A 220380-nucleotide genomic window follows, 5' to 3' on the forward strand; every position below is an offset into this window, starting at 1 on the left:
TTGCTTAATGACCAGTTAATCAATATATGAATAATGAGTATTTAATTACTTATTAGCATATACTTATCAATTAACTTGCAACCCTTAATGGAAAGTGTTACCCATTCAGTGGTAGAAAGTGTCAGAGGGTCAAGAAGCTGGCCCAACACTGCCCTCTAGTGATAAACAGAAGCACTATGACATCATCTCACATCAGCAATAATAGTGTCTAGGAGCAGTTAATGGATCAGGTCAGAGTCCATTTAACATTACAGAACAGCAACAGGCAGTGTTACAGATGACTCAGAGTTTTCAAATAGTTATTCAAAGTCATGAGTGAGTAAAACTTTGAAGAGTACATTAAGATTTCTGATGAGCAACTTAATAAAGTATTAATATACATATACATGTTATCTGAAAAGAATGCAGCCCTTTATTTAGAAGTGTGGTTGGACTGTTTTGCTAAAGGTCTGTTCTGATCTGCTGTGTTAATTGTTTTGAGAGTACTGAGCTTAGTTTGGAGCATGTGATCCAGGTGTTAAAAAGGGGTAGAGGAGTTCTTCAAACTCATTATTCATGAATGAGGATTTAGTCAAAATAATCAAAAGATTTGTTGATTAAAAAATAAAATGAATGCAGCACGCTGTGATCTGCTTTAGTTAGAGTCTAGTCACAGACTGCTCTGATTCAAGCACAACAAAAATAATAGAACAATATGGCTTCTTTCTTATTTAATTTACTCCCAAATTTAGTGTTATATGCAAGTTTTTCTCATTACCTCTTACAACAAGCACAAATAATCACAAACAGCAGGGTGGAGATGTAGAAGAAGAGGAGGGCCTTTTTTTAAAGGAATACTGACCCTTTAAGCTCCTACAGAGAGAGATGTCCAAAAAAGGCTTCAGTCTTTCTAAATAGGAAGTGCTCTATATTGCAGAGAAATGTGATTTCTAACATTCAGATGTTGAATAAAGTAAAATAAATGTTGTTATTAGTAGGTCATGCAGAAATCAAGGAAGCCGCAGATCCATGAAATTAGAACTGCAAGCATGTCAAACAACACTTATTTACTTATTTATGTACTCACCCTCCTGAGTTGCAGGGGGTGCTGGAGCCTATCCCAGCACACATTGGGTGGAGGGCAGGAAACACCCTGGACAGGTCGCCAGTCTATCACAGGGCAGGCACACTGACATACATAGTCACAAACACACTCACACCAAAGGCAATTTAGAATCTCCAGTTGGCCTGACTGCAGGTCTTTGGATTGTGGGAGGAAAATGGAGTACCCAGAGGAAACCCATGCAGACACGGGGAGAACATGCAAACTCCTCACAGAAAGAACACTGATCAAACCCAGGCTCTTCTTGCTGTGAGGTGACAGTGTGGAAACAAGGTCACACTCTTTTTAAAAAGCATTTTCGTTTTATTGCATGTAATTTGTGCAGAAATGGAAACATAACTATAATTTCTGTCATTTGTCAGTTTTTTTATTTTGAGAATTCATCCTCATATGAAATAACAAAACTGAACATGCATTTCGTCTGCTAACATTTAACATTTAATTTTTATATTCAGATCTTAAAGATCTTTAAAGGATCAAGTGTGGAGATCAGTGTTGGAAATTCTGCATGGTTGAGTGTCTGCTTTGCAGTGATGCGTTTTCTCCACCTATGCTCATATTTTAATTCCTTCTACTTTCAGTTCTATGAGTGTGTATGTGTGTGATTAACTGACCTGCAGAGCCACTTTACTTTCCAAAGCCATGGAGGACGCTGAGACGCTTCAGCATTGGGGTAAGATTTTTTTTTCCATTTTACATATTTATTACAACTATAAAAGTCAAGGTTCACATGCAGACCTTTATTATATATTCAAGAAAGTTCCAATGTTCATTAAGTCCATTAAGTCATCAAATAATCAAAGTTAAGTGCAGGTCTGTTTGAGGCTGAAAATTACACAAAATTAAATAAATTAACTAAAATATACTGGGTTCCTCAACCGATCATTTAGTTGAAGCTGAATGGTAAGGGGTTTGGATTAAGGTTTTAACAAAGTTAAACTCAAAACCTAAACTGGCTTTTCTCGTTTGGAACAGACCATCAAAATTAAAGGCTGATGTTTACATGGATTCAAATGTTTAATCCATTTTAAGTTTGTTTTTCATTGGGTTTTATATTATTTCATATTTGGTTTCACCATTATTTGTATAATTTAACTAGTTGATATGATTTAATCATTTTAAACAATACAGTGTTGGTGATAAACCTCAGTGTAAAGTGTATTAGTCCAGCTATGCAGTTGCCAGGTCTATGGATTGGCGGCATAGTCAAGGGGCAGTGATGGCCAGTGCCATCCTCATCTGAAGCATTGCCACCCTTCTGGCCACCCCAGTTATTCAAAATGAGACAATCAGTCAATGAAACAGTCACTGGAAAAAGCTAAGATACCCACCCAGTGTGAACTGGTTAAGCTTTACGGTGAAAGTTTGCAATCAGAACAGTTATTAATCAGAGTCTTATGATGCTGCACACAATAATCAGCATAGCTTGCTGTGGATGAAACACATCTGATCATAACGTTACATCATACTTTGTTGTTTGGCTTTGGCTAACTTTGTCACAAGACTCATTACCTCTGGTGAGAGTGGCCTAAACTTTTGAATGTTGTTCTCTGAAACTAATGCAGTTAATTTAAAGTGTACATGAGTACACAAGTGAGTACATCCCATAGTATAGCATTTATTTATTACATTTAGTTTTTCAGTTTACTTTCAGCAATAATTATATTGTTGTAATATGCACAGAGTAAATTATTATTTTTTAACAATGTAGGCCTAATAGAGTCATAGTCTGAAATATTGGCACCCTTGCATTCTACATAAAAATATACTGGACAATATTGTTGACATTGTTTAGAAATTGTAAGAGAAATTAGGATTTCAACAGGTAAGGCTCCTTTAAAATGTTATTAAACACATATATGAACAGTTACAGGTGTAGACAATATAGAAGTCATATAACCAGTTTAAATATAGAAAAACTGAGATGATGTTTGTGTTGTGTGTCTGTATGTGTTCACCAAACAAAAAGAAACAAAAGAAGAGGAAAGGATTGTCTGAGGATGCAAGAATCGAAATTGTAGAAAAGCATGGGCAATACCAAGGCTAAAATTCCCTCTCCAGAGACCCTAATGTTCCACTGTGAAATTCAAACACTACCAAAGAATTTTGGAGAGTCCAGCACGCAGTGTCAGTAGGCTGGATCTCCATCAGAGGTCCTGGGTCTTTCAGCAGGATAATGATCCAAAGCATACATCAAAAAGCACTCAGAAATAGTCTTAGATAAAGCGCCAGACTTTTCTGAAGTGGCCATCAACGGAGAGATCTCAAGCAGTGCTTGTGAGAAAGCACTTGGTTTGCAAAAGAAGAGTGATCCAAAATACCAGTAAAGAGGTGCAAGAAACTCATAAATGTACAGGAAGTGCTTGATTTCAGTTATTCTTCCAAAGGATGTGCTACCAAATATTGAGTTAAAAATGGCAATAATTTTATCAGTACTAAGTTCTGAGTGGAAAAAGAAAGTATTTTAATATTATTAGTCAAATAAATGACTGTGGAAAGCTTCTTCTGACAAATTCAGCTGTTTTTGGAAAGAATAAAATCATTTTATAGCAATATTTATTTATATTTGGAAGAAAAACTGAAAAGGTGGCAATATATCTGATTATGACCTTATGTGATCATTGTTTCATTTTGTTTTCTTTTGTCACCCCACAAAAAATTACTAGAATCTAACCTGTTGGTGCAGTTTTTGATGTTTAATATTAGACTGTTTTTTGGACAACTACGGAATGATGTTTAAGAGAATTATATAACAAATTCCATGTTCTTATAGTCATTATTATTCATAAAAGTGTTAGATGAACTTAGTTATGTTTCCTCACACAGTTAACACGGTAAAACATTCAATGGTTATATCCTGATGGGATTTCAAACAAAAGAAAATCAAACTTTCATAATATTGTAGTGGAGGGGGTTCTCAGAATGAGTGGTTAGAGGGTCACAGTCCCTCAGCTTATTGGCTCAACTCACAGAAATGGCATGCAGCCAAAGGGGAAAACATAGCACAGCCCTCTCTTAGGCTAGCTCAAGCTCTACTGTTTTTCCAAAAAAAAAAATAAACTACTACATCTGTTTTCAGCCTCCCAAAGTCCTTTAAAACAGAAGTATCCTGAAATCTGAACCACCCAGTGAACTACATAACCTAAAAATACAAAGTACTTACAAAGTGGTATAACTAAATCCCAATACTTACACAATAGATAATACAACCCCATTTCCAAAAAAGTTGGGACGCTGTGCAAAATGTAAATAACAAAATGCAATGATGTGCAAATCATTTAAACCATATATTTCATTGAAAATAGTACAAAGACAACAAATCAAATGTTGAAACAGAGAAATTTTATTGTTTTTTGAAAAATATATGCCCATTTTGAATTTGATGCCAACAACACATTCCAAAAAAGTTGGGCATGTTTACCACTGTATTTCATCACCTCTTATTTTAACATCACTCTGTAAGCGATTGGGACCTGAGGAGACCGACTGCCATAGTTCTGAAAGTGAAGTGTTTTCCTACTCTTGCATAACATTTCAGCTTCAGGATTTCAGCTGCTTAAATGTTTAGGGTCTCCTTTGTTGTATTTTTAATTTCTTTCTCTTTTAATATGGAGCAATGCTGTTGTAATGCATGCAGAATGTGGTTTGACATTGTCTTGCTGAAATAATCAAGGCCTTCCCTGAAGAAGACGTTGTCTGGATGGCAGCATATGTGGCCAAAACATGTATATATCATTCAGCATTAATGGTGCCTTCACAGATGTGCATGTCACCCATGCCATGTGCACTAATGCACCCCTATACCATCATGAATACTGGCTTTTGAACTGTGCACTGATAACAAGCTGAGTGGTTCATCATTCATCAAGACAAATGTTGATTCACTTCCCCTCAGTCCATTTTAAATGAGCTCAGGCCCAGAGAAGGTAGCAGCATTCCTGCACCCTGTTTATATATGCTTTCTTCTTTGCGTTTTAGAGTTTTAACCTGCATTTGTGGTTGCAGTGATGAACTGTGCTCACAGACAGTGGTTTTTCAGAAGTGTTTCTGAGCCCATGCAGTGATTCCCACTACAGAATCATGTCTGTTTTTAATGCAGTGCCGTCTGAGGGCCCGAAGATCATGGACAGCAAATACTTGTTTTTGACCTTGTCCCTTGCATACAGAGATTTCTCCAGATTCTCTGAATCTTTTAATGTTATTGTGTAGAGTAGATGATGAAAAGCAAAAGTTCTTTGCTATTTTATGTTGAGAAACCTTGTTCTTGAATTGTTGCACTATTTGATTGTGCAGTCTTTCACAGAGTGGTGAATCCCTCTTCATCTTTACTTCTGAAAGACTCAGCCTCTGGGTTGCTCTTTTAAACCCAATCATGTTGCTGACCTGTTGCCAATTAACCACCAGGTGTACCATTACACAACGTTACCAGCCTTTTGTTGCCCCTGTCCCAACTTTTTTGGAATGTGTTGTTGGCATCAAATTCAAAATGGGCATATATTAAAAAAAAAGTTTCTCAGTGTTAATATTTTAAATGTTTTTTGTACTATTTTGAATGAAATATAGGGTTTAAATGATTTGCACATCAATGCATTTTGTTTGTATTTACATTTTGCACAGTGTCCCAACATAATGTAGCGCTTTAGGCTTACTTTATTTGGGTGAATGAACTGGTGTTCTACAAAAATATAGCAGCACACAGAGGAACATGTTTTATTGCTCTAGGACAGCCAAGGGACTTCGATAGGTTTCGATATTGGATAAGTAACAGCAGCTGCTTCTTCACTTAAGCTACTGAGCTAACAAGTGTTACACTGGATGCTGATAAGGACTCCTTCTCTTCTACACAAGGTGTTTTCTCCCAGGTGGATGATGTGCCAGCATACTTACTAACTTTGTCAGAGAAATATATTTTCAGCTGTCCAGCGTTTGTAGCAGTGTCAGTAAACATGTTTATGGTTAAACTTAAATATTCTTTTGAGCTAAATAAAATGGAATATAATGTAGTGTCTTGGGGAAGAACCAGAGGGAAACCCTCCTAGGTCACAATTACTATGATCAACACAGTTGCACTAGTAACATCAACAACAACAGCAACCAGAGCAACAGTACCTTTTTAACTGGAAAGTGTGGTGCCTCCTGAGAGCCTCTCTGCATGGCCACTTTGCATGGCCATGTCTTCTGTGCTCCTACGCCAGCGCAGCCACTGGTGGGATGCCACAATATTGTTGTCTTTCCATTTGTAGTTAATGTTAATCTTGTAATTTTAGAGTGCTAGAACACTGTTTATTATATTGTATTGTGCTACATACAATTAGGAAAGCTGAAATAATGTGCGCCTTATGCTTCTGGTGCAGATCCATCAAACATTCGAAGGATGAAAAGTATGAAGTCCCCTCCCCATAGTAAGTTATACTGCATATATATTCTGTGGAATTGACACTACTCTGCATATTTTGTGTTAACGTTGTAGGTATTTTTTAACTAAATGAGTACTAATACGAATACTTTTTTGACTAAATTGAATACTATACATTACACCACTGATGATGCAGCTGTTAGATAGTTACTGTAAGTCTGTGTACTAAAATGTAAATAAATCTAAATCAAATTCAATTTGCTACACAAAAAGGCATAATTAATTAGTTTGATAAGGGCTGCCAGATCAGAAGCGTTGTACTTTTGCCCTCTCAGAAGTAGAGTTGTTAAAAATTACTGTATTTTGTTTGTTAAAAGGAAAATATATATTTGTAAGAATTACTACATGATGTTTTGCTTGTTTCATATTCTTTTTCTTGACCTGAGTTAGTTACGTACATTTTTTTCTTTGGAAGGATGCCATCAGGGGAAAAAAATGAACCTGTACAGCAATAATCATGAGACCGTAATTAATTTTTTTCCCATATTTTCTCATTTATTGTTCAGTGTCTGAACTGAGGATTGTTCTGCTGGGGGAGAACAGCTCAGAGATCAGCAGAGTGGGAAACTTCATCCTGAACAGAGATGCATTTGATACTGAAGCTCCTCCTCCTTCAGTAGAGCAGCACAGTGAGAGAGCCAGAGGAAATGTGGAGGGAAGATACATCACCCTCATCAACACTCCTCACCTGTTTGATCCTCAACTCTCTGTAGATCAGACCACAGCACGGTTTAAAGAGTGTTTGTATCTGTCTGCTCCTGGACCTCATGTGTTTTTACTGGTGCTGCAGTCTGGTGCACTAAAAAAGCAGGATCAGGAGAGAATGAGGAGCATACTGGACGGTCCTTGGTTTATGAACTACACTATCATTTTGTCTCTAGATGAGGGGATCAGCCATCAGGCTGCTGCTGAGGCTCAGAAAGAAAGCAATAAGCCTTTGTATTTGATCATCAGAAAATCTGAAGAACAACATAAAGTGCAGGTGCTGCAGCTTTTGGAGAACATAGAACAGGTGGTGACACTTAATGGAGGAGGATACCTGACCTACCACATTAATGAATTGCTTAAAGCAGAAGAAAAAACCTTAGCAAAGGAGAGCAAAAGGATTAAAATGCCAAAACTTCATTCACAAAGTGGTATGTAGACATGATACATCTAAGTACATTATTACATGGGTTCAGCTGTCCAGCATTTGTAGCAGTGTCAGTAAACGCATTTATGGTTAAACTTAAATATTCTTTTGAGCTAAATAAAATGGAATATATTGGAATATAATGTAGTGTCTTGGTGAAGAAGAACCAGAGGGAAACCCTCCTAGGTCACAATTACTATGATCAACACAGTTGCACTAGTAACATCCACAACAACAGCAACCAGAGCAACAGTACCTTTTTAACTGGAAAGTGTGGTGCCTCCTGAGAGCCTCTCTGCATGGCCACTTTGCATGGCCATGTCTTCTGTGCTCCTACGCCAGCTCAGCCAGACTCAGGCCAAATAGCTGTCCGTTCAGTAGCAGACACCGACCCCAGGGCATCCTAACAGGTAATAGCGGAGAGTGAGAACTGCCCATCTGATGGCAAAACACTCTCAATGGTGTCGTCTCCCTTGCAGAGAGCTTGCGACTAATGTACAGCACCGGGTGATTCTCCCCATCCACCACCTGGGACAAAACAAGGCTCAACCCAATTTGTCTGTTTACAAAATAAAAGGGAGATCAAAGTCAGGCAAGTGCAATAGCAGACCCCCACAAAGATCTGCTTTAACTTGAATAAAAGCCTGCTGACACTGCTCCATCCACTGGATCACATCTGGTGCCCCCTTTTTATTGAGATCGGTTAGCGGTCTGGTGACATCTGAATAATTAGGAAAAAACAATAAATAATGCAACAATAATGCAACAATAGTCAGCCAGCCCCTGGAACCGTCTCACCTCCTTTTTGGTCTTGGATCTCAGAGAGGCTGCAATCGCAGCAGTCTTATCATTTTGGGGATGCACCTGTCCATTACCCAAGTAAAAGCCTATGTAGCGTACCTCCACCTGTCCAATAGAACATTTCTTCAGGTTTGCTGTGAGCCCTGCCCTTCTCAAGGACTCAAGAACTGCACTCAGATGCTGAACATGCCGCTGCCCGTCATTACTATAAATAATGACGTCGTCCAAGTAAGCAGCGACATACATAGCATGGAGCCGTAGGATTCTATCCATGGACCACTGAATTGTGGCAGGAGCCCCAAACAACCCAAACGTAAGTGTGACAAATTGGTGTATTCCAAATGGTGTAGAAAATACAGTTTGTTTGCAGGACACTGGAGTCAAGGGGATCTGCCAGGATCCCTTAGTTAAATCCAGTGCCAAATAAAAGTGTGCAGTGCCCAACCAATCAAGCAATTCATCAGTATGTGACATGGGATAAGTATCGAATTTAGACATCATGTTGACTTTTCTGTAATCGACACAGAACCAAACAGTCCAAGCACTACATGCCTGCCCCAATCGCTGCTTGACTCCTCTATTACTCTAATATCAAGTATGGATGACCAAGTTCCACCTAAACTACTTTTTTCTTGTGTTCAGGTAATCTATAGTGAGGAATGTAAACAAATATAGGGGATGCCACAATATTGTATTTCCATTTGTAGTTTGCATTAATCTCGCAATTTCAGAGTGCTACCTGAAACAAGTATCTTTTCCTTATGGTACAGATTCGCCACACATTTGGAAGCGGAAGAGTATGAACTCACCTCTCCAATGTAAGTTACACTGCATCTATATTCTGTAGAATTGAGACTACACTGCATATTTTATGTTAAGGTGGTAGGATTTTCTTTACTAAATAATTGATTACTAAATCTAATACTATACATTATGCTGCTGCTGATGCAGCTGTTGGATAGTTACTGTAAGTCTGTGTCATAAAATGTAAAGTAAATCTAAATCAAATTGATGTGAAATGGATCTACTTTTTTTCATCACAGAATGCAGCAAAACAAAGAGCAGAAAAACAAAGAGCAAACCAAAAGTCAAGCACATCATTCCTCATGCCTGCTGGCATACAGTCTGTGACTCAATGTAGAAGGTGGCAGGGAAACTAGTGTTGGTGTTAACTGTCACTGACCCATAGTCTAGCTACATGCTGAATTAAGTTCATGTACTTTTTTTATTTGGTTCGATTGGATTTACATAGCGATGGCTAAAGTGCACCAAATTACACGAGTGTTTGTTTATTGGTCAGGTTTGCAGAGCTGCAATCACTCTGTTCCCCTTATGTTTACCACCATTTGAGCAAAAACTCCTACTTTGCATATAAATGAGACACTTATGTGTATAACAACTATGTGTAAAACAGCTCGTGCTGCACTGTATGAGCATCTAAAACAGGCAGATTATGTGCTGATGTGCTGCTAGGTGAAAAGTGAAGTAATGAGAATATATATATATATATATAGGGTGAGGAACGGGCTTATGAGTGAAACTGTGAAAGACCGTGACTGATCCAAGGTCTAGGATGTCACCTGCAGGCACCCAGCACTGTTCCTCAGGGCCATAACCTTCCCAGTCGACCAGGTACTGTAACTGACCTCCCCGTCTTCTGGAGTCCAGCAACCGACGTACAGCATAGACTGGGGTCCCGTCAACCTCCTCTGGAGGTGGGGGTGCATCAGCAGGTGAAGCCTCATCCGACGGACCTGGGACAACAGGTTTGAGCAGGGAAACATGAAATGAACAGGAATCATGATAACAAAGAGGCAAGTCAAGTTTAAACGTAACGTCATTAATTTTCTCAAGAATCTCGGACCAGTGTATTTTGGGTTTAACTTCTTCCTTCCCTCAGCAAACCTCAGGTCCCGAGTCGACAGCCAAACCCGGTCTCCAGGCCGGGAGGAGGGATTCTTACTATGGCAGCGATCCGCTTGCTGCTTGTTACATCAGAGCACTACCTCAATTCTCTGATGCGTCTCCTCCCAGACTCCGTCACTTCATCACATCCAATCCTAAAACACACGGGAATGGGGTGATACCAGTAACGGAACTGATTAGGGAGTTTTGTGCTATTTCAGCCCATACCAAGTACTGAGACCAGTCATTGGGGTTTTGATGGCAAAAGATCCTCAGAAACTTCCCTAATTTCTGATTTATTCCCTCACACTGTCCACTGGATTGCGGATGATAACCAGAAGTCAAGCTAACAGAGACCCCATCCTGCTCAAAGAAAGCCAACCAGATCTGTGATGTGAACTGAGGTCCCCTATCATAAAGGATGTCTTCAGGGAAACCAAAATACCTAAATACCTGGTGGACCAAAGTCTCAGCAGTTTGAAAAGCAGTAGGTACAGAAGCGAAGGGGACGAATCTAACACTACAGAACAAAAATCTGTCCACTATAGTAAGTACTGTAGCATATTCTTGTGATTCAGGAAGGTCAGTAACAAAATCTAGCATAATGTGGGACCAGGGTCTATTGGGCACAGGCAGAGGCATTAGTTTGCCAGCAGGTAATGTTCTTGGTGTTTTACATTGTGAGCAGATGCAACAAAAGTATGAATATCACTGTTCATAGTTTCCCACCAATAGCAATTGGTGATGAGCTGCTGGGTTCTGGTTTCACCTGGATGGCCAGTGGTAAGGGACGAATGAGCCCACGTAATAAGGCGATCTCTAAACTGGAGCAGTACATAAATCTTTCGTGAGGGACACTGGTCTCGTATAGTGCTGTTTTTCAGAGCTCTTTTTATTTCCTCACCTATTTCCCAATGAACTGAGGAGATTTTAATATGTGCGGACAGAATATTCTCAGGTTCCTGATCTCTCTCTACATCCTCCTGTTCCTGATAAATTCTGGACAAAGCATCGGCCTTAGTGTTGTGGGATCCTGGGCGAATAGAAATGCTGAATTTAAACCTTGAAAATAATACTGACCAGCATGCTTGATGGGGATTAAGTCGTTTCGCAGTACAGAGATATTCGAGGTTTTCATGGTCAGTCAAAACAGTGAAAAGATGATAAGCACCCTTTAACCAGTGTTTCCATACCTCTAGGGCTAATTTAACTGCTAGGAGTTCGCAATCTCCTGTACCATGTTACGTTCTGTGGGCATTAACTTGTGTGAAAAGAACGCACTTGGGTGTAATTTAGGGGGATCTCCAGATCCGCGCTCACTCAAACACATCTACTTCTACAATGAAGGGTTCGGAAGGATTGGGGTGCTTTAACACGGGGCAGATGTAAAAGCATTCTAGAGAGAGTTGAAAGCACTCTCAGCCTGTGGGGACCAACTCAACTTTTGGGAGGAACCCTTTAAGAGGGCTGTCAAGGGCACAGCAATGCTACTGAAATTACGAATGAAATGTCTGTAAAAATTTGCAAATCACAGGAAGTTCTTTCACAGAAGTGGGTCGAGGCCAATTAACCACAGCATCTACTTTGTGGTCATCCATAACAACACCATTTAAGCTAATAACATAACCTAAAAAGGACACAGATTACAAATGGAATTCACATTTTTCACCTTTAACATATAAATTATTATCAAGCAGTCCTTTGAGAACAGAACAGACCTGTTTTACGTGGGTCTCAAGATCAGAGGAGTAGACGAGAATATCGTCAATATATGCGATAACAAATTTGCCAATCATGTGCATCATTAATACATGCTTGAAAAACAGAGGGAGCATTTAACAGGCCAAACAGCATGGCCAAGTATTCATAGTGCCCCCTAGTGGTGACAAACGTGGTCTTCCAGTCATTACCCTCTCTGACTCTCACGAAATTATAAGCACTACGCAAATCCAACTTAGTGAAATACTGAGCTCCTCGTAATTGTTCCAATGCTGCTGGAATAAGAAGGAGTGTTTGCCTCTCAACTCTCTGTAGAGGAACAGACTCACAGAGTGAAATATTACATGTCTCTGTGTGTAACACCTGCTAGTACCTGTTGTTGTGCTTCCAGTATTTGGCCTTGATTAACAATGGCCTTCTGGAAAACCTCATAATCCGCCGTCTGCAGTGATGGCGAGGTATTCTGTACCGTGACAGATCCAGCCAGACGCTTGCAGTAAAAAAACAGAAATGAGGCTTTACTTGTAAAGGGGTTGACAAGAATCATAGTCAGTGAGCAGGCATAGGTCAAATGCAATAGAGCCAAAAGACAAAAAAGGACAAACATAACAAAGGCAACCAGATTCAAAAAGGGCAAAGGCAAAAAGCCAGTCAGAAAAACCAGAAACAGGGTCTAACACAATAAATGGCAAACAATAGCAAACAGGAAATGCTCAGTAGCTCTACTGGGAGAATCAATACCTCACGAAGAAACTAATCTAAAGCCTGGGCTTTTAAACTTAACTAAAATAGTTACATGACAAACAGAGCAGGTGAAACATATCAGTATTCAGGTGATTTAGAACGGAGATTGGTGGATTGCAGAGGTTCTACAGTTATGTGAGTCCCTGGGTGAGTCAGAACTGGAGGGATATGTGACAAAAACATGGTGCATTCAGCAAGAAAGGCAGATTCATGCATATTTTATACAGTTATTAAATTATGGTAGTACATAGAAAGCTCTCCTGACATCACTCCTCTGGCCGGGAGGGAAGGGTCATCAGAAGGAAACTTTATTATTTATTTCTTTATTTATTTTTAAACAAGTTCTGTGGTCTGATTAAACAAAATTTTATCTCTTTGGTTACAATCACTAACGTTATGCCTGGAGAGCATTGTTCTGTTGGGGACGCACAGTTCAGAGATCAGCAGAGTGGGAAACTTCATCCTGGACAGAGACGCGTTTGATACTGAAGCTCCTCCTCCTTCAGTAGAGCAGCTCAGTGAGAGAGCCAGAGGAAATGTGGAGGGAAGATACATCACCCTCATCAACACTCCTCACCTGTTTGACTCTCAACTCAATGCCTGGAAAAAAAGGATTTCAAGCAGTTCACTAAAATAACACATTGCCAACAGTTAAGGATTTGGGTGGATATATTATGCTTTAGGGTTTTGTGGCAGCCTGTGTTACAGGAAACATTGTGAGGATAGAGAAGAGAAGAAAGGGAAGAAAGGACTCTATAATTTATCAAGAAATCCTGGAGGATATTTCAAGAAACAAAAGACTAAGTTTTTTAAATGCCTTTTCGTTCTCACATTTATATTACTATATTAATCTGTACATGTAATATTATAATATTATAATAATCTGTGGTTAGATCTAAAACATGCTTTACATGAAAGACGACCTACGGATATTATTGAACTACAAGTGTTCTGCAAGAAAAAGTGTGAAAAATGTCTAAATCAAGAATAGAAAGACTGCTAGATGACCACAAGAAACATTAGGAGACTTTGATTTAAGCCAATGATTTAAGCCTTACTAAGGGTACTGAAAGGGTATCCGAACAAATGCACACACCATATTTTATATTTTCTTTTTCAGCAAATAATAATTGTCCACTAACATTTTCAGAAATATTTAGGTTTGGTACATGCAGAGGTGGTAGTAACTTTCTTTCACTTAGAAAATGAACAAATGGTATATTACAAATGTTTGTAATGCAGTTAAACTCTGACAATGCAGGTTTAATACCTTGTTAAAATTCTTGGGGTGGGTGCATTATAGATGTTCATTGTTATTGTTTTCTCTTTCAGTGGTTGAGGGGCTGAACTTGGTGTTGTGTGGGAGTGATGGAGCAGTGAAGTCCTCCATATCAGATCTCATAATGGGTCAGCGAGAGCTCAGTCCAGAGTCCAGCTCAGTGTGTGTGAGGAGGGAAGGAGAAGTGTGTGGACGTCTGGTCACTCTAGTAGAGATGCCAGCTCTCTACAACATTCAGCTCTCAAAGGAGGAAGTGATGCAAGAGACTCTCCGCTGTGTCTCTCTCTGTGATCCTGGAGTTCATGTTTTTCTCCTCATCATTCCTGAGGGTTGCCTCACTGATAAAGACAAAGGAGAAATGGAGAAGATCCAGAGCATCTTTGGACCCAGATTCACTGACCACACTGTAGTCCTGATCACTCAGCACTCTCAGAATACACAGTTAGACGAGGCTGTTAAGACTGTGATAGAGGACTTTGGAAAACGACATCTGTTCTTCAACTACAGCTCACAAGTGCCAGAGCTGATTGAACATATTGAGGAGCTTCTTACAGAGAACAGATGTAGCCAGTACACCACACAAATGTACCTGAGTGCACAGATTGAAATCCAACAGAAACATGAGAGAGAAGTTGCTCAACTGAAACAAAAAATGTCTGAACTCACAGGCAAATGTAAGAAACAAATACAAGCTGTCTGTTTTCTTCCGTAACAAGTAACAAGTACCTTTTCGGTTATCAGAACTTAACAAATTCATTAAATGTGGATTGTAGTCAAATTCTGAAAATGTTGTCATCCAGGCCACTGTAAAATTAGCTTACAAAATGTAGTAAATTTTTGTTTAGTAATAAATCATTTCTTTAATCTGCACAGATTTACCAAAAACTCTGAGGATCATCCTACTGGGGAAGACAGGAGGTGGGAAGAGCACAACAGGAAACACCATTTTAGGCCAAGAAAATCTGTTTAAGGAAGATATTTTTGGAGAATCAGTTACAACAGTGTGCCAGAAAGAAACAGCTGAAATCAATGAGAGACAGATTACTGTAATTGACACTCCAGGACTGTTTGATACATCCATTTCTGATGTACACACTAGAAATGAAATCACTAAGTCCATCACCATGGCAGCACCAGGTCCACATGCGTTCCTGCTGGTAGTGCCGATTGGACGACAGAACCGAGACGTGAATGAGATACTGAAGATGATCCAAAATATCTTTGGTGAAGAGTCTAGAAGATACACCATTGTGCTGTTCTCCAGAGGAGATGATCTTAGAAAGAACACCATTGAACATTTCATTGAAAATTCTGGACAAAACATAAAAGACCTCATCAGAAGTTGTGGAAACAGATATCATGTGGTCAATAACAGAAATCCTGAAGCCCGCACTCAGGTCACTGATCTACTGGAAAAGATTGACTCCATGGTGGCAGTGAATGGAGGGAGCTTTTATACTAATGAGATATTCCAGCAGGTAGAGAAAGATCTACAAGAAGATCAGAAGAGGATACTGAAGGAGAGAGAGGAGGAGATAGAGAGAGAGAGAAAGAAAGGTTGAAAGCTAAAGAGAATAAAGATACACAGATAATGATGGAGAATGTAGAAAAACAGAAGCTGCAACAAAAGTTATGGTACCAAAGGCGAATTTTAAAGCAAAATGTGCAGCACGAGCATGATGAAGTTCTCAAAGAGGGAGCTAGTTCTCCAGGAGGAACAGTGAAGATTACACATCAGGTAATTATTCTGAATTCTATTAAAGGTTTGGGTGATTTTTCAATTATTTTGTTTCATTATAGACAATGTTTGAGTATGTGTGGATAAAGAATGGTTAAAATCCAAAAACAGTGAAATTCAAACACATTTTACTTTTCAACAAACATAAATAGTAATACATATTTTTAATGTGACATAATAACAGAGTTTAGAGCAGGAATTAGAAACCATTTTCAAGGAATGTATTCAAAAACAGGAACATGCCAGTAACAGTTTATCTATTTTACAGCATAGTTAACTTATCATAAAAGTTTCTCGCAACTGAAAGATTTCATTTCAGTTTGTTGTGAGCAGAAATGTTATTTTCTGTTCCTGTTGCAGCGTTCTGACTTGCGGTGAGAAAAATAATTGATTCTTAGATGCATATCGATCCTCTATTAAAAGATTCTGCATCAATTCTCAAAATGCTGTGTGATTACAGAACACCTCTGCTGTAACAGAGGAACACTTAGGAACACTCTCATTTGTATGTTTATTATTAATGTACAATTAGCATGCAAGTCACTTTAATGTGTGTCATTTAAAGACAAAAAGAGACATTAATGTACATCATCACTGTCCAATGAAAACCAAATATCTCCATATTTTTTCAATTTTCTACATCTGTTTTGAACACAGCAGTCCACCTTTACATTGTGTGATTTTTTTTTAATCGTGATATGTTTGTAGTCACAACTTTCAAAATGATAAGTAGTGTTTGTCATGTTTTGTGTTTCATATGTTATTCAGTAATACATTATTCTCATTGAAGATTTTCATGAAATCAATATTTATCTCTATACTGCATATATATAAAGCATATATCTCTATAGCCTACATTATGACATAAAAAGTCATGACCTGTAGGCCCATAAACAGACATCTTGGGCAGCAGGGTCTTAAGGCAAAAAATACTGGCTTTGCTGCCCACATGCAAATTTTGAACCCCAATCTACAGCCTATTTTGTATTCTCAGACTAAATTTTAAAAAATCACACAAATATTTTAACATACAAGTTAAAAATACACATGTTAGTAATTCAGTATACATACTTCAATTAATACAAAACATTAATTAAATATAGACATAAATGACTTTTATATTTAAAGCATGTTTTTAACCCCAGCAATTTATTTAATGCTTGGGATATTTATGTTCTTTCAATGATAGCATTTTAAGAATGTCTTTAAAATGGGTCAACTGAATTAATATCAATTTGTTTTCATTTACTTAACACCTAAAAAAGCCAGATGCTGGGAAATCAGTACTCCACCAGAGGGGGTGCTCAAGAGCTCCTATAGAACCTAAGCTGACCCATGAGCTCTATTCTTAAAAAGATCTTGAGGAATGGCCATATGATAATAGTTTAGTATATAATAGTAATAAAATAGTGATTTTGTTTTTGATCAAATGCTATGACAAATATTGTCCTTATTTTTTACAGCTACTTTTACCCTTTCAAAAATGTTTTGCCCAAATTGAAGAATCACTTTCAATGTTAGTTTTAACATCAGAAATCAGCCTAAATATATGGCAGTAGTACATTTATCCAGTCTATTAAAGTATGAATTATTGAAAACTATTTTTGGATAAACAAATTTTAAACTGTGATAAATAATGAAACACTGACCCAACACTCTGTTTCTGTTGTTGTTCTGCATGTCTGAGAACCATGCTGTGTGACTTTTGGCCAAATTTCTGATGTGGGTATTTAATACTCAATGACACACTACTGTAGTTCAACTACATTAGTGCCATGCAGAGATACAGACCTTCCTTTATAACATTTACCCTTGTGTGGTGTTGATGTATTTGTTACTGAGTGGTCTGGTGGATCCACTGCATTATTGTTTTTTTTTTTTACAATACAGCCATAACAATTTATGTAAAAATACCAGATGTTTAAAATATAATAAGTGTCCAGCGTAATGTTCTCCTTTAGCAGTCAGTCAGGAGCCTGTCCATGTTGTCCACCCACACACACACACACACACACATATACAAACACACACACACACAGGGACACAGCACCTCTACAATTTAACTCCCCGCAAGTTCACGCCAACACCACATGTGTAATATAAATGTGTAGGGGGCTTTACAGTGTGAAGTCACAGAAAATGTGTTATTTTATATTTTCCATTATAGCATCCTATGTTATTTTTGCCTGATTACAGGAGAGCACTACAGTCATTGTGGGTAATTGTTTTTATTGCTTATATTACTATATAACTGCGCACATTTACATATAGATCAACAGGAAATTATTAAACATTCAGTATATCATTCTATCATCATCATTAACTGCTCAGTCCACATAGGGTCACGGTTCATTCTATACTATTAACATTTTCATTTACTATAATGTATCAAAGTTGTTTAAATGTTAAGCATAAACCAAACACTTGAGAGCCCCAACTGAAGAATATTTGAAGAATTTAGCAAATGAATGTGAACGACACAAAGCAAAAAAAAAAAACTCCACAAAAAGTCCCCTAACAGAACATTCTTGCACTTCACTGCACTGTAAAAATGTCCTTATTTTTGTTGTTTGATTCCTTTTTTGGAATAAGAAAGGATTGGATAACTTTATCTACATTACCTGTTTATCTACTACCCTGTTTACACCTGGTCACTTCATGCGCCTTGAGCATCAAGATTATATCTGGATAAGGCCAAACCACATAACAATGCAAGTGTAAATGCCTCCAAGACCCATTTAAAACTGATACAAATAAGATCACTCAAGCCACTTCAGGAGATGGTCTGGGACCCCTCCTAGTACAACAAAACTCCTCCCCAAGCAGGACATCACAGGCTATTTGATCCCTGTCTGTGACGAAGATAATTTTGGAGGACACACATGGTTCCCTTAAGTTTAAAGAAATGCACGAATTTCAAGGTAGCAACCATCTTTAGCATAGCACAGGAAGAGGCGGAGCAGATAAACAATTGGTAATTGGTTGCTGCGTAAAAAGCAGATTAGCATATTCCATCCCACACAGCAAACTGGATTTCAGTCCGACTAACTGGAGATGTATTTGAGTGGAAATGCATGTGGCTAAAATCTTATTAAGGTGCAATCCAGACACAAGTCACCTGAAGTAACTAGGTGTCAAAGGGGTCTACGTCAGGGTTAACTCTTAAAAGGCCAGGGCCAGTGGGCCCAAAGTTTTATTACACAATTCTATAACTTAAGAATAGCTTCACCAGTTTGCATTGTAGTCCTTGTAGTTACTGAATAATAAGACTTAGTATGTAATACGCCTGGAATTTTAAAAGGTTAAACTACTAGTCAGTTGTGGTTGTTGTGGTGAATCACATGGTAGCCAAATCCGACTGTTTTCATGACTTACAGTTGTTGTTACTTAAAATGAGAGAACAACAAAATAAGAGTTTGCACTGCAGAACTGTATATAAATTAGAAAACTTGGAGGATTTACATTACTTGGCTCCAGCTGCCAGAGAGGCTGCACTGCACCCCCTGTTGGCCTGAACATAAATTGCTTTATCATGTTAAAATGTCCAATGGAAAAGAATAAAATGTGAAGCATGTAAAGTGTTTTTGTTGTTGTTGTTGTTGTTTCCGGTTTAATCTGGTAGAACGGTGTGATTATGGGGGAGATAAATTTGTTTGTTTTTCCCATAAATTCCCATCTTCATACACTTACCAGCACAGTCCTGCTGTTTTCACTCTGCTCCCATTTAGGTCATTCCTAAATAATGTAAATGTGTAATTTCTGTTTATTTAACCTTCATTGTTGTTTAATAACTGGTTAAAAGCACATTTAAAATAGTTTTAAACAAAATATTAATAGTATATTTTCTTGTTCATACTAAAGGGTCAGTACAAGAGTCTGCATAAGCATTAAAAAATAACTAACCTCAGGCTTCACCTTTACAAATGTTCTTATCTATTATAGGTGTATCTTTTGTACGATCTGTCATCTCACACATTTAAATAACTGTTAGTGTTATGGTGGTGAGGGCAGAGTAATCAATATATATTAGACACACCTGTAGCTGATTTAGGTCAACTAGTCTACCCTCATAAAAAAATTTAAATACTTATGTTATTTAGAAGCACTAATTTGTACTAAATCACTGGACAGAAGACTCAAATAGATCGAACAAATTATCCTCCAGCTTGACTTTAGATTTAAGTAATTATTGAGCCTTTATTATGAAACTGCAACTTACAAACAACATACAAAATGTTTTTATTTAAAATATTTAGATTCAAATTACCAACAACTCTTGTAGCTTATATAATTGAAGCAGCCTGGTCAGGTATGACTGAACAGCCCCCTGTGACGATGCAGAGCCTCCGACTTATAGACAATGATTAGTGTCCAGAGTAATGTTGTATGGCAGGTCACAGACTTAATCGCAGATTAGAACTTCAATCAATGATTTGTTAATCCATGTTTAGAATTAAGTGGTGCAGCACAACTTGATTTAAAGCAGCATTATGTGAAGATTGATATTTTTTGCTACTGGGGTCTCCTTACAATTGCAGAGTGTAATTCACTTTTACACGACTGCCGTAAATACAAATTGTTCTTGGAGCCCCCCTTATGAACAGCTGTACATGTGCATTTCATGACATGTTGAAGGATACAGAACTGGCAAAGACAACATTAGAAGTGAAAAAACCTGTCGACTAACAAGAAAGAGTAATATTACAGGATTTTACACAAATATGACTGCACAGTTTTATTTATTGTGACATCAGAGACGAACACCAACATAACAAAACGAATAACAACACAACAAAAAAATGACAGAAAACTTTAGCTTTGCTGAAATACTGCTTTTTTTCAACCCATATAGGCTACGTTGTTTGCTAAGCATTTGAATGTGAAGAATGTGTACAATCGAATAAAACGTTGTTGATGACATGATATAGGCTATAGTGCACATACAGTATCCTCCATAAATATTGGCACCCTTGGTAATTATGAGCAAAATGAGCTGTAAAACTTATTCTTAATTACCTATTCTTTTATGTAGCCCAGGTGTATCAGGTGAGCATCAGATACTATCACCACGTCTGTATGCAGCACTCATCTGATAGTGTTAGGTGCTCACCACATGCCATCTTGTGCTGTCCTGATGGCATTGGTTGCTCACCACACAGTATCTGGTGCTCACCTAAGGGTATGGGGTGCTTACCACATAGTATCTGTTGCTCACCACATAGTATCTGGTGCTCACCTGATAGTATTGGGTGCTCACCACATAGTATCTTTTGCTCACCGGATAGTATCTGGTGCTGATTTTTACCTAAAAAGTGTACCACATGTCCCTGCAGGAGCTCTGTATCCTTTTGATCTTTCATTCAAAATTTTAGCAAAAATCTAACCTGTTTGCAGTCCCACTGGGCTGAAGGGGGGCTCACAGCGATGTTTTTGGGCCTCTCCAGGCTCGGACTGCCCATCAGGAGAACCGAGAGATTTTTCGGTCAGTAGTCTGACTTAGTTGTGCAAAAGATAAATTAAATTAGAGCACAGCACAACAACATCTATTAATACATGGAAAAATCTCTCCCCCTGCTCCTCTGCCCCCAATCTCTCACACGACTGGTCTTCTTATTCACAGTGTAGGTACAATAAACAGTATTAAATCAGAGATATGCAGTGCAACTAGCTGGCTAGCTAACTAGCCTACATTATCACAGTTCATGTTCACAACTTCGCAAAGTGGTTAAGAGGTGGAGAGAAGAGTGGGGCTGAGAGAGAAAGAGAAAGTGTGCTCAGAAAAACTAATTTAGCAACAGAGCAACAGGTTGGTCTTTAGCCTCTTCTTTGCACCTCTTCTTTGCCTCTACTTCTCACCTGATCCCTTAGCTAGCTGCTACCGCTGTAGACTGTTTACCTCCATCAGAAATTAATCACATTAATCCACCACAGACTGAGATTATCTCTGTTATTGATTTTCAGATTCTGATTTTCTTAACAATGGCACATTCAGCGTTTGCTTAAAAAATAGTTTCTGTTCATCTTACAACTGATTTTGCGCAAACAGAAACTAACAGAACAAACTTTTTTTTTACATTTGTAGTTTCTGTTCAGGCTGAATTTTTTTTCTATTACTATTTTTAGAGATGTTACAGAGCATCTAGGAAATGCATATATTACATAATTGGCATGATCTACATTTTAAGTATAGAATCACTTCTTATTATTAAACAAATAATAACAGTCATCTTAGAAAGTGATATGTAAAGTTATTAATCTAGGCGGTAAGTGTTTGTGTTTCAGAAACACTAAAATTAGAATAAATGCAAATGGCCGAATAAAAAATCCATTGTGATTTGATGTGTGTTAACTAAAAAACGGTCTAAATCTCTCCTGGATAAAGCTTAGTATTTACAGTCACCTTCCAATTCCAAGTTTATCTATCCTTCATTAAATTAAATCAAGTGCTGCTGATAAGATAGGAACAAATCAATGCAATGGCTGGAGTACTGCGAGAAGTCAGGAATAAACTTGTATTGTTCTAATAGTATTTTTCGGACATAATAAATATCTTTACTGCCGAACAACTCATTATTTTTACTGTATTTATACTTAATCGTATTTATTCCAGTGTTATATTGCAAACCAAATACAGTTGTATGCCTTGAGAGCATCAGCTTGTTTGAGACATAATACCGATTAAGCATGCAGATTATATATATATATATATATATATATATATATATATATATATATATATATATAAAATTCAGAGTATTTTTTATGGTGGAGGGCACAGTAATGTTTTGCACTGGGGCCCATAAGATCCTAGTTACATCACTGGCCTATGTTGCAATCTTTTATTAATAACATTGGTCTCTGTTGTCAGATTTTTTTGTTTTCTTGTTGGCCGTGAGACAGATCACTACAGCCAGAGGCTAGAGGAGGGTCTCTGCTACAGCTAATGTAGTGCCATTAAACATTACACAGTTCTCACAAGAGGTCTCTTTCATGCTTCTCCAAAGTCACATAGTACAACAGCAGGCATTCCGGGCCTGGAGTGGCAATGACAGAGCCGCCATTCTCCCAGTCATAAGTTAGTGTATCATCAAAATTATTTTGAAGCTGTTATTTTAAGGTAAAATTATTACATAAGTTTGCTTTAAAATAAAACCTAAATAAACAAATCCTTGATTAACTCTAAACTCGTGCTAATGTGGTGAGTGTGCCCACAAAGGGGTTGGTTTCTAAGTCCGTAATGTTGCCAGTGAATATATACTGTCATCCCCATTCTCTATGTGTTTCAGCATTGATCGACTCTGGGGCCAAGGGGAATTTCATTCATGTCAGACTGGTGGAGCAGCTACGGATTCCAGTGCAGAAGCTCCAGTCAAGTCTTAAAATGGCCGCCCTCGATGGAGAACCCGTAGGATTGGGGACCATTTTCAATGTCACCACACCCTTAACTGTTCAGACCAGTGCACTTCACCAGGAGGAATTGTCATTTTTAGTCCTAGAACATTCTGAATTCAAGGTGATCCTCGGGCTCCCCTGGTTAGAGAAACATAATTCTAACATTTCTTGGGCTGAGCACACTATTGCCAAGTGGTCTGATTTTTGCGTCCAAATTTGCCTCACTGTCCCCACCATCTCAGTCTTATCCACCTCCATAGAAAGCCCTCACCCGGACTCACCATTTGAGATTCCCCCAGAATATGTAGACCTCAAAGAAGTTTTTAACAAGAAGAATGCCACCAAACTGCCTCCACATACACCTTATGATTGTGCTATAGACCTCATTGAGAACTCTGTCCTTCCCAAAACTAGAGTCTACCCCCTAACCCAAGAGGAGCAGAAAGCACTAGATGTCTATATTGAAGAGGCCCTAGAACAAGGTTTTATCAGACCATCCACGTCCCCCATAGCATCCAGTTTCTTCTTTGTTAAGAAGAAAGATGGAGGTCTCCGTCCATGTATAGATTACCAGGCCCTGAATCAGATCTCTAAAGCATATCCCCATACCTTGCCCTTAGTGCCAGTAGCATTAGAACAACTTCAAGGGGCTAGGTTTTTTACTAAATTGGACCTCCGTAGTGCTTACAATCTTATTAGAGTGAAAGGAGATGAATGGAAGACGGCTTTTTTGACCACTAGGGGGCGCTATGAGTACCTGGTGATGCCTTTCGGGCTCTCTATCGCCCCCTCTGTATTCCAAGCCTTCACCAATGATGTGCTTAGGGACATGTTAGGACAGTTTGTCATAGCGTACCTAGATGACATTTTTTAGTATACTCACCTTCTCCAGAGTCCCATGTACGCCATGTCCGGGCAGTACTGCAACGACTACTAGACAACAATCTATTTCTCAAAGGAGAGAAATGCGAATTTCACCTGCAGTCAGTGTCCTTCCTTGGTTACATCATCAGCTCCCAGGGAGTTACAATGGACGACCACAAGGTCGATGCTGTAGTACAATGGCCAAATCCTTCTTCTATAAAGGAACTACAGAGGTGTTTAGGTTTTGCCAATTTTTACTGCAGGTTCATCAGAAATTTCAGCAGTATAGCAGCCCCTCTAACCTCTCTGCTGAAAGGGAACCCCAAAAAACTTCTGTGGACTGAACAGGCGGATCAGGCTTTCCAACATCTCAAACAGGCTTTTACTACTGCTCCCATTTTAAAGCATCCAGATCCTACACAGCCCTTTGTAGTTGAGGTGGATGCCTCAGAGACTGGAGTAGGAGCAGTTCTGTCCCAGAGGACTGGATCACCACAGAAATTATATCCCATAGCATTCTTTTCTCACAAATTATTGCCCACTGAGAGACATTATGGCATCGGTGATCGTGAACTACTCACAGTTAAGCTGGCCTTGGAAGAATGGCGTCACTGGTTGGAAGGAGCCAACCATCCATTCACAGTTTTCACAGATCACAAGAACTTAGAATATCTCCGTTCTGCCAAAAGACTCAATGCCCGCCAAGCTAGATGGTCACTATTTTTCTCTCGTTTTCACTTCCACATAACATACAGACCTGGCTCACATAACACCAAGGCGGATACACTCTCTAGAATCCACCAACAAGACATGCACATTCACCTGTTAGAGACACCAGAACGCATCCTCCCACCTGAAGTGATCATCTTGTCTATCAGATGGCAGATAGACGAAGAGATCACAAGAGCACTACACAACATTGATGTGCCCAGTCAATGCCCACAGGGAAAGCTATATGTACCCGAACAGTTCAGAACCCAGCTCATAACTTTGGCCCATTCGTCTGTGACCTCAGGTCACCCAGGAGAAACCCGAACCCCCCAGCTTCTGGTCCATCGGTATTGGTGGGAAACCGTGACCCAGGACATCCACTCTTTTGTATCCTCATGTTCGATCTGTGCACAATGTAAGACATCTAAGACGTTGCCAGCAGGGAAACTAATGCCCTTACCAATACCAAATAGACCATGGTCCCATATCGCAGTAGACTTTGTCACCGATTTACCTGAGTCACAAGGATTCACCACTGTTTTGACTGTGATTGACAGATTCTCTAGGGGAGTGAGCTTCATACCTTTTACTAATCTCCCCAGTACCTTTCAGACTGCTGAAGCCCTGTTCCAGTACGTATTCTGGCTTTTCGGCATACCAGAGGATATAGTGTCTGACCGAGGACCTCAATTCACCTCCCAGGTATGGGCCGCCTTTTTTGAACATCTCGGGGTTTCTGTGAGTCTCTTATCAGGGTATCACCCACAGTCCAATGGACAGTGCGAAAGGACTCACCAGGAGCTGGGAAAATTCTTAAGGCTGTTTTGTTTTAATAATCCAGGTGACTGGGCACAGTATCTGATATGGGCAGAAATAGCGCAGAACTCATTGACAAGTGCCACGACGGGAATGACCCCTTTCCAGTGTATTTTAGGTTACCAACCTCCGATAGCCCCCTGGACTGGAACTCAGACAGACGTTCCAGCCGTGGATGCGTGGAAGATACGCAGTGAGCAAGTGTGGGAAGAGACACATCAGAGGATAGAAACTGCTATCCAGCGTCAGAAGGAACAGGCTGACCAGCACCACGGTCAAACGCCAGTGTTTCAACCAGGGGACCGTGTTTGGCTGGCAACGAGGGACTTTCATCTTGATGAGGGAAGTTGCAGAAAGTTGCAGCCCAAATATATTGAGCCTTTCAAAGTGTTGAAACATATCAATGATGTTACTTATAGATTAGACCTTCCCCCACGTTTCAGAGTGTCATGCTCATTTCACGTGTCTCTCTTATAACCAGATGTTACAGGGCCCTTGGATGAGTCTACGCCAGACGTCTCGCCCCCACCACCAGGATTGATAGATGGTGCTCCAGTCTACGCTGTCCGAAGGTTGCTGGACTCCAAGAGACGCGGCAGGCTTATTCAGTACCAGTGGACTGGGAGGGGTATGGCCCCAAGGTACAGTGTTGGGTGCTTGCAAGGGACGTTTTAGACCCTGGTCTCATTGCGGATTTCCACAGCAAGCACCCGAATAAGCCAGCTCCTTGTCCTCGGGGTCGCCAGCGTAAGGGGCTTCCTAGTTCTATGCCTGCCTGTTTGCATCCTCGTGTACAAGAGGTCCAGTGCCTCGGCAGCTCTGGTTCTGCCCCTGTTCAGCGATCCGGTGGTGTGTGTGGTGAGCATCCTGGTCGTCCTCGTGCCAAGGCCCACCCGGACACTTTGGGGGGGGTACTGTCATGCATTCAGCAAACTCTGACATGGAGACAGACTCCATTTCCCAGAATCCTCAGGGAAGTCACGTGACCGAGCAACTTCCCTCTGACTCGGATTCAGACATGGACTCCATTGCCCACAATTCAAGGGGAGATCTGCCAGGTCTGCCCTTTTTGATTTGTTTGCTCGACTATATTAAAACTTGTCGTTTTTACATCCGCGAACGTTGCCACGTGACATTCATGCGTTTGTTACTAGCAGAGTCGATTATTATTATGCTCTTCTTACTGGGCTTCCTGAGAAACAGTATTTCCTCTACTACACAAAATCCTCTCAAAACGCAGCAGCAGTAACAAAAAAAGAACTCATGTCATACCCGTTTTAAAAGAACAGCTGCTGCCTGTATCATTCAGAACAGATTTTAACGTTCTGTTGTTAGGTTTTAAGGCTCTAATTGACCTAGCACCCACTTACCTCACACTAGCACCCAATTACCTCACATGTCTGCCTTTTTATGTTCCAACACATGATCCTAGATCTGCAGATAGTGGCCTGCTGCAAATACCTTCTGTAAAATACAGAAACTGTGTAGAGTCCGCTTTCAGTTTTTATGATTCCAAACTGTGGATCGTAATTCAACCTTTTATTTAGACAGTCAAGCTCAGTGCACACTTTTAAGAAACATCTGAAAACGTATCTCTTCAGTTTAGGATCAGCAAGTTCCATGTCTCATTTTGATATTAATCGTTTTAATATGATGTTGTTTTATATGATTTTAACACTCATAATACACTATATGGACAAAAATATGTGGACACCCCTCCTAATTGCTTCCAACTTTGTGGCAACATTTTGGAATTGGAATTGAAACGTCAATTGGCCTCAAATGGCCAATTGGCCAAATGGCCTCAATTTCCCACAAACACATTCCCACAAAAAGCCTTCCTAGAACAGTGGAGGCTGTTAAGAGTTTTGCTATTTTGAAAGTGAAATCTTTGATCCTCACTATCTAAAAATCTGCACTGAATGCAGTTACAATCCCATTCCAAAAAAGTTGGGACGCTGTGCAAAATATAAAAACCAGAGGAAAATTTTATTGCTCAAATGTTGATCTTTGTTGTCTCAGGAGACTTATTTGTGATTCTCACTTATGTTTCATTTAAAGATCAACTTTGTCACAGATGTTTCAGACACATATGAGATCTGGGGAGATCTCTTTCCTGTATTGATTTGATCTCTTTCAAAACTCTTTTTTTTCTTTTAGAATGAACAGGAACTACTCAATAACAGTAATGAAAAAGCTAGCAAAATCATTCAGAAGTTAAGGACTAAACCTTTGTAACCCTAATTAAACACATTCAGTGTAATTAACACAAACAACTGTTCATTCAGTTTTACCTTTTATTCTTGAATCTTTTATTTAAAAAAACCAAGACAGTGGTCAGATTGCAGAATTAAAATTGGAAGTGTTGGTACAGTTTCAGCGTCAATGTTCAACTTAATCCGATGCCAAATTAAAAACAGTAAAAAAAAAATGAAAAGGGTTATACAGCTGACAATAGTAGTAAAACAATCTTCCAAGCAAAATAGCTAAGCTATGAAAAAAGTAGAATAAAAATTATTGCTAGTTAATAAAACAGATAAAATCCGGGGCAAGTGAGTTTTTGACACAGTACAAACACATCAGAAAACAGTCCAAAACGTTTAGCTAATATCAATTTATAGCTATGTTCATAACACAAACAGCAATGCTATAGTCTAAACACAAGAAAACACACTGCAAAAAATTAAATCTTGGCAAGTGAAATCATGTTAAATCTAGTCAATAATATCACTTTATGACTGCTGTTAACTTGTATCTTGTCATTTTACTTGTTTTAAGTAATGTTCCCGTGTGAAAGTGTCTGGCTCCATTGAAAGATAGCAGTGCTCGATTCAAGCATTATTTTTTGCTAATGCAATTTTTTTCAATCAAATCAATCAAGACTTTTCTCTAGATAAAATGACTTAAAACAAGTACAACATGTCTAAAAGGAAGTTAATCTAATGCAAATAACCTAAAAATGAGAAGAAAAAAAAAAGATGTTTTGAATAGATATAAGAGGATTTCACTAGCCAAGACTTGTGCACAACAGGATTATTTTGAGACAAATTGTAGGACTATCTCTTAGCTTAACTCAGAATAAACAAAGGCTGGATTGGGCAGGGACACATAACAGGATGGGTAGTAAAGACAAAGGGATATCGGTATCCAAAAAACAATACCTTGAGTCCTTTTCTTCCCTCTCTTTATAAAGTCTTAGACTTCGCCCTCATATGACATTTGTTGATAACGGCCTTCTTCAGTTCTCAACTGGTTCCCATCCATGCAGTTTACCACAGCTCATGAAAGAAGGTGCAGTTGAAAATAAAGTAGATGTACTTACAATGATTGGCTTTATAAATTAGTACCAAGAGTCTACAACGCATCTATCCACAGCAATGCTATACTGGCTACACTGACCAAAATGTGATGACTGCTGCACAAACTGTGTATATCTAATGTTGATTCAGTATGGAATGAGAAAGTGAAATACTATAAAATAAATTATAATACTTACTTTAGCATTTAAATCACTTTGGACTTATCCAACCTCTTCTTTCCCTCTGGGACTTTACCATGCTTTCCAAATGCGACAGAGTTGATGCACTCCTCAGGAGTCAAGAACTCATCAAACAGTAGATGGAACAGGCGAAGACGGTCCTTTTTTGCCTCCTGGTGAATTGCTGCCAGCCTGGTAGAGGACAGGAAGAGTCCACTGTTTGGGTATAACTCATGTTGACCAGGCCTAGCCCTTGGGATTGGGAGTCCACTATCGAGTCCTTTGTGTTTCTCAACATGGTCTAAGAAGGCCCTGTCAGCTTGCAACTGTGCAATATCTAGGAAAAAAAAGTATATACAGATAATTATGGTCATATTCTATTCTCAATCAATCTTCTTGCAAACAGCCAAATAAGAAATGTGAAACACATACAGAACTGTACAAAGATTTTGGGCACCTGAGAAAATGAGATTTAAAAAGCTATTCATCTGGGCAGTTAGAGTTTATTTCCTCAGCAAAAAACTAATATTAGAATAAAAACAAATAACGTGATGCAGTAAGTAGATTTGCTGTATGTGAATGTGTTGGTTTAAGCCTTTCCAAATCTCCAAAATCCTTATGGCAGTCCAGTATTATATGTGGTTATCATCCAATACCAATTTAGTTAATCAATATGTCAACATGTTAAATCAAGTGTGCTGGTGATTTAATAAATCCAAGCAATCTGTGATGTGGCAACAGAATACAGACGCTCGCGGATGTAAAAACGACAAGTTTTAATATAATCGAGCAAACAAAGCAAAAAGGGCAGAGCTGAAGTCAGGGTCAAAAACAGGCAGTAAGGTTCAAAACACGGGTCAGTCCAAATCAGGCAACAGTACAAAGGGATCAGGCAAAAGACTAAGTCAAGAAGAACAAAATGTAGGTCAGCAAAACAGAATACAGGCAGTAAGAAAACAAACGCTCAGTAGGTCGTAACAATACAATACTTCACAGTGAACCTAACTCAAGCCCGGGCTTATAAAGGAGACTAACTAGTCATTATGATCAAGTTCACAGGTGTTCTCAGTTAGTACTCTGGGGAGTTTGAGCGCTGATTGGAGCACGGGCGAGAGTCAGGAGTCATGTGATCTCTCCTTGAATTGTGGGCAATGGAGTCCATGTCTGCATCCGAGTCGGAAGGAAGTTGCTCGGTCACGTGACTTCCCTGAGGATTCTGGGAAATGGAGTCCGTCTCCATGTCAAAGTTTGCTGAATGCGTGACACAATCAAGTAGAATATCTGGAAACTTTGTTCTTCACACTAGCTCACAACACATGTACTACTTTTTGCAAAAAAAATTGTACTATTTTTTTAGTGTTTTTATGTTTTTTTGTATTTATTTTAACTATATGTAATTTTATACATGCTCACTGAGAAAAATGATTTTTAAAACTAATAATCTTAGATGCCTAAGACTTATGCACAGTACTGTATTTCCTGTTCAAAACTGTCAATATATGAGTACTAAACTTGTGGTCATGATTTAATCCTCTGTGTTTGCCTTATAATATTCAGCAAACAATTAAGCATACGAAAGCCAAATTTCTCAAAAAAAAATCATGTTATGGTTTTTACAGTTATATTTAAGTGAAAATATGTCTTACTGATAGTAGACAGCATATCTTTCACCCTCCTCTGCTCCTCCATAACTGCTTGCATGTCCAGCATGCATGCATCACATAGTTCCCATGGTCTGTCTTCATTTGATCCACTCGGTGAGATGTTCCACATTCTGGAGATGGACGATGTTCCATGATTTCGGTATCTGCTGAACTTGGATTAGAATGCTTATTCTCTAATGTAGGATTATTATTATGATTTGTATTTCCAACAGAAGGTGGCAGACAAGGTTGAATGTTATTAACAGAGGGACTGAACAGAATTCCCAGAAAGGATTCCTTGGGACTTGGATTATTTGGAATTGCCTGGCCTTTATGTTCATCTAAATTAATGAAATCAGAGTGTTCTTGACTCTGGTCAGAAGCCTCTGGTGGTCTCACAGGTTGTGAATAGACAGGCTGGGTGTTCCAAAGTTGAGTGGAGACTGATGCTGTGTTGGTGCTTTCCTGGTATACAAGGGAGCTTGTACTGGGTTTGTGGAGGTGGAAACCAATTGAGACTCTGCCCCGCAGCTTGGAAAGGTGTCTTTGGATAGGCAGGTGGGACTGTGGAGGGTACTCCCTTTATTTTGTTTTTGTTCAGACAGGCCAATGTAATTGATGAGGGCATTATAGAATTTGCTGTCGGACCACCTTGTAAGAACTTTTCCTCCAGGTTTCAGATCTTTGAAACTGCCAATAGTAGACTCATCCTCTTTTAGTAAATCACAGAATTTGAAAATATTCACTCTGCATCCATCCTCGAATGTCACAAATACAAAAGGCCTAAAAAACAGTATATGAGAAATATATAAAAATAATCAATGTCTGAAATTCCAAAAACTAAAAGGTAAACTTACAGTTAATTAAAGCACAATGTTTTTGTTAACATGAGCATCAGGTTGGTTTTGGTGGGAGTTTCTCAGACCATGTCATACATGAAAAGGTATATCAGTTTACATATTAAACAGGGTAACAACACTTTCATGTCTGAGCGAACAGAAACCCCAGTCAGAGATTTGAATGAATTTGGGACGTTTAGCACCGCAGAATGTGGCTTCAAATTGAGGTTGGGTGACTTTTTGCCAAACTAAACACATGGCAACCCAAAAAATATAGGACAATTTTAAGTCATTTTTAACATATGAATGTAAAAATAATTTATACGTTAATAAAAATAGCTATTGATGTATACTTTTTTTAACAATTTAAACAGTCATTTGACAACAATCATTCTTTGTATGAAAAAAGTGTAAGTTTCATTCATCAGTAATGTAATGGCTGCAAAGACTTGTTTGGAAGTAGATTATTTTATGATAAACATTTGTACAAGTTATTAGTTTTTCAGCTGTCCCAAAGTGTTCGAACTATTAGACTGTTTTGTTAATGCTACTGTTAATACTACTAACTTTAGGGTGGAGTACTGATGTGCATTCAACCAAAACTGGCCAAAATTAACATGAGGCTGGAGACGTACTCTTTTAGGTGATGTCAGTGGTATAAAGATGCTAAAACTGAGACACTTCACTGCCTTCTCAGTCACGTACTTTACAACATGTCCATGGCAACGCGCTCGTGTTTAGAAGCAAGTAATATACATACTTACTTTCAAATATTAGCAAAACCGACACGTTTACAGTCCTGCAAAACCATACAAGTGGACATTATCTGAATTGTCTATATATTTTATCCGTCTTCCCGTGATGAAACGTCGCTGGTTTATACAAATAAAATGAATTCATGTATGTGTTAGATGTACAGCTATTAAGGTGAATAAAATGGCCCAGGTAAAATACTTCACAACATCAAAACTGGAAAGGCTCTTAGTCCTAGATGAGAAATGGCTGAGTTCATTCTGAGACTTCTGTCTTTGGTAAACAAGTGTAACAGTATTTAGGCAAATCTGAGCACAATGTGAGACTTTATTGAGATCTGCACTAAAACACAAGATCTCCTTTGTCTTTCCATCTGATCTCATTGTTGTCTAGGAGAAACTACAGAGAAGTTAACGAAAACCTGAGAAGCTAGATAGCTAGTGATTTCAGTATTCGAATAACATTACTGGCACCTTAAATAGTTGGCCGAGTGCTCCAGCACCTTTGCACATCCCTAGTCTACATTAGCTAACCTTTTATGAGCAGATACAGTTGCCAAATGGTGGATAATTTTGTATTTTAAAAAATATACATAGCTATTGGGCATTTGTGTGCTAAAAACTGTTAAAAGGTTATATCGCTAACGTTAGCTTAGCAACATCGCTAGCCAGGTAGCCAACAAATCATTATGTAGCTATGCCACTAGATTAACATTAGCTAACTAGCTGGCAAAAACATGACTTACTGTAGTCCCTGTCTGTTGGACCAAAAACTCAGATTTTTAAACAAGTGCTGCTAAATAACAATACACATACAATATCTCATGTTTTTTGGCTACTTACCTTGTACTTTGACTTCCCGCCAGATTTTTTTTCACCAGCGTTGTTTGTTGACTGCTCTGCCAGGAGGACATGAACTTGAACTGGCTAATCCCAGCAGTTTTTGGTCGACCATTCAAATTCCCTGATGCTGTTAATGGCCAATCGGAATCACGAGAGGCTTTTTTCTATTCTTTGATTGGAAGATGACAGATGACAACAAAAGGCGCGTTCACAGATCTGTCTTATGCCTCGGAACTCCGACCAGGGCACACGATCTTCTAAAGAAACAGCTTATGAAATGAATGTTTCGCTTTATTGTTGCTGCTTTGTAATATTTATAAGATCGTCATTTTAGAATAATACCCCACCCTCTTTTTTAGCTAGGTGATGCGCAAATACCTGTTTGTTGTAAACGTGTATCTGATTGCAAGTTTACGGGCACAGAGACTCATTTTCAGCTGAAACAGCCGCTAGCTGCTTATTCCACATACCAACTGATGTTAACTAACCTGTTTCACTCATGCAGTGTTCAATATGTTGTCTAGAGCAGTGGTTCAAGTGTGCTCCTGGAAAATCACTGCTGCATATTTTAGTGTTTTCTCAGTTCTCTATTTGTATCTTCACGTTTATTAATATCTCATACATGATTACTCTGTTTAAATCCTTCCATCTTGTTGCTGGTCATCCTCTTCCTCTTAATTTAATCTGTTCCAAGCATAATTGTCCAAAATAAGAGAGCTTCAGTTTGGTTATCTGGGCTCCCAATGAGAAAAGATTATTTATTTGATCAAGAACACTGCAACATCGCTGGTTTATACAAATAAAACGAATTCATGTATGTGTTAGATGTACAGCTATTAAGGTGAATAAAATGGCCCAGGTAAAATACTTCACAACATCAAAACTGGAAAGGCTCTTAGTCCTAGATGAGAAATGGCTGAGTTCATTCTGAGACTTCTGTCTTTGGTAAACAAGTGTAACAGTATTTAGGCAAATCTGAGCACAATGTGAGACTTTATTGAGATCTGCACTAAAACACAAGATCTCCTTTGTCTTTCCATCTGATCTCATTGTTGTCTAGGAAAAACTACAGAGAAGTGAAGGAGTTCTCTTTTTCTTTCCTCTGGGAAAAAACTAAATGCAGTGATGTGCAAATCATTTAAACCCTATATTTCATTGAAAATAGAACAAATACAACATATCAAAAGTTGAAACTTCATTGGTTTTTGAAAAATATATGCCCATTTTGAATTTGATGCCAACAACATGTTCCAAAAAAGTTGACATGGGGCAACAAAAGGCTGGTAACGTTGTGTAATACTAAAAAAAATACCTGGTGGTTAATTGGCAAAAGGTCAGTAAAATGAATGGGCATAAAAGAGAATCCCAGAGAGGCTGAGTCTTTCAGAAGTAAAGATGAGGAGGGGTTCACCACTCTATGAAAGACTGCACGATCAAATAGTGCAACTATTCAAGAATAACATTTCTCAATGTAAAATAGCAAAGAAGTTTTGCTTTTCATCATCTATGGTACATAATAAGGCGGCACGGTGGCGCAGTGGGTAGCGCTGTCGCCTCACAGCGAGAAGGGCCTGGGTTTGATTCCCGGCCGGGTGACCAGGGTCGTTTCTGTGTGGAGTTTGCATGTTCTCCCCGTGTCTGCATGGGTTTCCTCCCACAGTCCAAAAACATGCAATCAGGCCAGCTGGACATGCTAAAATTGCCCCTAGGTGTGAATGTGTATGTCTGTCTGTCTGCCCTGCGATGGACTGGCGACCTGTCCAGGGTGTATCCTGTCTTCCGCCCAATGACAGCTGACAGGACCCCACCATGACCCAGAAGGATAAGTGGTTTAGATGATGGATGGATGGCACATAATAACATTAAAAGATTCAGAGAATCAGGAGAAATCTCTGTATGCAAGGGACAAGGCCAAAAAACAGTATTGGCCATGCAAGGGACAAGGCCAAAAAACAGTATTGGCCATGATCTTTGGGCCCTCAGTCAGCACTGCATTAAAAACAGACATCATTCTGTAGTGGAAATCACTGCATGCGCTCAGGAACACTTCTGAAAACCACTGTCTTTGAACACAGTTCGTTGCTGCATCCACAGATGCAAGTTAAAACTCTAAAACACAAAGAAGAAACCATACATAAACAGGATCCAACCAATAATGCCGCCTTTTCTGGGCCTGAGCTTACTTAAAATGGACTGAGGGGAAGTGGAAAAGTGTCCTGTGGTGAATGTTTTTTTTTTTAAATCATTACCACTGTGTCCTCTGGGCTAAAGACCACTCAGCTTGTCATCAGTGCACAGTTAGTGTGCCAGTATTCATGATGGTATAGGGGTGCATTAGTGTGCATGGCATGGGTGACGTGTACATCTGTGAAGGCACCATTAATGCTGAATGATTTTGGCAACATATGCTGCCATCCAGACGATGTCTTTTTCAAGGAAGGCCTTGATTATTTCAGTGAGACAGTGCCAAACCACATTCTGCATGTATTACAACAGCATGGCTTCGTATTAAAAGAGTCCGGGTGTTAAACTGGCCTGCCTAGCATCAAATTCAAAATGGGCATACATTTTTCAAAAAACAATAAAATGTCCCAATTTCATCATTTGATATGTTGTTTTTGTAGTATTTTCCTTTAAAAATATGGTTTTCATGATTTGCATTTAATTGCATTCTATTACATTCTGCACAGCGTCCCAACTTTCTTGGAAATGGGGTTGTAAAACCTTATAATTCTGCAATGATCACTAATATTAATATCCCATACTTAGCAGAAAAAAAATAATAAAATTTATATTTTTGCCTATGCTTTAATTTTAGTTTATTTCATTGGTACGCATTTCTCTGCCTCTAAACCTGACCCATCATGCCAGTTGGTTTCTCTTTCAGTGACTGAGAGGCTGAACTTGGTGCTGTGTGCATAACAGAGCAGTGAAGTCTTCCTTATCAGATCTCATACTGGGTCAAAGAGAGCTCAGTCCAGAGTCCAGCTCAGTGTGTGTGATGAGGGTGGGAGAAGTGTGTGGACGTCTGATCACTCTGGTGGAGATGCCAGCCCTCTACAACACTCAGCTCTCAGAGGAGGAAGTGATGCAGGAGACTCACCGCTGTGTCTCTCTCTGTGTTCCTGGAGTTCATGCTTTTCTTCTCATTGTTTCTGGGGGACGCCTCACTGATGACGACAAAGCAGAAATAGAGAAGATCCAGAGAATATTCAGCTCCGAAGTCAATGATTATTTAGTAGTTCTGTTCACCATGGAAAATGTTACAGAACAAAACCCAGAAACAAAGAATCTTGTCAGTTGTGGACAAAGATCTATAATAGTGGAAACAAAAATGGGCGGAAACCCCAAACAAGTTTCAGAGCTGTTGGAGGAAATTAAAAGACCAACTGAACCCAAGCATTATTCTCTCCACACGTATATGAAAGCTCAAGAGGAGAGAATCCGACATGAACTAGAGGAGAAGATAATCAAGGAGTTAAAACAGGAGAGGCAGTCAGAAGGTGGGTGGTTTGATTGTTTAATAGATCCTCTAATTAGACCACATTGGGTTTATGTGCACAATGTGAACTTTATTATTTTGTCCTCTGCAGTGTATCCCTTAGATGTTTTTTTTTTGCCTACTAATGTTGTCCATTAAATGTGTGCAAGGCTGAGACAGTATCATGGAAAGTTATGGAAAGTTTATGGAAAGTCATCAGAGAGTGAACTCTTTACACAATGTATTTTCAAGAAATTGAAAAGAAACTTCATTTATACTTGAAGAATCCATGTACAACTGAATGCTTTACAGTTTATACTTAGCCTAATAACAATTTATAGTTTACATATGTCAGTCAAAATGTGTAAGAATATTTTATAACACTTTACTATAGGGCAGTGTTCATAAGGCTATATGACACCCACATAAGCCCTTAATGACAGAGTTCTTCAAATGACATAGACCTTCATAAACATGTATAGACACTTATTCCACAAGTCATCATTTGCCATAAAAGTTATATTTGTCAGCTTTGATGTCAAGTTGACATGACAGCTATGTCAGAAGGAAAAAACACTTTTTTATAGCCCCTGAAGTTCTAGGTCCTAACCAGGTGAGTGTGAGGTACACATTACCTGATACAGGCATCAAATTTGTAATTCGCATATATTTACAAAAATCAATAAAGTTGATAAGGTAAAATATTGCATATCTTTGTGTTGTTGAGACAGTTTAAGAATCATTTTTCTGTTTTTATTTTCATTTTACCTTTGTCCTAACTATTTTGAAATTGGGTTTGTACTTACAAGTAATTTTCTATTACATTACATTGTATGTTTCAGGTATGTACAGCACAGAATTTAGTAGTAAATATGTAGCACTTACAAATAATACAATGAAACACACGGGCCTGTATCAGGTTATCTGTGGGCTAGCTCAGCAGAGTACTGTCCAAACAGAAATCCTTATGTTCCCACTGTGGGTTCAGGGATGTGGGCCAACTGTGGGCTGACCTACAGTGTCCCAATAAAGGGTTATCTGCTGGCTAGCCCTAGCCTGCACAGCCTACCGATAGTGCTCAGTGGGCCCACACTGGCATGTTTACAGTGGTTTCATAACCATACCTGATCTAGGATAAGCCACAACATAATGGTAAATGGTAAGTTGTGTCTGTATTGTGATGTGAGATGAATGAGCAAGGAAAAACAAGAACAATGCATTGGCAAAATAGAAATGTTTTGTACTTAAGAATGCTTATTTCTGTAGGTGTCATCTGTTATAAAGGTTACTTTACTTAACTTTGATCAAAATTTGCAGATGTAATCTTTATTACAGATAAGGCCTATTGGAGTAAGCATTTATAAACATTTATGTGGGTTATATCAGTTCTCATTACAAGCAAATGTAGGTGTCATGTAGCCTTATAAACAGCAACCTAGAGTAAAGTGTTTCCCTGAGCTCTGTCTACTTTACTATTTGCCTTTACTCTTTTGGGTTATTCCATGCTTTACAGATAATCTGTATAGCGATTATTGTATTTCTGGAAATGACTGTTGCTGTAGGTGTGTTTGTAGTCATGGGAGGTGGGGAAGCTACTTTTTTGTTTTTTTTTGGAGGGGATGGTATTTTGGTTAACTTTTTTGGGGAATTTGTTTATTTTGTTTGTGGGTAACACATGTCTTAAATCTTGTCAGCTGTGTATTGAAGGTCACCACTTTAGTACAGTGCATTTCCATTTTTGCCTTACTTCTGTGCTGATTTTGCCTTTTCCAATTCAGTATTTCATGTCTCACTACAATAAGGCACTAAACTTTTCCATTTATCTGTGGTTTAACCTAAAAGCAAATCCATGACACTATGTACAGTTATACAGACAGTTGTGCAGACAAGAAAACAAGTTACACACAAGGTTACACTATTTTACAGAACTTACCAGGATGTACCTAGAGATGTGTCTAGTTAAGTTTTTGCATACGTTAACAAAAAGAGCAGAAGTATTTACTGTATACCTACTATGTGCTAGGTTACAGTTCATTTCAATTCTTGAATAAAGGTAATTACTCTATCTTATTCTGTACTTCTCTATCACATATGCATGTATTTACTGAAGCAGTTTATAGTACTTTGCACTATTTTGTAAGTTATAAATATATACACCAGGTACTACATGTTATCTATTAAATAAGTACTGCACCTTAAAAGTATACTCTTATCACCTCTTAAAAATAAATAGTGATCTGGACAGCTAAGTAAAATATTGCAAATGGTTTGGGAAAACAATCTTTGTCAAACTAATTATGCACATGCAAGACAAACATGATTTTTATATGGTCATTTGTAAACACTATGTATCTACTATGGCCCTGATCATTCCCTGAGGGGGGGGTGGAGACTTTGTTGGCCTGTCAGCATGTGTTTCTCATTGTACCACAGATTTAGGCTGCACACAGCAATGAAGTTATGACCCTCTGAAATACACAAATTATTTGTTATTATTTGAATAAAACACACCAAAAACACACAAACCCATAAACCTATATTGCTTTGTTAGCATAACAAAAGTGGAAGTCCTACTGTTACCCGTCATAGCTCCAGAGTAGAATTGTGAGCTTGTTTTTCCTCAAATCTCTCAATTAGCTAATTGGCCGCCATACCAGATGTCGCTAGATGAAGCCCATTGGGTCATCTTTCTTAATGTTGTTGTATGTTGTTGACATTAAATACTGAAGACCACACTCAGGTCTCTGCTCTACTGGAGAAGATTGACGCCATGGTGACAGTGAATGGAGGGAGCTGCTACACTAATGAGATGTTCCAGCAGGTAGAGAAAGCTCTATAGGAAGAACAGGAGAGAATTCTGAAGGAGAGAAATGAGGAGACAGAGAGAGAGAAAGAAGAACTGAAAAAGAAACTTGAAGCTGAAATGGGGAAAATGAAGATGGCAATTGAAGAGGAACAACAAAAACAAGAGATAGAAAGGAAAATAAGAGAGGAGGAATTTAAAGAAAAAGTAAAGCAGATCAAAAAAGAGTTTGCAGAGAGAACGATTAAGGGAGAGACAGAGAGGAAGATCAGAGACAGAGAGAGCAGGAGGAGGAGGAAAGAAGAACGAAAGAAGAAGAATGGAAGAAGAAACAGCAAGAGGAAATGGAGAAGATTGAGAAAGAAAAGAAAGAAACAATACAGAAACAGAGAGGTCACCAAAAGAAATTACAGGAGTATGAACAGAAGATAGCAGAGGAGGAGAAGAGACAAAAAGGAGAAAATCAAACACGCAGAGGAAAATAAAAGGAAGGAGCAAGTAGATCTGCAGTTAACTCCGCAGAGAGTGGGAGAAGAGGAAGCAGGAGGAGGATAAGAGGAGAGAAAAAAGGAAGTCTCTGGAAAATAAGTGGATATTTCAGAAAAATCAGATACAGCAACAATATGAAGATGAGAGAAAAACACAGCTGGAGAGAAGAGCCGTGGAAGAAGAAGAAACAGAAAGAGGAAGAAGAGAAGAAAAGAACAGAGAATGAAGCAAATGAAAAAATAAAGCAAATGCAAATGAGAATTCAGAGATAAAATTAGGCAAGAGAAGAACTACATCAAAAACAACTGGCTTACATCAGAGAGATGCCCGAGCTACAAATGGAGAAACTGCATAAAGAGACTGAACTAGCAGCAAAAAAAGAAGCTGAGAAAGAATCCTGTTACAAGCTTGATAGAAAGTTTACAGAAGCACAAGATGCAGATGCAGAAGCTCAGAATGCCAGTTCAGGTAGAGGCATTGGTGCAGCTATGAACTGGGTATGGGGTCTTATTTTTTAAGAATAAGCAACAGTATATCATTTGCAGTAGGAACTCACCATGAACTTTTAAACATAAAGGTTCCAAAATTACTTCTTTGGAGAGATGCCATAGGAAAGAGGTTCTCAATCCTAGTCCTGGACAGTGTTTATTTTTCATGTCTCTTAATTTAGTCAATGTTGTCTTTTGATGTAAAATAGACTTTTAAAGTTTAACCTATTATATCATATTGATTAATTGTAGTCTGGTTTAGTCTGACTAACATAGAAAATTATTTACGTTGACAAAAAGTAGTACCAATTTAGTTGAGATTATAGTATATGAAATTGTCCATATTTGTCTTAAGTATTAAATTGATATATCAATTTAGTTATATCAATCATTAACATGAAATATTTACCAATATTTACAAATAAACAAATGTAAACAATCCTTACATCTCAGTAAAAGTATTCTTACGGAGGTGGATTGATTCTAAAAGAAACTTTTTGTTTCTTTTCAAGTTATTTTTCCAACAATAAGCAAAACAAAATGCATTTATTTCTCATAATTGAAGTGGTAACACTTTACATTAAGGTTTGCAAGTCAATTGATAAAGATATATGCTGATATATCCTAATGAGTAATTAAATATTCATTAGGTATATGGATAACACTTGACTCACCTCGTTACTGATACCTTAATGTCTTTTTCTTTTTTCTTTCAAGTAAAGAGGAAAGTAAACACATATCATATTAACATTTATTCCAAAAGATTCTACACAAACCAACAGAAATAAAGAAGTTAGTTTTTTTTGTCAAAACTACACCCTTGCACATCTCAACCAATGACAGGTTGTTTAGGGAGCCAGGAGTGTGTTTTCCATGGTGTTGCTCCAAATAGAACTCTTTTGGCACCTTTAAGATAATAAGATGATAGTGTGACAAATATGCACATACTATCAGTATTTCATTCTGTTGTTGTCAACATGTCTTTGAATAAGCAGCCTGTGTTTTAGGCCTAACATGTATAACCCCAAAATGAAGAGAATGAGATGCTACTTTAACACACGTTATTTTAGAAATTCCATATGTGTGTAACTATCAGTTAACTGTGTGCTTAATTACTAATTTACTAAGTGCTTAATCAGTAACTAAATAATAACTAATGCTTAATGAACACTTAATTAATTTATAAATAACAAGTACTTGAAGGCTTAGTGGCAACACATTTGCTCATTAATAAGGTTTTACCAGCGTGTTTTACCACTTTGTGAGGACTTACAGGAAACTCTCTTTGGAGGTGATGTTAAAGCAGAGCCAGTGTAACTGTACAGGACTATTTTCAGCCTGCTGTAAAGGCGGTAGCAACTGTTGTGAAATAAAGCTAAGTCTGTGGCTTGCATTCAGCTTTCTGACAGTGAAAAGCATGCATTACCTACTTTAATGCCATGTGAGTTTTTAATATATTTGATCTAACACAACTTAAATAAAAAAAAAAACAGATACTGTGATTATCCTTTATGATCTTACTTTTGTTTTGTCATATTTTCATCATCAGTAAGTGCAAATTAAAATCACTTTAATGTTGTCAATGAGCAGTTTTGTGTTTTCTCATTGACATTTTTTTTTTGTCACAAAATAAAAAAAAACAAAAACAAACAACTCTTCATCAACAAGCTTTGTCATCAGTTATTCCATTTACAAGACTAACACTGGCCCTGGAGTTCCACTGACCTACACATTTTAAGTTGTCCCCACTCTCAAAACACTAGATGCATCTACTGCTTAGTGTTTTAGCACGGAAAACACTGCAAAATGCAAGATTCCAGGATTCAGAAGCACTGATCTAGAAGAATCACTCTTGGTGTATTAGGAACCTTTCTATCAATATTTCTATAATGTTCCATTTATCTAAATGAGATGTGAAACTATGGAGAACTTTTTTCCTCAGTGTCACGTAAAAAGATTCTAGAACAGGTTCTCTTTGCACCATACATCAAAACTAAGAATCCAGTTCCAGTGCCGACCATGGGCCAGCAGTGCCATATCTCTGCCAGAAGTGGCCCACATCCGCATGCTTTCTGGGACACGTCTTCAGTTTGAAAGTAAAAATTTATATTGATGCAAGTATAAATTAGTGAAAGTTACTCAGGAGTAACAAGGCAGTGAGTTAACACATTATTTTCGCTTTAGAAAGGAAATGAAGATTTTAGTGAATACATTTGTATTTTGCAGTTCCATGTTCAGAAGCTAAGAGTTTGTAGTTTCCTGATTTAATGAAACACAGGTAGGGAAGAAAGGTAAGGTAAATAATTATGCCTTTAATTGTAAATCCCTTTATCACTGTTTATACACATGGTGTAAAAACACCTCTTAAAATAGTATGAATCACTTAGAAACGTTGCTTTGCATATCATTTTATGGGCAGTAAATTACTCAAATATGAACAGTCATTTGACTTGAAGTCTCAAACAGTGTGTTGGTGGGACAGGACAATTTTACCAGGCCATTATACTCATTGTCACGCATCCACCAAACTCCCTTGTGGATTCGGACTCAATCTCCCAGAATCCTCTGGGAGATCACATGACTTCCGAGCTTCCCGTAGGCAATAACACTGAGACGGACTCAATTTCCCAAGAACCTCTAAGGAATCACATGACTTCTCACATGACTCCGCGCTCCTATCAGCGCTCTAGATCTCCGGAGTATTGATGTGAATGACCTGTGTTAGTTGTCATATGACACAGTTAGTTTAGTATATAAGCCCGGGCTTTAGCTTAGTAAAGTTGCAAGGTATTGTATCCACTATTGTGATCTACTGAGTGGTTTTCTTTTGTTGTGTATTCCGTGTATGATTTTTGCCTTTCGTTTTCTCGACTCTGCCCTTTTTACTCTGCCCTTTGGATTTGTTTGCACTGATTCTGATCTTGGATTTTGACCAATTGCCTGCACCTTCGACCACGCTTCTGCCTTTCTCTTCTTGGATTTGATGCATTGTCTGATGTATGTCTGTGTGTATTTCTTGTGCCTTCTGGATCCGAACACTGCCTGGTTTTTGACGACGACTTTGAACCTTGTTCCTATCAGTAAAGCCCTTTCTGTAAGTTACATCTGCGAGCGTCTGACTCTGCTTGAAACCTTACACTCATCCATTCCCTGTAAATGCTTGACAACCATGTTAATGTAACTAGACTGTAATGTCTTTAACTGCAATTCAAAGATCTACATAAAAAGTCAGGTTAACAAAGCTTTCATCACTTTTGAGGTGAAGGCAAAGCAAGACAAACTTATAAAGCACATTTCTTACAAAATTATCAGCACCCTGAGTGAGGAAAGTCAAAGAGTTACCTGTCACTGGATGAATGGCAGCCGTAACTTGATTTTTGACTTTGAAGCAACGCAAATTAAATAAACAAACAAACAAACAAACAAACAAAAAATTTAATCTTTCTTTGGGATAACAGTGCATATAACATTTAAACTCAGAGTGTCAATTAAACAGGATAAACAATGCAGAATTATACTTGTGCCTTCTCCAGTACCTCTAAAGTAATTGGGATAATAGTGTTAGCCTTTAATCCTAAAAGAGTTAAACTTAGGATAAATAATGTAGCAGTGTATAGACTGTTGAATTAAGACTCAGGCACAAAGAAAACAGAGTGAACAGGAGAAAGAATATCATAGTGCAAAATACAAATGCTCAAGAACAAACAAATAATTAAAAATAAGTTGAAAGTCTAGGCAGAAAGTGTCAAAACTCTTTCGGTCCAAAGAGGCAAAGCAAGGTCATTTTTATTTTGGCTCTCTAGAAATGAAGTGTTTCACTATTTTGAAAGTTGTTCAAAATAAAAACGTAGGACTTTTATTCTGAAAAAAATGTCTCTTGCTGAAATGACATTGTAGTCTATATCAATATCATGGAAAACATGTATAGTTTATGAATGTTGATTTAACCATTCATGAACATGTTATGAAGTGTTTATGTAGGATATTATGAATGTGTCATGTACACACCCTTCAAATAAAGTGTTACCTAAAAGTCTTCCTGGACAGCCATACACCCATGTGTCCTTCATTTGAAGCCACTTTGGCAGGTATTTCAAGCAGCATATATACTTCGGCCTATTGCTGCCATACATCAGAGTGTCTAATATATACTGTTTAATATAATATTCTTTGTACAGAAACCCTCAATGCTTATTCTAAAGAAGATATCCTAACTACCATTACTTTCACATGTATGTAACCCAGTATAATTAACCATAGGTAGCAAGCTATTAGAAAATAGTTCTTCAGGGTCTAGGATCACTACCGGTTAATTAGGCAGCGTCCCGCGTTCGTTCTCACCAAAAGAAATTAAATTGAAGACACAATAAATAACTTTGGCTCTGTTATTTCTTTGACGGCTGATGGAGAAAGTCCTATTTTGCACAATAGCACACAAGACAACAGAATGATTTTTGTGAAGTTGTTATTATTAAAAAATCAATAATAACAGGTACAAACCGTGGCAACACGAATATAAACAATAGCTGTATGAATAGCCAAAAAAAAATTGCTGCAGCTTAAGCTCCTTGGTTTAAAATGGACCAAGTTTGTTCAGTTCGAATTTGCGTCCTGAATTAGTTTGCGGTGTGGAACAGTCTTACTGTGGAGGTGTGAGCTAGCTGAAGTCCCTTTGGAGGTAAGGAACCACGCTGGAGCAGAAGGCAAATCCAGATGTGCGATGGATGGTGGCAGTTCGACGCAATGGCTCCTCTCTCTCTCTCTCTCTCTCTCTCTCTCTCTCTCTCTCTCTCTCTGACTCTCTCTCTCTAATATAAAGAATAATACAATTTTCAAAAACAATGAATAGGCTTGCTGAAGAACACAGTGAACATCATCATCATGCTGGACGTGAGTCTTCACGGGCAGCCACCGGACCTTTTACTCTCTTGACGCCAAACTGCATAACACATATGACCTAACGAGGGCGCTGTGGTTCAGCTTAAGGAACTGCAAAACAGTTCGTGGAGAGAATCTGGCCAAAGTATGTGTCTGAAAATAAATTAAAAGTCCTGTACAAACCAAAGAGACAATAATAAAATAATAAGAAATAATAACAACAAAATAAAGCCACTTTATAGGTGGGTTACATGTACATGTCTGAAATCTAAATGACAGGCACTTATTTGCTGATACTTTATACCAAGAGCGAGAAGCACATTTTTTAATGTCATGAGTATCACACAGTAGAAAAAATGCTTTAATTTAAATCTAAAACTTCAGAAGTTTACTAATGGCCCAAAACATATAAGGCATGAATAAATGATCAAGAATATGGTGCTTTGGCCTTTCATCAAAGTCAGGAAAAGCGGCAGTAAGTGGTGGATAATTAGAAAGATAAGCAGCGGTATTTCCTCTCTAAATTCCTTTGAAACAACAATGTCAACAGCTTTTCCGTCTCACGTTCTTGTCAAATAAAACTTAACAGTATGATAAAAAGTCAAGAAAACACTCACAGTTAAAGGTTGTTCTGAAGTGTGTACATGCTGTGTGGATCCTGCTCCAAGCTCCAAGAGCACATTGTGAATGGCATCAAAAGTGTACTTAAGATATTCTGGAAAAGGTTTAGGTTATAGGCAAGGCCAAAAATACATGCCAAGCCTGTAGAGATGTCTGAGAGTTCTTTGCCAACAATAGGCTCCTCCAACACAACAGCCTTGTTCCACACCTTTGGTGAAACCCTTCAAATGGAGACGCCCCACTGTGCATCATGTAATTCACGTGGCCAATGAAATTCTCCAGGAAGTTGCTCAGCATCCAAAAAAGGGAAGAATTGCAGAGCATCAAGGTTTCATGAGGGTGAGGAATCATACAGCTTTTTAGTGTGCAGTTGTCATGTATGGTTGCCATATTGGAATTAAAGCTCCAGGTGAGCCTGATGAACAGCATTACAGAAAGAGGAAGCTCTACCCATCTGTACAGCTGCAGGCCATATGTGATCATCAGGTAAAGTTTTCGATGTTTTTTATAGGCTTTCCTGCATTAGTATGTCCATTGCCACAATACTCTCTACCAGCAGTAAGCTTTCCCACCCAGAGGCTACATATTTCTTGGTGTTTTGGGTTATCCCTGCATCGCAAAGCATCCGATTGCCCTCATCACTCTTTTTAATAATCTTGTAAGAGGAGAAGAGCGGGTAACATTCAACAGGTATCATGTAAGAGCATGTTATATAACCGAATATGCTTTTGGGAAGCTGAAGACCAGGTGGGGTCCTGCATGCCCTTACAGTCCACCCAGGGTTTGTGCTACAGGGTGATTTCTGCCTGTGTCACCCTACACAGGATTAGTATGGCAGCAGGAGACCTTGTTCACAGGGAGGAGGAAGAGGCAGAAGGATGACAATTTCATATGTTATATTTACATTGTGGAAAAAATATATCTTGGAAAGTGAAATTTTAAATCTAGTGTAAATATATAATTCTAATTTTAATATTGTTCTGAAAATAGAAGAGTATTACATTAAAATTGCTTGAAACAAGTAAAAATGTCTAGAAACAAGTTAATCAGCTTATTCTTACAGCAATCTCAAAATAAAAATATTATGTTAACAAGTTTTAAAGATATTAACATTTTTTTTTTTTTGCTGTGCTTGGAAAAACATATATTTCAGTACTCATTTTGCTAAACCCCACCCCACAATAGCTTATAGATTTTATCTTAATTAAAAGCTGATGTTAAAATGTTGTTATTATTGCTACATTTAAAAAAAAAATCAAGTTATTTCAAGACAAGATTGACTTTCACTAAAGAAAAATATCACGACACTTTAAAGAACTGGCCTTAATGACTTTACAGTTTACAACTTTACATTTATAAAAAGGTATAGCATTCTTAAGGAAAAGTATTTGTGAAAGGTATAGCATTTTTCTTAATTTAGTACCTTGAATTAAATTATCTACATTATATATATATATATCTATATTACATGGGAGTTCTCCTGAAAGAAACTGAAGAGGCCTTTCAGTCAGTCACTTTCCATGCCAGAGATTGTTTTTCTTAGTGCTGGGAAACTTTTTAGTTAGTTTACTTTTTTTTAGTTAGTTTACTTAGTTAGTTTTTTTTTTGAAAAATTGACAGATAGTGATAAGTTTTCTTTCATTTTTAAATAATTGCATCCTTCTCCTTTCCTGAATTAAAAGAAGTTCCTACACAAATGGTTAAAAACAAGTTGAATTTTTCGTTTTTGGCTCCATTCACTCCCATTCTTTGGGGACTCGCTTGCAGGTGCCCTCTGGCAATTTGTAGTCATGTTTTTGATAAAAGGAGAAAGATAGAAAGTGGGCAGGCTCCACTGTAACCAGCTCTGGCACTCGTACTCCGCCACAGGGATGAAACTACACTGAGTGAGCAAGCCGCAGTGAGAGAATCCCATGCTCTCACACCTTATCTTCCTATCTGGACCCTCCACTGTTTTCTTTAGGAATTTCCTGAGCTTGAGTCCAGTCACGGAATGTCTTCAGGCACTGGTAAGGATCTGATTACTACAAAACTATATTAAAATAGATCTGAAGTATGTCATGTATAAGTTTAACATTAAATCACTTTAAGTATCATGTCTAAGTATGATTTTAAGACTGAAAAGGCGACATTCCAATTTCATACAATCAGTGGCGGTTGTTTTAAAACTACATGAGAAGCACGGATTACCCTAAAATGTCATCGCCACATGGCACTGAAATGAATAACAACACCTCTGTATTGCTGGCATCTGCTGAAATTCAGTATTTTTAGTGATTGCAAAGTAAAATATCTACTCTAGCTATATCACTGCACTCTGGGGCTGTTTGTTTACTTTATGTGAGCTGCGTCTGATATACAGTATGAATGTATGGAAACCAGTGGAAGTTTGCACATGCGCATATATGACCTGCATAAAAAGTTGATGCTTGCTTGTGGAGCATGCTGTGTTTAGCTAGGCTGGAGAAGACGATATTCTAATGACAGCTAGCTGCCATGGAAAAAAGACCACTCTGTTATCATCTTTAGGTACCGTTTACATTCGGAATGCTGCGAACAGTACTTTTTTTAGTCTCAGAATTGCTGTAACATTACTTTGTCAGTCATCTCCCTCTGAAAACAACCCATAGAAACCATTAAGTGTTTCCGCTGGTTCTTGATGGTTTTGTAATGTGTTTTGGCTTTTTAATGAGTTGATATCACAATGTTAAGGATCCTAATGGTTTAACATGAGACCAGTGGCTGGTTCTAAATGCATTTGGTGGTTTCCTAATGGGATCTAAAGGTGTTCTACAGGAAACTAGTGGTCTCTATTGTAAACCACTAAGCCAATTCACATTAGAAAGCAAAACCATTAGGTTTTGATTCTAATGGTTCTTTTTCAGCAGGGCTATCCAACAGTGCTGTTCTACAAAATCAGTAGTGCAAAGGAAGCAGACAGAGTTAACTCACATTTATAAACAAGATTTTTTTTTTTTTACTGAACTGCTTTGGTCATGTAAAAGCAAAGGGAAATCTTTTAACCACTGTGGGTTACGTCATAACCCAATCAGTTAAGGTTAGATGAGAGGCAGTCATCATCTTTTACATGAGGCTGCTCAGAGGATGATGTGTGTGGATGTTGGCTTGTTGGTAACACCGACCCTATTTATATGTGGTCACTTCATGCATCTTGAGTATCAGGATTATATCTGGATAAGGCCAAGTTACATGAAAAAGTGAGTGTAAACACACCCAAGACGCATTTAAAACAGATACAAATCTGATCACTCAAACAACTTCAGAAGGTGGTCTGAGCCACATTTGAGCCACATGTTATAGCAGTGTAAACACATCCATCTACACATTGGACAACCAAAACCCCTCCCAGTACAACTGAAACTCCTCCCCATGCAATACATTGGTGCCTGAGAAGAAGATAATCATGGAGGACGCACAAGTTTGGGGCCCTGGGTGAAACAAAAATGCTTAACATCAATATGGACAGACACTACTGTGCAAAACAAATTGCAGACGATATATAGGAACAATGCAATGTTCAAACAAATCTCTAAACAGCTTTCAGAGAACGGCTTTCAAAGAACATGGCTGTAGTGCCAATGGAAGATAAAGAACCTGCAACTAACATATAAGAAAGCTAAGAGCAACAACACTATAAGTGTCCACAGATAAACAGTTGGTAATTGGTTCTGGCCAAAGAAAGGATTTGCATATTCCATCCCACACAGCAATCAAATTTCAGTCTGACTGACCAGAGATGCATTTACTACTACCAAGTGTAAATGCATGTGGCTAAAATCTTATCACGATACAATCCAGATACTAGTCACATTAAGTGACAAGGTGTAAACAGGGTCACTGAGAACAGTGAAATATCTTTTCTACCTCTTGATAGCCTAGCCTTGCTCATTCGGACTTCTCAGTCATGTCTGTGGCATGTTAAGGTACTCATGTTTTGCAGTTAGTAATGTTAGCAGGGTAAAATAATATACAAATCTCTTGTTGGCCATTTGAGCTACTAAATGCATCTACTAAATGCTGAATTAAATATCGTTGCTATGCAAAATTCTGAGATGTATCTAGTATAGTGGAATAAACATTTGTCCTTTTTTTCAATGTCAACTGTTAACGTTCCCAGGTTTACATGTGAGAAGGTGATGCTCTGAGAGCAAAATAGCATCAGCTATTTTTGATACACTGGGCCTCAGTGCAAGTCAATGACAGATTCAAATACATGCTATTTTAGTGGAGCAAAGATCAGCGCTTACTGGACGACAGGCTGTTACAATGCCATTATGGGTTTTGCCTGGACAGCATGCTACACTGGGAGTCTGTGAGGCTATTGTGTGCTTTTCACATGTACTTCCTGCATGGAAGCTCAGCTTCTGTATGTTGATGATTGGTGGATCTCTCAAAGGGGCAGGATCTCGAAACAAACTCTAATACAGACATTGTAATGTGTCTGACTGACATAGACTCAAACTAAAAATAGTCTGCTGTTGATTACATGCACAGTGACCAAGCAGAGTCATTCAAAATGCCATAGCGTCACTGGCTCAACACAACATGCTGGGCGGGGCACTGCAGTGATCTATGGGTTTGGACGTGGGGCTGTGAGGGAAACCGGGCGGGCTGGGCTGCTGTGTTTTTAGAGCTAGCATACGTTAGCTACCAAAAATATGGAGAGTGACAGAATCAAATGGCACTTTAGCAACTGAGAGGTCTTACGAGGTTGAAAATTTATATGCACAACAGTATCAGCCACTGACTCAAACCGCAGAAGAGTTAGCTAACATAGTGCCAGAAAATGATTAGCAATGAGCAGCAGTGGCATCTGAATGGTAGCAAAAACATTCCATAAAACCGTGACAGCCAGCTTCTAATTATGTGTTCAGCAGAGTCCTGATTACTTAGAGGCACTGAATTCCATGGATTTCTTTGAACACTGTCTAAGTTTAATTCAGTTTGACATCAAGACTACATCACCGGTCAGCCAGGGTTTGCTGCAAAGGCCCTAAATCCCTACATTCTGCAAGCTGTTCATGGCACTTACCACTGTCACATCCATTTCAGTTCCCACTCAAATTCACGTTTCCCTTCATAAATTGAACTCTCAGATGCACACTCATGGAAAAGAAATTAATGGCAAGCAACACTGGAACCACAGAAAGCGAGAAAAAAAGTTCAAGAAAGGCTGTACAGATGAGAGGTCGACACAGTCGGTAACAATGACCATTTAACGTTAACCTTTCCTAAACCGTTTCGCTTTCCGTAGTTCCAGTGTTGCTTGCCATTGATTTCTGTTCAGTGAGCGCAGTGCCCGAGAGTTTGAGTTGTGGAGGGAAACGTGAATCGGATGCAACACTGGCAGCTTTATGGAGACTTGCAAGAATCCTCACTTAATTGGTCCAATATCTTTATTGCAAACTAAGCTTAGATTAATCAAGTTATTTACAGTTGGTACAGACAGCTGGCATGTCGCAGCGTTGTGAAGTGGTGCTGAGTGTGTGCTCAGTGTGTGGTCTCTAGTCTCCTCGCTCTAGGCTCCTGTGCTTTCATATTTATGAGTGCGGCCCAACTAGGGCATCATCAGGGGGCGGTAACTTTGTTTGACTGATTCACATATTGTGACGTGTCATGGTACGTTAGTACGAAGACATGTCATCCGTGCCTATAGCAGAGTTGAACCAGAGGGGTGCTGCAGAGTCAGACCATGACCATGACTTTTTGGTAAGTTTGGAAAGATGTGTTGACATTTTAAGCAAGGCTGGTATATTTTATTGTTACAGAACAGTGCATTTCAGCTGTTAATGAAAAAAAGGTCTTAGGGTGTAGTTACTTTTTAAAGATGCTGTATATAATTCTGGAGAACAACTGTTGAAATTTTAACTCAACAGCAAAACAATTACACGCCTCCCTTTAGTTCTCCATCAGAAGCTTCACCTCTCACATTTATGGACGCGCACTGCCTTGGTGAATGAGGCTGAGCTGGCAAACTTCTTTTTTAGATCTTCACCTTCACCTTCACTTCATGGTTAACCCCCTAGCCACATTGTTATGGGATGTAAGGGCAAGTTACCACGTAACCTACTGAGCGTAACTCTGAGAGTAATAACTTATTAAATGATGTAGCACTAACCTAAACCTATTAAATTGGTTATTTTCCTACTTCAACTAGTTAAACAACCATATTAGGTTGAGTACATATTTTTCAATAATAATAATAATAATAATAATAATAATAACAATATTAATAATAATAATAATGGTATTATTATTAGTAGTAGTCTTTTTTTATTCAAATATATAACTTATATTACATTATTGAAATATGTTTTACCAAGCACTGTAGTTCATGAAATTAGCCATAATTATTAAGAAACATATTTATATTTCTAAAGGCTCCATAAACAGTATATATAAATAGAAAATGAGAGCAAATGGGTTTGCGTCAAACCAAATGAGTAATATGTCAGCATTTTACCATTAGACTGCAGTTGTGCTGGCATGAAAATAGAGACCTATGTGTAGATAGCATCTACCATAAAACTAAACCAGTACAATTACTACTTAGTTCTGCAAGTTTCTTTTTCTTCTTAATAGAAAATTAAACATGAAAATGTTACAGAAAATTCTAAATAAACTTTAAATAAAGCTACAAACAGCTATTTTTCATGTCTAGTTATTCATTTTGAAAGCTGAAAGGTGCTAGAATTAATTATAACCATATTATGAAACAGATATTACCATGGTAGGCATAACAGTTGAATGATGCTGTGTGTATCTACCACTGAACAAGGAAAATGTGCTTAGAAATTTGAAAGTAAGATGCATGTTTATCCACAAAACAAGCTGTTAATCATAGAAATATTAACATAAAAATATCTGATGTGTAGTAAGTGTGACATACCTTCATATTTTATGTTTTCTCATTCATTGTCCAGCGTTTGAATTAAGGGTTGTGCTGCTGGGCAAGAACAGCTCAGAGATCAGCAGAGTGGCAAACTCGATCCTGGGAAGAGACATGTTTGATACTGAAGCTCCTCCTCCTTCAGTACAGCGGCACAGTGAGAGAGCCAGAGGAAATGTGGAGGGAAGATATATCACCCTCATCAACACTCCTCACCTGTTTGATCCTGAACTCTCTATGTATAAGATCACAGTGCGGATTAAAGAGTGCATGTCTCTGTGTTCTCCTGGACCTCATGTTATAGTGCTGGTTCTACAGCCAGATGACTTCACTGAGACAGACAGCAACCGAATGGATCACATCTTCAGCTCTCTGTCTGAGGAGGCCCATAAATACACCCTGGTTCTGTCAACACAGGACAAAGAAACTGGCACCAGTGCAGGCCCAGTTCAGGAGAACATCATACAGAAAGTCATCACAAAATACAGTAACAGACATTTAGAGTGGAGTATGTTTAGTTGTGCAACTTTTGTGGAAATGATAGAAAAGATAGTTGAAGAGAATGGAGGGAGCCTTATCTGTGAGGAGTTTGAGGAGGCTCCACTTTCTTTAGAACAGAAAGGGTCTGAGCAAACAACAGAAGTGAAAGAGGATTATCATACAAAAGAGCAAGAGCATGAAGAAACAGAAGAACTACAAGAGTATGACCAAATGGAACTGGAGGAACATGAGGAGACAACAGAACTGCATGAATATGATCAAACAAAACAGCAAGGATTTGAAGGTGATCTACCTCAACAGAAGCAAGAGAAAATTAAAACACCTCTAATGACCAGTGTGACCAAACATTTAAGTGGTAAGTAACATTTTTATTACCCTCTCTGGCTATACTTCATCCACCTAAACTGTCACTCAAGGGCTCCTCCAAAAATCAGTTCTTGGAATTATTTGTTATTTAGATAAATTACCTTGATAACATTATACAACATTTCAACCTAGATTTTCATTGTTACACCCTGATGTACCCTGCACCAAATCTATCCAAAATCCACATGTACAACACAAAGAAAACATTAAAAATCGCTGAAATAGATTCCTCATCATGAAGTGAATATTTTTCTCCAATCTGTGTGTTCCACAATTAGTGACACCCCTAGAAATTCTAGTGATTGAAATTAACTGATTTAAAGTTCACCTGGGTGATTAGGAACACAAAAGCCAAGTTCCCTTAGTTACCCATCACTTCAAGAAAGACCAGAGAATACAGCAGAGAATACAGAATACAGAATGATGAGCTGCACAAATCAGGAAATGGCTACAGTTGAAAATGCCCATTTCCACTATCAAGGAAAAATTAAGAATTTTAAAGCAATCAGAGATGTTAAGAATATGATGAGAAGAGGACATATGCCTGTACTGACTGCACACACAGTGAGGATGATTACGGTATAGTATGGTTGGAGTGGCCAAAGATTCTACAAGGATCACAACTGGAGATATTCACACATTAGGTAGTCTTAAGGTCAGAATGTCTCCAAAACTACAATCAGATGGCACATGATGCCACCTACAGTGGATACAGAAAGTATTCAGACCCTTTGACTTTTTGCACACTTTATTGTGTTGTTGATGTAATTCATATAATTTCCTTTTTTACCCATCAATCTACACTTAATTTCCAATGATAATGAAGTTAAACATGTTTTTAGAGTCAAAAATAAATAAAAACTAAAATCTCTTATTCAGAAAAGTATTCAAACCTTTTGCTGTGGCACAATTATTGTCAGGTGGTCACTCTATAAGAGCTCCAAAAGTCCTGTGCAAAGATGGCAGAACCTGTAAGACTGACACTTACAGCCCTCCATAAATCAGGCCTTTACTGCAGAATGGCAAGATGGAAGACACTGTTACATAAAATGCTTATGACAGCCTGCCTGGAGTTTGCTAAACAGCATGTTAAGCACTCAGCAACATGAGGTAAAATATTCTTTGGGCTGATGAGACAAAAAAATAATCTCTTTGTGCAGTACAGCAAGCACTATGTCTGGTGAAAAACAGGCACTGCACATTACGTGGCTAATACCACCCCTACAGTGAGACGTGGTGGTGGCAGCAATGGGGGTGTTTCTCAGCAGCAGGGATAAAGGGACAGGTAAGAATTGAGGATGAGAGCTGCCAAATACAGGAACATCCTTGAAGAAAGGGTTTGGCATACATACAAAGATAGCCATGCAGAAAAGAAGCTCACTGTGAAGTATGGTGGTGGATCTGTAATGTCGTGGATCTGTTTTCCTTCCACAAGCCCTGGACAACTTGTTCGGATACATGGTATGCTATACAACCAGATAATAATCAAAATGTGACTGCCTCATCCAGGAAACTGGGCCAGAGTTGGATCTTTCAGTTGGACAATGATCCAAAATATACCTCAAAATCAACACAAAAATGGTTCACTGACCACAGAGCCAAGGTTTTGCCATGGCCATTCCAGTCACCTTGAACCTGTGGGATGAGCTAAAGAGGAGAGTCTGCAAGCATTAACCTTAAACTCAGGAAACAGGTACGGGTCAAATCCAAAAAGGGCAGCAAGTAAAGACACACAAACATAACAACAGGCAAAAACAATCCAAAAGGGGTCAGGCAAAAAAGGGTAAGTCAAAATACAGAAGATCAGTCAAAACCAGAAAATGCAATACAGGAAACAAACGCTCAGTAGCTAAAGAAATAAGCAATACCTATAAGGGTCCAGTCTGCACCACCGGCCGCCAGCAGGGGGCGACAGTGGCATGGTGCCCAGCCTGCGCCACTGGCTGCCAGCAGAGGGCGACGGCGGAGAAGTGCCATAACTTAGGAGAACTCCAATTCCCAGAAGCCCTCAGGCTGATTAGGCCCAACCTGACACACCTGTGGACTCCTCTACTTAAGGCTGTGGCAAACAGCAGCCCTTTGTCACACCTTTGTAGAGGGGTGACCGGTACGGTCTGCAGCCCAGGTGGGTATTTAAACAAAAAGTAAAGAAAAGAAAAGAAAAAAAAGAAAAGAAAAAAAAGAAAAGAAAAGAGAGCTGGAAAAACAAAAGAGGGTAATTGCCCCAAAATTACTCCAAAAAAAAAGACACAAGAAGGCTTGAGCTACAAGCTACTCCAAGCTATACAAAAGGTGTTTGTTCTAAAAGCAAACAAGTGAAACATAAAGTCTGCCTTCCCTGCATAATTACAGTGGAAGAGTCTTTTGTTTTCTCATTCTTTTATTTCACGTTTCTAGTTCAGCCTTTGTCAGCCGATCAGTATGTCGGCGGTTTGAGCCTGGCTCTGAGTCATCTCAATCCCAACATGCCAAATTCACATCCCATTACCTCAATAACTTTATGTAACACCCTTTCTCATGGGTTTTCATCTTTGCACTTGGGTTCGCCTCCCTGCCATCCCATAACAGAAAGATGTGACCACGATGGACCCAGCAGAGTTGGAACCCATCAAAACTGCCCTGCAAAGTCAGGGTGTCATTATTGGCTGGCATGAGCAGCTGTTACAGAACATGACGCAGCAGCTGACCCTTCTGGTCAGGGCACAGACTGAGGGGGTTCAGCCTGCCAGTGCTGCTGCTGCTCCTGCCCCTGCTTTGGAGCTGGGTTTCATAGGCCCATCCTCCTCTCCCGCAGGAGCAGGCTTCTTCTTCGTTGGAAAGAAGGATGGAGGCCTCCGCCCTTACGTGGATTACCGTGGTCTCAACACCATCACCATAAAAGACCGCCATCCCCTGCCCCTCATGTCAACAGCATTTGAGGCACTGCAGCAAGCCGCAATATTCACTAAGCTGGACTTGCACAATGCTTACAACCTCATCTGCATTAGGCAGGGGGATGAATGGAAGACGGCGTTCATCACCCCCACTGGGCATTATGAGTACCAGGTAATGCCCTTCGGGCTAATGAACGCCCTGGCAGTCTTCCAGCACTTCATTAATGCAGTCCTCAGAGAGGCCCTGGGTCATTAATGTGTACGTCTACCTCGATGACATACTCATTTACAGTCGCTCCCTCGAGGAACACGTCGGGCACGTCAGGCGGATCCTGCAGCTATTGCTGGAGAACCGCCTATACGTTAAGCTGGAGAAGTCGGTGTTCCATGTCTCTACAGTACCCTTTTTGGGCAGCCGTGGTCCAAATCTCTGAGCTACAAACTGCTCCAAGCCATACAAAAGGTGTTTGCTCTAAGAGCAAACAAGTGAAACATAAAGTCTGCCTTCCCTTCATAATTACTGTGGAAGAGTCTTTTGTTTTCTCATTATATTTTATTTCACGTTTCTAGTTCAGCCTTAGTTTGAGCACGCTGCTTTCAGCGTTTCCTTTGTTTGCCATGTTTCCCGCCTTTTTATTTCCCATTCCTTAAGGTGTTTTACCCATTGTTGCCTGTGCTGCCCAATGGCGCAGCGGTAACTCCACGGACCACCAATTTGTACATCGCGGTCTGAGCCTGGCTCTGGGTCACTTCAATCCTAACGTGCCAAATTCATATCCCATTACCTCAATAAATTTATGTAACACCCTTTCTCATGGGTTTTCATCTTTGCACTTGGGTTTGCCTCCCTGCCATCCCGTAACAGAAAGGTGTGACCACCATGGACCCAGCAGAGTTGGAACCTATCAAAACTGCCCTGCAAAGTCAGGGTGCCGTTATTGGCCAGCATGAGCAGGTATAGGACATGATGCAGCAGCTGACCCTTCTGGTCAGGGCACAGACTGAGGGGGTTCAGCCTGCCAGTGCTGCTACTGCTCCTGCCCCTGCTTTGGAGCTGGGTTTCATACGCCCATCCTCCTCTCCTGCAGGAGCAGCCTTCTTCTTCGTTGGAAAGAAGGATGGAGGCCTCCACTGGGCATTATGAGTACCGGGTAATGCCCTTCAGCCTGGCTCTGGGTCACTTCAATCCCAATGTGCCAAATTCACATCCCATTACCTCAATAAATTTATTTAACACCCTTTCTCATGGGTTTTCATCTTTGCACTTGGGTTTGCCTCCCTGCCATCCCGTAACAGAAAGGTGTGACCACCATGGACCCAGCAGAGTTGGAACCTATCAAAACTGCCCTGCAAAGTCAGGGTGCCGTTATTGGCCAGCATGAGCAGGTATAGGACATGATGCAGCAGCTGACCCTTCTGGTCAGGGCACAGACTGAGGGGGTTCAGCCTGCCAGTGCTGCTACTGCTCCTGCCCCTGCTTTGGAGCTGGGTTTCATACGCCCATCCTCCTCTCCTGCAGGAGCAGCCTTCTTCTTCGTTGGAAAGAAGGATGGAGGCCTCCACTGGGCATTATGAGTACCGGGTAATGCCCTTCAGCCTGGCTCTGGGTCACTTCAATCCCAATGTGCCAAATTCACATCCCATTACCTCAATAAATTTATTTAACACCCTTTCTCATGGGTTTTCATCTTTGCACTTCGGTCCGCCTCCCTGCCGTCCCGTAACAATACCTCGCACTGAACTGTTCTAAAAGCCCGGGCTTTATAGTAAAGCTAATGAGAGGTCAACAGGTGTTACAGATTAGTATTCAGGAGAGAGAGATCTGTGATTGGAGCATGCTGGAGGGTCAGGAGTCATGTGATCTCCCAGAAGAGTCTGGGAGATGGAGTCCATGGAAACCTCTGAGCCAGAGGAATGCATGACAGTATCACGCCCTGTCCACATTAATATTTTGTTTCAAAATGTGTTTCTCAAGTGTACAATTCACCTTTGACTTAAAAACAATTGCATTTACTATACAGTGTGTAGTGCATTTACTGTATAGCATGAATTGTGGACCCTTAAAGACCCATGTGTGTGCCATTCCAAGCTATCTCCAGTCAACTGAAACTGCAAAAGGAAGACTCCAGCTAGACACAGCTCAATATTTTTTCAAACACACAAGATACACCTGACCACAATTTGGAGTGCCACAGCAAAGGGTCTGAATAGTTTTGTGAAAAAGAGATTTAATTTTTTTGATTTTTAATTAATTTTTGAAAAAAAAAATAAAAACCTGTTTTCATTATGGGTGATTAAATGTAAATTGGTAAGTAAATATGGCAATCATATCCATTCAACATCAAATCCATTAAACACATTTAAGTGTGCAAAAAATCAACTGCTCTGGATATTTTCTGAACCCACTGTACGATAGTTCTGAAATAAGGTTTCGCCTTAAACATATTTTTAAATACATGCAATATGGAGGTACATAAATTGTGTTGTAAGGCAAAAAAGTCTCCAAAGAAGCCCTTTTCATTTTTTGTGTCTAAATTAATAGTACTCTTTTTGATGATCTCTAAATGCTTCATGTGCTGCTGTGCAAAACCTGTGTAAAACTTAAACTCTCCACAACCTGTGTCCATAAATGTATATAATTGCTCATAAACAGCAGCCTAATTACACAGTGATGCTGTTTCAGATGTCTGATCTTTTTTACCAGCTGCTTTAAGATTAAGACTTCTAAACACACAGTAATGTTAGTTTAAATTACACTGTGTGTAAGACTGTGAGGTATGTTACATGAGGCTCAAGTTGATTTCCTATTTGCCAGCCTCTTATTCAAAATTTCAGTTCCACCTTAAAGGTGATGCAGTCGCATTCTGGCCCCTGTATAGGCACCAGGATCTAACTGCTGTACTATTTAAGGTGGAACTGAAAATTTGAACAACAAGCTGGCAAAGAAGAACTTCAGCTTTGCCGCTGCTACCAGAGAAATCTAGAACCAAACTTTGTTCTTCAGGGTAGCTTACAAGAAAGAAATACTTTTATGGAAACTAGAAATTTTGTTCATTCGTACTGTATTTATTTCTGTTTATTCTATTAATATTTGTTTTTTTATAAAAGCACAAAAACATACTGCCAAGATAAATGGTTTAATACAATGTTCTTAGCTGCCTTTAACTTTTGCAGTGTACTGAATGTGAGGAACTGTTGCTACACTAATTAAAGTTCTTGAGGACAATAACAGTCAGCCTTGAAGATGGTGTATTTTGCCTATATGGTATGTAAGTCATGAGAAATAGTCTGTAATTAATTAAGTAGTAAATAAGCACATTTGTCCAGCTGCAATCCAGGAATGCATGTTTTCAGTTTCCATCAAGATTTACCTACAGGTAGTTGTTCAATGGTGGAGATTTCCCACAGCAAATAGGAGGAGTGATCTACTTTTTGCATATTTTCTTACAGATATATTAAATGCTGAGGATTAAGGTTAATCTGAACACTTGCGCAATATCCTGTCATTACCAAAATTGTTGCCAAAACAAAACAAAACAAAAAGTCTAATACAAAATCCTACAGGATCCATCATCTTATTTTGTTTCCATGTAGCCTACTGATTCCCCAGAGCATTCTGCAGATAACCTGTATATGCTATGCAACAATAACGTACTGAAAATTCAGCAAAAAATGTGCGTGCTGAAAAAAATTTCGGCAGACTGTTGAAAAACACTAGAATTTACATGCGAAAGGGTTTAAGCCTTTATATAAAAGGGGTACAATGGCTTCTAGGCTTAGTTGGCTCATTAAGAGCAACAGTGATACATGAAAAATTGATCCCAGTAATGTATTTTCTAGTTACATAAACATGTAAAAATGCGTAATGAATGACATATATTTTATTTCATAATCTAGACCAACCAGTGTAATATTTTACTTTCAGTCCATGTCTTTTTAGTTACCATGTGTTTCACTTTATAACACTGTTTCAGATCATTAATATCTCCTAATGAAAAACACAATTACAACGCATTCATTATCTAACATATTTTTAGATTAGACAATCAATTGGTAATCTTTAGCAGAACTTTCCCAACGAATTTGGAGATACACAATGCATACACAGCCTCAGTTGTAGGTGCTGATATGCAATTTGGTTCACACTGCCAAATACGAAGATCAAAACAAACACATGAGGGACACCAGTCAGTACAGTGTGGTCTGGTGCCTCCCATCTTCTCTGAGGATACCTGTTTCTGTGAATAATAATGTGAGATATAATCCTTCATATTACAGAGACTGCACACTGTGTAGTGCATTTCAATACTTTTAGAAATGTTGTAAAACACTACATTAGTTAGTAGTTCACCAGGAGCCCGTTAGATGCTATTAAGCAATTAATGTTGAATTGATCAGTGATATATGATTAGTTATTTTAAGAAACCATGGTTACTAAGTAGTTCTTTAAGAGCTGTATAAGACTCAGTTGTTATTGTTCAGTTAACAGTGAACTACCCTAATCAACAGTTCACTATGACTTACTGTGTAATAAAAAGTACTCATTGGCAGTTAATAGTAATTACCTTATTTTAAGTGTTAATGCAGCACTACTCATTCGTCCCTGCTTAGTTCCTGAATAGTTACCTATTAAACTATAAAATAGTATTGGAAAGTGTAACACAAGTGTAAAACCACAGTTTTATTAATGCTTTATGAAAGGGCAAAGGGCAGATTTGACCACTTGACTGGGCTGGTACACTGTAAAAGAATACCCTTTAAAATTACAACAACTTCCTGGCAGCAGAATTTCCCAGACATCAGGAAAAATATCTCTAAAAACCTTTCACATTCAACCACATTTCAACCATGTCAGAGAAAGACATCTTCTCAACACCTTTTCAGCTGACTTGTACCCACAGAGTACAATAGTTTCTCACCTTTTCATGCAATGATGGGTTGCTTGACGTTTGTGCTAAAATGACATCTAAAATATAAATATACCTTTTGATAAAGCAATATTTGCAGATTTATAAGATTTCTGCAACTAATAATTTGCCTATATTTCTTGTGTAAATTGTCATTTTTTTCTAATGTTATGTTACTGAAAATTGACATGTATGGTGTATGTATGGGTTTTTTTTTTTTCAGCACCCAAACCAAGATCAAACGTAGTCCTGCTTGGGAGGGAAAAAGAAGCGAAGACTTCAATATCTAAACTTCTACTTGGTAAAAAATTCTCTACATCTCACATGGCCAAGAAAGTGAAACAGAAGTCCAGTTCAGTGTATGTGAGAATGATGGGAGAGGTATCTGGACATCTGGTCACTCTGGTGGAGATGCCAGCTCTCTACAACACTCAGCTCTCAGAAAAGGAACTGATACAGGAGGCTTTCCACTGTGTCTCTCTCTGTGGTCCTGGAGTTCATGCCTTTTTCATAGTCATTTCTGAAGGCTGCCTCACTGATGAAGACAAAGGAGAAATGGAAATGATCCAGAGGATTTTCGGTTCAGGACTCAACAAGAACACTATAGTCCTGATCAGCCAGCAATCTCAGAGCAAAAAACTAGATGCCAATGTTAAGAAATTGATAAAGGCTTTTGGCAGACGATACAAATTTGTTGATGGCGAAACAGATTCAACACAGCTGATTAAATGTTTGAAGTTGCTTCATACAGAGAGCAGAGGGAGCCTGTACACCATGGACATGTATGTAGATGCCCAGGTTGAAACACAGCTGCAGTACAAAAGACAGATTGAAAATCTACAACAGAAAATCAGTGATCTCACACTGAGAAACTGGAGTCAAACGCAAGGTAAGATGTTTTATTTTTAGAAAAATCATTATGTGTATATACTGACTGAGCACTTACTAGGTACAGCTACCTAATCTACACTATTGTCAATTCTGTGTCCTCCACTTACTACATAGGTGCACTTTGTAGTTGTACAATAACAGACTGCAGTCCATCTGTTTCTCTGCACAATTTGTTAGCCCCCTTTTACCCTTTTCTTCAATGGTCAGGACCCCCTAGGACCACCATAGAGCAGGTATTATTTGGGTGGTGGATTATTCTCAGCACTGCAGTGACACTGACATGGTGGTGGCATGTTAGGGTAAAATTCAATACAAGTAAAAAATATAAGTAAAAAATAGCAGCATAAAAGTCACTCGTGATATCATGATATTGCTATGCAATACTGTGACCATGTACATTGTTGTGATGTGAGAATGCATTGTGAAGACTGGACATTCTATTAATTATGCCTCCTAATGCATTGCATTTGAGTTGTTTCAAACATGCCCCCCTGTCATTTAGGTAGTAGCTGTATGAAAAGTGCTTTACAGGCAGGTGATAAAGTTCTGTCACAGTGATCAAAGAAAATAATGTTGAATTTAGTGGTTTTCTTCCATTACTGCTATAGTTCATTAACAGGAAACAAAATAAAATTGAATAAATAAACTTTCAGGGTACTGATAAATTAAAATTGAGCCCATAACATAGTTAGAATTAAGAAGATGACTAAAAAAGAAAGGTAAAAGTTTAATTGAAATCTAAAATAAAGAGATTTAATTTAGTGACTTATTTTTTTAAAAAATGTATTGTACAGTCAGTTTGTAGAAGGCATGTAATCTGCAGATCTAAGACAATGTTCAGGAACATAGAAAGACAGGTGTTCAGCCATTTAGAACTTTAAAAAACTACACACTTAAAATAATTGTTTTCATGCCAGTGGCAACTCAAAGTGCTTCGCAGACAAGTGACAAAGCTTAACAGTAATATAAGAAATGAGTACTAATATAAAATCATATATAAAAAAAATGGCAGATCGAATTAAAAAGATGAATGCCAAGAGACAGAGTTTTAATTAAATGCCAAATGAAAGAGATACATTTTTCAATGTTTCTTAAAAGTTTGCACTGAGCTTGACTGTCTTATAGAAGATGTAATTGTGTTCCACAGTTTAGAAGCATAATAACTGAAAGAGTCTCTCCATGTTTTCTGTGTTTTACGGAAGATATTTGCTGAAGGTCAGTATCTGCAGGACTAAGATCACATGCTGGGACATAAACGGACAGACATTCTGTGATGCGAGTGGGTGCGTTAAGGTCATTTAGAGCCTTAAAAACTAGCAGCAGAACTTTAAAATCTATTCTGAAAGAAACAGGTAGCCAGTGAAGTTCTTTCAAAATAGGGGTAATATGATCTCTCTTTTTTGTCTTTGTTAGGATTCATGCTGCTGCATTTTGTATGAACTGTAGAGGATGGATTATTTTCTTAGGAAGTCCAATGAGAAGAGCATTACAGTAATCAACTCTGCTTGTAACAAATGCATGAACAAGTTTCTCTGCGTCGCTTTGAGATAGAAGAAGCTGAACTTTAGTGATATTTCTCAAATGATAAAAAGCTACTTTAGTGACTGCATTTACATTTGGCATAAAACAGAGCTCAGATCTGAACATGATGATCACACCCAGGTTTCATACATGAAGCTAAAAAATTGAGCTTGTCAGAAAGCAGCTTTTTCTGAGTTTTAATATCAAGAATCAGTATCTCAGTTTTTTGTGATATCCACTGAGAAATATCTGAATCAGCATCTGATAAGCCTGTCTATAGAGTCTTGATTATCAGAAGGAATGGAAATGTTAATTGTGTGTCGTCAGCACAGCTATGGAAATTGATATGTTTCCTAATGACATCAACTAGAGGTAACATACAAAGAGAAAAGCAAAGGCCCTAAAACTGAACCTTGTTGGACTCCACAAGAAATGTTTCTTTGGTGAATGATTTCCGAGAAAAAACAAGAACTGGCTATTCTCTAAATATGATTTAAACCATTCTAAAGCTGTGCCTAAGAAGACTACCCAGTATTCAAACAGGTGGATTAGAATCTTGTGATCAACAGTATCAAAAGCTGCACTAAGATCCAATAAGACTAGAATAGAAGGATTTTATATATCCTATATAGAGCCATTGTCTTTATTAATGAACCCTTGAAAAAACATTACTTTAGAGTGCAGTACAAGCAGTTTAAAATCTGAAAGATACAGGTAGCCAGTGTAAGTCTTTCACAAATGTGTGATATGCACTCTTTTTCTTTTTTCATTAGGATCTATTTACTCATTTTTAATATCATATGCATAAATGAAATATAATATTTAATGAATAAATATGGTCAATAACAGTAACAGCATCAACTATTATGGTTCTGTATTTTTAAAACTGTATTACTTTGCTTTTTGTAATAGAAAGAACAAACTCCAGGAGACTTATTATGACAGAAATTAGTTTTAAATATATAACAAATTACTGTCAATTGATAATTTTTAAAAGGAAATATGTAATAATTTACACTAATAAATTAAAGTTGATTTTTAAAATAGTTTTTAGAGCTTTCAAAGTTTGTTGCAGGGCATCAAAAGGCAACAATTTGGGATGCAGATTGGGAAGTTCAATGATCTCTCCCTGTACAGGTTCATCAAAAGGCCCTGAGACGTTGCGGATTGTTCTGCTGGGGAAGACAGGAGTTGGGAAGAGTGCAACAGGAAACACCATCTTGGGGAAAGAGGATATGTTCAATGAAGATATTGGTGGATCAGTTACTGTTGTGTGTCAGAAAGAGACAGCTGACATAAATGGGAGGCAGATCAATGTGATTGACACTCCAGGACTGTTTGATACTAATGTTCCTAATGTGGAGATCACTAAAGAGATCACTAAGTGCATCTCCATGGCAGCTCCAGGTCCACATGTGTTCCTCCTGGTGCTGAGCATTGGACAGCGCTTCACCCAAGAGGAGCAAGACACAGTGAATATGATCAGAGATACATTTGGTGAGAAATCTAAAATGTACACTATAGTGGTCTTCAGTAAAGGAGATTTGCTAAAAGGAAACACAGTTGAACAATATATACAGAAGTGTGGACCAACCTTGAAAAGATTTCTGTTTGACTTTGGTAACAGATATCATGTGCTCAACAACAGCAATAAAAGCTGCTCCACCCAGGTCACTGATCTACTGGAGAAGATTGACTCCATGGTGACAGTGAATGGAGGAAGCTGCTACACTAATGAGATGTTCCAGCAGGTAGAGAAAGCTCTACAAGATGAACAGGAGAGAATACTGAAGGAGAAAGAGGAGGAGATAGAAAGAGAGAAAGAAAGACTGAAAACCAAATATGAAGCTGAAATGGAGGGTATGAGAATAGAGATACAGAGAGAAAAAGAAAGACAAGAAGCAGAAGGGAGAAAAAGAGAGAAAGAATTTAAAGAAAAAGAACTGGAGATAAAAAGAGAGATGACTGAAAGGGAAAGGAAACAAAGAGAAGACATAAAGAGAAGAAAAGAAGAAGATGAGAAGAAGATGCAAGAGTGGATGGCTGAGATTAACAGAGAAAGAGAGGAGAACAGACAACGGTGGGAAAAACAAAGAGAGGAAGACCAGAGACGGAGAGATCAGGAGGAGGAGGAAAGAAGAAAGAAAGAAGAAGAATGGAAGAAGAAACAGAAAGAGGAAAGAGAGAAGTTTGAGAAAGAAAGAGAAGACATGAAAAAGACTGTAAGAGAAGAACTAATGAAATTACAGCATGGCTATAAACAAAAGGCAGAAGAGGAGGAGAAAAGACGAAAGGAACTGGAAGAGAAAATCCAGCGTGCAGAGGAAAGTAAAAAGAAGGAGCTACAAGAGCTGCAGTTCACTCAGCAGAGAGAGTGGATAAAGAGGATGGAGGAGGAGGAGAAGAGGAGAGACAAACAACAGAAATATTGGGAGAAAACAATTGCATCAATGGAGGAAGCCTGGTATTTACAGCAGGCTAGAAAGCAAAAACATTATGAATGGGAAAAGCAAAAAGAAAAGGAGGAGAGAGATTTAAAAGAAAAGGAGAGAAAAGAGAAAGAAGAACAGGAGAGGAAACGAATAGAAAATGAGGCAAATGAAAAAATAAGACAGATGAAGGAACAACTGGAGGCACAAAGAGAGAAAGAGGAGAAAGAAAGAAATGAAAAAGAAGAACAACTCAGAAAGGAAATGGAAAAACAATTACTGATGCAGATGGAGACTTTTACAAAAGAGAGAGAGGAGATAGAGACAATGTGGTGTGAAGTGGAAAGGACAAATCTTGAAATAATTGTAGAGATTCACCAAAGACAGATGGAGAATCTTAAAACACAGACTGAACGAATAGCAAGAAAACAGGCAGAGGAGGATTTTTATGTCAAACTTGATCAAAAGGTAAAAGTGGCGAGAGTCAAAGGATTTGTAGAGGGTTGTGCAGAGGTAGAGGCAGAAAGAACAGCACTGGGCAGAAGAGTAGATCGATTTGTTCATCATGTTTGTAAGACAAAGAAGGATGAAATAGAGGAAGAAGACAGACAATCTGATATGAAAGGTAGTTTCAGTACACATTTAACAACATATGTTTAACAACATATAACTGCATTCCATTCTGTCGTTTTCTTTAGAACATTTAATGTTTTCTTAATGTTAAATTGGTTCACTTTCCAGCAGAAGCTTCCCTGAAGCTCATACTGTTTTACTTTGCGTGATCACAAATCTGTGTAATAGTTACTAATATAATTTTATGTACTTTTTCATTTACTAAGTATTATTTTTAACAATCTTAGAAGAGCATTCCTCATGCTTTGCTTTCTATTCCTTGACATCACTGAACATACCAAAGTTTGACCACTATCAAGGGCATTATATTGAGACGATATGTCCTGTTAATCTATTACATTTATGTTTTGCATAGTTTCATTTAACACAATTTATGGTAATCCTGAAAGTGCTAAAAGTGATAATTATGAACGTAAAAAAGCCATGTTATTTGAAATGGCAAGGTTTCTCAATCGAGTACAATCAGGGGCAAAAAGTGGTAGACTGAATGGTGACCGAGTTGCCAGACAGATGACAGGGGACAGATACCCATGCTAATACCTCAAATATGCTAACTCATTAGTGAGGACATCACCCAAATGCACAAAATGTATCTATTTTCCTGGGGGCAGTCGTGGGCTGGAGGTTTGAAGGTCGCCGGTTTGATCCCTTGAGCCAACAGTACATGACTGAAGTGCTCTTGAGCAAGGCACCTAACCCCCAACTGCTCCCCAGGCACTGTGGATAGGGCTGCCTACCGCTCTGGGCAAGTGTGCTCACTGCTCCCTGGTGTGTGTTCACTAGTGTGTATGTGGTGTTTCGCTGCACGAATGGGTTAAAATGCAGAGGTGAAATTTCCCCGTTGTGGGATTAATAAGGGTCACTTAATCTAATTAATCTAATCTAAATGTAAGTTAATCTAATTGGGAAAGTGCCTAGTACAGGCCCTTTGGTCTTTTTTTGTACTTTCCCTGCACTGTTTGGTTTATTGTTTTATTTAAATAAAAAATAAATATGACTCAGTTACCAGTGCGAGGAGACAATGCAAGGCAGAAGTTATCCAGCTTCTAATTTGAATCAAAATTTTCCATTTCACCTTAAATGGAGCATCAGTAACATGTAACTGCTGCTCCATTTTAAATGGAATGGAAAATTTTAGTAAGAGGCTGGCAAATGGGAAGCCAACTTCCGCCTCTGAGAAAAAACAAGTCTCTGCTGCTACTTCTCCCCACAGGATTCATACAACTGCTAAGTGCCAATTCTAAATGGGCAAAACAAATAGCTCGCTCATAGAGATGTTCATAGTGTTACAACCCTTATGGTGCCTATGCCTGTTTTTTCTGCCTTGCCCTTTTGTCTTTCTCTTTTTCATGCTCCACTATGCTTTTATTAGGACCTGCACTTTAAACTTCAGATTGGCTACAGCAGGGGGTGCTCCAGCTATAAAAGGGCCTTGGAAAGCAAGATGGTGGTTGATTGCTTCGGTTGTTGCATCTGTGCCATCTGCTCACCCACTGACCAGATCAAACCCAGCACCTTGGTTTAGCTTGTCTTAATCAGCCTAGATGTTTCTTTAATGAATCATGTAACACTTGTTTTCTAAAGCAGGGGGTGAGTGCCCTGTTTTGTTTGCTACCATTTTCTCCTGGTTTGGTTCAGGGACACAGGGTAGTTGTTTGTATCTTTCTTTTCATCCTATGTGTTAGTTGACTTTGTTTCTAGCTGGTTTTGGGCAATAGTTCTCCACTGAAGACCTTTATCCCCTTTTATAATATCTTACTATATTGTATCTGGTAGATGGATAATGTAAACAAATTTATCTTTTTTCTGCTACCTTGTTATGTTGCCTTTAAGGAATGGCAATTCAGATCTGATCGATGAAAGGAATAATGTTGACATCTTTCTATCTTATCTGGGTTCATGGTGTTTGGTCTGCTGGTTGGGTTGGCATTTGGCCTATTTTTATGTACAACCTCTTTTAGAATCCTTTATGAGGTTATAACAATAGTTACCGTTTTGCACTTCTATTCAGCTGCAGAGTCTCTTTGGTGCATTCCGCAGTTTGCTGGGAGTGACTACAAAATCCACTCTCTAAGCCACTTATTTTTTGTCTTCCAAGAAAATAATTTGTGCAAAAACAAAAAAAAAATGTTTGGTAAGTTCAGTATTTATTTTTGTGTTTATTTACGTTAGCAATTCTTGTCTAAATCTGTATCAAAAATGTATCGTGATTCAAAAATGACAATACTGTCAAACGACAATACTGTCCATTTGCATATTGTCACACCCGTACTATATTCATAATGGACAGACTATAAGACTTTTTTCTCTATTGTCACAGAATTATGTGTCAATTCTGAGTAATACTTTACATGTGAATTATGTATCAATTCTGTATATTGTTTTACAAGTGAATGATGTGTCAATTCTATGCACTTTTTTAAAAGTTTTACTATGGCTGAGTAATATGACAATTTGTATCATTATCATGATAATTACAGTATGCTTTTCTGGATATCTTTTCTAAATATGGTGGATATTGTCAGTATTAAAAAAACACCTCTCAACTGCATTATCTCAACTACTTTCATTTAACAGGAGAGAAAGTTTTCCTGGTTGAACATGGAGTATGCTGGTGTGTGCGAGTGTGGCTCCCGATTTTTACTCAGTCTACTTGTTCATCTTTGTTGTCTGCTTGAGGTAACTCATTTTTCAATATTGTGTACAACTCAGGATGTTACCAGACACTGAAATGGCAAGTAAAATGCACCTCCGAATTAAAATAAAAAAGACATTGAAGCCGCAAACAAGAAAGCTGAAGTCATGGCTGCGGCGCCACTGCCTGGCACTGGACTTGCGCTATCAGAAGATCTCGAGAGGCTTTGTGCAGTACTTCATTCAGTGCATTCTGCACTAAAAAGAGAACTTGCATTCGAGGGGTTGAAGATGGCCTAAACGACAGTGACTGACTGGCGAGCACCAAGGCCGCCAAAGCAACATTACCAAGTAAAAATACTTTTTTAAAAGGGAAGTTAGATGACCTTGAGAATTGTGGTGGAGATCGAATCTGAGAGTGGTCGGCATTCCAGAAAATTTGGAAGGTTCGGAAATTGTAAAATTTATGACTGAGTTTTTTGAAGAAGTGCTGGGGACAGATTTCTACCCAAGACCTCTCCTGCTTTCGCATGCCCACTGAGTTGGATCTAAACCACCCAAATTCATGAATTAAGACCAAATGAGACCAAAAATGTACCTTGTTCTCTTCCACTACTTTCAAGACATGAATTGCATCATCAGCAGACTATATTTCCATGGGCATCAGGTGTTTTTCCAAGAGGATTTTAGTGCAAAGCTGGGGAGAAAACCAGTAGTGTTCAGGGAGGTAAAATCCCTGTTCTACAGGAAAGGAGTCAGATTCAGCCTCTTGTATCCTGCTCAGCTCCAGGTCGCCCATGAAAGTACAACTTCATTTCAAAAAAAAGTCGGGACGCTGTGCAAAATGTAAATAAAAACAAAACGCAATGATGTGCAAATCATTTAAACCATATATTTAATTGAAAATAGCACAAAGACAACATATTAAATTTCTTTGCACAACAGGGCAAACAGTCTTGACTTCACTGCACGAGTTTTAATAAGATTAACGATCTGTGTTGCTGTCTGTAGCACACTGCTCAACTCTGAAGGGAAAGTTTTTGCTGCTCTGTGAATCATACAGTGAGTGAAACGAACATGGGGAGCTACATCACGAACCATTGCCATTACCCCTTTGTTTTTCCCCATTATAGCACCTGCACCATCTGTGCACACACCAACACAACTGTCCCAGCACAGACCCATTTCATCCAGTTTGCTACTGAGCTTTTCAAAGATAGATCTCCTTGTGCATGTCCCTCCAGTGCACAGCAAAACTACAGATCCTTGAGCAGTTTTCCTTCATGGCAGTAGTGGACAAATACAAGCAGTTGGGATGCATTCAAAATGTCTGTCAACTCATCCAACTGCAAAGAAAATTTCTTTCCGCCCTTTAGTGTTTCTGTTCGTTGACACTTCTCATCGTTTGCCATCTCAGCAACACGGCGGCTGATGGTGTTATCAGAGAGTGGAGTTTTCTCAATGTCGCCAGCAAACTTAGCTCCATGCATATCTCTAGAAATATCCATGGCTGCCAGACGAATGAGTGTCTCTGCAATCGTATGGGGCTTTTTCGCTGTCGTGGTATCGCTGCGCATGATGTGGATGGCTCATTGGGATCGATGGGGTCGGATGGATGGCCTCACTTGTGGATTCCTCAGCTGAAACAACGCAGTCATTGTTTTTGCTACTCGCTTCAACTGATTTATCTTCACGGTTAGCCCTATTTTTAATTTTTGCTAGCCACCGATCCATTTTTCAGACTGTGTGCTGGACAACATTAGAGTAGCGTATGTAGTCAGCGAGACTAATCAGATGATCCTTCTAGTGGTTGAAAAATGAATTGTTTAGGACTGACGGGAAAGGTTCACCACAGTATTAAATTTTTCACTTCAGTGTTCGAAGTCAAAAATCTCATAATCTCGCACCCCTCCTGGACAGGTACCCCACAGGTTGAAAACCCCAGCATTAGTGCACATGGCATGGCTGACATGCACATCTGTGAAGGCACCATTAATGCTGAACAATATATACATGTTTTGGCAACATATGCTGCCATCCAGACAACGTCTTTTTCAGGGAAGGCCTTGCTTATTTCAGCAAGACAATGTGAAACCACATTCTGCATGTCTTACAACAGCATGGCTCTGCTTTCAAAGAGTCTGGGTGCTAAACTGGCCTGCCTGCAGCCCAGACCTGTCACCCACTGATAACATTTGGCACATGATGAAATTAAAAATATGACAAAAGACACCCTGAACTGTTGAGCAGCTGAAATCCTGTATCAAACAAGAACGGGAAAACATTTCACTTTCAGAACTACAGCAGTTGGGCTCCTCAGTTCCCAAATGCTTATAGAGTTTGTTAAAAGAAGAAGTGATGCAACACAGTGGTAAACATGCCCCCGTCCCAACTTTTTTTGGAATGTATTGTTGGCATGAAGTTCAAAATGGGCATATATTTTTCAAAAAACATAACATTTCTCAGTTTTAACATTTGATATGTTGTTTTTGTAGTATTTTCCTTTAAAAATATGGTTTACATGATTTGTATATTATTGCATCCTATTTTTATTTACATTCTTCACAGCATTCCAACTTTTTTGGAAATGGGGTTGTACAAAGCATTGTTTTGATACACCAGAGGCAGCCAAAGAGTTTTACTACTCATGCTGGGGAGAAAAAGAATGAGAAGAGCAATAACTTTTTAGGTTATTCATGCAGCACTGATGCAGCCTCCTGCAAAGGTAAACTGCTATCTTTCAGAATTCATATCCTTGCTTTTTTTTTTAATGTTTTGCTTGGATCAGTGGCTTAGAAAATATGTGTGTGTGTGTGTGTGTGTGTGTGTGTGTGTGTGTGTGTGTGTGTGTGTGGGTGTGTGTGTGTGCTTGGAATGTGTTATCTTTAGCCTTTATGTCCTAAAGATAGAACATAGGCATGCGTACAACAGGGATACAAATCTTAAAGATGGGAGCCATCCCCAATTTGATTTAAAGTTTCAGTTGCAGGGGAACGCTATGTTTTGAAATGCCTCAGTTGTGGAAGAATATCTAGGTTCTGGAGGTTAATGGGCATGGGGAGGGGTTGGTTTGGTGAATTACTATGGCAGCGTATTCTTTTTTTTGTTTTACGAATGGACTAGACTTATTTTTCATTGTGTGTTCTTACATGCAGCTTGTGCCTCTGTGATGTTTTAGATTGCAGGCCCTGTTCGTCTTTTAATACGATTAACATAGGCGACATTGATGGGGGCCATCCTGTGAGGTTTTTATCTTGGAATATAAGGAGACTTAAAGGTCCAGTAAAAAGAGCTAAAGTTTTTTCTCATCACTGTGTTCCACACTGTCGCTGTCAAAAAAAGTCAATTTTTTCCTGATTTTTAGTTTTCTGCATCATTTGAGCTCAGCAACAGTGCTTTACATTTAGTGAAAATTTCATAAGGAATGGACCAATAGAAATGCTCCAAAATTGCTTACAATTTCTTTGCATTAACTTACATTAAAAGTAAAGAAAGTTTTTGCCCTCTCTTGTAAAGTTACCACTTTGGAAATTTGTTTTGTTTTTCTCTGAACACAGTATCATAAAGTATGATATTAATGTATTCAAGACCTAAGAATAAAAGAGGCATTATAAAACATGGCAATTCTAATAATAAACTCTTATTTCCTTACTTATCATCAGTCCTCTTCATAGAAAACTTTTTTTGTGTTAAAAACATGTTATCCCCATGTTAAAGCAATTTTCTCATTTGAGTTGAAGGAAACATAGCTGCTTTTTTACAGATGAAACTACAAAATTATGCAGTGTTCCATATATGAAGTAAAGGAACTGTCCTGTATATACCCAGAATACCATTCTGAAAAAGCAGTACACTTTAACATGATAGTATTAAACTGTACTTAAACTATATATGGGATGCTTATTTTTTTTTTTTACTTTATACTTATTATTTTATCTATTGAATCTATTATTTTAGTCTACTTTTACAAAATGTACTTAGAAATATATACTGTGATTATTTTACAATAAAACAACGCTTTTGAAATGTGTGTACTAGGCGCACATACTACTTCTTTACTTCAATAAATTATGCTTGAAACATATTTTTGTGTAGCAAATGTGCTTTTTATGCTTACAATGAACGCTGCTTATTTTATGCTAAAACTATTTTAGTCATTCTAAAGAATGTGTATTATTTGTGTTAAATCTATGCTTCCGTGAAGTGTATTTGAAACAATGCATTCAGTGAAACATATTGTATAAGCAATATATCATTATTAGTGATAATTAATTTTGTATATATAAAGTACAAGTACCTTTTAAAACTGCATAAAATCATCTCTTTGCTAATTTGAGGTTCATTTTTATATCAAATGTAGGACTAACAGTGGAAAAAGCTACATGTCACGTCAACAGGATGTGAGTGTAATTACATCAAATAAACTTATAAAAAATAGATTTTTCAGTTATGAGTATAAATATATAAAAAATAAAAAATTGATTTTAAACTATGTGAAAATGATAACATTACTTTCCCTTGTGAAGAAGTAGCATGGTGGGGGAGAGTGAGAGCCAGCATGTTGAAAGAGTTCTGTGTGGCTTTGCAGCCCCAGACTCAGATTACCTTGGACAGAGATATTCCAAGAGCACAGAATAACGGTCATAAGATGATCTTGAGTCCGTGAAGTTATTAATTTGAAAGCTCAGTATTTTTTACTTCGCAAGTGTAAATATTTGAGTGTGGTGCTTTACTTTGAGAGCACTTTGGGAACTGAAAACCAAGTTGTCGTGGTGATGCTTCTGGGACCTCTGATCCACTCAACGATTCAACTACCTAACGTGGGTTACTGCCTTCAAAAGTGGTACCACCATTAAAAAGTATTTTTGCAGAACAATTCTTGTGTTTACACATACTACAGTTTATTGCTTAGCATACCAACTTAGCATACACTGTAATACACTCTGCCTTTTAATAAATTCCAAAATATTTGTGTTAGCTCAACACGTGTGAATTATCAAAATGGAAATGTTTAAGCTTAACACAGGGATGTGACTAGGTCCAGGCTATTGGGCTATAGCCCCAGAGGTTTTTTCAATAGCCCACAGATCCTTTTCTACGATTAAAATGAGAATAACTTATATATAATTTATGAGTCATCTCTAAGCACCTCAACTCTCACGGTCACTGGTCAAGAATGACTACTCCCAGAAGAATCAGAAGAATTGACTCTTTTGGAATCGACTCTCCATCAATAGTTGGGAAATGGTGCTGGAGCTCAGGAGACGACAGCGTTAACAATAGTACGAATGTGTTGCTTTTGTTGAAAAACAATGGGACAAGTGTTTTCTCATTTCTTCTTTCTGTTTTACTTTTGTGGTGTTTTACATCACAATAACACAATAACAGCAGTATTATTATGTCATTCTCTGCACTGCAGTGACACTGGCATGGTGATGTGTGTGGTACTGGTACTGGTGAATCAGATACAGCAATGTTTTAAACACCTTGGTGTCACTGCTGGAGTGAGAATACCAAAAAAAAAATATATACATGAAGATATATATATATATATATATATATATATATATATATATATTATATATATATATATATATATATATATCCAATCGACAGCGTCCTGCGGGCAGCGTCCTGTGACCACTGATGAAGGACTAGAGGATGACCAACACAAAAAGTGCAGCAACAGATGAGCTACTGTCTCTGAGTTCACATCTACAAGGTGGACCGACAAGGTAGGAGTCTAATAGAGTGGACAATGAGGGGACACAGTGTCTAAAAACTTCAGCATCAATGCTGTGTCCAATACACCACCCAAATAATACCTGCTCTCTGGTGGTCCTGTGGGGGTTCTGACCATTGAAGAACAGGTTGAAAGGGGGCTAAAAAGTATGCTGAGAAACAGACAGACTGCAATCCATACGACAGGAGTACCTTAAAAACGGTGAGTGAGTGTATACATATTTGTTGGAGAGACAGAGTCAGCAAGAGAATGAATATCTGAATCCTACCCCATTGTGTTAAATATTCTCGTCCCCTAACAGATGTGGAGATCTCTGGTCAATTTCTTTGTTACCTGCAGCTTGTGAAGGTGGATTCTTCATGGCTGCATCAAAAGTGAAGGAAAAAGTAAGCAAAACTAGTAATAAACACTCACCAGAGAAAAGATGAGAATAATCCAAAAAGTAAACAGTATGAAAAATAAACATAAAAATCAACAACAAGAAAAAGAAAAGACATACACAATAAAATACAAGAAGGAGCATGTGATTGTGAATAACAGTATACTATGTTTTTCACAATAACACACAACCTTGAAAGCTCTATTGCTTTCATTCAGCAGTTTAGCAAAGTTAAGTAAAAAGCAAAGCATGTGAGCCACAGATCCAAATACATTTTAAAATATCATAATACTGGCAATATTTTGTGCTAAAAGATATAGTAAAATATATAATGAAATATGTACTAATACTATGAAGAGCAATGCTAGCAAATGCTGTAAACAATACTATAAGTGATAAGTCCTTATCAATCAGATGAGAGAGAGAGAGATGGCTGCTGGAAGAGAAAACATTTGGTAACGGTTTAAAATGACTGATACAGGCATATTTCTGTTGACTAAATAAATTTGTATAAGCATTCAAGCCTCTCAAATCCAGTAAAGATGTTGCTTTCATACCTGTAAAATACAAATACTTTTTTGTTCCTGACCTCTTCTGGGCTTAGATGGTCAGCTAGGAGTAGAGTGGACAAAGTACACAACTTCTTAACTGCTGTGTAAGACAAGTGTTACAAACTTGAGCAAAAGTAGAAATACTCTTGGTTAAATATTGCTTGTGTAGAGGTATTCAGTCAGTATTTGTGCTTGCATACTTGCTTTTAAATTATATAACTATCAGAAGTAAAAGTTATTGTAGAAAATATGTTAATTTGGATGAATACTTTCTGTTAGGGAGAATTTGCAACAGACATGAACCATTAACTCTGACGCGTGCAGCCACACATTCCACCTTAAAAGAAAGTATTCATCAAAATACTTGAACTCCAACTGTTAGTTAATGCCCATGGTTGTATTAAACACAATTTATTATACATAAACACTAAATACATCTTTTACCATTATCTTCCATCTTCAACTGCAGTGACTTTTGCAAATAAATACATACATAAAATAAAAAAATTTCAGTGCATTATGATATCTGATTAACACTGACTTTAAAACCTTCAACCAGAACTTTTGTAGGTAAAATCATAAATAAAACACTTTTACTTTAATTCAAGCCATTTTTTGTAAAGGTAATTTCTACTTTTACTCAAAAGGTTTTAAAGTTTACTTGGTGAGAAGGCTCCTGTAGCTGCAATGTGGTGGGTGGGAGGGGTTTCTAGAAATAGAGAGACACTGAAACAGGACTTCAGTAAAATTAATATTTTAAACTTTGCTTGTATAAGAAGGTGATCCACCATGGAAGCAGATATATCAGTCATGAAAACCTGAGAGGAGTGAAAAAGGTGACAAGTTGAGAAAACACAATCCGCTGTAGGCGAGTTCAAAGGCATCCGCACCTGTCTGAATTTTAGTGATTTTAAAATGAAAATGAAACATTCTAGTGCACATAAGACTGAAACTGCAGGAAAGTAAAAAAAAAAAAATGTTTCAGTCAAGCAAAAAAACCTTTATTATCTAGAAACATTAAATTAATATTCTACCAGTGGACCATGGAAAATGGACAGAACAGCTGTTATACAGAGGCAGAGGCCTAAGAATTTTCCAGTTTCTAAAACAGAAGCCCACCATCTCACAACATCGTCTCCATCCTTAAAAGTGGGCAGACTCTGGTCCACATTGTTCAGCAGAATGTTTGCTACGAATTCTGAATGAAGCAGGCGGCCGAGGTTCTCTTATTCTTTTAATTTTCCGTTCCACGTTAAATCTCAATGTTTTCATCTTACAATTTGAGGTGGCACGGAAATATGAATAAAGCCAACTTCAGCTTCATGAAGAACGCAATATGTTTATTTTAAATGATAAGTAACAAAAATATGATCTGTGCTACAGATAGGAGACTTTTCCAGATGCACTCCGTGCTCTGTTTTTGGGCAATTGTGATTACACTGTTAAGAAAAATGAGCAAAAACAAACCAGCAACATGCTAGACAAAGGTAATAAAAGCTGCTTCCACACTTGAGAAAAGCTGTTGGTAAATGGAGGAAATGTGGAGTTCATTAGATGAAGAGAAGATATTTGGTTAAGCCTTAAATCAGTGACATGAATACAAGAGAGAACAAAGATTTTACACACATGAGTCTTATTTAGGATTTTAGAATTTAGTTACCAAATCACAGGTTAGATGAAATAATAACTTACTATTTTAACTCTAGCACCAGTCACTCCCTCAGATTTCTGTTTATATCTTCTAGACTGATGTGAGTAAAGCATCAGACCTGGTTTGTGTTGTGCATAGGTATACATACCTAGATGCCCTGTTGCCTGTTGCTCTCTATCCAAGGCAATACGTCTGCGCGTCCGCCATGTTGGTGCGGTCAAGATCCGCTTGTGAACAAATTCATTTGTACTGACAAATGATGAGTCTCAGGATTAAATTGGCCATAACTTCCTTATTATTCAACCGATTTTCACCACATTTGCTTTGTTATAATACTCAGACACAGATTAATCTAGGCTGCTTGGTAGCTTTTATTTCTTTAATAACTGATCATGCTCATTAGCCGTCTGGACCAGCAGAAAAGTATTCAGTCTGCACCTGACTTTAAAAACCGAGTTTAGCGCTCCGGTAGAAACACAATTTCACACACATCAGCAAATCCATCAATGAGTGAATGACTTCTAAACTTAATACACATAAAAATAAAATAACCCCCCAAAAAGGACGAGTTTCTCTTCCTATTCGCCAGCTGCTTCTTCGAGTTTTCCCGTTCCACCTTAAATTGTTCCACTTTACTTTCTGGTGCCTGAAGCTGCACCATTTAAGGTGGAACAGGAAAATTCGAACAAGAAGCTGGCTGATGCACCATTTAAGGTGGAAATTCGAACAAGAAGCTGGCAAATAAGAAGCTAACTTCAGCTTTCTGTAAGGTGCTAATGTTAATTATGAACATCTACACGGATTAAGGGATACTATAATTTTCCTAGCTACAAAGCAATAACCATCATTTAAATAAATAACTACTATATCAAGTTAAGATCACCTGAATAGACGATTAAATGAAATAAGCTTAATATAAAACCAGAGAAAAAACAATCACATTATCAGGTTCTCTGCGCCTCATTAACCACACGGCCATATCTACACATAAACGTCACACAAACAATATGCATCACACAATCATGAGCGTGGATCACTGCGTTCCCTCCGTTATATAATCCTATCCCACTTTCTGAGTGCAGTATTCCTGAAATAGTATATAGTTTTTGACAGTATTTTACTTAAACTGCCGCTCTGTAATGGTAGCTACTGAATGCAGTCCCCCAGCGATGTTGACCGACCTAAAATGGCGGCGCTGTGCCTGACTGGACCCAATGCGGGATCTAGGTATGTATATCTATGGTGTTGTGTGAAGCCAATAACCTGCTAGCCAGCGAGCTAACAACCGCACACATCACAGAGCCTGATTAGTTCCTCCTTTTCTGTCACTCCAACACCAGTCACTCGAAGTCTCTCGCTCAGCTTCAGCCTTTATTCGTCTTGGGTTAGCATAAGTTAGCCCGGACTGAGCTGGTCTTCCAGCAGAGCTATTAGGTTAACTTAGCTTGCTAATGTCAGCTATGCTTGTGCAAAAAGGTACACAAAACTGTACACTCTAAAATAGAATACAAATTCGACATATTCCGACTTTAAAATGGTAAAAAAAAAACAACTCTTTTTTTGTGAGAGCAAACATTAATCTAAACAAGGTGAGTGGCTAGTCTAGCTGCCATGGCGAGAACGGTCTGTTGGACCAAAACAGCTAATGGCGAGCTAACTGACTGTTAGTCAGTGGCGCTCATTTTTGTTTTAACATATAAAGTGTTCATTAACACATTATAGGATTAGGTTTTAGTAAATGTAATTTTTAGTAAATGTAGTAAATGTCATCAAATAAACCAAGTATTTACTTACTAGAGTCGTTCTGAATCCGAAGTTTCCAGAAGGTGCTCTAAGCACGCGCTTCCCGCCTCTGCGGTGGAGCGTTGGTGATGACTCGGACCTCGATACGGGTAGAATCTGCCGCAATACGGGTAGAATCTGCCTCAATGCGGTGGAATCTGAGTCAATATTGGTGAAATCTGCCTTACTACTGGTGGGATCGGCCATTCTAATTTTTGCCGAAACATCAGTTGCCGAGCCCCTCCTGTACCCCTCCGAATTCCGGTGTGCCAAAACTCGTACACCGCCGGACAGCAGCCGAGCTCTTCGTGTTCTTTATCTGTAAAGCCAACATGTGAGTAACATGATAGATGTGCGTGTGGGAGGATAAAACCACTTTATACATTTTTATAATTATATAATTTTCCTTACTCAGTTAACGTTCAGGAATATAAAAACTGAAATAAATGATCACTTATTGTCTGTATGAGCGACACAGTGTAAATAGTGGCTGCGAAACTGTTTTCTGTATTCTGGGTCCCTGTGGTATCCCATTCCACAGCAATTATTTCTGGAGGTTGGAGGGCTTTGACTTTATATTGAGGTGTGACTTTGAATTGATAAAAAATTTCAGTTGTCAATTTTCCATAGACAGTCCTTATTATTTAGTAAAGTGTTTTTCACACTGTATAATTCTACATTATGAAATAATAAAATTTTGTGGAATAGAACATCTTTATTTATAGCAAAATTGTTTTCTAAAAATGTTTTTTAACTGATATCTTGTTTATACCTTGTTTATATAGTATTTATCATCAAGGGAAATATTACAACAAAACATGTTCATTATACTCCTAATACATGACATGCACTTTTCTGATAAAAAAGATTTATAATAAGTTCATATGCAAAGTTATAAATATTAAGATTTTTGGTTACTGTAATGCAGAATTACAGGCAAATGACTATAAGGAGAATATTAAGCTATTGAAGCTTAAGCTATTTTATTCCTCAATAAAAGCTTTTTTTAATTCACTTAGAATATTTGTGTTCTTTTGTGTACCAAAAACAGCCATAATTTATTTTTACCATTTTCCATCCCTGTCTATGCCTTAGAATTAAACAGATTGTTTTTATTACTGTGCTTTTAAGACTCATATATGTAAATGATGAATGTCATGAATGTCATAATGAAAGGTCAACATTATAGAAGCTATATAGTATAATACTAATATCACGATAATGCTATTTTATTCTCACTGAAAACCAACAAAGCTTAAAGGCATTTAAGTTGGTGTTACACCTAAGTTTGACCAGAACTTTCCTGGCTACAGTTTCCCCCACAAATACAGCTGGAGAACTGCAAGTCAAGTCAGTTTACAGCAAGGTCTATTTACATCATGACAACATTTAGGCTTTTGCTTTTTCAAAATAATAATAATAATCAATAATAATCAAATGAAAGATCTAAAAGATAAGTAATAAAGAACGTTTTTATAGTCTGTTTTGTTTACCAGAGGTGCCAATACTTGTGGAGGGCACTGCATCAACAATCTGATTGCCACTCAGTTCATTTGCATAAAGTTTGTCCAAAACGAAAGCAGAGAGAAGGATGTGTATCAGTGGTTTGATTGATCAGTGTATGTGTATATATTGTAATCTCTCACCTTATCATAGCATGCAATGATACAGTTTGATGTAAATTATCAAAGAGATGGGGAAGGCAAATCATTTTGCATGACTTCATTGTTCACATCACATACATGGTACTTAAAATTTCAGCACCACCAACTAAAAACACCTTCCAGCCTCCTTGCTGAGTGGGCAAATTGCCAGAACCTTTTACAAACTGCCTGGAAAACTAGATGGAAAAAAATGAAGCTAGAGTGAATAGTTTTCTGTTTGGCTAATGATGATGATGATAATAATAATAATAATAATAATAATAATAAAGATTTTACTGATTAGCTAAATATGATCATCATTGGTTAAATAAAGTGTTTGAATATAATATTTTGAGTGAATTAATAGGACATTTGTTAAGATTTGCTCTGATCTTGGTTCCCGCAGTGAGCATGTGGACTGGTCAGCTCTGCTTCTAATCAACTGGAATGAAAATCTGCAGCCACACCCGTCCTTGACTGGACACCACATCAATAAACTCTTCCAACAATGACTTTTATTGTGAAACACAGTTCTAGGCCGCTAAACCAGGCGAGACTGGCGCGCGCTTCTCCAGGAGGATGGAGCTACGCTGAGCGAGCCGCAGTGAGAGAGTCTCCCCCTCTGGTCGTGTTCTGTTTGGAAGCCCACCCTCTGTTTACCTCAGGAATTTCCTGACTTTCAGTTCGACAGCAGCCACAAAATGTCGTCGGGGGATGGTAAGAATCTGATTTCTCCTAAACTAAAGTACAGCAGGTCTGCAGTGCAGCGTGTTTAGAGTTAGAGGAGTTTATATATCAGTGTAAAGGAGCGACGAGCTGAGGAGCGCTGAATAGTGTAGATCAGAGACTTAAACAGTCAGGCCTCAGTCGACTCAGCAGAAACGAGCGGAGCAGTTTACAGAAATAACCCGCTGATTATAATGTAGCTCAGAAGAGTCTGACTGTAACTCACTCAGTATGAAGACTGAACACAAGTTCAGATAAAGTTTCTTTAGCCTCTGGCAGTCCAGGTAGTGATGCGGTGTTGTGACAAGGATGTGCGTTTTAGCCCTTTCTACTCTAAAGTATGTAATGATGTGGGCTACGTAAACAGTATTGTTTATTATTACTGCATGTTATCAGAATTATATACAGTACAGCTGTAAGGGAAAACACAATGTCCAACTGAGCGCATATCCTCCTCAGTCTAGAGACTGGACACTTTAAAAACAGTGTTTTGTTGTGAAACGTTCTCTACTGCATAATAACTCACATAATATGTGAATTATTATTATTATTATTATTATTATTATTTTTATTATTATTATTATTATTATTATTATTATTATTATCATTATTATTATTATCATTATTATCATTATTGTTATTATTTTGTTTAGTGGGAGGCATATAATTTTCAGGTGAATATATGTCATTGATAAGAAACAAAGCAAACACAGCACTTTTCCTGTGTTTACTGTATGTACAATTGCACAAAAACATGAGAAAAGTTTGAGGTAGTGCTTGGTATTTTGCTTGGGTCTGTTATCCTGTTTTAAATATGTTCATTGTCCTAAGTCTCTCAACATTCGACATTTTTTTATGAAGCTGACTTCTGCTTCTTGTTTGAATTTTCCTGTTCCACCTTAAATGGTACCCGAGGCACCAGAGTGTAACTGCGACACCGTTTAAGGTGGAATAGAAAAATTCGAACAAGAAGCTGGTGAATGAGAAGCGACTTTGCCATTTCGTTAGCTACTAGCTATTCATATGCATTGCTATGGTGACCAGCAGTCTATGCGCCAATCTTTGGTGAAGTAGTAGTTGTAGGCTACATTAACTCCAGCATTTAAGACCATTTATTGTTAAAACTGTGTTAGAACGATCAACAGGGCTTTATTTTACTGCAAAGGGCGATTATTTTATTTTTACCTAAATATCTAATTCTGCTGTGGAGCCACAACAGGGCTGTAAAAGAGCCGCATGTTGCCAACCCCTGGTTTAGTGGAATGTTTTTAGACTGACAGACAGATGCTATGCGTTATGCTATATTATACACTAAATTACCAAAGCAAAAAATAATATGTACCTTATTCTTGTGGTGCAGATCTAACACACTTTTGTCGGAGGAGCGGTATAGATTTACCTCGCCCAGATAAGTTACACTGTATCTGCATTGAGACTACATTGCACAGTTTCCATTAAAGTTCATTGTTCTGTTGTTGAATAAATTAAATAATACCTCTTCCCAGAACAGGAAAATGCATGTGTCCGCATAGGACCAACTGCACACTGGATCAGAAGCATACTATCATCACATACTAAAGAACATCATAGTCTCTATTTTTGAGGTCATAGCACAAACGCTAAAACAAGGCATAAAATCATGGCACTGGCACATACGTTTAAAATGGTAAATTAATGGAACATTTACATATAAAATAATGTATGTATGCATCTTTGTATTTTACAGACTCTGTATTTTTCAGACTCATACATGTTGGCTAGTTGCTTCCTAAACAGTTCATAAGAGAAAAAATGAAAATGCATCTGCAATATCAGTGCTTTGGTTTCTAAAGGTTAATACTGGAATTTCCTCAACAAGTGCTAATCTTAAGACTTTCTTATTCTTACAGGATATTTAAATATTGAAGATATTAGCTAAAATATTATTTGCTAGTTGCAACCTTACAGTGCCTTGAAAAAATATTTGCCCCCACCCAATTTCTTCTGTTTTTCCTAATTCGTCACATTTAAAATGTTTCAGATCTTCCAGCGAATTTTAATATAAGATAGACAACACAAGTTAACACAAATGCAGTTTAAATGATCATTGCATTTATTGAAGATAAAGATGTATTCAAAACATTTGTATCACCCATGTGAAAAAGTATTTGCCCTCTAAACCTAATAACTGGCTGTGCCATCCATGGCAGTAACAACTGCAATCAGTGTTTGCGATAACTTGCGATGAGTCTTTTACATCACTGTGGAGGAATTTTGGCCCACTCTTCTTTGCAGAATTGTTTTAATTTGGCTACATTGGAAGGTTTTTGAGCATGAACCGCTCGTTTAAGTTCTTGCCCCAGCATCTGAATGGGATTCTAATGGGTTAGCTTTATGCTGGATGTAACGGGACCCATGTCTTCCAAAACGTTTACCTTTGGCTCATCAGTCCACAGAATATTATCCCAAAAGTCTTGGGGGTCATCTAGATGTTTTTTGGTGAATGTGAGACGAGCCTTTGTGTTCTTTTTGGTTAGAAGTGGTTTGCACCTCACAGCTCTCTCATGGATGTCATTTTTGTGAGACCTGCAGTTCCTTAGATGTTCATCTGGGTTCTTTTGTGACTTCTTGGATGAGTCATTGATGCGCTCTTGGTGAAATTTTGGTAGGCCATTCCTGGGAAGGTTCGCCACTGTTCCAAGTTTTCTCTAGTTGTGGATAATGGCTCTTATTGTGGTTCACTGGAGTCCCAGAGCCTTAGCAATGACTTTGTAACCCTTTCCAAACTGGTAGATTTCAATGACTTTGTTTAGCATCTGTATTTAAATCTCTTTAGAGTTTGGTATCATGTGCTGCTTTTTGAAACCTTCGAGCCTGCTTCACATTTCCAGACATGTTGTATTTAAGTGAAGTTTAGATTCAACTGGTCTGGCAGTAACCATGCCTGGGTCTGGCTAGTTAATTGAACAATAATCAATTGAATTTAGTTAACTGGTTGACTTAGTAGTTAAGGGGGCAATTACTTTTTCACATAGGGCCAGGCAAGGCAGAATTTTTGCTTCAGTAAATGAAGTCATCGTTTAGAAACAGCATTTTGTGTGTACTTAGGTTATCTTTGTTATCTATTAAAAGTATCTGACTTGAAACATTCAAGTGTAAGAAACATGTAAAAACAGAAGAAATTGATAAGGGGTAAATACTTTTTCACAGCACTGTACTTATTGAGTTTAGTGGATTGGTTTTCGACTGACAGATAGATACTGTACATTATGATACATTATACACTGTATTAGTAAAACAGAAAATAACATGTACCTTATGCTTGCTGCGCAGCTTTATCATGCTCTTGGAGTACAGGGAGTACGGACGGACCTCAAGAGAGTAAGTTACACTATATTCATACTCTATTACATATTGTACCACAGTTATAGCTTCAGTTTTACAATTCAGTATTACAATACTTTAATTTCAGTATGTTTGACTGATGTATCTGTTAGATATTGAAGATGTTCTTATTGTTTACGGCACTTTGTTTCTCTTGTTCATATCTGATTTACCACATGACAGTCATAGGATTAGACAGGATTAGTTTAATCGGGGCTGCTAGAACAGGACAATACAATGTTTTTGTCCATTTAGGACAATATTTAAGGAAACCACACAATGGACCCGGAGCACTTTCTAGCCTCTTATGTCATAGCACTTAATGAGCACTATTGTCAAGTTTGTTTTGCGCATAACAAGACATAAATTCGCGAGAGTGGTGCATGTGGGTGTAGCAGATATATTTTTAGTGTTCCATATAGTTGAACTAGGCAATGGCCTAGTTGTGAAATGGCCTCAACTTGTGAAAGTGCTGTATCTATTCTCACCTGTGAGGAGCTTGATTAAAGAGTGCCAGGCTTTCTGTGAATGCATTCAGAAAGTGCAATGATTTGTAGAGGAAAGTGTCAGCCATTGCTCAGGCCGCCTCTAACCCCGATCCAAAATTAGGAGATGATGTCAAAACCTGATAATGATTGTTAAAACTGGATATGTACTTTAAGGATAATATACACCTATACAATAGATTCTAGGGACATTTTATTTTAATTGTAGAAGCTGTGCAACAATTTACATTACAGTAGACAAGTGCCATCAACTCTACATGTCAATTGAAATCTTCATCTTATGTACACAAAACCTTGTATCTCCAGAAATAGTAACTTGAAAGGAGAAGAGGAAAAAAACATTCTTAAAAAATTTGCAGGATCAAGTCAGATAGTGTGAGAGACCCATTAAATATTAGTAATTTTATAATCTATTAGGACTTCAAAAGTTGTATTGTGTATCCAGGGCGTAACCGAGCTGAGCTTATCTGATCTGATCTTTTTTAGTTTTGAAATAATACAGGATACAGTGGCTAACTATGTCAAAGAAGTGTTCTTCATCCAACTGTGTATGTTTCTCAACATAAGATTGGAAAGAATTTAGGTCTCTCACCATCTACCGTGTATAGTACTTTGAAAAGATTTAGGGAATCCAGAGAATTCTCAGTCCATGTGCGGTCAAAGCCAGAAACCGTTGTTGAATGTGAGTGACCTTCGAGCCCTCAGATGGCATTGCATGATAAACTCCTGCTGCTGTGTTAAATATAGCCACATGAGCTTGGTAGTACTTTGGAAGTAACTTGACGCAGTGTGACGCTGCCTCCAAGAAATGCATCTTGAAACTGTGTTACATAAAGAGAAAACATATATACCAGCGTTAGTTTGCATTTGGGCTGTCACAAAAATAAGGACTACATGTAAATAGCATAAAACAAATACTAGTGTTATTACTACATAATTCAGCAATCTCTTTTTTCTTTATTTACTACTGAACAAGGGAAATATGCTTAGACATTCAGAGGTAAAATGCATGTTTAGCATACATAGTAACGTAATTTGTATATGCTCTACTTCGTTGTCTAGTGTCTGAACTGAGGATTGTCCTGCTGGGCAAGAACAGTACAGAGATCAGCAGAGTGGGAAACTCCATCCTGAACAGAGATGCATTTGATACTGAAGCTCCTCCTCCTTCAGTAGAGCAGCACAGTGAGAGAGCCAGAGGAAATGTGGAGGGAAGATACATCACCCTAATCAACACTCCTCACCTGTTTGATCCTGATATCTCTGTGTATCAGATCACGGTGCGGATTAAAGAGTGCATGTCTTTGTGTGCTCCTGGACCTCATGTTATAGTGCTGGTTCTACAGCCAAACGACTTCACTGAGACAGACAGCAGCCGAATGGATCACATCCTCAGCTCTCTGTTTGAGGAAGCCCATAAATACACCCTGGTTCTGACAACACAGGACAAAGAAACTGGCACCAGTTTAGATCCAGTTCAGGAGAAGATCATACAGAAAGTCGTCACAAAATACAGTAACAGACATTTAGAGTGGATTAAGTGTTGTCGTGCTTCTTTTGTGGAAATTATTGAAAACGTAGTTGAAGAGAATGGAGGGAGTCTTATCTGTGAGGAGTTTGAGGAGGCTCCACTTGCTTTGGAACGAAAAGGGTCTGAGCGAAAAACAGAGGTGTCAGTGCTTTATCATAGAAAAGGCCTAAAGCAAAAAGAAACAGAAGAACTACAAGAGTATGACCAAACAGAACTGGAAGAACATGAGGAGACAACACAATTGCGTTCAAATGGATATGATCAAACAAAACAGCTATGGTTTGAACAGGATCTGCCTAAACAGAAGAAAAGTAGAACTCTATTGACTAATATGACTAAACACTTCAGTGGTAAGTAACAATTTATTACTCTCTTCTGGCTGCTTCATCCCCCTAAACTGTCACTCCAGAGCTTACCTAAAAGTTAGTATACTAACTTTTGGACTATATGGACACACACACACACACACACACTAAATGAGTTGTTTCCTGAGAGCTTATCAGTGCTAAAAAGGAGTAGAAAGAGAACTGAGTCCCCTGCTCAATCAGTTTTTATCCTTTCATCGACACTTCCACAACTGTAAGACCTGTAAAATTTGTCTGCTTATCTGCCCAATAATACACAGTTTTGGCATGACATTACACCTGTTCTCCAAAACCTCCACTGCCTCCCTGCAGAATATCGCACTAATTTTGCGGTTCTCTCGCTTGTTTTCAATCCCCTCAGTAACCTTGCATGTTCTTATTTATCTAACCTGCTTCTTTCTTATAACCCCACTCTCAGGTCATCCTCAGTTGGTCTTCTTAACATTCGTCTATTCGACTTCCCCAGTCTTGGTAAGCGAGTCTGCTCTAAAATTGCTGATGATGTAAATCTCTCTGTCTGAATGTCAGACAGTATCAAAGTCTTCCCACATTCAAATCTTATTTCAAAATCTTATTTCCCAAGTGTACAAACCAACTTTGAAAAACAGTGGTACTTACTATACTTTTGGTTTTGAGCTTTTTTACAGTGCTGCTGTTTCTGTGCCTGAACTTTTTTGTCTGCTGTTTTTGTACAGCACGTACAGCAGAGTCGGCGACAACTCACTGTAACTTTAGCTTAAATTTTGTTTATTTTCAATTTGTGCAAGACTATAGCTGTTACATTCTGGTGACTGTACAGGCACCAGGAACTAACTGCTGCAGTATGTCTCTAACCTGTTTGTAACTAGCAAAGATACTGTCTCTGAGTAGACAACAAAGCACCTTTTGTATGTCACTCTGGATCAGAGTGTCTGCTAAATGCTGTAAATGTAAAAGTAACTGAAAATTCAAATAAAAATTGAGAGGAAGAAGAACTTCAGATTAGTTGTGGTGACCGTAGTCGTTGTAGAAAATGAAACCAGAAAAAGAAATGAAAAGTTGCCAACCCGTTTTACAAGCTGGCTGCAAAAATATGAAGATTGTTAATAATAATAATAATAATAATAATAATAATAATATTTTCTGATGAGCTAAATATGATTACCATTGTATAATTAAAATCAGATATGCATGCAGAAAACTCAGTATTACAATAACTTTCTATCCCTTTTCAAACACCTCAGCGCTGCCCTCACCAAAGTCTGTGCACGCCACTGCATGCTGGCTAATCTAACACTTGTACCACAGCCAGCTTTGGTCTACTGAAGCCTGATAGCTAAGCTAGCACTTGTAGTCTCTTCAAACACATAGGGTTGAGTTTCACCAATGTTAACTCAAGATGTTTTGTTGTAGCATAGTTTGCCTAAAGTAGCATACAGCATATCAGATTAGGTTTTAGCTATGTCAGAAAGGTAGCTATAGCATTTCAGATTAGTGGGGCAAAGGTATGTTTGAACAACCGGATGATATGGGTGCATTTTAAGTCTGCATAATCAGACCATTCATAATAAAAAGAAATGCTTCTGATTTATTGAAAATAAGAAGGCCTTATAACTGGTTTAAATTTCAGGGGATGGTTTAAATGGTTTGAAAACAGGGATTCTATCCCCTTAGGTATGTTTGCGTGTGTAGGACAGAACAGAAACATGACTGTACTGCCCTTCCACTAGCGTAGCTTGCTTGCCCCGAATACGTCATAATTATTAGCTTCCTGTGGCTGTGCTTTGTAGCTAGATAGAACAATTTAGCAGTTTCTCAATAATCAATAGTTGGTTAGTTGTGTCATTGTGAAGTTTAGGTCAGATGTTTTGTTTTGGTTTTTTTTTCTTTTTCTTTTTCAAAGTTTGCTTGTCTTTTGCTTTAGAACAGACATCTAGTTTTGCTATCTTAAATCACTCACTATAGGTGTTGGTGGAATTTTGTACAAGTACTCAAAGATATGGATGAACACTATGCAGCTGTATACACACATTATGTCTGTAGTTGTGAGACGACAATGCTTATTTCATCAAGTGAAAGTAAATTGTTTATATTTTACAAAGAACAGCTTAATTCCCAAAGTTTAGAATCAAGTATTTCCGGTTTGTTGTTTTTGCATATAACAGTAAATCATGTCATAATGAAACACAAACTATGAACACTGATTGCCAAGCAAGGTTGTGCTGCCCTGGATGTAAGGAAAAATGTAAAATGTTCAAAAATAATTTTAACATTGCAGAGCGTAGCTGCAGAAATACATTAAAAAATCCATTAGTCTTATTTGTGTTCAGAAGCAGCAGTAAACACCACAGCATTTTTTCTGTTTAGGAATTGCTTTAGTTCTATTAGACAGGGAAAGTTATGCTGTTGCTTGGCCTGGAACACTGAGAAAGAAATTGGCAAACAAAACAAAAGGCACATTCTACAAATTTATGTCATTATCTTTATAATATCCTTATAGATATTATCATATATTTGTATGTGAGGAAATGCTGTTATGCTAATTTGAGTTTTTGAAGACAATAATGGTCAATCTTTACTGTGGTTTTCCCCATATAGTTTGCATATATACTGTGAAAATCATGTGCAGGTACTCTAGATGAATTAAGTAATTAAATGATATATAAGAATATTTGTCCAGCTACAGTCCAGAAGTATATGTTTTCACAGTTTCCATCAAGATTTAGCTGCAGGTAGTTTTCCCTTAGTGAAGATTTCACAGAACACATACTAGAAGTGACCCAATTAAGATCAAAAAGATCTACTTTTTGCATATTACCTTATGGATATCTGAAATGCTGGAGAATAATCTCTCATCTGAACTCTTGTGGAATATCCTGTTATATTACATTATTTTTAAAGTAAAATTAAACATTTCAGAGTGAGCTTATAAGACATGTGTAACCTTTAAGCCCATATGTGTCCCTGATTAGCCTACACATTTTTAAAATAAGAAGCAGGCAATATTTTATTGATCAAAACATCTTTTTTATTGATTGGTACATCCATAAGTATCCAAACACACAAGAATTAATAAAGTATATTTGTCATAAAACTTATAAGGTCTGTAATGATTGGCTCTGTTATGATTGGCTGAGCTGGGGGTTCTGCTTATCACGTTACATTAGTAATCTCTGGAAGCACAGCAGTGGTAGTGCTGCATTAGAGATCATCCCCCCAGATCATTACATATTGCAGGGCTAAGTAACATTTAGGCTGAAGCCTCCCTAAAACTGGCCAGTGATGCCCATGATTTCACATACTGACCCAACTTTTTTGTAATTAGATTTATAATCATTAAAAAAAATCCACTGTACATTTTGACTGCATTTATCCGCATGATCTTTTTCATATGTACAATACATGAGCAGGTTGGCTTAAATGGGTAATGTTTCTTATAAACAATGAACACATTAACTCAGTATTATGTGGAACCATTTTTTCACAAATTTGATAAAGCTCTTTAGTTCATTGCACAGTGTTTCACAAGATTCTCAAAGAGTTTCAGGGCTTTTACTGTGCCACTCATGAACTTTATTTTTCCTAAGCTACTCCAGGTTAGCACTGGCCTCAAGCTTTCAATCACTGTCCCATTGAAAATTATTCCCCCCTATTTTTAAATCTGGAACAGGCAATCCTTGGCAGAAGTTTTCATTTGGCCTTTATTTTCAGGCTTTCCAGCCCCCCGAGATAGAGATACTCTATTACAAGATGCTCCCAACATCATGCTTCACTGTTGGAATGATATTGACTTATGATGCTCTAGAATAAGTTTGGCTGATCTAAGACAAAAACATTTCCATTGCTGCTTTGTGAAAGGGCAAAGGGCACAACTGACCACTTTTACTGAGTTGGTACACTGTAAAAGAACACTTACAGTAGTTTACTGGAAGCAGAGTTGCCCAGTTGCACAGACTTCACAAAAAAATACTTCTACAATATTTCTACACTCAACCACATATTGACGGTTGGCTGACATCAGAGAAAGATGTCTTCTCAACGTTTTTTCACCTGACAGGGTTGCTGCTTTAGAAAAGTATTTGTGGTGCCTACTTCTACAGTGAGGCTGATTATACAGTATATTTTAATTTATTATAAAAATATTGTTACTGTATCAAGTCTTTGACCCAATATAGTCTGTACTGTACTGTAAATGTTTTCACAGAATACAACACAAGATGCTGTACAAAACTGTTTAGGTCATTTAAATATCTTTCTGCCTTGCACACAGTACATTATTCTAGATTTTTTTTTTTACATAATATGGGTTTAACACCAGGTTGGTACTGTGGAAAACATTATGTAATGTAAATTGTGACAAGGCTGCAGTTTTTAAACTGGGGCATTTCTACCATTGTGGGCAAATATAGGTTTCGCCTTTTCATGTAATGATTGGCTACTTTAAGTTTGTGCTAAACTGACGTCTAAAAACAACTTTTAATAAAGCAATATCTGCAGACTCGTTAGATTTCAGCCACAATGAACTTGCCTGTATTTTCAGTTTAAATCATCATATTGGTTTTCAAATGTTATTATTAGTTTTTTAGACGTTGATAAAAACTTATATATATTTTTTTTTCTTTTAGCATCTAAACAAAGATCAAATGTAGTCCTGCTTGGGAGGGAACACAAAGCAAAGACTTCAATATCTAAACTTCTACTTGGTAAAAAGATCTCAACATCTCACCAGAGAGTAAACCGGCTCAAGTCTAGCTCAGTGTGTGTGAGGAGGGAGGGAGAAGTGTGTGGACATCTGATCAGTCTTGTGGAGATGCCAGCTCTCTACAACACTCAGCTCTCAGAGGAGGAAGTGATGCAGAAGACTTTCCACTGTGTCTCTGTCTGTGATCCTGGAGTTCATGCCTTTTTCATAGTTATTTCTGAAGGCCGCCTCACTGATGAAGACAAAGGAGAAATGGAGATGATCCAGAGAATCTTCAGCTCAAGACTTAACAAGAACACTATAGTCCTGATCAGCCGGCAATCTCGGAGCAAAGAACTAGATGACGATGTTAAGACAGTAATAAAGGATTTTGGCAGACGATACAAATTTGTTGATGGCAGAACAAATGCAACACAGCTAATTAAATGTTTGAAGGTACTTCATACAGAGAACAGAGGGTGCCTGTACACCCTGGACATGTATGTAGATGCCCAGATTGAAACACAGCTGAAATACAAAAGAGAGATTGAAAATCTACGACAGAAAATCAGTGATCTTACACTGATGAACTCAAGTCAAACACAAGGTAAGATGTTTTACTTTTATATGTAATAGTCATTATAGTATGTAGTCTATAGCTGAATTGTTTGATGATAATAGATCAATAACAAAAGAAAGAAAAAAGAAATAGTTGTTTTTCTATTATAATGTTAATTATTCTAAATTAATATATACATATAATTCATATTCAAATTTTATGAAGTGTTTTGTCATTCATTCAGTTATTAAAGTGTGATTCCAGTGTATTTTCAAAAACTCTTTTCACATTCTTACAAATTATTGCTGCTAATTAAAGTCAGTAGCTACATAAACTTAACTAAACCTTGGCTAACCTTATCACAAATTTTGTTGCACACCTTAAACACCTTTGAATAAACTGCAATTACATAGATTATTTACTTATTGTTTTAGAATAAATCATTGATTTGCCTTCTCCTAGTAATGACCTTATATGTTCATCTCAGATGACAGGTAACAGGATGGATGACAGTATCAGGGTTGATTATGCCGAAGCCATTAGTTTACAAAAAAGAAAAATAATCTTGGAATTACCCTGCAAATACAAACCCAATTTGAAAAACAGCTGGGAGAGTAGGTGAAATGCAAATAAAAACAGAATGCAGTTATTTAAAAGTCTACTTTGAACTGTATTTGAATGAAAACAGTACAAGATATGTGATGTTTTACCTTATCAATTTTATTGCTTTCTGTAAACGTATATTCATTCTTTATTTGATGCCTGCAACATGTTCCAAAAAAATTTAAACAGAGACAGTTTAAAACTAGGAACATTGTGAAATGTTCAAAAAACATGTTAAACGGGGGATGCATTATGCTTGGTTATAAAAACTGAACAACTGGTTCATTGGTAGGGGTGTGGGGATAAGGAGACAGGGCTGGTTCATTGGTAGGTGCATGGGGATGGGGAGACAGGGCTGGTTCACTGATTTGAGGTAAGGGAGCAGGGCTGGTTCATCGGTAAGGGTGCAGGGATAAGGAGACCAGGGCTGGTTCATCAGTAGGGGGATAGTGATGGGTGGACAGAGCTGGGTTATTGGTATAGGGATAGGCAGACAGGGCTTGTTCATTGGTAGGGGTATGGGTATAAGGAGACAGGGTTGGTGTATTGGTAGGAATAGGGATACGGGGATGGGGAGACAGGACTGGTTCATTGTTAGGGCTAAGGGGGATGATGGAGACATGACTGGTTCATTGGTAGGGGGATGGGGATGGGTGGACAGAGCTGGTTCATTGGTATAGGGATGAGCAGACAGGGCTGGTTCATTGGTAGGGGTATGGGGATAAGGAGACAAGGTTGGTTTACTGATAGAAATATGTTGATGGGGAGAGAGGGCTGGTTCACTGGTAGGGATATGGGGATCATGGGGAGGCAGGTCTGGTTCTTTGGTAGGGCTATAGGGATAAGTAGACAGGGCTAGTTCACTGGTAGGGGTATGGAGATAAGGAGATGGGGCTGGTTTATTGATAGGGATATGGGGATGGGGAGACAGCGCTAGTTCATTGGTAGGGGTATGGGGAAGGAGAGACAGGGCTGGTTCATTGGTAGAGGTATAGGGATGGGAAGACAGGGCTGGGTCATTTGTAGGGGTATGGGGATGATGGGGAGACAGGGTTGGTTCATTGGTAGGGGTAAGGGTATGATGGGGAGAGAGGGCTGGTTCATTGGTAGGGGTATGGGGATAAAGAGACAGGGCTCTTGCATTGGTAGGGGTATGGCGATAAGGAGACAGGGCTGGTTCATTAGTAGGGGTATGGGCATGATGGGGAAGCAGGTCTGGTTCATTGGTAGGGCTGTGGGGATAAGGAGACAAGGTTGCTTTGTTGGTAGGGATATAGGGATGGGAAGGGGCTGGTACATTGGTAGGGCTATGGTGTTGATGGGAAGACAGGGCTGGTTCATTGGTAGGGGTATGAGGATGGGCAGACAGGGCAGGTTCATTGTTAGGGCTATGGGGATGATGGGAAGACACGGCTGGTTAATTGGTAGGGATATGGGGATGGGGAGACAGCTGGTTCATTTGTAGGGGTATTGAAATAAGGTGACAGGATTGGTTTATTGGTAGGGGTATAGGGATGGGCAGACAGGGTTGGTTCACTAGTGGAGGTATGGGGTAAGGAGACAGGGCTGGTTTATTGGTAACGGGATAGGGATTGGCGGACAGAGCTGGTTCATTGGTAGGGCTATGGGGATGGAGAGACAGGCCTGGTTAAATGTTGAATTTAGTTAATTTTCATCCATTTCTGTTACTGCCCATTTACAGAAATAAAATAATTATTGATAAAATAAACTAAGACCATAATATCAAGAAGATACAAAAAGAAGGGTAGAATTTCAGCTTAAAAGCTAAATAAAAAGAAATTGTATGTCTTAAAAATATATACCAAGCTTTACTGCCTAATCAAAGGGCACCAATCTGGGATAATGGAAAGTTCAATGATCTCCCCTGTACAGGTTCATCAAAAAGCCCTGAGGCCTTGCGGATTGTTCTGCTGGGGAAGACTGGAGTTGGGAAGAGTGCGACAGGAAACACCATCTTGGGGAAAGAGGATGTGTTTATGGAAGATATTGGTGGATCAGTTACAGCTGTGTGTCAGAAAGAGTCAGCTGACATAAATGGAAGGCAAATCACTGTGATTGACACTCCAGGACTGTTTGATACAAATGTTCCTAATGTGGAGGTCACTAAAGAGATCACTAAGTGCATCTTCATGGCAGCTCCAGGTCCACATGTGTTCCTGCTGGTGCTGAGCATCGGACAGCGCTTTAGACAAGAGGAGCAAGACACAGTGAATATGATCAGAGATACATTTGGTGAGAAATACAAAATGTACACTATAGTGGTCTTCAGTAAAGGAGATTTGCTAAAAGGAAACACAGTTGAACAGTACATAGAGAAGTGTGGACCAACCTTGAAGAGATTTCTGTTTGACTTTGGTAACAGATATCATGTGCTCAACAACAGCAATAAAAGCTGCTCCACCCAGGTCACTGATCTACTAGAGAAGATCGACTCCATGGTGACAGTGAATGGAGGGAGCTGCTACACTAACGAGATGTTCCAGCAAGTAGAGAAAGAAATACTAACACAACAGCAGAGAATACTGAAGGAGAAAGAGATTGAGATAGAAAGAGAGAAAGAAAAACTGAAAGCTAAACATGAAGCTGAAATGACAACAGCAGACAATAGCAAAGGAGAGGGAATAGAGATACAGAAAGAAAGACAAGAAGCAAGAAGACAAAAAGAGCTGCAGTTAAAAAATGAGATGACCGAAAGGGAAAGGTTACAAAGAGAAGACATGAAGAAAAGAAGAGAGGAAGATGAGAAGAAGATGCAAGAGTGGATGGCTGAGATAAACAGAGAAAGAGAGGAGAACAGAAAACGGTGGGAGAAACAAAGAGAGGAAGATCAGAGACAGAGAGATCAGGAGGAGGAGGAAAGAAGAAAGAAAGAAGAAGAATGGAAGAAGAAACAGAAAGAGGAAAGAGAGAAGTTTGAGAAAGAAAGAGAAGACATGGAGAAGAATATAAGAGAAGAACTAATGAAATTACAGCTGGAGTATATACAGAAGGCAGCAGAGGAGGAGAAAAGACAAAAGGAGCTGGAAGAGAAAATCCAGCATGCAGGGGAAAGTGAAAAGAAGGCGCTACAAGAGCTGCAGTTAACTCAGCAGAGAGAGTGGATAAAGAGGATGGAGGAGGAGGAGAAGAGGAGAGAAAAACAACTGAAACATTGGGAGAAAACAATTGCATCAATGGAGGAAGCCTGGTATTTACAGCAGGCTAGAAAGCAAAAACATTATGAATGGGAAAAGCAAAAAGGAAAGGAGGAGAGAGATTTAAAAGAAAAGGAGAGAAAAGAGAAAGAAGAACAAGAGAGGAAAAGAATAGAAAATGAGGCAAATGAAAAAATAAGACAGATGAAGGAACAACTGGAAGCACAAAGAGAGAAAGAGGAGAAAGAAAGAAAAGAAGAGGATGAACAACTCAGAAAGGAACAAGAACAATTCCTGACGCAGATGGAGACGTTTAGAAAAGAGAGAGAAGAGGTAGAGACAATGTGGAATGAAATTGAAAGGAGAAACCTTGAATTAATTATAGAAATTCACACCAAAGAGATGGAGTACCTTAAAACACAGACTGAACAAACAGCAAGAAGACAGGCAGAGGAGAAGTTTCATGCCAAACTTGATGAAAAGGTAAAAGAGGCGAGAGACAAAGGATTTGCAGACAGCTGTGCAGAGGTAGAGGCAGAAAGAGGTTTGCATCGATTTGTTAATTTTGTTTGTGGAACAAATAAAGATGAAGTAGCGAAAAATGAGTGAAAATCTGATATGAAAGGGTGTTCGGAATACCGATTCTACTTTGGAAAAGTGAAAGGAGTACGGACACTTTCTACACCTCATTCAGGAGCTGAAACTTTGAATTATGATCTCTCATTCATAGCCCGGATCTCCGTAACTCAGTTTGAGCTGATTTTAGAGAGCAGCACAAAGCTAATGAGGTGAATGTCTCCAACTGCAAATATGTGATGCTCCTCACAGATAGAGCAAGTGGTGACATTGGGCTACTTTGCATTTTGAAAAAGTAGCAGGAAGAGCTTCATCACTTCACTAAACTTTCAGTGCTTACACATAAGATGAATGTTTGTCACTGGAGCCAGTGGTGTTGGAAAACATATACATTGGTGTTACAGACCGTGACTGCGAGGCCTGTCCCCTTCTAGTATGCGTGCATATGTTTACCTTTTTGCCTACTACTTTATTGTTAGCAGATGGTTTCAACATCTTCAGCTAACATGGCTAATCCAGCATTTTGGTGATAGTCTATTTTCACCATTGTTTACTCACTCTGTAGACGATAGCTGATGTTATCGTACTTTAATAGATGTGAAGGAATTCTTTTACAAAGAGTTTATATCCTTTATTCAGCTTTGACTCTTACACACATTGTGTGTTTGGTGTTCTTTAACAATTCTGGACACATCCTTCAATTTCAGTCTTGGCAATTATGACATAGATGAAGTGACATACTTTTCCATGGTGAGCTAAAGTGAAATGAACAGCAGTATTTCTGAGGGTAATAATGGACCGTATGGCAATAGAAGATTTTATTTTAGTCACTGTTTACATTTCTGTTTCTTGTGAAAAGGGCCTATTGGTCACAGCAATGATGTCACCAGTGAAAGTTCACAAGAATGAACAGAGGGCCAAGAATATCATGTTGCATTTTTACCATCTGAAAAATCAGGAGGTCAAACACATGCTCTAATTAATTTACTGTTGTCCAAATAAATCATGTTTAGTTTGTAAAAGCCTTAACCATTCTTAATTGTTATGTATTACTGTTAAAAATCATAGATGAGCAATTCACGTCTTGTTTCTATTCCTGGACATCACTAAACATATGACACTACTTAACCACTACTGAGATCACTACATCAATAGTGGACAGACTATTAGACTTTTTTCTCCATTATCAAATAATTATTTCTCATTTATGGGAATGTTTTTATGTGTTAATGATGTGTCAGTTCTGTGCACTGCTTTACATGTTTTACTCAGGCTGAGTAATATGACTGACAGTATTTATTGTTATCATGAGAATTTTGTAACAATGTCACAATATGCTTTTCTGTATTTACAGTATTTTAAAATCAGTTCCCAACTGCGTGTTGATTAGAAATAAGGTTTAATTTGAAAACTGCAGCAAAAAATGTTTTTAATAATAATTATAAAAACGACATCAGATTCAGAAAAAAATATTAATTATGACATCACAAATCATGAAAACTAAATTTTTTGTGATATCATCCACCTCTGTTTTACTAATCATTGAGTCATATAATTGTAATCATAAAGTATTATCATCATTGTATTACCTCTCATATTTATGTAATCAGGATTCAAGAAGATCATTTTTTTGGGGTATCTGTGTGGCCTGTAGTATCTACAGTCAGCTCCATAAATTGTTGGCACCCTACATAAAAAAACGTAAAAATCATAAAAAACCAAAAAATCATATAAAATAAACAACACATATAATTAATCAATCCATTTTTTTTCATTGCTCTTGGGGCTGTACTACAGAAACTTCTAGGTCTGAAATCTTGTCTCTTTAGTCACCATGACAACATCAGTTAGGACTGAGTTTAGGACAGAAACTATTACAGAACATCAGTTCTTAAGTTTATAATCTTATCCATTAACTCCGGATAAGAAAACAGTATTACAGAAACATTCTAACTAGACAGAATTTCATAAATTCTGTCCTAACTTTGAGGCACTTATTTAACAGCATTTTTTAAATCCCATATGCTGCAGGCATCTCCACCATCCCCTCTTATTACCTTTGTGTGTTATGTTGATGAAAACTCATCAGATAAAATATCACAGTGATTATGGTGAATAATGAGGAGACAGAGCTGAACATGTGTCTGTTAATTAGGAGGAATAATGTTAGCGTGGTTGGCTAAAGCATTTGGGAAGCTGAAACTGGAGAGCGGCATTGCACAAAGCGCTGTCACAATACTCATAGTTTATTGCGCTTCACTTCTGTTTGACCTTTTTTACATCAGTAGCTAATTGGTAGCTAACATTAGCTGTCTGGCTAGCTAACTTGACATGACAGTTGATTGACTTTGAGTCGAGTAGGTTAAGATTTACTAACTTGAGTTAAGATGCTGTAAGATAAGATTCCTAAATTAAGATAAGATTTGCTTCTGTAATTCAAATTTGTGAAAAATCTTATCTTGACCTGTCAGATCTTAACCTATGACAGAAAGAGAGGAAGTTTCTGTAATATGGCCTCAGGTCTCTAGAAACCCCATTGCTGTTTATGACCATTTTATTCCCACACATAGAACTCCTTTGTAAAACTCATCCATCGGTATCATTGTAAATATTGATAAATATTGAATTATTTATTTATTTTTTTTACATAAGTTTGTTTTATAAAACATGACAGTGATATGGGGGAAATGCTGAAACTAGAAAATGGACATGTAATTGTAATTAATATGTTTTATCTGTAATTCTTAATAATGGAGATTATCCCTTGTGTAATCTGTTTCACTGTAACACTGAGGGTTACCCAGAGTTCTTTGTGGTTCTCTTAATTAAAATGAATGTGTGTGTGGGTGTCTGTGTGTGTGTGATGTTATCCCCATGCTAAAGCCCTTTCCCTTTTGAGTTGAAGAAACCTTTTTTTTTTTGTTTTACCACCAGATAAAATTGTAAAATTATCCAGTGTTCTGTATGAAGTGAAGGACTTGGCCTGTGAATACTCTTGTGAAAAGGCAATACTTTAATATGATAGTAGTGTACTTAAACTATATGTGGGATGCTCAGTTGTTTTACTTTATACTTAACTTTAACCTATTGAATTTATACCTTAGTGCACTTTGAAAAAGAATACGTCAATGAAATATATTGAAATATAAAATATATTGCTTTCACTTCATGATAAAACTATACTGTGTATGTGTGTGTGTGTGTGTGTGTGTGTGTGTCATAAGAGCATGTATTGTGTCTGTGTTAAAACTGTTGATAAAGTATGCTTAAAATGTATTAATTTTGTGTTGAAACAGTGCTTCAATAAATTGTTTGCAGTGGACTATACTTATTTTATAAAATGATTCTTTCATAATATTCAATAATTCTTTTACAGTTATTCTTTCACATTTATTTTTGTGTTAAAACTGTGCTTCAGTGAAGTACACTTGAACTTATGCTTCAACAAATTATGCCTACAATAAATGATGCGTATTTTCTGCTAAAACTCTACACTCCTATGCAGTTTTTTTTTTACATTGACAGTTTTAACCTCCAGATTTCAGATTTAAGCCCTATAGAGAATATTTGTTCTCACATTAAACACAAACTTGCATGGCATTGTTTTTCAACTCTTTTTACTTTTGTGGTGTTTTACAGTCCAACGTCGTATTAGAGAAGTCAATGGTGTACCTACCCATTAAAAAAAAGGGCCAAGCTTATAACTGCAAAACATCAAGATTTCAACGGTCTTAACAACAAATCATTAGTCATTATCATATAGTATATTATCAAGAATTAAACAAATAGATAAAGTATGGGAACTTAGTATGGGATAGCTTTTCTCTTTTATTTCTATGAATGTTGAATTCTTGTGGATAAACTTGCAGACAGACTTACAGAGAGAAAAGCCAGAATTGCTCAGCATTCACACAGATGAAAAACATTGCCAAGCTAGTTTGTGTTTAGCATGAGACAAAATGTTCTCTATGGGGTTTTAATCTGGACTCTGACCAGGCTTTTCTTCTCGGAGGTAAGTGGATTGCTCAGACAAGATTTCCACCATCCCCTCGTATTACCTTCTTGTGTTAGTGTTGATGAAAACTCATCAAGTAAAATATTACAATGATGGTGATGAATAACAAGGAGACGGAGCAGAACATGTGGCTATTAGGATTAACCTTATTGTGGTCTACTAAAGCATTTGGGAAATGGAAACTGAAACCACTTTGCTGCAATGCTCTGAGACACAGCAGGGGGCGCTCACCATATTCACAGCTTCCAGTTTATCATGCTTTAATTTTGTTTTGACTATTTTTACATGGATATGGGCAGCTTTAACTAACGTTTATGTTTCAGCTGTGCACGTCTTTGGTTGATGTATAACAGACGTGGTAGTTGATGGTCAATTTCAATTGGGTATGTTAAGATTTTCCTAACTTGAGATAAAATAAGATGCTGTAAGATAGGATTCCTAAAAAAATCTTGCATTTAGGTAAGATTTGCTTTTGTAATATGAAATAATGTGATATCCTCAGTTCTCAATGGCGCTCATTAAAGGACAAACAGATGTAGTCCAGTTTATGGTTGTATCACATGTTGAAGGTGGAGATTTGGGATTTTGAGTTCTTAATCTGGTTATGTGTATTATATTTCTTATAATATTATTGTATTATATTATTATATCTCTGCCAAACTGTCTGGCATGCACATCTTTACCATGAAAATACAAGAAATTCTGTGAATGACAGATGTTAGTCTGTGATGCTGTCCATATTAGAAATCTTTTAGGGTTTTAAATGTGTAAATACACTCTGCCAGAGCCGATTCGTAAATGACCACTAGTATCACTAGTAACCTCGATTGTCAACCGTTGTGACAGGAGTTTGGCTAAATGCTGACAAATTATATTGTTTAAAATACATCATATACAGAGTGAAATAGTAAGCAGTTTCAGGGTAAACACATGGATGGAAACATGGATTAATGAAAATGTATGGTTAGTACAGCTGGTTTATTGAGCTTTTACCTGGCTTTTGCAGTCAGCTGATTCCCAGCATTCTGTTACTTCACTGGTTTGGATGAATTTAACCTCTGAATGTGCTGTTAAGCAGCTCCATGCAGATAAACTGAGTACTATTTAAAACCTTAAGCCTTAATCTGCTTACCATTTTAAAATGAAAAATGCTGTAGCATCTGTGGAGTAGCAGGCTGAATTGATCAGCAACATTTTCTTATTTTGTCATTACAGTTCAGGTAAACCAAAACAAATGAAAATCTGAAATAAAAAGTATAGAAACATCTAAGTAAAAACATTAAGTGTTTATGTAAAATTTCTGCTTTTTGACTGTTGATGGTTTAAGGATGTGCTGATAAGAATATTCTGCTAACTGGAGAAAAACAATACAAAAAAAAAACAGTAAGTCACTTCGTAACAGAAACAAATATATAACTAAATACAACTTGCTGAAACTAAGCCATATTAAAAAGGTTCAAATGTAGATGACATTCTGTTAGATGGCATCTTTCCTATAGGGAATAAGTCATCAAACAAAATTATTTGTAGACACTGGAGGGCTTACAAACAGGGAAAAATAAGGCGTGCATATTCAATGTATATACAGCGTCTTACAGGAATCAACAAATATCTTTCAATATTTCATTAATTTTTAGAATTGGTACTTTATAAGCAGCCTACAGTTACAAAGTGAATTTCTATGGAAACCACTAAACTATCCAAGCTATTAACAGCCTCTACATTTGCAACCGTTGTGTTTGCCTTTAGAGGGGATTTTGGGATCTGATTTTTTTCCAATTTTGGATCAAAGTGGGCTTTAGAACACCACGATTCGCCATTCCACCCACCAGTGTAAGTGCTATAATTTCTGACCACCAAAACAGCAACAGAGTACAAAGGGGCAAAAAAGGAAGTGGATTATTATTGTTATAAAAAGGCAGCAAAATAAAATTTGACCCAATGTATTCATATTAATATAAATATGGATACTATTAATATTAACAATAGAATAATAATCTGTTATTATTGTTTTAATGTTATTATTGTTTTCAACTAAAAATACTTTCCAGCATCCTTGCCTAATGGTAAAATTGACAAACCCTTTTACAAACTGCCTGAAAAAAACAGACAGGCAAAATGGTAGGTAGAGACAGGTAGAGTGCTTAGTTTTCTGTTTCTGGATACTACTACTAATAATAATACTAATACTACTACTACTACTACTACTACTACTACTACTAATAATAATAATAATAATAGTTACTAAAATAAATAAATATGATTAGCATTGGTTGAGTGAGTATTACATTGTGACTGTAATTACTTAATAAGACGTTTATTAAGATTTGTCCTGCTCTTGGTTCCTGCAATGATAAAATGGACTCAGTCGGGTGTTTCTGCTATATTAGAATGAAAATCTGCAGCCACACCCGCCCTTGACCGGACACCACATCAATAAATCCGTCCAACAAGGACTTTTAGTGTGAAACAGTTCTAGGACACTAAACCAGACGAGACTGGCGCGCGCTTCCCCTGGAGGATGGAGCTACGCTGAGCGAGCCGCAGTGAGAGAGTCTCCCCCTCTGGCCGTGTTCTGTTTGGAAGCCCACCCTCTTTTTTCCTCAGGAATGTCCTGACTTTCAGTTCGACAGCAGCCACAAAATGTCGTCGGGGGATGGTAAGAATCTGATTTCTCCTAAACTAAAGTACAGCAGGTCTGCAGTGCAGCGTGTTTAGAGTTAGAGGAGTTTATATATCAGTGTAAAGGAGCGACGAGCTGAGGAGCGCTGAATAGTGTAGATCAGAGACTTACACAGTCAGGCCTCAGTCGACTCAGCAGAAACGAGCGGAGCAGTTTACAGAAATAACCCGCTGATTATAATGTAGCTCAGAAGAGTCTGACTGTAACTCACTCAGTATGAAGACTGAACACAAGTTCAGACAAAGTTTCTTTAGCCTCTGGCAGTCCAGGTAGTGATGCGGTGTTGTGACAAGGGTGTATGTTTTAACCCTTTCTAATCCAAGGTCTTTAGTGTACTTCAACAATATGATTTAAGATTACATCATAACACTATATTATATTATATCATATTATATTATACATACATACATACATACATACATACATCATCTAAACCGCTTATCCTTCTGGGTCGCGGTGGGGTGCTGGAGCCTATCCCAGCTGTCATTGGGCGGAAGGCAGGATACACCCTGGACAGGTCGCCAGTCCATTGCAGGGCAATATTATATTATATTATATTATATTATATTATATTACATTATATCATATTATATTATATTATCCATATCAATAATGTGTCATTGATTAGCAGAATTATATACAGTAACTGTAAGGGAGAACACGTTGTTCAACAGTGCTTATACGTGAACTTCTTGCACTCTCAGAGCCCCTTTATTATAAATTTGCAGAAATTGTTTAAAGCACTCTATTTATGCCTGTGTTTGACTAAATCCCACTAAACTGACCAGAAGGCTGTCTCTTATTGACATTCTTGCATTTTGTTTTGATTCAATTTTGAACTCAGTATTTTCAGTATTTTATCTGTGATATTTTTTCTTGCATTCGTAATGTTTAGTGTTGAAAGAAAAGACATATAAATGAAAATATGTACATACACATATTTGAAGGATTTTTGGGTGAATGTTTGAAAATGCAGTCACAGGCCTCAGTGTTCTCCATGTTTTAGCATTAATCACACAGCTCACAGCTTAATCACCCATTTAGTCCATTATAGTAGGTGGTCCCAACTCTAGTGCAGAGGACACCCTGCTCTGCACAGGTTCAACCATTTCCAAAATAAACACACCTGATTTAGCTCATCAGGTAATTATCAAACCCATTCAGAGCTAAATCTGGTGTTTTGGGACAGGGGATACATGAAACTATGGGGTTTCTGCAGGCTTCCTTATTGTGGTTGTAGCATATAAATTCATACTATATTTTATCATTTTAAGTTAATTTACTCTATTGCATCTTTATTGCATCTTTGTGTGTTGAAGGCTATTATAAAATATCTTAACTTTGTCAAAATCACAATCGGAAATTTTATGGTTACAATGTTTCCAAAACATGTTGTAAAATCTGTAGTTACAATATTCCTAAACATTATAAAAGGGCAAAAAATGAAAATGCATCAGCAAAACCAATCTTTGGTTTTTGAAGGTTAATACTGGGGTTTCAGTCTATGTAAGTTGAGGAAGCTGATTAATAGAATGTGGGATGAACAACATAGCATAGTAATTATAATTGTCGTGATAAATTACATCGTCATATTGTGCTTTTCAGAGTATATCTTGAATATCGTTAGTACTTCGTTGAACAACTGTAGATGGAGCTTAATTAGCCCTGTTTTCCTGGATTTAGTCAACTGCAGTATGTGAAATGTTCAACAAAATCATTTGTGCTCAGTTTATGAAACTTTTTTTTATTAATTTTTTGAGTGATTCAACTAGCAGATGTCACAAAATATCATGATATATTGTCTATTAAGAAACTTCCCTAAAAATATATTGAAGCCCACTACAAAAATAATGTATTCGGTGTTATAGAAAAACAAATAAACTACAGTAAAATAGCATAAAAACAGATTTTAATTCTTTCATTTAATCATTACAGGTCTTGGTCTTGAGTCTTTTCATCTTATAGAATGTTCACATATTTGATATAATTTCTGATAAAATATTTGAAAATATGCTTATTGATAGTTGCAGCCCTAATTGTTGAGTTTAGTGGAATGTTTTTAGACTGACAGACGCTGTGCATTATGCTTTATCACACACTGCATTACCAAAGCAAAAAATAACGTACCTTATTCTTGTGGTGCAGATCTGTCACACACCCGGAGGAGGAACAGTAAGGATTTACTTCCCCCAGGTAAGTTACTCTGCATCTGCATTGAGACTACATTGCACAGTTTGCATTAAGGTCATTGTTCTATTGTTGAATAAATTTAATAATTAATTTTGCTAGAACAGGGAAATAAAATGTTTTTGACCATCCAGGACCAGATTTAAGGAAACTGCACACTGAGCCAGAAGCATTTTCTAGTGTCACATAGAGTAGCACATCATAGGGCCTGTTTTTGAAGTCAAAGCACAAGTGCAAAAATAAGGCACTGGTGCGTGTGGGTGTGGCACATATATTTAAAATGGTAAATTAATGTAACATTTATATATAAAATATATGTATGCATTTTTGTGTTCTACAGACTGATTTATTTCAAATATCTAAACTTTGTTAAAATCGCAATGTGAAGTTTCTGTGGTTACAATTTTGCCACGTTCCCAAAATCTGTGAAACACTCAAATGTTTTGGTCAGTTGCTTCCTGAAAAGTTTAAAAGAGAAAAAATGAAAATGCATCTGCAGATTCAGTGCTTTGGTTTCTGAGGGAAATTTCAGGAATTTCATTCTAGGCAAATTTATTAGGTTGGTTAATAGAACTTCTGCAATGGTATAGAAAAACAAAGAAACCAAAAAAAAAAAAAAATCTGATTTTTAGTTCATTTAATCATGAACAGATCTTGGTCTCGAGTTTATCTTATCCTTACAAAATATTTACATTTTCAAGATGATATTTGATAGAATACTTGAAAATACCCCTATTTTATAGTTGCAGCCCTAATTGTTGAGTTTAGTGGAATGATTTAGACGAACATGTAGATACTGTATATTATGATTTACACTGCATTAGCGAAGCAGAAAATAACGTATCTTATTCTTGTGGTGCAGATCTATCACGCTCTCGGAGTATGTCGAGTATGGACGAACCTCACAGCTGTAAGTTACTCTATATTTGTATTGGTACTATGTTACATTCTTTGCTGTAAGGTTGAATGTTCTGTTGTTGAATAAAGTAAACAGTACCTCAATTACAATTCCAATATCACAGTTCAATATTACAGTATTATAATTTAAGTATATTTGTCTGATGCATCTGCTTAATAGTTAAGATGTTCTTACTGTATATGGTATTTTGTTTTCCTTGTTCAAATTTGATGCATTACAGTCATTAAAGATTAATTGAATCAGGGCTGCTAGAACAGGACAATACAATGTTTTTGTAGATTCTTAGTATTCATCCATATAGTTGAACTAGGCAGTAGAGTGACACCTGAGAAAGACCTGTAGTTATTCTCACCTGTGAAGAACTTGATTAAAGAGTACCAAACTCTCTGTGAGCACGTTCCGTAAAACACACTGATTTGCTGGGGATTATATCAGCCATTACTCAGGCTGCCTCTAACCCCGATCCATCCTTCAGTAAAACCAGGAAATCATGTCAAACCCTGACAAAGACGGTTAAAATTTGAAGTATACTTTAAGGATAATAAGGACACATACAGCAGTTTCAATGACAGTTTTATTCCAATTGCTGGGGCTACACAATGATTAATGTAAGAGTAGATATGTGCCGTCAGCACCACATATAAACAGATTTCTCCACTCTTGCTGCTACATAAAAAGCAGTGGGTTGGCACAGATAAATGGAGTGCACCTAAACTTTCATGCAGCTAAATTTATTTACATTTAGCTAAAATAAACAATTAAAATAAATTATCAAGAAGAAAGGTATATGTTGGGGAATGCACTAAATGTTATTCTTAAAGAGTAAATACACCCTAAGACTTTTTTTTTTCATTACCAGCTGAAATGCACTGCTCTGTAATACTAAAAATATATCAGCCTTGCTTGAAATATGAACACATCTTGCAAAACTGTAAAAATATAATTTTTATCGTGCTCAGTTTTGCCTCAGCAGCACCCCTCTGGTTCAACCCTGTTATAGGCGCAGATGACTTGTTTTCGTACCAAAGTACAATGACATGTCACAGTATACAAATCAATCAAACAATGTTGCTACCCCCTGATGACGCCCTACTAATATGAAAGCACAGGAGCCTAGAGTGAGGAGACAAGAGACCACACTCATGCGCTGAGCTAAGTACCCCCAGCACCACCTCACAACGCTGCAATTTGCCAGATGTCTTTGCCAACTGTAAATAACCCAATTAATCTGAGCTTAATTTGTAATGAAGATCTTATGATTAGCACATTTATTGAAAATGTTCAACATATGAGTAGGTAACCGGAATGACTGATTAAGTGAGGACTTGGGCTACGTTTACACAGCAAGTGAAAGTGGCCCAAATCCGATCTTCTTCCTCAAATGTGACACAGATGAGTCATCTGTATGGCAGTGTGAACAGCACAAAACACATTGAATCTGACAATTTCAATTCTGATTTGAGACGTTTTCATATGTGGTACTGAAATCCATATCCGATCTGCGGCAATGCGACTCAGTCTGAACAGCCAGATCGGAATTCATGCTACTTTTACGTCAGTCCAACTCGACATTTGCCATAATTTCGCACTGCTGAGACTCATAAACATTTAGTCTGATGTTTCTGTACCAAAACATTAGAAGAGACTCAACCGCTCCATGTTTGAAGAGGTTTAGAATGAACCGGCCGAACGCGGCCGGAGGAGCCTGAGGCTGCAGCGTCAGAGAGCAGTTTAAAGAATCTGAGGACTCGAACCAAAGAAGCGGCCGTGGCCGAATAACGAGCCCTTTTTACGGCGAACTCGAACACACTGTGGGTGATGAGTCCAGCTGTCAACCACTGGAACTTCATAATCGCTCCTGTGATGCTGGCGAAGACGAGACTGAAAGCTCTGGGAGCGATAGGCCATCATGACTGTTTACCTCTGGACGAGCACGACCCGTGAAGCATTGCTCTTTTGCGCATGTGGGTCGGTTTAGGAGCTGATCTGTTCAGACTGATGTTGCATACAGGTCACATTTAAAAGACAGTGTGAACAGCTAAACAAAAAAATCAGATTTGGTGAGAAAATCAGATTTGGGCCACTTTTACGTGCTGTGTAAAAGTAGCCTAAAAGTCTACATAAAGCTACCAGTGTTGCATCCAATTCACGTTTCCTTTCACATATCTAACCCTCAGGCACTGCACTTACTGAAAAGAAATCAACAGCAAGCAACACAGGAACTACGGAAAGCAAAAAGGTTCAGGAAATGTTAACGTTTAATGGCCATTGTTGCTGACGGTGTCAACCTTTTATCCGTACAACCTTTCTCAAAATGGATCTATGCTAAACAGATTATTAGAAGCTAGCTGTCATGGTTTTCGGGAATGTTGTACCACACTGACACCTCTCCCACTCGCTGTTAATCATTTTCTGGCACTACATTAACTCTTCGGCAACTTCGATCACTGGCTTATACTGGTAAGGCTCAAGACACACTGCCTGATCAGAAACACCTTCCTTCAACCTCCTCAACCTTATAAGACCTCTCAGTTGCAAAGTTGCCGTTATAATATGTCACATGTAGCTTCTATCTATGTAATGTTATATATATATTTTTTTTATATATTTAATTTTTCCCAGGTTTTTGTCTCAATATTTACAATGCCCTTTTTGGTGAGCTGTAAATGCTTGTGTAAAACTGTGTCCTATCTATGGATGGCAGGCACAGTTTGGTTTAAAAAAAGCATTTAACACACCAGACTGATCATACAGTGCTGCTGATTTGAGCCTGCTGCTTTCAGTTTGTTATACAGCAACACCAGTGGATCATTAGGATGCGTACAAACAGTGAAACTTCCTTTCTGTCTGCTTTTTCTGCTTTTGTCTGATCTGTAGAACATGGCCTCATATAATTTATGGGCAGAGCTGAGTAGCATGTGGATCCCCTTGGCTACAAGATCAGGTGAAATGAAGTCAATAGGAAAGGAGGTCTCATTCAGATAGTCTTATGGAGTCTAAAATATTCTTTGCTTAAATTTCAAAACACATGAGATATCTAAATATTATAGTGGTTTAATTCTAGTATCAAGGTAAAATATTTTAGAAGTCTAGGGCCTCTTTTTAAATCTAGAGCTAAATAGTCCTCACACCATTCCCGTTACCAGTTCTGGTGAGACAAGTCAGGGTTTTTTTTTTCCGTCTGCCAGGCAACTAAATCAGAACCAAGAAATACTAGACAACTATAGACAAAAGTGTCTGAGTAACTGCTAACAGGCTAACAACTATATAAACACCTCAAAACACTAAGTCATTCAATTCTGTGCTCTCAAATTTCACCCCTAGAATGGGTTAAATTTCAGCTTTCTGTTACTCTCTCACCGATCGTTCGACTTGTCTCCCTTAGACATGAGTTTTATTGTCTACACTTGTATCAGCAAAACACCTGTTATTTGGAATTGATCCTTCACTGTTTATATCTGTAGCCTAGAAAAATCGCAAATGAACAGAGTTTAAGGCATAAGCAGAATCAGGCGCATATATGCTATATGGACAAAAGTACTGGGACACTTACACATTACACTCATGCAAGCTTTTATGGTGTCACATTTTAAATCCATAGGCATTAGTACAGAGTTAGTCCCCCCTTTGCAGCTATAATAACTCCCCCTCTTCTGGGAACCTTTTTGCAAGATTTTGGAGTGTGTCTGTGGGAATCTTTGTCCGTTCATCCAGAAGAGCGTTTGTGAGGTCAGACACTGATGTTGGACGAATGGGCCTGGCTCGCAGTCTCCATTCTAGTTCATCCCAAAGGTGTTCAGGTCAGGGCTCTGTGCAGGCCAGTCAAGTTCTTCCACACCAAACTCATCCAGCCATGGCTTTATGGACCTTGCTTTGTGCACTGGGGCTCAGTCATGCGGGAACAGAAAATGGTCTTCCACAAACTGTTCCCACAAAGTTGGAAGCATAGAATTGTCCATAATATCTTAGTATGCTGAAGCATTAGGATTTCCCTTCACTGGAAGTAAGGGGTCTAGGCCAACCCCTGAAAAACAACCTCATAGCATTTTCCTTCCTCCACCAAACTCTACAGTTGGCACAATGCAGTCAGGCAGGTAACATTCACCTGGAACAAACTCAGATTCACCCATCAGATTGCCAGATAGAGAAGTGTGATTCGTCACTCCACAGAATACATTTCTACTGCTCCACTGACTCCAGTGGCAGCATACTTTACACCACGCCATCCGATGCTTCGCCTTGTACTTGGTGATGTAAGTCTTGCATGCAGCTGCTTGACCACATAAGCCCACTCTGTAACTTTACGTGGTCTGCCACTTTGTGACTGAGTTGCTGTGGTTCCTAAATGTTTCCACTTTTCAATAATAACACTCACATTTAGTCATAGAATATTTAGGAGACTTGTTGCAATGAGAATCACCTAAGAATGACTCATTTCACAAATGTTTGTAAAGTCAGACTGCAGGGCTAGGTGCTTGATTTTATATACCTGTGGCAATGGGACTGAATGAAACACCTGAGTTCAGTGACTAAGAGGTTTGTCCCAATACTTTTGTCCATATAGAGTACATCTAAAACCCTAAAGACTACTAGATTAATCACATCATTACATCCAATACCCTCAGTTAAATATGTTTACCTGTTGCTTCTTTACTGTGTCAATGCACATGATGGCAAAAACGGCAGTAACAAGCTGTTCCATGCGCGTTTATCTGCATCTCCTAGTAATGGGAGAGCACAACTGTTTATGCGAGTCGGGTGAGTTCAGTTCAGTTCAGCAAGATCTTAGAAGTTTTGTAGTGTGTGAGCCCCAATATTTCAGTCACCCAATAAATCTACAGGAACCAGTCAGATGGTGTGAGATACCCAGTCTTATTATGATCTGTTAGGACTTTAAAAGTCATGTAGTGTAACCAAGGGGTAACCAAACTGAATTTATCTCATCTGTTCTTTTTTTTTTTGTTTTGAAATAACATAGGATGTGGTGAATAGCTACATCATTAAGTCATCCCACCAAACGATACTGTGGCCCTGAGCACGTAACAAACTGTGTCAAACTGTGACCATGTAGAAATGCCCCTGGAATGGGTATTCTCTAATTGTTTGGCCCTACAGTGGAAAAGATGTCCATGTTTTTGGAAAACTGATGAAGGTTTATGACATTTACTGATAAGTTTACCAAAGCTTTTCTGGCTCACCAACTTCTACCATCACACAGTGTTTATGCAAAGCTCAACCTCAGCAGTATATTATTGTCCTGTGCACATGCTTTCACTGTGTACAAAGAACAGGGTTGGGATAGCTACTGAAAAATTAGTATCTAGCTACTTTGTAGCTACTTTCCCAAAGCTACTTGAGCTACTTTTCTAGAAAAAGTAGTGGCTACTTTTTAGCTACTTTTTGAAAAGTAGTGCACTACTTTTTTGCTACTTACTAAGTAACTTACTAAGTGTGATGTTAGAATGTTTGTGAATCTCCACCTGACACACCAAACAAGCTCAACTGATAGTGTGAACAAGACACTGCATTTAGTCATCTGCCAGAAAGAAACATACAATTGAAAAGCTGCAAATATACAAAAAATAAGTTGAATTGTAACCAACAATCCAACTTACGTAACCAAAGGTGTAATATCCAACAAAAATTTATACTAAGAAAAAGCCACAGGCCATCATTCCAGTTTTTTTCCTAACAAAAATCAACAAAAATAACCAAATACAAACCAATTTTGTGCCAAGCGTTGTCAAATGTTGAAGTAAAATTGCTCCAATTTAAACATTTCAGCAAGATCTGTACAGACATGACATTCAGAGTCCTTTGTGAAACTTTGTTAAACAGCAACACAGCAAAACAGCCTCAAAATTCTCATCAGTGACTCTGTTTGGGGTGAGAGTCAGGCCTGCGCAGCTGAGTAATCTCACCACTGCTGCAGACTGACTAACATTCAGTCTGCAGCAGTGGAGAGATTACTCAGATTACTTAACATTTGCTGTAAAATCGTTATAACACACAGTTCTAACACAGTTTTCACAATAAATTGTCTTAAACACTGGAGTTGTATAATGTATAACTGCTAATTCACCAACATTTAACACTGAAGACTGATGCACAGACTGCTGGACACACAGCAATGCAGATAACGAAATGGCAAAGAGTAGATGAACATTGATCATTTGGAGAAGAATGGACTTATCTGCATTTATAAACAGTCAGCTGGTTTCCTCATACATTTAATCTGCAAGAACTCGCAAAGCTGAAATCAGTTTCTCGTTCTCCAGCTTCTCCTTCAAATTCTCCCGTTCCACCTTAAATGATGCAGCAGTACAATCTGGCATCTCAGGCATAATTTAAGGTGGAATGGGACAATTCAACTGAGAAGCAGGAGAGTGAGAAGTGACTTCAGCCTCGTAAAAAGCTGAACATTGAGAGTCATTTTACAAGAAACCCGAGATGTGAGAGAAGTGGCTATAGCTGAGCTAAAGAAGAAAGTAAGTCTGTTTATATTATATTTTAGCCTTTACTAGTACATCAGCACATGCTGAGACATATTCACAGCCAAGACGGTAAAACGGACATAAATTGCTGTGGCTGGGGGCTCCCGAGTGGCGCAACCGCCTAAGCGTTGGCCCTATCATCAGGAGATCGCCAGTTCGATCCCTGGTGACGCTACAGCCATCCGTAGCCGGGAGTCCGAGAGAGCACAATTGGCCTCGCTCTCTCTGGGTGGGTAGGATGGCCCCTCCTTCTCCCCCCCATCACTCAACGCGATGCTAGTCAGCGCAGGCGTCTGTTAGCTGACGTAACAGATCTGGCGGTTGGCGCTTTCCTCCGAGCGCGTTCGGCTGTCCAGTGACGTTGCGTGAGCGGCAGTTCGAAAAGAAGCGGTGGTTGGTTTCACAGGTCTCGGAGGAAGCCTGTGTTAGCCTTCACCCTACTAGCGTTGATACCATCGTGTGATTGGGGGAGTCCTAACTAGCGGGTGGAATTGGAAACGACTAAATTGGGGAGATAATTGGATAAAAAAATAAATAAATAATTATTGTGGCTCCCAAGGTGGTTTGATTTTTGTTGAAAGGACAAAATGGCTCTTTTCAATATTTCGTTTGCGACCCCTGAGCTAAGCCTATTAGCGAGGAGTGATCAGTGTGTGTGCCCATTTGCTCAAACTGTCCGCGACTCAGTCGGGATTGCACAATCGCCACGAGCCCAGTTAACAACCACATTCTGTGGTTCAAATTCTGAGCGGATTGCCTGAAGCCTGTAGCAAAATTGTAGTGAAAATTATCGCTATATCTACACAAACTTTGTAGGCACTACAGCTACTAGCTACATTTCCTACAACTGTAACGGCTACAGTTATTAGCTACGAAAATGTGTAGTTAGTTCACAATCATTTATGACCACCAAAATTGAAAATGGGCGTGAATGGTGTTCGCATCCTACCAAATCCATAATATGCCATCATTATTCCATTAGACTGCATTTGCACTGTGACAAAACTAGAGCCCTAAGCATCTGTTGTAAAATAAATACTAGCATAATTTCTACATAGTTTAGCAAGTATTTTTTCACCTTAATAGAAAATTAAACAAGAAAGCCATAAATGAAACAGCTTGTTTTCATGTTTGATTCTTAATTTTTTAAAGCTGAATGTTGATAGAATGAATTATAACTGCATTTTGAAACTGATTGCCTTATTATTGAATTGACTGCAATTATTGAATATTTTCTCTTTCATTGTCTAGTTTCTGAACTGAGGATTGTTTTGCTGGGGAAGAACAGCTCAGAGATCAGCAGAGTGGGAAACTCCATCCTGAGCAGAGACGTGTTTGATACTGAAGCTCCTCCTCCTTCAGTAGAGCAGCACAGTGAGAGAGCCAGAGGAAATGTGGAGGGAAGATACATCACCCTAATCAACACTCCTCACCTGTTTGATCCTGATATCTCTGTGTATCAGATCACGGTGCGGATTAAAGAGTGCATGTCTCTGTGTGCTCCTGGACCTCATGGTGTTGTGCTGATTCTACAGCCAAACGACTTCACTGAGACAGACAGCAGCCGAATTAATCACATCCTCAGCTCTCTGTCTGAGGAGGCCCATAAATACACCCTGGTTCTGACAACACAGAACAAAGAAACTGGCACCAGTTTAGATCCAGTTCAGGAGAAGATCATACAGAAAGTCATCACAAAATACAGTAACAGACATTTAGAGTGGATTAATTGTAGTTGTGCAACTTTTGTGGAAATGATAGAAAAGATAGTTGAAGAGAATGGAGGGAGCCTTATCTGTGAGGAGTTTGAGGAGGCTTCAATTGCTTTAGAACATTATCATACAAAAGAGCAAGAACATGAAGAAACAGAAGAACTACAAGAGTATGACCAAACAGAACTGGAGGAACGTGAGGGGACAAAACAGCAAGGATTTGAAGGTGATCTACCTCAACAGAAGCATGAGAAAATTAAAACAACTCTAATGACCAGTGTGACCAAACATTTCAGTGGTAAGTAACAATGTTTTACTCCCTCTGGTTATACTTCATCCACCTAAACTGTCACTTATGAGATCCCCCAAAAGTGAACCTTTGTTGTTTGTTATCTATATACTGCACCTTGGTAACATTATACAACATTTCATACCTAGATTTTCTTTAGCACTAAATCTATTTAAAAATCTACCTGTGAAACACAAAGAAAACAAAACAAAAATCCCTGAAACAAATTTATGAAGCTCAGTAGTGACAAGACAAAATAGTGTCATTGGTTCCAAATGGAACACTTAATTAATATGGTCCTAAAACACAACTCATCAGTGATATAGCTGTCTCCTTTTCCTCTGTGGATAACAGTAGCGTTGCACAGGTACTAACACCATATTGGTATTGGCACCGATACTGGCACTTAAACACAGTGTTGGGTATTTGTGATGAGGATACTGATACCGGTGTCCGATACCACAAAGCAATGTCTGACGTGCACACGCTCTGCTAAGTGTTACATGGATTTTCACAAGTAGATAGAATTTAACATCATGTTGGTGGTGTGGGTTGACAAGCAGCAGTAAAAATAGCAAATTTGTAACACCAGTATTTCAAGTAGTGGGTATACTGGTCGGAGGTTTCCCTAAAGTATTAACTTCACCAGTATGCAACAGATATGCCATTTAACAACAAACAAACAGTGTAAACATTCCGTTAGCCCTGTCTGTGGTGCATCCCCATCAGTCAGCTGCATCACAGCAGCAGTGCTTTGTTTCAGTCAATATGATAAATCCACTGAAAACAGTTGTTAATGATGGTGTAAATTATGTTAAGTTTTGCTAATCCCCAGCATGACTGACCTTTGGAGATGTAACATGAGTGTATGAGACAAATGACTCTGGATTTGAAATTTGGATGTGAAACAACATCCCACTCTGTTTTTGCCAAGCCAGAAAAGCTGTTGTGTGCTTACATGTACAAACCATAGGTTGATCACTATTTTACATATACTTCAGTTGTTAAATATGGCTTTTGCTATATATAATAGTAAATAGTAATTATATACCTATATAGTAAATTAACACAAAGAGGTTGTCGTAAGCGCATATTTTGGGGATTGAGTTGTTGGGCCTCACATATTAAGAAGGGAGAGTAACACTCTAGCACAAAGCTGGAGAAAAGCCACAGGAGTGAAACTGCGTAAAATACTTTGAAAACAGCTGCTACAGTGAAACTGAATTTTACAGTATGGATTTTAAGCTGCAGGGTCGCAACAGTAACTGTGCTGTTTTCTGCATGAGCATGTTTCACACACAGGTTTTTTCTCTGCCATGTAGGGTTGAACTCTATTCATGAAAAGTTCATTATCATGCACTTTAAAACTAGCCAGATTTGTCTGGATAACCACAAATCTAGCTAGTTTTAAAGTGTATGATAATGAACTTTTCATGAATAGAGTTCAGTTTATGTCCCAGTATTTTTTTAAAAGTAACAAAATGACTGTTGTTTTTTGTTTTTTTTTATTTCTGTCTAATCTGAAGGAATCTGTACTTTACTTAAAATTATTCAAATTAGCATTTAGATGATCACAAAACATGTAAAATGTCTGTTTCCACCTTTAAAATTGTGATTTTGGGCTATCCCAGCTCATTGATATTGAATTTCTCTATGAAATATATTAATTAAAATCTTCCAGTGACAACATAATTACAACGTTAGGTAGTTTAATTAAATGTTAAAAGAATAATCTTTTACCTATTAATTTATTTAATATTAGAAAAAAGTCATTTTAATTTATGTCCTGCATTTTATGTGCAGCCCTGTTAACAAACCATGTTCCCTGTTATAAAAAAATGAAACATTCCTTTTAGTATAATATGTACAGTATAATATGTTGCATCATCTTGTTTTCTGCAGAATGACTATCAGACAAATAGTTTTGGCTGCATGGGTGAAGCTTGATCATTCAACCCTGTTACCAAACTTATTTTTAGAAAAAAAAAAAATATATATAAACTAGTTAGCATGCAACATGCGTACCGTGTAAAGCTAACCACTCCTGAAGGCTGGTTTATTTTAGGCTAAATTCACAACCTTGTATTATTTTAAATGAATATGAAATGAAAATGTCTTGAAACAAGCCTTTGAATAAAATGTTTTAATCAAAACAGGTTTTTTAGTCTGAAAACAGTTAATTTTGTAGATTATGTTACCAGAAGTGTCAATTTAGCAACGAGCGACACATAAATTACTAATACAAGAAAAAATGCTCTGAAAATTAAAAGATTGGCTAATCATGTGGCAGCGATGCATTGCATAAAATTATGCGGTTATGGATCAGCAGCATTAGGTTATGTTCACATCAACCATCAGAATGGAGAAAAAATGTGATCTCACTGATTTTGATTGTGGCATGATTGTGCCTGAAGAGCTGTTTTAGTATTTCTATAACCACTGATCTCCTGGGATTTTCACACACAACAGTCTCTAGCGTTTACTCAGAATGGTGCAATAAAGAAAAAACACCTAGCCAGTGGCAGTTCTTCAGATCTAAATGCCTTGTTGATGAGAGAGGTCAACAGAGAATGGCCAGACTGGTTCAAGCTGACAGAAAGTCTGTTGTAACTCAGATAACCAAGCTGTACAATTGTGGTGAGTGGAAAAGCATCTCAGAATGCATAACACATCAAACCTTGAGGTGGATGGGCTACAACAGCAGAGGATGGATTTCATCTCTGTCTGCCAAGAACAGAAAGCAGAGGCTGCAGTTGGCACAGGCTCACCAAAACTGGACAGTTGCAGACTGGAAAAACATAACCTGGTCTAATAAATCTCAGTTTCAGCTGAGGCACACGGATAGTGGGGTCAGAGTTTGGTGCCAACACCATGAATCCAGGGACCCAACTTGTCTTGTGTCAACAGGCTGGAGGAGGTGGTGTAATGGGGTGGGGAATATTTTCTTGACACACTTGTTAATACCAGTCAATCATCACTGACCATGTGCATACCTTCATGGTCACAATTTACCAATTTTCTAATGGTTACTTCCAGCATGATAATGCACCATGTCCCAAAACAAAAGTCTGAAACTGATTTCATGAGATTAACAGCATGAAAGTACACCTGAAAAATCTGCAGCAACTGCATGATGCAGTCATGTCAGTAAGGACCAGAATCTCGAAGGAATGTTTCCAACCAACATCTTGTGAAGCACGAAATGTAGAAAACACAAGAACACTTTTTTTTTTAGAAATTCAAACGTATTTCATGAATGTATGTATATGTTGCTAGAAAATAATGAATTCAGTTAACAAAGACTTTTAAATGCCATTTATACATCCCTAAAAATTGGTAACAGGGCTGCAAAAGATGCAGTGCCCTTCAGAGATAAAGCAGCAAGTTAAGCACTTAGTTTAATTAATACTTTGTCAAAAACACCAAAGAAAAAAGTAAATTTTTAAAGAGTTTCAAGGTCTAAAACAAACTATTTTCATGGAAAGTGCCAGATACACTCATCTATGATTCCTGCTCTTAGTTCAGAGTACTTCCATTAGATTGGGACATGAATAAAAACTAAAGAAAGAAAGAAACCAACTTGCTCCTGTTATCAATCCAAGTTGGTGCCCATGCTTAAAGATCAGTTATCAGTGTCGGAAGAGAAAAAGTGGTATCAGTGCATCCCTAGTGTCATGATAGATGTGACCAAAATGCAACACAACATGAGAGACTAGGTAATTTTACCATACTAGGCACACACAATGCAGAGATAATGCTTCTGCTCAAATTTAAATTACTGCAGGGTGACTGTTTTCATGTTGATTGAAGATCTCATCAGTGCTTAAGAGGAGCAGAAAGAGAAATCCCCTTTTTCTTTGCTTATATTATGAATACATTTGATTAAAAACTTTTTGATACCTGCGTTAGATCTATTTTAAAGCTCTTTTTTTCTGCCTCCACAGTTGCAAGGATTAAATCCTGTCTTATCCACTACAGTGCTCAATCAGTTTTTCCCGTTTTATCTTCAGACACCTACACAACTGCAAGTCCTGTCTAGCATGCAGTTGCTCTTCGTTTCTACAAAAGCAGCTTTTGGCCCAGAATTCTGCTGCTTGCCTTCCCAATAACACACAGTCCTGGCATGACATTACACCTGTTCTCCAAAACCTTCACTGCCACCCTGCAGAATATCACATTGATTTCAAGGTTCTCTTGCTCATTTACAACCTGCGCTCTATAACCTTGCATGTTTTTATTTATCCAACCTGCTTCTCTCTTATAACCCCACCCTTAGGTCATTACTTGGTATGCTTAACGTTCATCTGTCTGACTTCCACAGTCTTGGTAAGCGAGGCTGCTCTAATATTGCTGCTGTCTATGTAAAGCCCCATGTCTAATGTCAAACAGTATTGCAGTCTTTCCACATTCAAATCTTATTTCAAAATGTGTTTCCCAAGTGTACATTTCACCCTCGACTTAAAAACAGGTGCATTTACTATACCTTTGGACTTCAACTTTTTACAGGGCTTTTATTTCCTGTGGCTGAACTTGTTTGCCTGCTGTTTTTTGTTTACATCATACAGCAGTGTTGGCAGCTACTTCAAAACACACAATAATGTTAGTTTAAATTTCACAATATGGGAGAATGTTCATCATTCTTATTTGGCAATAAATGTTGTTAAAAAAACGTCCACGTTGTAGAAACAATGTTAATTATACAAATAGTCTTGTTGTCTTGAAAACTGACAGCTTAAAGCTTAGCATCTACAAAGCTTGGCATCTAAAGCACTGCGGTTACACAGTACTGAAGTTGGCTTCCTATTCACCAGTCAAATTTGCAGTTACACCTTGTGTGCAGCAGTTATACGGTGCTATACGGTGCTTTGCTAATTCGTCACACTTGTTTATGATCATCCAACAAATTTTAATATAAAGACAACCCGAGTAAATACAAAATGCAGCTTTTAAATGATCATTCCGTTTATTAAAGATAGAATATTATCGATATTAAAGATTTATTCAAAACCTACATCACCCATGTGAAAACAGTAATTACCTCCCCAATTGTAATAACTGGTTGTGCCACACTTGGCAATAACAATGGCAATCAAATGATTGCGATAACTTGCGATGAATCTTTTACATCACTGTAGAGGAATTTTGGCCCACTCTGCTTTGCAGAATTGTTTTAATTTCACAACATTGGAAGGTTTTCGAGCATGAAGTGACCGTTTAAGGTCTTGAGATGGGACTCAAGTCAGGACTTTTGAGCCATTTAGAGGTGGACTTGCTTGTATTTTCCAGATTATTGTCCTGCTGCATAACCCAAATGTGTTTGAGCTTTAGGTCACAAACTGACAGACGACATTCTCCTTCAGGATTTTTTGCTAGAGAGCAGAATTCATTCACACTCCCACCACTATGTTCGACAGTTTGTATGATGTCTATATGGTGGAATGCAGTGTTAGATTTATGCCAAATATAACTGGATCCATGTGTTCCAAAAAGTTCCATCTTTGACTCATCAGTCCACAGAATCGTGGAAAAGTTTTGGGGGTCATGGCAAATGCGAGACGAGCCTTTGTGTTCTTTTTGGCCAGCAGTGGTTTGAGCCTCGCAACTCTCTCATGAATGCCATTTTTTTCTAGTTTCTTTCTTATTGTGCAATCATGTACATTGACCTTAACTGAGGAAAGTGAGGCCTGCAGTTCTACAGATGTTTGACTGCGTTCTTTTTTGACTGCCTGAATGATTCGTTGATGCGCTCTTGGTAAAATTTTCACCACTGTTACAGGTTTTTTTCATTTGTGTTTAATGGCTCTCACTGTGGCTCACTGAAGCTTTGTAACCCTTTCCAGAAGGGTAGATTTCAGTGACTTTGTTTTGCATCTGTATTTAAATCTCTTCAGAATGTGGCATTATGTGCTGCTTTTGAAGACCTTCTAGCCTGCTTCACATTGCCACACAGGTTCTATTTAAGTGATCTTTAGATTCAACAGGTCTGGCAGTAATCATGCCTGGGTGTGGTTAGTGAAACTGAAACCAATAGTCAATTGAATTTGGTTAACTAGTTGATATTGTAGCCAAGGGGGCAGTTAGTTTTTCACAACTAGGTAGGGCCAGGTAGGGCTGAACAGCATTTTTCATTCAAGTAATGAAGTCATCATTTAAAAACTGCATTTTGTGTTTACTTGGACTTGGGGCAAATAATTTTCACAGCACTGTGTAGTACATGGGCTTGATTGGGTAAAGTCCCCAATCGACTGATTAACTTAGTATTAGATGGAACCATTTTTGCCAGTAATCTTCACAAATTTGATGAAACTCTTTAGTTCTTTGGACAGTGTTTCTCCAGATTATGAGTATCAGGCTTTCTACTGTGCCTCTTTGATCTATATTTTAAAGTTTTCCAGCCCCTGACAAAGAACCCTCTTACATGATACTCCCTTCACTGTTGGGTCAGTATTGATTGGTGAAGGTCTAGAATGAGTTTGGCTGATCTAAGCTGAAGATATTTTTAATACTGCTTTGTGAATGGACAAAGGGCACACTTGACTACTTTACTTTTTCTGGGCTTGTACACAGTAAAGGAATACTCTGTTAATTTACAATACCTTACTGGCAGCAGTGTTGCCCAGTTTCAAAGACATCACAAAAAAACATCTAAAAAACTTCCACATTTTGATTGTTGCCTGACTTTAGAGGAAGATGTCTTCTCAACGTCTCTTCAGCTGACTTGTGCCCACAGGGCTTCTGTTTCAGAAAAGTATTTTTAGTGCCTACTTTTACTGTAAGGCTGATAATACTGTATGCGTTAATGTATTATAAAAATATTGTTACTGTATCAGGTCTTTGACCCAGTATAATGTGTACTGTAAATATTTTCACAGAATTCAACACAAGATGCTGTACAAAACTGTTAAGCACATTGAAAGTATCTTTCTGCCTTGAACACAGTACATTATTGTAGAAATCACAGAAGTCTTGTGTTTTTATAGACTGTGGGTTTGATATGACGTGGGTACTGTGGGAAACATTTCTGCCATTTTGGACTAGTATAGTTTCTCATCTTTTCATGTAATAATGGGCTGCTTGAAGGCTGTGCTCAATTGAGATCTAAAATAGAACTAAATACAAGTCTTAATAAAGTAATATCTGCAGATTTCAGCCACAATTAACTTACCTATATTTCCTGTTTAAATTTTCTTATTTTTTCCCAAATTGTATTATTAGGTTTTTAAGAGTTGACAAAAATTATATTTTTTTCTTTCAGGATCTAAACCAAGATCAAACGTAGTCCTGCTTGGGAGGGAAAATGAAGCAAAGACCTCAATATCTAAACTTCTACTTGGTAAAAAATTCTCTACATCTCACCAGAAAGTGGAACAGAAGTCCAGCTCAGTGTGTGTAAGGAAGGAGGGAGAAGTGTGTGGACGTCTGATCGATCTGGTGGAGATGCCAGCTCTCTACAACACTCAGCTCTCTGAAGAGGAAGTGATGCAAGAGGCTTTCCACTGTGTCTCTCTCTGTGATCCTGGAGTTCATGCCTTTTTCATAGTCATTTCTGAAGGCCGCCTCACTGATGAAGACAAAGCAGAAATGGAGATGATCCAGAGAATCTTCAGCTCAAGGCTCAACAAGAACACCATAGTCCTAATCAGCCGGCAATCTCAGAGCAAAGAACTGGATGCCAGTGTTAAGAAAGTGATAAAGGCTTTTGGCAGACGATACAAATTTTTAGACAGCAAAACAGATTCAACACAGCTGATTAAATGTTTGGAGATGCTTCATACAGAGAGCAGAGGGAGCCTGTACACCATGGACATGTATGTAGAAGCCCAGGTTACAACACAGCTGCAGTACAAAAAACACATTCAAAATCTACAACAGAAAATCAGTGATCTTGAACGGAGGAACTGGAGTCAAATACAAGGTAAGTTCTAATTTTTGTGAAAATCAGAACAATATGAGCTGTTTTTTATAATAATGTCCACTAATAATGTGTGTTTTAAATAAAAGTGTATATATTGTATTTTATATTAAAATTCATGGATTGTTTACTTAGGGTTTTGGCATTCATTCAGTTATTAAGGTGTGATTCAAATGTATTTTCAAAAACACTTTTCACAGTCCTAAAATCAGTACCTAGATACACATTTATATCCAGTTTTATAAATTTTGTTGCACACTTTAAAAACCTTTTAAAAACTATAATTACATATTACATATACACATTTCTAATTGTCTTAGAATAAATTATTGATCTGCCTTCTTCTAGTAATATGACCTTATATGTTCATCTCAGGCTTCGTAATGTAACAGTGTGGATGAAATATCAGAGTTGATCATGCAGAAGCCATTAGTTCACAAAAATGACCTTTGGAATTATCCTGCAAATACAAACCCAATTCCAAAAATGTTTGAAATAAAAAATAGTAACTGTAAAATAGTAAAGGGATAGTAAGTAAAATGCAAATAAAAACAGAGAGCAGTAATTTAAAAATCTACTTTGACCTGTACTGATATACAACCCCATTTCCAAAAAAGTCGGGACGCTGTGCAAAATGTAAATAAGAACAAAATGCAATGATGTGTAAATCATTTAAACTCTATATTAAATTGAAAATAATACAAAGACAACATCACAAATGCTGAAACTGAGACAATCTATTGTTTTTTGAAAAATACTTGCCCATTTTGAATTTGATATCAACAACACTGGTAAAGTTGTGTAATGTTAAAAAAACACCTGGTGGTTGATTGGCAACAGGTCAGTAACATGATTGGGTATAAAAAAGCATCCCAGAGAGGCTGAGTCTTTCAGAAGTAAAGATGGGGAGGGGTTCACCACTCTGTCAAAGACTGCTCAGGCAAACAGTGCAACAATTCAAGAATAACATTTCTCAATGTATAGTAGCAAAAAACCTTTGCTTTTCATCATCTACGGTACATAATATCATGATCTTTGCGGCCACAGGTGGCACTACATTAAAAACAGACATGATTCTGTAGTGGAAATCACTGCATGGGCTCAGAATCACTTTTGAAAACCATTGTCTGTGAAAACAGTTTGTCGCTGCATCCACAAATGCAAGTTAAAACTATAAAAAGCAAAGAAGAAACTGCAGAAAGATGCAGAAGTGCTGCCACCTTCTCTGGGCCTGATCTCATTTAAAAGGATCTGAGGGGAAGTAGAAAAGTATTCTATGGTCGGATAAATCAACATATGAATTTCTTTTTGGAAATCATGGACACTGTGTCCTCCGGGCTAAAGACTACTCAGCTTGTTATTAAAGCACAGTTGAAAGCCAGTATTCATGATGGTATAGGGGTGCATTAATGCACATGTCAGGGATGACGTGCACATCTGTGAAGGCACCATTAATGCTGAATGACATATACATGTTTTAGCAACATATGCTGCCATCCAGACAACGTCTTTTTCAGGGAAGGCCTTGATTATTTGAGCAAGACAATGTGAAACCACATTCTGCATGTCTTACAACAGCATTGCACTGTATTGAAAGAGTCTGGGTGCTAAACTGACCTGCCTGCAGTCCAGACCTGTCACCCACTGAAAACATTTGGTGCATTATAAAATGAAAAATACAACAAATGAGACCCTGAACTGTTGAGCAGCTAAAATCCTATATCAAGTTAGAATGGGAAAACGTTTCACTTTCATAACTACAGCAATTGGTCTCCTCGGTTCCCAGACACTTACAAAGTGTTGTTAAAAGAAGAGGTGATAAAACACAGTGGAAAACATGCCCCCATCCCAACTTTTTTGGAATGTGTTGTTGGCATCAAATTAAAAATGTGCATATATTTTTCAAAAAACAATAACATTTCTTAATTTCAACATTTGATATGTTGTCTTTGTAGTATTTTCCTTTAAAAATATGGTTTAGATGATTTGTATATCACCGCATCCTATTTTTATTTAGAATCTGCACTGCGTCACAAAAGTACAAACACAAGATATGTAATGTTTAATTTTATCAGCTTTATTTCTTACGCTTATTCTAAAATTGAGAACTGCAATAGGTTCCCAAAAACTTGGGACAGATGCACTTTAAAACATATTAAATAGGGGATGCTGGTGTATGAAATATACATCCAGCGTCTAGCTTACCTCTGTGATGGAGATCACCACATGAGCTTGAGAATGCAAACCGTTGTTGATCCATTGCTGCATTAACAAATGCAAGTTAAGGCTGTACTATGCATGGTGGAAGTCATATGTCAACAACGTCCAGAAAGGCTGATGATTTCTCTGGGTTTGAACTCATTTGACATGGACTGATGCACAGTGGAAACATGTATTGTGGTCTGACAAGTCAATTTTTTTTATTGCTAATGGAAATAATGGATGTTGTGTTTTTTAAAGAAAAAAGGACCATCTAGATTGTTACCAGCATAAAGTTCAAAAGCCAGCATCAGTCATGGTAGGTGGGGAGGGGGAGGCTTTCTAGACATCTTATTTCAACATGACAACGCAAAGAAACGTTTTACGTTTTACATCAAAATTTGGATGGTGGATCTCCTGTTGAAGGTTCGTGCTGCAAGATCAATTCTGGTGGGGTTCTCCTTTTCGATGTTGCTGTCGGCTGAGATGTGACTGGCAAGGTATTTGTAGTCCTGTACTTCTTCCAGCTCCACTCCACATATGTTGGTTTTAGTTGCGTTCTTGTTCTTCAGTTTCATCACCTTGGTCTTGTCAGGGTGGATCTTGAGCCCCTTGCTTCTTGCTGTCTTTTCGACCCTGTCTGTTTTCTCTTGGATGTCTTTCTGGCTGTGGGAAAGCAGGGCAGCGTTGTCCGCAAAGTCTGTGTCTTTGAGTCGGGCGGTCAGTCCCCATACGATCCCCCTTGGCTTGTCTCCGGCTTTTCTCATCACCCAGTTGATGACGATGAGGAAGAGTACAGGCGAGATTACACAGCCCTGTCTGAGTCCAGTTTTCACATGGAACCACTCACTTTGTAGCCCATCATGTCCCTCACAGCACTGGTTGTTGGCGTACATGTCTCTCAGGACGTTGATGACTTTCGTTGGAAATCCATATATGCTCCAAGAATCTTCCAGAGCGAGGGGTGGTGGATGCTGTCAAATGCTTCTTCGAAATTCATGAAACTGATGTAGAGTGATGAGTTCCATTCAAGTGACTGTTCCACTATGGTGCACAAAACAAAGATCTGATCTGTGCATCCCCTAACACTTCTGACTCCTCCCTGCTCTTCTCTCAGGATCCTCTCGATGGCTTGTCTCATCCTCTGTAACAGGATTCTACAGATCTTCCCTGGTGCTGATAGTAGGTTGATGCCCCTCCAGTTGCCACACACTGACAGGTCGCCCTTCTTCAGTAGCTTTACAACGATGCCTTTCCTTCATGTTTCAGTGACTCTCCCTTCCTCCCACACTTTGTTTAAAAGTTCCTCTAGTGCCTTGGCGCTCGTAGAGGAGTTTGCCTTCAGCATGTCTGCAGTGATTCTGTCTTCACCAGGTGCCCTATTTCCCTTGGTCTGTTGATGGCTTCTTCTATCTTTTGCTGGGTGATTCTCCCATGTTTCATTTCTATGTGGAAACCTGTGTCTTCTGTCTCTGCTTCTTTCTCCGGGTCTGGTCTGTTCAGTATCTCTTTAAAGTGCACTAAATTTCACTAAGGTAGTAGCTGTATAAAAAGTGCTTTACAGGAAAGCAATGAAGTTCTGTCATAGAAATCAAACAAAATAATGTGGAATTTAGTGCTTTTTGTCCATTACTATTATTGCTTATTAACAGAAATAAAACAAAATAATCAAAGACTGCAACATAGTTAAATTAAGAAGATGAATACATAAAGAAAGGTATAATTTTAACTGAATGCTAAATTGAAGAGATTCAGTTTAGTGATTTGAGGTGTCTTAAAATTGTCTGATTGTCTAACCAAAAGGCACCAATCTGGGATAATGGAAAGTTCAATGATCTCCCCTGTACAGGTTCACCAAAAAGCCCTGAGGCCTTGCGGATTGTTCTGCTGGGGAAGACTGGAGTTGGGAAGAGTGCAACAGGAAACACCATCTTGGGGAAAGAGGACGTGTTTATGGAAGATATTGGTGGATCAGTTACTGTTGTGTGTCAGAAAGAGTCAGCTGACATACATGGGAGGCAGATCACTGTGGTTGACACTCCAGGACTGTTTGATACTAATGTTCCTAATGTGGAGATCACTAAAGAGATCACTAAGTGCATCTCCATGGCAGCTCCAGGTCCACATGTGTTCTTGCTGGTGCTGAGCATCGGACAGCGCTTCACCCAAGAGGAGCAAGACACAGTGAATATGATCAAGGATACATTTGGTGAAAAATGTAAAATGTACACTATAGTGGTCTTCAGTAAAGGAGATTTTCTAAAAGGAAACACAATTGAACAGTACATAGAGAAGTGTGGACCAACCTTGAAGAGATTTCTGTTTGACTTTGGTAACAGATATCATGTGCTCAACAACAGCAATAAAAGCAGCTCCACCCAGGTCACTGATCTACTGGAGAAGATCGACTCCATGGTGACAGTGAATGGAGGGAGCTGCTACACTAATGAGATGTTCCAGCAGGTAGAGAAAGCTCTACAAGATGAACAGGAGAGAATATTGAAGGAGAAAGAGGAGGAGATAGAAAGAGAGAAAGAAAGACTGAAAGCCAAATATGAAGCTGAAATGGAGGGAATGAGAGTAGAGATTCAGAAAGAAAAAGAAAAACAAGAAGCAGAAGGTAGAAGAAGAGAGAAAGAATTTAAAGAAAAAGAACTGGAGATAAAAAGAGAGATGACTGAAAGGGAAAGGAAACAAAGAGAAGACATAAAGAAAAGAAGAGAAGAAGATGAGAAAAAGATGCAAGAGTGGATGGCTGAGATTCACAGAGAAAGAGAGGAGAACAGACAACGGTGGGAGAAACAAAGAGAGGAAGATCAGAAACGGAGAAATCAGGAGGAGGAGGAAAGAAGAAAGAAAGAAGAAGAATGGAAGAAAAAACAGAATGAGGAAAGAGAGAAGTTTGAGAAAGAAAGAGAAGACATGGAGAAGAATGTAAGAGAAGAACTAATGAAATTACAGCAGGACTATAAACAAAAGGCAGAAGAGGAGGAGAAAAGGCGAAAGGAACTGGAAGAGAAAATCCAGCATGCGGAGGAAAGTAAAAAGAAGGAGCTACAAGAGCTGCAGTTAACTCAGCAGAGAGAGTGGATAAAGAGGATGGAGGAGGAGGAGAAGAGGAGAGAAAAACAACAGAAATATTGGGAGAAAACAATTGCATCAATGGAGGAAGCCTGGACTTTACAGCAGATTAGAAAGCAAAAACAACATGAATGGGAAAAAGAAAAAGAAATTGAGGGAAAAGATTTAAAAGAAAAGGAGAGAAAAGAGAAAGAAGAACAGGAGAGGAAACGAATAGAAAATGAGGCAAATGAAAAAATAAGACAGATGAAGGAACAACTGGAGGCACAAAGAGAGAAAGAGGAGAAAGAAAGAAATGAAAAAGAAGAACAACTCAGAGAGGAAATGGAGGAACAGCTACAGAAGCAGCTGGAGTCTTTTCGAAAAGAGAGAGAGGAAGAAGAGATTATACGGACTGAAGTTGAAAGGAGAAACCTTGAATTCATTATAGAGACTCACACCAGAGAGATAGAGAATCTTAAAACACTGACTGAAGTAGTAGCAAGAAAACAAGCAGAGGAGGAGTTTCATGCCAAACTTGATGAAAAGGTAAAAGAGGCAAGAGACAAAGGATTTGTAGAGGGCTGTGCAGAGGTAGAGGCAGAAAGAACAGCACTGGGCAGAAGAGTAGATCGATTTGTTCATAATGTTTGTAAAAAATAAAAAGAAAAAATGTTAAATTTGTTCACTTTCCAACAGAAGCTTCCCTGAAGCTCATACTGTTTTACTTTGCATGATCACAGTTTTGTATGACCGTTACTAAATGTTTTATTTTTAAACATTAGAGAATTATCAAATGCTATTTTTTAAAATCATAAATTACCATTTCACATGCATTGCTTTTTATTCCTGGACATCAGCAAACATACTGAACAGTTTGTCCACTATCAAGAACAGTATATTCATGATGGACAGATTATTAGACTTTCTCCATTATCTCACATTTAAATGTCAATCATGTGTAATGTTTTACATGTTTCACTAGGGCAGGGCAATTTGACATTTATATTGATTGTGATAAGTATGTCACAACATGTGACAATATGCTTTACTGAGGATATCGTGGATTTGCATGTTTAATTAGAAGGAAAATTCAACTGGATATAATGCAGTGAAACAGTTGAATACAGCTCATTGTACTTAAAAATGTGTCATTAGTTTGTCTTTGCCCATTTATTAAATGTTACAAAAAATCATGACATTGTGAAAACTACATTTTTGCTATATTGTTCATATGCTATATCATTTTGCTAGTCCCAATGTTAAGCACTGTGTTCCGTATAATCATCATCAAAAAGTATGACCTTTGTATTGTCTCTTCTATTGATGTATTAATGACCAAAGAATATCATTATATTGGGTGTCTGTGTGGCCTGTAGTATCTGCAGACAACTCCAGAATTGTTTGCATCCCATTAAAAAAACAAAATCCTATAAAAATAAACAATGCATATAATGATTAAAGTATTCCTTAACAATGTTTGGAGAAATTACTCACCATTTATCTAATAGAAATCTTTCAACTTGAGTGTTTTTCTTTTTAATGATAATAATTTAATTCAAAAAAAGGTTTCTCATTCTGTCCATGGAACTCCATACTGAGCATATTTTCCCCCATACAGTGAGGAAGATAGTAAGACAGGCAAAGAGGAACCCAAAAATCCTTGTCCCAGAACTGCACAAGGTTTTAAAATTTCAAAATCCACTTTCAGATACCACCAGAAGATTTTTGGAAAAGTTCCACAAAAGAAGACTTTCAGAAGAGCAAGCCACATGCAAAATGTCATTAAAACTACAAAGAAAATTGTGTGATGTGGTCAGATAAATTGAACTTCTGATCATGCACACCATTGTCACATTCGGTGACAAAAAACTGCATAGAGTGAAAAGTACCTGGTATCCACTATCAAATATGAAGGTGCATCGTTGATGCTTTGTGGCCGTTTTGCTGCTAGTGGTCTGGGGCTGTTGTAAAAATCAGTGGCATAATTTCACTAAATGCCAGGAGATATTATCCCAAAATCTGTCTTGACCTTATGAGCAAGATAGTGACCCCAAACACACAACAAAATCCACACAGAAATGTTTGCAGGAACACAGAATAAGAGTTTTGCAATGGCTCTCTCAGTCTCCAGACTGGAACCCAATTAAAAAACCCGTAGTGTGTATTGAAGAGGGTAGACCCAAGAATATCAGGAAACTGATAATGTTAGTAATAATGAGTAGTAGTCCAAGATCCTTAAACAAGTATTCTCCAACCTTGTTAAGCATAACAATAATCAGCTCAGTGCTGTTATTCTCACCAAGAGAGGCTTTACCAAATATTAATATTGCCTATTAATATTGCCAATATTTTTAAAACCTACTTTTAAAAAAATGTTACTAAGGCAAGCCAGAAGTAAATTTCTAGTATTGAATTTTTTAAATATGTGCATTTTCATGAAGGGTGCCAATAATTCTGGAGTTGACTGCATGACATATTAGCATATTTAGTTGTTGGAACAAAATAATTTTTCATTTTTTGATGTAATTTGAAAATGCCCTTTACATTATGTCAAAAAAATTCATGAATAATAGATCAATGCAAATGACCCAGAATTACTTGGGATAAATCATTACTACATTTCAAGTTTCAAGTTACACTACAAGTTTTTTCCTTTTTCTGTGCAGTTATAGCTTTAGAGACAGAAGTTTTTATTCTGACAGCACTAACATATTTCCTTTGCATCTTTTATATTTGTCTCTTACTGTCATACATGTGACATATATGCCAATTTATGTTCATATATGTTGGCCATATACCAAAATATATCACACACACAAAAAGCGTATATATAAACAGAAAAGATGATAGATGACATGCTAACAGTGTTATTTATTGAATATATGTTGCTGTTGTTTTAAAGTGAATTAAAGACCAAAAATAAACACAGTTCAACATTTATTTTTTTGTTTGTTTTTGCTTGATTGTAATTCTGCCATTTTGCAATTCAAGGTCACACCAAGTTGGCCCTTAATACGTAAATGTAATTTATCGAAGCTGAAAATTAGTACTTTTTTTATTTGGTTTGTGTCAAACTACCTTTTCAAACAAGTAAACGCACTAAGAGGAACACCTGGGGTGGATTTGGTGATTCTGGAGGTCCAGGCAAAAGACAGGAGTGGGGCCCCTGGATGCACATTTTTAAATTAGGTGAGAATCTGGACTCATATGTGGCTCATTTGTCTACACTGCAAGAACAATGTTCAGGCAAATCATCTTAAATCTAGTAGATATATCTAATATTTCTCATTTTGAGATTGTGGTAAACATATTAATAGATAACTTATTTCACGACAAGTCATTTTGTAAAGTGAAATTAGCTCACCATAATGGCAAATAATTTTGCTCGTTTTAAGAAACGGTGCCTTATACATATGTAAACATGAGCATTATGTGCAGTCTGCCTGTGCAGCCCCATGTTCTGAATGCAAAAACAAAGTTACCTTTGGAAGTAACAAACTTTTTTGCATTTTTGGGATTGCCTTGTCATCCCATAATAACATGGTGTAGCTATTTTCAGTTGTGTGTGTGTGTATGTGTGTGTAAAATATACACACACACACACACACACACACACACACATATATATATATATATATACATACTTCTTTATTGAGCAATTTCATGCTTAAATGGTTATCTGCAAATAGTTCTTCAGATTAATGGAGATGAGGTTCTAAATAGAACCTTTTTGAAACTGTGTTTATGTATCACCGAAAAGGATTCTTCTACTGGTACAAGCTTGACATCATTACAATAGCAGAACACTCTTTGGTGCTATATAGAACCAGTTAAAAAAAGTTTGAAAAATCTTTATGTCTATGTAGAACTGCATACAACACATTCTTCATGAATTAGAAGTGTGTACTTTGGAATACGTTAACATCACAATTACATTATATATAATTTGTGTTTTTATACGGGTCTTGGCTCAAAGGGGGTCCTAGATGGCTGCCTTCCTTCGCTTAGTGCATAGGCTGCGACTGTAGGAATATAAGCCCTATGAGTCACATTTTATTGTTACTCTAATTTAACAAAACAATAATAAGTGCTTATCAGCTTGAACTGTATGAAAGGATCAATTCACTCTGAGCCAACAATAAAAAAAAGGCCTTGTTCCACTTAGTAATATAAACACAGCAGCACAGAGAAAGCCCAATTCAACACACTGATACATCACATTAATAGAATACAAATGAATTTGAGGTTTATACAGTGTGCATAGAGTAACTTCTCAAAATCCTCAAAAACACATTTACCTTTTTAAAGACATCTTTGCCAGTATGCCCTTTAGTGAAGTTCACAGCAAGCCAGATATTCATTGCACAGACACATGAAATAAATGTCATGCATAGCCCTGAGGAGGACAAAACAGTCCACTTGTATTTTTCAGGGTGTATTAGAAGGAAATAAAAACTACATGGTCAGGAGAAAAATCTGCTATGTGCTTGGATTTGTTATTGTTTCAAATCAATATTTTTTGTGCGTCAAAGACTGCCACCACCTGCCACTGATGTCTACAGCGTTTGAGGCATTGCAAGTGGCCACCATATTTACCAAACTGGACCTGCACTTTGCCTACAACCTAATACGCATCAAACGGGGATGAATGGAAGATGGCGTTCCTCACCCCCACTGGCCATGCCATTTGGGCTCATGAATGCCCCCACCATCTTCCAGCGCTTCATAAGTGATGTGCTGAGGGAGGCCTTGGGTCACCATGTACACGTCTACCTCGACAATATACTCATTTACAGTCACTCCCTCGAGGAACACATCGGGCATGTCAGGCGAGTCCTCCAGCTGTTACTGGAGAACTGCCTGTATGTTAAACTGGAGAAGTCAGAGTTCCATGCCTCAACAGTATCATTCCTGGGCTTTGTGGTGTCTAAAGGCACCCTTTGCATGGATCCTGCCCAGATCAAGGCTGTGGTGGCATGGCTCTGTCCTACCTCTCTCGAGTTGGTCCAGCAGTTCCTGGAGTTTGTCAACTTCTTCTGGTGCTTCATACGGAACTTTATTTCTGTGGCGGCTCCCCTCACCTGGAAGACTCCAGGTCCATTTTGTTGGACCACCAAGGCCCAAAATGCCTTTGAATAAATTAAAGCTAACATCTCCGGTTCCTCGAGCTACCCGATCCTGAGGAACCATTTATCATCGAGCTAGATGCTTCAGATCTGAGTGTAGGAGCAGTGTTCTTCCAGCGCCTAGTCCCAGCCGAGAAGCTCCATCCCTGTGCGTTTTACTCTCACCAGTTCACACCAGCTGAGTGTAATTACGATGTTTGGGATAGAGAGTTTCTGGCTGTAAAGTGTGCCCTTTGGGACTGGAGGCACTGGCTTGAGGCTGTCAAGCACCCCTTCATGGTCTGGACTGACCACACGAACCTGGCATATATACAGCAGGCTAAGCGGCTGAACCCCTGCCAAACTTGGTGGGCATTGTTTTTCAGCCACTTTGATTTTGTGCTGTCCTAAAGACCCAATTCCAAGAACACTAAGCCCGATGCTCTTTCGAGGTAGTGGGCACCTTCCTAGTCAGACCCCACTCCAGAGCCCATTATTCCCACTCCTCGCATTCTGGCTCCTCTCTAATGGAAGCTGGAGACCATCACCCAGGAGGCACTCCTGGTAAGATGTACATTCTCACAGCAGTGAGAGAGCAAGTTATGTCCTGGGGACATGCCCCCCCCCTTTTTTAGAGCATCTGGGGGTGACTAGGACCCTGGGATTTTTGCACAGATGTTTTTAGTGGCCTAGTATGGAGAAGGACATCCATGCCTTCATCGCATCATGTGAGGTATGTGCTCGCAACAAGGCACCCAGGTCACTGCCCCAAGGTCTCCTCCATCCTTTCTGGCTTTCTGCCAGCTCATGGGAGCCTCTGCAAGTCTCTCCTCTGCTTCCACTGAGAGTCCAATGGCCAAACAGAGAGGGTCAATTAGGATCTTACCCAGACTCTGCAGTGTTTGACTTCCACCAACCCAGCCTCTTGGGTGAATCATGTACCTTGGGCAGAATATGCCCATAACACACTCTGTCATTCATCTCTGGCCATGTCACCTTTTGAATGCCAGTTTGGGTTCCCTCAGCCCATGTTTGCTGAACAGTTTTGGGGTGAGGTTAGGGTCCCTGCTGCTGAACAATTTGTAAGGCATTGCCGGAGGGCATGGCAGAAGGCCTGCGCATTGCTGCTGACCACGACTGAGGCCAGGAAATGCATAGCTGACTGCAAGAGACATGGCATGCCAACTTTCTGTCAGCGAATCTGGCTGTCTGTTAAGGACCGCCCTCACCAGGTGAAATCCAAGAAGTCGGCACCATGGTTCGTGGGGCTGTTAAAGGTGGAAAGACCTATCAACCCAGTCACCTATCAGTTGCATCTCCTGCCGTCCATGTGGAGCACAGCATGGCACCCAGTATCTGGTGGCCTGGGAGGGCTACGGACCCGAGGAGCGGTCTTGGGTTTCTGCACGCCACATTTTCGACCTGGGACTCATCCAGGAGTTCCGGCAGGTGTGTGCTGTAGGCCTGGGGACTTCTGGGGCCGTCCTAGAGGAGGGGGTCCTGTAAAGGGTCACCCTGTGCTGCCAACTGCCAGCAGAGGGCAACAGTGGTGAGGCACTTTTCTCTGGGAGACTCAAAATCCCAGAATAACAAGGGGTAATCAGTGCCAACCAGGCACCCCTGTTGATTATCAGCATTTAAGGCTGTGGCAAACAGAACACACTTGTCACACCTTTGTAGAGGGGTGACCAGTACAGTACTTTAGCCCAGGTGGGTATAAAGACAAAAGAAAGAGAAAAAAGAAAAGGATAAAAAGAGAAAACAAACAAAGAGGAGAATACAAAGCACTGCTTTAAGCTAGTTGACAGAGAAGAAAAAGAGACAAACAAAATAAGAGAGAGAAACATTGTTTTCATTTAAGACAAGGGGAAAAAAAGGAAAGGCTGAAATATAGTCAGCTCTCTCTCCCTTGAGAGGTGTTTTGGTTTGGTAATTTGGTCAGTTTGTTGAATTTATCTTTTGTTTGTGTGACATCATTTTGGTGTGTTCTTTCCTGAGATGTTCCCCAACAATGTTGTGCACAATTGGCTGAGATTAAGGCACTAGCCACAGCATGTCAGTTAGCAAAAGGTAAGAGATGTTTCATGCACACTATCTGAAGCTGAATTGCATGAGCAGGTGACATGTCTAACTAAAATCTATTGAGATATTTTTGCCCAGGTAAAAGGTGCCACAGTTGTATGGACCTCCAAAATTTATGAGAAAGACCTGAAAGAGATGCTTCCAGGAGACTATGTCTATGCCAAAGTCTTCAAAAGGAAGTGGAATGAGCCCAGATATGAGGGGCCTTTCAAGGTGATTCTGGCCACACTTACAGCAGGAAAAGTGGAAGGAAGAAAATTGTGTTACTATCTAAACCACTGTTCTAGAGCTCCGGAATCCAATCACCCAATGCAAGCGGTAAGTGATGTTCCTTGAGCAGCAGCACCAGATGACAAACAACTAACCCCTGCAGCTAAACCCCAAGATGCTGGAGAACCATCCACTGCAGATGTCCCTGCCCAACAGCCTGAGGAAGCTGCAGATCAAACAACAGGTGAGTGGCAACTGGATGTTGACAAAGGCCCCACTGACGACGAAGGAGGCAAAACTGCAGAATCTGAGGAGCAGATTAGCCATCAGAATGAGTCAGTGCTTGCTTTTGGCTTTGATGATGATCTTGCTATTCTATTGGGGTTTGATGGCTCATGGGCTAGACAACAGTAAGGTTAACTTAGAACAGTGCCCTTTGTATTGGTTGCTTCTCTACATGGATACATAAATGAAGTTATGTCATAACTGAAGTTTGTGTGGGGGGGGTGCCTTAAACCTCTCTATCTTCCAATCTAATGCTCTACAAATTTACATCCAACTTCCATTCCTGTGATAAGGTGTTTGCAATTTGTTGTGAGATGCCAGTGTAGCTACGAACCACTCTGCCACAAACCTCAACTCTCTCCTGAATTCCCTTCACCCACCTGCCTTCTGCAGGAATAGTCTAGTCCACATCCTTTTGAAATCCGTTTTCATCGTACTTGCTGCTCTGGCTAGTGAGTCCTTGAAAGCGCCTAGGATCTCGATTTTCCTGGCCACGCGCAGTCTCCCTGCCTGGTTCCCATCGCTTTCAATGCAGCTGCTCTGCTTAAAGCCTTAACAGCTCACGCCATCCGCAAGTGTCGACCAGGGGAGGATGGGTTCCCCAGTCGAGTCCTGGTTCCTCTCAAGGTTTCTTCCTCACTAGGAGTTGTCTCTGCCACTGTCGCCTTTGGTTTGCTCATCTAGGGTTTAGACCCTGTTAAGCAGCATGCCACCATGTCACACTGAATCAAATTCATCTTCTCCATTTTCTTCTCGTCTTATTAGCAAAAGTGCTTACTCCAAGCACCACACAAATGGCCAATGTAACTACATACTTCTGATGAGGGAAATTTTACCATAATGATGATTAAATTGAAAGACCTTAGGGATGCACATGTTATGAACATTATGGAAGACAAAGGAAGCTGGTGGTCATGGTTATTGTCTGAGGTTGGGAGAGCTATACTCATTTGACTGGGTATGATCTTATTTTTGTTTTTGGTGGGTCTATTGCTCTGTCATGTTGTCTCATTCCTCTGATCACCAGACTGATTGCCAAGACAGTGGGTGGTACTGGACACTTGTGGTGTTTACAAACCACGTGAAAACAGTTAACTGAGACATAACCTGTTTTGGTTGTTAGGCCTATGGAAGTTGAAAAGGAAGACAAGTATGAAGATATGAGTTATATGATGTGTTAGAAACCTCTTTCCAGTTGATCCATGTCTGTTCCGTGTGGTGTAAAGTCACAGTGTAACTCTGAAGAAGGGAAGCGAGTAGTATCCAATTGCAAGCTATCTTTATTTTCAAACAGGTTAATTTCAAAGGTCATAGGCAGTCCAGGGAAAAATCTGAAGTTCAATACAACCAAATCCAATACTATGTACAAAACTCAAAAACCAAAAAACACAGCCAAGGGTCAAAATCCAATAGGATATAACAATAAGCAACAAGGCTCAGAACTGACAGAGAAACTCTCTAAAAGACTTTGTACAAAACAACATTCAGTTGTGCAGTGAGCAGACTAGAACTGAGGTGGGAGCGACCTTTGTAGGTGGGGAGGTGGATCCCTGGGCGGGGATCTTTTTATTATGAAGCAAGTAAAGTGATATGGTGCCCTGTACTGACTGAGGTTACTGCATGCTTCGTGTGGTGGAATTGCCTGAGTTCACTGATTGTTCTGTATCTGATATGATAATCACTTATGGACTCCTCATGTACATATTTGTGTAATCATTACAACCTTCCATCACCTGCTGAACTCAAGTGAACTTTTTGCGAGTAAGGCAGGAGTTTTTTCATCATTCCATCTAAGAGGTTTTTGCCCGTCTCTGGGAATGAAGTGATGTGATAGTTTGATTTATCATTTGTAATATGATACTATATACAACTAACTGATGTGACACCATTATACTTATTTTGGTCTTATCATTATGTATTTTTTTCACTACTAACTGACACTGATTGTGGGCATGTACAGTGGTTCGTATCTCTTAAACTCCTGTGTTTCTATGTTATTCACATTTAACTTGTATATTGCTTTTACCTCTTTGTTACTTTGTTTTTGGTTTCAAGTCATAAGTGGGAAGGATTGTTTTTTTTTTTATTGGTTTTCTGGGTTTTTGTTGATGAGTGAAATTATAATTGCTTATGTTGTTGTTATGACTTTCAAGTCACAAGGATGGATATGTGGAGGTTTTTAAGTTCTGTACCTCTAGTAAAATGAACTCTGTGTACCCTGTGCCTTCGGTCACAGTGAATTTAGTGTGACCTAGAAACCGAATACTGTGTAGGAATCCTACAGGTATGACCTCAATAACCATATAAAAAGATAAATAATTAATTTTCTACAATGAAGCTTCTCTAGGATAGAGATAAGTGGAACATTTTAAGGTAATTTTACCAAAATAAACCAAATTGGGGGGGGGGTTTAGAGAGCTAAGAGTTTGGAAAATGGCCAAGAAAAATGATACAGCTCTTTTCAAACAAAGCTGGACATGGTCCAAAATTAATATGCTGATTAGGAAATAATGGTAGCCAATAAGGTCATGTAATTTGAGAATTAATGGTTCCCAAATTATACAAAGTTTAAGAATAAAAATGGGAAGCCCTGAGTTGTATAAAAACTTATGTATCTCTTTGAGTGTTTCAGTTGCTTCTTGTGAACTAACTCAAGATTAATGCTGTGTTTCTTGTAAAGGCCTTAATCTTTAATCAACCTAGAAACACTTCTGCCACTCCTTGATGCCTTGAGAGAGAGATGGTTGTTGTAAAATGTTTTCGTTAAGATATTTAACCTTGTAAACTGTCCAGCACTGAAAAGACTGGAGGACACAAGAAGAGCCAGCGTTTGATTGGTTTACAGTGTTTGAGCACGTCCTGCAGATGGCACTGTTGCTGTGTCTCTGCAGCCACACAGTGCGGTTTGCTGAGATCTGCTGCTTATGTTCAAGAGCTGGAAGATCTCAGCTGGTCACATGCTGGACGATCACACACAGTTATATACAATGTTCAATATACAATGGAATAAGAGAACAGTTCACTAACTGTCCCTCTTCCTCTTCAGCTGAGCCTTTGTGTTTCAGTAGTGACATGAAAACAATGGGACAGCAAAAGTGTTATTTCAAAATTAAACTCAAGCTAAATCTACATTTTTAACCTCACTTTGAAAGAACTGAAAAAAAAAACATAGAAAAAATGCAAAAAATTTAAATGTTATTTTCCCACGTTGAAATTTAGAGGTTAGGGTTTGGGACAGACACCTCCCAATTGAAAGTACCTTATAAATGATGACTTTGTGTAATTTAGTTTATTAACTCAATTAATACACTGCATTTAAATAGATCATGTAATCCTTGTAAATATTGAAGAACTGAATAGTTAATTGTTTTTATTAGTGTATTATTATTGTGGGACCCCCGTTCTAAATCAGGAGAATGGTGGATATTTCTGTTAAGGCTTAGCCTGACTACTGAAAAAGCCCTTATATATCAGAAGTAACGAGAGCTGTCACCCCCAACTAATAAAGATGGCAACCTTACAAACATCATCTTTAATTTGATGTCATCTATTTATTTACTTTTATTTAAGCAGGAAAAGATTTCACTAAAATCTTTGTACAGGACTGTCCTGGCTAAAATAGGTAAACGAATTATTCCCACGGAACAAATTACACATCAAATGGTGGAACTGTTCCACCGTTTGAATAATGTTTTTAAAACAATTCAATGACACAAGTTCCTGAAGTTTTAAGTCTTTCTGTTTCAAATTCCGGTCAGACGGTGCGGCATAAATAAAGCTTATTATCATAATTCAGTACACGTGGTGGGTGTCTTATGAAGATATCTCCACTAATCTCCACCAAGACTAATTGCACTCTGTGCTGCAGCTGTCTTGGTGACATGGCTGACATGATGTATTATTTTAGGTAAAAATCTACCTTATACTATCAGGTGCTAGTATCCGGTGCTCACCTGATAGTATCTGGTGCTCAGTAGTATCTGGTGCTCACCTGATACTATTGGTATGCACTTGATAGTATCTGGTGCTTACCTGATAGTATCTAGTATTCACCACATAGTATCTGATGCTCACCTGATAATATCTGGTGCTTACCTGATAGTATCTAGTGCTCACCACATAGTCCCTGATGCTCATCTGATAATATCTGGTGCTCACAAGATTTGTACCTAAAAAATCACATCCTTTCAGAGCCTCCATATTTTTCAACTACTATAAAAAATGACTAACACTTACCATGTTAAACTAGCAGGGGGTGGCAGATTTTTCCCCTTGCACTTTGTGAACCAGGTGAAAAAAAGGTTTACTGAAGAACTAAGTGGCTAATATTAGCATGCTATACCAGCTTCGACCGCAAGGGGGGCGGCTGATTTTTTTCCCATTCTTGAAACTGGGTAAAAAAAAAAATACTGGGAGCTAACTGGCGAACAATTTACAATTACTGAACACCTAAATTAACCATGTGAAAAAGTAACTGCTCCTAAATTTAATAAACTTTAACAGCAACATTGACAACAGCTTTGTATAACTGGAGATCAGTCTTTTACATCACTATGGAAATATTATGGCCCACTCTTCTTTGCAGAATTGCTATAATTCAGCCATGCTGGAGATATTTCAAGCATGAACTGTCCATTTAAGGTCCTGTGCAGCATCTCAATGGAGTTCAAGTAAGGACCCTGACTTATGGAAGTGGTTAGAATGCTCTTGATGGTGGATCTGTAGAACTAAGAGAACCAGTGAGAGGAGTTTCTGCAACTTTTGCAGAAAGAAGATTCTCTGATGAGCTTTCTTGATAATGGTTGTGTTTACCTTCCATTTAAGTTCTTGGAAGATGGCTGTACCTAGAAATCTGGATGACTCCCTTACTAACAGCACTGTTATTGATACAAAGGGAAGATGGATGGTGGGTCCTCACAAAAATTTATCATCATCTCAACTGTTTTTTTTTTCTTATAGGCAGACTCATCATTAATTTGACAGAAGAGTCACTAGAGGTGCCCTTGTTGGTAGGGGAGAAGCAAAGGAACACAACTGTAAGGTACCCCAGCACTGACAAATAGGGGTTCTGACAGCTAGAGTCCCAGCCATACAAGTTGCCTCTTGATAGAAAGAAAATTAACAATCACAGTAAGATGGAAGGGTCTACACTCACCTGTAGCCATTTGCCATGGAGCCCTTCAGGCACAGCTCTATTAAAAACAGAGTCTACAAACATGACTCTTGCGTAGGAGCTTGGAGTGTCCATAGTGGTCACAGTGTAGACTCAGACTGTCTATGTAACCCCATTTTAGCTCACTAATGAACTACAGTAGCAACAACCTTACCTCCAGCAGCACAGCTGGTTACCATAAGACCATTACACTGCAGAATAGACGCAAATGCTGAAGTTGCAATAAGGCTATGGACCAGTACAACCAGGTTCGTTGGGGAGGTGGAAGGTGTGTGGAGCTAAGCTAGAATTATTTCTCTATTTTAGTTCGATATAGTTTAGACAGATTTCAATTCTTGTTTCACCCTAATAACTTAATACACTGTTAATCAACAGAAAAAATAAACAACCCAAAAACAAATGAATAACAAAACAATTAACTGAAATACTGGTGCTTGTTCACAAAAGGAAATAGAGAATAAAGAGTATTTTAGTCTTGTGTTTTTGTTAGTTCACCAGTCCGTAGTGAAGACGGATCTCAAAGAAACCGTTCTATTCGTGGGTGGCTTGCCATCGACTTCTCAGAAGATCCAACTAGGCTCTGATTCCCAGGTTCTGATGATCCTTAAAAAAAACCTGACCTGTTACAGGTACTGTAACACTTTCTCTACGCACTTACTCATTTCTCATTTCACTGTTACTCACAAGCACTTTCTTCACTTAACAACAAATGAATACACATAAACAACAGGTAAGTTTTAACTCATTTTCATATAATTAACTTAACGAACTTCTCTTTCTTTTTACAGGTTGTAACTCTTACTGCATACATGTGTATATGTAAGCATATTCAAATGAAAATAAAACTTTCTATCTAATATTCAGTAAGCATTGTCTCCTTTTTTCAGTTCACAAACACATTCAAACGCACTTTTCACAAAGCAAAGGAAAATGTACCTCTGGAATGTTCTAGAATCTCTGCTGGATTGCCTCAAACCAGCTCTAACCAGTAATGGCCATGAGAAAAAGAAGAAAACTTTTTGCTCACGGCCCCCCATTTTGGCTTAAAACTCAATAAAAACTAACTTTCTCAACATTAAGCACATTTAAGTTCATTTATCTAAGGCATTCACTGAGTTCTCGTCTCACTTTAACTTCTATAAATCCAGACATTGACATAAATCCGTGTTGAGCTAATTGGCTAGGATGCTTATGGAAACTGCTGGTTTACTCACCATTTATCGTCTTGTTAAAGCTAATTCTTTGGGGTTTCACACACGTTACTGGGAGTTTAGGGTTTCAGGTCTCTTTTCATCAGGACACCTAACTTTTATTGTTTCTTTAGAGGTACTTCTCAAGTTTTCTCACAGCGTTTCTCTCTAAGCTCCAGCTGCGTCTCGTCTCTTCTCAGCTCGAGAGAAGAAGAGAAAAGGAGAGGGAGGGGGGCTCAATTAGACCGCGCAGCGGTGGAGGCGGGACAACTGAATCCTCAATTGTGATTCGCTACAGCTAACAGGACAGCCGTCTGCTCCAATAAGAAAGCTGAGTTGTACTAATCACACTCTCTCAGCAGCCGCCGGGCGGGATAAAGCCGAACCCTGATTGGTTGCTACTGGCAAAGCGGCTCTCAGCAAGATTAACCCTTCGTTTGCCAGAAGGTTTTAAGTGTAAACTATGTTAACCATATGCAATGCGGGTTACATCTGCATCATCTGTTCAGACTGTAGTAGATCAAGGAGAGGGTCGTGATGGATTACAAGTAGGGTAGAACCAACCATTTAAAGCATTTTATGACTGCTGATGTTAAGGCTGCTGGACTGTAGTCATTATGGCAGGTTGTACTGAACAGGAATCATAATGGAAGGTTGGAAATTTTACTGAAAACAGATACTTGCTGGTCCACTCAGTGTTTCATTGTGAAATTCCTTCTGTACCCTCTGCTTTCCTGATGCTCTTGCCTTTGAACAATGTGGAAACAATCTTTTTTGTCTTTCAACTTGGATGTAAAAGTTGTGGAGTTGGTCAGCCAGCTGGGCAGATTATATGACTTGTAGACTTTTGTCTTTCTGATAACCAGTCTTTTAAAGTGACTGTCATACTGCAAAGTGATTGTGGTTTCCAAAGTCTCGGTCCAGACTCTGTTTATACTTGGATTTTACTGTCCTAACTGTTTTATTAAGATTTTGTTTTCTTTGAACTTCCTTATCTCTCCAAGCTCCTTTGTGAACCATAGTGTGTTCTAGTTCTTGGATCACAGTTTTGGTAGGAAGGCAAGCTTTTCTCACAGAAGGAGGTGTGTAAGCAGAGGGGGTCAGTATACAAGTCTATAGAATCAAAATATGTTTGCAAGGATTTGTTGATATAATGTTCTTATTTTGGAATGCTGTGTTAGCTTTTATGACAGATGTAATTGTCATCCAAATGGTTCAACTTCTGACTCATCAGCCAACAGAACATTATTCCAAAAGGCTTGGGCACCATCTTTTTTTGGCAAATGGGAAATGAGCCTTTATGTTCCTCTTGGTCAGCAGTGGATTTGGCCTTGCAGCTCTCCCATGGACACTATTTTTGCCCAGTCTTTTTCTAAAGGTGGAATCTAAAAGTGCTGATCTTATCTGAGGTGAATGAGGCCTGCATCTCCTTAGATGTTTGCCTGGGTCCTTTTGTGATTTCCTAGATGTGCTAATGCTGAATTTTGCGAGCCCAGCCACTATGGGAAAGATGTTCCGAATTTTCTCCCTTTGGAGATAATGGCTCTCACGGTGGCTTGCTGAAGTCCCAGAGCCTTAGAAATGGCCTTGTAGGTCTGTCCAGACAGGTATATGTCAATAAATTTCTTTCTCATCTCTTGCAGAATTTCTTTTGATCAAGGCATAATGTGCTGCTTGTTGAGACCTTTTTGCTGACTTCACATTGCTGGGAAGGTTCTATTTAAGTGATTTAAGTGGAGACTCACAGGGGCTAACAGTAGTCAAGCCTGAGTGTGTCTACATCATTTGATCCCAATTATCAACAAAATTTGGTGAATTGGTTGATTGAGTAACTAAAGGGGTGTTTAATTTCTTGCACAGGGCCAGTTGGTGGACGTCTTTTTTTCCATCAGTAAATGAAAGGTTCGTCTAAAACTGTATTTTGTGTTTACTGAACTTGCATTTTCTTCTATATACATTTAGAATACATTTTCCCATATGGACAAATACAGCCCTGAGTATATAAACTGTTATTTTTAAATGGGGTGTGGTTAGAAATGGAGGTGTGTTGTAGGTGGAGGCTTCTGATTTTTCTCTGGAACTTCCTGATCTCATTTCAGAATCCAGCTTGACAACTAACACTAAATGGCGTTGAGTGTAGGTAAGGAACAAATCACTGCTAAACATATAAATGTATATTGGATTGCAGCATGTAGAAATCCTGGCTGACCTAATGATGTATTGGATTGTGTTATATAATTCTGTAAAGTTTGAGAAGTATTAGACATCTTACTCTTACTACTCCTAACACACCTAACAAATGTGAAACAAATGTGTATTCATATGTTTGTAGGAATATTTCTAATCACACAAATCATAGTTTATCAAACTATAGTTTGATATTTTAAAGTAATGGTAAATGGTTTATTATAACAGGACTTTCAAACAAAGTCTTTCATGGAGCGTTAGTCTAGTAGGTGCAGTGCTGGACAATACTGAGTGGTGGATTAAATATTTTGTGAAAGGAATGATGTGTCATTGCATGCTAATATATTTACAACAAATCTTTTTTTGATAAAATCTTTTTTTAAGACCTTTCATGATTTTTTTTTCATTCTCCTATGAAGTTGTTTTTGGGATACAAAGATTTGTCCCTACAGTGACGATATTGTCATTATGTCAACAAGAAATGCCAAAGCATAAAACCTCTCTAAAAAGGATTTAGCCTTTTTTTTTTTTAGAAGCTTAGTTTGGAAATCCAATGTTTTGCTATTTACAGTTTCTTTTTTTATTATGTCTCTTAGTCAAATAACTAATAACTAGTACTAAAAAAAGTATAAGTCATACATATTAACAGTAATATTAACATATAAAGTTGTGTTAATTGGACCATTTTTTAGGAAAATAAATTTAAAAACAAAACAAGATTTCTTCAAGGAAAAAACATAAAAAAAGGCCGACAAAAATATTTTTAGTTGTCAGGTCACAAATTTAAAATGTTGTATAGTTAAATGGATGAAACTTTTAGGCTTCCTTGATTTCTCTTTTATGAAAATATCTACCAGACAACCAGACAAATCCTTAGTGAGTTGCCAAGGTAGAATGACCCTATGCTGTCAAAAAAAGAGTGTCTCCATTTTTTATTATTATTATTATTGAATTACATAAAAAAAAAATCTCTTTAGTTTTTTAGTTTCAGGATTTTTTACCTCTCCTGTAAAGTTACCATTTTGGAGATACTTCTTTGAACGGTGACAATATGTTAGACTACAGTAACCAGCCCAAAGAGTGACTGTCCCAGCTCCCAATATGATATTTACATGTTTGAGTGGTTTTGAGGGGTTTTATCCAATGATGGATAATAAATAGGAAACCCTACTTAAAAAAAAAAATCCCAAATGAAATTTAGGCAAATTCAGTCAGGAGAACATTTCACAAAACAAAAATCTCAGGCATATCATATACTAAGGCTTAATATTCAATAACTACATGCACTACAATGTAAACTAGCTGAGTTTTTCTTAGATTGTTGAAGTAAAACAGATAGAGTGCAGTAAAACAGCAGCAAAAAAGCTGAGAAAATTTGTGCATGTTATGCAAGCACTACCATCCCTTCCCTTCTTTTGCATCTGCCATTAGCATTTTATAACAGAACACTGCCCCACAAAACTAACTTACCTAACTTCTCTATTGGGCATGCATGTATTTACTGAAGCAAATTAGTAATACTTACTAGTGTAGTATTATGTACTGCAATAGTATTTCAGTCTAAATATTCCTAGGATAACATTTTTACCTGTTAAATTAAAATTAAAATGAACTGAAGCACTAATACTACGGTCCACTAATACATTAATAATACTGTCCATATATAGTAATTTTCCATTTTACTATGTACTTGAAAAGTATATATCAGAAATAGTTTGTAATCATTACATATTTACCTATTAAATACTAGGTAATTACAGTACTGTTAAATAAAACGATATTTCCAGTAATGGCAAAATTATGCTGTCAGAATCTGATCAATATTCATATATTGATGTTTTACTGAGAATCTTACTAACAATTCATTCTGCGAATTTTCCACTCCTTAAATATGCTGCCAGAGGAGTGCATTTTCTCATGTCCATAATCAAACTTGTGTGCAGAATCTGAGATTTCCAAGTACTACTGTGTTTTCTATCACTCCATAAAAGATACCCAAATCTTCGTTTATTGATGGGTACACTGATTTATTTCCAAGTAAGTGAGCAAACTGATTCAGAGCACAATTCAGATGGAAAGATCTTATTGCTGATTTGTTTAATAAGAATAATGATGAAGTAATGATGAAGCCTGACTGATGTGTCACATACTCCTATTCATATATTTTCTTTTAAAGACTAAATAATAACTGTTTTATTTCTTTCTCAGTGAGTAAAAAGATGAACTTGGTTGTGTGTGGGAGTGATGGAACAGGGAAGTCCTCCATATCAGATCTCATACTGGGTCAGAGAGAGCGCTGTCCAGAGTCCAGCTCAGTGTGTGTGAGGAGGGAGGGAGAAGGGTGTGGATGTCTGGTCACTCTGGTGGAGATGCCAGCTCTCTACAACACTCAGCTCTCAGAGGAGGAAGTGATGCAGGAGACTCTCCGCTGTGTCTCTCTCTGTGATCCTGGAGTTCATGCTTTTCTCCTTGTCATTCCTGATGGACGTCTCACTGATGAAGACAAAAAAGAAATAGAGAAGATCCAGACAATCTTTGGATCCACGTTCAGCAACTACTCCATGGTCCTCATCACTAGAGAGACTGAGCAGGCAACAGTAGATTTAGATGAAGCAACTAAAGATATAATTGAAACTTGTAAAGGACGTAGTCATGTTTTAGACACCAACAGAAAGTCAGAGCTTTTGAAATATGTAGAGCAGATGGTAGTACAAAACGGTGAAAGCTCCTATACAGCACACATGTATTGCAGTGCACATGTGGCTAAGGTTAGAAAACTGAGGAATAAAATCAGTAATCTTAAAAAACAAATAAATCAGATACAAGGTAAGCAATTTTTATGTCATACTGTAAAACAAAAAAGTTGGGTCAACCTGCTGCACAGCTTTTTTGAGTTTTCTCAAATTAATTTAGTTAGAAATTCACCTCACACACATTTTTGGTATTCTGTCCAAGTTGGGTCAACAATACAGTTTAAGTTGAGCTCACTCAAAAACCAGTGAATGTGCTGCCTCCTGTGTGAGGTTACATCAGCTTATTAGTGTTAGTCATTTTACTATAATTTAGTTAAACTGTCTTGGAACTCACCATCATGTTACCCAAAATTATTGTCTTTGTACCTCATAGTTACCAGGTTAATACCTAGAACTTTAAGGAACTGTAAGAGAAAGCATTACCACCGCCATCTCCCAGTGTGCAGGCAGATAGACAGATGTGTAAATAAAAACTTTGTAATAAATTCATTTCAGCACTGATTTATCTAAACACAAACTGCTTTAGCTTAGCACAGGCAATGCTGTCTGTCTGAGCAGAAGCAACCTTTTCATTCTTTCTCGTACACAAAACAAATGTAAGTAATTTCAGTTTGTGAGGAGGCAGTACATTCAGTTTTTTAGTGAGGTTACTCTTAACTGTATTGTTGACCTAACTTGCAGATGCAGTGCTAAGAAATGTGAATTAGGAGAACCAAACCAAGTTGAGATAAATCAAAGAAGCTGCGCAATGAGTTGCCTTTGAATTTTAAGTTGGCCTAGTGTACTGACAAGAACTATTTACTGTAGATATATTGGTTGGACTATTTAACTACTGTTTGGTGATAACTAAAAACAGTGTACTCACTGGCAGAATATGGCCACTGGTTACTAACTTATGGTCACTATTTTTATGTAAAAATAATGGTGTGGGTCAAAGCTTTTGTTTTAAACTCTAATTAAAGTAATGGCTAATGAGATCATATGCCGGATAAATTTAAAATAAATTTCTCATTGATTCAGACAAACACTTCAACCTTTGTGAAACAGATGGGGAACCAGAGTTCAAGGTCAAATCACAACAGTTTTCTTAATTATGCACTGGTTTTGAAGTGGGACAAATAAAGTGTTGCTCTTGATTTCACTAAATTTTAATGGCAGTGTTCAAAAGGATAGACAAGCCTCCCTGACAACAATGGCAAAGCAAGTTTGGCTTTTTTGTCTGACGTTTTTATATCCTTCATGTATCTCATCTATTTTACATGGCTGTTATTTTTTCTTTGTAGAATCTTCCCCAGGTAGAGATGAACTAAGAGTCGTGCTTCTGGGGAAGACTGGAGCGGGGAAGAGCGCTTCAGGAAACACCATCCTGGAAAATAAAGTTTTCAAAGAGTTGCTTTGCGCTCGATCAGTTACCAGTGTGTGTCAGAAAGAATCAGCTGAAGTCAGAGGGAGACGGATCCCTGTGATTGACACTCCAGGACTTTTTGATACAGATATTCCTGAGATAGAGGTCAGGAAGGAAATTGCTAAGTGTATCACCATGGCAGCTCCAGGTCCACACGTCTTTCTGCTGGTTCTTACACTGGGACGCTTCACACAAGAGGAGAAAGATGCAGTGAAGATGATCCAAGATCTGTTTGGCGATGAATCCAGAAGATACACCATGGTGCTGTTCACCAGAGGAGATGATCTGCAGGAAATGAAGATGAGTATTGAGGACTTTATTAAAAATTCAGAGTTTAGTTTACAAAACATCATTCACCAGTGTGATAACAGACACCATGTGTTCAATAACAGAAATCATGAAGACCACAGTCAGGTCACTGATCTACTGGAGAAGATCAGCTCCATGGTGGCAGTGAATGGAGGGAGCTGTTACACTAATGAGATGTTCCAGCAAGTCGAGAAAGCTCTGAAAGAAGATAAAGAAAGAATACTCATAGAGAGACAGAAGGAGATAGAGAGAGAGAAAGAAGAACTGAAAGTTAAATATGAAGTTGAAATTAAGAAAATGAAGAAGACAATGGAAGAGGTTAGGCACAGTCTGGAAAAAGAAAGGAGAGAAAAAGAAAAAGAGTTTCAAAAGAGAGAAGCACAAGTTAAGATGGAGAAAAATGAAGAACTCCGAAGAGAAATGGACAAAAAACTTAGAGCACTGCAAGATGCTTTTAATAAGGAAGTAGAAAGAAAACAGCAGGCCCTTAAAGAACAGATGCATGAAGACCTGGAACAGGAAAAAGAAAAGTACAAGAGAAAAAAAGAAAAGATGTTGAAGGAGGCAGAGAACAAGGCAAGACTGCAAGCTGAAAAGGAATTCTGCTATAAACTGGACATGGCGGTGACCAAAGCCAGAGAACAGGGCAAGAAAGAGGGCTATGAGGAAGGGAAGAGAGATGCTGAAAGAGGTTCTGCGTCCCATCAGTCATATGCAGGGCGACTAGCACATGAAGGTTGCAAATATGTAGGCCCTGTAGGAGGTGCAGTAGGAGGACTTATTGGTGGTATTGTGGATAATTATATTATACGTTTATGAAAAAACTTTTGTATATAAACCACAAGAGAGGGGAGGCAACTCCATATTAAAACCCATGATTTTGGCATATGATACTAAACATTACACAAGACAGATCCAAATTAATCATTAATTATTGCTCAAAGTATTTAGGTTCACAAAGTATTCATGACTCATACAAAATCTGTACAAAGCATTTATTAACTATACAGTAACATTACAGTAAAGTGATATTATTGGTCCTGGTTCTGTGTAGCTAAGAGAAGAGCTTTTGTTTATGATTTCTCTTAAGTAACTTTTTAGTGAAGGCTCAGTGAAAGTAGGAGGCTAATAGCTGAATATGCATTTAAAATATTCACTTTTTAGGCTTTCATGTTGCAGTCTTTTTCTGGGGTTATTATGAGTTTAAGTCTACATTTAAGTACAGTTATGGCCTCTTTCGAAAGTTATGTAAATTGTTGTTTAGAATATTGTTGTGTCACTGTTCACAGAAATTGCCATAGAAGGGAAGCTAACAATGTACTTAGCTAAACATATTCTATTCTTGAGTTTGCTGTAAAATGGCTGTGGGTGTTTTATCTTTTGGGTAATTCACTAGTCTAAAAAGTAGTCTAATTCATTAATCATTTTTCTTTTGACAATACCATGATATAGCAGGGCAATATACTTTAATTTTATGTATGCAGTAGGAGATACTGGAGTTAACAGGATTTCATATGCTCCTTTTCAGTTTTTGCCTTTGAAGAGTTGAAGAGTTTCCCCAGCATTGAGAACTTTTGTTCAGGAATAAACTGCATGCCTGTGAACTGTAAAGATGTCTTGTCATTCTTCCTTAGTCCATTGACAAAGGCCCTGTGGCACTTTATTAGACACACTAAGAAACCTCTAAATAACACACAACTTCTAAGCCACTTGTCCTTCTGGGGTGCTGGAGCCTAGGCAGAAGGCAGGATACACCCTGGACAGGTCACCAGTCCATCACAGGGCAGACAGACAGACATACACATTCACTCACACACGGGCAATTTAGCATGTCCAATTGGCTTGATTGCATGTCTGTGGACTGTGGGAGGAAACCCATGCAGATACATGGAGAGCATGCAAAAAGTCCACACAGAAAGGACCCTGGTCACCCAGCCGGGGAATCAAACTGTACTACTTTCTTGCTGTGAGGTGACGGCACCAGTACCCACTGCGCCACTGTGCTAACCCCTAACTAAAAGACAATTTTGCTTAAAGACAAATTAATTAATATATTTATATATAATTCACATCTCATTAGAGTAGAATTGGGAGCATTTTATTCCTATAAGTTCTATATACACCGATCAGGCATAACATTATGACCTTGTTTCTACGCTCATTGTCCATTTTATCAGCTCCACCTACTATATAAGTGCACTTTGTAGTTCTACAATTACAGACTGTAGTCCATCTGTTTCTCTGCATACTTTGTTAGCCCCCTTTTACCCTGTTCTTCAGTGGTCAGGACCCCCATGGACCCTCACAGAGCAGGTACTATTTGGGTGGTGGATCATTCTCAGCACTGCAGTAACACTGACATGGTGGTGGTGTGTTAGTGTGTGTTGTGCTGGTCTGAGTGGATCAGACCCAAATAGTACCTGCTCTGTGCCTACAAAGTGCACCTATATAGTAAGTGGAGCTGATAAAATGGACAATGAGTGTAGAAACAAGGAGGTGGTCATAATGTTATGCCTGTCAGTGTAGTGTCACGTGACTTCTGGATATCATTACTATTTGCACTGTCACACATTAATCTGAGCACAGAGTGCCATTTATAAGGCTGCTGAAGACAGCTGATTGAGTGTGTGTGTGCATGGGCCAATCACATGCTGCCAACTGTGTGTTGTTCTTCACAGAAAACCACAAACCACACTGTCACTGCAAAATCACCAAGCCAAAATCACCTAACATCTTATTCACATGGACACACCTTGGAAGACTGGCAGGAGATCTGAGAGTTCTCAGTGTTGAATTTCACTTTCTGTATCACACAGCTGAATTAAAGTCTTAAAACAACACCTAAATGCCACACCTTACATGACCTCTAAATGCAGTGTATCAGGTCTGACAGGAATGACATGGTGTAAGCAGAACTTCATGACTATTCCTACATAGATTATTTCCTGAAAACAACATTTGTAAATGAACAAACCTGCAAAATGATGGGACTCAAATGATACAGAAATACACCTAAAGCCCTACTCTGCCCTTTTAGAAGCAGATTAAAATGACATTCATGAAGATATGGCTGATTGTGGGACTGATGCAGTGGCTATGCTGACATTAATATGGATATGGGTAATTGTGGGAATGATGCCGTGATCATAATAGAAGTAGTACAGATATGCGAGAGAATACAGATATGAAACTGATGCAGTAGCTGTAATGGCGTTAGTCCAGATGTGTGAGATTGCGGGACTGATGCGGAAGCTATAATGGCATTAATATTGATATGGGTGATTGTGGGACTGATGCAATAGCTGTAATGGCATTTAAACAGGTATGGATGATTGTGCGACTGATGCTGTAGCTGTAATGGCACTTGGGCTTCCTCTAGGTGCGGTGTGACAATGGCTGCAGAAGAGAAAGCACTCCTAAGATATGGTCTTTGATATGGCTTTTCTAAGAGAGATGGCCTCTGGGTACCTCATGGCATAGTCCATGAAGACGAGTGACCCTGGCTGAATTTTGGCACCAGCGTGGCACTAGTCTTGTTAGAAAGAGCATTACCAATTTTCTGCTGAATTTGCAAGACATCTCTATCAGAGAAAGACAACACAATAAGACACACTATAGAACAGTATCTGTAATGTCATTAGTACAGATATGGGGTATCTTAGGACTAATGCAGTAGCTATAATAGCATTAGTACAGATATGGGTGATGGTAAGAAAAATGCAGTGGCCAAAGTGGAATTATTGCAGATATGGGTAATTATGAAACTGATGCAGTAGCTGTAATGCTTTAGTACAGACATACACTATATGGACAAAAGTTGGTCTCCTCTTTGCAGCTATAACAGCTTCGACTCTTCGACTTCGACTCTTCGACTTCGACGCATTCTACAAGATTTTGGAGAATGTATGTGGGAAGTTTTGCCCATTCATCCAGAAGAGCCTTTGTGTGGTCAGACACTGATGTTGGACGAGAGGGCCTGGCTCGCAATCTCCATTCTAGTTCATCCCAAAGGTATTCACTGGGGTAGTGGTCAGAGCTCTGTGTGGGCCAGGCAACCATGCCTTTATGGACCTTGCTTTGTGCACTGGGGCTCAGTCATGCTGGAACTGAAAAGGGTCTTCCCCAAACTGTTCCCACAAAATTGGTAGCATACAATTGTCTAAAATGTCTTGGTATTTCGAAGCATTAAGATTTCCCTTCACTGAAACTAAGGGTCCTAGGCCAACCCCTAAAAAACAACCCCATAGCATTCTCCCTCTTCCACCAAACTTTACTCTTGGCACAATGCAGTCAGGCAGGTAACGTTCTCCTGGCATTTGCTAAACCCAGACTTGTCCATTAGACCGCCAGATAGAGAAGCGTGATTCATGATTCTGTAGAATATGTTTCCACTGCTCCAGAGTCCAGTTGCGATGTGCTTTACACCACTCCATCTGATGCTTGGCATTGTGCATTTTGATCTTAGCCTTGTGTGTAGCTGCTGTGCCATGGAAATCCATTATGTGAAGCTCCTAACATGCACTTCTTTTGCTGATGTTGCTTCCAGAGGCAATTTGGAACTCTTTAGTTAGTGTTTCAACAGAGGATAGGCAGTGTGCGCTTCTGGACTCGGCGGCCTCACTCTGTGAGTTTGCGTGGGCTAAGCTGTTGTCGCTCCTAGGTGCTTCTATTTCACAATAATAGCACTTACAGTTGACAGGGGCAGATCTAGCAGGACAGAAATTGCACAAACTGGCTTGTGGCAAAGGTGGCATCCTATTACAGTGTCATGTTTAAAGTCAATGAGCTCATCAGTACGACCCATTCTACTGTCAGTGTTGTCTATTGAGACTGCAAGACTTTGAGCTAAACTTTATCCACCTGTTCGCAATGGGTGTGGCTGAAACACCTGGACTCAATAATTAGGAGGAGTGTCTTAATACTTTTGCCCATACAGTGTAGCTATAATGTCATTAGAAGAGATTTGAGTGATTTTGGGAATAAAGCAGTGGCTATAACGGCAGTAGTGCAGATTTAGGTGATTATAGATCTACAGTTGCTGTAATGACATGAGAACAGATTTGAGACTGTGGGACTGACGCAGTAGCTATAATGACATTAGTACAGATAAGGCTGATTGTAGGACTGGTGCAGTAGATGTAATGCATTAGAAGAGATTTGGGTGATTGTGGGACTGATGTGGGACTCATTACAAAGTGCATCATGAATTTTCAGCAAAAACTCAATCAATAACTGTTTTCAACACAGGATTATCTCTCTGAGCTTACACAACTACTATACTGTGCATATCATGAGACTTTCCTTTCCTTGCTAAAAGAGGAAGCTGGTTGCAAAAGCAGAGTTGAAGGTGAAACGGGTTGCTGGCAGCGCAGTGTGAGAGGCAATGGCATTTAAAGTTAGTGTCTCCAGCTCTGTTTGAGTTTGAACTGAAACTTGGAAACCTGCATGGTGACTTACAGTTGCAGCAGAAGAGTCCTCACATGTGGAAGGTTGGCGCAACATTGAGTCAGCATTGACATGTTTCGATCCTTGTCTGTATTCAATTGTCCAGGCATATGGGTCAATCTCTAGAGCTCATCTTCATCTGCGTCCATTTGAGTCACAGTCTAGAGACATTTTCCTCAGATCAAGTAGGGGCTTGTTGTCTGTGATGATACGAAAGGATGTCCTGTAACATACTGGCATAAAAAGCCAATTGACCATTCAATAGCACACAACGTAAGTGGATCAGCATTTCTCGGTAGGTGTCAGAATGTGGCTGGCTTAAGCTACAACAATTTCCCTGTTGTCATCATTCTGTTGGGACAGAACACATCCAATAGCTGTACTGGAGGCATCAGTAAAGAGGAGATATTCCTGGATAGGCACGAATTGGTGCATGGGTAAGTAAATGGCTGAGAGAATCAAATGCTTGTTCAGTGCCTGTGCATGTAAATGGCCTTCCCTTCTGTGTGAAAGCCTGCAGTTGTTGTGACATTTTTACAAACTGGTATATGAAATGCCTGTAATAAGAGCAAAGGCCTAAAATGCTTTGACTTCATTGGGGTTTTCAGGGGTTGGCCAGTCCCTGACTTTCTGTATGTTTTTTGAGTTAGTTTGAAGAGATAGAAAATATGAGCTGTGAATATTTCTTTTTTCACTGTCATGGGTTTTTCATATTCAGCAAGATTTGTGGCAGTAGATGGCTTTGCTGTACAGTGATTACTGGGCAAACTGAGTGAATTGTTGCTTGGGGCTGGAGAAGGATAGCTAATGAGTGCCCCGCCTCATCAACTAATGGTAGTTTCCCTGATGATTAGGCTGGTGAACCTCATCATGGTGACAGAAACGACCCTGGTCATGTCGGCCTGTCTGCTGACGTCCATTGCTGTGGTCTGTGCAATCCTGAAAAGAGACCCACTGGGGGCAGCCATGGGCTGGAGTCTAGGGAACCAGCCTTGTGACTGGAAGGTTGCCGGTTCGATCCCCTGAGCCGACAGTACATGACTGAAGTGCCCTTGAGCAAGGCACCTAACTCCCAACTGCTCCCTGGGTGCTGTGGATAGAGCTGCCCACCGCTCCAGGCAAGTGTGCTCAGTGCCCCCTAGCGTGTGTGTTCACTAGTGTGTATGTGGTGTTTCACTGCACGGATGGACTGTTAGAATGCAGAGGTGAAAATTCCCCATTGTGGGACTAAAAAGGGTCGCTTAACTTTAACTTAATGTGGGGTCTTGGGCTCCTGTGGTGAAATTCTGGTTCACTGTAGCGTACAGGAGTAGATAGGTATTTTTGCCTATTGTCATCATGGAAATCAAAGTGCTGGTCAGGGGAATTCCTGACCAGGGGAGAGTGATAATAATCCCTTGATGACACCATGAGACAGCACTGACTGACTGTGCCACAGGTAGCCAGTGTAGGTGAAAGAAATAGGCTGTACCAGTTTAGCTGCTTGACAAGCACACTCAGTCAGATATGTGGCTTCAAATGCATCTTGGAATGTTTTCACGCCCTTCTCATAACATTTAATTGGAAGCTCTTGATCTAATCCAGCCAAAAATCTCGACTGTTTCGTGTACTTGGTTGCATTTTGCCGTCCGGAAAAGCTTCCCTCACAAGCCGACAAATGTCAGCAGCATACACTTCCAGAGCTTCATTTGGCAATCTATAACATGAATTGGTGATGTCTGAAAAGACATGATAACATCTTTATGACCAAAAAAAAGGATTTTTTGTTGACTTCAGGTAGCAGTCTAGTAGGTAACTCAGCAGCCATAACTACATCTAGTTCCATGCCCATGCCTTTGTTGTGAGCTTCCTGAATTACCTTGTAGCTTTGAGCCCACAGTTGATATGACACACTGCTATCGTTTGGACATGAATGAGGTGAAGGAATGTCTTTTGGCACTCGTTGCAACATTTGCGTGAAATGGGGAAATTCTTATTCTGGCTGCTGTAAAAAAAGATTCATTGTCTCAATGACTGCAAGATGCCCATGTCCTGAGGCAGCAAAACAAGCCAAAACCACATTTCTGTCATTTTATTCCTATGGCCCCTCCCGAGTGTTCAGTGTTGAGTTTCACTTTATATATTGCTAATTGAGGTTCTATTTCTGAGTTTTAAAACAACACCTAAATGTCACACCTTACATGACCTTGATTGTCTGAATATCAGGCCTGACAGGAATGGCAAGTTGTGAGCAGAAAACTTTGATGATTATTTCTTTATAGATTATTTCCTTAAAACACATGTTTAAATAATCATCCCTGATAGTTCTTGAATAGTATTGAAATATACTTATAACCTTTTTTAGCCATTCCAGAAGCAGATGGAAATGACATTAGTGCATATATGGGTGATTGTAGGACTGATGCAGTAGCTGTAATGGCATTAGAGCAGATGTGGATGATTGTGGGACTGATGCAGTAGCTGTAATGGCATTAGAGCAGATGTGGATGATTGTGGGACTGATGTAGTAGCTGTAATGGCATTAGTACAGTTATGAGTGATTGTAGGACTGATACAGTAACTGTAATGGTATTAGTATATTTATGGGGGTAACATTTTTGACAATACTATTTTGTAGTTAATAGGTAACTGTTCAGGAACAAAGATGAACAAGTAATGTTGTATTAAAACTTAAGTAACTACTATTAATTACCAAAGAGTACTATTGAATTACTCAGTGGATAATAGTGAATTATGATTAGGGTAGGTCACTACACAGTAACTCCTGTGTCTCATAGAGAATTGCTTAGTAAACACGGTTTCTTAGAACAACTTCTCATAAATTGTTGATCAATTCAACACGAATGGCTCAATAGCTGAGTGTTACAATGTTTGTGGTGAACTTCCAAAAGTATTGATCACTACACAGTGTGCAGTCCCTACAATATAAAGGATTGTATCCTCCATTATTATTCACAGAAACAAGTATCTTCAGAGAAGGTGGTGGCACCACACCAGCCCTTGTGTATATTTCAATCAACCACCTTAAAAGACTAATGCACATCTTCATATTTGGCACTGTGAAATAATTGCCACATCCGCCTACAAATGAGCCTGCAGCCTACAACTGCTAAAATGCTATAGTATTCAGTAGACTAGTCTGCTTACCTCTCATCTGTAGAAAAGACAACACCATTTTATTCTGCGGGAGCCTGTGTGCCAGTGTTGTTTCATCTGAACAGTAGTTATACTTTAAAGTCCTCTTGAGGGCAGGGTCAGTTGAAGAGAAGGCTCAGAGAAATATATGGCTCTGAATTTGTTCTACCTTCAAATTTACTTGGTTCAAAATATTACCAAGGGATTATATAATTACTATTTGTTAGATAATGAATGAGGTGTTCTTCATCAGGAGTTAAAGATCTTCTGGAACATCACAAAATATAACAGGTTAAACCCTTACATAGCCACGGCCCACCGGCAGGCCAAAAGTTTTATTACACACTTCCAAAACCTAAGAATAGCTCAGCCAGTTTGCAATGAAGTTCCTATAGTTACTGAATAATAAGCCACAGTATGGAATAAGGGGTTAACTCATGACTAATAAACAAGCTGTTACTGTGTTCTCCATTAGGAATTAATTATGACCAGGAAGACTAGTATAAAGTGAAATACCTGGAGATAAAGATCATCAAAGAAATGGCATACAAAACATATTAATAAAGAAAATCAGACAAAGTAAATGTAAATATGTTATTTATTGAGTGCTTTTTTTATTTGTGTAATATCAAAAATTGTAAACATACCTGAGTTGGCTACATTATTGAAATTAAAACTCACAGTATGTTCTGTTCACTTAGCTAATTCAGCTAGCATGCACTCATAACAGAACATACGCAGCAGCTTTAACTTTAGCAAATCACTTACATGCTTATTATCTTAAAACAAGACAGTGAAACAAACATAGAAAAAGAACATACTTAGCTCAGATTAGTTAGCGAATCAGCTAACTGTGTCTCTACATTAGTGCTGTAGTAGTGGAGTCTCCATAATTATTTGCACCCTTGGTAAGGTGGGTAAAAGAGGTCATGAAAAACTGCATTAACTTAATAAGCAGTGGGAAATTTGAGAGAAGTCTTATTTTTAATTCTAGTAAATTTAGACTACAAAACAAAAACCAGGAGTTTGCTAGCGACTACTAGGACTTTGACTAGAACTAGGTTCAATGGGACCCACAGGACCTGCCAGATCATGAAAACAAACACTACTCAAACTATATGCATACTATACTGTAATGTTATTCTGAAATTCCGACTGACTTCTATATACCTGGACTGAACACCTGAACTTACATTCATATGATGTGTATAACTGCTTATAAAACGATCTGAAAATTATATTAATGTCTTTCCTTGAATAGTAGCCTACCAGTCTGGTACGTGACCACTGATCACTAGACGGGCAATGCAAGAAGTTTGCCCAGAACTATTTAGGTTTAAAAAATGGGGAGAGACAGGCTGCATGTGCAGCAGGATACCACTCAGGTCAGGGCTAGGGCCAGGGATGGAGCCCAAGTCATTGTGTGGACAGGAGTGACTGGGACTAAAGCCACAGGCAGGAGGACAGGATAAAGAACCAGCTCATTTGTGTTCTCTGGAGCACTGGAAGGCACTGTGAAACGTGGCACTGGGTCGCTGGTGCTCTCTTCTTCATGGTGGCCTCCTCTGCTGTGCTGGACTCCATGAACACTGCAAGTAATAGGTGAAATAGAGTTGTCACTCACCCATAAACTCCCAACACCTCTCTGGCACTCATCACAGGCAGGAGTCAGTAAACAGGCAGGCATATACACAAAACTCAAAAACATAAAAATGTTCGAATTCATGTAAGACACACGCTAAAATGCCAGGATCGAGAATTATCTGCCATATCAGATGTGAGTAGATATTGTTTCTAGCTTTTTCATCATTCAAAACATTTCGTTGTTAAGTGAAGCATCTACACCTGTCAGGATGTCAGCAGTAATTTGTCTCATCAGTGCCTGTGGCTATAACTGGTAGTTTTATCTCTGGCATTTTAGCTCATGGTGGAAGTTTAATAGACAATGTTTTTGAACTTCTCCTTGTGCAAAGACTGTTGTTTGTTTTCAATTACAGTAAGAATATCTTAACACATTGTCTACAAGGAACTATGGAGCCCCGTGTGCATGTTTTCTTTACAAAATAAAGGTAGCTGATGCAGGCCGTTTTATTTGTCCTGTGCAGAAGTAGCTTAATCCCTGACACTGTCTGATGGGTTTTGATGTGTTAGATTGATGTGATAATGGACAGAGATGCTCATTAGGTTTAATTTGGGAGTGTTATGAGGACACATGAATGCTTCAGTGTGTGTTAAGTTGCATTTGTTATGCATTTCTTCAGTTGTCAGTCATAGGACACACATTAGGCAACACAAAATCTTCAAAATAGCAAATATTGGCTCAAACATAATGCACAATAAAAACTACTGATAACTCATTTTATGCACTTTGGACATTTACACCGGTCTGTCACTTCTGGAAAGAAGTTCCTGCTAAACTGTCCTTCAGGGGTGCAGCATTCTGAAGTTAGTCATGAGAGAGGGTGAGAAGCAGGCCCTGTGAACATCACCTGCGAGACAGAGAGTGGGAGAACAAGTGATAGAACAGCCACAAGAGACAAGTCCCTTGAACCCTGCCTCCTGTGCCTCAACAAGGCCACAGTACTACGCCTCATATTTGATCCTTGGATTGACCAAAATAACTGAAAAGTCGTGCCTGAAGCCACAGAGAGGTGGCCAGCTTTGGTTTTGTAAAGTTTTTGGTTTGTTCATATTGTGTATTGTGTGCAAATTAAAATGTAAATCCTTGCTGCAAGCATCACTCCTTCCTCATGCATCCGTCATGCTCCCGGGGTAGAACAAAAAGAAAAATATGTTTTGCCTACTGTCTTACTTTCTTGTTTTCTGGTCACTTGAGTTGCTGTGTAAGTGTGTAGGTAAAAATCTAGAGAATTTTGGAAAAATACAATTGTGACCCATATGGGAAAAAAAACATATTCTAATCGTATTTATCAAAATTTTTGCAATGTATAAAAATGGACAAAAATGTATTTGTAAAATATATATTTTTAAAATGCATTTATTTATATTTGTTATGGTATTCAATTGTATGTAGTTTTAACAAAGGTTACAGATATATCTAAATATACATGAACTGAATGAATGATACTGACTTTACATTAACAGCAGTAAGACAGCACTCACACAACAAGCATTTCAAATAAACAAGGTATCAAATCATCAAACTGCATTTTTACAGTGTATCTACCTGCAACACTTGCAATAAACTGGTCCTTCCTCCTCAGAGAATGAGGTGTGGTTTGGGATGGAGGTGTGTTATAAGTGGAGGCTTCTGATTTTTCTCTGAAACTTCCTGATTTCACTTTAGAGTGCAGCTTAACAACTAACAAAATGGCAATGGGCAACGGTAAGAGCTGTAAAACTTGTTTATAGCACAAACAACTGAGAAGTAATTGTTTATTTTTATGTCTGCGCAGGAATAATCATACTGATCGCAGTCACGTTTGATAACTGTAGCACAATATACTTTTTATTTACAGTTTAAGCCAGAAGGATAATATAACACTTTTTTATGGATTCAGTCAAGAAAAATGGTGACTGAGCACTTTCTGATCTAAATGTGGGCAATGCTGGACAGTATGGAAGTGATTAGGACAATTAGGATTAGGTCTAGCACAATAAAAGTAGTTTGTTGTTTTGTTGCTGTTTTCTGTGTGTTTTTATTGTTATATTTAATCATTTTTAAGTAATATTTTAATAATAGTGAAAATATTTAATATTTAATAATATTTTCAATGATAAGTAATACTTTTTTATTATACAAGAGTAATAAGAAATTAATGTATCCATTTTACACTTTAAGCATCTAAATGAGTTGTGCAGTTTTTGGGAGTTTATGTGGTGAAATTAAAGAGAGACTTAAACAGAATCTCACTGCAGTCCATTAGCTGGCCCTTCCTCCACTGTAAATGGGGTGTGGTTTGGGATAGGGGTGTGTTTATAGGAGAAGCCTTCTAATTTTTCTCAGAAAGTTCCTGATGTCACTTTAGAATCCAGTTAGGTGCTACTATACCGCACCAAGAGTTCTTCTATCATTACAAGCTAAACATTGTAATAATAGAAGCACCCTTTTGGTGCTATATAGAACTCTTCTCAAAAAGATTCTATATAGCACCATCTACAGTACATTCTCCATCAATCTGAAGAATCATTTCACGATGCAAAGAACCCATTAATCATGCAAATAGTTTCTTAAGTGTTCACGGTTCTATATAAAACCATTGTCTTTACTAAAGAACCTTTAAAGACCCACTTTTTTAAGAGTGTAATTATTGGTCACTTATGAAGTAGAGCTTCTTTTACTCATTTCAAGCTGTAGGCAGAATAAATAATCAAAGCAAGAAGGAATATTTTAGGCACTTGCTTAAAATCTAGAAAGACTTTTGGGTGGGTAGCGCTGTCACCTCACAGCAAGAAGGGCCTGGGTTCGGTTCCCTGGCTGGGTGACCAGGGTCCTTCCTGTGTGGAGTTAACATGTTCTCCTGTGTCTGCGTGGGTTTCCTCCAGGTTCTCCAGTTTCCTCCCACGGTCCAAAGACATACAGTTAGGCCAATTAGACATGCTAAATTGCCCCTAAATGTGGGTGTGTGCGAGTGAATGTATATGTCTGTTTGTCTGCCCTGTGATGGACTGGCAACCTGTCCAGGGTGTATCCTGTCTTCCTCCCAATGACTGCTGGGATAGGCTTCAGCAACTCCTGTGACCTAGAAGGATAAGCGCTTTAGAAAATGTGTGTGTGTGTGTGTACCAAGAAATTTGACTCTTATTTTTTACTCATTTACTAAGTACCTACTCATTGCCTTTTCATTCCATTTGCTGCGCTTTTGGACCATTAATTCACCTCAGCCTGGCTAAAATAGTAAGGCCTCATAATAAATTCACTTTATAAATGTGTCTGCTTTAGTTATTTCTCAAAATAGATATTAATCAGTCAGGTTTTTTAACTCCTTTCTGTGCTTATGGGAGCGCTACACATGTCTATGAACTGGTATGAAGAACTTACCACAAATGCTTGCGAAAACATAATAATGGATAGAACCCTTCCCAGCAGCTCCTCATGATTCTAGATCTTGGCTATGTCATGGTCCTGTATCCACCTGTTTTACATAACGTTATATTAATATACCAATGAAATACATACAAAGAGATCCAACTCAGAAATGGCATTTTATTTTTGAGTCAAAAAATGTATTTTGATTACAACAGTGGATCTACATTAAAATCTTGTGACTGGCTAAGTTACCAAAGCAGTTTTTCCCCCTGGTTGGGTTGCGCAGGCACACAGTAATGTTTGTAAACAGGAAACCCCTCTATGTAACTGATAAAGTAAATAACTCCCACTCATGTGCTGTATTCTCACTAGATGTGGAGAAGGCTTTTGACAGCTTGGAGTGGGATTGGCTCTGTGTAAATTTGGCTCAACTTTTATTAATATGGTGTCTACTCCTTATAGTGCTCTAATCGCAGTTATTCACGCAAATACTTTCCGATCCGCACCATCTGATCTTCGGCACAATACATGTCAAAGCTGTTCTTGGAGCCCTTTATTGTTCATGTTCTTCTTAAAGCTGTGTTTTTTAGAGCCCCTGATTTTTTTTAGGGCCCATGATATAAAACCATTTGTTATAAAGGGAACTCCTCACTCTATAGCCTTATTTCCTTTTTCAGGTCAGTTTCCAGGGTGTAAGGTTACCTGGCGCAAATCTGTTTCAGTGCCCTCTCAGGGTAAGACCCCTTTAAAATCACTTCAGATTTCTTTAACTATCTCTAACATGTGTTCACATATCTTGGCATTAGGCTGTCATTCTCTTAATCCTGCTCTTCTTCTATGTAATACTTGGATTTTTAATACGTTGCATATTGCGATACATGAGAGATTATGCATCAGGCTTCAGGGAGCCACACGAAAAACTATTTATGTATGATCTAGTATTATTATAAAAGTCAGGTAACTTTTATAACTGTTTTTTTATCATTATCATTGTTGATAATTGCGTCATAATTGCAGTCATTGTCGCTATGATGTGATTCATTGTGAAAACTATTATTCTTATTAAAATTATGACTATACTCATCACACCTTTTCTCTTTCATGATGCTGTTATACTTACTACACTGTTATCTATTATTAGTATTTGCTCATCCAAGTGTCAACTTCATGCAATAAACAAAAAGTTTGTCACCAGTAAGTGCACCCTCCATGCAAAAACACCTTAACATATAAAAAGCACTAGCTCCAGGATCTTCTGCATACGAAAAAAACATGCAGTCTCCACCACCAATATAGAAAAAATAATGCACAAAAATTTTTAACTTCCCACAGACAACATAATTGAACCTTTAAACACAACACAAAAACCCCTTAGAAAAGACAGCAGCAAGAATGATTCAAAAACTCAGCTGGCTGGTGAGCTTTTAACCTGCTAACAAACACTGCTACTGCAGAACAATTGTAGATAAAAGAACTCCACCTAGCGGCATGGAACAGAAACAATAATGTAATTTTGTGTTAATGTTACTGTACAGTTGCACAACATGCTTTATGTATGAGGCATTCATTGTAATTTGCATAGATTTTGTATCAATCAGGAATGCTTTATGACCATGGACTGGGCAGTCTTCACTACCTGATGCAGTGCTTTCCAGTCTGAGATGGAGAACTTTCCTTACCAGACAGTGATACTACAGAATAGGATGCTCTCTATGATGCATCTGTATGGGTCAGCACATCCCAACCCTGTTTAGTCTGCTTAAGAAGTAGAATCACACTGTACCATCACTTCTTTCCAGTTTGAGCATGAGAATCTGCAGTTACCAGTGCCTCATTATATGTTCTAATGTATTTTCAAAAAGTGGTGGAGCATAACAGTTTTACTGTTCCTTGTAGCATAATTTGCAGAAGCCAGATGGTGGGTTTAGAATTCAAGGCTATATAAATGGCAATTAATATGGACCCAGTGGCTCCTACCCATGCTGCAGTTTCAGGTACCACATATCTGCTAGGTTTCTAGATTGTCTAGATTGTATATTTCCTTTCCTATATTTCTTTTATTCTGCAGAGCTGAGAATTCTGCTGCTGGGGAAGAACAGCTCAGAGATCAGCAGTGTGGGAAACGTAATTCTGGGCAGAGATGCGTTCCATACTGAAGCTCCTCCTCCTTCTGTGCAGCAGCGCAGTGAGAGAGCCAGAGGAAAACTAAAGGAAAAAAACATCACCCTCATCAACACACCTCACCTGTTTGACTCTCAACCCTCTGTAGATGAACTGATTCGCAGAGTGACAGAGTGCATGTCTCTTTGCGCTCCTGGACCTCATGTTATAGTGCTGGTTCTACAGCCTGACAACTTCACTGAGACAAACAGAGACAGACTGTATAGCATCGTCTGCTCTCTGTCTAAGGAGACTCTTAAACACACCCTGGTGCTGACAACACAAACACTGCAGTCCGGCACCAGAGTAGATCCAGTTAAAGAGAATGTCTCTCAGAAGATCATCACAGAATGCAACAACAGGCATACAGAGTTTAGAGGTAGAGGCAGTCGTGTTGCTCTTCTGAACATGATAGAAGTGATGGTTGAAGAGAACGGTGGGAGTTATTTGAAGTGGGGGACATATGAGGCACTGGCTGCAAGAGAACAGAAACAGTGTGAACAAACAACACAGAAGAAGTCTGAACCAACAGTTTATAATAATATGCTGAAGGATAATATTAAAAGCAAGGAAAAGTGTAAGTATAGTTTAACACAATTAAATTAGATTTAATTATTTTTGTTTGCATTTATTGCTCTCTTACAAAATAATTATCATATACAACATTATAATGTAATGAACGTAAAGTACTACTTAATTATTTTATATTTAAGATAAGTATTGCTATTTGCTTTAGCAGCAAAAGAACAGAAACAGCATGAACACCCAACACAGAATAAGTCTAAACCAATCATGCAGGGAGAGAAGACTAATCTGCTGAAAAGTACATTTTAATATTTATTTAGTTGTTTTTTTTTCCAGTTTCCTTTCACTTTAGACTTAGTAAATGATAAAAAATAATCACATATACATTCATTCCTGACAGTCACTGCTTATTTAGTATGAATTTCTCTGCCTCTAAACCTGATCCATAGCCGCAATTTGGTTCTTTTTTAGCGCTTCAGAGGCTGAACTTTGTTCTGTGTGGGAGTGATGGAGCAGTGAAGACCTCCATATCAGATCTCATACTGGGTCAGAGAGAGCGCCGTCCAGAGTCCAGCTCAGTGTGTGTGAGGAGGGAGGGAGAAGTGTGTGGACATCTGGTCACTCTGGTGGAGATGCCAGCTCTCTACAACACTCAGCTCTCAGAGGAGGAAATGGTGTGGAAGAGTTCTCAGTGTGTCTCCTTCTGTGATCCTGGAGTTCATGCTTTCCTCCTCATCGTGCCTGGGGGACGCCTCACTGATGAAGACAAATTAGAAATAGAGAAGATCCAGAGAATTTTCAGCTCCACAGTCAATGATTACTTAATACTTCTTTTTGCCTCGGAAAACAAAGAAACAAAGACGCTTATCAACAGTTGTGGACAAAGGTATAGAATAGTGGAAATAAAAGTGGAAAGAAACCCCAAACAAGTTCCAGAGCTACTGGAGGAAATTAAAAGACAGACTGAACACAAGCATTATTCTCTCCACATGTATGTAATGGCTCAAGAGGAAAGAATTCGACATGAACTAGAAGAGAAGCATAACGAAGAACTGGACAAAATGAACAAGATAATTAAGGAGTTAAATGGGAAGGGCCAGTCAGAAGGTGAGGGGCTTTATATTATATTTATATTTATATTTTTTCTCAAACAGATCCTGTGGTTAGATCACGTTAAATCACTTTAGATCATTTGAGGATACGACTGTTTCCATACAAGGTATCATCGAATGTGTTTGCATGGCTGGAATAGTTAATTGCACAGTCTGTGGAAAGTTATCTGAGAGTTGTCTCTTTACGTTCTCAGCAAATGTATTTTCAGTGATCAGGAGTGTATATGAAAAATAAATGAGCAACCAAATGCCTTATAGATCATACTTGGCCTAACAACAATTTACATATATTAGTCAAAATAAATGACAACTAAAAAAATAATAATAATGCTTCCTTAGAACTGTAGTTATGGTTTAGACTATTAAACTTACAATTTAGTGCAGTTCAGATTTGCTTTTCATTATCAGGGCTTCATAAATGCTATAGGACATCTGCAAGCATGAAGAAGGAAAAGCTTTATCACTGGTTTTCTCAGAAACAATGAAATGACAAAGAGGAAACATTACCCCACAGTTCACATCTTTTAATATCCCCATCTCCATGGTTGGCTTTTGGGGCCCTAAGCAGGTTTTATTTGGGCCCCCACCCCCCATCTTGCTAGCTGATGTGCAATAAAATTAAAGGCTAACTACAGACAATGACTACCATGAGTTGTCTAAATTATATTAATTTATAACTGGCTAATTGTGGTTAATTACAGATAGTCTTTTCAGAATTCTTGATCCAGGGATTTGTTAATTATAGCCTATAGAGTATCTAAACCTACATTAACAGAGAAAGTTTTTAAGTGCTATCAATAACAAAAACAAAAACACCATTTTTCAGTTTATGGTGTGTACATTCTTCTTTGAGACATGATTTACCAGTTGCCCCCCACCACTCGAGCACGCATAGCCTGTTTAAGGCTATGACATATTTTAATAATAATAATAATAATAATAATAATAAACAATATTTCAATTCTCAGGATGTTTTTAAAGTGTGACTAGATGATATATGGATAGAGCTAGACACTGAAAAGATCATTTTAGCCATAATTAAACATACCTCCTGCCTCTGCCACACACTGCACTGTATAGGAGCAGACCCACTATGAAGTTTATTGTGGATTTTTATATGATTAAATAATGACATTACTAGGTTTGCAAAAAAAGAGAATGCTATAAGAAGCAAATGTTAGCCAGTCATCTACATAGCCAATGTACGTACCTCACTCAAGCTGAATGGCATGTGTGGTTGGCCAAGTAGGCTGCCTAGAAATAGAATCTTATAGCAACATCATCAAAATAATTGCTACTATCGTCAGGAAAGGATTAAAGACAGGGCCAGTGGGGCCAGGGCCCTAGGGGGCCTCTGATTGCCAAGGGCCCTAGACGGCCTCAGAGCACAAGGCCTGAGGCAGCTCAGCTTAATTTTTATTACTTTAATTATTTCTGTGTAGGTATTTGCTGTGTTATTGTCAGAGTGTGGTGGGGGATGGTGGGCCATGATTTGTCCCTGACTAGGGTAATTCTTCATGTCTTTTGTTTTGGAGGACAAGAAAAACAAATACTAGCAGTATTAAAAAATAAGCATGATGCTGTCCAACAGAAGAAATCAAATCAACAGCTATTCAAAATTAAATGTACTTAATCAAATTAATAAAATATAGAAACAAAGATGTCATAGCTGGATTAAAGACAAGATGCATGTATGAGTGCAGGTCTAGCACAAAATGTACCTTGATGCGACCTCAGTACTCATAACTAATGCAGACTGTAAGTAGGACTGCCCACTAATTGATACAGCCTTCATATACTGTATATATCCTCACAGGCCATGAACATTTGCTCACATTACGGTTTGCTCTGCTTGCACATTTGTTGCAACTGGACACTGAAAAATTGTGTGGACCATTATAGTGAATTATGTTCACATTGATAAGATGTGTTAGTTTTTGTTTTGTTAGAACATTTAGTTTGGCAAACTGCTAATCTCTATTATTCAGAACAAACAAAAAAGTTCAAACACTTTTTATGTGTCTGCAGGTAAAACACAGAGACCAGGTGACCTCAGGATTGTGCTGCTGGGGAAGACTGGAGTTGGGAAGAGTGCTACAGCAAACACAATCCTGGGGAAAAAACTTTATAGAGAGTTACTCTGCGCTCGATCAGTTACCACTGAGTGTCAAAAAGAATCTTCTGATGATGCTTATAAGGTGAAGAGACTTATTACTGTGATTGACACTCCAGGGCTGTTTGACACAAATACTTCTAATGAAGACATCAGTAAGGAAATCGTTAAGTGCATCACCATGGCAGCTCCAGGTCCACATGCCTTTCTACTGATTATTTCTCTGGGACGCTTCACAAAAGAGGAACAAGATGCAGTGAAGATGATCCAAGAACTGTTTGGTGAAGAATCCAGAAAATACACTATGGTGCTGTTCACCAGAGGAGATGATCTACAGGAAATGAAAATGAGCATTGAAGAATTTATTAAAGATTCAGAGCACAGCTTACAAAACATCATTCACCAGTGTGATAACAGACACCATGTGTTCAGTAACAGAAACTTTGAAAACCGCACCCAGGTCACTGATCTACTGGAGAAGATCGACACTATGGTGGCAGTGAATGGAGGAAGCTTCTACACTAATGAGATGTTCCAGCGAGCAGAGAAAGCTCTACAACAAGAACAGGATCAAATACTGAAGAATAGAGAAGAGGAGATAGAGAGAGAGAAAGAAGAACTGAGAGCCAAACATGAAGCTGAAATGGAGGAACTGAAGAGGACAATACAGGAGGAACAACAAAAACAAGAGAGAGAAAGGAAAAGGAGAGAGGAGGAATTTAAAAAAAGAGAAGAGCAAGTCAGAAGGGAGTTTGCAGAGAGAGAACGATTCGAACGAGAACTCTACAAAAAACAAAGAGAAGAAGATGAAAAAAAAATGAAAGAGTGGATGGCAGAAATAAACAGAGAAAGAGAAGAGAACAGGAAACAGTGGGAGAGACAGAGAGAGGAAGATCAGAGACGGAGAGATCAGGTAGAGGAGGAAAGAAGAAAGAAAGAAGAAGAGTGGAAACAGAAACAAAGAGAGGAAAAAGAGGCTTTTGAGAAAATAAAGAAGGAAATGATCGAGAAACAAAGAGATCATCAATACAAATTACAGAAGGAGTATGAACAGAAGGCAGCAGAGGAGGAGAAGAGATTGAGAGAGTTAGAGGAGAAAATCAAACATGCAGAAGAAAGTAAAAAGAAGGAGCTACTAGATCTGCGGTTAACTCAGCAGAGAGAGTGGAAGAGGAAGATGCAGGAGGAGGAGAAGTGGAGAGAACTGGAGGAGAATAAGTGGAGAGAAAAAATGGAGTCTCTGGAAAATGAGTGGAAACTTCAGCAAAATAAGAAACAGCAACAGTATGAACACAAGAGAACACTAGAGATGGAGAGAAGAGCCCTGGAAGAGGAAAGGAAGAAGCAGAAAGAGGTAGAAGAGAAGAAAAGAATAGAGAATGAAGCGAATGAAAAGATTAAGCAAATGCAAATGAGAATTCAGAGAGAAACTGAGGCAAAACAACAAGAAAAACAATATCAGAAACAACTGGAAGAGAATTTGAGGACACAGCGAGAGCTTTTCCATAGGTTTGAACAGGAAAGAGCGAGAGTTCATAGAAGAGAAGAAGAGCGACACCTGGCCCACACAAGACTGGTGCAAGAGCTACAAAAGGAGAAACTGTGTAAAAATAGTAAGTTAGAAGCAAGACAAGACGCTGAGAAAGAATTCTGTGCCAAGGTTGATAGAAAGTTTGAAGAGGCACCCGCAGAGGGGCAGGGGTCTACAGAAGCAGAATCTCCGAGGACCATTCCAGGTAGAACGTTAGATGCAGCTATTAACTGGATGTGGAGTTTTTTCGTTTAAGAAAAAAGAAATAATATATCATCTGCAGCCGGAACTCACCATGAACTCTTAAACATAAAGGTTCCATAAAGGCTTCTTTAGGGATGTCATAGAACAGAGAGTCTCAATCCCAGTCCTGGACAGCGTTTATTTTTTCTTTTTAATTTAGTCACAGTTGCCTTTAATGAAAAATAGCCTTTCAAATTTTGACCTATTTTGATCATATTGATTAATTGTAGTCTGTTTTAGTAATGTGACTGTGACAAACCAGATGCTTGTGGATATAAAATAGAGAAAGGGCTTTATTGTTGAAAGGTCGAAGTCAAATAACCAAATTCCGGCCAGGTCAAAACTGTGAGAAGGATATGCAGATACAAGGACATAATCGAGATACAGGCTAAGGTCAAAAAACAGAGAAGCAGGTAGACTAAATAGAAGTACAAGGCAAAAAGAGAAAACTGATGATCACTAAACAGGTCAAAGCACCTTAACACAATATGCTTGATGTGCTCACAGAAGCTATGGCAATACTTTGCAACATGCATGATGAACAAAGGGGTATTTATACAAACATAGCCAATCAAACACAGGTGAACGAAATCAGAATTCAGGTGAGGTGAGGACTGTGGGAAGTGGAGTCCATAGAGTCATTAGGAATAGAAGACAAATTCAGAAGAATGACAGTTTTAGCCTGACTAAAATGATAGGTAGTGCGTATTTGTCTATAGAAAAAAACATTTTTATATTTTTTCAACTACAATTAAATATTTAACATTACAAATAACCAAATCTAAACAAAATACAAGATATTCTTTTGGAGGAAGAAGGTTTTTTCCAACAAGAAGTACAGGGTCACAAATAATTGATAATGATGGATGCTGATCTATGCTTATAGGTAATAAATATTCATTATGTATGTGTTAGTACATAGCTTTTGTACTTCGTACTTTTGTACTATTCTTAAGTTATATCTTAAGTGTGTAGTAAAATTTTGGGCCCACCAGAGGGCTCAGTCCATGTAAGGGGTTAATCTGGAACTAAACAGCAACTAATGCTAACACTTAACTAATAAATAAGTAATGAGTTGTTGATGACTTATTAATAACACAATTAATGTCTCTTTAATTTATGACCCTTAATGTTAAGTGTTACCATACAAGTTTTGGTTGTCCACACAAAAAACACAGAAAACAGAGTACAATTCCTCCCTAAAGAGCATTTTATAAAATACACTAAATAATGTTTTTGTGGACAAGAGGCCAAAATACAAAGTTATTCCAAAATGTGACATAACCATAACCGTAAGGTGTAACTTGCAAATTTCAAGATTTTTGTTCCAATTTTTCAATTTACATTGAATTTTGCAGAGGAATTTAGTTTATACATGTAAATTAACATTTTTCACAGGTAAAAATAATTTTTCACAAGTCAAAATCTATATTTTGACTAGTCAAAATTTCATATTTACTAGTGGATTTCAGGTTTTCAGGTCAGTATGTCTTGATTTTAAGTTCAGATGAAGCCACAGCGTGACAGACTGAGTAAAGGACTGGGGTTAATTTAAATCATAATTAGTGTATGTGTCAAGTCAGCAGGTTTGCATACCACCTGTAACTTATTCTCAAAGTAGCCTCTGAGATGATGTAATGTTTTATCTAGTAAGACTCAAAGAACATGTTTATACTACTAAATATCTATTGCTTTAGAAAATGAGAACTTGTTTTCAAATTTCTAGAAGGGATATATCTGGATTGTTTACCCTGTAACTCTGCTGCCTGTAGCTGCTGTTTGTCCTGTTGTCCACCAAGTGTCACTAAAGTGCAATGTGTTTAAATGTGTTCTAAATGTGAAGCTTCACTACTTCAGAGTGCCTGTTTAGCCATTACAAATGTGTGGCATGAGCATGAGACAAAGACAGCCATGTTGAATTTTTTTGATTCTCAGTCAGAGTGTTTCTGTATCGTATGTACAACATGCCAAAGTCATCTGTTGATTGAAACACTCGTGACAAGGCTGAGGTAATTTCTCTCTGTTATTTGTTTCATTGGGTTCTCTTTATCTATTGTTATGACTTGGGTCAAGATCTGATCGTGTTTTAGGTCAGACTTATGTTGAAATTTAGATAATTCTAAAGGGTTTTCTTCTTATTGTTGTTATAGACAGCTGGGACTGATTTGGGGAGCACAGACAGATTAAGCTCTCTCAACCAGTCAGCTGAGGGCAACTGTTGAGTCGAGTAAGGTGTGAACAGATTATGTTTAAGCTGAGTTTATTTGATTGTCTTGGGTTTGTTTGATGTTTAAATAAATAACCACCATTTACCCGCTGACCTCTATGTGTGTGTTCTTGGGATCTCGATTGGTTTTCCCAGCCTGTGTGGCTTGGCTCTTCCCCAGACTGATGCCACAGCAGGTTGCAGGCTGTTTAAACAGCAGTGAACTGTGCAGGAAAGCAGATGAAACAGCATCTCAAAAATAAAAACAAAACGCGGCCATAAAGGCTTCATCGGCTGGCGCATCTGAATAAACTTCCTACAGCTCTGGACACCTAGCTAGGGGAGGAAGCAGCAGGAAACTTGAAGGTAAGACTGATACCATCACCTCGAATTGTGAACCACTCATATTAAAATCTCACAAGCTGGCCCAAATCACAACCTCCAAACATTCTGGTAGCACAGCAACTGTGTGCCACTGATGACAATCAAGTATTTGGCTTAATAAATAAATGTTTGTAACCACTGAAGTGTGTGGGTTCATAAAACTAAAAGTGCCGGTTATTGGAATGGATTTTGTGGTTTCCTGTTTTTTCTTTCAGTATCGAGTCCTCTTTTTCAAAACTCTTCAGCTACTATCAAACACTCTGTTTGGACCAAACCATGAGCTCTGACTCGGCTAGATTGTGAATCGGGGCTAAATTCAATTTAAACATGTGGAGTGTCATGAGCAGCCCATTAAGATGACTGAGAGCCTAAAGATCCAAACAGAAGGCAGGCCACTTTGGAAAAACACTGTCTACACTATTGCACTTCTCTGTATGTAGGACACCATAAGTAAACTGTAGATTGCTTTCAATTAGAACAGAATGTGGCTACTAGACTTCCTACAGGTACCAAGAAAAGGGACCACATTACACCAGTTTTAGCCTCAGTATGCTCCCTGTCCACTGCAGGATTCAACTTGTGGTTGTTTTAATTGCTTTTAAAGCTTTTTTTCTGTCTATTTCAGACTTCTTGGTTGAAGCTTAAGGGCTTTTGTGGTTGGTGCCCAGAGGGTGGAACAGTCTACCCTTAAGTACTAGCATTGCCCTGCATGGTACTATATCATTAAATCAAGACCTAAAACATGCTTTCTCAAAAGAGTGTTTTGAATTCTTAATATTTTATATGTTGATTGTTATTTTTTTATATTATATTTTATTTCTTTATTAATTATTCATTTTTGTGTGAATTTGTTGGTATTTGCCCTGAATCCTAATATTGTTTATTTTCTTATTTATGTGCACCACTTTGGTCAAATAATGTTGTTTTATATATGCTTTAAAAGTAAAATTCCCTCACTCACTTACTTACTATGCACATGATTGCCAGATGTCAGATAGATTTGACAGCACTTAACAATAATAAATAAAGGTAAGCTTACATTTAGAGGACACTCTGTATGTTAATTTCTCTTCATTTCAGGTTTAACAAATATTTAATACAGTGTAGTAGAATATTTTATAAAACTAGAACAGCTCATCATGCAACATAATAAAGTTCTGCTGGATCCAGAATTAAAGCTCTTCTATTGGTCAGCTTCTGTCTTTCCACTCATGTATGATTATACCCAAATCTAACAGTAGTAAAACTGGAACAGTTGGAATATGGTTCTATATACTGCATTTTATGGCAGATCAACCATGCTAAATAAATAAACAAATAAATGAATGACATAAACCCATTAATAAATGTTTTATTTATTTATGGATTTATGTAATTATACGTTTATGTATTTACTCATAGGTTTATTTATTTATAGATTTCTTCCTCCAGTATGCTAATAAGGAAGACTAAACCTACATGGCATTTGTTAATCATAGAGAAAAAAATGTGTTTGGTTACTCTTACCTTGTTGTGGAAACACTGACATATTTTAATGATAGCAGAGGCAGTTATGTTTGACAGGATAAATTAGACAGTGGACAACTGGACAACGACTGTGTTCTGTAGAAGGATTAATGAGAATTGATTAGGAGAGCTGAGCATGAAATATATGTACATATGAAGGTGTTGGAGTCCCTTCAAGACTTGTGTCTGTGTCAGAGGTGGCGGACAGTAATTTTATGCCCTGAATATATTATTATTATTGGTCATTAACACCTGACCACTGACTATGTGTGCAAACACGGCTTAGCCACGTGGATTCTGAGCTGTAGCAGAGTTTGACTGGGCAGCTGCAGATGTTGATGCTGTAGGGATTGTGATACCTAGGTGAGGTCACCTGTAGGTCATTTTTTAAACAAATGTAACTTATAATCAATACAAATTCATTTATTTCAGTATTTCTGCTCATATGTATACACTGTAAAAAAAAAACTGTAAAAAACGGTAAGATGTCTGGCACCAAAAGTTGCCAAACAGTTCCCGTAATTTTACAGTAAAATTCGGTACAGTAGATTACTGTAAAATTACAGCTTTTCCTTGTAAATATTCTGTATAATTTTACAGCCAAAGTTTAGTAGAATTACAAATTTTCATTGTTAAAAAACATCTCTAGAATGTATTAAAATCATGGAAATCTGCATGCAATAAATCTTATCTGCAATAAAGTCTGCAATTTGAGGGTTGCTATCTTTTAAATAACAGCGTAATTAAGTAATTTCATAGAATTATTTAATCAAGTTACAACATGCACCTGTCAAAGTACAGATTTTTAAAGTAAAATAAAGAAACATTATTTAAATTAATGGTCACTTTACTGTCTTTTCAATCCTTTTAACATTTATCAACAGACATAATCTGTCAATAAATGTTCTTATCCTACAAATTTACAGTGGATAACAGTTAAATGTTGGTTGATCCGCCTACCAACTATCACAATGTACTGTTTATCCACAAGATACCGCTGTTACATCACTGGATTCTACTGGTTAAATACAGAAATACAATGCAAAATTACATGTAATTAACCCAATATTAAAGTAGATGGTTAACATTTTTATTTTATCATTCAGTATATTCACAGAAATTTGGCATTATCAAAAAATTATATACATATAAAAGTTATATTCCAGTTTTTATACAGGAGTCAATATACTCAATTACACAAACATTCTGCACAATTACTTTTTACTTCAGCAGATAAAAGAATGGTGTACTTTAATTTTACATAAATACACAACAGCCAATACACTATTGCTCTTTTAAAACAATGTAAAACCTTTGGCCAGAACAATAAAACCTCAACAATAATACATACTTTCACTTTTTATTTTGACAGTTGAACTTTAACAGTCATGACATCACCCAGCAACCTAGCAAAATAAACACCAAATGGGGCAAAAAGATAAACTACTGTGAATCTTTCTACAGTTTTAAAGATTTATAATGTCTGTCTAAAACATAAACAATAATGTGAATTAGAGCGCTAATTACCTCCTGTATCATTCTTGATTTATCTGTAGTTTGGACTGTAACATCATACACTTATTAAAAGATTCAGATTGGAACTGCATGAGAAAAAGGTTTCTTGATTCATTCACACATGCTCAAAACAAAGCCAGCAACCTGAAGGACTAAGCAACCACACAACACTCAGGACTCAGCACAATGTGTGTGATCTTCAAGCCCTCAGATGGCACTGCACGAGAAGGGAGTACTTCAGGAGTATTTTGGAAAACCGTTGTGACTTAATGGTCCACCGCTACATCAAGAAATGCTACTTTAAAACTCTAATGTGAGAAAGCTGTACATCAGTTCTATGCAGAAACATTGGTGAGTTCTCTGGGCCCAGGCTCATCTCAGACAGTCTGGAAATGTGTGCTGTTGTCAGATGAGTCCACACTTCATTGTTAATATATATTTTATATAATAAATATTGCAGCTCTTGCGATTTAAATATATTTAATCCTTCAGGCCAAGCTGTAGCACAAACAGCAACATTCCAGCCTTCATACTGCATCATTACTTAACTTCCTAACGTAGGGCGATAAAACGATAACGATAAGTATCGTGATATAATTTTTCCTCAATAGAGTGATAAGAGATGTTCGATAAATGTTCGATATAATACACCATTCTCACATTTCCACGTTCAGCGAAAGCCCTGGTGGCATTTTCTGCTGCAAGGAAAGTGACACTACTCTGCTGTCGCCAGGTGAGGGCGCACTTCCGAGTTTTTCGACTTGATTAGAGAGGGAGGGGGCCACGAGTAAAAAAAAAGGGTCGCCAAATATACTTTAGCAACATCTGAAACGCAGAGTTATACATTCCCTGTTTGAGTGGAGCGACCGGTGATCTGTTCTCCTGTGACCGAGTGTGAGTGACGAGGTCAATGATGTAACTGTACTGACCTACAGCAAACTCACCTCTTTCCACGAATCCTAACAACTTTAGCGGTGTTAAATCACGTCTGCAGCATGTAGCTCTTTGTACTTCTATCAAGAGCTACATCTTTCACCTTTACTGTTACTGTCAGATTAGCATATTAAATAAGCTCAGTAATACAACAGTGACCACTACAAAGTAATGTTTGAAATTGTTTGCATAAACTGAATTTAACAGATGCACCATCACATTACATTCCTAAGACTAATGTACCTAAACTCGTTCAAGGGATTAACCAGGGTTGCCAGGTCCAGCAAATTCAACTGCAAAAGAAACTGTAAATTGCATATAAACAATACTTTGCAAAATTCCCAATTATATGTATTATATGTACATCTATTGATCTGGGCAGTAAGTGTTATTAGTTAATAAAAAACATGAAATACAAACACACAAATAAAAAATCTCACATGGCTCCCTACTCCCTACATAATGCATAACATAGGCCTTAACTTATAGCTCCTGCATTCACACACTGCATACTATAACAAAGAGATTCAACTACCTGCACACAATTCACTACACCACAGGACATCAAAACTCCATACTTCACATAGTGCACTATATAGACAGGAGGCAGCCATCTGAGATTCAGCACTAGCTTATCTGATCAATCCTTCTTTAAATTAAATCAGGAATGCTGGAATTCAACAGATCCATTCTGAACCGCAGTGAGAAATCAGGAATCAGTACTGTGTTCCTCTAACCGTTTTCTTCTAACCAGCATATTAATACTACTTGTACTCTACTTGTAGCGCCGGTTCTGCCTCATTATCATGACTAACTCTCCCGTTGATAATATGGCAGTTTAATTAATTTACCATACATTTACTGTTTTAACACAACAAATTACTGTTAATTTACAACAGGTAATGGACTTTTTTTTATTATTATTACCCTGTATTGAAAGTCATTTTATAGGACAGTTCTGTAAATTAATGTTCATTAGGTGTTATAATGTGCTTATTACTTATAATTACAGCAAACATGCGTTAAAAAACAATGTTCTGTATTTTAAATAAACGCACATAGAGAAGGACAAATGTAAAACAACTATATTGGTCTGTATTTTTACATGGATAACTGTGTTTTTTACAATGATAACTAAAAATTCTGAAACTCAAAATTCTTAAAAAATGGTACAACCACGTTAAAAAAACTTGTAATTTAAAATAACAGACTTTGACTGTATTTTTACAGCAGATTTATAGAAAAAGGTGATTTTCCTGTATTTTATCATGAAAAATACCGAAAAAAATGTATTTTTTACAGTCAATGTCTGTAAATTTGTATGTATATTTATTCACATATTTATGCTTTTTTGACCAAATTTTATTTATTTATGGACATACATATCTAATCTATTCATTTGTTTATTTATTTTTGAATTTCTTATGATTTATTTAAGTTTATATATATATATATATATATATATGTATATATATATATATATATATATGTGTATATATATATATATATATATATATAATTTTACCACATATCTACCTCCACAGTAGTTGTCATACCATACTTTATCTATAAAGTGGTAATATCATCCATATAAGAAAGTAAGCAAGTACCTTTATTGTCATTATACTTTCACAGTACAACAAATTTCTTTTCTTCTCATACCCCAGCTTAGCAAGCTGGGGTCAGAGAGAAGGGCCAGCCATGATACAGTGCCCCTGAGGCAGAGAGAGTTAAGTGCCTTGCTCAAGGGTCCAAAAGTGCCAACTTAGGAGATTCTGGTATATAACTCACAACCCTGTGATTAATCAACCAGAGTTCTGCCCACTAAGGACAACAGCACAACAATAAGATCAATATTAACAATATTAACATTACAGTAATGATAGTGAAAGAAAAGGTCTTAATCTAGATCTACTTCCTGTTCAGGGTTGATATACCACATTTTTGTAACTGAGTCATGTGATTTTTAAGAACTCTGCTCCACGTCCTGCATAAACACAGACCTGACTTTCAGGATTTCATTTCCTGAAGCAGAGCTCACAACAGGCAGCAGGGAGAGAATGGAAAAGGCAGCATGAAACTGAAAAGTGCCGTTCCTCAGGTTATACTTCATTATTTTTTTACCTCTCTTTAACTATTTAATCATTTCAACTCTTATAATGTGATTTTAGATGAGGAAAAAAGTCAGGTTGACCTTGTTAGATTATGAAAATGAACAGATAAGTAACTTCCTCCTGGAAAAGTCAGTGCTGAAACTAAGATGATTGAAAAACAAAGATGATAAGACCTTAAAAGAAAGCACATTTACACTATTTGTACCTTGGTAAACAACAAATGTACCTTTATGGGAGTTTTGTTCTGACAGTGTATATTCTGGTAACAGATACACACAAACTGACCTAACTGCTCACTTTAGGTTGTATTTTTACTATTCTTTAATTCATAAATTCATTATATTCCTGGCCTTCCTATTTAATTCAAGGCAGCCTGCTATATCAGGGTGCTACAATTGGGCACCATGACCAGCTGCTGCAAAAGATGACCCAACAGCAACCACTTGAGGCCATCAAACCCAGTGCTGGCGCATCTCCAACCCCACCCATTGTGGCAGGCTCCACAGAAGATCCCCCTGCTCTGCCTGCCCCAGTACAAGGGAATTGTCATGTGGCTAATCCTGACCAGTACGCTGGGGATGTGGAAGGCTGCAGAGGGTTCTTGTGACAATGCTCTTTGGTTTTTAAGGAGCAGCCCTCCTAGTTTCCCACAGAGAGATCCAAATGTTGATTGAGAGACTAGTTAACCATTGTTTTGTTTTTTAAAATGATGTGTGCCTATGAAGAATGCGCCATCACGTCCATATATTGCAGAGTTTGCTGCTGCAAAGCACAAGTTTTATTCATGCATATCCATATGAACACGTTCATGTGCGATGTGCTTATCTTTTCCAAGCTGCCGTTCATAATATATACTCATGGTGTTTTTTTTCTTTTTTTCTCATCATCCCCTTATCCTTGACACAAGGGATGAGGAGGCAGTGTATAGTGAGCATGTAAGGCTGACCAGCTCTGTGTATCTTAATGGGTAATAATTGAAATTTGTTTATTCTTAAAGGCAATGAAGAGACAAAAAAGAAGACAGCACTCATAAAAAACCCAGGAACCATCAAGTTCTAGTGTTTCATTATCTAATAAGATGGGTAAGAATATGCAATTATATCAACAAAACAAAATATTTAGGTAGTTCTTTTCTGGATCTAAAACAACTGCATGGTGTTGTATTTCAGAAAAAGAGGTCCAAGATCTCACTGTTGTGCTGTTTGGAAACAGCTCTGCAGTTGGAGATGAGAACATTCTGCTTGGGCAACCCACTGCAGATGTTGCTGATTTCTCAGTGATTGTTCCAAAATCAAAGAAGATATCAGGACGCATTGTCAATCTAATTAACATACTTGACCTGCAAGACAATGCACTTCACGTGGATCGGGCCATTGTTCGTCTAGTCCAGGAAAATAAAATCCATGCCTTTGTCTTTGTTCTCCAACTGGGCCACTTAACAGATGCTGATAAGGTGGGACTAGAATGGCTACAGAAAAAGTTTGGTGAAAGTGTGCTTCGATTTGTGATGATTCTCTTCACTTATGAAAAACTAGAAGACTGTGACACCATCATAGACGACCTGAAAAAAAATCCTGTTCTAGTACATCTAGTTGAGAAGTGTGGAGACAGATACCACACCTGCAGCAAGAATATGAACAACCAATCAGAGATGAAAACACTGCTGGAGAAGATTGACTACCTGATTTCTGAGAACAATCAGCGCTGCTACACTGCAGAACTGTACAACACAGCTTCAAACCTCAGAGAAGACAGATTGAGCCAACAAAGCCGTAAGCAATTATTTTTAAAAATCTTTCTATTAATGATTTGCATTTAATTGTCAGTCAACAACAACACCAGAAACTGCTGAGGTTTTGTATATAAAATAAATCATAAACTTGAATATATATATTCACAGCATTCTACAATATGAACTTCATACTAACAGTGAAACATGGTGGTAGTAGTGTGATGACATGGGGATAATCTGCTACTCTGACACTCTGAGGTTCTGTGGCAAGAACTTAACCAGGCAGTTCATGCTCAAAAACCCTCCAATGTGGCTGAATTCAAGCAATTTAAGCAAATAAGTGTGGGCCACAATTCCTCCACATTGATGTTGGAAATGGCAATTAATTTTCCACATGGGTGCGAAACCTTACATTTTGTATGAGGATCCAAAACCATTTATGATAAAAATAGAGAAAATCTATTAGAGGAGTGTACAGGAACATTTTACTGTATGTGCTGAGTCTGTAGAGAAAGTAAACATTTCATTAGGTCAACATCGATCTTTGACCCAATACATGACAAGGTATAAATTAAATACCCTGCATTACCTGTTTAACTACTTTTATTTACATGGCACACTGATAGATATCTTATAATCAGCATGTATTATGGTCCAGCTATGACAGCATTGTACACCAATCAGGCATAACATTATGACCACCTCCTTGTTTCTATGCTCATTGTCTATTTTATCAACTCCACTTCCTATATAGGTGCACTTTGTAGTTCTACAGTTACAGACTGTAGTCCATCTGTTTGTCTGCATACTTTGTTAGCCCCCTTTTTCGCCCTGTTCTTCAGTGGTCAGGACCCCCATGGACCCTCACAGAGCAGGTACTATTTGGGTGGTGGATCATTCTCAGCACTGCAGTAATACTGATGTGGTGGTAGAGTGTAATTGTCCGTAATTGTAGAACTACAAAGTGCGCCTATATTGTAAGTGGATAAATAATAAAATTGACAGTGAGCTTAGAAACAAGGAGGTGGTCATAATGTTATACCTGACTGGTGTATATTGAAAATAGCCCACACAACATTTCACTGCTATTGGAAGAAAACCTCGTATTTCAGTTTTTTACATAATTTGAAGACGCCTGTTGCCCTTTACAATGTGTGTAAATTTCATGAGGAATGGACCAAAAGAAATGGCCCAAAATGACTTGGAAAAAAGTCTGGTTCATTGACGTACATTTAAAAGTAAGTAGGCTTTTTCCTTCTCCTGTAAAGTTACCATTTTGGAGGTATGGGGTTTTCTTCCAAGAACAGCAATTTCAATTTTAAAATTAGAGCTATTTGTGATGACAGTGCATTATAATTAAACCTAATTTCACATAGTGTGTTCAACATTATCACAGTTGATACAGTACACACCATGACTGATACAGTACAAGGTATTTTATATGCTGCTTACATGTTACAAATAATGTTCTTTGACCCTTTAGGGTTACCAGCCTCTGATTCTCAACTTCCAAAGTATAAGACAGCTGGTACAGTCAGCAAACAAATAACAGAAAAAGAAAAGGTAAGTGGTTTCATACCCATTCAGAATCATGCAAATTAACATAAAAAAAAAAAAAATGAACAGCTGATGTATACTAATATATATACAAAACCCTATTTAAGTCCATTTATTGAATGGACTGAGGGGAAGTAGAAAAGTGTCCTGTGGTCCAACAAATCAACATTTGAAATTCTTTTTGGAAATCATAGACACCGTGTCCCCTGGGCAAAAGACCACTGTTAGAATTTCAGCAGGAAGAGTCAGGAGACTGGAGCTTCAGCGTTGACTGGGGTTTATTTACATATACAGAGTATGGGTACAGAGTGGTCAGTCAACAGTCACTCAGCAGTATCAGGAGTCTAGTCTTATTTGCGTGCATGCAGACGATCATGCACGGGCACAGCTCAGTCATCAGTGTGTCACCAGTCCAGTCTGTCATCAGTCTAGTCTGTCACCAGTCTAGTTTAGTCCAGTCCAATCTGGTCCAGTCTAATAAGAATATTTTGGAAGGACCTTATATACATTGAAATCTGTGGGGGGGAAGGAAAGGAGTTTGAGGAGGGGTAAGGAGGGGGATATAGAAGAAGAATAAGAAATGAGATGTAGGGGGTAGACATAAAGCAGGGTGATTGTTATCACCTTCACGTTATGAGCCAAAGGGTCATCTCGATACACAACAACCACAACATCAACAACAACAACAACAATAATAATAATAATAATAATAATAATAATGAAGATTCCTATTTATTGTGTAATATCTTATTTACTGTATAATTCTAGGTATCAAAAAATCCTTTAAGAAAGACATTCAAGTCATTGCCACACACGACCTGGTTCTGGAAAAAAGAGCGAAATCTTTCGGTGAGTACCAAATTAGCTGAATACATCTGTACGCAGAAGTTTGGGTGCCCCTACTCAAATGACATATTTTGTTGATTTTGAAGTGAAAATAAGCACACAACCTCTACAGAGAATACAATTCTGCACAGTTTTTTTTTTTTATTTCATATACTCTCTGTGCATACATCCACTTCAAATTTACATACATAATGATTCGTGACTTTGTATAAATAAATATGAACAATAAAGTATGTATTCATAAGCATGAACAAAGAAACATTAAAAAAAAACTAAACTGAAAAAAGTGTTCAGACAAACATTAGTACTTTGTTGCAAAGCCATTACTGTCAGTTTTAGCTTTGGGGCATCTATGATAAGAAATAATTAGCTTTTGCATCGTAGTTTATTTTTTGCACATTCCTCTTTCTGATCTGTCTTCAAGTCCTCAAGGTAATGAGGGTCCCTCTGCTGCACTCTCATTTTCAAACTCCTCCATAAACCTTCATTGAAATTCAGGAGAGTCAGGAGATTGCCTAGACCATACAAGCACCTTCACCTTTTTAAGAAACTAATCTTAAGTTATTTTGGTTGAATGTTTAGGGTCATTGTCTTCTTTTGAAATCTTTTCCTCTTTCTTGGCTGATGATATTACATTCAAATCTAATACCTCTTGGTACATTGCTCCCTTCATGTTTCCTGCAATGCCCCTGGCTCTGTAGCTTTTTCTATTTGACTGAAGGTCTTTCACCTTTACCATAATTGTTACTTGTTGCATAAAACTTTCTCAAGCAATGGCAACATATTATAATAACACCAGGTGAAATTTGTACCAGGTAATATTTTATTTTTACAGTAGGGTTTATATATATGCTCTAGAAGAATATTAAATAACATGAACAAATGTGTCTTAATATTTTTTCCTTACTGTAAGCTGACCAATTTATTCTTATTTTGATTCTAACTAACAATTATTCACAACCCATGCGTAAAATTTAGTCCAGTTCTACAAAACTTAGGCTTATTCGGATGTGAATTCAAATGTGTGTGTCAAACACTATAAACATAATAGGCTGTGAATAAATCAGCCTTTCATTTTTTGGACTTTAAAGTTCTGTTTTAAATTAAGCATCATGTCAATTTCAAATATAATAACTAAAATAAAATGAAACTTTTTTACAGCGGGAAAACATAGAGCTTGATGGAGCAGAACATACTCAACATAACAATGAAGAAAAAGCAGTGGGAAAAATAACATCGGAAAAAACAGACCAGCTGTTTACAAGACTTGAGTTAAAAAGAAATGAGAAACAAAGAATAAAATCAGCAGACATTCTTCAAATAACTTCGCCACCATTACACTGCCAAAAGCCCTGTACAGAAAAAGAACTGGTTCAAATGTTCATAAAAAGATTGCTGTTGATGGACCACAGGGCAAGAAATATTTCCATTACAGATGGAGCCAGTGAGGTGCATCACAGGCAATCAACTCCAGCAAACAAATGTGGGGAGAAGAAACTTGCAAATTTCTTGAAAAAAAATCCATCTCTTAATAAAGCAACCAGTAAAAATTCTGTTCACCCCATGGATGTTCAAATGGCTGTGTTCCACCACTCAGACAGTTTTCTTAAACAGCTGATAGTGACTAAGCTGTCGCAGTGTCAGTACGCTCTGCCTCTACTGGTGCCCAATCCCTTTACAGGAGAGATTGAGTTTCCTCTATGGACATTCCGTCAGATCAAAAAGAGCTGGATGACGTGTAACACTACTGGTAAGAAGACCAGCAAAATGATACCAATGCATGAAGCTGAAACTCCAATGGTATTCTTCTTTAGACTTGGTTCCATATCCTCGTCCAAGTCTCAGCTGATAAATGACCTGATCAATGAAAGGCACAAAACATTCTTTCACAGAAACTGCTTAGGAAGCACCAGAGACCGTCTCCTGATGGATGGTGTGGTGGAGATCGCCTGGTACTGCCCATCTGGGAAAAGCACTGATCAATTTACTGACTGTGTGGCTTTCTGTAATCTACATGGTGATGCAGAAAATCACAAGAAACAGCTAGAGATTCTGACTGAAATGTCTTCCATGAATGTAGTAGTTTTAGGCAATCAAGATGATAGTACCACCGATAATGAAGCACTAGAAAATCTCTTTGAAGGTGCAAAGCCACTAATTTGCTTACTCAGTGATGATGACTCAACCGTCAGTTGGACTGAGAACTTAAAATGTAAAATTGGTCTTAAAGACAGGAATCAGGCAGTTGTATCCAAGGAGCTCAGAGAGACCATCAAAGAGTGTTTTTCAACATCACTCTCTACTTTCAGTCTTAAAAAATTGGGCAAAAACAAAGATATCTCAATAGATGAAAATAAAGAAGAATGCCAGAAAGGGAAGGAAGCTGCTATGCAGATAATGCTACTACTGGAAAGAACAGAACTGACTACAGTTAAGGAGACATATCTTCCCTGTCAGGGGAAACTGTGGCATAAATGGTGCCAGAAAAAAAAGGAACTACACCGACTTAAAGGGCACAACATACAGATACAAAAGAGTGAAAAACAAGCTGAAATGAAGGAGATTCGCAGGCAACAACATGAACATGAACTCTCAGAACTTATTGAGCTGTTCATTCGCACAATGAATTCACTAACAGAAAATGAGAAGTGCTATTTTCTAAAATGGCTTGGGATCCTGCTGGATAACAGTACCACAGATGAACTCTCTGGCTTCCGTCAAGCATATGATCTGACCTGGTCAAAAGTTCTGGACCTAAAAGGACAAGCAGACAAATCAGAAGAAATGAAGGCTGCCCAAACACAACTTGAAGAAATATCACAAAAACTGAGCGCTGCGTCCTTCGGTATGGAACACATTCTCAGGGAGATGGGTCAGATATATGAGTCATTAAGCAGTGTTCAAGTAGCAAAGAAAGATTTCACTCTCCCCAAAATTGCAGCTGAGGTGATGCTATCTGGGCATCCACTGGAGCTGATGGATGGTGACACAGGTCATGTTCCCCTGGACTGGGTTTCTGCGGTTCTAGATGAACTCATCAAGAAATTAGGTGACAAGAGGGTTTTTGTCTTGTCAGTTTTAGGAATTCAGAGCTCTGGGAAATCCACTATGCTCAATGCCATGTTTGGACTCCAGTTTGCAGTCAGTGCAGGAAGGTGCACCAAAGGAGCCTTCATGCAGCTGGTCAAAGTGTCTGAGGAGATGAAGGAAGAACTGAAGTTTGATTATATTGTTGTTGTTGATACTGAAGGTTTACGGGCTCCAGAGTTGACTGGAATGTCAACAAGACAACAGGACAATGGACTTGCAACATTTGTTGTAGGTCTTGGAAACATGACTTTGATCAATATTTTTGGAGAGAACCCAGCAGAGATGCAGGACATCCTTCAGATTGTTGTTCAGGCCTTCATGAGGATGAAGAAGGTCAGACTGAATCCCAGCTGCATGTTTGTGCATCAGAATGTTGGAGAAATCACAGCTGGAGAGAGAAACATGGAAGGACGGAAACGCTTCCTGGACAAACTTGATGAAATGACAAAATTAGCTGCTAAAGAGGAAGACTGCAACGCAAAATGTTTCAGTGATGTCATTGAATTTGATGTGAAGAGTGATGTGTGGTACTTCACACAGCTCTGGGAGGGTAGCCCACCCATGGCACCACCAAACCCTCTGTACTCTGAAAATATTCAGGAGCTAAAAAGCAACATCATCTTGAAAATCTCCAAGAAACGTGGTGTGACGTTGTCAGAATTCAAAGGAAATTTCAGCAGTTTATGGAATGCACTTCTGGATGAAAATTTTGTGTTTAGCTTCAGAAACATATTGGAAATTGCACTCTACAGGAAACTGGAGCATGAGTACAGTAAATGGACATGGAGTCTAAGGAGTGCCATGCTGGCAATTGAGAACAGACTCCACAACAGAGTCAGTAATGAAAATTCCCTAAAGATTGATGAAAAGGACATTGTGGAATGCATGAAAGAGACAAAGACAGTTGTAGAAACATCAATTAAAAAGTTCTTTAATGAAGACCGAGATAAAGAAATACTGATCCAATGGCAAGAAAGATTTCAGAGAAAAATTGTAGATCTTTGCAATGAGCTTGTAGAAGGAACAAAGAGAAAGTTGGACGATATTATTCGATTGAAAATAACAAGGGAGAAAGTAGACTGTGAAAAGAAAATGTATGAAAATGAGCTTTTTAAACTGAGTAAAGACCTCGCCTTTTGTTTGAAAAACAAAGAAACTGAGGAAGATGCCCTTGAGAAAGAATTTGAAGATGTCTGGTCCAAGTGGGTCACTGAGCTGACACCAGGCACACCCTCATTTGGTGACATTAATATATGGGGTGATGTAACACAGATCTTGTCAGAAAGCTGTGAAATAAACCTCGTTTGTGAGCGACAGAACCAGGGTACTTACAAAAGAATTGATGCATTAGGAGATTACTCAGACTATGTCATTCTTAAAAAACAAGAAGACTTTGGCCAGGAAAATCTGCCATCATCAAATAAACAGGGAGAGGAAGATGACAATAATGCTTGTGCATTTGGTCAAGTACTCAAAGATGAGGAACACAGTCTCTATGAAGAGAACTGTAGAACCAATACTTTTACAGCAGACGATAACAATTCATTGACTGATCTCATTACAAACACTGTCACAGACATTAAGGCAGAAATTCAGAAGGTACCCATTGCAGAACGTGGATACAGTCGCATCTACATTGCAGAAATAATTGCCTCCGTCAAACATAAAGTAGAAGCATATGAATGCAGAACCTCTGGGTTTATACTAAAAAAAGAATTCACAGTGGATTTGTGTCTCTATGTCTGTAGCTTTGCAGCAAAACAATTTGCAGAGCTACACAAGGAATTCAAGGAAGCCTATGATGTAAGACTGTACCTGGAGAAACAGAGGCCACAGTACTTTAACATCTTCAAGAACTACTGCAATGGTGCAACGTCTACAGCTGTGTTTGGTCAGCTAATTGTGGATACACTTGAGCCATCAATACTGCAGGCAGCATATGACCAAACTGCCATTGATCTGAGTGAGAAAATGAAACGTGATGTTCCTGCATTTAATGGAAACAGGTCAAATCTGGAAAAACACATTCTGACATCACTAGCAGAAGAGGAGTCATTTGAGAATTACATTCAATACATTCAAAAACCCAGAGAATATTTTAAATATTTTATTAAGAAGATAGTCAAAGGCTACGTTTTGAATGAAAACTGCCAAGTGGTTCTAGAAACCATTAAAAGCAACATCATCTCCAAAGGAAAGTGTGTGGTGGATGCTGTGAATGAAGCGACAGAGAAGATAAAAAGTAGTAATGGAGACGTCAGCATGTGGCTTCAGCATTTATCCAGAAAACTACAAGATGAGCTTCAGTTTAAAGAAAAGTCATGTAGTGAGCAGAAAGAAATTACAGACCTTGACTTTCTTCGAGAGGTTGTGATTAAAGGTCTAAATAATATCATTCCAAAGTTGAGCAACAGCTTTCAAGACATTTCTGACCTCAAATGGGAAATGTTCAGGAAGAAACCAGACGATATTCTGATTGAGCACCTCTGCCGATGCTGCTGGGCACAGTGTCCATTCTGTAATGCCATCTGCACCAACACAATGGAAGATCACACTGGAGATCACAGTGTCCGTTTCCACCGTAACTGTGGAACAAATGGATGGTCTTACATTTTAAAAAATGAGCTTGGAATTGAATTCTGCACAACTCTTGTTTTAAGTGATCTGCATTTTCGTGCAAATGATAAAGTTTTATACTTTAAAGACTACAGAACTGCAGGTGGAGAATATGCCAGATGGAATATCAGCCCTGATAATTCTGAGATGCCATACTGGAAATGGTTTGTGTGCAGATTCCAGGAGGACTTGGAAAAGCATTACAAGAAAAAATTCATAGGACATGGAGAGATTCCCAGTGAATGGAGGGATTGCTTTAAAGATAAAGCTATTGAAAGCTTAAGTGAATTGTAGTATAACTGAAAATTCTTGAAATGAGTTGAATCCTGAATGAACTCTGAGCCAGATAAACTAATTGCATGTGTTCATCTCATCTGGACCTGTGCTGACATAGCTCTATAGTCATAGTTGAGTTCTCATAGTTGACATCTCTCTCTCTCTCTCTCTCTCTCTCTCTCTCTCTCACTCACTAATTAAAACAGCCCACATTGTCAATACAAAAGTAAAAAAAGACTATTGTATGAATTCTTGTGGAAAGTGGAAATAATGAATGATTTTTTTTTCCTTTTGATGGTTGTTTTGTAAGCATAACTGACTTATCCTGAAATATAATGTGCATGCAATAAATTTGCATCTTATTTTGGTGATGGCCACCCTAGCCTAGAGATGTTGTTCTAATAATATGATAGGCAATTATAATAAAATCTGTGTAATCAATTCTGTATGTATTCTTTAACTGTTATTAATATAAAAACGACACAAGATTTGGTTAAAGTTCAATACTGCTTTTTCCATTTACGTGAGTTCAGACTCACATATGTTATGATAAATTATGGACAAACATGTAGTAGCGCTGATCTATAAAACTGCTGTTTACTTCTCATTGCAATATCAGATTTTGCTAGCTTGGTACATCATGTCATCTTTTATAGTTAAAGTATGCTACATGGTTTTATATCATTATACTTGCTGCAGGTTTACAACTATACAACCATAAACCCTGCCTCCAGCATCCTTCCTGAGTCCAGGATAGCACAGGCTGTGCTACAGCTATTTTAGCAATGAAGAAAAGTCTGGCCAGGAAGATCCATGGGAATACTCATGTCAGGAAAACAAATATTCTCCATCTAAAGAAAAGTGCAGAACCAATACTTCAATAGTAAAGGATAATTATTCTCTATGTGCCTTCATTAGAAACACTGCCAAGGACATTGAGGCTGGAATTCAGAGGATGCCCATTGCAGAACATGGATATAATCTTATCTACATTTCAGAAATAATTGCCTGTAGCAAAAATCAAATGAGTGCATATGAATCCAAAGCTTCTACCTATATACTCTTAAAGGAATTCACTGTGAATATATGTCTTTATGTGTGTAACTTTGCTGAGGAAAAAATTGTTGAGCTGTACAAGAAATTCAATGAAGTTTATAATGTAAGAATGTACCTAGAAGTCAGAGGCCGCAGTACTTCAACATTTTCAAGAACTACTGAAATCGTGCAATCTCTACAGCTGTGTATGGCGAGTTCATTGTGGATGAACTTCAACCATCAATACTGCCAGCATAATATGACCAATCTTTCATTGAGAAAATGAAATGTGATGTTCCTGCATTTGATGGAAACAGGTCAAATCTGGAATTCATTAGCAGAGGAGAAAATCTTTGAAAATTACATTGAATACATTCAGAAATTTAGAGAAAACACACATACACGTACATTATCTAAGCTGCTTATCCTTCTGGGTTGCAGAGGGTGCTGGAGCCTATCCCAGCGGTTACCTAGAGAACATATGAATAATTTATTAAGAAGACAGTTAATGACTTCATTAACATTGACCACTGTCCAGTGGTTCTAGAAACCATAAAAGCAGCTTAAACTGAGGGGTTGTGAGTACAACAACAAAACAGAGCAACAACAACAGGAGATGTCAACATGTGGCTGCAGTATTTATCCAGAGAGCTAAAATATGAGCTTCAGTTTAAAGAAAGGTCATGTCTTAAGCAGAAAGAAATTAAAGCCCTTGACTGAGGTTGTGATTAAACGTCTAAACATCATTACAAAGTTGAGCAAAAGCTTTCACAGCATTTCTAACTTCAAAGAGAAAATGTTCAGAAAGGAATCAGATGAGATTCTGATTGAGCACCTCTGCCGATGCTGCTGCGCAGTGTCCTTTCTGTAATGCCATCTGCACCAACACAATGGAAGATCATACTGGAGATCACAGTATCTGTTTCCACAACAACCAAGGAACAAATGGTTGGTCTTTCATGTTTACAAATGAGCTTGGAATCGATTTCTGCACAATACTTGTTTCAAGGTAGCTGCTTTGTTGTGCAAATGCTAAAGTTTTATTCTAAAAAACTACAAAAATGCAGGTGGAGAAAATGGCAGATGGAACATCAGCCCTGATAATTCTGAGATGCTGTACTATAAAAGGTTTGTGTGCAGATTCCAGGAGGAACTGGAAAAACATTTCAAGAAAAATTCATAAGGCCTGAGGAGATTTCCAAGCAATGGAGTTAATACACTAAGCTTAATTCCATTCCATTCCCATGAATTGTAGTGTAACTCTGAAACACTGAAAACACTTGAGATGACCTGAGTTGAATATCAAGTCTTTCCATAAAGCTCATTTATCACTGGGCTGAATCAGTAGTACTACAAGTTAGCTGTTAACATCAACAAATGACATTTTCAACCCACAGAAATACTACCATAAAGTTTACAGATGCACCAATACATATACAATACACTTATCTGGTAAAATCAAAATAACAAAACAGGCTGAATGAACTCTTCTGCAACCAATGAGTTTATGATTCTGAATTTTTCTGATTGTATGTTTATCTTATCTGGCCCTTGGCTGCCATTACTCTACTACAGTCCCATTTTAATATACACTTTATTATTCACACTTTTTATTTTTTTTCCTTCTCTCATATTTTGAGAGAATTATTTGATTTAGGCATCCCACATAGTCTTAGTACAAACACTGAATTATTGATTATATGATTTTCTGTGGAAACAATGAATTGTTATTCATTTTCTTTTGATAGTTGTTTTGTAATTGACTTTTACTTTGTAAAGTAACTTGCCTGTAAAAAATTATCATCTTTTGGTGATGGCAACACTAGCCCTTTGGTATTAAATCTTTTATTGTTATTAATATCAACATTTCAGAGGACTGTTTGATTTTCTTTTTCTCCATACCGTACCATTTTTTATAATTTATGTGAGTATAGATTGTAACACAGGATTATAAATTCAGGATAAAGTTCTGGATCCATGAAACAAGCTGCAATGCAAAAGTGTGAGATGAAATTTACAGAAAAAAATTGTATTGTTTAAATTAAAACCACATTTTAAATAAATACAAGTTTGACTTTTGAAGTTTGAGTTCATATTCAGCCAGCCAAAAATGAAAACATTCTGGTCATCATTTCATGAACTCTAAGTCTGCCACAATTTTGACAAAATAACTTTATCGCAATTATTTGAGATGAACACAATTTCTAGAGCTGAACACAATTATACAATCAGACCACAGTCATTTTCCACAGTTGTTAGATTTCCACATCATAATGTGAATTGAGTGCACTGGGTTGAGGCCAATAAATGTAAATAAAAGAAAGCATTAAATGCATTCATTAAGACATCATGGGCTTATGAAAATATGATGCTCTAACAAGTTTAGAGGACAGCGAAAGGAACGTTGATTTATTTGTTAGCTGTGTAGCTAATTGTTACATGTTTAGCATGTATATTAGCAGGTTTTTTTTTTTTTTGCTTAAACCTTCACTCTAATAGAAAGATGTAGATTTGCTTGACTCTACATATAATTCTGTGTAACTGTAGATATTTGTGTGTGTGTGTGTAGAGTGTAGTTTATCATTTGACAGTATTCCAATATGAGCTACTAAGTAAACATAGTATAGGAAGCAATATAGCTAATCAGCCAATTTGGCTGCTTAGAGCTTGTAAATTGTTAATCATAATTATTAATATTTCAATTAATTGCCAGTTAAAATTCCATGATTCATGATGACACAAGCAGACTTTTCTGGGTTTTGATTGTGGAAATCCATGATCAAGCCTGGGTCCAGGACATCGCGAGTCGGCACCCAGCACTGTTCCTCTGGGCCGTATCCCTCCCAGTCGACCAGATATTGGAGGTGTCTTCCTCGTCTCCTGAAGTCCAGCAACCTTCAGACAACATAGACTGGGGCTCCGTCAACCTCCTCTGGAGGGGGTTTTGTGGCATCAGGTGAAGCCTCATCCAACGTACCTGGAACCACAGGTTTGAGAAGAGAAAAACATGAAAGGAACGGGAAACTCAATAACAAGAAGGCAAGTCAAGTTTATAAGTAAATTCAATAATTCTTTCAGGAATCGTAAATGGGCCAATATATTTTGGGTTCTATTTCCTATTTCTCTCTGCAAACCTGAAGTCCCTAGGCGACAGCCAAACCTGGTCTCCAGGCTGATATGTAGGGGTCTCTCCCTGATGCTGATCTGCCTGTATCTTGTTTCGTTAGAGAACAGTCCCAATTCTCTGGTGTGTTTCCTCGCAAACTCCCTCAGTACATTGCATTCACTCGTCCACAGCAGGAACATCTGATGATGTTCAATGGGGCAACTAGAGGTTAAAATCCTAAACACGGTGATACAGGGTAATGCCAGTTGCTGAGCTTATTAGAGAGTTGTGAGCCATCTCCTTAACACACAAGAAATCAAGACCCATCATTAATATTGTTGAGACAAAAAAATCCTCAGAAATTTCCTCAATACTTGATTCATATGTTCACACTGTTCAAAAACCTGAAGTAAGACTAACTGAAAATGCTGTGTTCAAAAAGAGCAGACCAAACCTGTGATGTGAACTGGGGACCCCTGTCAGACCGGATGTCCTCTGGTATTCCAAAGTACCAGAAGACTTAGTTAACTAATGTTTCAGCCGTTTGAAATGCAGTAGATATAGAAGCGAATAGATAATATTATAATAGTAAGAATGGTAGTAAATCCTTGTGATTCTGGCAGGTCAATAGCAATGTGTGACCAGGGTCTAGCAGACATGGGCAAAGGTATAAGTTTACCAGCTGACAATGTCTTTGGTGTTTTACACTGTGAGCAAGTAGAACAGGAAGCTATGAATTTATAAATGTCCATATTCATGGATTCCCACCAGTACCGATTTGCAATAAGTTGTTGTGTTCTCGTCTCACTTGGATGTCCAAAGGTGAGGTACGAATGAGCCCAAGTGATACGGGACGTAAGTTTTACTGGAAGGATACTGATCTGGTATAGAGAGGTTCTCAAAAGCCCTTTCTATTTCTTCATCTCTATCTATTTCTCTACTACTACATCTTAACCTACAAAAGAACAAGGGCCAGCATGCTTGTCGGTGATTAAGATGTTTAGCTGTGTGCAGGTATTCAAGATTCCTGTGATCAGTAAGGATGACAGAACGGTGATTAGCACCTTTGAACCAATGTCACCATTCCTTGAGAGCTAATTTAATGGCTAAGGTTCTCAATCTCCTATGCCATAATTTCATTTAGGGTTGTGAGTATGTGAGAGTAAAAAGCTATGGGATGTAACTTAGGAGGATTTCCAGAATGATGAGACAAAACTGCTCCAACACCTGTTTCTGAAGCATCTACCTCTACCACGAAAGGCTCAGATGGATAGGGGCGTTTTAATACTGGTGCTGAAGGGAACGCCTCTTGAGTGTGTGAAAAGTGCTCGTGTAGACCAAGCCAGTTTTCTGGGGTAACCTTTCAGGAGGGCCAGATCAAGAAACAAAACAAAACAAGAAAATCACAGTAGATGAGAATTCTGTGGAATGTCAGAAAGGAAAAGAAGCTGCTATGCAGATAATGACACTAATGGAAGGAATGAAATTGTGCAACATTAAAGAGAAATATCTTCCATGTCAGGGGAAACTGTGGCATGAATGGTGCCAGAAAAAGAAAGAACTACACCAACGGTCCAACATGGAGATGCAAAAGTGTGAAAAAATAGACAAAATGATGGAAATTCGCAAGCAGCAGCATAAACATGGGCCCTCAAAACTTATGGAAATGTTCATCTGTACACTGAAGTCACTGAAAGAAAATGAGAAATGCTATTTCCTCAAATGGCTTACAATCCTGTTGGATAACAGTACCACAGATGAGCTCTCTGGCCTTCGTCATGCATATCATGAAACATGGACAGAGATTTTGAACCTAAAGGAACAGGGTGAACCAGAACAAACAAAAGATACACAAAAACTTGAAGAAATATCAGAAAGACTTTCTGCTGCATCCTTCGGTGTGGAACACATTCTCAGAGAGATGGGTCAGATATACGAATCATTCATGTCTGTACAAGCAGACAAAAATGACTTCACTCTCCCCAAACTTGCAGCAGATGTTATGCTGTCTGGGCATCCACTGGAGCTGATGGATGGTGACACAGGTCATGTTCCCCTGTGGACTGGGTTTCTGCGGTTCTAGATGAACTCATCAATAAACTGGGAGATCTGAGAGTTTTTGTCTTGTCAGTTTTAGGAATTCAGAGCTCTGGGAAATCCACTATGCTCAATGCCATGTTTGGACTCCAGTTTGCAGTCAGTGCTGGAAGGTGCACCAGAGGAGCCTTCATGCAGCTGGTTAAAGTGTCTGAGCAGATGAAAGAAGAACTGAAATTTGATTACATTTTTGTTGTTGATACAGAAGGTCTCCGAGCTCTGGAGTCATCTGCAATGTCAACAAGACAACAGGACAATGGACTTGCAACATTTGTAGTAGGTCTTGGAAACATGACTTTGATCAATATTTTTGGAGAGAACCCAGCAGAGATGCAGGACATCCTTCAGATTGTTGTTCAGGCCTTCATGAGGATGAAGAAGGTCAGACTGAATCCCAGCTGCATGTTTGTGCATCAGAATGTTTGAGAAATCACAGCTGGAGAGAAAAACATGGAAGGACGGAAACGCTTGCTGGACAAACTTGACAAAATGACAAAATTAGCTGCTAAAGAGGAAGACTGCAACGCAAAATGTTTCAGTGATGTCATTGAATTTCATGTGCTGAAAGATGTACTTTGCACAGCTCTGGGAGGGCAGTCAACCCATGGCACAACCAAGTCCTTCATACTGTGAAAACATTCAAGAATTAAAGAGAAGTATCATCTCAAAAATCTCCACAAACCGTGGTGTGACACTCTCTGAATTCAAAGAAAATTTCAGCAGTTTGTGGAATGCACTGTTAGATGAAAATTTTGTGTTTAGCTTCAGAAACACTTTGGAGATTGCAGTGTACAGGAAACTGGAGCATGAGTACAGTAAATGGACCTGGAGTCTGAGGAGCGCCATGCTGGCGATTGAGAACAGACTCCACAACAGAGTCATTAATGAAAGTTTCTTGGAAATTGATAAAAAAGACATCATAGAATGCATGAAAAAGACAAAAACAGATGTAGAAACATCAATTAAAAAGTTTTTTGACGAAGACTGGGATAAAGAAATTTTGATTCAATGGCAAGAAAGATTTCAGAGGAAGATTTCAGAACTTTGCAATGAGCTTGTAGAAGGAACAAAGAGAAAGTTGGATGAAGTTATTCGACTGAAAATAGCGAGGGAGAAGGTCGACTGTGAAAAGAAAGCATATGAAAATAAACTTTTTAAACTGAGTAAAGACCTTGCCAAAGAAAAAACAAAGAAACCAAAGAAGAAGTACTCAAAAAAGAATTTGAAGATGTCTGGTCCAAGTGGGTCACCGAGCTGACACCAGACACACCCTCATCTGGCGAAATTAATATATGGGTTAATATACAAGAGGTCTTGTCAGAAAACTACAATCTAACCCTTGTTTGTGAACGACAGACTCAGGGTACTTACAAAAGAATAAACGTTTTAGGGGATTATTCAGACTATGTCATTCTTAAAAACCAAGAGTCTGACCAGGAAGATCTGCCATCAACAAATAAACAGGGAAAGGAAGATGACAATACGAATGCTTGTGCATTTGAACAAGTAGACAAAGATGAGAAACAAGGCCTGTGTGAAGAGAGTTGCAGAACCAATACTTCATTCAGAAGGTACCCATTGCAGAACGTGGATACAGTCACATCTACATTGCAGAAATAATTGCCTCCGTCAAACATAAAGTAGAAGCATATGAATGCAGAACCTCTGGGTTTACCCTAAAAAAAGAATTCACAGTGGATTTGTGTCTCTATGTCTGTAGCTTTGCAGCAAAACAATTTGCAGAGCTACACAATGAATTCAAGGAAGCCTATGATGTAAGACTGTACCTGGAGAAACAGAGGCCACAGTACTTTAACATCTTCAAGAACTACTGTAATGGTGCAACCTCCACAGCTGTGTTTGGTCAGCTAATTGTGGATACACTTGAGCCATCAATACTGCAGGCAGCATATGACCAAACTGCCATTGATCTGAGTGAGAAAATGAAACGTGATGTTCCTGCATTTAATGGAAACAGGTCAAATCTGGAAAAACACATTCTGATGTCATTGGCAGAAGAAGAAATATTTGATAATTATACTGAGTACATTCAAAAACCTAGAGAATATTTTAAATGTTTTATTAAGGAGAAAGTTTATGCATTCATGTTGAATGAAAACTGTTCAGTGGTTCTAGAAACCATTAAAAGCAATATCATCTCCAAAGGAAAGTGTGTGATGGATGCTGTGAATGAAGTAACAGAGAAGATAAATAGTAGTAATGGAGACGTCAGCATGTGGCTTCAGCATTTATCCAGAAAACTACAAGATGAGCTTCAGTTTAAAGAAAAGTCATGTAGTGAGCAGAAAGAAATTACAGACCTTGACTTTCTTCGAGAGGTTGTGATTAAAGGTCTAACTAGCATCATGCCAAAATTAAGAACCAGCTTTCAAAGCACTTCTGACCTCAAACTGGAAATGTTCAGGAAGAAACCAGAGGAGATTCTGATTGAGCACCTCTGCCGATGCTGCTGGGCACAGTGTCCGTTCTGTAATGCCGTCTGTACCAACACAATGGAAGATCACACTGGAAATCACAGTGTCCGTTTCCACCGCAACCCCGGTACAAATGGATGGTCTTTCAAGTTTACAAAAGAGCTTGGAATCGATTTCTGCACAACTCTTGTTTCAAGTAATCTACATTTAATGTACCTGGTAGAATAATTTCCTTTAAAGAATACAGAACTGCAGGTGGAGAATATGCCAGATGGAACATCAGCCCTGATAATTCTCAGATGCCGTACTGGAAATGGTTTGTGTGTAGATTTCAGGTGGACCTGGAAAAACATTACAAGAAAAAATTCATAAACAACGGAGAGATTCCCAAGCAATGGAGGGATTACACTAAAGAGAAAGCTATTGAAAGCTTAAGTGAATTGTAATATTACTCTGAAAGGTTGAGAATTCTTGAAATGAGGCCATCTACTCATTTGACTACAGAGCTGAATCACAAGTAACAGGTAATACTTTCAAAGCCATTGATATACTGCCAAGAAGTTTATGGATGTGTCAGTATAACTACAGCAGACTGATATGATGTGGTCAAAATAATAAAACATTCTAAATGGACTCTATAGTTCTGCTACAGTTGTTGCTTATGTGTCAGAATTTTACCTGAGCCAGATAATTAAACTGCATGTGTTCATCTCATCTGGACTTTAGCTGGCACAACTCTACCACAGTTATTACCAAAAAACAGATTGTTGTATGAATTCTTGTGGAAATAATTACTATTTTTTCTTTTAATCGTTGTTTTGTAAAGGTATCTGACATTGCGTGAACGCAATGAATTAATATCTTTTTTTTGTGATGACAGCCGTAGCCTAGAGATGTTGTTGTAATAATATATTATACAATTATAATAAAATCTGTGTAATCAATTGTGTGTATTCTATAATTGTTATTAATGTACAAATTTCATAAGATTTGGTTATCGTTTAGTATCGTTTTGATTGGTTTGGTTATAAATCAGTACACTTTCCTGCCAGAAATTCAGGCAGGTTATAAATGTTGGAAAAACATCTGGTAACGCTGATCTATAAAAGAAGCCACACTGCAAAAGTATGAGACTAGATTTACAGAGGAAACATTACTTTTATATTAAAAACACACTGTTAAATTAATACAGTGAAATGTTTGACTTTTTAAGTTTAAACTGTGTTCAAAATAAAACATTATCATTATCATGTAAACATCATTTCACATGGTCTTTTTCTATAAATTGTTTGTCTATGCTATGTGGCTTTATGTTGTCAATGTCAATGCTACAAACTCATATGGCGTCTGTTTTTTGCTTGTTTTCTAAAAAGAATAAAATGGTTTTGTAAAATTTGGAAATTTATAAAATTTGCTTTATTTAAGTTTTACAGAAAGAACATAAAACACAGAATATTCACAGAAAACACAAAAAGAAACTAAGTTTTATACTTGCAGATTGTAGTGTCTGAAATCCTACACAGTGATATGAAACTGTCATAACACTCATAATGTCTTCCCTGTCAGAACACTTATAATGTCTTCTCTTTCATTTTCATATGAGAGCAAAAGGCACAAGGATCGGTCCTCTGATCAAGTCATTGTATCCCAAAAACAGTGTCAGAAAAGGTAACTGAAAAGAATTTGACAAAATCAAAAGGGATTTAATTGGAGCCATGTTGCCAGTGAAATAGTTACTGAGATCATATTGAATCTGCAAACAGGATTACAATCATGTGACAGAACAACATTTCAAACAACATAGCAACCACTGAATAAGGACAAATGGTCCAACTTTCAGCCATAGTAATTAGAATAAAATGAACTGTCATCCATCAACTACTACATCAAACTAACAATGATCAACACAAATCATGCTCTTAAAAAAACAGCCTTTGCAGTGGAGATTTGGACATTACTTCAGTTAAACCACAAGATAGTTTTTTCGGGCTGAATCTTCAAAAGTAGTTTTCTTGAGGTTTCGTTTGATTTCTTCATTCAAGTTTTAGATGATGAACAACTTGATCAGTGAGAAGCACAACATTCCACAAGGCCTGTCCAGGCAGCAGAGATCATCTACTGCTACATCTACTGATGGATGATGTGGTGGAGATTTCCTACTATGTCCTATCAGGGAAAAACACTGATCATTTCACTGATTACGTAGCATTCAGTAATCCACATGGTGATGCAAAAACTAAAAAAATTAAAAACTGGTTGAATTAAAAATCCAGCTATTCATATACAAATTGTTTGTCGGAAATGAAATTAACTTTTTACTCAAAATAATTGGTCGAGCATTTATGTATCTATCAGTTAATGGTTAATCAGTAGCCTAAATGATTAACATCTCTAGTGAATACACTTAAGTGAGCTGGTTCCTGTGACATAATAAAAACAATTCATTCAAAACAGGCTGCTAACTACCAACTTAACTACAGGCTGCTGCAGGTTTGTGGCAACAAGGCATCACCTCCTCCTTCTGTTTCCAGGGACGGCTGGAACATGAGTTATAAAAATGATATAGAGGCATCACTGGGCCTATAATTTTTAATGGTTAATCAAGTTACAACAGTAACAGCCCCTGTGGCCCTAAAACTCCTCTATCACATTTACTGCCAAAAACAAAACAAACAAACAAAAAAAAAAGTTGGGTGATGTGATTTCCTACATATCACATATACCACATTTATTCTACCTTACATACAGTGGGGTAAAAAATTCTGAGACGACATTAAAAATCTGGAATCTGAAATTAAATGAACGAAAGAATGTTTTAAAAATTTGGAAAATTTAAAACAAAGCTATAACATTCTGCTCTATTTATAGGTCGTGATTCAACTGTAAGTAACATTGACCATGTTGAGGCCTTGTTTTTGCACAAACTTCTTGAGTTCATGGCAGTTCGAGTGCATGCTGAGAAATTTTGATATTCATGTAAATATTTCCAAGATTCTACTTTTCACCCACCACTATTATGCTGATGATATAATTTGTAATGTAAAATGCTGTAATATGTTAGAGGAGAATGCAAAATAAGAGCATTCTCATTTTTCGTGTCCCAGATCTTTTGGGACCCCACAATAGTGTAGAATTAAGTGTTCTAGAAACGCAGGCTCTGTGCTGCAGGAAGTCATCATACCTATAGGAAAACCCACTTCTAGGGTATGGAGTACATTTCAGTATGTTCTCACACCACATCGTCAGGTTTCAGACTGAAAAACGTCTTCAGCCTGAGGATGAGTAAAATCACGTCTAAGCTCTTGTTCATCACGCGAAACGGGTCGTTTCAAATGGCCTCAGGCAAAATGGCTTCAGGGAAAAAAAAATAACTCAACGGAAAAAAAAAAACAACACACATAGTTTCTATACGGTTACTTGAATAAGAAGACTCTGTTTTCTAGATTCTGTACAAGATGTACAGGTACTAAATTATCAAATATCTCAGACCATTCACACTCAGTCCACCTCAGACTTTACCAGGCATCACTCATTGGGGACAGAATCTGTAGTCTGTTTCTGTCAGACCCAGTAATCTCTTTCTAGACATCTTAAACTTTCCAACCGATTTTTGTGGATTTTTAAGGAGAATGTAAAATTGGGAATGCCACACAAGCCAATGTGTAAGTCAGCTAAACCTAACAGAACACTAAATTTGCACATGCTAAAAACATGTGTACTCAAGTTACTAGGAGGTGCTGACAGCAAAACAACTATGAAAACACAACAGTTTGCTGGTGCTGCTGTTTTTGACACTGTTTGCACTAAGACAGTACATACATTTGGGTAAGGTCCTGTATGTATGGGAGACACGACCAGTGTGGTGTTTTTTTGTCCTTTTACATCATATGGACTCTTGATTGTAACTGCAGACAATAGCAAACAGTCAGCCCAGTTGTGAATTAGGATGTAATCAAGGTCAACCTGGACTGTAAGCCTGGCTTTAGAACAAATATTACAACAAATACTACAATATCTATGTTTCTGGTTTTACAAACCTTATGTTGCATGTTCTATACATATTCTAAGTAATACATTATGTGAAACGTGAATATCTGCTACATGTTCTGCTGGATCTAGAATCAAAGCTGTTATTCTGGTCAACTCCTGCCTTTTCCCCTCATGTATTCTCATAACCAGTACAAACAGCAGCAAAACTGGAACAGCTGTAAAATGGCTCTACACACTGTTTTGTCCAAGTATCTGATATTTCATTATATCTGTAAATGTGTGACTGAAAGGAGGTGCTCAGCAACTGTCATAGCACACTTTATCCACAAAGTGGCGATGTTATACATCTGTGTTTTACTAACGGCTGCAGATTACAGTACTGATACAATCTGTGCTTTTATAAGAGCTGCTCTCCAGCAGACAACAATAAGAACAATAAACAATAAACAATTTTAACATTGCAGTAATAATACTGAGATTTGATCCTAGACCACTTGTTCTGGTGTAACAGGTTAAAGTGCTATACATTCTTGACTGAGTCATGTGACTTCAAGGAAGTCTGCCCCACAACCTTCAATAATACAGAAACTACTTTCAGTTCCTGGGGCAGAGATCTCACAGCGAGCGGCAGGAACCCACAGCAAGAGGAAACAAAGACATTTACTAGTACTCAGGTTAGTTTTCATTATTTTTACTCCTCTTTTACAATTTGACCATTGCAAATGCTCAAATGGCATTTTAAGTCAGGACAAAAGTCAGTTTTGGCTTGTTTTACACATTTAGACAGACATATACACCATAAAACATACTTTTTAACTTTTTTAACAAAAAAAAAAACAAAAAGTATTTGTATATGTTTATTTGTTATAACATCATTTGAAGTCAGATCAAGCCAAACTGGTAAAAGTTTTACCATATTTAGTTAACTGTCATATACACAGTGACCAAATACTGACTCATTTTAAATTTCCAGGCTACAATATTTCTGTGTAGTTCTTGAAGTGTAGTGTAGTTTCTGAATTCATAAGTCCAACACTTTAAACCCACATCCCCAACTTTCCTCTCTCAGTTTAAGACTCTAATAAGGTTTACAAAGATATGGAGACCTGGGCCTGCAGAAAGTATTTACAGGGTGGGGCTCAAAATCGAGAAGGTTACTTGAGGTATTTTTGGAATGTAAATAAATCTTTGAAGCACAAGGGTGAATCCATTGTTTGCAAATGTGACTGGCTAATGGTGCAGGGTAATGCTTCAAAACATTTGGTTACCAAAACCAGAGCTAGCAGTGCATCTGCCAGATCACACAGGAGTACATCATCCAACAAAAAGAACTATGATGATTTTTACCATGCTGGACTTGCAGGAGTGGTGCAGACAACCAAAAATAAATAAATAAATAAATAAATGTGCACATTATTATTATTAGTAGTAGTAGTAGTAGCAGTATGGATGAATGTAATTGTTAGCATTAGCAATGCAAATGCCCACACCTGAGGTTTATGATTTAACTGTGATTGAGCAGTCATACTAATCTATGTAGTAATTATATTTATATTCAACTCTTAATAAAAAGCTGAGCTTTTTTTAATCATAAAAACATCATATTTAGTATAAATGTAATGTTTTTCTGTTCTTCATCAATGAAGCCTCTTCCATTAGTGAGGGCCACTTCCATTAAACACCATCATATGGATTTCAGTAAGTAAAAACAGGTGGAAGATGTAGTTAAGATCAGCTTTACTGCTCTGGCCTTTCAAACAATATGCATATATTATTAGTCTACACAGAAAGACAAAAATAACCTGGCTGAGTTAGTTTTGTTAATATTAATAATGTCAAATCACACCTACACAGCCTACACAGACCGTTGCAAAATAATTCAAAATGTGCAAATATAATTACAAACATCTGAACTTAAACTTTACCTGTTTGTAATTAGACTATTTACACTACATACACTTCACAGTATAACTGAAGTACACAAAGCAGTCAATTTTCTGATGTATATCAACAACTCAAGCAAATGTAAGGCTAAGGCTGCTAAACTTACAACTTAGAATTCTATTTATTCTACGTGTATAGTTTTGTCTTTTTGACCCTCGACACACCACAAACATTGCACTTTGGCCCTCAAAGACAAGAAGTTTGGGCACTTAATTCAACCTCTGTATAGTGTATTTTATAATGTCATTTTCAATATGACGCTACACAGTGCAAACTCTATGAAGTTGTGGAATCGTGTTCTGTAAATGAGAATGTCGTAATGACAGTAGCATATTTCTCAGGTGGCAAATCAAGCATATGAGAACAAGCAAATAAAAATCTGTTTTTCTTTGAATTAATTTGAAGAGTAACTACACACCACTCCAACTCCACCCCTGGCTCAACTTGAAAAATGCTTAAAAATTCGAGGGAACATTGGGAGGGGCACTGCAGTGATCTACAGGTTTGGAGGTGGGGCTGGGAGGGAAACCAGGTGGGCTGGGCTGCTGCGTTTTTATAGCTAGCATACAATAGCTACCAGAAAACATGGAGAGTGACAGAATCAAACAGCACTTTTGCAACGCAGAGGTCTTACAAGGTTGACCATTTTTCTCCACTACTATCCCCATCCTCGACAGAGGAAGGCGTTTCTGATCCTTCACGTTACCTAATCTTAGGCACAAGTAGGGCATCACCAGGGGGCGGTAACATTGGTTGACTGATTTGCATAATGTGACGTGTCACACATCATCCATACCTATAGAAGAGTTGAATCAGAGGGGCGCTGCAGAAGCGGGACTTGACCACGATAAAAATGTTTTATAGAGTTTGAGAAAGCTGTGTTCAGATTTCAAGCAAGGCTAGTATATTTTATTATTACAGAGAAGTGCATTTCAGCTGTTAATGAAAAAAAAGTTCTTATGGTGTAGTTACTCTTTAAAAAAAACTACATTTCCTTTAAAGAATTATATACTAATGAGAAATGTTCATAATGTATTTTTAGGAGCAATGAAGAGGCAAAAAAGAAGAAAGCACTCTTCAAGCTGACAAGCAGGAAAGTAAAAGAAGGAAAAACAACTACAGTCATCAAGTTTCAGTCTTTCATCATCCAGTAAGATGGGTAAGCATATACAGTGATATCAACAAACAGATATGTAATACAGGAAGTACAGCTCTTTGTGAGTGGTCTGATTTTAAAGCAACTTTATGGCTTTGTCTTCCAGATCAAAAGATCCAAGAGCTCACTGTTACACTGTTTGGCAACAGCTCCGCTGTTCATTTTGGAGATGAGAACATTCTGCTTGGACAAAATAAACTTGCAACAGATAATGCTGATTTCTCTCTGACTGTTTCAAAAATAAGGAATGTATCAGGGCGCAGTGTCAATTTAATTAACATCCTGGACTTGCAAGACAGTGAACTTTACCTGGACTCTGTGGACCAGGCAATAGCTCGCCTAGTCAATGAAAATGAAATCCATGCCTTTGTCTTTGTTCTCCAACTGTGCCAGTTAACAGATACAGATAAGATGGGACTAGAATGGCTGCAAAGAATGTTTGGTGAAAGTGTGCTACCTTTCGTGATGATTCTCTTCACTTATGAGAAGGAAGAGGACTGTGACACCATCATAGATGACCTGAAAAAAAATCCTGTTCTAGAGCAGCTGCTCACGAAGTGTGGCGACAGGTATTACACCTGCAGCAAGAGCATGAACAACCAATCCGAGATGAAAACACTGCTGGAGAAGATTGACCACATGGTTTCTGAGAACAGTCAGTGCTGCTACACTGCAGAACTCTACAACACAGCTTCAAACCTCAGAGAACGACTGCAAGACAGTAAGAACCAACGTGGTAAGCATACACTTTGCATTGAGCATGTATCAGTCAACAACTGCATTAGAACATGATCAGGTTTTCTATACAAGAAGTCATAAAAGTCACCGACATGGTAGATAAATATGAAAGGCCTTCAACCAAGAATACCCAGTCAAAATACTTAATTGATTCCTGACTCAGTCTATGACAAGTTGTGTAATGAAACCACATTAAATATCCTAGAATACCTAACTAGTTTTGTTTACATGATGTGCTTTTTGATGAATAAAACAAAAGATACTTTACAACCAGCACATATTTCATACCAGTATGGTATTGTCCAGTTTCATGTGCAGCTCTGATGGTGTTGTTTTGTATTTTTGTAAATAGCTTACACATTAGAAATTCGAAATTATTAATATTTAATCTGTGAAAGGTGTGCTCTATAACTAACCCTAATTTCAAATCGCATTAAAAAATATATGATTACAGTTGGAAACAACTGATATATTACAGTTTATTCTATTTACTGGCTACATCCTGATAACAAAAAAACTATGTTTGTCTATTTTTATATTATTAGCATGTAGCTCTCAACAGCCACAGGATGATGTGGATGCTGCAGCCAGCAAACAAATAACAGAAACAGAAACGGTAAGTAGTTTCTGACCCTTCACCATCATCCACATTAGCATAAAATAACACATGTAACAACCAATGTATAATTAGTAATTAATACATACATACATACATACATACATACATAAATCATCTAAACCGCTTATCCTCCTGGGTTAGTAATTAATAATTAATGATTAAACTTCTTAATGGCGGGTTCATGATATCTCTGATTTTGTTGCTGGTTGCCCTCTTCTTCTTTTACCTTCAACTATTCCAAGCATCATCGCCATTTCCAAGGCATTGGCTCTTCTAATAATATATTCAAAATAAGATAGCTTCAGTTTGGTTATCGTGGTGAAAGATGGGGCTTGATTTTGTCAAAAAATCCACTCTTTTGCTGCTTACTCTTCTCTTTGTCAACACCAAGTACAGAGGCTTCAATATTTTTCCTGTCCCACTTTTTTATTATCCAGCTTTTACATTTATAGAGAGCTGCAGAAAAGACCACAGCCTGAACAATTCTGATCTTTCTTTGTAGAGACACATCATTACATATCCATTCTAAACATGAGGTCTTCTGAATATGAACTTTATAAATTATAAATTATTAAAATATGAATACATTTGAACAAAAATGTAAAACATGTAATTGTCAGTACAAATCAAAATATGGTTAAAAAATCTAAACTGACAAGAAAAAAATATGTGAGCACAATATTAAAATATACATGTATGTACAGACTATAAATACAAATAAATTAAGTTACATATTAATCCTTCACAAATAGAAATGTTCTTGTGTAAATTGTACAGTGTCATTATAAAAGATACTGCCATACAATAAATAGCAACCGTGGTAAAGATGAAGTAGCTTCCTAAAGTCCTCTTGGACAACAGCATTAAACAACACTCGAATGGAAAAGCTACAGAGCTCTAGCACAGACCTTAAGAAGCCCTGTCAGTACTAATGGTTTGATAATATGCAAGTGGAAAGTTCATGTAGCAGACAAATGAAAGAAGGTGAGAGGAAACCTAGCAGTCACTTGAAAAGCAGTCACTTCAAAACAACCTGAAAGCAGCAGCAGAAACAGTTACTCAGTGAACACTAAGCAATAAACTGCACCCCAATCGTTTCCGTTTCTACACTCCATGCAAAAGTCCTCTGCTAAGAGATACACGCCTAAAATTTGCACATAACATAGCACTTAAGACAAATCAAAACGGTTTTGGAACAATAATTCAGTTCATCATGTTTAAAGACAGAAGAGTTGGGGACTTGATCCCAAGAACACCGTACCCACAGTGAAAGTATGGAGGTGGGAGCACCAAGATATGGAGCTGCTTCTCTGCAAACACTACTGGGGCATTACACATCATCAACGAGAACATGATTGGCACGATACAGGACATATTCAAGCAGTATTTAATGGCATCAGCCAAGAAAGGGGAGAAAATGGAAATTTCAACAAGACAGTGAACCCAAATACACAGCAAAAACACTCAAGAATGGTTTAAAAAAACGTGAAGGTGCTCACATGGCTCAGCCTTAATCTCCAGACACGAATGCTCCTGAGCATTTATGGATCATTCTAAAATTTCAAATCCAAGAAAGGGACCCTCATAACCTAGGAGAATTGATGGCATCTGGCAAAACTGAACCATAATGCTGCAAACTCTAAAGCTGTTGACTTCTTGAAGATGGTTTACAAAGGATTTGCAACAAAGTATTAATGTAATTAGTACTATCAATTCATTTTTTAATCTATTTTTGTTTATGCTTATGATACCATATGTTTTGTTTAAATGTATAAGTACAAATTTAAAATATATTATATGCGTAAATTTGAAGTAGATATGTGAACAGGGAGTATATTACAAACAAAGTGTCTGAATATTTGTTTTCCCGCGATGTAAATGTCCCTTACAGGCATAATATACTATATGTATAAATTTAATGATTAAATTTAGAATATTAATGTCAAAACATCTCCACTGTTTGGAAAATTTTGGATCTGGACCCTTGTCATCACCATCACCACTATTACCTGTATATGGTTTTGTGAATAATCTGGTTGGGTGTATGAACTGCCCCTGTTTCTGTCTGTCTGTTTTCTCTTGTTTCATAGCTACACATTTCTGAATGTGTGTTAATTTTTCGTAGTTACCTTGTCGGCCTAGTTTTTAATTTCCATTCAGCTTATCCCTCTACAAATATGACTGTTTATGAACTTCAGTAATTTCAGGCATGTCATTATGTCATTATTTGCTAGAAAGCAATTAGATAGGCACTATAAAGTAGTGTTACTGTTGGACTACCAACACACTGCAGGCCAAGATTTTAATTTATTAAAGAAATAATATTTTGGTTTTTATACCTCTCTAGGTCTCCAAAACATCCAGATTTCTCAAGACTTTAAAGTCAATCTCATACACGGTCCGGGACAAAATAAAAGGCCGTAATCCTTCGGTAAGTAACAAATAAACCAAATAGGTTTGCTGTAAAGTGCACCTAGGACAGTACACAGCTCCACATGATAATAGCTACAATCTGGAAAATAAATAAATGAAAAATTACTGGGATTCACCCAGGGATGGATAATGATCCTGTGAGGCATTCCAACACACATTAACATCCCATTTGAACAGCAGCAATAAAATCAAACAGATAACATGTTTTATTTATTTATTTAGTCATTCATACGTATCATATGGCTATACATGCATCTTATGATGAGCTCCATCTGGCCGTGTGTTCTGAAGCCTCCCAAGCTCAGTCAGTGATCCTTGCCCAGATTCACCAAAGAGCAAATTAATATTTCATATTTTCATACTTTTATTTGCCCTAAATAATACTGTTTCATACTCACATAGCAGGAGTGAACCTTGAGAAGATTTTAACTTATGTTGCTGGATTTGAATGCACAAACAACAAAAAAAAAATAGCTGGTAATTTTATTTATTACTCAGAATTTCACTTCCAAATTCCACACCAGTTTTGGGAAACTCAGAGGTTACACTTAAAACAACAAAAAAGGTTGTTCAGCAAATGTCATTAAACATTTTATAACATGTTTTGTAACATGTTTTGTAACAAAGTACACTAATCTAGTAAGTACTGTTAATATATATATATATATATATATGTATGTATATATATATATATATATATATATATATATATATATATATATGTATGATAATGTGCTATCACTATCCATATATTATAGATTACATGATATAGCCTGAGATATAACGGCTCTTGCATAAACATAATTAAGCTAGAGCTGGCCTCGTATTTGAATTTTCTGTTCCACTGGAAATTGTGCATTAGTTACATTTAGGCACCTTATACATAGAAAGAATTCTGAAAAAGAAACTGGCGAGTAAGAAGCCAACATCATGTGGAACACAGAAAAATTTGTAGACATCCAGTTTACCTCAATAAATGCACCCTTCAGGAAATATCTTAAACTTTAACTTGGAAACAGCAAAGCTATGATCAGCCACAGGAAGTACTATAGAACGGATCTCAACAGCTGAACTAAAGTTGCATCCCAAATCACCGACTCCTATATTTTACTTTCTACACTAATGAGTGAGCTTCTAATGGTACTGCTTATATACTATTTAGTGTGTTAGAATGCAGTTTCTGATGCAACAGAAGTAACACAGCAGGAAATCTCAGTCGTTTAGCGTTCATCTTTCATTTGTTATCACTACAGCAGCAACTCAAAATCAAGACAATACACTGACATATACTGGTTAATACACTTTAAAAATTGTCTTAAACTTACATTCCCAAAAAATGTGTTTTACTGCTTTGGTTTTACTTATTGATTGATTGATTATGGCTTTGTTATCTCATGACAAACTGCCAATGCACTGCTGAATGAACTTGTATATATTTTCAGCATAAATCTAGTGATTTAAAATACAGTCTATGCAAGTGATCTCCAACCCTGGTCCTGGAGAGCTACCTTCCTGCAGTGTCTAACCAAAATCTGCCACACCTGCTCCAGCTAATTCACTTCTTCAGAAGTTCCTTATTGGCTGGATCAGATTCCTTTGTTTTATAAGGGGAGGGGCAGCATGTTAAATGCAGGTTGGAGCTAAATTCTGCAGGAAAGTAGCTCTCCAAGACCGGGTTTGGAGACCACTCTTCAATACAAGTTAGGCTTATTTTAATTCAACAGAAATACAGCAATAATCAGCTGAAATCCTAGAAAGTTTCTAGCAGTATCTGAGCTCAGGACTGGCTTTCTCTCTAACCTATTTGTAACTAGCAAAGATACTTTCTCTAGATAACCAAAGCATTTTTTGTAAGTTGCTCTGGATAAGAGCGCCTGCTAAATGCTGTAAATGTAAATGTAAATGATAAATAGATCCATGGGGGGAAGGCTGATTCAGATACAAATTCAAATATGTACAGTATGGTGCATAAGTCTTAAGCACTTCAGCAAATATTTTAAAAGCAGTAAACATATTTTTGCTTATAAAACCATCATATATCTTTAGAATAAATGCTAGCAAAAACGGATGCGGTAAAAAGAAACAAGAATTTCTTGCCCTCAAAAAAAGTTGCTATCTTTTGAGCTAGACAGAACACGTTCCTTGTTTCCTTCTGCATATGTTTTCTTTAGCCAAGTGAAGTGCCGGTGTTGTCTGTTTTTCATCTCCACCCCGGTTTGTCCTTTGTCTCTGCCCTCTTTTGTGTGCTTTCTATACTTCCTTTTATCAGTCTTGTTTTTGTTGTGTGAGCTCTGTGTTTGGCATTCTTTAACTGGTTTCCCAGCCCTGCTTCATGCCTGTCATTTTCCTCTTTGATGATTTTCTGTTTTGTGCCTGCTCTTGAGGAATATTTCACAAAGTAGAATTTCTGTGTTAGCCAGATAAGGTAAACTCAAAGATGAGGACTGTCCAATAGGAATGTATGTACGCTCTTTTCCTATTGGACAGGCTTAACTTTAGCCTTATATAATCTAATGGAACTTGAGAAATCTGCTTTGTGAAATGCCCCCCAGTCCTCTGTTCTTGGTTTGTTTGTCCGTTTACATTCTAAGTTCCAGTTGCCAATCATTTGTGTTTTTTGTTCTTTCGTTTAGTTTTCTCTGCCAGTTACATAATGGACATTTCTGAATCACAAGTTGTTGACTCTGTTTACATGGACATACATGAACAGAACTCTCAAATCCTTTGTTACAACATGTTGGGTTCTAGATGTCTCCCCAACACCCCCAGCCATCACATAAATTTATTAAATTCCATCAGCAGCACAACTGATTTAATTTACTGAAGTATTGAATAGCCAAACTAGGTACTAGATAATAACGACAGGAAAGGTTAAGGAAACATTGACATACAAAAACCTACTTACCTACTTAATAGAATTACTTCTTGTATTAATGTTATCTGTAATTGTTCTAACTGTGTTTCGCTGAGCAATATCATTTTCTCAAAGGAGGGCAAAGCTTCTGCTTAATATATGTGAAGCACTATTGATATAGTTTGTGAATGATTCAGACTTTTGTTCTTCTGACTTTTCAGTTCCATTTTAACTTGAGTGTCATGTAAAAAACACTGAAACTTGAACTGTTTTACAGGAGGAAAATGTAGAGCTTAAAGTTGCAGTACACCCTCAACAGAACTATGAAGAAAAAGAAAAACTTTTGGGCAAGCAAACAGACCAGCTCTTTACAAGACTTCAGTTGGAAAAAAATCAGCAACAAAAGCTAAAAACTGCAGATGTTCTTCAAATAACTGCACAGTCATTAAGCTCCCAAGACTCTTGTAGAGAGAAAGAACTTGTTAAGACATTTTTACAAAGGCTGCTGTTGATGGACTACAGAGCAAGAAATATTACAGTCAGTGAGAGAGATCAAAGACAGTCAGGTACAACAGAGAAAGATGAGGAGGACACATGGGAAAGTTTCATCACGACAAAGTCAGAGCTTGATGATGGAAAAGGTAAAGATCATATTGACCCCATGGATGTTCAGATGGCTGTGTTCCACTGCTCAGACAATTTCCTAAAACAGCTGATAGTGACTAAACTTTCACAGTGTCAATATGCACTACCTCTGCTAGTGCAAAATCCTTTCACAGGAAAGATTGAGTTTCCTCTGTGGACATTCCGCCAGATTAGGAAGAGCTGGAAGACCTGTGCAATTTCTGGTGAGACAACCAGCAAAACCAAACCAATATATGAAGCAGAAACACCAATGGTCGTCTTCTTTAGGATTGGCGCTATTTCCTCATCCAAGTCTCAACTCATGAACAGCCTGATCAATGAGAAGCACAACACATTCTTCCACAGGGACTGTCCAGGCAGCTGCAGAGATCGTCTACTGATGGCTGGTGTGGTGGAGATTTCCTGGTACCTCCCATCTGGCAAAGGCACAGATCATTTCACTGACTGTGTGGCTTTCTGTAATCTACGTGGTGATGGAGAAACTCACAAGAAACAACTGGAGATTCTGACTGAAATGTCTTCTGTGAATGTTGTAGTTGTAGGTGATCAAGATGATAAGATCACAAGCAATGAAATTCTACAGAAGCTCTTCAAATGCCCAAAGCCACTAATTTGCTTATTCTGTGAGGATAACTCAAAGGCCAGTGGGGGAAAGAATTTGAAATATAAAATTGGTCTCAAAGACAGGAACAAATCAGATGTGCTTACGGATCTCAGAAAGGTAATTAAGGAATGTACCTCAAAATCACTTTCTACTTTCAGTCTTGATAAACTGGGCCAGAAAAAGGAGATAAGAAAAGATGAGAATGATGAGGAATGCCAGAACGGAAAAGGAGCTGCTATGCAGATAATGATGCTGCTGAAAGGAATTGAAATGTCCAAAATTAAGGAGCTGTATCTCCCATGTCAAGGAAAACAGTGGCATAAGTGGTGTGAGAAAAAGAAGGAACTACACAGACTTCAAGGACCCAACATAGAGATGCAAAAGTGTAAAAAGCAAGCTGAAATGAAGGAGATTCGTAAAGAGCAACATCAACATGGACTCTCAAAACTAATGGAGCTATTTATTGACACACTGAAGTCGCTAACAGAAAACGAGAAGTGCTATTTTCTAAAATGGCTTGGGATCCTACTGGATAACAGTACCACAGATGAGCTCTCTGGCTTCCGTCAAGCATATGATCTGACCTGGTCAAAAGTTCTGGACCTAAAAGGACAAGCAGACAAATCAGAAGAAATGAAGGCTGCCCAAACACAACTTGAAGAAATATCACAAAAACTGAGCGCTGTGTCCTTCGGTATGGAACACATTCTCAGGGAGATGGGTCAGATATATGAGTCATTAATCAGTGTTCAAGTAGCAAAGAAAGACTTCACTCTCCCGAAAATTGCAGCTGAGGTGATGCTATCTGGGCATCCACTGGAGCTGATGGACGGTGATACAGGTCATGTTCCCCTGGACTGGGTTTCTGCAGTTCTGGATGAACTTATAAATAAACTGGGAGATCTGAGAGTTTTTGTGTTGTCAGTTTTGGGGATTCAGAGCTCTGGGAAATCCACCATGCTCAATGCCATGTTTGGACTACAGTTTGCGGTCAGTGCAGGAAGGTGTACCAAAGGAGCCTTTATGCAGCTGGTTAAAGTGTCTGAGGAGATGAAGACAAAAATGAAGTTTGATTATATTGTTGTTGTTGACACTGAAGGCTTACGAGCTCTAGAATTTACTGGAATGTCAACAAGACAACAGGACAATGGACTTGCAACATTTGTTGTAGGTCTTGGAAACATGACTTTGATCAATATTTTTGGAGAGAACCCAGCAGAGATGCAGGACATCCTTCAGATTGTTGTTCAGGCCTTCATGAGGATGAAGAAAGTGAGATTGAATCCCAGTTGCATGTTTGTGCATCAGAATGTTGGAGAAGTCACAGCTGGAGAGAAAAACATGGAAGGACGGAAACGCTTGCTGGACAAACTGGACAACATGACAAAATTAGCTGCTAAAGAGGAAGACTGCAATGCAAAATGTTTCAGTGATGTCATTGCATTTCATGTGAGGAGTGATGTGTGGTACTTCACACAGCTCTGGGAGGGCAGCCCACCCATGGCACCACCAAACCCTCTGTACTGTGAAAACATTCAGGAGCTAAAGAGCAACATCATCTCAAAAATCTCCACAAACCGTGGTGTGACACTCTCAGAATTCAAAGAAAATTTCAGCAGTTTGTGGAATGCACTGTTAGATGAAAATTTTGTGTTTAGCTTCAGAAACACTTTGGAGATTGCAGTGTACAGGAAACTGGAGCATGAGTACAGTAAATGGACCTGGAGTCTGAGGAGCGCCATGCTGGCGATTGAGAACAGACTCCACAACAGAGTCATTAATGAAAGTTTCTTGGAAATTGATAAAAAAGACATCATAGAATGCATGAAAAAGACAAAAACAGATGTAGAAACATCAATTAAAAAGTTTTTTGATGAAGACTGGGATAAAGAAATTTTGATTCAATGGCAAGAAAGATTTCAGAGGAAAATTTCAGAACTTTGCAATGAGCTTGTAGAAGGAACAAAGAGAAAGCTGGATGAAGTTATTCGACTGAAAATAGCGAGGGAGAAAATAGACTGTGAAAAGAAAGCATATGAAAGTAAACTTTTTAAACTGAGTAAAGACCTTGCCAAAGAAAAAAACAAAGAAACCAAAGAAGAAGCACTCGAAAAAGAATTTGAAGATGTCTGGTCCAAGTGGGTCACCGAACTGACACCAGACACACCCACATTTGGCGAAATTAATATATGGGGTGATGTTACAGAGATCTTGTCAGAAAGCTATGAACTAAGCTTTGTTTGTGAGCGAGAGACTCAGGGTACCTACAAAAGAATGGACGTTTTAGGGGATTATTCAGACTCTGTCATTCTTAAAAACCAAGAAGACCCTGACCAGGAAGATCTGCAATCAACAGATGAACAGGGAGAGGAAGATGACAATAAGAATGCTTGTGCATTAGAACAAGTAGTCAAAGATGAGAAACAAGGCCTGTGTGAAGACAGCTGCGGAACGAATACTTTTACAGCAGATGACGGCAATTCACTGAGTGCTCTCATCAGAAGCACTGCCACAGACATTAAGGCAGAAATTCAGAAGGTACCCATTGCTGAACGTGGATACAGTCACATCTACATTCCAGAAATAATTGCCTCCGTCAAAGAAAAAGTGAAAACATATGAATCCAGCACCTCAAAGTTTATACTCAAAAAGGAATTCACAGTTGATTTATGCCTCTATGTGTGTAAATTTGCTGCAGAACAATTTGCAGAGCGGCACAAGGAATTCAAGGAAGCCTATGATGTAAGACTGTACCTGGAGAAACAGAGGCAGCAGTACTTAAATATCTTCAAGAACTACTGTAATGGTGCAACCTCCACAGCTGTGTTTGGTCAGCTATTTGTGGATACACTGGAGCCATCAATACTGCAGGCAGCATATGACCAAACTGCCATTGATCTGAGTGAGAAAATGAAACGTGATGTTCCTGCATTTAATGGAAACAGGTCAAATCTGGAAAAACACATTCTGACATCACTAGCAGAAGAGGGATCTTTTGAGAATTACATTCAATACATTCAGAATCCAAGAGAACATTTTAACAATTTTATTAAGAAGAAGGTCAATGACTACATTTTCAAAGACAACTGTTTAGTAGTTCTAGAAACTATCAAAGGCAACATCCAGTCCAAAGGAAAGTGTGTGATGGATGCTGTGAATGAAGCAACAAAGGAGGCCAATAACAGCAACGGAGATGTCAACATGTGGCTGCACCATTTATCACAAAAGCTAAAAGATGAGCTTCAGTTTAAAGAAAAGTCATGTCTTGAGAAGAAAGAAATTACAGACCTTGACTTTCTTCAAGAGGTTGTGATTAAAGGTCTAACTAGCATCATGCCAAAGTTAAGCACAGGCTTTCAAGACATTTCTGACCTCAAACTGGAAATGTTCAGGAAGAAACCTGATGAGATTCTGATTGAGCACCTCTGTCAGTGCTGCTGGGCACAGTGTCCTTTCTGTAATGCCATTTGCACCAACACAATGGAAGATCACACTGGAAATCACAGTGTCCGATTCCACCGTAACTTCGGCACAAATGGATGGTCTTACATTTTTAAAAATCAGCTTGGGATTGATTTCTGTACAACTGCAATTTCAAGTAATCTTCTGCATTTTCAGAAATCTGGTAAAGTATTTTCTTTTAAAGAATACAGATCTGCAGGTGGAGAATATGCCAAGTGGAACATCAGCCCTGATAATTCTGAGATGCCGTACTGGAAATGGTTTGTGTGCAAATTCCAGGAGGACTTGGAAAAGCACTACAAGAAAAAATTCATTGGGCATGGAGAGATTCCCAGTGAATGGAAGGATTACACTAAAGAGAAAGCTATTGAAAGCTTAAGAGAGTTGTAGTGTAACAGAAATTGTATTCCTCAAAGTAATAACTATCATCAGAAAAAAGCTACCTAGCCTACCTTGAATGAATCTGAATTTACCAGCTTTGCCAGCTTATTTTCAAATGTTCTGTTCCACCTTAAATGGTTCAGCAGTTACACTTTAGCAGCTGAGGAAACTTCAAATAAGTTTAACTTCAGCTTTGTCCATGTTGGATGGTTGATTATCCAAACGGATGGAGCAAGATGGAGCAAGCTTTAACTGGAAGACACAAAATCATCCTCGCATCCATCTCCTGTTTAAAGAATACTTTGGTTTCCCAGTTAAGTGCAATGATGGTGAGCAAAGAATGCTAGACTGAATGGTGACAGCGTGCCAACCTTACATGAGTATCAGTTACATGTGCTAATACCTCAAATATGTTAACTAATTTGTGAAGATATCTCCCAAATGTCTCAATTACTGGAGTGAGGAAACATTGTGGGTCGTAGGAGCTAGTTCTTCACACAGGATTCAAGCAGCCCTCAAGTGCTGATTCTAAATAGGCAAAAGAAGGAAGTCCACAGGGACGCTTTTAGCTTCTGATTTGCACCTCTAGTCAATTGCAGAGAGTCCTGGATTGAGCAGTTTTCATGGAGTGATTGAGCCATGTTAGAAACCAAGCCACAATTTGTATAGAAACACTTTATTTGGTTACAAATGAACTTGTAATGCTCACAGTCATAATAACACACATTTGCCAATGACACATGTGCAACATGTAATACCTATAAAATGAATACAATACGTATAACAGCATATCGTGAAATTTGTATATTGTTACACCCCTAATATATGCTCACTCGCCCTCTTTCTCTCTCTCTCATGGACACATCTTTGTTATTGTAAAACAACCCACACAGTTTTAGTACAAGATGAAGTACAAGAATTAGATGGCAGTTTTTTCTTTTCTTTTTCTGTTTTTGCTTGTTTTTTTCTTTTTATTTTGATGGCTGTATTGTAAAGGTCATTAACTTTCAGTCTGAAATGTAAATGGCAGGTAATAGACTAACTTTTTCTTTTTTTTCTTTTGGTGATGGATACCAAGAGATATTGTTTATATGATGCACAACTATAATAAAATCTGGATAATTGTTATAACCTCTTTTGTATTTATTCTTTTCTGTATAATCAGGGTTCATACACCTTTTCCAAAGTCAATTTTAAGCCCTTTTCAAGTATTTGCAAGCTTTTCCAGCACCCTACAGCTATAGTAAATTACATATTTATACAAATACACAGGTACTCATACTGATTAATTCACTTTTTGTCACATTAAAAGAGATGGTATTCTGCTATAAACAACCAGAAACGTGTTTGATGACAGCAGAAGGATAAGAATTTAAAGGAAAACGCATATGTTGTATGTTTCAAAATGTGTCACCTGTTTGTAAGCACACTTTCCTTGCTATCTAACCTTGCTGAGTCAGGATAAAACAATTACCAAAAAAATCACTCAACAAATAACTTCAATTTCAATAATTTTTTACTGAAAATGTCAAAAATAAGAACATTTAATTTAAGTTAGGTTAGCTGCTTATAGGCTAGCAATAGATATCTATCTCGCTGCTGTAACCTGATAACTGTGATAACTATCGAGGTTACCTGTTAACTGGCTAGCTGATGTTTACCTCAAGCTATTGTTCTAGCTATTAAACTAATGTTATGTAGGTTAACCAGCTAGCTTTAGCTGATTTAGGTTACTGTGCTAAGGTTAATGTTTGTTAACTTGCAAGTTAGATAAAATCAGATTACTACAGAAATAAATACCTTAGGGTTTCCATGCTACAACGTTGGTTAGCGAGGTAACCGGAGTTATCTTAACCTGCTAAAATTATGCTTCGTAGATAAATACACCTGAGGTAAAATTAAGCTAACACGATAGGCTACAAAGTTAGCTAGCTAGGTAGCTAGCTAACCTGGCAAGCTTACCCAAGCAGTTAGAAAGTTAGCTACTGATTTAAAACAAAAAAACGAATGAAATATTAGTTATTTTGGACCTTATTTACAAATTAATAACGTTCTTCTCCTTCTTACTCAATGTTAGCTATTTCTAAAGAGACGATAATCTTCTTACCTCAGTTTTCAAAAGTAATGATCGAGAGAATGTTCTGGTGCCGGGAATTCCCGCGAGCGCACACATTTTGCTAAACCCCTCAAGGTTTAGTTTTCCTTATTAAAACAACAAAAAAGTAACATAATACTGTGGTGGTAATATATTTAACGAAAGCCTTACTCGGCCCAGACTCCAAAAACAGTATCTTCTGTCTCTCAAGAACATTGTGCCTTTTTGGAGACGCAAGTTTTTTCAGACAGATAAGTTATATTACCTGGGATGCTCATCTGGTTAGCTAGTTGCTGAGCTGGCTTTACATGGTGAAACATTTAAAACACTGAAACATTCACGAAACTAAATTTCACTGGAACTGCATCATGTAAAATGTCCTGCAACTCAACTCAGCTTCTTTTAATCTCAACCACAACCGCGACAACCTCTTAAATTTAGTGAAAGAAGTTTCATGAAGCAGCCAATCAAAATGCCAACAACGCATCACGTGATCATGTCAGGACCATTTCAAACGATTGATTTCGGGTCTACATGAATTAGTCTTAATAAAGTCATTTTGTCTCCACTGTTTTGTTTTCTTCTTATGAGAGGTCCATATGTTTTATGGAGGGTCCTGATACCCCTCCTCCCCCCAAATCTGAGCTCGGTGAGTTTGTTTGTGTTCTCCTACACAGCCTCTGCCAGCAGGAACCACTGCAGTCCAGAACAGCGGAGGGATTTCCTGGACGGAAAATATTCCCATTACAAAGAAAAAGACCTGCAGTAGTACTACAGTAATTTCTGCGTGATTCATATAATTTCTAAATCTAAAGTGTCTTGTTACTTTACAGTAATTTCGGACAGTTATTACAGTTTAGTTTACTAATGCACAGTACTATAGAGTATAGTGAGAGAAATGAAGACGCCATCTGCTGGTTGCGTTTTGAATCGCTATTATTCAAGCGCCAGTGACCGTTTTACAAAGTGGTTTATTACTACAATATAATGACTTACGAGACTATGAAAAATTAAAACTAAATTAAAAACCATGTGAAAAGTCACTTACATCGTCTGTCACTTGGATCACTGTCAGAGTGTTAAGTATAAGGGTTGACACTGCACGTTATGTTGCACAACTTGTGCATCATTTCATTGTTAACCCACGTTTGAAAACAACCAGCAACACTGTTGTCTGTACGCAAAACAGGGTT

At 38.0% G+C, this 220380-nt stretch overlaps 9 protein-coding genes and 1 pseudogene across 10 annotated transcripts; all 10 read left to right on the forward strand.

Moving 5' to 3' along the window:
• The first annotated feature begins 6476 nt into the window (after positions 1-6476).
• LOC118804495 (GTPase IMAP family member 7-like) lies at positions 6477-7662 on the forward strand. Its single transcript, XM_036564982.1, has 2 exons — positions 6477-6504; positions 7025-7662. The coding sequence occupies exons 1-2, from the start codon at positions 6477-6479 to the stop codon at positions 7660-7662; spliced, it is 666 nt and encodes a 221-aa protein (XP_036420875.1).
• Positions 7663-11447: 3785 nt separating this feature from the next.
• On the forward strand, positions 11448-40369 carry LOC118804496 (GTPase IMAP family member 8-like). The gene is made up of 6 exons (XM_036564983.1): positions 11448-11495; positions 13226-13337; positions 14152-14772; positions 14972-15655; positions 39646-39685; positions 39763-40369. Exons 1-6 carry the CDS (start codon positions 11448-11450, stop codon positions 39941-39943), a joined length of 1686 nt encoding a protein of 561 aa, XP_036420876.1. The 3' UTR covers positions 39944-40369.
• An 11223-nt stretch (positions 40370-51592) lies between these two features.
• On the forward strand, positions 51593-67027 carry LOC118804497. Its single transcript, XM_036564984.1, has 11 exons — positions 51593-51629; positions 52879-53704; positions 56109-56130; positions 56280-56756; positions 56815-56982; positions 57450-57539; positions 57673-57777; positions 57881-57970; positions 58104-58191; positions 61715-62380; positions 65041-67027. Exons 1-11 carry the CDS (start codon positions 51593-51595, stop codon positions 66990-66992), a joined length of 4521 nt encoding a protein of 1506 aa, XP_036420877.1. The 3' UTR covers positions 66993-67027.
• Positions 67028-81932: 14905 nt separating this feature from the next.
• On the forward strand, positions 81933-100719 carry LOC118804550 (GTPase IMAP family member 8-like). Of its 2 annotated transcripts, XM_036565048.1 has the most exons (6): positions 81933-82065; positions 83435-83483; positions 85388-85434; positions 87006-87824; positions 92444-93106; positions 95555-100719. In XM_036565048.1, exons 1-6 carry the CDS (start codon positions 82050-82052, stop codon positions 97423-97425), a joined length of 3465 nt encoding a protein of 1154 aa, XP_036420941.1. In that variant the 5' UTR covers positions 81933-82049; the 3' UTR covers positions 97426-100719. The 2 variants fall into 2 exon arrangements, with proteins under 2 accessions (XP_036420941.1, XP_036420942.1); XM_036565049.1 differs by lacking the exon at positions 83435-83483 and having other exon boundaries at positions 85387-85434.
• A 6423-nt stretch (positions 100720-107142) lies between these two features.
• Positions 107143-150781, forward strand: LOC118804498. Its single transcript, XM_036564985.1, has 13 exons — positions 107143-107187; positions 114942-115700; positions 122947-123606; positions 127652-129514; positions 131857-131881; positions 133521-133960; positions 134427-134557; positions 134981-135202; positions 135312-135419; positions 136131-136265; positions 136426-136597; positions 147306-147923; positions 149134-150781. Exons 1-13 carry the CDS (start codon positions 107160-107162, stop codon positions 150381-150383), a joined length of 6411 nt encoding a protein of 2136 aa, XP_036420878.1. The 5' UTR covers positions 107143-107159; the 3' UTR covers positions 150384-150781.
• A 10693-nt stretch (positions 150782-161474) lies between these two features.
• Positions 161475-165900, forward strand: LOC118804499 (GTPase IMAP family member 7-like). The gene is made up of 3 exons (XM_036564986.1): positions 161475-161490; positions 163812-163868; positions 165203-165900. The coding sequence occupies exons 1-3, from the start codon at positions 161475-161477 to the stop codon at positions 165898-165900; spliced, it is 771 nt and encodes a 256-aa protein (XP_036420879.1).
• Positions 165901-166301: 401 nt separating this feature from the next.
• On the forward strand, positions 166302-180083 carry LOC118804500 (golgin subfamily A member 6-like protein 22). The gene is made up of 3 exons (XM_036564987.1): positions 166302-166926; positions 168960-170780; positions 179845-180083. Exons 1-3 carry the CDS (start codon positions 166452-166454, stop codon positions 180081-180083), a joined length of 2535 nt encoding a protein of 844 aa, XP_036420880.1. The 5' UTR covers positions 166302-166451.
• Positions 179359-190034, forward strand: LOC118804549 (interferon-induced very large GTPase 1-like). The gene is made up of 6 exons (XM_036565046.1): positions 179359-179463; positions 180474-180558; positions 180646-181248; positions 182692-182771; positions 183534-183614; positions 184773-190034. Exons 2-6 carry the CDS (start codon positions 180555-180557, stop codon positions 189609-189611), a joined length of 5607 nt encoding a protein of 1868 aa, XP_036420939.1. The 5' UTR covers positions 179359-179463; positions 180474-180554; the 3' UTR covers positions 189612-190034.
• A 4333-nt stretch (positions 190035-194367) lies between these two features.
• Positions 194368-198712, forward strand: LOC118804502 (annotated as a pseudogene).
• A 4139-nt stretch (positions 198713-202851) lies between these two features.
• Positions 202852-217107, forward strand: LOC118804538 (interferon-induced very large GTPase 1-like). The gene is made up of 6 exons (XM_036565031.1): positions 202852-202930; positions 205243-205359; positions 205463-206092; positions 206640-206710; positions 209061-209144; positions 212278-217107. Exons 2-6 carry the CDS (start codon positions 205356-205358, stop codon positions 217099-217101), a joined length of 5613 nt encoding a protein of 1870 aa, XP_036420924.1. The 5' UTR covers positions 202852-202930; positions 205243-205355; the 3' UTR covers positions 217102-217107.
• Positions 217108-220380: the final 3273 nt, after the last annotated feature.

Source organism: Colossoma macropomum, unplaced genomic scaffold, assembly GCF_904425465.1.
Source record: "Colossoma macropomum unplaced genomic scaffold, Colossoma_macropomum, whole genome shotgun sequence".
Taxonomy (NCBI): domain Eukaryota; kingdom Metazoa; phylum Chordata; class Actinopteri; order Characiformes; family Serrasalmidae; genus Colossoma; species Colossoma macropomum.

Bases quoted from the DNA above. Each gene is read 5' to 3' on its own strand.
- LOC118804496 (XM_036564983.1), top strand. From the start codon at position 11,448: ATGGGGATTAAGTCGTTTCGCAGTACAGAGATATTCGAGGTTTTCATG. The intron at 11,496-13,225 runs GTCAGTCAAAAC...TTATGCCTGGAG, and splicing joins AGATATTCGAGGTTTTCATG to AGCATTGTTCTGTTGGGGAC. The intron at 39,686-39,762 runs GTTTGCAGAGAG...GGAGGAAAGAAG, and splicing joins GTAAAGCAGATCAAAAAAGA to AACGAAAGAAGAAGAATGGA.
- LOC118804549 (XM_036565046.1), top strand. The intron at 181,249-182,691 runs GTAAGCAATTAT...TTGACCCTTTAG, and splicing joins CAGATTGAGCCAACAAAGCC to GGTTACCAGCCTCTGATTCT. The intron at 183,615-184,772 runs GTGAGTACCAAA...ACTTTTTTACAG, and splicing joins AAAAAGAGCGAAATCTTTCG to CGGGAAAACATAGAGCTTGA.
- LOC118804495 (XM_036564982.1), top strand. From the start codon at position 6,477: ATGAAAAGTATGAAGTCCCCTCCCCATA. The intron at 6,505-7,024 runs GTAAGTTATACT...TTTATTGTTCAG, and splicing joins TATGAAGTCCCCTCCCCATA to TGTCTGAACTGAGGATTGTT.
- LOC118804500 (XM_036564987.1), top strand. From the start codon at position 166,452: ATGCCAGCTCTCTACAACACTCAGCTCTCAGAGGAGGAAATGGTGTGG. The intron at 166,927-168,959 runs GTGAGGGGCTTT...ATGTGTCTGCAG, and splicing joins TGGGAAGGGCCAGTCAGAAG to GTAAAACACAGAGACCAGGT. The intron at 170,781-179,844 runs GTAGAACGTTAG...ATTTAATTCAAG, and splicing joins ATCTCCGAGGACCATTCCAG to GCAGCCTGCTATATCAGGGT.
- LOC118804498 (XM_036564985.1), top strand. From the start codon at position 107,160: ATGTCGAGTATGGACGAACCTCACAGCT. The intron at 135,203-135,311 runs GTGAAATCCAAG...TGTGGAGCACAG, and splicing joins TTAAGGACCGCCCTCACCAG to CATGGCACCCAGTATCTGGT. The intron at 136,598-147,305 runs GTCAGTGCTTGC...TTTCTTTCTCAG, and splicing joins CAGATTAGCCATCAGAATGA to TGAGTAAAAAGATGAACTTG.
- LOC118804538 (XM_036565031.1), top strand. The intron at 206,093-206,639 runs GTAAGCATACAC...TTATATTATTAG, and splicing joins AGACAGTAAGAACCAACGTG to CATGTAGCTCTCAACAGCCA. The intron at 209,145-212,277 runs GTAAGTAACAAA...ACTGTTTTACAG, and splicing joins TAAAAGGCCGTAATCCTTCG to GAGGAAAATGTAGAGCTTAA.
- LOC118804497 (XM_036564984.1), top strand. From the start codon at position 51,593: ATGTCATCCGTGCCTATAGCAGAGTTGAACCAGAGGG. The intron at 51,630-52,878 runs GTGCTGCAGAGT...TTCATTGTCCAG, and splicing joins AGCAGAGTTGAACCAGAGGG to CGTTTGAATTAAGGGTTGTG. The intron at 53,705-56,108 runs GTAACATTTTTA...TCACGTTTCTAG, and splicing joins ACCAAACATTTAAGTGGTAA to TTCAGCCTTTGTCAGCCGAT.
- LOC118804499 (XM_036564986.1), top strand. The intron at 163,869-165,202 runs GTAAGACCCCTT...TTTATTCTGCAG, and splicing joins TGTTTCAGTGCCCTCTCAGG to AGCTGAGAATTCTGCTGCTG.
- LOC118804550 (XM_036565048.1), top strand. The intron at 85,435-87,005 runs GTAAGTTACACT...TTCGTTGTCTAG, and splicing joins TACGGACGGACCTCAAGAGA to TGTCTGAACTGAGGATTGTC. The intron at 93,107-95,554 runs GTAAGATGTTTT...TCCCCTGTACAG, and splicing joins GAACTCAAGTCAAACACAAG to GTTCATCAAAAAGCCCTGAG.